Source organism: Botryllus schlosseri, chromosome 1 (genome assembly GCF_051294905.1).
Source record: "Botryllus schlosseri isolate E-star chromosome 1, Bs_hap1, whole genome shotgun sequence".
Lineage (NCBI taxonomy): Eukaryota > Metazoa > Chordata > Ascidiacea > Stolidobranchia > Styelidae > Botryllus > Botryllus schlosseri.
The window spans coordinates 12510537-12798894 of record NC_137236.1 but is presented as its reverse complement, the minus strand read 5'-3'; the positions used below and the strand labels follow the sequence as shown (position 1 = coordinate 12798894).

The following is a 288358-nucleotide window of genomic DNA, read 5'->3' as shown; positions in this document are numbered from 1 at the left end:
TCTACGCTGCGCGCGTGCACAATTGCGCATTGCTGATACTGTTTATGCCAACAAAAAATCTAAGCTGCGCACAAAAAAGCCGAAGTGATGACCTTGTTTTGTTTTTGTTTTGGGGTATTCATGGTGTTTGTCGACTACTATGGTCATTTACACCAGGCCGGTATTCTTCTTATTTTCCGTAACTGCCGACTTATAGCACGGCCCACCACTAGGCTTTTGTAAGACACCGCTGACGCGGATGAGGTGGCGAGGAGGAAAGTGATGACCTTCTTTTACTCGTTACGCACTGTTGTCCGGGGGACCGCGCAGTGAGTTCGTGAGTGCGCGCAGACTCGTGAAAAATAGGTAACAATTTCGTCTTCTTCAAATATACCCTGCATCCGATTTAACTTTGCATATCGAATTGTTACTAGGGCTGAGCACAATGATTCGAGTACTCGAATCTGAATCGAGTATTAATTTTAATGATTCGAGTCGAGTAGTAAAATACGATTTTTTCGAGTACTGAAATTAGACGCTTCTCTTAAATAAACGTTAACTTACTAACGAGAATTGTAGTATTGATACTATTTTCCACTGAGGAAGCCTCGAAACTTCGATTAGTCGTGTCGCAACATACGAGACAAAATGCAAAGTTCTGAACGTTAGTGGAAATAAAACATTTCCGAAGTCATATCATCCCACAATATTGTCAACAAGTGCGATGCAATCGGTACGGTCGAAAAAATGCCAAAGTATCTTTAATCTGACGGATAACAAGCAGTATGTTCTTATTGGTGGCATAAAAGGTACATATTTGAACTTTAACAGAGAACATTCTGCTGTTACGTCATAATGAGTGACACTGAATACTCGACCCGTTATTTATATGTGAAGCTGGACTCAATGATTTGACTACTCCAATTTGAATTCGGATACGAGGATTAATTTAACAGAGAACGTATGATAGCCCTACTGTTACAGCCCCGAAGCCTCGAAAAGTCGTATGTCATTATATGAAAACTGTACTACAATTCCAGGCGCGTAAGTAGAAATGACGTCACGTAAAGCCATATGATTCACCCATACATCACTGTCAGAAAGTGCAATGAAATAGGTATGTCGAAAAACTACCAAATTACCTTCAAAGTGATGAAGAGCCGCCGCCATCACACGTGGTTGCAAAATGGGGAAATATTTGAACTTTCATAAAGCACTCTGCTTACTGTTTTGACTACATAATCAATGATACTCGAACACCCGACTCAAAGTCTAATACTCGATTCAGTATCGATTCACTGTTTTTCCCTTCCTTCTTATATAGGATGAGATGAGATTATTCGACACATTGTGAAATGTTGATTCTGCTAATTTAGGAATACAAGTCCTAGTATTTGAATGCAGCGTTATATGAGTTTACGTAGAAACAGTATAGAGTTCATTACCATATTCGGACCGGAGACGACCTCAACTTGACCTTGGAAAATATCTTGTTGTTACTCAACATATAACCTCACATCGCTATAACTTAACACACATATTTTCCTGCGCAAGGGGAATGTAGGGAAAGCATCTGTATATCGAAGTTTAATAATATCTTCAAGTGACTATGAATGTGAATATATGTCGTGAAACCGTGGTGTCCGAAAGTGCCGTGTGTTCTGCATGATTGCTGAGCTGTCGCCTCACTTCCTTTTTATCTCTTTATGTGGCAGCACTTGTTAAGTATATATTCCCACAACGCAGGTGTATATAAAAGTTGGGAATCCTGCTGGAATCAAACAATATGTACCATATGGAATGGAATTCAGGTAAGGAAAGAGATTGCTTCGTAACTTAGATTGTTAAATGTGAAAAGATGCCTGATATTTGCTCTCTATATCATTACTAGAGCCATTTAAAGTCATTAAAGTCATATTTTTTCTATGCATCAGTAAGTCGTGAAACCAATTTTAACGCAAAAACCGCATCCATATGGGGTTAAGAAAGTTATAAAGTCATATTTTTCTGGTTACGTCATATTTGAGTTATAAAGTCATATTGTTGTATACTTTAAATAAAAAGTGCCAATTGAAACGATTACGCACTAAGAAAGTAAGGCAATTTCTGATTGAACGAAGGCAAACTGTAAGGTTAGCCTACATAACATTACAGTCGCAGACCTATGAGGTCACACATTGCATTATGAGGTCACACATTGCCTTGTGTTGCTACACAATCTGTTTTACTTCTGTGCACTGAAGTGGGACGTCATTTGAAGTTCAGACTTCCACAAGTGAAAGAAATAGTCAACGCATGGGACGCTGAAGGAGTTAATGTAAAGAGCGTCAAAGATTCAGTGAACGATCCAAAGTTGACGAGTCAGTTAACAGAAATATACCACCACTACAATAATATTTCAAACTTAGATACTGAAAATGGAAAGTTGTACGTACACTATCAAAGAGGCTCATGCTGATCTAAATGCCCGCGATTTCGGAAAAGATCCGCTTGAGCTCGAAAATTACTTTAAGAACCGATTGGACAAAAACGATGTGAAACAAATTATGGAGCTACAAAGACAAATCGTAACTTTAAAGACTCCAACACTCCACATACACGAAACTGTACTACAAAAGTGGTTTAAACTAAAAATGGATGTGTATTACTGTTATGTTGTTCATGGTTTACTCGTCAGTTCCACGAGTGACGTTGGTTACATGAAAAAATACACGATTTTCGCATAAAGTCATATAAAGTCATATTTTCCCGAAAATAAAGTCATATAATTGATTTTTTAAGGTCATATAAAAATGGTCCTGCTCATTACCTATATCTATAGGTATCATATTTTTCTTATCTGTGCCCAAGGTTGAAAACCATCAACACAAAGCGCCATTTGAACCTATTCCCGTTCACATAAAACCAATCATAAGACGCACGATCTGTTTCATTCCTAGATTAAAATCATACCACTGTTGTAATTTAGTCCTACCTAAGTAAACTACATATGTAATCTCAAAGTAAAACCTTGACAACTTCAGTAAAATGAGAAAACAACTTTAAAACTTACACGATCATAGCTTATAGACCGGTGGTTCCCAAACTTTTTCGGTGTGAGGGTCAAATTTATAATTTCAGAGCACGGTCGGGGCCGCACGAATACCAGGGCAATTAAACGGACCCAAAATGTCGTCATAATATGAAAATTGGCATTGTTCCGATCAATCACTTGACGCCATTGGCCATTGTATGGTCATTGTGTTGGTGCGCTCCCATTGTTTAGAACAGTCGACCTTTGGAGGCTACTTCGGAGTAGTTTTTTTGCCCTGGCGAGATTTCAATTTGCATTTTTCGAATCAGTGCGAAACTAGCTTCCGATAAAGACCGGACCTATCAAATTATGCGGACGCTTCGGTCGTGATCTATAGGACTACCAATTATACTGCTTTCGGGGCGAGTTAGCGAGTCAGGTTTTATCGCGTACACGCGCGAAGCGCGAAAATTTTCTGTAATTCACGATTGAATCGGTCAATATGATCGGGAATTGCATATGTATTGCCATCAATTTTTATCCTCTCTCTGCTAGAGCCGAGGGAAGTGTGTTTAATGGTAGGGTCCCTCAGTAATAATTAAATATCTTCGGGCGTATATAGGCCTACCCGTTGGCAGGAACGAAACAGCACTTCGTCAGGCTAACGCCGATATGCCCAATGCCCATTTCTGTAAATCTTGCGCATTTTTTCTTGGGGATGAGCACCCAAAAATCAAGATATTTGGCAGCATGAAATCACGCCCACAGCAACAAAAAATTGAAAAAGATGTAAAAATGTTCCAAAAAGTACTCTATAACTTATGCTAATTCACGAAATAATTTTGAGCCCCGTTCGAGCTCGCCCCCCCCCCCCCTTCATTGAGGGTTTGGCGTGCGGCAGTTACAGTCCTGTCTTTACCTATATCTCTAGCTACTGCTCCTTCAACTGGAAGTAACGATAGCAGTCTACTCACGACTTTCCTGCAATCTTAATTAAAAACTCCAGACTCCAAGCCATGCTAGTGTATTTTATAAATATCAATTTAATTTTTTGTCATAAACTCGATTTCTTAATATTTTTTGGGGCCGCAAGAAGGCTAGCTGGGGGCCGCATGCTGCCCGCGGGGCCGCGCTTGGGAATTAATGTTATAGACAATATATACATAAAATATGATTTCATAAAATTATCCATGAAATATACATTTTTTTTTGCTTTAAGCCTATGGAGTGCCGCAGCGGGTTCATGAAAGATTGCATACGGCTCGCTTGTCAAGAATTGCCCACCCCATAACTAGGCTCGTGTTTTGCGAATTCGTATCCATATATACATATTATATATGTATATATATTGACATATAGGGTCCGATCTCTCGGAATTAGGATATGGCTGGGCAAAATCGAGCAACTGAGTGATTCGATTCTGAATCACGCATTACGTTTCGAGTCGAGTCGAGTATTCGAGTATCACTCATTATGACGTCACAGCATAATGTACAATGTCAAAGTTCAAATATGTACCTTTTATGCCATCACAAAGAATATAATGCCTGTTATCCGTAACATCAAAGATACTTTTGGTATTTTTTCGACCATACCGACTTCATTTCACTTCTTGACAATTTTGTGGGATGATCATGACTTCGGACATGTGTTGTTTCCAGTAACGTGCGTAGCTTTGTAATATGTCTCGTATGCTGCGACATGGCCAATCAAGGTTTCGAGGCCTCCATGGTGGAAATTAGCATCAAAACTGATATTCTCGTTAGTAAATTAACTTTCAGTTGCGTATAGCGTATAATTTCAATACTCGAAAAATCGTATTTTACTACTCGACTCGAATCACTAAAATTGATACTCGATTCAGATTCGAGTACTCGAATCATTGTACCCAGCCCTAATTATGATGTGTTTAGGCGTTGAAGAGAATTCCCATCATTCGTCTTCATAATGGAAGTCGGGAAGATCAAAAAGTTGCATAATTTCCCACGATTGATTTGGAACTATGCGTTTGAAATTATTAATAAAGCTTATGAGAGCGAACTCCGTACATGCGGCGGATACTGGCCCAAGGTATCGTGATATCCAGACCATACGCTTCGACTTATAAGCAATGTTCCCTTTAAGCTGCGCGCGTGCGCGGCCGCGCACTGCTGACGAAGTCTCCGCGCACAGAAAAACGTATCCCGCGCACAAGAAAGCCGAAGTGATGACCTTTTTTTCTGTCGTTACGCACTGTTTTCCGAGGGACCGCGCCAGTGAGTTGTTGAGTGTGCGCAGACTCGTGAAAAATTAGAGGGGATATTGAGGGGCAGTATTTGATATTGAAAGCGTGTTGCCTTTGGGGATTATTTAACGCAATTTTTCAGGGAAATAGCCACAAAATGACGACTTTCCGGATTAAACGAACGTTTGCCTTGTCGGAGCACTACGATGCACATGGTAGTAGTGGATGGGAGATGATGAACTGATCTAAAGTCTTATTCACGTCTCCAAACCCAAGATACCCTATACCAGGCCTGAGCAAAGTGCGACCCGCGGGCCAAATTCGGCCAGCGGAGCTATTTTGTACGGCCCGCGAAAGGTTGCTTGAAATTGAAAATATAAAACCTACTTTTTAATGTTGCTGTGTATGGACTAAAACCATAGGATGTATAAATTGAAGCTGAAATTCGTTTACTATCAAGCCCATTCGTTAACATGCCGCGATTACGCAGCCTATACGTACCTCACATGCCTAATCCAGATTCGAAGTAAAGTCAAAGTAGCAAATTATACCGTTACAATTAAAGTCACAAGAAGTAACCAAACCTTCTTTCAGGGATATCTAGACTGAGCGGCCCGCGAGAGTCTGAAGAAACTTACTAAAATATTGATAAAATGTGTACTAAAAATCGAATTAATGCGGGGACTTGATTAAACTTATTCTTAGTAGGCTATATTTCACCATGATAATTCTAAGGCAGTGGGTCTCAACCTGGGGGACCCGTGCCCCTTGAGGTCATGAAAGCATCTGAAGGGGATCGCGACGCTGAGCTCAACTGAAAAATTTTCTCGCGCTCCGCGCGATTTACTTCCAATTCATAATTATAGCTCTGTATTTTAGTATGAATTTCATATTTAAAAATCTCTCATCAATAGTCGTAACCTCCCATGCCACCAAACTATCCGTTAGGTTGGCTATAGCATGCTGGTTGCGTTTTGTGATATGACGATAAGGGGGCGCGAAATCTACACATATATAGTAGAAGCGTGTTTAAAGCTAACATGGTTATGATCCCACCCCTAAAACCTCAGATAGTCGAGTTTCTAGGTCCAGAGGACTTCACCGTTACCAGGCAACAGCTTCAAAGTAAAAAATCTGATATGTGCGCTGATCATTGTATTTCATATTTAATTAAAAGATCTCAAGGTTTTTCAACTGAACAGTATCTAAATTATTTTGGTGATAAAAAATGTGAGAATGATAAAATTGTTCGTGTTTTTGTAAAGAGCTTGATTACAGGTGCCTCATAAACACATTAAATGTATACATCTGTGATTCGTGATATAGGCTACTTAACACAGTGAGTCAGATTTGCGCTGAGCGGTTGTATTTGGTTCGTATTGTGTACGCTCACGGACCACTTCTAGACCAACCTGTTCCACGGGAAACAATTCGCGATATAACCACTATAGTGATTCAGTGGACAGGATACCATAGTCATTTGTCCCCGCGGAATATGTAGGTCACTACACATTAAAAACACCTGTTTTCAAAACCGATCGTGGAAAATCAACAATATGCACGATATACAGTGTAATTAGTTCCACGAAATACACAATGCACGTCCATGAAGCACCACAATGGCGCTTTTCCGAAGCTCCATAGGCTGATTTTCGACTGCTAGCTAGCTCGAAATGCTGCGTTTCTGGCTTCGAAATGCAACATTCTTGACTTCCGGTATTTTACGCTTCACGAGCGAGCAATTATACTATTAACACATCTCACTCGATCAGCTTTACCTGCAAATGTGATTACGTGAGCAGAGACAGGATTAAAATTGATAGAAATATATGCATTTCTCGATGATATTGACCGATTTGATCATGAATTATAGAAAATTTTAGCGCTTCGCGCGTTTAGTTGGAACGCCCACCAAACGAATACCAGACACAGATGATTAGTAGCGGGGGAAAGCGTGCAGCCCGAGGGGGGTCTGGGGGGCGAAGCCCCCCAGAAGTTCGGTTTATCACCCTATGGGGGGCCTGGTTGCGCACTGTTGTCCAAGGGCCTGCGCAGTGAGTTGGCGTATTTGCGCAGACTCGTGAAAAATTAGAGGGAACATTGCTTATAAGTAGGGCTGGGCACAATGATTCGAGTACTCGAATCTGAATCGAGTATTAATTTTAATGATTCGAGTCGAGTAGTAAAAGTCGATTTTTTCGAGTACTGAAATTATACGTTTCTCGCCACTGAAAGTTAATTTATCAACGAGAATTATAGTTTCGATACTAATTTTCACTGTTGGAGCCTTGAAACATTGATTGCCCGTATGGTATCATACGTAACATGTAGTACAAAGCTACCAACGTTACTGGGAATAGCATGTTTCTGAAGTCATGATCATCCCACAACATTGTCACCAAGTGCAATGAAATCGGTATGGTTGAATAATACCAAAGTATCTTTAATGCGATGGATAACAGGCATTATATTCTTTGAGATCGCATAAAAGGTACATATTAGAGCTTTGACATATTACATTCGAATATGACGTCATAACGAGTGATACTCGATTACTCGACTCGACTCGAAGCATATTACGTGATTCAGAATCGAATCACTCAGGTACTCGATTTCGCCCAGCCCTACTTATAAGTCACTGTCAACGACTACGACCTATATCATTATGCATGATTAATCCGTACTGCCACGATTATTCTATGTACCGTTTATTTTTCAGAAGTGAAGATTTAGATGAAATTTCTTTCAGCGCTCTGACTACGCCATTCACCTTTCTTATGGCTATAAGAAACGACATAGGAAAATCAAAGATTCACGAGATCGCAGTTAGATCCTATTCGCGGACACTCTTTGTATCTTTAGAATTATTTGATGTTATTATAGGGGATGGGTACACGTTGTAAGCTGTTCAAAACGACTGGATTCCAGAACAATGTGACGAATGGAGACTTCATCATGCAGTATCATGCCATCCAGTTCACGCCATTGGGTACAACGCGAAAGTCCGAATGTCGTATTCACTTTTATATTTCAAACGACAAGGTATGCTCAGACTAATTGCAAATGCTGTTACAGTATAATCATAAGAATGTCAACGACATTTTAATATTTCTATATATATTCCCCAGGACTGGAGATCAATACCACCATCTCAGTTTATCAAATCCCAGGAGTCTGACTGCTACGCAAGCTATCGTATTCAGGGTCGGCAATCTCGGATTTTGTTTGGTTACACTTTGCTAACCAGGTAGGCGCAAGGTGTTTTTCCACTAACAGCATTAATGCATGGATCGATGAACATCTATACTAGATACCAAATGTAACTTCCATGGATGGACAAAAACGAACCATAACTGATTAGTTAAGAATAATAAAAATCTTGGTCGAATAGCGATTTCGAACAATGCACTGCGCTCTAAATATAATGCGGTCTCGAATTAAAGATAATATTTGGAAAATTATATTAATAGCAGTCATTTTTTCTAGAAAGCGACCGTATTTGAACTTCAGCTGAAAAAAATGCACTATAATAGACTATACGTTCTCTGTAGTGTCGAGGTTACTGTTAATTATCAGCGTTATCGACTTCCGGCACGTATTGTATCTCTGTTGCAGTATCTGGACGAGACCTCCTTCTTATAGTCCCCTTTTACTAGCTATAGGCTATGAGGCGTCACTCACTTATATTCCATGTATGATGCAAGAGCACGAACTCTCATTTCCTTGAAACATATAAATATATGTAATCACAATAGTGGTCTTCGGTTTACTCTTCACCGCTAAACTGGACAAATGCCTTTCGATCTCATGATACGATCAAAATTTCTCAAAGACATTTTCAAATTCACCATGAATATTAAAAAGAGGACCCTACAGCGAATCAACCGCAGAACGAAAATATTATCATATTTCTACATCAAGATTAATGAGGCACAACTGGCACCCCCTAAATACACCATGCCATTGTTTTGGGTTAGGCATTCGTCATATAAACATCTACATCAGATCAGAAAGCGTTGGCACAGTACCGGTCACACACAGCCTAGCTTCGCCCGGTACGAATAATGAATGATAATGCATGAATACATTCATGTTACAAGTTTCAATATGTTTCCACGCAACACCTGGCAGAATTGGACACGAAGATTGAGGTCGTTTGCAGAGGTGGTCAAAGTAGTCAGGAAAGCTACTCAAGTAGAAGTAGAAGTAGCGACGCAAAAATCTACTCGAGTACGAGTAGAAGTACTTCTTCCATAAGCCACCTTTACCTACTTGAAGTAGAAGTAGAATTTGCTGGCTTTAAATCTACTCAAGTAAGTAAGTAGTTTTGAAAACGGTCATTATACGTTCGCATAGACTTTCAAAAGCTGCAAATTGAGATATACAAAAGGTGCAGAGAGCTTATGCATCCCAGACAGTATAAATGTCCGACAGCATGAGCATTCGACCGAATCATGAGATGTAAATGATAGTTTTGCTATGGAAATGATATACAATGTTTTCTTTAATCGAACATCCCGTTTTAGAAAATGTCGGCATGTTTCCTCGCGCATATTATGGCCTTCAGTTTAGTCGAAGAACAATGCGGAGAAGTTGTATGGACACGATGTTAAGACTTTGCGCGATTCGTATGTGATGATAAAATAGGCTTACCATATTTTGGAAATCAAAAAAGAGGACACTTTTTCAGAAATTTGCAAGTCGCAGAACCGGAGTGAAATTCTCAAAATACGGTTAATTACTCCCCACTTTGTGATCGGTTGACTAAAAAAAAAAAAAAAAGAGGTCATCTTCTCCGCGCAGAACTCAAAATAACGTTTTTTACTCCACATCGCCAGTTGGAAGCCTAAAAAAAAAAAAAAAAAAAGGTCATCTTTTCGCTAAGAGCTAAAATCACCGTTTTTCAGCCGTCGGAGCTTCACGTCTGTGCTAATATGTGGCATATCCCTCGCAGTTTGCTCTAAATCTGCTCTAAATCCTAAAAAAGAGGACAAAATCTCAAAAAAGAGGACAAAAGGGCGTCCTCCGAGGACACTTTCAAAAAAGTCAAAAAAGAGGACGTATGGTAAGCCTAGATAAAAACAATATGGCGCAACGTAAAAATACCATATAGTGTAATTGTATTTTAGGAAAATAGACGGCGATGATACACTTGCTTTTAAACTAGAACATGTATGTTCTCCAGACGAAAGAACTCCGACTAATTAGAACTCTAAGTAGTGATACTGTGAATTGAACTAGAACTACATCAGAAAAGCGCAAAATCTATTTTATGTCTTTTGTCGAGACAGTTTTAACGGTGGGCTGCTAAAACAGATTCAACGCTCAACAAGTGAGAGCCCACTTTTCCAGAATAGCACACGCCATGATTGGCTGCTAGATTGCGATATGATGGGTAAAAGCTAGATTGCGAAACGATATTTTCAAAAGTTACGCAGGGCCATATTTATTGTGATCAAATATGTCATATGGGCGACAATGCGGTGCAATCCAACGTGCAACCTAACTAATATCCACTTTCGTGAAAACTTATTTGTAACTCTAAATCTACTAGATGTGAAGCGCGACGGAAATTCTGGGTCTGATCTAAATTTTCTTAAAATTGAAAGTTAGAGCTCCGTGAAAACAGCCCGACAATTCCCAAGTTTCTCTAGGATGGTTACACTACTTCTACTTGACAAACTGAAAATAGCGAAAAGTAAGTAACTGGATCACTAAATTTTACGAAGTAGAAGTAGAAGTAGCGGAGATTCTATCTACTTGAGTAAGTACCAGAAGTGGAGTAAAACTACTTGAGTACTTCGAAAAAGTAGAAGTACTTCGTTACTGACCACCTCTGTTTATAATTAATGACGCCGGATGACAAATAACCGCCATACCGCAGAAATCGCACGTGTGCTATGCTCACTTTCCCAATTTTATTTTCATTTTGAGACAACATCATACTTATAGTGCAGGGCCCCTTTCATATTTCTTGTTGGTTTGATCATGATGTTCCCACTAAATCGGTCATTTCAACCTGGTTGACTTTGTTTAACATGTTGTCCAATCTGCCGATTTTAGTTGCGGACAGTTTCGTTTCGTCCAAATGAAACACCGACTACGTGAACACTCAACCTCATTTTAATCATAATTAGAAGATGTCATAACAATCCGATATGCTAACTGTATAATATATCCTGGTGGATAATAATTCATGACCGTGACCCACAAATGAGTCTGTCGCTCAATAGTCTGAGAACTATTGATATATATGAAGATACGGAGTTTGAAGCTTGGATAATTTTGAGACAAGGTATACTTGAACCTTACATTATTCTTATTCTATTTTTATGCCACAAACTTCGTGACTGTTCGCAAAAGATATATACCATATTAAGCTTGAAACAAGGCCACTACATGGGAGGCCATTACAAGGCAATTACAGTTAAAGAAGTGTACCGATAAGTAACGAGAATGAAAATTCAACACCATTACATTATTAAACATCTTAGCGCGTAGAGCAGGGGTGTCAAACATACGGCCCGCGGGCTGCATCCGACCCGCCAGACGATTTCATCTGGCCCGCAAAACAATTCTGAGTAGATTAAAAATGCCTGTGATATCCAGCACATTACTGACAAATGTTGAAATCTTATTGTAAGTAATATTGCCCACAAGGGAGCAAATGTCAAGATCAGAGGCCCCATCATGATCATCCTACAGCGGTGTTATAGTTATATAGTCACGATCAGAAACAAATTAGTGACACTGACATCAACTTCCGCGACACAGAGTTCAGATTTTTATGGGAGAATGAACCCAAAAGTAGTTATTTGCAGAAGCGGAAAAGCCACAGCGAAACTGTTATATACAGGTCGCATGGATAATATAATAGTAACAAAAGAGTACAATTAAAGTACATTTCGTCGCACTACTGTATCACGTCTGACTTAAAAGGTTCAAGATAGACACAGAAACCCTAAACGCGTTTTAATAATGAAGGACCAATTTCTAATGTCCGCGTTTACAATTTAATCTGTTGTATTTCTCACAACGTATACACCCACAGTTAACGCCAGAGTACGACTAAAACAAAGGGAACATAGACATTTGCCAACTTATCCGTCGTTAGAGTCAGTGTTTTATAGGTTCGATTCAAACGACCAATCTTAGATTTTATTTTCGAAATTCCGTTGTTTGCGAATGAATGTGTAGCTGGAATATAACCCACCCTATGATCCGTAGGATACGATTGATAATAAAATATTCATGGAAAAAGCGAGGGTGTCGATTTTGCGGTAGCATATTGGGACCATTTGAATGGTCCGGCCCGCGAGCGATTTCAAGGTTTAAATCCGGCCCACGACGCCAGTCGAGTTTGACAGCCCTGCATAAAGTAAGGTATGCCCTCTAAATTTCTGTGTCTAAAGATGTTGACAATATTTAAACGCGACCAATAGATTCACCTAATTTTGGGTTGTTCGGGCAACAATGACATATTTTCTCATCTAAATAGAAATGGAGGACAGGCCTACAATCAATCGGAAATTGATGATATCACCGCACAGATGCTGCAACGAGTCACCGTTTTCCCGTATCTTATGGACGGTAAGACTCGGTCAAATGTTATATCAATGGGCAGTATGAAGTTCAATGAAAACTGAAAGCCGAATGGTAACGGCTGAGTGAAAGCAATATGAGCCTAATATGAAAGCATATGGTGTTATTTTAGTCTTAAACAGTTAAGCAGTCGATACCATCAGTGTAAACAGGTCATAGAGTTAAGGGTTGCAACCAAGACTCCGAGTCCCAAGTCAATCTCAATTTTATAGTTTAGACACGAGTCAAGTCGAGTCATTTTTAATTCGCCCCCGAGTCAAGTCCGAGTCCAAGTCAGTAAAGTGAGAGACGAGTTCGAGTCATGGTATTATGACTCGAGCCCGAGTCCAAGTCATTGTGTTGACTGCTAGTTAATCCCGCATTTTATAACTCTGTTTGGTGATATCGAATGGTTCACATTTAGAATATACTCATTTCCCCACCTTTAGCAGTTTCTGGTCGCATTTTCAAGTACCAGTACCAATAGACGGCATCCCAATAGTGTGGTTATTTTACTATTCTTTGAAATTACAATGAAATGTCGGTCGCAATGACTCGAGTCCAGGTCGAGAATCGATTCACAATCGAGTAGTAGAATTATTGTGCGCAGCATAGCAGGCGATTCGAATTTGAGTTGCGCCGCTAGGCCAGTGTGCATCAGGCATAAGTCAAATATTACCAATATACTAATGCAACCCATGCATCGAAAGTACGATGCACGCAAATATGTTATCGCTAAACTTGTTTTTAAGAATGGCACGACATGGCAACAGTTACCGTGCCAGTTACATTTGACAAAGGTTCAGAAGTAAATCTTCTAAATCGGATACCTTCCTACATGAACCGATTCATTGTTCCGGGAAATATGCAGTTTCGAGCCTACAACTACGGAGGATATCCAAACGCACTATGTCCAGGATTCAGGTACGTAGCAATACTTGCATAATGCTAATGCAGGACTGTGTCTTAATTAGGGTGAACGGGAATTGTCTTTATTGCCGGACATTTAGTTGATTCGAAATATCAAAGGGGTCAGTTACAGATTTTTCGAATAATTCAATTGGAAGAATTTGTACTTGATTTCAAAAAAATGAAATATTTTCAACTGTTTTTGTCAGCACTAATGATAACAGTATCGTATTTGTACCGTTGTTTCGTCGTCAATTCATATTGTCATAATTGTAACATTACTTCCACAAAATCGTTTCGAATTTCGATAAATGGCATAGTCGAGTGAAGTCTTCATAGTTTTTTTGTTATGTGCTATTCCCATCTGTCCTGTTCAACGAAGACAAAATTGCATTGGATTAGTAGGCTACTTGAAACCTAAAATAATTCCTATTCAGTCTTCTCACAACGGCGAGACCGGAAGACGTGTGCATTGGGGGAATATCAAATGATATTACGACTCGTGGAACATGCGGTGACTTTGCTGGTAAGCAGTCAATAGAATCCGACCTATGGATCATGGTATTTTAATTGCTGACCTGCATTTGGTATAACGAAAACCGGTAAGTAGCCTATTTGATTGTCGAAGACACACATCACCGTAATCTCCTACGCCAACTACGGCCTTTCTTCAAGACTCTTTTCATGGTCACATATTATTAACTATTATATAAATAATATTATTTGGTTCTTTAATAATGAATAGTTCGTGTGCGTCTCAAGTAGTAGTTAGGAATCATATATTTCTTTGTTATAACATGTTCATGCTACAACACAGAAGAAGTAATAAAGTTACTCTCGCAATGTTGTCACACGATTTAAACCGCCTTCAATTTAATATTATCTTTCGTAAATCAGGTTGGGATGAAGCATATGGAAACAGTTCGGTATCATCTGATATGTCGTCTACTATACTCATATTCTACCGTTGAGACCGGACTGAAAAAGACTATCAAATTCCTGCAAATGAAGATGAATATGCATTCAATATTGAGATATTTATACACCACATATTGTATGGCTGGATTGGCAACTGGCGTTAGCAGTATACTATCACTGTCAAACCAATGACAACGAATACCTTTCAATATTGATTTTTGTAGGTGGTGTTTACAAGGTCGTACGATTATTGACAATTTCATACAGGATTAAGTATATATACTCTTACACCATGCAGTGGTTCTCAACGCGATATAACTCCAATTCATGGTTAATGATCTGTGTATGGTCCGAATTTCATATTTGTGATCGAATTACCCGTTCGGATTGCTAGCATTCTGGTTGCATTTTGTGATATGACGATATGGGTACGGGGGTCGCGAAATTTTTCCATCGCCTTGGTCCTTGGCCGATATTTTCACTCGAAAGTAATAAATTGGAAATTTATTGGCTTCACTGAATACATTACATTACATGTCTGCGTGACAACTTCTCAAAATCCGTTCGCAGGGCCAGAAATGCCTACAAAGGCCTACATAATATTGTATGGTTTGGTATAGTCAGCAATGTTCCCTCTAATTTTTCACGAGTCTGCGCAAATACGCCAACTCACTGCGCAGGCCCTTGGACAACAGTGCGCAACCAGGCCCCCCATAGGGTGATAAACCGAACTTCATGCTTCATGGACGTGCATTGTGTATTTCGTGGAACTAATTACACTGTATATCGTGCATATTGTTGATTTTCCACGATCGGTTTTGAAAACAGGTGTTTTTAATGTGTAGTGACCTACATATTCCGCGGGGACAAATGACTATGGTATCCTGTCCACTGAATCACTATAGTGGTTATATCGCGAATTGTTTCCCGTGGAACAGGTTGGTCTAGAAGTGGTCCGTGAGCGTACACAATACGAACCAAATACAACCGCTCAGCGCAAATCTGACTCACTGTGTTAAGTAGCCTATATCACGAATCACAGATGTATACATTTAATGTGTTTATGAGGCACCTGTAATCAAGCTCTTTACAAAAACACGAACAATTTTATCATTCTCACATTTTTTATCACCAAAATAATTTAGATACTGTTCAGTTGAAAAACCTTGAGATCTTTTAATTAAATATGAAATACAATGATCAGCGCACATATCAGATTTTTTACTTTGAAGCTGTTGCCTGGTAACGGTGAAGTCCTCTGGACCTAGAAACTCGACTATCTGAGGTTTTAGGGGTGGGATCATAACCATGTTAGCTTTAAACACGCTTCTACTATATATGTGTAGATTTCGCGCCCCCTTATCGTCATATCACAAAACGCAACCAGCATGCTATAGCCAACCTAACGGATAGTTTGGTGGCATGGGAGGTTACGACTATTGATGAGAGATTTTTAAATATGAAATTCATACTAAAATACAGAGCTATAATTATGAATTGGAAGTAAATCGCGCGGAGCGCGAGAAAATTTTTCAGTTGAGCTCAGCGTCGCGATCCCCTTCAGATGCTTTCATGACCTCAAGGGGCACGGGTCCCCCAGGTTGAGACCCACTGCCTTAGAATTATCATGGTGAAATATAGCCTACTAAGAATAAGTTTAATCAAGTCCCCGCATTAATTCGATTTTTAGTACACATTTTATCAATATTTTAGTAAGTTTCTTCAGACTCTCGCGGGCCGCTCAGTCTAGATATCCCTGAAAGAAGGTTTGGTTACTTCTTGTGACTTTAATTGTAACGGTATAATTTGCTACTTTGACTTTACTTCGAATCTGGATTAGGCATGTGAGGTACGTATAGGCTGCGTAATCGCGGCATGTTAACGAATGGGCTTGATAGTAAACGAATTTCAGCTTCAATTTATACATCCTATGGTTTTAGTCCATACACAGCAACATTAAAAAGTAGGTTTTATATTTTCAATTTCAAGCAACCTTTCGCGGGCCGTACAAAATAGCTCCGCTGGCCGAATTTGGCCCGCGGGTCGCACTTTGCTCAGGCCTGGTATAGGGTATCTTGGGTTTGGAGACGTGAATAAGACTTTAGATCAGTTCATCATCTCCCATCCACTACTACCATGTGCATCGTAGTGCTCCGACAAGGCAAACGTTCGTTTAATCCGGAAAGTCGTCATTTTGTGGCTATTTCCCTGAAAAATTGCGTTAAATAATCCCCAAAGGCAACACGCTTTCAATATCAAATACTGCCCCTCAATATCCCCTCTAATTTTTCACGAGTCTGCGCACACTCAACAACTCACTGGCGCGGTCCCTCGGAAAACAGTGCGTAACGACAGAAAAAAAGGTCATCACTTCGGCTTTCTTGTGCGCGGGATACGTTTTTCTGTGCGCGGAGACTTCGTCAGCAGTGCGCGGCCGCGCACGCGCGCAGCTTAAAGGGAACATTGATAGTCAGTATAGAAAATGACCAAAACAGACGGAGAACACTACTGTCTGGATAGTTGAGAAAACTTGGGAGCTTCAACGAAAAAGTAACAACGACGAAAAACTGAAGATGAAGAGGAGCGCTTTCATTGAGTCTCGCGAAGGATGTTTTCCGTCATAACTTTGGTGAACGTACTTCCCTCGGCATGGTCAGCCATGGAGTACGTATCGTCTGCTGCGCACAGATGCACCTGATTTATGTTGTCATCAGCAAATCAGTACGTTCCGTTTTCCATGTTCATAGCTGTGTCATCTTTTGACATCGTGTATGTTGCATTCATTTCGAAAATTTCATTTCGCTTGTCTTCGGGGACAACATGCTGCTTGCTAAACTTTCTGAAGATATTAGTATTTGTTTATATGTGAGGTGGTCAGTAAATTATTACTCCTACTTTCTGGCAGTACTTGAATCGGTTTTCTAACTTCTACCACTTATTAGTCAAGCGGGATTTAAAAACTAGACGTCTCGCGGGCCTTATCCGACCCGTAGAGAGTTTCTACCGTGAAAGTGAAATTCTTATCTAAAAGTACAATTGAATTGTATGTTCATATTTTCAGCTGACACTCAGATTAAAGAGCTTCTTGGAGGTACAGAACTTCAATATGCAATTGAACAGTATATTCATATTGGAATATACCCGAATATTTTCGGGTGACACTCGTCAGTGGTAATTGTCAGCAACCAGTAGGTAATTGGAAAGAACATTATATATCAACAATCGCAGAAAACTTGCATCACGCTCGGTGAAAAGCTCGTCCATGACTCATCCGCTCAAGCTTGATGCTGAGCGATCAAAAGCCAGAAACTATGCCATTGTCAAACATTTGTTGGATAATCCCGCTTGTGCGAAAAATTATCGAGACGAAAGATTTTGCGTCATTGGAAGGAGCATTTCACGCTTTCATTTGTGTGCCTTCGAGTCGACCTTAATCCAAATACATCAGCCCAAGCTTTGTCTACAGAAGTTCGTGTAGCATCCTAAAATGGTACATTCAGCACTCTCTTAGTTGGGATTACATTCCATGCTGATGACGTCATATTTTGTGATACGATTGTTAATATACAATGTTCTTTCCAATTCTCTACTAGTTGCTGACGATTACCCCTGACGAGTGTCACCCGAAAATATTCGGGCACATTTCAATATGAATATACTATTTAATTGTATATTGAAGTTCTGTGCCTCCAAAAAGCTCTTTGATCTGAAACTATTGACAAATTTTATGCGTCACAGCATGATTTCAAATATGCCAACCTGGGAAAGATGGACCTGAAACTACTTGCTCTGTTCGGGTGTGCAAATATTTTCGACAATGGACATTAACGAGACAGGCCTACGTTCCAATATAACCTATGTTACCGTGCAGCCTGTACTAAGGGTTTCTACATACAACATGCAGCCAGTGGCTTGCAGTTCATTATTTTCAATGTTTAGCGGACCAGTGCGAAAATGATGTCGGGAACATATTTGGTTTCATTCATATATCACCGTAAATGTTCGTAATTCGTAATTTCCAATTTCAGTGATATGCTTATAAAAACGATTAGCGCATGTCTTAGGTATATTCGTTTTCTGTATGCGTAGAATTGAGGTATTCATATTTTATCTTCACATAGTAGAAGCGTGTTTGAAGATAACATGGTTATGATGCTCTCAGCATTGGATGTCCTGGAACTGAACCAAAAGTGTAATTAGTAAATCTATGAACAAATCGCTGCTCACAGATTTAAATTTCAATCCTGTTTTAAGAATCGGGGACAACCGATTTTCATCTCGAAAGTTTTGACAAATTGGTTATTGAGGTCGACCAACCTATGAAATCTCGCCACTATGTTTCTGACGCGTATACGATATCACCAAAAGCAATGTCTGGCACATATATTATCCTCTTGTCCTCACTATATAATCAAATACCAATATTGCGATTTGGTCTATAATCCAAATTTTATATAGTGCGGCCCGCGAATGGATTCAGGTGTTGAATGCGGCCCGCTAGCTCAAAAGTTTGCCCACCCCTATGCTAGACGCTAAGAAATCACGGATAGCATGGAGGAGAAAAACGGGGGCGCAGACTAGATGACCCCACGGCCGTATCGCAACTCCGTCGCCAAAGCACCTCGATGGTGCAGGTGAGAAAGAATATCATATGCTCGTATCATTTCGTATAACGAAAACAGGCCAGTATATATTTGCTGAGGACACGTAATGTATATAACTTCATCATCGCAATCTACGGCCTTTCTTCAAGACTGTTTTCATGGTCACACCTCAATAATTAATATAAGGATAATTAAATATGGTTCTTTATTAATAATTACACACGGCAAAGGCATGGTAATGCTGGGTCCGAAAATGGCATTACTTTTGCCGAATTGGCTCTAGTTATTTAAAGATATTGCCTCTTCCTACATATGCCAGGAAAAGTAGTATGCTTATGAGTAGGGCAATTTTTTTTGACATGTCAAAAAAGTCAAAATTACGTCAAAATTGTAGAGTTAGGTCAAAATTTGTCAAAATTGTTTACAAAATTTGTCCGAATTGTTTACAAAGTCAAACATTTTTTGACCTCTGCATTTCGTTTGTATCGTAGATTTTGCGCTGTCGGTGAACTTATCATTTGATATTTTACAGCTTGTAGCCTACTTTATAGGCCTACCGTTGTAAACGGACCATCGTCTGCTCATTGTGAATCATAAATGGTCAAATGAAACAAATAGTGACATGGTTTTATGGTCAACGTACCGCAATATCCTAGCTGAAGCAAGACTGCTTGGACATTGCATGGTTTTTATATCAAGAAGCGCAAGCTGAAAATTGTGATATAGACAACATTGTCAGAATGAAGCAACACGGTTTGTCACCAGCAGTGTGCAGACAACATGAGTGTTGTCAGCCAACAAATACTGCTGTTGAACGTTCTTTCTCCGTTCTTGGCAAGCTACGTAGTAAGGACAGACACTTTCTACCCGAGAATGTAGAAAAGGATCTTTCGTTGTACTACAACAAATTTTAATTATTTCCACCAGAATACGTAATGTAACTACTGGAATTCTTCATAGGGCCAGATTTTGTTAAAATACTAGTTTTTCATGTAAAAATCTGTCAGTTTTTGAGCCAAAAACGTTTTTTCAGGCCAATCTACTTTGTAATGACAGACAGTTCCAACAAGAAATGAAGATAAGTAGTACAATTTTAAACATTATATGCGAAAACACCTAATTTGCAAACGTGAGGTCAAAATTTGGTCAAATTTCAGTTTTTTTAGGTCAGAAAAGGTCAAAATTTAGATTTTTTAGGTCAAAATCTTCCGTTTTTTAGGTAAAAAAAATTGCTCTACTTATGAGTAATGTTGTCACGCTTGAGGAGGTGAATATGGGCTTGGATGAGTGTATATCAGCTTCCATGTAGTACTAACATGCGTGGTGTAGTGCACTGATGAAGCAATAGCTAGTTTTTATCCTAAAAATTATCATTGAGACACTATTTTTCCGACAGCTTACGTCCATTAACACCCTTCTCATTTAAGCTACAGAAAGAATCAAATGACAGTTATCTCATCACCGATGATTAGTGGGCTCAAATTTAACAAGCTTTCTGACGCTTTTTTAAACTGCCTTCTATTTAATATTATCATTCATAATTCAGGTTGGGATGAAACAACCATAACTGATGGAAACAGTGCGGTAACGTCTGATATATCGTCTACCATACTAATATTCTACCGATAAGAAGGTACTGAAAAGACTATCAAATACATGCAAATGGAGATAAAGATAGATTTAATATTGACATATTTTTACACGGCAGACTGTATGGCTGGACTCACAACTGGCGTTAGCAGTATACTATCACTGTCACGCCAGTGATAACGAATCAATTTCAATATTGATTTTTGTAGGTGGTGTTTGCAGGGTTGTACTATTATAAAAAAAAACTTAAAGGAAGGATCAAGTGTACCCTTACACAAGATGTTCTCATCGCGATTTAACTCCAATTCATGGTCATTGCTCTGTGTAGTGTATAATCCGAATTTTCATATTTGAGAATCGTCTCATCAGCAGTCATAACTTCCCATGCGATCAAAATACCCATTGGAATTGCAAGCATTCTGGTTGCATTTCGTGATATGACAATATCGGGGAGAGGCGATATTTTTCACTATCATAAACAGTGGTGGCTTTATGATTGGGGGGGCCCTAGGCGAAACCTCCGGGGGGGCCCCCATATCCAAGTAATTGTAGCTTCTGGGGGGCTGCGCCCCCCAGACCCCCCGCGATAAACGTCAGATTGCTAAGTATCCATTTCGCAGGGGGTTTGTGAGTGCCGAGCCAGATGCTGGATTAGGCCTATGATCTATTTATTATCTGGAAAGGAGATATTGTTGCATGAATTGGCGTAAAGAAGAAATGCGTGACAATGCGTCAAAACACCAGTAATACCAAGGGAACACATAACTACTGATAGCATCTTCAAAGACCTAGTTAGGGTTTGTTTCAACGTTTCACATGGACAAATGTCTTCAGGGGCGCTGATTGCATGATGTGCAAGAAGTTGACATATTGTGTTAAATTTGAAAAATAACACGAAGACTGATGTGTGCATCACAAATATGTACCAAACATGCCAAAGCATTACACATAACTCAAGTTGATAATTTCGTTAAATAACAATGAACATCCCCTTCAGAAAAATAAACTAAACACATTGGAATATTAATCTTAGGTGCACACGATTTTACGTAACTTTGCAAAGAGACTATCAAAGTATTCAATACCAATATAATCATGCAAAAAATGTGGTATAACAAGGCATAGAAATATAACCAGAAAAAGTGTGGTTACAAACAAGACGTTGAAACAGCAGTAATCTTCAAATGGTCCGATTTACCTTATTACTTTATTAAGAAACAGCATTTTCTAGCTTTTTGCTTCGCAAACTCGTCAATTAGTAAGTTGTGATCAAGGCCATAATTTATTTCACTTTCTATACACATCAGTGCCAATCCATTTAGACGCTCTTGGCTCATTCGAGATCGCAGAAAAGTCTTAATTAATTTCAATTTCGAGAATGAGCGTTCACCACTTGCCACAGACACTGGTATGGTCAGAACTATTCGCAGAGCTTCAGACAGATAATGGTAGTCAGAAAGCATCCCGCCTTTGGCTAGATACCGCAACGCATCTAGAGCTGTTACACCAGGACCTTTATTAGGAATACTAATAAAGGACTCGATTTCTCCCAACAAGACACCTGCATCAATGTCCTCACCAAGAAACTGCTCGATCTTATCACATGCCACAGCTAAAACTTCACGACTTATTTTATCAGGCTTGAGTGTCATGATATTTAGTAATGTACTGAAGTTTGAGTAAAATTTACCCAATTGACTGAATCTTTCTTCCATGGATAGAATGAAAGTGTCCACCATCACATTGAATACATCAACTTCATATTTCTTCTGAGCTGAGAGTATTTCCTCATTGTCAACGGCCTCATCAAAAAATCCAATTCGGCTTCTTTGCCTCGAGTGCTGAAATGAAGTTTGTATCTCCACTCCATCAACCACTATGCCTCTGACTAACTGATCTGCCTCATCCAGAGATTGCTGGAAGCCATCAAGACGAAAACGTCTGATCCAAGTAAGGAGACCAGAAATCATACTTTGCATGATGTCTACCTGGATGGACTGCTTTTGTAAATGCTGAGAGACAACATGAACTTGAAATAGCACCTTGTACCAGATAACAGAGCTAAGAATGAATTCATAAGAACAAACTTCTTTCAAAATCCCAGTTATATCAGCAGCACTTTTCCCATCACCTACAACCTGGGAACTCTGCAAAACCATTAGAAGTGACTTAATCACTCCATCCAAATGAAATCTCACCACTTCTACAGACCGAATTTTACTCTCCCAACGAGTGTCGCTGGGATACTTCACAACTTTACTGCAATTTTCTTGCAGAATGTTCCATCGTTTGGTAGAGGATGAAAATGCCGAATACAGTTTTTGGAGAAAACCGAAGTAAACATAGAATCTTGTACAACATTTTGCAGCATCACAGAGAACCAGATTCAAGGAATGAGATCCACAGGGCATGAAAAATGCATGTTCATTCAAATCCAAAATTTTCTTTTGTACACCAGCATTCCGGCCAGCCATGTTCGCACCATTATCATACCCCTGACCTCTACAATTCGCAATATCCAAACCAAGCTCTTCCAGTCGATCAAGCAAAGCCTTAGTGAGACCCAACGAGGTAGTTTCTTTAACATTAAGAAAGCCAGTGAAATGCTCTCTTACAGAAATATCCCCTTCAGTATCCACATATCGAACTACAAGCGTCATTTGTTCTTCATGGCTGCAATCAGGAGTACAATCAAGAATGACACTGAAGTATGTGCATCTACGAACATCAGAAGTTATTTGATCAAGAATATTTTTTCCCACCAAGGAAATCAACTCATTTTGAATATTTTTACCTAAATAATTATCGGGTAACTGTTGATTCTTTACTTTCTGAGTATGCTCTGCAAGAACTGGATCAAACTTGGCTAGAAGTTCAACAAGGCCGAGAAATTGACCTTGATGTGGATCCCCTAGCCGTTCATGTCCAGCAGTACCTCGTAACGCACAGTGATTTCTTGCTAAGTACTGGATGATTGCAAGCAAGCGTTTAAGAATAGACCTCCAGTATTCAACAAGTTCACTGTGCTTACTTTGGATATTCTTCTGTAAAACTGTTGGATTTTTGAGAGCTGCACTATTTTCCGAAAACAAGTGAAGTGCTTTGAAATGATCTCTAGAAACTTCATGTTCGCTCAATATTTTACCAAGATTTTTCCAGTCGCTGCAACCATCATGGACTAGGCTACTTTTACCACAGGAGAATAATTTACAGTGGAAGCAATACACTGAATCGGTCGACTTCGAGTATACTAACCAAGAACGCTTCTGTAGTTTCTGATTTTTCAGCTTCCTCTGAAAATGAGTCACAGAGAACTTTCTGTCTTTAGTGACAGGAAACACAACACAACTCAAATCATCTTGAACTGGCCCCCTCAAAACAACTTCATTCTTCTCTGATGTACTTAGTCTAGATGGCCATACTCCAATATCATCCAATTTTCCTACTACCTCTTTGGTAATGGTAATAGAATGAACAGCAGTAGAAGAGTGATCTGATACAGATTCAAATCTGGGCCGAGACTGAGTAGAACAGCAGCCTTGAGATTCCATCAGTACAGCACCTGGTTTGCCAGAAGAAGCATTTCTGACTGGTCCTTCAGCGGTACCTGTACTACTAAAGCTTGGCTGTTGTGAGATGTTTGCTGAATTAACTACAGTATTTTCAGTAATTTCACAGTTTTTGCTCACAATACCAACAGGCTGACCTCCCACGGAATCACTACACTTTGGCTGCGCTGTGGTAACTGATAATTCTCCGGTACAATGATCTCTTGAGCTCTCTCCTTCGACTACAACAGGGAGTTCCTCATCTGGCATTATCATTGATGAAAAAGCAGCACCATCCTCAATTTGTTCAGAACATTCCTGAGCTGACATAGATGGCTTGAAATATTTGTGTAGCAGTCCAAAATTTGCATCGTCACTTTCTTTCCGAATCTGAACCAACTTCCTTTTCTGAGATCCCGACTTACATTTAGCATGTACTCGCGGCATTGTAGCCGATAATTACGAGATATTGATGCTACCAATTACAACATGACATATAAATGAGTGATACAAAACTCTTCGTATCTAAATAAATGTACGGTTATCAACCTGCGAGTGCGCAGTACTAAATATGCTGTTTACCGAGTCATCTTTATATTCAACTGGTAGGCCCATTTCAAGAATGCAATGGTCAAAATTGTCTTATGCAACACATGATCAATCAATACTTTCCTCTGCCCTGCTGAAATTGATTCCTATTCTAAATTGCTAGGTCACAATTCAAAACATAGATTTTTGGGGTATAAAATATCAGGCATCAGGCCACTACAACCTTTCTTGTAAACAAGATCTATCTGGTATTTGTAGTACATCACCATTAAAAAACATGGAACTCTGTTTAAAAAATCACCTTCTGCCAACACTAGAAACATTTTCTGATTGACTGTACCGGGTGCACATTGGTCATGGTAAAGTTTGAAAATACGATCCCAATCCGTAGACAAGGAATGAATAAACTTACAATCCTGACAACCCTGAGAACGGATTCCCATTCAGAAAAGACCTGAAGGCACAAATCACCAGAGTGATGAGAATGGCTCATTAAACAACAACGGTATATATAGTAACCTACATGTTTTCTTTTGCTTTCAAAAGACTATTTCCTTTAATATTTTGGATATCCAGACTCAATGTGGACTTGCTGGGCGTGCTTCATATGTCCAAAAACTTTGCCAGAATTGTATATTCCTAGATTAGAATAACTTTATACTGCGCCTGTAAAAAAATTGAAATATTTTAAAATTATGGATCGACAGTTGTACCATATTGAGCAGATATTATCAATTATAGTTAGCTATTTGCAATACTATATAACCTGCCATATGGATATGATGTCAATGTCATGCACTATAGCAGTGCTTTTCAACCTTTTTGAGCTTCGTTCGCACTTTCTTTGGAAAATATATTTCATTCGCACAAGCCAACAGATAATTGCTATACAAAAAGAAGATGAACATACATAAGAACATTCTGTTCAGATGTGCGACAAATTGGCTACTTTAGTTTTAGGCCATGAAGTGTCTCATTAAAGGCAACTCTTTTCCCTCGTTTTGATTTCAACTATTTCAATAAAACGCTTCTCGGCCAAACAAGTTGTTGGATTTCGTACAATAACGAATACAATAGTGCTTGAATAATGATCTTAAGTACTGATCTGCACGCATATCCAAAATACAGCATATTTTCCGCGAGTGAAAAACGCTTTCTGGCAGAAATCGTTTTTGAGAGATGACACAAAGGTCCCGCAGGATCTAGTTTGTCGAAACGGTGAAAAATCCACATGCTTGTGTTGAAGATTGTGCCCGATGTCTTGGAAAATAAGGTCCAATATCATCAAGCAGAGTAGATACATTAGACCTCGCTACCCTATACGTTGCTCCAACCTTGAGTTCTGTTTAATTTTTCGATTTCCCACTTTCTGTCTCGCGAGTATATGAGAAGAGCAAATAAAGTCAAGATACTGTTTGTTCGTCACTTTAGCTCAATCTAACTTGAAAATTCATAACAGTTTAATAACCTCTAACCAGCATTTTAGACTACACCCAAAATCTTAATTTTTGTGGCATCTCGCGACGCGAGCCGCACCCACCGATTTTACGGACATGTATTACATACAGAACGCGCACAGTACAATTCTACCTAACACAGCTCTATAAAATATGTCTGACGCACGCGATTTCAAATTAGGGCGAAGTAAATTCCTCTGCGTGTCGCATTTGTACTCTGTCTACTCAGATTGCAAGAACGGGACTATTCCGTGCCAACAACGGAGCATTATCCATATAGAAAGGTTTGGCCATCCAGCGACGGTCATTTTCGCCGAAGGTTTTGTCACTGCTACTGTTTTTGGCACCGTATTTTATCAGCGGCACCGCATTTTATCAGCGGCACCGCATTTTATCAGCGGTATGTCAGCCAAAACTCAGAAGGGGTTGGCCTCGAAATGAACGAGTCTCATATAGGCCTGAACTCGCTCGTCGCAGCACACCCCTACACTAGTTCATCCTAACGGTCTTCGTCCATGTTTTACAGAAAAAAACATTCGGACAAATCAAAAAGCTGCAAAAAGTTGCTTGACAAAATGAAGCAAAGTTGAAATATAAGATTCCTCCAAACAGCTTAAAACACCATACTACATAACTTCCGAGTATTTAGGAAGCTGCAAGAAGCTGTAAAAAAAAGTTGCAAAAACTTGCCCTGTGATCATTTAATTCTTTCCTCTGCCCTGCTGAAATTGATTCCATTGCTAAATTGTTTGGTCACATTTTGGTCATTTTCTGTGACATCATATTAAATTATCAACCTCACAACAAATTGAATATATGTGGCCTTCCGTACACCTTTCTCAATGATAGCCATTCAAACCTTTCAAATATCGACATATATTTTTGAGGCATAAAATATCAGGCATTAGGCCGATAGAAACTTTCCTGCATGCAAGATCTATTGCATATCTATCTGTAGTACACCACCAATTAAAAGACATCCACCTGTGATAAAAAAAAACGCTTTGTGACAACACCATAAACAGTTTCTGACTGACTGTACCGGGTGCAAATATAGTGTGGTAAAGCTTTGAAAATACGCTGCTAATCCGCGGTCAAGAAATGAACAAATTTACCATCATGACAACCCTTGGAATGGATTTCCATACAGAAAAGGCCTAATTCACAACTAATATGTTGAGTCATGAGAATGGTTCAGTAAACAACAATATATAGGCTATAATAGCCTACATGCTTTCATTGGCTTTTCAAATGACTATTTCCTTTGATATTTTGGATATTCAGGCAATCAGGCTCAGTGTGGCCTCGCTTCATTAGAAATTAACATACCATATGAAAGCTGGCATCAAGAGCTAGCACTAGGAAGTATATATTCAATAATAATTCCTTGCATGTTATAATATGACCTCATTGACATAAAATAGAAGTAAGCTCTTTTAAAAAGCACAGAAATTCAATTATCGAACACCGTTTATAGTACCATATTCTACATCGGTAGACCTGCATGTATTTTCGCGGTTATTCGCAAAATGGGTACGAAAATTCGCATAAATGTGGGAGGGGGGGCCCTCATGAATTCAAAGTAAGCTCTTAGCGGGTGCAGAAATTTAATGATAGACTGTTTAGTGTTTACGGTACCATATTCGACATAGGTAAATATATTTTCACGGTTATTCGCAAAATGATAACATTCGCGTAAATGTAGGAGGGGGGCCCTTTAGGTACTGTCAAAATGGATAGCGATAATAAAATCAAAGTGAGCTCTTGCAACTAGTGCAGAAATTTAATGATCCACTACTGCTTACGGTACTATATTTTACATATGTAGGCAGTAGGCCTACATGTATTTTCACGGCTATTCGCAAAAGGATAACTAAAATTTGCATAAATGTAGGAGGCCCCCCCCCCCTATAAAATCAAAGTAAGCTCTTTTAGCGGGTTGACTACTGTTTACGGTATTATATTCTACATGGGTACATGTATTTTCGCAGTTATCTGCAAAATGATAACATTCGCGTAAATGTAGGAGGGGGGCCCTTTAACTAATGGCAAAATGGATAGAGATTATAAAATCGAAGTGACCTCTTGCACCAAGTGCAGGAATTTAATGATCGACAATTGCTTACGGTACCATATTCTACATTGGTGCATGGAATTTTGTGGTTATTCGTAAAATGTTAACTAAAAAATGTGAATTGATGTTTGACCCCTCTTTACGGTACAATACCAAGATTCTTTATGGATACAAGGATTCCGCGGTTATTCGGAAAATGGTAATACTTGAAAAAAGCGCGTAAACCGGAGAAATAGTTGAAAAAAGCGCGGAAACTAAGGAGGGGGGGCCCCTCGAAAGCGCGTAAATCAACCAGGGGGGGCCCTAGGCGATCGCCTACCTCGCCTACCCCAAAAGCCACCACTGATCATAAAGGGGCCTATCTATAAAGTTTGAGAAATACTGTCTTAATCGATACAGCGGCCGTCATTCACGGGTTAAGTATTAGGATTATCCGTTTCGACAACATACAAATACCCATACTTTTTTATTATAACAGCATGTAAAAATCCCGGGAATATTATGTTTTTGTCACCAAGCACGATTTACCAGAAGCCATGTTATGTGGATACATGTGCCAAATTCTTATTATTTGATAACGTTTTGGGAGCGAGGTAAACCATCGATATTTTGTGGGAAAGATATATGATTGTGAATGTGGCAAATGATTTTCTTGGTTGGGAATGTATAAACGAAGTCGGGGTAGGCCTAATAGGAATCGGTAGTTGGAAATAGAGTCTGCACATTTGACATGACACCGAAATATTGATATACGCGAAAGAAAATTACTCCAGTGCCCTGGTATTCGGCCGATATTTCCACTCGAAAGTATTAGATTGCAAATGCATTGGCTGCACTGATTACATAGTCATGAAATTGAATCTCTGCGTGACAACTTCCTAAAATATGCCTCCACACCAGAGAGTACACACATAGACATGGCAAACATCACTACTATACTAGAATGTTGGAAGTGCAATCGATATCGGCAACATTTGTAGCACAGTGAGCTGTATCATACCAATGGAAATCGCACCGTTTAGCTCCTATACCAGTAGGCTACACCAGTAATCGAATTTGTCATATTATCTGGTAGAGAAATATAACATTAGGACAGGCTATATATACTATAGAATAGAACTTTCAAACTTTAAATTGTATGGTGCAAAAACAATCCGCAGTTATACGCATCATTTCCAATTATACATACATACGTCATATTGCATAGTTTGGTATAAGTCAGTAGAAAGTGAACAAAACAGACGGAGAACACTGGTGTCTTGCTAGTTGAGACAACGTGCGGGACTTCGACGAAAAAAACCAATGACGAAAAGCTGAAGCTGAAGAGGAGCCGTTTCAGTGAGTCCCATAAAGAATGTTTTCCGTCATAACTTCGGTGGTAATACTTTCCTCGGCCTGTTCTGCCATGGAGTACGTACCGTCTGATGTGCACGGATCCACCAGATCTGTTTTAACGACGGCAAATGAGTACGTTCCGTTTTCCATGTTCATAGTTGTGTCATCTTTTGACACCGCATATGTTGCATCCATTTCGTAAATTGCATTTGTCTTGTCTTCGGGGATAACTTGTTGCTTGCCAAACTTTCTGAAGATATCAGTGATTGTTTGTGAAGTGATCAATAAAGAAATACAACAAACTTTTAGTCGTATACTTAATCAGGTTTGCATACTTCTACTACTTACTCGAGTGTGTATGTTTTAAGACGTTTTACGTTCAGGGATTGAAGAAAGTGGACAATAGTTTTGGGAAAAGGCATTGTATCACGACGGCTGAAAGTAATATATAATATTGTCTCATATTTTATATGCCATTAAATAGTATATTCATATTGAAATGAACCCGAATATTTTCGGCTGACACTCGTCAGGGGTAATCGTCAGCAACTAGTAGAGAATTGGAAAGAACATTGTATATCAACAATCGTATCACAAAATATGACGTCACCAGCATGAAAGAGAGAGCGTTCAATGTACTATTTTTAGGTGGTACACGAACTCCTTTTGTTGACAGAGTTTTGGTTGGTGTATTTTGATAAAAGTTGATTCCAAGGCACACAAATGGAATTGTGAGCGGCCTCGTCAATAGTACATTGAACGCTCTCTCTTTCATGCTGGTGACGTCATATTTTGTGATACGATTGTTGATATACAATGTTCTTTCCAATTCTCTACTAGTTGCTGACGATTACCCCTGACGAGTGTCAGCCGAAAATATTCGGGTTCATTTCAATATGAATATACTATTTAATTGTATATTGAAGTTCTGTACCTCCAAGAAGCTCTTCAAATTTTATATGCCGTATGTCAATTTTCGTAGGCCGCGAATATACATCTTGAAATTTTGAAAGTAACCGCCTGCGATTAACTGCAAGAACTATGCGATTCCATGACTAAATTAAATATTTGAAATTACCGACACGAGTGTTTACGGACGTCGGTATGCATCTACTTATAATCAGCCAGTCTATATTCATATTTCAATACTAGAATGTAGAGATAAGTATATACTATAGGTCACATGCAACAAATTCGATGGACATATTTCACTAAATCTCACTTACCTCTTATACAAAATGATGATGGACACCATCAACAGAATTAATAAAAATGCTATTGCAATGACGGCGACTATATGTTCGGATCGAAGCATTGGGACGGCATCTGGAATATTGGAAGGAATAGTCTATTTTAATTAGGGTCGCTATTATTCCCCTTTTAAGGGGATATATGCTCTTTTTTCAGTAAATTTAAAGTGTCCTCGGAGGACACCTAAATGTCCTCTTTTTGGGTATTTGTCCTCTTTTCTAGAAAAAGTAGTAAAATAGTAAAATAACGGGTAATTCGGGAGTTTAACTGAAGCGATGACCTTTATTTTAGTCAACACAGTACTATCGGTCGCAAAGTTTTCAAAATCACCAGTTTTCATTGCCGGTGGCGGAGCTTTCAGAATTTATGAAAAGTGTCCGATTTTGGGGTCTCAAAATATGGTAACTCTATAGTTTTATTGATCTCCGATATGATGGATAGCACAGTTATAATAAGATAGAAAAGATACAATGTATATATGTTGAATAAGAAAAAAGACTGATAAGGGGATAGAGCCTGATAGAAAAGTAACCTTTTCAGACGTTCTAATCTTGACAGAGGCCTGTGATGGTATTGGGATAAATATATCGCTAATTACAAAGTCGATTAATGACTTATCCTAGCTGGAAATTAAACAAGGTCATGGAAATAGCCTCCTTAAATCGACGGTGAGTAATTTGCAAATGAAATTATTTCCACAGTGAAATCAAGGACAATGGAGAAGAAATATTCTAGAGCAGTGGTTCTTAACCTTTTTTCCTCCAGCGCCCCCTTTCAAAAATTATCGTGCTCCAGCGCCCCCCAACCGCATATTGTAAGGAATGTAATAAAGACAATGAGTAAGAGGGAGGGCTGTAACAGCACTTCGTCATCCCCCCTAAAAATGATTGCCTTGCGCACCCATAGCGTGATAAACCAAACTTCCGAGGAGTTCGCCCCAAGAACACCGTAGCGTGATTTCGATGGTCAGCAAAGTTTGTGTGGCATGGTCGCCCTAGGTAACAAAATTTTCTATAATGCATGAATGAATAGGTGGTAATTACATATATAAGTCGCTATAAACTTTTTATCCTCTCAGCCCACGTAATCAGATTTACCAGTAGCGCTGATTGAGCTGTTGTATGGGAAGATGGAGGGCACGTAATTAATAATTAAACATATTCGGGCGTGCCCGTAGGTACAATTAATTCGTTACCAGGGCCGTAACAGCACTTCGTCAGCCCCCCCCCCAAAAAAACGTTGGTCTTAGCCCCCCCCCCCCATCGGGTGATAAACCAAACTTCCGGGAGGCTTCGCCCCCAGACCCCCTTTCGGCTATCCACTATTTGCTGATACTAGTCATCTACATTGGGTGTCCATTTACTGAGCCAGGTATTCCCGCCTAGACGCGCTAAGCGCGAAAAATTTCAATAATTAATGATTGAATTGGTAAATATGATCTGGAATTGCATGTATATTGATATCAAATTTTATCCTCTCTCTGCTCACGTAAACAAATTTACCGGTAGAGCTGAGTGATGTGTGATTGAAAAGGTAGGACTCCTCAATAATAATTATACATCTTCGGGCGTATACCCGTTGGCAGGTACGAAACGGCACTTCGTCAGGCCCCCCGAAAAAACTTGGGTCTTGGGCTCCCATAGGATGATAAACCGACCGCCCCCATCAAGTTGTTCGTTTTGCCACGAAATCAGCTGTACTGTTTAGCGAGCCAGTGCGAAGTGCGAAAACTTTCGATAATTCATGATAAAATCGGTCAATAAGATCGGGAATTGCATATATATTGCTATTAATTTCTTGTCCTCTCTGCTCACGTTACCAGATTTACCGGTAGAGCTGAGTGAGGTGCAATGTTCCGTCTAAGCTGCTCACGTGCGCAGTGCTGACATGGTATCTGTGCACAGAAAATCTACGTTGCGCACAACTAATCCGAAGTTTTGACCCTTTTTTAGTCGTTACGCACTGTTGTCCAAGGGTCTGCGCAGTGAGTTTATTGAGTGTGCGCAGACTCATCAAAATGTGGAACGAACAATGTGAGGTGTCTTGGAAACTGTAGGGCCCGTAACTAATAATTAAACATATTCGGGCGAGCGAACCCGTTGGTATGACTTCGTTGCATGATGTTATTTCGTGACCTCCTGTCAGCTATATCAAAAAATATAGAATCGCATAACAGGGATATCGCCCAACAAGAATATCTAGTTTTAGATATCCCTGTCGCCCAATCGTACTAAACTAAAAGACGAACACGATTTCAAATTGGTATTTCTTCACTGGCATATAATTTTTCCCTGCCGGATGGAATTCGTCTTCTGGGGTTCATATTGCCAACACAGGAATATTCGGTGCCAGTCATTTAGGCGCACATGGACAATTAAACCTGTATGTCTTTTGTAGGCTATATATAACGACGTTTTCGGTGTTCATTTTCTCTGAATACTCATTAAGGATATGTCCTACCACCACATCATCTACTGCGAAGCCATTTTTCTCCAGCGCCCCCCATACCGCCCCCCTGAGCCCAGCGCCCCCCATATCGCCCCCTGAGCGTTTCCGCCCCCTTTCAAAATCGCCAGCGCCCCCTGGGGGGCGCTGGTGGCAAGGTTAAGAACCACTGTTCTAGAGTAAGGATTTTTTTTCCTAAGTGATGGTCCATATATGGAACTATCTTTTGTCGCGTGAGCGAAGATTTCATGGAATTATAACGAAGCTTGAGACTATTTTCTTCGCAATGCACAAAAATGGCACTAAAATGAAAAATTCTATACCACAGATTATAAAAAATCGTGACGTGATAGGAAAAAAGCGACTTCATATTCGTAATCAGCGTACGAAAATTGACTTTCTAGTCATCGTTTTGGCCAAAAATAAAAAATCATGTCTACCAGTGTAATCAGCAGCAATTGTAATGCTCCCGATGTGGTATACATCGACTTTCCAACAGTGTTGGGATGACTCGAGTCATGACTTGACTCGAGTCAGACTCGAGTCACCTTTTTCGTATGACTTGACTTGACTCGAGTCACTTTGCAAAAATGACTTGACTTGACTTGACTCGACGCTTCAAAAATGCAGATTGACTCGTGACTCCAAGCAAAATTTACGAGTCAATTTCAAGTCATCAAGTAATCGATGTCGACCAAATCGCCGTATCTTGTATAAGTTCGTATTGTTAACCGATTACTCAATGATTGTGCGTTTTACTGAGCCTCCATTGTTACATCACTAATGAATTGATCGGACCTTATAGCTTACATTGTCGTAATCTTGCTCACCTCAACCAACCCTCTTGCATACTTTAAATCGAACTAATATTGTCCATACGTTTATAGTTGTATATCATGGATATATATGTGGGTAGGGTATTGCTCCATATCATTATATTGAACCTTCTGCTACTTCATACGCTATCCTATATTTTGGTTGAAAATTATAGATCAGGGGTGGGCAAAGCTACTTCACGCGCGAGCCGCATATCAAAAATCGTTGCCTTAAAAGAGTCGCAACACAAAAATTTATATATGGTACTATATTTCGTCACAAGGAAATGTATGGTATCGAATGAAGTTTATTATTGTGTGGTGTCAGACGATGCGTCTCCACCTAGGCTGCAAGGTGTTTGAAATCGGACTGATATGACGTCAAACAGTGCGGAGCTCGGTAATCATAATACTTCGTAAACATGTCTCTTTTGGATAACTCTTGGAAATTAAGGTTTTGGTGTTTGGTTTCGTAATGACTTTTCAAATCTAGCAGTGCGATTATTGAGCGAATCTTGACAAAAACGGCACAGTGGGTTACGTTCATTATCACCGAATGCACATTGCACACTGATTTAGAGTCGCAATCAAAGACTCAAAGAGCATGCAGCATGCGGCTCGAAAGTCGCAGTTTTCCCTCCCCTGTTATAGACTGAGGCTATACCGCTATACTTGTGTAGTTTGACCGTTCTACGTCTGCATGAGCGATAGGGCGCCTTCTTGCGTGTATAATCAACTCCTTATTCGTTTCTCGATTCAGAATAAATGGGGACTATCCGTTTTTAAAACAGTTAGCAAAATGCAATGACCTTGAATCATGTATCGTACTTTGAAAATTCAATTTGACTCGACTAGTGACTTGACTCGACTTGACTCGAGTCACATCCAAAAATCGGGTGACTTGACTTGACTCGAGTCACCTTTGAAAATCGAGTGACTTGACTTGACTCGAGTCAAAATCTGCAATGACTCGAGATGACTCGTGACTCGAAGGTAGTGACTTGATCCCAACACTGCTTTCCAATTAGTGAAAAGGTTGAATCAATTTAAAAATAATGTAATAATCACAGGTTGAAAATCATTGACGTAGACATGGACCTTGTGCACGAAGAATTACCATCGCTAGTCATCTTGAGTGTGACTTATTGCGAGTATCATCTGAACTAAATTCATCGATCGTATACGGAATCTATTATCATGATGCTAGAATTGAAAGGACGGGAGGAAATTGACCTACAGATATTGTATCCACAATGTATGGCAGTATTATAGAGCATGCTTACATTACCGAATATAAAAGATCTCTCAAAATTCGCAATTTACATACTTTCTATAGCCGCAGTGCCCGTTACGCCGTACTCATTGTCTGTTGTCGTCATCGTGAATTCGGGACTATTAGTGTCAATATCGACAGTGGTTGTATAATCCTTTCTATTGGAACGTCGTGTTGCTAAAATTCAAAATGCAAATAAAAATCACATGATTGAATGAATTCGAAGAGAACATATTTTCGTTTTCTCACACTAATGAAGTTGCTAAAACTTGAAGTAAATCTTCGCTAGGTAAAATTTATTTGTTACGAAAACTTTGACTTTGGCTAGCGGAAATCCAATGCTTGATTCAGCAATCACATAGTTCAATTCGTATTAGCACAGTCACTCTGCATCTATCAGGAAAATCATATTGTACGTAGTTTTACGAACAAGAGATACATAGTCATACAAAGTCATGCATGTGGAATGAGGTCCATATGAGCCGAACGAGGTTTGTGCGGGGACATTTTTAACAACCTAGTTCAATACACGTCTTCCGCCTAGCTTTAATCGAAAGTTCCCTGAAATCAAATATGGCATAATAGCTTCGTATAGATTTTATACTGTAATCAGATGCGTGATCAAGCTGTGTTCGTAATCGATTTAAATCGATATACATAGATTCATAACTACATTTCATATTCAATGTATATAATATAGGGGAGATGTGGTACCGATGGATCAAAAATTGCAAAATGATCTCTGAATGGGCCTCAACTCGTCAGCCGAGAGTAGCAGATCTTTTGCTGTCTCAATACTTCGATACAAGCTCTACCTATCGCGGGCATTTAAATGAACATCCGCCTTTTTAAAAAATATTTATAAACGGTAAAATATTTCTGCTCTAACGTATAATCGGTCCCCACCCAGTGGGTCCAAAAGCACACGACCACGGGACCTATGGGACATACGCTAAAATTTGTTAATTTGTTTTGTTGTGTACTATAATTTAAGCTACAGTAAGCCAATGAAGAATGTTTCGTCGCCTTCTTCAAGAAAAAATAGATTATATCAACTCAAATGTTGGCATAAAAAAACGTTTCGATTCACGCCCAAACTTACAAAATTAATGCCACCTACATATTACCCGCAAATCGACAAGATTCTGTCAGCATGTCATAGTAGACAAATTCTCGTACTGTAATCATGGGATTATCCCAGAGATTTTTTCAAGTATTTTCGATCCCAGTGTCTCATCGGTACCACATCTTCCCTATGGATTTTAGGTATACTTGGTGACTGAAGACCCTAGTAACAGAAATGAAGATGAGAATGCCATTATATATATGACGATGTCTGTACTATATTTATTGCAGTATAATTGAAGAATGTACTTTTAAAAGGATCAGATGTGTATTAATGGAACTGAGAGAACTGGGCAACAATGAATGTAGTCCTTAAGTCAACATTCAAGTTTAGTGCCACCAGGCTTGTATTGAAATATTTATATTTGAATTTGAAAAGAAACGATCATACCCAGTAAAACGGTTTTCTTATTCTTTACTATGATAGTCTGCTGATTGCAATCGACTCATACATGCCATTTTGGAATAAAAGATAGCATATATATATATATATATATATATCAGACAAAATAAGGGAAATTAATCGAAATCTCATTAAAGGTTGGAAGAAATTGATATTCTGCTACAAACTACCCCCTATACATCCACGAGACACAATTTGAACCTGCTCCAATTGTTGACGAGAAATATAAAGCCTATAAATCATCCGTTCAATCGTATCGTGCGTATCGCGAACAATCCGAATATCTACAAGATACAGGGCTTTAGTCGAGATTGATTACTTGGTGACTCGGAATTTACTTGTACATATTGCTCCTAGTCACGAGTCAATTCACATTTCTGAAGAGCCGATTGCAAGTATAATCAAATCAATTTTGCAAAGAGACTAGAGTCAAGTCAAGGAAAATGAAAGAGTTTGGCCAGGACTCGAGTCATCCCAACACTGGGTCATAATAGTAACACGATTTCAGCATGCAAGGATTTCTTAATCGCGGAAAACACGCTGCATCCGGGATAGGAGTTCTGTAAAGGTTTTATGAATACCCTGCTGTCAAAGCACCAGAAGTTCCTGCACAAAACCGCTCAATATATTTAAAAAGGCTTTAGCGTACTATACTTGACATCAAAAAGAGGCAAAGCATTATACATCTTGATGAGACACTTGAACGCCTAATTAGGGGATCTTTGGAGCGTAAAATTATGCCTAACCTAAATTGCCTGAAATGGTAGCCAGTAGTAGCCTACATAAAAACGTGGTCTCTTCATTTCTGTGCGATAATTTTCGGCGGGTTAGTGCCCATGAAATGCTTGAAAAGTCACACATCACGCATTGCATCTGTTCGTAACAGTGAAGTTTGTCAATGCGAATGCGCCAGTTATAAGGATGATAGCAAAGTAGCATCAAACGGCGTTACAGATGAGAAATGTGTCGAGAAGAACGAGCTCTGTTTGAAACCTGGCGAGATGATAGACAGGAACAAGTCTGTCCCACCCACATCCTTGACAATCAGAATTCTCGACCTTATTTACCGTCTCTGGTACGCTATTGGGTGACGTCGGGGTGTGGCGAGATAGCGTAGTGGTATAGCCTAATCCTCAGCTGTAACAGATATGGGTTGCGGGCTCGAGTCCGACCGAGGTCGACTCCAGAATTCCTAGTTAAGTGTTGGTGGTTAACTTAGGCTCCGCCTCGCCATCTCATCCGTGTACGCGTTGTGTTACAAAAGCCTAGACGTTGGTCGTTCTACAAGTCGGCAGCTACGGAATAAAAATAAAGAAAATTGGCTTGTTGTAAATGACCATAGTAGTCGACAAACACCACGAATACCACAAAAACAACAAGCAACAGGTGATCTGGTGTTGTCGAATCTTACAACCTACAGTTCGTGTCAGTGGGATGAAGGGAATCGAGACGAGCAGCATATTCAATATGATTAACTATTAACTTGTAGCTGCGAATGTAGACTGATTAAACCCTATTTTGCCTTCAAGGCCGAAATTCTATCAGCAATGATGAGTTTTGTCAAACTGATTCCAACCAGTGACGTAGCAGCCATTTGACGTGATGACCTTTTCGTTTTTGTCAACACAACAAGATTTCCAGTAAATATAATTGTAAAGACTGAAACTATTTCAAAATTTGGGCGGCATTATCAACGAAAGCCAAGGGCGGTAGCTTATAATCCTACCCACTGATTCCAATCAACCCTGGTATTGTAATTCGGGGCTCCGTGCTGAAAAGATTAGAAAATGAGATTGAATGAAGTTCGGGTAACAGTTTTTGAACGAAATTTGTCTCCGGGTGAAACGCGAGATCCAACTATTACGGCAATCGGCATCCAATAAGTAACGCTCGGCAATAAACTTCTCTTTCTTTTTCGAGTTTTGATTTTTACTCTAGATAGAATACTCCAAATGTCACTCGCACATTTCTTACTGCAGCATTGCGTCAACACACCACCAGGCATCATGATCCCGTTCTGAAAAAATATTAAAATCGATAAGAATCGATGGAAATTGATCCGTTGAATCCGGCGACGCGCTACGAATTATATTTCGCTGTGAAGCATATCAGTCGAATGAATATGAAACTCCGATGAAATGCATATTTCGCTTCATTTAGGGCAGACAATCACTTATCGCCAAAATATCACTCGACTGTCATAAATTCCGCATTATTCGAGCGTTACTTCTGCGTTGACTTGAGTAATAACGGCAACAACCTTACCACTTTTGCATTCGCATGTTTCCATGTACTAAGTACACCTCGCTTTGGATTGATTTCTGGAGTAGCATTGCTTATGAATAAATTTCGTCCACCGTTGGCACATTTAATCGCATTAGCCTATAGCACAAATGGTAATAATTACTCACTGGGGAGTAAAATTTCCAACTCGGTTCCGGCATCCTTTGCCATCACTTTCACTTTTTCCCAACCATTTTCTGCTATGATATCGTAATCAATGTTATCCTGATATACCAGCGTCAGTGTCTTGCAATTGATGACGAGAAGGATAATTTCATCGAGTGAAGCGCGATATCTTATCACGCATCTGATGCATCCTACCTGTAATTGGTAGATCTTGTTCAAAATATGTAAGAGATAGCCTACCGGAAATGACGATAATTACTTTCATTTGCTGACAATCTTTAATTATTCGCTGAATACCATCCTTTTCCGAAACTAGGAAACGCCAGTGGATTTTGACGCTATGGCCGCGACCAGTAATTTCATTCCCACTCATTAAAATATCGCCGTACTCTTTAGTCGAAATCCTCCCGTTCAGAGCAATCTCCAGCAATTCGACCTAGAATGAACATGAACACGAATTTCAGAATCGTCGCATCTGTTTCCTAAACTAGCTCGGTTTCTTTAATCAGGTTAACCGACTTTATCTACAGAGCGTTTGTGGCACACAAGACCTTAACAGCAGATAAGTGCCACTGAAAACTTTTGTCATTAATAATACTAATAATCTACAGAGCTCATATTCTATGACCATTTTTATGTGCAATGTATCCGCAGGTGCTGAGGATTCAATCGGCTACGTAATTGGCTTTCCCTGGGGTCAATTTATCCAGACGTTTAACTTAAAAAAGCTAGAGATTAGTGGTTCTCAAACGGTGTCACTCTCTGAGCTGCATTGGAGACTGTACGTTTGGTATGATAGCCTACTTATAAGACTCATAGCGAGATAGCGTATAGTGGCGCGTTCCGGAGTTTCAGCACCAATAGGTTGTGAGTTTCAGTCCGACCAAGGTCGACTCATGAATTCCCGTCAATGTGTTGGAGGTTTATCTCGGCTCCACCTGGCAATGTGATCGGCACAAACGGTGCCTTACGCAGGCCAATTGAACGAAAGTGGGCCGTGCTGCAAATCGACAGATCTAGAACCAGAATGAAGAATACCTGCCAGGTGTATATGACCAATGTAGTTGAAAAAGACCATGAATAAACGACAACCGGCCTGTTTTATTGATCATGGTATTCGAAATATCATGAATCTTACAATACCAATCTTATCAAACTTAGGCATATATGCAAACTTCCACTACTTGCTGGATGTGATATATTTTTAAACAGTTTTTATTTGTTGGCGAAACCTCATATTTCTTGCACGCGCTTTGCTTTTTAAAAAGTAAACGGTAAGTTTCGTTACGTGCATGTATCACTTTTATACAGAGGTGGTCAGTAACGAAGTATTTCTACTTTTTCGAAGTACTCAAGTAGTTTTGCTCTACTTGTACTACTTACTCAAGTAGTTCTGACTTTCTCTACTTCTACTTCTACTTCACAAAATGCAGTGACTTACTTACTTACTTTTCGCTTTCTACAGTTTGTCAAGTAGAAGTATTATGCTACGGTAAGGTCATTTTCGTTACGTCGAGGTCGTCCAGTCATCAAAAACATGACAGTGCACGCGCTGCGTAATATACATCAAACCTGACTGAGCATCCTGATATCGATTATGACGAAATAAAGACTCACGTGTCAAACCATCGCGACATTGAGGACATTCATCTTATCTCCACTCCACTGCTGCTGTGCTTCTCACATGTCGTTTTTTGGCGGGGTATTGGTCTTTCTCGGTGTGGTTTGGAAAACTTGCTGCTGACTTACAGTTAAGTGTGATAAGCATAGCTTCGCACGCAGTGGTTTAGGAGCATGGGTTCGCGGGCTGTCATGTTTAATGGGCACTCTAGTGTAGGGTTTCCCATCCCAGTTATTGCTCTTACACTGTATGCGATGGATAGAAGTAGCTGTTCGCTTTCACATTCATTGATCGTTCTAACCATATTTGTGAGAGTTGAGTAGAAATGTATTAAGTCTCAAAATGATAATCCAATGTATAGAGCTAAATTCTGTCTGGCCTGCTCAGCATGGTATGGTATTGTTTCAAATCACGCAAGGCAGTTGACTACCGGTATCCTGTGAAAAATATGCTATACTGCCTAATACATAACGTGGACGGACAGAACACTAACCGGATTAACAATGGTCCTAATTTTTGACGGATGTATACTAGATGCATTCCGTGGGTTTCTAGAGTGGTATGATGTCAATACTGAGAATAATACTGATATGAATTTTCAGATTGTGTTATGAAGTTGCTGCATACGTATGTACATGTACACGTGGTTTTTGCTATTAGTATAGCGATCGTTGAGGATTCTTCATGTGACATGGACGCCAATAATAATAATCCATGGCCCTATTTGGCGCCTTTGTTTGAGTTCAAAGCACGACAGGGAAACTCGCTGAAGTTTGCATGTATAAAATGCCAGCCGAAGAAAACGGAAATCTCTGCATACTGCAATTCCCCTTCCAATTTAGGGAAGCATATTATGGTAAGATATGATTTGTCTATTTCCAGTAATTTATTCGATTGTTGAAATGAGTTATTTCCAACACACATGGTTTATTACTTCTTATTTTGAGCAGATCAATTTATAAAATCCAGTAACTATACCGGTATTGCTGTATGTATTATTGACCGAATATCTGATTCACTTAGGCTACTAGTTGTGAAGCATCAACATATTGTGCTCCGAAATTATCTTTAAGCTAATAAGTAGATCGTTTTTTTACCTTAAAAGGAGAAGATTTTGACATTAGTTGACATTAAAAAAGTTAATTTTGACCTTGTGTATGTAGATATGGTGTTTTCCCACATAATGTTTGAATTGTACTACTTATGTTAATTTCTGGTTGGAACTGTCTGTCCATATATGTTTTTTTGACCTGAAAACTGACAAATGTTTACATGATAAAACTTCTATTTCAACAATCTGGACCTATGAAGAATTCCAGTAGTTACATCACGTATTGTGGTAGAGATAATTAAAATTTGTTGTAGTTGAGCGAAAGATACTCTCCTACATTCTCGGGTAGAAAGTGTATATCCTTATAATAAGTAGTTTGCAAAGAAGGGAGAAAGAACGTTCAATAGCAGCATGCAGTTGTTGACTGGTTGCTTACACTGCTGGTGACACACCGCGTTGCTTCATTCTGACAATGTTGTCTATACATCACAATTATTCATCATGCGCTTATTGATGATAGAAGCAGCGCCCACGCAGTCTTGCAGACTTGGACAACTAGAAAATTTTCAGCTTTTCTGAATTAGATTATAATTAGAATTTGAGCATGAAAACATTTCACAAATTTGATTAGAATTAGAGCATGGAAACATTTCACAAATTAGATTTGAATCAGATTACTGGCAATTCGCTCTGATTTAGTGAAATTAGACAACTAGAATTATCTAGTTGTCCAAGTCAGCAGTCTTGCTTCAGTTAGGATATTGCGGTACGTTGAGCATAACACCATGTCAGCCTTTATATTTAATATGACCGTTTATGATTCACGCTAAGTAGATAATGGGCCGCCTACAATGGTATGCCTATAAAGTAGGCTGTAAAATGTCAAATGATAAGTTCACTGAAAGTGAAAACATGATAATTTTTTTACCTAATGCCGCAATTTTGACATGTCAAAAAATGGCCCTACTTATAAGCAATTTGAGTGTCCCTTCTGGCTGGATGTTCAAGTTTCACCTGGCCCATGAAATTAACAGCATATGCCATATTACGAATATAAAATATCTGTTATTCCTGATATTTTCTGTAGTTTGTAATATTTTTGCACTGCAGTCGAATAGCAAGTGTATTTTTTACGTAATTTGTTACATAGGCTATGATCCACTTCATTATATCGGTCTGCCAACTACCCCTCCCGTAACTAATATTGAAATTGTTCTGTGCTTTGTCTCTGAGAAGTAGGTCAAATTTGTTTGATCATGTAAGTTCACATACATCTAAATTTTGCACGTATTTGAGGTTTTCCGGTAATAAGTTAGTATTTCCTTTTAGGCGAAGCATGGATCAAAGAACCATGAATATTATCAGGATCTGACAAGAAGAGCAAAGAAGAGAAAGATTGCTACTATCAGCACTGCCACCACCAGCAAACAGAGAAAGCTAACGGATGTGGAATTTAATAGGAAAGCTTCCCAGGACAAATTTGAAAAAAATCTAATGCGTCTGATTGAAGAAGGTGCCCTACCATTCAGTTTTGTGGAGTTACCCTCATTCAAGGACCTAATGGGTGATTTTGGTGCTCAAGTAATCAGTAGAGCAACTTTGAAGAGGAAGATGGACGAGACGGCAAAAACGGTGAAGGAAAATCTTATTACCGCAATGAGTAAGGTCGACTACATTGCAACAACGACGGATTGCTGGTCAGCAAGACGTCGAAGCTATATAGGAGTTACTGCTCACTGGATAGAAGATTCCAACCTAGAGAGACAGAGTGTCGCATTAGCGTGTCAGCGCTTGAAAGGCTCACACACCTATGATACGCTTGCAAGCGCCATTGACGATGTGCATTCTGCATATGGCATACGTGATAAAATTGTGAAAACAACAACTGACAATGACTCCAATTTTTTAAAGGCTTTTTCTGTGTTTGGAAATAATGATGATAACAACGACGGCGACAGTGAGGGCAGTGATGACGAGGAGGACTCAGTGGAGTTTGCCAATGCTACAGAATTACTTGATGAACAACCAAGTTTGGAGTACAAACTACCGCCACATCAACGTGGCGCTTGTCACATTCTACATTTGATTGCTAAAAAAGATGCACTGGATGCTGAAATGAAGGATGAAAAATTCAAAAAGCTCAATCGCTCTACTTTTGGAAAACTATCTGCGGTGTGGAATAAAGTGGGCCGTTCTACGTCGGCTGCCGAGATTGTGGATGCTGAATGTGGTATTCAATTCCTTCGGCCAATCTGTACAAGATGGAATTCGATGTATCTAGCCGTGGAAAGAATTGTAGTAATATTGACCAGAAACAGAGGGGAAGCAGCACTGAGGAAGGTTTTCAATTCCTTCGAAGTGCCAATGCTGACTGCCGTAGAGCAGGACTTTGTCAAAGATTACTGTGCTGTGATGAAACCGGTTGCCAAGGCAATTGATATACTACAGTCGGAGAAGAATGCTTATATGGGTTGGCTTCTTCCAACACTCCAGCAGTTGCTCTGTAAGCTTGAAAGAGCACAGGATTCATCTTCTCATTGTAAAACATTGGCAAATGCCATTATTACTGGCCTAAAACTCAGATTTGCTACAATGATCGAAGATGAACAGTTGATAAGCGCAGCTATTTTGCTGCCAAAATTCAAAACTAACTGGACGTTAGACGACACTAAAATCCAAAAAGGTCTCGTGTACTTGAAAAAAAAGCTTTTGCAAGAAGAGAGTAAGCCATCCGAGGCAACCTCCGAAGAGGATGAGGAGGAGGATTTTTTTTCTGCGATGGAGAAATCCAGCCGATCTGCTTTTAAGACACATACTGAATTGGAGACATACTTGTCCTCCAAATCTCGGGGTATTGATGTGTTGAAGACATTGCCTGCCCTGAAAAAGCTATTTCTAAGACTGAATACAGGTTTGCCGGCATCTGCTGCATGTGAGAGACTTTTTAGCTCGGCGGGACTTATTTTCACCCCGAAGCGAGCAAACATTGGTTCCAAAAATTTTGAGAACCAGCTACTCATCAAGTTGAATAAGAAGTACATTTGAATGGTATATACATATACATATACATATTGAAATGAATCCGAATATTTTCGGCTGACACTCCTCATGGGTAGTGGTCAGCAAATAGTAGAGCAGCGGCTCTCAACCAAACCAAATTTGCAAAATGATTGATAACCTTATTTTAAATTTTGTAATCAAAGGTAGAAATAAGGAGTTTCGCTTCTTAACTGCTAAAAACAACTTCAAGATGAGCAGCTAGATAGAAATGAGTAGGTTGGACGTTCATTGAAAAATCCGTTTCTCACTTTAGGTGAGTGAGTTGTCATGTAATATCATGAATGTTGTGATACCCAAAGGTGTCGTGGGAAGCGTTTCATGTTAATATTCGTCACCATCAATATTCGTTGAAATAGAATTTTGGCACACGGTAATATCGAATTGAACTCGTGGATTTTCCATACACGACCACCTATTTTAAGAAATGCAGCTGTGGAGTTCGATTTAAGATACTAAAGGGTCCATCCTATTTCTACATATTGTATGTTGTTAATTAGAAGAAAAGTCATTTACTGCTATTTATCACTAGCCTACAGTTAATTATGGCACAAGATAGATGACCGCTGCACAATAATTAAGCTAAATTTGAACTTAAATTTGAGGAGGTCCACAGGGATCCATGACGGTCCAGAAGTGGTCCGCAAAGACATATAGGTTGAGAACCACTGTAGTAGAAAATTCAAAAGAACATAGTTTATCAACAATCGTATCACAAAATATGACGTAACCAGCATGAAATTTCGAACATGAGAGCGTTAAATGCACTATTTTTTGATAGTACACGAACTCCTTTTGTTAACACAGCCTTGGCTGGTGTATTTAGATAAAAGTCGACTCCTAGGCACAATACTCGGGTTCATTGCAATATGAATATACTATTCAATTGTGTATTGAAGTTCTGTACCTCCAGGAAGTTGTTCAAATAAGTACATCTTCAAATCGAAACAAAGAAGTTGCATTCATTGAACATTGGTGTGGTTGTGTATCAATGATATGACACCTCATTTGAGTGACAGAATCGTCATCTTGAGAGTTAGTTTTATAGACAGTCAACAAGAGCGTATATTTGACTTTTTTGAAACTACTTACTTACTTGAGTAGATTTACAGTCAGTAAAAAGTACTTCTACTTCAAGTAGTTTTAGGTTGCTTACGGAAGAAGTACTTCTACTTGTACTTGAGTAGATTTTTTCTTCGCTACTTCTAGTTGAATAGCTTTCTTGACTACTTTGACCACCTCTGCTTTTATATGAGGGGAATCGTTATGAAAACTTCTGAAATAGCACCGGCATCTCGGTAACTAAATATCCTTTCGAAGATTTCACCTAATTTTGGTGTCTTGAGTCATTTGCGTCCGTAGTGAACACGCATCCTGCAATCTCGAAAGTCGCCACTCCCGATTAACAGCTCAAAGTGTACGACCCTCCACCAAATCAACATTTTGAAACTATTTACTTGAGTAGTTTTCAAACCTTTGAATTTCTACTTTCACTTGAAGTAGTTTCAAGTACATGTCTTGGAAATCGCTACGTCTACTTGGATTTGAATAGAAAGTTGCGGCGTTATAGCTACTTCTATTTGAGTAGAAATACCGACCAAATAATTTGAAGACTTAATAGCTGTGGCAGTCGAAGAACGGACACAACAAAAATAACAAGGGTCTATCCATCCACGTCCAAGCCACGAAGATTATGGCACTGATTCATAATTCACCGTTATCGCTCACTGAGAAGCACGCGCCGTTTTAGATTTTGGTAAACATGGCGTATGCCTATACTATTCAGCTGATGTACATTGTGTGCGTAAGTTAAGAGAATCCAACCAACGACTGTCACAAGTGTCATACCGATCAAGAATGTGAGCGGCATAATGAAAAACGTATAACAGGGTAACCGAGCTAAGTTTATCGGAGTATATTTAGTGATAGAGCTTGCGGTGCATTGGAGTTCGTTGGCTTTCCAAGTGTCCTTTTCATTTCATCGAATCGTGCACAATATTTGAGACAGTTTGAGACAGTTTTGAGGACACAAAACTATGCAATGCATGGATTCTTAAAAAAGTCTAGCTAAACATGTGCAGTGTACGAATGTATCTGACCTCATATTTTTTAACAAAATCTTCAATCAACCACCAATCGAGATGAACCGTTCTTGTTCCGCCCAACAACATGTTGCATATCTGAACGGAGTATTTGATTTGTGGAATATAATGACGTAGCAGACAAAGTGTGAGCTCCTTAAATGTTACGGATTGCAAAATCAAGCATTAACATACATTATTGCTACGATATCATATTATTATTAAACAAATATATTATTAGGTAAAATAGTGACCTAAGATGGATGTTCTCTTAGGCTTCTTGAAAAGTTATTTACAAAAAAAAACACTTCGTTCCAGCAACACCGAAGGGTTGCGATTTTGACTATTACGCTATGAGCCAGATCTATAATGGTCTTCAAGAATGTGCTAGAGGCTTACCTGGAAATAGAAGGAAGGGCACGAGCTTATTCTGGAACATTGCTGCTTACGGAACGCAGGTCAATAACACATATGATTCATCATCATCGGCAATAAATATGTTAATAAAATAATCACGATTGACTAAAAGTACCGAAATCAAACAGCAAACTTGCAGAGTCACACTGTCGGTGAAATAAGGCTGTAGCTAACCAATGAATAATTTTATGAATGTTGAAGCGTGATAATTATAGTCACAATGGTAGATAAACTGTTTAAGTCAACCTTACATGATCAATTGCTATTAACGTCAACGCTAATACAAACCAAATGCAATAAAAGCTTGAAACAGAACAACAAAACTGACCCTTCCAATTTTCATGCTTGACATGTTCTTGACATCACTCTCAAAGACATGGAGCTGTTGATCAGGTATTCTGATGAATTGTGGATCGAGAAGTATCGAATAGTATCTCACTGTCTGTAGATCCGGAACCGTTCGGAATTCGAGTATTGATTCCTATGAAATAATATATTAGTTGTTATCGGAGAATCAAATAGGCTACATTGATACCATGAAAAGCATTGACGTATTACAGTACAATAAAGACACATTGGGTGAGTTACAGCTCATTCTACATAGCCCCGATGCAAGGCTTGAAAATATGTGATAGTTAGTCGATGGAGGTATACTAAATATCTAAAATTGAATATCGCAGCTATGTTGATGGTGATGGTGGAATACGGTCATAGTGAGGTGGAGACTCTTATATCGCACGCGTGGTTACAAAGAAGCATGGCTTATATAGCCATGGTCAATCAACAAGAAAGTTTCCTAAAATCATTTCTCAGGCATTACTAAAAATTACATCAATCTCCAACCAATTCTATCGTTGCAAATCTGACTCATGTTTGTTGTAGGCTAAAATAGACAAAGACGAACGTACTTCCAGCTGCACGGGCTTTTTTTTAGAAAGGAAAGGCCGTAGTTTAGTTTTGTCCTCGATGTTTTTGCGGCATATACACCGACTCATGATATACATACACACGGTCTGTGCATATGCATACCATGAGTTCAGGATGTGCATATGCCGCTGGACAAGGAAGGTGCAGATATAGCCTTGTACGGCTTTCTATGTCTTGCACCACCCCTCCATGCTATCCCAGTAATGCATGAGCGCCAAGCAGGGAAGTCATGGATACCACTGTTACTAATCAGGTCATATTTTGTGATACGATTGTTGATATACAATGTTCTTTCCAATTCTCTACTAGTTGCTGACGATTACCCCTGACGAGTGTCAGCCGAAAATATTCGGGTTTATTTCAATATGAATATACTATTTAATTGTATATTGAAGTTCTGTACCTCCAAGAAGCTCTTCAATCAGATCTTTGGTCTCACCCGGTCGGGGATCAAGAAGCCGGACGCTTCACCATTACGTTATCAACTGATATCAGCTGTAACTAAACAGATGTTAACTATATCCTCTTCTGCTACAAAAGTAATCATTTTTATCAACGAACGGTCAAAAGTATTCAGAGCAACATTTATACTTACGACCAGAGTTGGATCAATTACAATATTTTAACTCAATTACAATTACAATTACAAGTACTTCCTTGCATGTTTCAATTACATTACAATTACAATTACTCAATGCTAAAAATATCAAATTACAATTACAATTACAATTACTGTCAAATATGTAATTGATTACAATTATAATTACAATTACTTTTAAACAGGTAATTGATTCAGTAAAGAGGTGTTCTTTGACAACCGTCGCGACGTAATTAGCAACAATCTCAAGCTATTCATGTTTCATTCCTGATATGTAGAATACCCTTTAATTAAAAAAACTCGAACGTCTTCGAGCTATTCCTAATCATGAGTACTGAAAACTACAAGCACAGAAAAATGTTTCAAGCGACTGTTAAGAACCAAAGGTTTGAGCGACTAACAGAGAATAGGCTACCCTACAGGACAGTCAATGAAATGCAATCAAACGATTTGGCTGCTCAGAGCTGAGTCAGGATCATGAAATGTAATTCGTAAGGCGTCAGCGATAAGGATGATACTGATAAGTTGCGTAAAATTAAAATAAATGCAAAAGGAGAGAACCTCTTGATAACTAATAATTACAATATTTTGGTTCGGATTTACATTTTCACTTGCTCGGAAACTGTTAGATTGCATTTGATGAACATTAGGGTGCGAAAAGTTTCTGGCCCCAGTAAATTTGGCCAAGATTGAGATAACATCTCTACAAATGAGTGATCAAGTTTGGTGGAGCCTTGGTTGGAAACTTGAATATTTTTTGCTATTGTTGCAACAAGCCTCGGTACTGGTCAGAGATTAAAAAAACTTGGACCGTGGTGTAGGAAATGGTTCAGCACAGGTTTCAGATGAGTTTAATTGCTGTTCATCCATTTTTGAAATATTAGGATTTAGTTTAACCCACTGGTTCTCTAACTTTTTTAAACACGCCCCCATTATGACAGTGAATATTTCGTGCCCCCTTATCGTCATAGCACACAATGAAATCAGAAAGTTAGCAATCCTTACTTATGGTTTGATGGTATGGAAGGTTATGACTGTTGATCACAGAATTCTCCAATACGAAATTCAGACTATACACCGAGCAATAACCATAAAACGGAAGTTAATCGGGCCAAGCGCGGAAAAGATTTCAGTTCACTGGAGCGTCGCGCCCCGTTCAGATGCTTTCACGACGCCCAAGGGGGCACGTCCCCAGTTTGAGAACCACTGGTTTAGCCTATATTGTAATTCAAAAAGTTTTCTGTTGCTACTGAAGTATGGAAAACAGTTTAGCGTGACTGAATTATCCAGTTACAACGCAGCACGTATAGAACACCGATGTTAATAGGCTAATTATTACACGTGGTGACTGTTTACTAAGCCCTTAAGGCCCCTCGTCGTCATCCTGGTTCGTATCGGATTTTCACTGGTGCGACGAATAAATGATTGATAAAATGATTATTTTATGTTGTGATTGTCAGGTTTCCATGAAAATGTAATTGAGATTGTAATTGAGCAAAATTTTGATCAAATTACAATTACAATTACAATTACACAAAATAGAAATGCTTCAATTACAATTACAATTACATGAAAAAATGTAATATATACATTCAGCTCAATTACAAATTACTATTGATCCAACTCTGCTTACGACATCACAAATAAAATGTAATTTAGCAGTACAATACAGCTGATAGGCATTGTACCATATTGTACATCCTGACAGCTTGTTCTTAAGCATAAGCTTGCATCGGGATGGTGATAACCAGGGCTGTGGAGTCGGTAAATTTTACCACCGACTCCGGCTCCGACTCCGACTCCACACATTTTCAATATACCGACTCCGACTCCGACTCCGACTCCTGAGTCTTTAAACGTACCGACTCCGACTCCGACTCCGACTCCGACTCCTGGGTCTTTAAACGTACCGACTCCGACTCCCGACTCCGACTCCGACTCCAGCATTACTACCAATTTACCTCGAAAATTATATGCCACATTGTCGGATGAATGACTATCATACAACCATTAAACATATGCAAACATATGACTAACTGTGGCATGCTGAATTGTTTCATTGTGGCACAGCTCGAATTATTCGCTATGCAATTAACATGAAATAAAGATTTGCTAAATATCCTTCCTTATTCAAGTTTTTACAACATGGACTCTCTAATATCCTGAAATGTATGAATCATTCAAATATGGCAGATATCCAATCCTGTATAATAAAAATGTAGATAAAAAATCCAAGTGTAGCTCTTGTGTATGACTCAGCAACTAATAAAGAAATTGAACTTACCAATTTTGTCACTACACACTATCCTGATTACAAGCACAATCACTCTTACTACTAGTAATAGACATTGGTCATAAATGGAATTTAGTTAAGTAGTCAAAGACCATAGCCTATGTCTAGTCTACATGTACTTAATCAAGTATTCAAGGATTGGGACTTGCAGTCTTTCTTAATCATTTGTTCGACCCAAACAGCTAAGCTACACTACAAATATTTTTAATTTTGTCAAATGGGAAGCATCGTTTGGTCATATTTACATATTTTTACAATTTTACAAAACCAGCCGATGCATTTTCTCTGTCACAGTATCACGGTATAATTCCAAAAATTTCATCAATTTTGACTGCATCGCGAAAACGCATCTTGCGATTTTCTTCCCCTCTGCAACTGAGTTGTAATTTGCAAGTAATGTCTTTTATCTATATCAGGATGTGGGCAACTTTTTCGGCGAAAGGGACACCTGAGATTTACGAACCATTGCGCGGGCTACGGGAATGTTGATAACCTCTTTTTAGTCGTCGATAGGAGCGAACCGAATTATGAAACATTGCAAACAAGACTTACATCACTACGCTCTAAAATTGATAACATTATGTCATCCAACTGTGCAGTGCGCAATCAGGCCCTGGTCGCGCGAAGCGCGAAATTTTTTTGCAAGATAACGACTGAATTAGGCTATAGCTATATCAATAAATATGTCGCTAAGATACATTGGGGGTCGCATCTGTATACCACTGGGCTCATTTGGCAAGGACAGGATTATTCGACGTTTAGACATAGCAAAATCGACGGTATCAGGGAACATGCCTCTATCATTTTGTGCAAATGTTTTGTCGACGATCTCGCTGCGAGTGCACAAGCGAAGCCGTATCTCCTAATTGCGAATATAGTTATATAGACTCAATTCTGTGAAGAATATGTATTTATAATTTTCAAAAGGGGGCTCAAATACTGAATGCAAGAAATCTAGTGACAATGAATCATGCGAAGTACCGAGAAAAATTTCAAGTCAAATAAATCTGCTATGAAATATTCTACTTCATGGTCATATACGAAGATCTGGGATAAATGTGGCTGACCCCTGGATACGTCAATGCCTCAGAACTGTTGTTTTAGTCATCATCAAATTTCTCGGTCATGCTAACCAAATTTTGTTTGGCCTTGCAATTGTACCTGATGTCATAAATAATTTCGAGAATTACCTCGCAGGCCGAACCTAACCTTCTCGTGTGCCAAATTTGGCCTGCGTGCCACGGGATGGCCGCAGCTGATCTGTATGGTTAATAATAACAGTGATTGGTGGTACATAAAAATTATATTGAAAATTCTTTGAAAGCAAATGTTTTCATGATAGAGAAGTTGGAGTCGGAGTCGGAGTCGAAATCATAGTCATTCTCACAAACTCCGACTCCGACTCCAGTCAGTATTTTCCCACCGACTCCGACTCCGACTCCGACTCCAGCTATTACAGTTTTCACGACTCCGACTCCGACTCCGACTCCATCAAGCGAAAACTACCCCGACTCCGACTCCGACTCCACCGACTCCGACTCCGACTCCACAGCCCTGGTGATAACTAAACAAAAGGTCAGCACTCAAGCAATTCGACCGCAATGTTGATATTTCGCCGAAAGTGCTAAATTTTTTCGAGTCACCTCTTTGCGAATCTGGGAATTAACAGTGAAATGACTGAGAAACCTATTTCATATTGCCTTTTAAATCATCACATTGATATCTATTGTACTCATGATACGCATATTTTTAGTGTTCATGGTATTCAACAACTGTGGCCATTTTGCACCAGTGCGATATTGCTTGTTATTTCTCCGGAGATAGCAACTTGTAGCACGGCGCACGATAATCTAAGACACCGCTTACGCCAATGTGAAGAGAAAAACCATATTTTGGAAATCTGTAATGAAAAGCTCAGCTCCAAGAATACAGTTTTTCTCTCAAATCGTCCGTTGGTTGACTAAAAAAATGTCAGCTTTCTCGCGCAGCTCTGATTCTATTTTGCCATATATTTAACCTAAATTCTCAAAAAATAGGAAAAAATCTAAAAAAGAGGACATTGTTGCGTCCTCCGAAGAGAGCACGTATGGTAACCCTAGCCATGGGTGATAAAACTGTAGTTTATGGAACTCTTAGCGGCCCGCGATCGAGTTTTAGGAGGTCCATGAACGGGCAACACTTCATCAAAAAATTACGAAAACAGATTATCAGTTGAGAATTACGTCATGAGTGGGACTGGAACTATCTTTTCTAGTCAACAGTTATCTTATTTTAGGCATGGGTTGACCTAAATAAAGTTGGAATTGATGTGATAACCGTCCAGTCAATGGCTTCTGAAATGTTGGGGTACGTGCTATCGTCTACAACACTTCGCGATCAAAAACATTTAAGAACCCTTGACTTACGTAGATCGGATAGCGGGGAGCAGCCTTTAATGACCTTGGTCGGACGCGAACCCGCAAGGCCGCAAGCAATCGGTATGGCAGCGGTACAACGTACGCCAGCGTTACCCTATAAGGTACTTGAATTGCTAGGGGGCTGCGAGCTATTTTTACCTTTGAGAGGACATCGTGAGGTCGAAAAGATTGAAAGCCACTGCATTATGGCGTCGATACACATGACTGAAGAACACTGGGTTAGAGGATATGCGTATTGAAGACGATACGGTGCTGAGGGTCCAACAATAATAAATAGCCAGAAGCTGCGGTTAACTATTGCTGTGACCAGGGCCGAAACAGCACTTCGTTAGGCTACCCAAAACGTCGGTCTTAGGACTCCCCGCAGGATGATAAATCGAACTTCTGTGGGGTTTTGTCTCTCATACCCCCATATGGATGTCCGCTTTCCATGCTACTTCTTGAGCGATATTATTTATACCTTTTAGTGAATTTATGTGGCCTTAACGCACGAAGCGAGGAAATTTTCTGTAAATTATGATTGAACCGATCAATAATATCGGTAATTGCATACAAATTACTTGAAATTATTCACCCTCTCTCTGCCCACGTAATTACATTTACCGCTAAAGCTCATTGAGGTGTTGTCTCGGAAAATGCAGGCCCGTAAATAATATTTATAAAAATATTCGGGTTGGCCCGTTGCTATAATGACATCGTAACATAATGTTAATTCTTGACCTCCTGTCTGCTGTGTCAAAAGATATTGGAATCGCTCAAACGAACTTAACTAAAAAGACGCACACGATTTTAAATTGGTAGTTCTTAAATAACAAATAATTTTTCACTGCGGTATGGCATTTGTCTTGTGGGGTTGAGATTGCTAGGACAAGAACATTCGGTGCCTGCTATTTCGGTACCTATGGACATTGGACAACTTTACATATATATGAATGTATATTGAAGCCTATATGTATCGAAGTTTTCCATCAGAATTAGTAAGGGCAGTCCTTTCCGGCCAAGGGTTTCTTGTTGACGTTTGCTCTGGCACAGTTCTCGGGAGTCGCATGTTACATAGCCTAAAACTTCATGTCTTGGTTCGTCGTGGCGCGACTATAGCCGCCGACTAAATGTCAATTTCTATGAATCATGGGTATATTTATTCTTTAGGGAAGAATACCTAGTATTGAAGATATTTGGCAATATGAATTCACGCATGGCGCGAATATTATTTGAATAAGGTTGCATCAATTAACTTTTTTTTAATAATTCATGTTCATTCGCGAAATAATTCTGGGCCACCTTCGAGCTTTTGGGGGTATTCGGTGAGGCAGTGACGGTACTGCCTGTACTTTATGTTACATTGGCGTTGTCTGATAATTTCCCTGTTCAGTTCCAATAGAAATGCACTTCATATTTCACCTTCATATTGAAAAGTCCTTTAAGACAAAGAAAATCATCACTTGACGAATAAACCTCGTCCGCAGTAATTTCGACGATGGATCCTTGTTTGTTCATATATTCGTAGCACTTCAGCTTGGCAACCTGAATATTACATACAAATATCATCACCGCCCGGCAAACAGTTATAATGTCGATCTTCTCTCACGTTCCAATCGAAGTTAGCAAATCTCGGGTCAGAACGAAAACCAAGAAATGAACCAATCGCTTCCGCTAAGAAGTCGCTCCGAGACAAACCCACTTCATTAATCTGGATCGAAGATAAGACATGGCTCTTGTCAATCATTGTGCCCTGTGAACAATAGACATGTTGTTTTTCTCATTTTCATTCCTAACAATCATACTATAACTGGATCTGCATGGGCAAAGTGGATTATGGGGTTATTTGATTCCGAGTCGAGTTCAAATACGCATCTCTCGCTCGCAATGAATACATCGCCATTTATATATCATCAAAAATTGTGTGTTCTTGTCCAGAACGCTTTGTGACCTTGCTGCAAGTCGATCGGGAGTTGCCATACTTATTCGTAGCCTTCTGCAACGTGTTTTACATGTGGAGTTGAGTTCGAGCGTATACAAGGCAGGAATAAACTACGTATCTTGATGGTCCAAATATTTATTGATATGAAGATGGTGTGTTTCGTCACTGGAAAAGAGCGACTTTTACTACTCAACTCGTATGATTGCAATTGTTATTCCACTCATGAAGTCGAATCGTTGTGTTTAGCCCCCGACCTACACGGATGTAGTCATTTCTTACCCGATATCGATCCTTTAGAGGCTTTGTAATAACCTTCAAAATTTCGTCGTTACCTCCGCAGAGGCTCAAATCAAGAATTTGAAGACCTCTGCTCATTGCAATCAGATGTCCAACGATGTGAGCTTGACCTGTCGTTAGCCTGATGCGAGATACATTGATCGTGGAAAGATTTTTCATGAGCTCGTTGTTGCCTGATTCGTAAATCATGCAATAAAAGTCTATGCGAACGAAAGTTTTGTAGTCGTCAATTTCAACCTCCTGGAGTTTGGAAACGATCCACCGAGTAATGATTTTTTGTTTAACCTTTTAAACCGGCACTGTGAGGGAAAGATAGAGTTCGTTTCCGTCTAGTGTCTTGAAAAATTAACTTTTCAACGTGAATTGGTGAATCAGGATGTGATTGCATACGATGCGGAACGATTTCTGTCCTAGAATTTTGGATCTCCGAAATCGGCGTCGGCGTTAAATATTTCCTACAGTCAGGGCATGGTGTAGTAAGTTATGGTATAGTATGGAATATGGAAATTTCCAAGTGTGGTATGGACGTTTCTTTTCATACTTCCATACTTCGGCAGTTTTGCCAGAAACAAGACAATGATTCAACTTTCGATTTGTCAAATCGATTGCATACCTCGGAAAATCGTTGACTGGCATGCCTACGTTCACTTACTAATACCATGCCCTGCCTACAATAGGTAAATGATAATGCCTGACCTTTGGGGATATCGTTACGCGACTCTGAAAAGACGATTCCCACAACGAATCTTCGAACCACAAACCACTGCTAGCGATGGAAATTTGTGGCAACGAAGCGAGAAAAAACGTGTGCATTCATTTCTGCTACAAAGCTCGCTGCGAGAAATTCTTGAATACTCTGGTGACAGAAGAAGAATTTGAAATCACCTTTCATCAGATGACGGCTGAGAAGATTGTTTCCAGGGATTTTTGACATTAGATCTCGAACTTCCTTTGTCGAAACTTGAAACTGCTTTAAGTCGACTTCTCTGAGTACCACTCTTTGCTCCACCATTCCGTGAAACGCCATTGCTTTCAATTTGTTGATTATTGCAAAAATTCGTTCTCGGTTACGAATGTTTTCTATGCTTTGAAGATTTGAAATGATTCGGTTGTACAATTCTGTGACAGTTGAGGGAGGAGGTCTTGTTGGGTCCCTCCCCATCACAATTGCCGTGAGAATCAAGAAAACCGGTACTGATACGAGTTGCAACAATTGTTTCGAAAAAGTTTCTATTTGCACCCAGAGCCCTTCCCCATTCTCTCTAAGTAGAGAAGTGAACAGAGTTTTCGCGTCTTCAGGAGTAAAGCCATACAAAGCGATGATGGCATCTGGCCGAGCCCTAATTGGTAACTCCGAGACCGTGAATTCTCGTGAAGTTACAATCACCCTAACGTGTGGAAGAATGTTGCGAGCTAATATGTTATACATGATGATTGACGTGCTTGCTCTGCTAAAATTATTGATTTTTGTGATATTATTGACATCAAAATCCCATCTTGCTTGATCAAGTCCGTCAAAAATTAAAACCGCCATTAGTTGATTTTTAATCAACCATTCGAATGTCTGGTCTTCCTCCGCCTCACAATTAAAAAGGCCACCGAATAGAAATTTGGATGGTTTGATAAATTTCCCCTCAGGGATGTCCTTCACTTCAATATAACGAATCATTTTTTGTTGACCATACTCTGCAACACTCGACGTATTGAGCGCTTTCCGCGCTATCCTTCGAGTGAGAGTTGATTTTCCAGAACCCGCAGATGCGACGATAGCGGTGAAACCAGTCCCATTATCCGGGCCTACTTCTATCCTTTTCCATATTGATGCCATGAGCTCGTCGATGGTGATCACTTCATCTGTAGCCAAGTATTGCTGATAAAGGCCGGATTCCCTGCTCAGCTGATTTCTAGAACGACCAAATTTTGAGACACCATCCGTATCATTCACGCCATACCGACCCTTATAGAAGCTAGTCACGTCAACTTTTCTCATCTGCAGGTAAACCATTAAATCTGGTTTTTGAAGTTCATCATGCTTGAAGTCACCAAGAACATGGTGTGAAGTCATGTTCCTGGTGTTGTCGTTAATGACCTTCAGCAGATTGTCGCAATTGGTGTCTGTGTCAAATAGATAGATACCGAATGCGATTAGTATGCTACGGCAGTACAGTCATATAACGTTTATTTACACGTCTCTCATCAAGAGCTCGCTGTGGGTTAATGGCAATAAAACGAAGTGAATGAAGCAACAAATTGAGAATTGAGAGAATTGGATTTATGAATTGCATCAATAGAATCCGAATCGTACCAACAATGCGATGTATAGCAACATGCAGCGTACAACAATAGTGCGAACGATAGCCTATACGGCAGTGGTCGGGAACCTATGGCTCGCGAGTCATATATGGCTCTTTGGGGTTTAAGATATGGCTCTTTGACATATTTTTAATTTTGTACCTAATTTTATCGATATTGCAGTAACTTGTTGGTAAATTTTCATAAGAACCAGGATAATTACTCTCGTGGCAGCATAGACATGTATTTGAGACCGCGGCTTATCCAGGGTTAAAGGACTCGGACCTCTTTACAAAATCCTCATTTTAAAGTTGCTGTAGCGCCATCGACCAACATCTCTCGCGAATTCGATATACCTGACGTTGTGCGGCGCGTATTCTGGGATTGCACCATACGTTGATTGATCGAAGAGAATAGCAGACATAGGGACGCCTATATGACAATCAAATTTTAAAACACACATTGTCTTCCTGATTTACGCTGAGAAATTAACTGCCTTGGAAGTGACATTCCAATTACAAATCCTAATTACAAACAACGCTTAGCTGTCGACGTTCTTGATTGGTAAGTAGCTTTCTAGAACGGTCGTTAAGATGTAGGGCGTAGGCGTGTAAGGGAACGTTATGTTACCGCCAAATACTTTGAGAATAGAGAAATCAATTAATATTTTGACTTTACGAATCAGTCCTATAGTTATATTAGATTAATATCAGTTATTATAAATTCTGAGCTATTTAGGATGAATTACGCTGTCACAGGATGATTAGTACCCTATACTAGTTTTTCAGAGAAAGTATGACGCCCATGAGCACGAGGAATCCCATGTAGTGAGTTTGAATTAGTACTGCCATCACGTCACGAATTTTCAATTGTGGCGTAACAATTCATTGACATGTATGGCTCTTTGGGAGGTAAAATGGAAAATATTGGCCCAACATGGTTCTACAGACGAAAAAGGTTCCCGACCACTGGCCTAGAGCCTAGCGAATGTAGTATGTAGAATGAAATCAAAGAAGATGGACCATCTAATAACAAGGAAAGACCACAACTTCACGAGATCTAGTGTGGAAACCTTTATACCACACAGCAATTCCTTCCGGCGACATAGGACGGAAAAGTTATAAGTTGAATTTTATTGCCACCCTCGTGGAAGGGGTCATAATGATTTCCCCACAATAAAATTGTCCGGCGAATCACAAAAGCTAAAACGCTAATGTGAAACCCTTATACAAAAATATAACACAAAATATGTGTGGTTGCACTTCTGATTCGGAAATTTCCCGGCCTGCAGAAAAATCCTAATAGCGATTTAATAATAATGAATCAAATTCCAATATCGGCGTTTACGGTTAGATCTGTTCTATGTCTCCCAACGCATACACAGGGCAAACGCTAGATGACGACGGGAACATAGCAAGCATATAAATATGTGACCCCCAGAACGTGATATATTATCAAGCCAATGTACATAACAGTATATCACATATAGCGGTTCAATTCCAGCCGCCCCTATATTCGCAAATAACGGAATTGGCAGGGTTACGATGTTTGGCAGCCTAAATACAGTCATAAATCTCCCAAACAGAGGCTCTGACGTCGATCTGAGTTGTGCCTATTTCTATGCTTTCTATGTTGTATTCGTCGTATAGCGGTATCCCTTCGTAAACGTTGTGAGTAATCAAAGTGATTTAACCGTTAACGCGGACATAGAAATTTGATTTGCTAGGTGAAAAACAATGGCATCCAATTTTATGCAACCTTTTGGAATTATTTGAGCAGTAGGGCCCGCGAGTGAGCTGAAGGTTTGAATCCGGCCCATGTTATGCTGTCCATGAACACTTCAGTGCACTCCGGATAAATCAACTTTTTCAAATGTTACATATATATATAATTAACTTTTTCATATCGGCTCACTATACGAACCGAAATCGCGAATGGTAATTTTATTAACAGTTACTGAGATTCGATGTGGTCGACCCAGCGGGGAATATGTTTGCAGATTCATAAACGAATTTCGTCAAGTAGTATCAAATATTACTCTGAGAATATATCCTTTCACAGCCTATGTGATCAAATCCACCGGTAGAGTTGATGGGAGGGACTGTTTTCCAAAATTTAGGGGAAGTTATAAATTATCGTGTATCTTCGGGTGTGCCTATTGTTTTAGTCACTTTGTTAGGCTATACTGTTAGTACATGACCTCCTGTCAGGATTGTCGATATTGGGGAAAGATTTTTGAATCGCTGAAAAGTACCAGAAACAAATTTACTTCTGCGGCAGCAGATTGACCACCCTGATCTAGGGTCATCTTGGGTCTCGTTATTCATGTTATAATCGCTGATTGAAGGTGGCGAGTAAAGTAGCATAGTACGCTCTGCAGCTGTAACACCAATGAATTGATCTCCAATTTAGCATTTCTATTACTATGGCAGATTAGTTATTATATTTATGTCGTTATTGTTTTGTTCCAGTATTCGAAGGTGAATCTAACTCTGATTTAATTTGACTTTGGCAATGACATGATCAATAGCCTACTTATCAGGAGAATGCCCGACAACCAGATTATGCCACACTGCACAAATGCTCTGATATCAGCTCATTCTTTGATAAATTCATAAATATACTAGCTATAATTACGGCACGTCAAATGTCCGCTAACTGCAAAATTATAACACGACAGCTTATATGATGTCACGATGCAATTGGCATATCGCATGGTGTCTATATCTCATTATGTTGACAAATTATGGCAACAATTTTATTCAAGTATTCAGAAATGTGATTTTTCGCGTCATGAATATACAATAGTAAATCAGATTTCCCGATGTATGTAGAATGCCAGTCGGCAAGTTCCCGTCAAATAAGACCTACTTGGAAATAAATGGAAGAAATACCAGTATCATTTCGTGTCCGGTCAATACCGAGAAAACCATTACCGAGAATGTCATTACTGAGAATGAACACCACCGAGAATGCCATTACCGAGAATAAACACCGCCGAGAATGCCATTACCGAGGATGGCCATTACCGAGAATGAACATTATCGAGAATGGACATTATCTATAATGTAATGTATGAGATGCAGGCATGAACAGGTCGTGTGTATGTGCATCAAGGCGTTGCCACATTCGGTGTCGTTTCTCAGGTATTAACTTCTCGACAACGTCCATCCCAGTAAGTTAGATTCTTTGCATTGACGATTCTCTGCATTGGCAATATCCATTTTCTGTAATGACCATTCTCGGTAATGTCTATTCTCGGTAAAGTCTATTCTCGGTAATGGTTTTCTTGGTATCGGTATGGAACCCTATTATTTGTGCTGCGGCCCGCGGCGTACTCAAAAACTAGTAAATTGGTCGCAACGAATTCGAGTTTGAGACCCCTGTGTTAAACCATGTGTACCGAAGAGTAGTAATGAGAGCAAGGTAGCACCAGGTAAGGTAGGGCTATAAGTCAAATCGCCTCTCGTAAAGTAACAACGATCAAATTTTGTTCATCTCATTACCAAAATCACTCATTTTTTTGCTCTGATTACTCACCCATTAATTTCCGGAATTTAGGTGGGACTTCATCATGACTGTCATCTGGTAAAAGAAAGTGTTTCGTACTAAGTAAGGTTGCAAACACTCAGTTTCATGAAATTCTGATTGCGTTGCATTTCAGCAGACCGGAGTATCTTTATTGTTGCCTACACATAATTTCGACTCACGTTTTTGTACGTGAAGTAGTCTAATCGTAACAAAACTTTAGAAATCCTAAAGGTTACGGATTTTTTGTATCGTCAATCAAGACAGCACAGTAAAAACCAAGGCAGCCTACCCTACTTAGTATTGTGTTTTTTAGTCTTTATGCGAAGTACATAAAATCATACTATTCCTTTACTCGATATCCAAAAAACAGGTTCATTGCAAGTACGTAAAGGAGAAACCTAGATTGGGCAGATGGACGATATGGTTTTAATTATTAGAGCCAAGCACGCAGATATCGAATCGGGTGGCGAAGTAGTTTACATACAAATTTCCTTATCAAATTATTTCTTGATACCGTAATTAAGAGAACTTGGTATAACGATGATATCTCTTCCCTCAAAGGTAAACTGGCAGTCCTTAAAATTTTGACGAACATGTCCTCCTGAAGTCAACGCGGTAGATCCTAAATTAAAGCGATGCAGATGGCGATTAACCGTGCGAAACGTAGCATGTCAATCCTTCTCTCATTTCATGTTGGTACTATAGTAATTTGGAACTATTGAAACATTAAATATAAATCTTCAAATTCAAGACAGTTATGATTATCGTTGACATAATTCTCACATAATCGATAGAAATAGGGGCCAATACACAAAGTACTGTAAATGGAACGTACGTGAAGCTCAATTCCCCGATGACTCAGGATTCATGTCGGCAAGACAAGATTGCAGTCCTTGTTGCACTCCAGCTATTACAATAAATCAGATAGATGAAATATCGTTTTAGTTGTAAATAGTTTTGCTGACAACACAGCATACATTTATATATTTCGTAGATATATACCTTGTACAACTGTGCATCGGTTCATTAAAAGGACATATATGGTAATAATCGATATTGCCGAACAGTGACTACCCACCACTTACTGTAGACTTGAAATTTGCAGTGGTAAGTATCGTAGTGACTGTTGATAATAACTTGTGACTATATAGTAATGTTGCAGGTTTCTACTCAATTCCAATAATTAGTGATTAGCAAGCTATTGTAAAGCTACTCCAAATGGATGTTGATCACAAGAGGTCAGGTAAAGGCTGCTGCACACTGGGTTTGCGACACGACTAAAACAGGTAATTCCCCGATCATGTCGCGCTCACGATCGCGGTAGTTGTGTTCTGCTGCTCACCGGGACACCGAGTCGTAACGTAGGCCTATCTGTTCTGTAACAACTTAAAGGTCAACTGCATCTTCATAGACAACTTTGCGGAATCATGTTCAGAATTATTTTTATACCGAAATTGCCGACTTTGCGTATTTCAAACTAATCGGAAATTGCCGTAATTTGGACTGAAAGTCTCAATATTGGGTTGTTTACAGAAAAAGCAGAATGTGCATTGTGACGTCAGGTACATGACATCTCTTCTCACCACAGCAGATGTTTGTGTACTACCGATCGCAGGGCGCTTATTTTAGTTTATGGCGGAGGTTTTGCTTGTAACGGATTCGTCAAGTGATATTGAAAATGAGTCTGAGTTCTCAGATGTCGAATGAAAGTATACCTTTTGCACTTACCTACGAAAATAATGTGGAAATGCAGACGCGTTTCTGGTGTTGATTCGCTCCATCCAACATCAGTGGAACCCCTGGCAGCTTCGTATAACGATAGGTCGTTTGTGTATGATTATACATTACTAACCAAAGGAGGTTAGTAATCAATAGTGTGATCAGCCTATAGCTTGTTCAATGTAAGCCGCTTGTCTACAGTGCTATTTGTGAGTTAGTGCATCACCTCTTAACAGTTAGGAATCTTGGAATCATCAATTACAGATGTCAGTATGGATGGACGTTGTCAGCTTGTGATAAATATTAGGGAGAGTTTATGCAGCAAGAAGGTCCCTCCGAGTAACTGACAGAAGAATGCATCACAGCATTTCAATAAGTGTGTCCTGATGTTGATGCATTGGACATGACTTACTGTAGATATCAACAGGAATATGGCCGCAGAATTATTATACCTCATTCGATGCATGAGTGAATGAGTCTAATTCAGATGAAACGTCGAGTGAGCTGCCAAATAATTTCCTAACACAACAATTACTTTTCAGGAACCTGCGAAACACTGCGTAGAGAAATTTTGTTCACTGGCCTTGTGGATCCCACGTAAAAACAACGAAACGAAGAATCCTTACTGCGCGCATTGTTACCGCCATCTGATCAAAATTCTCATCCACTACTTTCAAGAGATTTCAATTTTGCAATGTTTCCTTGTGAATGAATAGTTTTATTGAAAATAATAAATGCAACATAACTAATCCAACCGGACCACTACTGTGTCCGGGAGAGAAATATATCAGGTTTTATGTTTGGCAATAGCTTCGTCTCAGCTGATTTTGAAGATGTCAGTATTCAAATGCGGATGAACAATCTCAATAGAATTGGTCAAATCCGCCGTTCCTGGTCTTGTTGTGATGAGTGCTTCAATTTTTTCATTGAAGTAATCTAGAACAGGTAAGAGAATATTACAAAGTTTTGGTAACAGTCTGATATAAGGCAGTATACCAAATGTTGTCAGATTGAAGGCAGTGTACCAAATGTTGTATCTTAATGAAGGATTGCCAACTGCATCCTACAAAAATGCATATGAAATCTGATAAGGGTTGGTTTGAACAGTCATAAAATTAGACAGTACCTAACATTTAAACTGGTATGGTGATAGTGGTACCTTTTTATCTCTACTGAGATGTCAACATATTGAGAGGTATGCCTACAACTACACAGATTACAATACCTTAATGGATCATCGATATCATCCTCTTAGTTTTGCTGCCGACAAGACATGCAGGCTTTCTGGCTCAAACAGCTTCATCAGTGAATGATTTTAAGTTTGGAAACGTTTATCTCTTCTCTGCACTACCTTTTGTTCTTCCTTGAAAACTTGTTTTCGAAGATAAACTCTAAATCGATGTAGTGCTAGTAATGACTACAAGAGGTGTTCAGTCAGGGATATCTGACACTCCTCATTCAGTAAATAAATTGACTAATACGACTAAACCAATGATGAACATGAACAGAATTTCATTTTCAAAACCGAGAGTATACCTTTTCCATAAAAAGCTGGTTAGCCACGTAACCGTTCTGAAGTAGGCTGGTCAGTTGTCATAGACTCCATTTTCTGTAAGTAAAGCCCCTATACTTGTTCAATTAGTGAAGTGGATTTATTTCAGACTACTACACTTATACTTCATAACCTTTTGAAGGCATAATTGGTCCTACATGTACTCGAGTGCAAACAATATATGTACAAGAAGAAACGGTTAGTTACACTCTTACAATACTGCCAGACACAATACATTTCCACTTACCGATTCCAGACACTGAGTACAGCATTCCTCTTCTTTCCATAATTTTTTTGTTGCAGGAATATGAAGTGAGAACCGGCAGTACGTGTGAGAGTATCAACCATACGCTACATGACATCTACCTCGATACCTGATCTTCTTAACAGCTTTCATGACCACACTGAAATACCCAAATCTACAGCAAAAAGCGTAATCAATCCCAAAAACTGACCAAAAGATATAACTTTCTGTTTACCAGGACTTGTCGTGTCAGTTACATGACGTCATTTTATGGTTGAATGATTTCGTTTCCGTTTTATGGCTTTTCTATTTGTAAATTAAATTACAACCGATCTATTGAGTATTCGCAATTCTTATTATTTTATCCATGTTCCTAACCACATAATGTACGAAATAAGGGAAAGTCTTTTTGAAGATGCAGTTGACCTTTAATGATTTCGTAACAGTATAGGTTCTTGGTTATTAAAGAACACATCAAGATACTTCCTACACATATGTGTTTTCCAGGTGTACTGACAGCATTTTGCTGATGCTCCGAATTTTGATAAGGAATACACCATAATGCCACTAGGATATTCTCAAATTTGAAAACTCAGTTCATTATTTCAACTCAAGACGCAGATGCACAATATACAGTACCCGAGATACAAAGAATATAAACAAGAAGGTGTCTAATCGTTGAAATGCCCTGACATAGTCCATCAATCAGATATCTTTATAATATATTGGCCTACTCTTCTTGGCCTATCGGTACTTTCGTAATGTCAAGCATGTCAGTGGCATTGGCGGGCTAGCGGTCATGTTCTTTGTTATTCATCTTGTATTGTGTACATATCGTAATCAAATAATCAAATATATCTTCATTTCGTTCTTCCATCTTTAAGTTATCAACTTGAGGTTGAATCATTCTTTTTCTGGGCTTGTTGGATATCATACAGCGCACTGCGTCAATCCCGCACAGCCTTCGCCGTGTAACCCTCGATAAATTACGCATCTGGTACACGAGACTGTTAAATTAGGAAGTTGAACGATTAGAAAAGATCGCAACAGCACCGTTGAAATACGAGCGCGTGATTATTTTCTACTGCGCTGAGCCCGCAACTCGCGACAAAGTTGAAAATTTTCAACTTTGTCGGCGAGTTGCGCAGCCCACTCGCCGACGCATTGTTGCGAAGTCTGGCGACGCGGTGTGCGTGCATGGCTCTGTCACAGACAGGCGCGATTCTCTCGTTTTGTCGTGTCGCGAGAGCCAGTGTGCAGCAGCCTTAAGTATTCGAGTAAGTGGTTAGAAGAATTAAATTGCGATGAGATGTTACAGACGTGTTGCTGTAGATCGTCAGTGATAGTTCTTGAAATTGCAAGATGCGTCTTTATGACTAGCACATGTAGAACGACTAATGACGATGAACGTATAGGTCGAATATTAGAAAATATAAGTAAAAGTAGTCATAAAACTCTGTCATTTAGGCTACATAAGTACGGGATGTAACTGCAGTACATCGAAAATGTAGAAGTACGTGGTGACTGAGCAGCTCTGGAAATTCGTGATGTTACTATTAAAGCATTCATATGTCTGACAATTTTTATCAATTTCGTATCGTTCGCATCGTTGGTATCAGTTATATATCGAGAACAAGCAAATTGATGAAGGACGCACATTCAAATCTCATACTCTGTACTGTACCATATATGCCCATCGTCAATCCGCTACGACGAGATGTCTCACTTTCTATTGGTTACGTTCGTGCCTATGAATCATCATTACTGCGGCACCACGCCTCTTATGCCAAATTGTTCATAACTTTTATGATTTGCGCCGTAGGAATATATTGTAAATAGAGCGTGTAAACCAGGGCTCACCAACGTTTATGCAACCAAGAGCTACTTCTTGGATACTGATTGAAGCGACGGGCTGCCGTTTACTCCCGCCGTCTACCCGTACCAGACTGAATTTCCGCTTTGACATTCATAGCACTAGGCAGGAATCGCATTTCGGTAAGACTTCAAATAGAATCTTTTAAATCAAAACATGCCATTTCAACTAACGGTAGCTAGCCACTGAGATTTTTTAAGAAATTTTGAATTAATTCGCACCAAGTTCGTATAACTTATACAACAACATGCAACTCAAATTTTAGAATAAATCATGTCACACTTTAGACTGGACATCATGATAGCTGTTTCCATATCAAACAGTCAGTCGTGGGAAGCCTGACATTGCATGTTATCAACTAGTGAGCTGTACTGTGGTATGTAACTAGACACTGCAATCTTGAGTGAGTGTTCCAGATGTGCATTAGTGAGGCGTGTTCTGTGTTTGTTTTTGATGAAGTTCATGTCCGAAAAGACTGATTCACAACGATAAGTTGAACCATAGACGTTTCCAACCTTCACAGCTGCTGCGCATACACCACTGTACTTTCCGTGTCAACAAAGGCACCAAAAGTTCGCTGCAGCCTGGTGAGCTTGAGGGGGGGGGGGTCATTTGCAGTGTCACAATTTCAATCTCCCACTGCTCATCATCCAGACATGACAGATTTCATTATACCGGACAACAGCAACGATTACAGAAAGTTGGAAACATGGGACTAAATTGCGTTGAGTATAAGAGAAACAAGCTGTGTCAAAAGATGCAGTACATCGTAATGGGCATGGGCATACAGATATAGATATTGAAAATCTGCAAGTATTTCACGGCTATCTGCTACCGAATAGTAATGCTGTTTAGTACTTTGGCATTGTCCTGGACGTCGAGCTAGCATAACGGAACCCCCCGCCGTTTCAAGAAGACCGTGGATGGCATTTCGTAATGTCGCCTGCTGTATAGGCAGTGCGCCGTATCCTATCCGTATCTTGTGATTCGATCACATATTGGTATATTACTAATTGTAATTGAGGATATTTAGTATCATCGTTTTAAGTGTTTGTTTATATATATGTATTGTCATTTGTAAGTTACATGTTGGTGTGATTTAATCAAGAATAGCCAAATAAATAAATATTATATTTAAAATCTCACTGGCGTTAATCTGACGATTGGTAAATGCTGCTATTCGAGATATTTTTAGAACAGGCTGGCGGGCTACTCATCTGGTCCTCGTGGGCTACCTGGGGCACGCGGGCACTGCGTTGGTGACCCCTGGGGTAAACAATCATTTGATCTTTAAATGTAGCCGCCGCGCCCGTATTGGCTCTATACCATTATCAAGAAGAAGGAAGAGTCATATTCAGTCCCTAGACACTAAATTATCACCGAAGTGCGGCCTGTTCTAAAGCCTTAGGCCAGGGGTTCTCAACCTGGGGGGCGCGGGAAGCTCTCAGGGGGGGCGCGAGAAATTGACGAAGTCAATATAGGGGGGGGGCGCGAGAAATTGACAAAGTCAGTATAAATTGTACGTTTCTAAACATGTGTTTCACATCCATTATGAGAAGACGATTAATGAAGATGAAATTTATTCCATATTCAAAAAAGCTTGCAACTCTAGCAACCACGCTCAACGGAATATAGTCTGATTTCAACTTCGTTTGAGCAAATTTTTGAAATTCTTCGGAGATATAGAGAGCAATTCCCACGTGTAAGACATTCATAGCTTTGACAGTAGCCTAAAGCTTGTCGCGCTGGGCAGCTGTTGTTAGTAGCTTGTGAACTGCACTGCCTAAGACAGACTTAGATGCAACATAGGTTGTCCGGTTTCGGCCTCAATTAGGCTATAAATCAACACAATTTAATTAATTTCCAAAACTGATCAAATTTAGCCGGCAGGACAGAACGACGCCTTGCTCTCTGTACTCACTACCAGCATCAGGATTAGTCTCAGGGTGACCTACCTTGAAATTAATTATTTGGACGTCTTGTTCAATGTTTTTTTGTTATTTTCAAACAAGTTTGGAGAAATTTTTCAGCAATGTAAAAGACTCAACAACTGGAATGCAGATTCAAAATTGGCGTAAGATATACCTTATGTATACTATTAGATCAGGGGTGGGCAGCCTGCGGCCGTAGAAGGGAATTTGAGCGGCCGTCGACGCCTAATTCAATTAGTATGTGTTGGCGGCCATAGAGATGGAAATTGCAATTACGAATTCACTCCCGCATTTTCGAGAGATTTTAATTAATCTTGAAATTTTCTTCGCCCTCCGAGCAATTCAACAAGAATTCATTTTTCGATTTTAATGCAGTAGTGCCCTTCTTAATCTGAGCCGGGATGGGAATTGTCAAGAAATAACAATTCTTTCGCGGCCCCGAAAATTTTTCGCGCTGCGCGCGACAATACGCACATCCCGGCAACTATTCATAACATTGCCACTCGCTATTTCGGTGCGCGCAATAGGCCATTGTGAAAAATAGAATAGTCTGGAGTTCGCCGGGAATGGATATGGACAGTTTACCATAGGAATTTTGCGTCCATATCGTTCATTATACGGCTATGCCCTGGAATGCGGCCTTTCGCTATATAAGCAATCGAAATGCGGCCATGATTATCAAAAACGTTGCCCACCTCTGTATTAGATGATGTGCTCTTTTTGACACGACGATAAATGAAAGGTGGTTCAGGGGGGGCGCGAATTTTTTGACCATCTCCAAGGGGGGCGCGTGTCAAAAAAGGTTGAGAACCACTACCTTAGGCGCTTCATGCCAGCATGGGTTCTTCTGATACTCTTTAAATCCATCATCCAATCGAAGTTACATTGTGGCATCCTTTGTTGGGGGGCTGCCAGTAAAACTGCACTCAAGCCACTGTAAAAACTACAGCATAAAGTACTCCGAATCATAGCTAGGGCCCCAAAGGGGTCGGTTGCCCATCCAACAAGTTGCAGCAGAAGAGATTCGGCGTCCTAAATATAGAAGATATGCGGAAACTAGAAATCGCCAAGTTTATGTATCAGTTCCACTGCGGTCGTTGCCCCGAGTATTTCAATGACTTCTTTACCTCGGAATCAAAAGCGCACAAGTACAACACACGCGCGTCCACGTCGTCCAAATATCATATGATCGACCGAAAAGATCATCGCTCTATAAGATATGCCGGACCTGATGTGTGGAACAGTATACCACCGGCCATACCACAGTCAACGAGCATGTCCACATTCAAGTCGAAATACAAGCAATTACTATTAAATAAATACAGTCTATTCTCAAGATTTCCGGACCACGACGGACCTATCGATACCGCTTCCCATGACATGCCGCCCTATTCTTGTCGCATTCTTTTCTATACTGTCTTCTTTACTTTCATTCAGTCTGCATGCCTTCTTTTGCTGGCTCAGCACTTTGATACAAGCTCTACCTATCGCGCACATATACATGAATATCCGTCTTTTCAAAAAATATTTATGGACGTTCAAAATTTGTTGCTCGAACGTATCATCGGTCCCCACCCGGTGGGTCCAATGGCACACGACCCGGGGACCTGTGACACATATACTCTAAAAAAAACTCAGATGTGACAACTTTTCATGCTCAATATCATAATATAAGCTACAGCAAGCAAAAGAAGAATGTTTGGTCGCAACCGTCAAAAATTAGAATAAATATCAACTCAAATGTTGTCATAAAATCACGTTTCGATTTAGGCACGAACTTATAAATTTGATGGTACAAACATTTTGCCCGAAAATCGACAGTGTGAATTTCAAATACCTCGTTATAGCGATAAAACATCATATGCAGTTATTACACAAAGATTTTCTGTACGTAGGCATGTTTCATTTGTTTCATGATTAGTATTCTTGATTATTTTGCTTGATTTGGTTATTGTATCATCGGTCTCCACCCTAGGAATTTTACAGTGTTGGGATGACTCGAGTCATGACTTGACTTGAGTCAGACTCGAGTCACCTTTTTTCGTATGACTTGACTTGATCGAGTCACTTTGCTAAAATGACTTGACTTGACTTGACTCGGCGTATCAAAAATGTGGATTGACTCGTGACTCGGAGCAAAATTAACGAGTCAATTTCAAGTCATCGAGTAATCGGTGTCGATAAAAATCCCTGTATCTTGCATATGGTCGGACTGTTCGCTAAATTCTGGTGTAACCCGTGGGAGTGACCAATCTTTCAGTGACGGTGCGCTTTACCGAACCTCCATTGTTCTCTCACACATAAATTGACCGCAAACGACGTGATCGAAACTTACAGATTACGTTGTCGTAAACTAGTACACTAAAGTAATATATGTAATAGCAAAATGTCTCTTTCTGTTCTCTGTTCTTTCCTTCACCAAGCCTCTTGTTTTATTGAAATTGAATTCAAATATAGTTGATATAGTCCTCAACCATTAGCGTAGGCATGTATTGTATCATATCAATTTGTAAATGGATAATGTATTGCATCTTGTCAATTCGTTTCTCCATCTTCAATTTTGGCTAGTAACTATAAACTGAGGCTGTGCCATTACTTACGTAGTTTAGCAGTTCTACGTATATGCAGAGGTGGTCAAAGTAGCAAAGAAAACTACTCAAGTAGAAGTAGAAGTAGCGACGAAAAAATCTACTCAAGTACAAGTACAAGTACTTTTTCAACAAGCCACCTAAAACTACTTCAAGTAGAAGTAGAAATAACTGACTTTAAATCTACTCAAGTAAGTAAGTAGTTGTGAAAACGATCGTAATTCGTTCGCCTTGACTGTCAAAAGCTGCAACTGGAGCTATGCAGAAGGTGTAGAGAGCTAGATTCATATTGATGCATCCCAGGAGGTGTCAATTTTTGACAGAATAAGCAGTCGTCCATATCATGGGATTGATATGTAAATGCGATACTAATTCTTTGTTTACTCGAACACCCTGTTTTAGAGAATATCATGGCATGGCTCCCTCCTCTATATTATAAGGCCCCTAGTTCAGTCGAAGAGCAATACGGATACGTTGTGTCGGATACGGCTTTAACACTCTGCGCGATTAGTATACAATAATTGAAAATATGACAGATCGTAAAAATGCCATAGTGTATAGCTTAGTTTTCGAAAAATATAAGGCACTACCAAACTTGCTTTTATACTTAAACATGTATGTTCTCCAGACAAAAGAACTGAAACTATCATTAGAACTCAACATATAGTACTCGCAATTGAAAGAAACATAAAAATACTACTTCTAAAAAGCGGAAAATATATTTCATGTCTTTTGTCCAGTAAGTTTCAACGGTGGTCTTCCAAAACAGGTCTAACATTAAAAAAGTAGAAGTCCATTTTTCCAGATTAGGAAACGTCATGGGCTGCTAAGTATAATGGTAATGTATAATGGTAATTGATAGATTGCGAAACTGTAGTTTCAAACGTTATGAGGGACCATACTTACTGTGATGAGATATTTGATACAGGCTACAATGCGGTGTGAACGGAACCACGCAACCCGGTATATAAAATATATTCAGCGATACTTTCGTTGAAAAATATCCGTCACTCCAGACCTACTGTGCGCGAAGCGCAACGAAAATTCTGGGTATTACATGATTTTTATGAAAATTGAATGTTGGTACTACATGAAAACCGTTCCAAAATTCCTTAGGCTATCTTTCTTAAAGTGGATTAAACTACTTCTACTTGACAAACTGAAAATAGCGAAAAGTAAGTAAGTAGCTCACAAAATATTACGAAGTAGAAGTAGAAGTAGCGAAAAATAGATCTACTTGAGTAAGTACCAGAAGTAGAGGGAAATTACTTGAGTGCTTCGAAAAAGTAGAAGTACCTCGTTACTGACCACCTCTGCGTATATATGAGCGATACAGCACCTTATTGCATGTATGTTTAACTTATATTCGCTAATTGGTTCAGAATCAATGACCACTCATTCTGTATTTCAGACAGCTAGCAAAATGCAATGACGTAACCATGCCTCATACTTCAAAAAGGCAACTTGACTTGAATTGTGACTTGACTCGTGACTTGACTTGACTTGACTCGACTTGACTCGAGTCACCTCCAAAAATCGATTGACTTGACTTGACTCGAGTCAAAATGTGCAATGACTCGAGATGACTCGTGACTCGAAGGTAGTGACTTTATCCCAACAATGGAATTTTATACATGGATCGAAAAAAATTCCACTCAACGAAGGTACCGAAAATAGTAATAGGTGCCATTATATAGCCTCATACAAGCCCTGCACTTCACAATTCAAATGATTGCTGGTTTGTTCGTGTTGAAGGTTACAAAGAAAAATGTATATGTCGATCTAAATTTAGTTTACACCCCCCAAAACGAAAAACATCTGTCAGAGACCCCATAGCTCGCGCACGTCGAATTTTTTTGTATGTGAGGAAAGATTTTGCCAGCATGCAATTGTAGACAAGTCCACGGAGTGTAATCATGGATTTATCATAGAGAATTTTCAAAGTATTTTCGGTCCCAGTGATCCATCGGTACCACATCTCCCCAACCTTTTGGCTATTCGCTCGACAGTTTTCCTGCCTATCACTAGCGATACTTTTATAGAAATAGGAAAGTGCTATTGTTAATCAACGCTTAACGATTCTGCTATCTATAGCATATATTTAGCAATTAACTTCGTATTCGACAGAGGATTGTTGCGTCAAAGCTTAACTGGTGTATAAATGGACAAAGGAAACCAGTTGACAGGAAAATAACAAGAAAACTCTAGTTATTCATCTTACTCGGCTAAATTAGCGGGATTAGGCAGGGGTTCGCAACCTTTTGCGTACAAAAAGCTATTTAAATCCATTTCCCGTCACATAAAACCAACCGAGAGCAGCAAAATGACGATTACGCCACATTTTCATTTTGCTTCTGCCACAGCATATACGGAATCACAAACTAAATCAATGATTATTAAGTTCTCGTTGAATCCGACATCTCTTCTGGGAAAACTCTGTCAACTCTGTCGTAATGATAAAACTCGTTTGAAATCTCGGCAGTCACGGCTTACAGTTTTATCGAGGAAAACGCAATATTGATACGGTATCGTGAGTAAATAAAACCTCAAACAAATTTAACATGAGATTAACACGCCGTCGTTTTATTTTTGCGGTTCCCAGGGCGCGCTGATTAGATTCGTTTCCCGGTATTATCAAGAGTTATCCCACGCTGCGCGAAGAGAATTTACTGGTCCCTTATTTTTTAGATTGAGCAAGTCAACATAATTTATGACATCAGGTTAATGAGCTTGGTGAATAACAATACCTCCTAATACAGGCATACTGGTATAAAGTGAATGTTTGGCGGTGACAGTACTGGTTTTATGAGCTCATTGAACAAACCTCAAATTATTTTAGATTATGGAAGTCAACATAATTTGTGACATCTGGTAAATGGGTATTGGTGCATGGTAATAACTCCTATAATACAAGGACACTGGTTTATAGTGAATGTTTGGCGGTGACAGTACCGACGAAGGAAGTAGTAAAAATAATGTGTTGGTTCGATGGTGAAAAATCTCGTGTCATCCTTTTTTTCTCATTGCAACATATTATGTTAACAAATACAGCAATGCATCATGCACTCGAATCTTCATTCGGAAAGATAATACAACATATATGAGGGATGCAGTGATTTACTGCCCCCCCCCCCATTGCGACGCCAAGTTCTGAGTACCATTGGAGCATCACATCACAACCACAATTATGTCATTTATCATGACATTTGGCCTGTTGCTATTGGCAGATACCAGCTAGTCTGCCTCATATTTCCATTACTGCACGTCCCCTGACGCAATTACATTTGATCTGGCCCTCGTTTAACAGCGAAACTTTGCCTATGCGCGATACGATTACTTGGAATTGAACTAGGATAATGTTAGATGGACATATAATTTCAGTAACAGATTTTCGGCGTTATCGGGAACACTGCATTTGACCGCAAATGGCTCGCGGGCAGAACGCTCGAAAATCTGCTCATCTCGCATCACGTAACAGTCGATTTGAAAACGTAATGACGCGCAGCCACCTTCGAACATCATAAACGAAGACGTTTACGAGAAAAGAACGAAAATCATCGAAGACAAATATTCTCCGTTCAATATAGGCTAGCATTTAATTTGCTTCAAAGCTACGAAGAGCTGCAGGACATGCGTGAAACAGCCGCAAAGTGACTATTATATTAGAGCACTGCTTTTAAACCTATTTAGAGCACCGTCCACGCTTATTTGCGCAAAAATAATTTATACGCACAACGTACTGAAAACTTTTTACAAAAATAAATTGAAAATACGTAACAGTATTTTGCTCAGATGTGCAACAAGTAGGACGCTACCAGTTTTAGCTATCAATTTTATCCTTATAAAGACAATTATCCTCGTTTTGATTTCTACTATAGTGCACTAAAACTGTTTTCTGTCAATTACGTGTTAGATTTTGTTCATTTGCATGATCAAATCATATTTTCAGCGTGATCTCGCTTATTGGATACTGTACCCAAGACAGTGATCCTGGATAAGTGAAAAAATCACAGAAATTGCTTTGCGAGAAATTCGGCAAATATCGCATACATATTACCAGATCAACCCGTAATTGATTAATATACAGCTTCGGAAGATGTCAATTACGGCAGGCATCTCGACATCATGGCAGTAGCACTGGGTACTTCCAATGCACAACAAACCGAAAAAAATCACTGCTCCAGAGAACTCGCGTGATCACCATGAAGTAACATTTACATCTTGAAATAGATAATTGTGGCGGCAATATGACAAAAAGAACTTTCGCGGGCCTTTCGCAAGGAATTGTCAGCCCTTTTCCCCTCCATCCTATCCTGTGACGAGTTGCCGAGTTTCTACTGCGCTGCTGCAACAAGCTGAAGATGAGCACTGAGCATGGACTCGCAAACACAATGGTATCATTATGCGCATAGAATCCGTAGATTATTGCGATATGATTAAGAAACAGCTAGAACGCAGTGCAAGGGTTGTTTGATTTTAGATGAATAATCCAGTTCATCAGCGGAAATCCAACAGTCTTATAAGATGAATAATGCATCTACCACTTCGGGATGATTTCCGAAAAAAAGAACGACGGACAGACTGGAATAAGGTATAATATCGAAATATGTTGATACGGTATCATATGTAATAATTCCAAAAAATCCACGAAATAATTTGAATCGTGCTATATAAATCATTAGAGGAAACTTACGCGGGATCTCACCATGACCTTCATTACCCTTAGCCAACCGTTCTGTCAAGATTCAAGTATTTACACTTAAGCTAATGAAGCTCGAAAAACAAATATAACCATTCACCAAAATCGCTAGTTTTACACATTTATCTAATATAATTGTTATTTCTAGTGTGCACCAGTGTAATATAAGTCTATAATCGAACACGCCAGGTAGTCAACTATTATGTTCAGTTGACTTTCCACCGGTATTTGGTCGTTCACACACAAGCTTCCACAGTCCACACAATACTTTACCCGTAGCAACCACATCAGACGCGTAGGCCTATATTTACAGCTTCATCAAAGCGATCTTGTGATTAAAACGATTTAAGCCTGCAGTTTAATGACGAGCCTACTCTCCGCAACGGAATAACTAGTCGCAGACCGTTTGGAGTGACATTAATATAAAATAATTGGTTGGTTTGTGCTCGTCCGAACATGCCAATCACAAGAATTCACGAAATCGGTATTTGTCACGTTGTGTATTCTGAACATTATTTATATTCGGTTATTATAGGTAATAACCGATCGCTGGTACCATATTTACACTTTACAGCGCGAGGAAATCGGCTTGTCGAAGGCTCGTCGGCAGTAAAGGCATCTTTTCCGGTGTGGTACCGCATGTACATGTACTATAATATTGCGAACAATGACGAAAATAAAAATAAGTTTCAGGGAGATATGTTTAGTTTTGTTACAGTCACATCGCCGAACACGAAGGAGTTACCCTAATCGCGGTATATCAATCGTTGTAACACCTATCTCAGCGGGAAGTATCGAGCAGACACTTTACATTCGTTACCACTCGATACGAAGGTCCAGTCAATGTTGATTTGACGCAGTTTCTCTCAACTGAACGCAGCCAATTCGAGGAAAACCAGCAGGAATAGGGCGATACATTGTCTTGCCGCTTACTGATCGCAGATACGAATCAATTAGCCTACCTAATGTGAGAAGTGTGAGCCTAAAGCAAACTTGGGCCATGTTGCAAGTCAGCGGATCATAAATCATACAAAGAAATATATGCCTTGTCTATAAATGACCTTCGTAGTCGAAACACAATGAATACCAAAACAACAGCAACAACCTCAGGAGTCAGCCCTACCTCATGTCAGGGTTGTAACCAAGTAAGAAGGTTCTGAGTCACACGTCAATCTCACTTTTATAGTTTTGACTCGAGTAAAGATGAGTCCTTTTCAATTCACCATCGAGTCAAGACCGAGTCCAAGTCAGCTGGTAGAGGGTCGAGTCCGAGTCATAGTGTTTTGACTCAATTCCTATTCCAAGGCATTATTTTCACTGTTCAGTTTTTAGTTCAATCCGATCCAACATACTTTTTCAGCTCTGCAGCATTGATATAGAATGGCTGGAATTCATAATTTTGTAATATTCCTCAGTTTGAACCGTTTCTGGCCCTATTTTCAAAGTATCAGAGCTGATAGTTGAAATGCCAATAATGGGGTAACTTTACTATTCTTCGAAGTTACAATGAAATGACTGTCTTAGGCTTAGCCGTGCACAGTCTCGAGTCATATGACTTGGTTCGAGTAATGCACAATGACTCGAGTACAAGTCGAGTCGATACAAAAATTGACTCAAGTAGAGTCGAGTCATTTCACGTCTTTGAAATAATGAGTCAAGTCGAGTCACCTAAAAATCGCGACTCGAGTCGAGTCATGACTCGAGTCATTACAAATATGGATGGTGTGAACGTGACGTTCACGTTCTCTCTGTGAACCTCAGAAAATTAGAGGTTCACGTTCACAAACAAACAGGTTCTGCACTGTGAGCCTTTTTCATATATTACAATTTTCACGTCGTTATAGCATCTAACATCTATGTTGACACGCAACTAGGCCACTGAATCATTATGCGAGGTAATCGTAAATATAGCGTGGATCTTTTCTCGCTTATCCTAATTCTGGTTGATGCGTCCTGTGGTAGGCTATAGGTCTATACTGCTCACTGTTAAGGGACGCACAGACGATAACGTTACACAGATCGTTAAGTAATTGAAAACAGCGTGCGTAAAAAGTCTATTATGCAGATACACGAACATCCGATAGTACACAGTCAAGGCGTTTGGTCTTGAAGATCCCCACTTGTCTAACTTCAATATTATATCACCTCACAATTATGACGACAAAACATAGCATTTATTTGCGTTGACTCAAAAGGTTCTTCAACATACACGAATGTACCTCATACTGCACAACAGGCAATAGAAAGTCTCGCCGTCGTCGGTATAGTGCTGTGTGGGTGGGTAGCAGAATGTACAGTGCGCATCTTAATTTCGGCGATATAAATGACCACGGGAAGAAAATATACAATCAATGAGCAGAATCAATTCTGGTCATCTGTGTGAAATCCGCAGTCAGTTAAGAGTAAATATTGTCCAGAATCTTTTGAAGCAATATTGTTTCAGCTTGGATATCCCGAAGTATTTCCGCGCCATACTGTATTTGTTGGTGTGGAGACGGTTGGTCATTGACTCCGGGTGATGGTTGCAGTTCGATATTTTCAACTGAAAAACAGAGGAATTTAGAGTACTGAGCCTAAATGTTCAAGTTGAGATCTACATATATAGCTCGGAAAATGGGGCCTACTTGTTATCGCTAACCTAAACTAATTGCTTTGCATTCCAACACCAGATCTTTTGGGGAACATGTAAAGTTGAGAATAAATGGAAATAATATTTGGTTATTCGCAGCATTATGTATCATCCCGGCACAAGAGAAACAAAATATTATGGCGTTGACGAAGACATCCTTGTTATAACTGTGAACATACGTCGCTAAATAATACACTAACGATTTCAGTTCCGGTCATACCCATGACTTGTTGCCAGTCGCCAGAGTCACACGCTGCCAAGTAATATAAGGTTCGTTGGAACATAGTTGTAAATGTGTTACTACTATAATTCAGTATATGCAAGACTGGTAAAGCTTATGCTTTAGCGCTAGAAATATATACTTACCATTGTCGCATTTCCCCGGATAACTGAAAATATATGAGTACGTTATTCTTGTACTATCACACAATACTATACATCCATGGAAATTGAAAAACTGGATAATTGTCAGTGTCCATGCATTGTACGTTTTCAATGAATTGAGTGGATTGTGAACTGAGCTTTGTTTGCGGGGTAATGTAAAATTAATTTATGACTTTAAATATCACAGCTAATAATTTCGAGATTCGAATTGCAAGAGGTTCCTTCGTAAAGCTCAAAAACTATACAGTGTATCTTGAAGTAGGCTCCTACATATGCACAGTATATATGAACAGTAAACGCACGACTGGTATACACCTCTTCGACATGCTGAAATCTATGAGATTCCCAGCATACATAGTTATGGAAAACATGATCAGATGAAATCATGTAAAACCAAACAGAAGTATCACATTTATTGATTCGAATCATTTTTGCCATTGGATCTTGGAGCCGGTAGCATGAGCATTGAACTAGCGGAGTGCCTATACGTGGCCAGGTTAGGAACACTCAAAAATACATATATACCAATCATAACCATGTAAGTTAAACAATTACCAATTTTAACCTCCATGTTACTGTAAATCTCTCCACCGGTTGTAAATAATGTAAGTTTACTATACATTCTTACTTGCAGCCCGAACAACAGCCATTCTTAAACGTAAATCCGGCCAGAATACAAATCAGCAAGGTTATTCCAGAATAATTCATATCTGGTGTTAGTAATTCTGCGCGTTTGCTTATTTCTGAAGTTGAACACAATAGTATCAGCCCGTACCTGGATAGCACATTCATCAAATACTTACTTCTTGGAGCAGGTTAATTCGTTGTGTGATCTTTAATGGTGTGAGCAACCACATTTATATCTTGGTTTGAAGCGTCACGAAACCGCTTTGGTACGCGATGCACCGGGGAGTTCCAGAATGCGTACCGTTTTCACCAGGAAAGGAAAAGCGCTTCGAATACACGTTTCAGGTACTGCCAAAGGTGAACGGTACTGTAATCTGGAGCTACTGACATTGTTACAATCGTCCGACATGGCCACTTGTCACACAATCAGCGCAGGCAATGGGGCGAGGATGAAATACTCACAATTCTTTATAGGCAAATGTGACTGCATGCATGGTTGTCATAAGAGTCCTCTAGAGCAGTGTATTTCAACTATTGTGCATCGGCTTCATGCCGGGCTGTATTAGAATTAGGGGAATTAGAGAAATGCCACGCAGGGAAAATGCATGAAATCCTGAAATTGAATTGCATCATTCGACTGAGAGAAAACTGCTGATTTTTATCTACAAACTCACTACCAGAGATATAACTTGTGGAGTGCCACAGGGCTCAGTCCTTGGACCGACCTTTTTTCCTCATTTATATTAATGATATTGTTAATGAATCTTTATTCCGCACAACCCTATTTGCTGATGATACTCACCTCTTTATAACCTCCAGCTCTGTCGATGATTTGCATGCATCTGTAAATAGCGAACTCCCAAAAGTATCGAGATGGCTGCAAGCAAACAAACTAAGTTTGAATGCAGATAAAACCGAGATGCTCGTTTTAAGTTATGCCAATCATAATTTCACTGTGAACATGAACATCAATTATAAACATATCTCCATATGTGACTCAGCAAAATATATCGGCGTCACCATTGATTCCAAGTTGTCTTGGAAGCAGCATATTGAATGCACAATATCAAAACTAGCTCGGTGTGTGGGAATAATGACCCGTCTGCAATCTACTTCTCTCTTTTTCACTCTCATCTGAAATATGGAATCGCTGTATGGGGAAATGCATGCACAATATTTTTGTACAGAATTCGAACCCTGCAAAACCGTGCGATACGGCTGATCTCATCTGTACCTTTACGTACCAATTTATAGCCTTACTACCGTAAGCATCGGAATTTTCGAGTTGGTGACCTATATCGCTTCGAAGTATCAAAACTTGTTCACAAATATTTTCCAATAGTATGCCTCCTGTGTTTGATGACTTTTTCATACCTGCTAAAAATGTCCATTCCCATTACACGAGATCCTCGTCAAAGGGAAATATCTACTTACCCCCACCCAATAGCAACCTAACTAAGAGATCTATCGACTAGTCGGGACCTTTAATCTGGAATGCATTACCACCACATATCCGTGAATTGCCTTATAATAGATTGAAAAAAGACCTACTTGATCACCTTCTGTCGGTATACTACTAACACTGTTGCCCTACCTCGCTCAGACATTGCTTCATTGATCATTTGCTACCATCGTTTAATTTTTATTCTATTTTCCTTTTTTAACTAAACATTTCTTACAGCCAGACTGTTCAGAGTCAAGTGTACCTGTTTGATGCTGGTGTGATCAGACTAGATGACCTTCACGGTCTTATCGATCATTCCTATCTAATACTGAATACTGTGCATGCATATTTTCTGCACCACCATCACTGCCGTATGTTATGTATTTTGGTTGGATGAAAATAAAGACTCTCTCACAGTACCATTGTAAAGATAGCGAACTATACTTTCATTGAACTTGGACATGATATTAACTCTGTGATTTAAAACAATTTGTATTCAACTTCACTTGGGGAAACTTTGTGTGTGTTTAGCATCCTTCAACAAATACTACAGATCATAATACAATATATTCATCTATGCTATGGTGTCAACTGGAGACGAAGTACATGGTAGCTAGGTATGGTGTCAACCCCTGAAATGTTCAGGTTCGTGTGGACGCGAACCTTTTTGAAAGGTTTGGTGTGAACGGGAACGTGAACTTTATGACGTCACATGACATCATATTGCTAATTCCAAACTTACATCTCAGTCAAATGACATAGAAATTTACACGACACCTAGCGGCTACTCAGTTCACAATATGCCACAATGCTGAATTACATGCTGACTTCGCCAAATGTATCAACTGGAGCAAGAAAATGCTAGATTAATTCCATACAATCAACATCTTTCTACGCTTTGCCAACAATTGCGACGAAGACATGCAAGGGAATGAAAGCTTACGCTGTAACGGTATAGGCAGACCGGACAATATAATAGCCGTCTGACTATTGCTACATAGATATTGAGCGGACGGTTCACACAGAGAACGCGAACGTGAACCTCACGTTCACACCATCCCTAATGGTAGCGTCTGTGTCGAATAAAGACGATAATGCAAACCATGGCACCCTTATCCTCGCAATACGTCAGCCACTTTTTTACAATGAACTGTACGTGATGTGGATAAGTAATTAGGTATATGAGCCAGCAATATATAGACCTATTTTATACATAGGCCTATCAACACACACTATTACCCATACATTTCGTGCGCAATAATTAGAGTAATGACAGTGATACTGTCACAACAATCCATGGTATTATTCCCTTTAGAACAGTGTTGTCGGCGCAAAGTTCGTATAGTTCAAACTAGTTCAAACCACAAATACTCAGCTGTAATTAATATCTCTATTACGGCGTTTGTAAATGTCAGAAATATATATCATATCATAGCATAAAACCGACCTCACAGAGGTTGCGTTTATGCATGCCAATTTCCTGCGTTCAACGGTTGATCCAATTTCAATGAAGCGCTCTCACTTCCTTCAGAAGCGTCGTTCATGCTGCTAATCCGACATTAATTTCAAAACAGCGAGTAAAAAAAATGTTTATTACATACTAAATGGAATAGTAACGGAACGTATGGATCGTCAATGTTCAGTCGGTGTAGATCAATATTACAATTACTGCATGCCTCCTAGCTGTTTACAGTGATAAATACGATGATGAGTTCGTGCCTATCCACACACAACAATTTATAGATTTCGCAAAATCGTTATTTGTCATGTTATTTACCGACCATTGACATCAGTAACCTAATATTGTATTTTCACTCTCAAGTCAGCAGGAAGGATTTCTCCTGTATTGTGCTGCTTGAACTAATTCAGTTCAATAGATGTTAGATATAGGTTATAGTGTTGTGATCAATGGTGGGTATTTGTATTAGTATATTCATATATTCATTGCAGAATACGAGAGTGACAGCATGATCGCATCGTTGTAATCATTCATAGTACCCACCACAGCAGCCCGTTCCAGCAGTCCTGTCAACTTAAGTCAGTATATTCGACGATTATCAGTCTGGAATGTAGGCAAATTGTCTTGCCGTTTACTGGATCGAAGATACAAATCGATTAATTATTCTGCTCTGGGTAATTTCCGTCGATACCTCCCGAGGACCTCAACCATCACGAAAGATTGAATTCAAAATTTGAAGGGACATACGATTTGAATATTCTCGTGGAATAGGGGTTCCAAAACAAGAGTAAGAGACTGCTTAACTTGATCACATCACCTGACATACGTCCTGACCCGATAAAGCAGTCCTCGTTGAATGAGTGCAAATCTTTTACATAACTCACAAATTCTATGCTGCCAGTGAACGCCTTTGATTGATAGCAAAAGGCTACAACAGCACAAAAGCATCGATTTGATGAGATAGTGCTTTTCCTTAATCTACGAAAAGCAAATGCCATACATTCACATATCACGCAACCTACTGGAGCTCCGATCATTCTTTGCCTACCCTAATTCTGGAGGGTGCGTAATGCAGGAATGCGACTGACTGACGTTGTTGTTTGACAAGTCGTAAATCAATTGAAAAGGGCATTGCCCATAAACCCTATTGCAGCAGCAATAATATCCAGCAATGCTTATCAAATGGTTTATATCGCAGAAATCCTCATATATCTAACTTCAATCACTATATAATGAGAAAAGTCTTATTACATACGCATTCAGTATTTTAAAATCTCACATTCAGTGCGATAAAAGAGAACATTTATTGACATGGAATATGACTAGACTTCAATATAAACAATTTGTAGTCAGTACTGCAGAAAATCCCGAAAGTCTTGCCGTAGACGTAATCACGGTGTATCTGACAGAATGTACAGTACGCACTGCTTAACTTAATTGCATCGATACAAATGCCCGACATATGAAGAAAATATATAATTAAGCGGCACAATTAATCCCTATCATTTGTGAACAATTCTCATAATCATTTGTGAACAATTCACATCTGAGGAAACGTGTCAGCTAATGGTACATATCGTCCAGAATCTTTTGAAGTATTATCGTCTCAGCTTGAATATCTCGCAGTATTTTCGCGCCATTCTGTATCTGCCGGATTGCAGTCGGCTGTTCATTGAATTCGAGAGAGGGTTGCGATTCGATGTCTCCTAAATATTCAAAGTCCATAAGTTGAACGCAAGCTACGGAGCAATTTCGGCTCTCGGGTCTTAGCTGTCACGTCGAACTCTATAATATAAAGTTTGTGGCGTTTAAACTACTATAAGTGGTTGAAATACTCACGACCAATGAACTATGTGGCTATGTAATTTTGTGGAAAATAGTTATTGTGCGAAAATCGATAAATAGGATGCTCATGAACAATTGGTCATTGCTTCAATGTAAGTCTGTGTGCAGTTGAATCGTCGTGATAAAATACCAGGCATTGGTATCGGATTCTTTCCGACGATACGATTTTTGCAAAATGCCAATTTTGCCATTCCAAGCGAAATTCTGATGCCGGTAACACCATACTAAAACCGTAATTTTTCTAATCGAGTATACTATTTACGCGGAATATTAATTAGTTACTGACGATTTCGAATACATCCAGTAAAACAGAAATAAAATCTTAATTGGGATATCAATATTCTTGGTGTAAACCTGGACGTTGGTTTTTGCAGAGCCCCGATAGCGTAGTGCAGGGGTTCTCAACCCGCGGCCCGCAGACGTTTATTTTGCGGCCCGCGACATAAGCCTGTAAGCTCACTACAGCCATAAGCCTGTAAGCTCACTACAGCCATAACCCTGTAAGCTCATTACAGCCATAACCCTGTAAGCTCACTACAGCCATAACCCTGTAAGCTCACTACAACCATAAGCTTGTAACTCTCTCTCTTTCTCACCTATAATCTTGCACCTGATACTTGCAGTAGTCGACATTACAACTGACATGATGCACGGTGGTCATAATTGATCACAAATCAATAGAAAGAACGGGCATTTTTTATACAGCAAATGAATAGAAGCAGAAGCAACACATGCAGCAGGAACAGTATAGTAACACCAGCAGTCAGCACAGTATAATAACACAGTATGGAACAATAACAAAAGTGTCACGACTTGGCCATCAGAGACGTATGTTAATAAGATTGAAGAGGTCAAAGTAAAGGCAAGATCACATTATTCAGCATTGGAACTTGGGTAAAACCTAATGTCCTAATTTATTGCTCAGGGGCAGCAATTGCCACGTGCTGATACTTCTCGTAGTATAGTAAATGAATGGAAAGTACTCAAGTACTCTGAAACAGTTAATTTGGCAGATACAAACTTATTCCACTTCTATTTGTACTTTACAGAAGTAGCAGAGTAAAAATTAAGTTCAGAGCAGTTCAAAATGTGATTTAGCACTCCAAAAAAGGTAAATTTTCTTGAAAACTTGATAACCACTTTTACATCAATGTCCATTAGTGGTAAAATCAGTCGAATCACTTTCTATATCACATTTTATCACAGATTGAAGTGACTGCAGATGGTACACGCAGTCCCTTGATTTTGCCAATGCAGATGGATAAGAAATGCAAGGTGTTATTCACACTGCGCTCGAATTGGATATTAAATACCCAATGCAGGGATAGAATGATAGCCAAAGCATATGCAAAATCTACAATGTCATTAATCTTAAGCCCATCAAAGTGTACCGTCCATGTCTTTTTCCCAGTGTCCAAATGTATGATTGGGTTTGGTGATTCCGAATCATCCTGAAAAGAAAGGTACATCTGTATATTGAAAGGCAATGAGAGTAGTACCACTAAGAGAGTAATTTTTTGGCAAACTGGTGTAATTGGTCCAACAATGACTTTTTGGCAAACTGGTGTAATTGGTCCAACGATGACGAGTACAGCACTTACTAAAACACTGGTTCTCAACCGGTATGCCGCGACACACTAATGTGCCATTTATGTCTCGTAAGGGTGCTTCAAGAGATTTCTTCTACATTCAAAAATTATGCGCGAAGTACTTCCAGTCTTTATACAGCAAATGATCATTAATCTAAATCGGCTTCGATGTGACGTTAATAGACAAATCAAAATTGCTGTCGTGCCCAATGTTCTCTCTAAGCTGCGCACAACAAATTCGAAGTGATAACCTTTTTTTTTCGTGGTTACGTACTGTTGACCAAGTAACCGCACGGTGAGTGCGCGCTGACTCGTAAAAAATAGAGGGAACATTGGTCCCACCCGCAATCAATACCCCGCTCGAATTCGCTTTACTCGGCATATCCTCATCGTCTTCCTAATCACCAGCGAGAAATGAACCCACTTGGAAGTGCCGGTCCCGTTCAAAAATTTGACGAACATAGCCATCCACATTGCGATTGTTAGGTCGCGTATCAGTACTGCCGTTGAAATGTAGGCTCGAAGTGCAACGTAACGTTATGTTACAGGCAATGTTCCCTCTAAGCTGCGCACGTGCGCAAATGCGCAGTGCTCAAACGGTCTCTGCGCACAGAAAATCTACGTTGCGCGCAAAAAATCAGAAATGATGTTTTTTTATAGTTGTTGCGCACTGTTGTCCAATGGACCACGCAGGCGCGCAGATTCGTGAAAATTAAGATGGAACATTGCCAGGGCCAAATAGTGTTATCACTGAAGTCAGAAACCGAGGTACAAGTGCGCCCCGCTAAGGTAACTATTGCGCTCCGTGAGGAAGGGAGTTCACAATGACCTGCGCCTCACGGGAGATATTTTTTTAGTATGGCCTCGTACACGTGAGCGATACTGATATCATTTCAATAGCTCATTATTTTCTGGGAATGGCGAGATAACCTGGTTTAACAAAGTTATAAATAACAATGGGCTAGCACGAAGTTAAACTGCAAGAAACTAACGAATGATAGTCTTCTTCGCGTGGCATGGACATTGCGTAAGATTTACTCAGGACCGTAACTTTCGCACCCCAAACCCCCCAATTGGAGGGTCCGAGCTCGAAGGGGGTACAAAATTATTTCGAGAATTAACATAAATCATGGTGTATTTTTGAAATTTTCAGGAATTTTTTTTCGCGCTACGCGCGTTTTATTATTGTAAGATATCTGATTATTGGGTACCCTTTCCCAACAAAAATTAGGCATGATTTATAGAAATGGGCAGTTGGGCGTCGGCCATTACCGCACCATGACGCGCCAAGACATTTGAAGTTAAAGGCTTTGTAACATGCGAATCCAAGAAGTGCGCCAGAACGATCAGCAGCGAGAAAACCTTGGGCGAAAAAGACTGCCCCGGTGCTGACCGAAAACTTCGATATATACAAATATATGTGTAATTGTCCATGTCCATGGGCGCCTAAATGGCTGGCGCCGAATGTTCCTGTCCTGGCGATCCGAGTCCCACAACAAGACAAATGCCATATCGAGGGAACATTATTTTCCAGTTAAGAAATACCAATTTGAAATCGTGTGCGTCTTTTATGTAACGAAGTCATTATATCAACGGGTACGCCCGAAGATGTTTTATTATTATTTAGAGAGCCTATCTATTCCAACACACCTCACTGGACCAGCTCTACCGGTAAATATGATTATGTCAGCAGGGAGAGGATGAAAATTGATAGCAATATATATGCAATTCCCGATCATATTGGCCGATGCAATCATGAATTATAGAAAAATTTTCGCGCCTGGCGCGTTCTAGGGACGCTACTACTAAATGGGCACCCAAAGTACATGATAAGTACCGAAGAAGCCTAGAGCCCCAGTCCCTAGTTAGTTTTATCACCCTATTGGAGGATGGTTGCGCACTGCTGTCCGAGGGCCTGCGCACTGAGTTGGCGTGTTTGCGCAGACTCTTGAAAAATTAGAGGGAACATTGGTTACAGGTGCCGAATATGAGAATTGAGAAGTATAGTTGATCAAATTATATCAGCTAACAAATTTTCCCGTCGCTGAGGTTATTATCCCAGTTTGTTGGAACTAGAATTGAGCTGCAGGTGGCTGCCAATAGAACTACAGCAGTGGTTCTCAACCGGTGTGCCGTGAGAGATTTCTTCTAAATTTTGAAATTATGTGCAAAATAATTCTAGGATATAGGAAATGATCAGTACTACATCAGACTCGATTTGAAGTTTGTACATATGACAAAACGAAATTGCTGTCATGCCATCGCGTGCTTGAAAGGCTGAATTCAGCAGACATGGCGGCGCCTGTGTGACAATGCAGTATTCTGGCAGTTTACAGATCCGTCAAAAAATGTTGCGAACCACTGTGCTAGCGTGCCGCAAACTATTTTCAATTTTCAAAGGGTGCCGCGAGGTCAAAAAGGTTGCGAACCACTGTGCTAGTGTGCCGCAATCTATTTTCAATTTTCAAAGGGTGCCGCGAGGTCAAAAAGGTTGAGAACCACTGAACTACAATATTGAGGTATTGCTATCCTCTAATATATCGAACTCTTGGCTTATAATGATCGTAGCAAGGTTATCTTCATAGTAATGCAATGCCGGTATGTATATGGTACGAACCTGATCTATAACCAAAAATTTGTCGTATGACTCTTTGAACATTGCAGGTATACCGACCATCCAGTTCATTTTCACAGAATCTGAAAAAAATTATTATTTTGAGACATCCAATAATTTGTATTCTTGAAGCATCGTACCCATCACAGCTGTAATGCTGGTTGGCACGCGACTCCAGTTTATTTTTGTCGCGTGCTGAGAGAATATTGCTTTTTCTTGGATATTGTCCAGTATATTCAGACCATTGTTTATGATCTTCATCTCCTCCAATAGCTGAAACATCAACAATTACCAGTAAACAGAAATCGAACAAATGATATTTTTCTTACCCAATATGATTCTCTCAGAAGCGGATATTCCATAAGAATTTCAGCAGTTGGCATGCAGGCTTCTATGTCAGACCGGCGACTTTTGAAGGTGGCTTTCATGGATTTCAATAGCTCTCCCTTCGCTGGGTTTGACGAACTCGATTCAGACAATATGAATGCCTTGTGTTCAGCTGAACTTTTATCATTGGTCAAAGATTCAATTTCCTGAAATTTTTAATTGATATGAATCGGTGTTTCTCAACTTTGAGGTTCCATTGAAATAGCAGTTTCATACTTCGTCTGCAACATCAGAACTTCTGGGTTTCTTGCATCGTGGGCTTGCCGTCGGCGATTCTTCAGCAGGAAGCCGTCTCCGCGGGCCAGTCCGTCCGAACTTTTTTCTGTTTGCTAGGAGAACCGGATCGTCTGTGTCTTTCATTTTCCGATGCTCGTTATATATTTTGTCGTTGAGTCTCGTTATCCATGAGTGCTAAATTGTATCGAATTTGACAGAGTGTGATATTTCCACACTGCAAGCCTCAAAACTTACATATGGCGGAAGAAAATTATCTTCATCAGCCGTAACTAATTTCAGAATTGGATATTTCCGAATTAGAGCTGAACATGCCTCTTTTCTTGCATGCGTTGGCGGAGAAAGTCTGAACGAAACGTTCACGTATATAATCAACCCGATTGCACTAAAATTGGTACACAGTGAATTGGGCTGTGGAAGTAACAGAGCCGAACTGGAGTAAAACATGGCCATAGCATCTGAAGGGAGCACAAAGCCACAATCGACAGGAATTATTTTGCGCGATATATGGCGATAATGCAAGTCTTATCGCTTCGACGAGCTTACGCGTAAGCTCCACTATCGCACGCTGCGCATACACGTATATAATAACATACAGTCTTGGGGAATCTCGGCTGACTGGGGCCGCGGGCCACATTATCATGTTAGACGGAAAACAGTCCGCGGGCCGGACAAAATCCCTTCGCGGGCCGTATGTTGCCCGCCCCTGGCCAATACACACCCGTAATACTCCACGATATCCTTGAACAGATGATCCACAATAGCTGATCTCAAAGTTCGCCCCATGCCGCTTTTTGACTGCAACTTTTGCATTTTTTCCACTTGGTTATGCAAATACTGTGGTAGGCGCACCGTGTATTCAGAACCAGGCCACTTTTTTGCCTTATTGGTGCATTCTTCCGCATTCACGACTGGCGAAACATTATGGGGTCTTTCAGAATTTGCCAGATCACTGCCTATATCGCCTGTAATTGAAATACCACTTACTAAAACAAAATGCGACTGAATTCCAGAAAACAGCATTCTCAGCCATCATGAGGGTTTATTAGCCAAGCTCATGCATAGGTGACTTCTATTTCTACATGCGGTGGACAGATGAAAAGGGAGGGGTTTTAAATAGTTAGCATTAATTTATGACGGTTAATAATGTGCGTAACTCAGTAACTGCCCATAATACATGGATAGGACAAGCTTCATCGTGTTGACGCATTGACCCGTCTAAGTACGCGTAAGCTTGTCAGCGATATGATAAATTTTCAAAAACACTACTATACACCGGCAAATGTGACAAAATACTTACTACTCTCCTGCTCTTCGGTCAGTGATACATTCACGATACTGGTGCCACAATTTGAATTGCAAAGACCAGCACGAGGCGAATCTGCGGCTTTCAAAGAATCTGCAAGACACCAATACCAAGTAACCAAGCACCTATAGCTATGGGACTCGATTACCTGAACTTTTCTTCTTACTCAATTTTAACAGACCGCCATTGGAAATTTCGACGATATCACAATCAAGTTCAACCCAGCCAAAATCTTCATCGTAGTATTCAATGTTGGCATTGTCAGCGTCAACTTCCGGGAATTCGTGTAACACAGCCGTTTTAACGTCTGATTTACAGTACACTCTAAACATTCTTGAGCGGTCACCGTAGGTCACCTTCAACTTGTACTGTTCTTCAGAGTCAGCCATAGCAACCGAGACTATATAAATAACCTGAATTACATCAAACCACAAATGATTGCATTCCTCAGTTATACACACCACGACGTAATCTTATCAAGTTCCTGGTATTGATTACATACATATGCTGGGGCTCATGATATATCAAGTCTCTGGGACGAAAAACTCGATACCCAACTTCTTTCATGGAGTAGCTATGAAAGTGTTCAATAAACTGAATAGATTTTATCAATTTGGTACACAAGAAGCACTCAGCATTGACATACAATATATACTCAATTTTACAACATGTTAGTTCATCAGCAGTTTTTTCAACAACAAAAATATCTTGAACCTGATATTTGTGAGACATGTCATGAAACACTTTGACACTAGTCACCGTCTGGCTGTCGACCTCATAATGGGCTTCAATTCGTTCAACATACTCTTTTGGAATCGAATCCCAGTGTAACGACCGCGAGTCAACACTTGGCACATCGTCATGCAAAATATCAGGCGAACAAAATTCATAACATTTTCGATACTGTAGCCTACATGCGACTGACAAGGAAATGTTTTTAAAATTTGAATTTGCCCTGGCAATTTTCTTCAATCGTTGATGGTAACTCTCAAATCTCATGCACCAGACATTCCTGAGATTTCCATACCTTAAAATCATTATTCCGTAATGCAAGAGGAAGTGAAATTTAGGTTTTATAATCTCAGGTGCTGTCTCTTTTACAGTCTCGAAGAATTCAGTAACGAGATACACCAGTTCATGAGCATTTTCCCTCTTCGTAACTTCAGCAAATAAAATATCACAGATTTCTGATAGCAGCAAATACCAGGCCCAGATCATATTCCCTTCAGGGATGTCATGACCAACAAAAAACGGAAGATGGCGAAAAAAACACCAAGTTTGCGACGCACTCAGCCTGTTCATTTTTCCAGTAAAGTTAGGCTTGTTACGTATCTCATGCCTTCCATACGGAAATGACATTACACGTTCCACAAAGCGCTGCTTTGGGACGAATTTGTAGATCAAATTGGTTAGGATGTAGTCCAACGTGACAGAGAGGACCCCCTCGTACACGTCATGCATCATGTCTGGGGGCAAAGCATTTACAGTGTCAAATGAGAGCAAGCTTTCAAAAACACAATCTTTTTTCACTCCAAATACTTCTTCATTTGTTGCCAGTGCTGCTTCAACATGTGCTTTATGATTCGTTGATGTTCGCAGGGTAAACATACGATCATTAGATATTTCACGAAACTCAGAATAATGACATGTGCAAAACCGACATATGTAGCCAGAGCTGAAGCATTGGCGAAAGCCGCCTATCTCATGACTTGCGAGGTTGTCTGCACTTATCGTTGCCAAGCCACCAAGAAAATGTCTCTCGGAACCATTCCACAAAGTTACGTCGATACCAGAAGTTTCCAATATTTTCAAGTCGGAGAGTAATGGCTCCAACAGTGCATGGTAACCAATTTTTTTAACAACAGAAGACTTTACTATGAGCACAGGGTGAATGCTACGGATATTTGACAAAAACTTATTTTCAATATTTCCCAGTTGAAAATAGAAAACTGATAGCTTATGACTCCCACGAGCAGACCCCAAAGGATTACACAACTCCAGGTCGTCTAAATATAAATGAATCCTCAACAATTCCCTTTGGCCACGAAAAAATGCATTATTAAGAAAAATATTTCCATCAGTATAATCATACAAGAATTCATCAGGGCCCTTACGCATCAGCATTTTATCATCTATGCTTTGTATAACATCTCTGTGAGAAATGTACGATTGCAAGGTTTTCAGTATTGGAATATACTGACATTCACATTGATCCTCAAATTGGTGCGTGACGGGTCTGATCAAGCCGTATCGATCTAACACGTTGGAATAACGCCAGTCACTTTGGGTAATATTCATCATATTGACCAAGTCTGGCAAAACCAAACGAGAGCTACTACTTGCAGCAGTTGAGTTCATGCTGGATGCAGAAATTTGCGAAGATATTTCGATCCTATATTTATCTAGTATGTCCACAACATTCAGCATGATATCGCGAAACGTCGACTTTGGTAAAGTGAATTCTTCTCGGCATCGCAACGTAAATAAGAAGAAACTGTCTTCGAAATTTATATTTCTTTTTGCGACTTCCTGCAAAAATGTACCAGTACCGCTCTGACTTTCAATCATCAATTGTCCATCATCACTATCTGCTTTCTGAGCAATAGGCACTTGAAGTTGAATATCTGCCGTTTTTGTTGACTTCTCTATGACTTCTTTGTGCGTTCGATAAACATGTACAACGAAACTTCTACACGTACCAAACTCGCGGTCGCATCGGTCAATTTTGCACAAGAATGTGCTTTCCTCTCGGTGGAAACGATTCACATGAGATATTAAAGACTTTCTATTGGAAAACGGCGGTATAAACGCGCAACTTTCGGTAGGACACGGCCACAGATTCATCCCAAATTGCAATAAACAGTGAAACAGACGGACCTCCACCTGCACGAAAATGGGTGATTCGCCATTCGCGCCGTTCTGTGATATATTAAAATCCAAATTTTGTTCCAAATCCGGAATCCCAATCCAAGTCCAAGTCAGGAAAAGGCTGAAATTTATTCGAATCATCGCATCAACATCTAATGTTACAAAACGCTACATGTCCAAGTATAAATATATTCATCTTCAAATACATTTTAAATCAATATCTATTGTTTTTAAACCCGATTAGAATCATTGCTTCCGATTATTTCAAATCCAAATCCATATCCATACTCGTCTTGCTTTCGCGCTCTTTTCCTGAACCGTTCAACCAGAACGCATGTATTTATATTGTACAGTACATTGTACAAGCAGTATCCGTATCAGTGTCGGTTTATCAGGATGATTTAACAGACGATGTTGAAATATAATGAACATAAGAATGATAATTAAAAGTATTGATGATGAGGAAACCAATGAACGAACATTATAACGCTATGGAACATATTAATAATTCGCGGTTCTAATGTCTGGGGTGTGTTCGGAATGCGTTGACACTCGGACATGATGTCTGAGGCATGTATGGATTAGGTTCAGACTGCATTTCAACTCCGACATCGTGTCGGGTCATATCGAATGTGTGTTCGAACTGCGTTGTCACTCGAAAATCATGTCTGGGATATGTGTGGCGAGAGTGCTGCGGTCTTAGTTTGAGACACAAACATCATGTATGGCAAAGGTCTGGGGTGTGTTCGAACTGTGTTGACACATGACATCATGTTTAATAAATGTTTGGAGTATGTTCGGACAAGGTTGCAGATCGAACATCATGCAGGGTGAGTTTGGACTGCGTTTCAACTCAAACGTCATGTTTGGGGCATGTCTGGGGCATATCCGGGGGTGTTCGACCTGCGTTGTCAGTCTGACATCATGTATGAGTTATGTCTCAAGTATACGTTCAAACTGCGTTGACCATTATTGGACATCATTTCTGAAGCATGTTAATTTACAAGCACGACAGCTTGTTATGTGCCTGCCTTTGGCGTTTACAACCTCCACAAGCTTGCAGTCCGCCATTACAAGCTGGTTACAGGGTACTTTACAACAATAATTTTTACCGTGTAGCAGACATAGCGACGCCCATTTCAAAACGCAGTTTTCAAATACACATTGTCTTCCTGATCTACGGCACGATATGAACTGCTGTGGATGTGACATTCACAATTACAAACTCGAATAACAAACAACGCCATAGCTATCCACGTTCGTGATTGGTAAGTAATACTAAATTACAAAATTACTAGTATAGCTCTGTGCAGTAACGGCGATAAAATGTATGCTTGCATAATGTATATAGCGCAACGTTATGTTACCGCCGAATACTCTGAGAATTGAGAAGTCGACAAGTATTTAGATTTTCAGAATGAGTGCGACAGTTAATATCAGATATACTAAATTCTAATCTATACCTAGGATTATTGCGTTATCAATGATGAGGCCCGCCTGTGCCTTACCTCTCGCTTCGAGCTTTATTTTAGATCAATAAATACCAGTTTTAACAGAGAAAATATGGCGCGCACGAGGAATTCCATGTAGTGAGCTTGATTTAGTGCTACTATGACGTCATGAATTCTCAATTGTGACGTAACAGTTAATTGGCATTTATGGCTCTTTGAAAATTGAGATGGAAAAAATAGGGCTGATATGGCTCTTCGGACAAAAAAGGTTCCCGACCACTGACTTAGACAGACATTCAAAGCACTGGTGAAGGTTTCCACCTCGTACCAAGAACAAAAAACTCCCAATCACCGGGACCCATACACCAGCGTCTCCGGGTTCGGTTGCGTTTCCGCACTTCGCGCCAATTTACGCGTTGAGACTCGGGATTATTAACTAGATTCCCGTTAAGCATCCGCCTGGGCGAAGATAAAGGCGCGTTTGTATGTTCCTTAGGGTCGACTGAACCGACTGCTGCTCATATCAATCCCTTCTTTGTCGACTTTCAAATCTCTCATTTGAATATTTGCTACTGCGACCGCAGGCAACTCATTTGGTTCTCGCGGGCTACCGGTAGTACGCCACCACCGCGTTGGTGACCCCTAATTTATATTTTCTATGTTGCCAGAAAAACCTCTGATTAATAGTTAAGGCTAAGAAAGCACATCGTCTTGATGCAGCACTTTCTTCCTCGCGCTACAAATGGTCGATTCGAATATATGCAATATATTCACGAGTCACGCACCCCATAGTGTAGCGTCGTACTTTCCCTGCCTATCCTATTTCTGAAGGATGCGTAGGAAAGGAATGCGACTCACAGAAGTGGTTGTTTGACAGTCCTCAAGCAATTGGAAACGTCATTGCACATAAACCCTATTGCAATAATATCCAACAGAGCATAGCAAACTGTTTGTATCGTGTCTAACTTAGTGGTTCCCAATAGGGATGGTGTGAACGTGAGGTTCACGTTCGCGTTCTGTGTGTGAACCTCGGAATATTTGAGGTTCGCGTTCACAACAGAACCTTGGTAGGTTCTGCACTGTGAACCTTTTCATATATTGCAATTTTCACTTCATTATAACATCTTTGGTTCAAATTTATTGACTTTCAACTGCGGGCCACTCTATGCATGGAGCTGGCAGTATAAACATTCAACACTAAACGAGCATGCCCTTGACAATCTCAAAAAAATTACTTGTATTGTTACAAAAGTTTGCTCGAAATATCCAGCTTTCCGTTTGTGCATATTTAGTGTCTCTGTGCTGTGAGCTTGACCCGCAATCACATGACATCAAGACCGAAATACACTGTATTTTGTCAGCGAATGATCCTTATTCAACCAATCAATGAGATTGATATCGTCTTCTGATGTAAAAATCTAGCAGGCGTACGGGGTCAATCTTGACCACATATGTATACTGTATCATAAAAACCAAATCCGTGCGACTGGGGTGTTGGCTATACTGCTGTATAACTTGTTAATGGGGTAATATCGGTAGCAAGTATAGAAACCCATTTTACACTCTGCTCAATGTCCATGTGGCAATACTCAGACGCCGAATACATTGTCCGATCAGGTCGAAATTTATGGCAAAGCGACGCAAGATACTGATTTTATGGGATTATTTTATCATTTGATTGCCTCAGTTGATACATTTGGCGACGTTTAAAACGTCAATATGTACTTAAGTAGGCTACCGAGCTATTATGTGGCCCCGAGTCGTCGCTCGGTATCGTGTACAGCAGAGTAATATAGGCAATCACCTAATTAAAATATGGGGTTGAAATTAGCAATATGACGTCACGTGACGTCATGAGGTTCACGTTCGTGTTCACACAGAACCCTTCAAAAAGGTTCACGTTCACACGAACCTGAACCTTTCAGAGGTTCACACCATCCCTAGTTCCCAACCGGTAGGGAAATTCCCAGTTGCGGGGAATTCAGGGGTTTCGGTGGGTAACAGACGGACTTGCAAATATTTATCTACAGTATATACATGTATACCAAGGCAGAACACAACAATTACGGTAGTTTCCAGTTCACAGGTATGAACTGTAGGTGCCGCTAGCTTTAATGTGTGTTGTTCAAAAACACTGAATAACCACAGAGGTCAACTTCAGAATTCCTACTCAAGTGTTGGAGGTTTATCAAGGCTTCTCCTCGCCAACTCATCCGCGTAGGCGGTGTATTACAACAAGCCAATAAGTGGGCCGTCCTATTAGTTGACAGTTACGGAATAAAAATGAAGAATAGGGATCTGGTGTAAATGACCATGATAGTCGACAAACACCATAAATACCACAAAAGAAACAAACAAACTGGATAACCAACATTGGGGTCACAAACACATTTAGCAGGAGCAGTATGACGTGCAATAACGCTTTCGCAGAATTCTGCGGGACACCGGCACACATGAAGGTTGATATTGCAGTAAAAGGCGATTGCGTATGTGTACTGTCTGAAGTACCAGGGATATTGTTAAATTGTGGTATTCATGGTGTTTGTCGACTACTATGGTCATTTAAGACAGGCCAATTTTGTTCATTTTTATTCCGTAGCTGCCGATTTGTAACACGGCCCATTTCGAAGCTTTTTATAGGACACCGCTTGCACGGATGAGATGGCGAGGAGGAGCCTAGAGAAAGTTCCAACACTTAGGTAGAAATTCTGAAGTCGACCTTGGTCGGACTCGAACATGCCACCCATCGGTGTTGCAGCTGTTGATTTTACCACTACGGTATCTCTCCACCCTACCAGGGATATTGGATGTGTAAGCTACTCAAACAAGCAAATGACTTGTCCGAGACATCCGGCATATTACTCTGGTGAGCTTAAAGTTCAATAAAACGGAATGACGAGAGTTATAAGAAAATAGTACCGTAGTTAAATCGATATGGGAATCATGTTTGTTCTGAAAAAATAATGAGCAACTGCATAATCATTGCTTTCTTTATACACGGGCCGTCACCATCAGTTTTGACTCGTCTTAACTTGCATCAATAAAAATTCCTTACGAAACAAGTTATTACGAAATTTTATTGGAGTAAGGAATGAAAACCGGAAATATTCAGAAGTCAGGAATGAAGTAAAAATGGTTGGGTTGGGAATCACTGGTGTAACTGCAATGCTTACATAATAATAAAAGTCGCGTGAGATATGTACTAGAAATTTATAATAACCCACAATCATGACGTTAGACTGGCCTGGGCAACGTGCGGCCCGCGGAGCTATTCAGTGCGGCCCGCGAAACGTTGCTTGAAATTGAAAATATAAAACCTACTTTATAATGTTGCTGCAACTGACCGCAAATTCGTTTACTATCAAGCCTGTTCATTAACATGCTGCGATTACGCAGCCTATACGCATACCTATATTGCGTAATCCAGATTCAGACTAAAGCCAATGTAGCAAAATATGCCGTTACAATTAAAGTCAGCAAACAATATTTGTTGCCATTGTCACATTACGCATTTTATGGTCTGTGTTTCAAATTGTTACGTGATGCGTTTCCAACTCCCAAATTCGTAAAACAAGTCAATCAGTGCCAGTGATCTCTGAGTCATCATCACCCATAATGGATGTCAAAAAAAAAAGAATGCCGAAAGTTTAAATTCGAAGAAGGTTCGGAGGAATAAATATTTGTTTACCGGAGTCAGAGGTATGCCCGATTTCTTAGTAGTTAGTGCAGAGCGGGTCGCCATGTTTATTGAGTATAATTTAAGTCGGGTTTATGACAAAAACACCAAGACATACATAGTGGCGTAGCAGCATGGGCTACCGCCCATGGCTTTCCTTGAAAATGCCGCCCCCAATAAGTAGACCGCAGCAAATTTCGACATAGTTTCATATTCAAGCAATATATATTGCTTAAGTAAGAAGTCGCACCGTCTCAGCGTTTATAAGGCCAAAAATAATAAAGACAAGAAACGGTGAACGAATGTTTTAGGCAAAACTATTGAGCTTCTCGGCCTTTCGCCGAAGCGATATCAGCGACAATATCCTCAAAATTAAGTTTTTGAACGTAGTCTCTTTCTATAGAAAGAATGGATGGAGCTGATAGGCGATCACTATTCATGGTAGAATGTAAATAAGACTTTATCGGTTTGAGCTTTGAGAAGCTCCTCTCACAGCTCGCAATTGAAACACCAATGGTCAGACAAAGTTTCATACACAAGCCCAAATATATGGTGTCGAATCAAGTATAGGTGTGATCAGAGGTGGTCAGTAACGTTGTACTTTTACTTTTTCGAAGTACTCAACTAGTTTTCCTCTACTTCTGGTACTTACTCAAGTAGATCTGATTTTCGCTACTTCTACTTCGAAATATTTTGTGATATACTTTTTTTTTTTAGTTTGTCAAGTAGAAGTAGTTCAATGCTCCAATCAAGAAGATAGCCAGAGGAATTTCAGGGCTGTTTTCACGGAGTATCATCATTTAACTTCCATAATAGTTGAGTAAAGCCCAGAATTTTTGTCGTGCTTCGCGCGCAGTGGATCGCGAGTAACCATTATAATTTCACGATTGTATCGGTGAATATAATTTAGGTAGCGGGTTGGCGTGGTCCGTTCACACCACATTGTCGCTCTTCGCCCATATGAAATAGTTTATCACAGTATATATGGCTCACCATAACGTTTGAAACTGATGTTTCGCAATCTATCATTTACCCATCATATCGTAATCTAGCATGTCCATAGCGTGTCCTCATCTGGAAAAGTGGATTCTGAATTTTTTTTTCTTTTTAATGTGTTTTGGCAAACCACCTTTGAAACTTTATGGACTAAAGACATTAAATACATGTTCCACTTTTAGAAGTGGTATTTATATTTCACTTTCAATTTCCAGTATCATATACTTTGAGTTCTAATTAATATCAGTTCTTTTGTCTGGATAACATATACGTGTTGAAGAATAAATGCAAGTGTAGTAACGCCTTTAATTCCCGGAAATAAAGCTACACAATATGGCATTATCACGTTCCAACATATTTTTTATTAACGTGCACTAATCGCACAAAGTGTTTACACCGTATCCTATACAACTTCTCCGTATCGCTCTCCGACTAAACTACGGGCCTTATAATACGGGGGCGGGCGCCATATCATGATATTTTCTAAAACGTGCTGTTCGAGAAAACAGAATATTAATATCACATTTCCATACCAATACTATCCTTCATTCCATGATGCTGACGACTGCTTATGCTGTCGAAAATAGGATATCTCCTGGTATGCATCAATATTAATCAAGCTCAGCACCTTTCGCATAGCTCAATTTGCACCTTTTGACAATCCCTGTGAATGAATTACGCTCGTTTTCTCAACTACTTGCTTGCTTGAGTAGATTTAAAGTCAGTCAATTCTACTTCTACTTCAAGTTGTTTTAGGTTGCTTATAGAAAAAGTACTTCTTCTCGTACTTGAGTAGATTTTTTCGTCGCTACTTCTACTTCTACTTGAGTAGCTTTCTTGACTACTTTGACCACCTCTGGGTGTGATTTAACTATAACCACTGTAAAACACCAAACGCTGTTGCATTACGATTAAACGTGGTTTCACTGCACCGCACCAGCCTCTTATCAATATCATAATAAATATATAATGGTCAGATTATATTTTCATCTGAACAAGACACACACACAATGTACAATGCAATAAGACACAATGCGATGCGATGTAATATGAACAGATACGACAGGGATTTTTTGTCGCCGTAAGAATGGGGACGCGGGGACAGAGAAGCCCGGGATAACCTCCGATCCAGAATCGTCACCACTACGCAATCTCTCTCGCTAACTCCAGTTTAACAATACTGATCTAAATCGTTAGCTATTGTTGCCCTGATTCCGGAAATACAATTTAAAAGTTGGTCAGGGCAACGGAACCACCCCGAAATAGCCATCAAAATCGGAAAATCGGCATTGTTCCAAATAATCGCTCGATACAATTTCCATTACCATGGTCAACTGGTCATTGTATTGCGGCGCTCCGATTGTTCGGAACAATTGGTCTTGACGGATATTTCGGAGTGGTTCCATTGCCGTGCTCACATTTTAATGTGTGTGTTTCGGAATCAGTGCGACACTAGCTTTCGATTGAGACCAGTTTGATTAAATTAAGCTCTCTGGTAGCCAGCAGTACGACTACCAATTACGCTGCTTTTAGCCGGCTGTTTACACTGTGTACTGTGCAGACTCATTTTGCCGCCCCCTTTGAGCCTGCCGCAGAGCCATAACCGCCAAGTGGCTGCTACGCGACTGGACATACACTCGGTCAAGGGAAGGTGAATTTCGGAAGAAATGAAAGCTTGGCTCAACCAAAAGGTAATTTCGCCAAATTGCACAAGACAATAAGCCTATTATTAACCCCAGGACCGTCACTGCTGCACCGTAAACCACCGCCCAATGCACCATGTTTGACATTGTTCCAAAATCTAAGGCAAATGAATATTATTTTTATTTTTTGCTAATTAACCGTCACTTTCTCATTCCCCAATATCAGCACATTCACTGAGCACCATTTACTGTAATTCACTGCTTTCAATTTGGAAATAAAATCAGTACGCTGGAGAATACAGCTAAAATTTCTGACTCGGCCCGCCAACGTATTTTCTGCTTCTCATTAGGCCCGCAGAGAAAAATAATTGCCCACCCCTGCGTTAGAACATAGCATTGATTGCCATTGAATCGGAACAATTTTGAGTCAGTACTGCAACAAATTTCGGAGGTAAGACGAAATGCTGGTGTATCTGACAAAACTTACAGCGTACAACCTGATTTCATCACTGCAACACATATGAGGAACGTTTATTATCAAAGATCACAATTAGTTCCCATCATCCGTATACAATCCACATCTTAGGAAACGAGACACCTAATGGTAGATATCGTCTAGAATTTTTTGAAGTAATATTGTGTCAGCTTGGATATCCAGCAGTACTTTCGCGCCATTCTGTATTTGCCGGTATGCAGTCGGCATCTCATTGACTTCGAGGGATGGTTGCGATTCGATGCGACTCGCGTCGCTCTGTATCTTCTCTGTATCCTCTCTGTATGCAGTCGGCTTCGTAGTGACTTTTGGAGATGTTCTATGTTTTCCTAAATATTCAAAGTTCAACAGCTGAAAGCAGGACACAGAGCAATGTTGGCTCTCAAGTCCAATTGCTCACGTTCACCCCTACAGTACAAATACTTGTTGCGACGAACCTAAAAGTGCTTCTATAAATTCTCGCCACAAAAGATTTGTGTGGCAATGTAATTGTGAGGAAAGTACTCTGCAATTATGGTAATAATAGGCATGATGTTTTAGTAAAGTTGTGGAAAAGATTGATAAATAGGACGCTAATTATCGTCATAAATTAGGTAGGCTACTCGGCAACGGTATGATTTTTGTAGCATTGCCAATTTCCAACATGTTAGCGACATTGTGATGCCAGTAATTGTACTGAAGCAAAAAAAAAATTCCGATCAAGTGTTGTATTTAGGCGAATAATTATTTCGAGGCTGGCTGGCGACCGTGATTTCTAACAGGCCTAATCCCGTCAGAACGAACAAAGTCATTATATGGACAACAAAGACCTTTGGTCAACGTCGCTTGGTGTAAATACCCACTATCCATTCATACCCATTGTATGAAGTCATAGGCCTTGTTCCAAGTCGTTAATATCGCAAGCAGTCAACAAGAATGGGGTTTATTGGGACCTGGTTGTAGGTGTGGATCTTAATACGATAATTAGCATTGTACAACACAGAGAAGTATATACCGCCGACTCCGCCTAATCCGTACACTTTGGTTTAACTACCTTTCAGTAATCGGAAAACACGTTTCGTGGTCATGCGGAAAGACAGAACATGCAATAAAAATCCTGTACTATTGAATAATGAATGAATGCCAACTGCGCTACACTGCAATAATTGGCACAGGTCGTATGAAACGTACAGGTCAGATGCATTGTACCGTATTTCGAACCAAAAGATTCAGGGAATACTTTATACTCTACTGCTGTACAACACAAACATATCGGGTTGAAATTGTACAGTGTGAAAACAACTGAAACAGCCTTTTCTGTGCCATTCTGCTCTACAAGATGGTCGCAATCATACTCAAACTAAATTTATTTTGTATAGCTGGCACGGCTTTTATAAGTTCACCGTCGATTGTTGCTGCATGGATCATTGGTGTTTTACCACAATCACTCATCTTGTGTTAAAACGAAGGAGGGCCTGTTCAATTTTCATTTTATCATTGCCTATCGAAAGGAAATGCATGTCTGTATCCGAATTAAGCAGAGATTGTCGGGATTATTGGGAGCTTTTTACGTGCAATTTTTGCTTTTGTCTCGGTTTCGAGCATTTTCACCTAATAAAGGGGTTTACCGGGTCACTTGGTGTCTGAAATGAGTGGATTCGACTATACGTAGCATCGCAAACTATAGAGTTCGTACCTAAGTCTTTGAGGTTTATCTAGGCTCCTCCGCGCCAGCTCATCCCAGTAAGTGGTGTCCTATAAAAGCCTAAAAGTGGGCCGTGCTACAAGTCGGCAGCTACGGAATAAAAATGAAGAATATCGGACAGGATCAAATGACCATAGTAGTCGACAGACACCATGAATACAACAAACTAACTCAGCATCGCAACACTCCGGATTACTGAAAATAGACTGATGAGGCTTATGCTTTAGCCCAAGCAATATATACTTACTTTTGCCGCATGGTATAGGATCACTGAAAATATATAAATATGTTGTATTCGTGCACGACGACATAATTCTAAGTGTAATCACGGTATTAACATGCATGTATGTTTTAAAACTTGACTTTTATGTTACAAGTAACTTCCAAATGAATTGTCTCGCTAAGGGAATTGGCTTTGATTGCGGAGTAATATTGAATTACCTCGTGATGTAATACACCGTCTATAAAACCCACGATTGAAATTGCACGCACTTCATTATGGTGCCGTTCAGTTACTACAATAAATAAAGTATTCGACCAGGGCTCTTCAACCGGGTGCGTCATAGATAGGGTGTAACGTAGCATGTTTAAACGGTGTGCCACTAAGATGGGGTCTGCTAGGGTGTACCTATAACTGGCCTATTACTGACTATCACAATAAATAGGCATGTTCGTGCTTCAGAAAAAGTTGACCGGATGTGCAACATCGTGCAATGTTCATATCCACTGCACGCCGCTAATAAATTGCGTTTTCTTTCATGATATCATAAGCAAATTTTCTCATCGTTATTTACCCGCTATCAATGGACTTTTTGGTTCCTTCCGGAGTAGAACAGGGTGGATGTAACATGTGTTTAGCTTGCGATAACTGTATATAATGATTCTCGAGGAAACCGCCGCGACAATTCAGACATTTGGAATCGTTACTTCCTGCCAGATGGTTATAAATAGCGCAGCGTACATATTTGCAGAGGCGTAGCCAGGGGGTTTCGGGATCGGGTTTGAGAACCACTGTGTTAGATAGTGGTGCGCGAACCTCGAGCCCTTATTAGTATTTAACATATCCTATGCGTTGCAACCTTGTTCATTCTTATTTCGATTAGACCAGGGTTGGTCGTAGGTAAAACCGTAATTATAATTACATATATTTACACATATTTATATTAGCGTGTGTTGGTGGCCGTCGTTGTGCAATTTAAATTGGTTCCCAAAGATCTGAGATATTTTAATTTGACTTGAAGATTTACTACTTGCTTACTGCGAGTCAGGGTGGAGTGGAATATTAGTTTTTAATATAATATTGTGCTTGCAATCTGAGTCCCATCGTGCATATGCGAACCGCATAAGTGATGCGCTCTTCAAAGAATCGCGGAATCGTTGGAATCCAGCGCGTTTCACAAAAGATGGTTTTTATAATGAGCTTGAGCGATTGCAATATATTTCGGCTATACCGCCAATCCTGATGAGAGGTCCAGAAGTAATAACATGCAACAAAGTGATTAACAAGAGCGGAAGATGCGTCATTTCTAATTTTATTACCAAAATTTTCGAAGACATCCCCTCCATCCGCTCTACCGTTTAATCTGATGACGTGGACTGAGAACGGTTGCATATTTGACAGTAATATATGTGCAACTACCAATATTATCGACGAAATTCAATCAAGAGGTTGAATTTTTCGCGCCATATGCGACTATACAACGAATCTCAACAACTTTTCTTTAAAATAATACTCGGGATTTAGGTGCATATATAGTAAGCTTGTGTGGCGGTTCTGTTTCTACAATTAGAAACTTTTATACGCAAGGAATATCTCAAGAAAACAATGATGGCACAGACACATATTACTGTCAAATATTGATCCATTCTCAGTCCACGTGATGAGATTAAGTGGTAGAGCTGATCGACGGGGTTTCTTCAAAAATTTTGGGCGCAAAATTAAAGATTAATGATGATTCATCTTCCGGTTTTTATTATTCCCATTGTTGCATATGCAATCGGACTGTCGCTATAGTCGAAATATATCATACATCACTCAAACATCTAGTAAAACCTTCATTCGAGAGACGCACACGATTCCAACTTGGCATTTCCTCCTGACGGTGTACGATACCCGGTTAAAGATCGCTGAATTAGATCAAAATATATTATAGACAGTATCTGTATATAGTAAGTAACCGAGACCATGACAGCTCTATATGTCCCGCAGGCTGTAATTGGTGTGATTTCCTTCACATTTAAAGGTATTTATAAACATGTAATATCTATATGAACCGGTTACATGAGTGACGAGATCGCAGAGTGCGATTGCAGCCAGGATGGAAAGTCACAACTAAATGTACCGTACTTCTGACCATGTACGTTGAACCATTTTTTCCGAGCATAGGGCATTTCGAGACCAACGTAAGTCTATCAACTGGGTATATATACCGTCAATAGTCGTGCTTACCGGCAGGTACAACAGCCATTCTCGATTGCGATTCCCGCAAGCACACATAACAACATTGACATCCTTGAATAATTCATGTCGCTATGACAGTCTTTTTGCGCGCTTGGTTATCTCTGTGGACGAACACGAACAGTATCATATCGTTTATTGACAGCACATTAACTAAATACTCACGTCCACCAGCAGATGCTTTCGTGATATAGTTTTTAGCGGCGTCAGCAACCCAATTTATAGCGGCTATCCAACAATTACTCTACCGCGTTTGTTCGCCTTGCATCGGGAAGTCCGGGATTGGACACAGAGTTTACCAGGAAGCGGGAAAAGCGCTTAACATACTCAAGCTCAATCATCAATGAGCATTTTTTTAGCTCGATCACATCTGGTTTCAGAACCCAGCTAAAATCGAACGGTATCTCGATTGACAGGAGGGTCTGTATGGAAGGGGTACTTAGAGTAAACATATATGGGTCGCACCGGAGGTAATTTTGGGTCGTGACGGCACCAGAGCGATCGTTTAATACAGGGGTGGGCAAACTTTTGAGGTCGCGGGCCGCATTCAACATCTGAATCCATTCACGGGCCGCACCAAAACGCAATATTGGTATTTGATCACATAGCGAGGACATGGAGATAATATATAGGCTTATTTAAAAAACCAAACATTGCTTTGATCATATCGTACACGCGTCAGAACAGTGGCGAGATTTCATAGGCTAGTCGAACTCAATAACCAATGTGTCAAAACTGTAGAGATGAAAGTCGATTGTCCCTATTTTTAGAACAGGATTGAAATTTGAATCTGTGAGCAGCTAACTGCTCATAGATTTACTAATGCCACTTTGGTTTAGTGCCAGGACACACAATGTTGACAGCATCATAACCATGTTAGCATCAAACACGCTTCTACTATGTGTAGATAAAATATAAATACCCTAATTCTATGCATACAGAGAACGAACCGGATAGTTTGATGGCATGAAAGATGACGACTGTGGATGAGAGATTTAAAAATATGAACTTGATACTAAACGCAGAGCCATAACTGGGCACTGCATATAAATCGCGCGTAGCGCGAAAAATTTTTTCATTTGAGCTCAGCTTCGCGGCCCCTTTCAGATGCTTTCACGCCCCCAAGGGATCGAGCCCCTCAGTTTGAGAACCACTGCCTTAGAATTATCATGTTGCAATATACTAAGAAAAAGTTACATTAATTCGATTTTTAGTAAGCTATTTATCAATATTTTTAATAAGCTTCTTTAGACTCTCGCGGGCCGCACAGAACGGTGTTGCGGGCCGCATGCGGCCCGCGGGACGTAGTTTGCCCACCCCTGGTTTAATATGTATGTAATATTTGTTGAATTTCTTGAAACAAAAACAAAATTCTTCGCGTTTCGCGCGATTTCTAGTAGATTGTTTTTACATATGAGGTTACTGTGTTGGTTACACTATTACAGTGGTTCTCAACCTTTTTCGACTCATCCCCCCACTGTCATGCTCGACACGAATTTTTGCCAGCTGATACCGCCCACGTTAGGAACCACTGCTATAGCCAATAAGCGAGACATACAGTAAAGTCGTTACTACAACATGACTTGATCATAAAAATGTGCCGACCTCTATATTAGGCAAATTGGTATGAATTCATGATAAGATTTGTCCAACATTGTTTTATATCAGTGTTTCTAAACCTGGTCGCCAGCGCCCCCGAAAGGACGATTTGGATTTTGAAGGGTGCGGAAACGCTCAGGGTGCGATATGGGGGCCCTGAATAACAATGGCGTCGCACTAGAGCGTGCAGTAAGGACATGAGGGTTTATAGTAGAACAATAGTTTTATTTAAGCCTGAGTTCCCATCGAAAATAAACTTTCGACTAAATCTGTGAAAACTCGAAAATTTTCGTCACGCTGTGCGCGAATTATACGCCGACTATGCTTGCAGCATGTTTCCATGAATGGAGTGGTTTATTAGAAATAATGTAACATGAATTACGCGTAATTTTAGGTCGCCAATTCCACGTTAAAACACTTCCATCACGCCGACGGGGTTATTTTCCACAATATGCTTCGAGCTAGGTATTATATTCTGCAGCGCACAGTATGTCGATATCGAAGAAAACTTGACTGTACCACTTTTGACAGTGAGAGCCCTTTGTACATTAAAGATGCATTGAAGCTTTTTAGTGAAAATGATAAACTAAATATACTTGTATTTGAGAGCTACAAAATTAAATCTTGAGAATATATCTTCATAGTATCATAAAGAATGATACTGTTTAGTGTTGTCACGCGCAACTACGCATGAACGTCATATAATACGGGCTACTTTGCTTGGAATACATTCATGTTAAGGTTGATTACTTGGTGCAGTACTCTACCATCATTCCAGTTGATTTACTAGTCATCGCAAGTAATCAAACAAAATCCAATACAATTAACATCCCGGTATTGCACATCACGGAGGTGAATTCGGGAAGTGTGTACCGGGCTCGAACCATATGGTGTGAGTAGGGGCGATGTGGTACCGATGGATCACTGGGACCGAAAATACTTGAAGAATTCTCCATGATAATTCCATGATTCCACTCCGTGAATTTGTCTACAGTTAGATGCTGACAGAAACTTTCCTCACATGCAAAAAAATTCGACCTGCGGGAGTTATGGAGTCTGTGACGAATGATTTACGTTTTAGGGGGTGTAAAGTAAATTTGGATCGACATTTTCATTTTTCTATATCACCTTTCAGACTAACAAACCCGCCATCATTTTTGATGTGAAATATAGGGCTTGTATCAGGGTATATAATGGCACATATTTTTTTGAATCAATACCATCCTCGAGTGGACTATTTTTAAGTCAATTACAATATTTATGGGGTGGGGGACCTATGGTACCATAGCCAAATCAAGCAAAATAGATGGGCCAACTAATCACTTAACAAAAGAAACTCGCCTAAATATATATAGGCTGTATACCATAGGTACCTGTGGTGTTTTATCGCTATTACGAGTTATTTGAAAGTCAAAATGTCGATTTGCGGGTAATATGTATGCGGCATTAATTTTGTAAGTTTAGGCGTAAATCAAAACATGATTTTATGCCAACATATCAGTTGATATAATCTATTTTATTCTTGAAGGTCGCGACGAAACATTCTTCATTGGCTTGCTGTTGCTTAGCTTATAATACACAACAAAACAAGTTAACAAATTTGAGTTTATGAGCGTATGTCTCATAGGTCCCATGGTCGTGTGCCTTTGGACCCACCGGGTGGGGACCGATGACACGTTCGAGCAACAAATTTTAAACGTTTATAAATATATTTTGAAAAGGTGGATATTCATGTAAATGTCCGCGATAGGTAGAGCTTGTATCGAAGTGTTGAGACAGCAAAAGATCTGCTATTCTCGGCTGAAGATTTGAGGGCCAGAGATCATTTTGCAATTTTTGATCCATCGGTACCACATCTCCCCTACGTATCTGATGGTACTTATAACAACCTTGATGCCATTACATCCGCGTACGGGTGTGTCATACAAAAAGCTTGGAAGTTGGCCGTGTTACAAGTCGGCAGTTACGGAATAGGAAATAAAGAATATCGGCCTGGTGTAAATGACCATAGTAGTCGACAAACACCATGAATACCACAGACAAACAAGCAAACAAACCTTGATGTGACCCCCGAATATAAGCACACACAATTATTATAGCGTTAATTAGTCGAGTGGTCCTCAGGCGCGATTCAAGTTGGTTCCAATAGTGAAGTCCCAAGCCGAAAAGACCGACCGGACTTGGAACTTTTAACCCTTGTTTTTACTGCCGTCGTGTGCCGACATCTATGTTAAGAAAATTGGTAGGAATTTATGACAAGATTTGTTCAACACTGGAAAACAACGTCGGAGACTTGGGATGCCGGAATATGAGACAAAGGGTTTTTCGACAAGTTTTGGCCAACATACGGCTAGCAAACTACGATGCCAGAAGGATTAGTGCCGATAAAACCTTGGCCATCATTCACAGTGGCTGGTTGGCTAAAGCCTTCGATATTGGTATGTGTGGTCGTTGATTTGGTCGTTGCCGAATAGTCCTGTCTTTGCAATTTGAGTAGATAGTATTGCAAATGCGAGACACATCGGAAAATAATGCTATTTGATTCGCGTCCATCAGACATTTTCGTGCTGCAGCTGATAATTATTTGTCTGTGTGTTGTCCGAATTTCATATTTAAGAGCTCTCTCAACAGTCATAACTAGGGCGATTTTTTTTATTTTTACAAAAAGTCAAAATTTTGTCAAAATTGTAACGTTAGGTCGAAAAATGTCAAAATTGTTTACAAAGTCAAAATTAATTTGCAACGTGCATTTCGTATATATCATAGATTTTGCACTGTCGGTGAACTCATCTTATGAATTTGTACAGCTTGTAGCCTTCTTCATAGGCCTACCGTTGTAGACAGCTCAATATCTGCTCATTGTGGATCATAAACATCAAAATGAAACAAATAGGTTGAGATGGTGTTAAGCTCAACGAACCGCAATATCCTAACTGAGGCAAGATTGCGTGGGCATTTCTTGGTTCTTATATCAAGAAGAGCATAATGAAAATGTTGTGATGTATACACTGTTGTCAGAATAAAGCAATATAAGAACACCAATAGTATGTTCGAAACTCCTATCAATTTTCTCAATTGAGCTGAGAGCATTATTCGATGCATTGATATGGATTTCAGTAAACTGCATCGAACGAGTTGCTATCCTGAGTGACTAGTGCATTGCTCCATCTTGGTGAAAATAACTATATTACCAATCACATATTAGAACTGGCTCACCATCTCTAACATGAAAGCCATATACATATTTCTTTTATGTGGATTCCAGGACAGTGTGGTATAAAAGGGAATGTTGTCGCTGACCGACTTGTGAAATAGGCTGCGGCCCATGACTTCACTGGCCAAAGTGTAGATAATACATCTAGCAAGGCCAACTCATTGATTAAGTCACTGTAGGCAAGAGTGTAACCAACGTTTCATTGAAACCGCCGCTGAAGCACATTTCAAGCAGTTCTTCCCTGATATATACACGAAACTACAAACTATAGCTACGCCACGCTGTGCCGAAACCACCATTTTCAGATTGTGGACCGGACACTGTCGTCTCGACTCCCATCTTAGCAAAATTGGGTGTTCCGATCGATACCCCTGATTGTACCACATGCCATGTTGAAGAAACTGCAGAGCACGTTACTATCGAGTATGCGAAGCACGCCAACGAAAGATGCCAGTTTAGAGCTGCCGTACTGGACTTGAGAGTACCCTTCACCATGGAAAATATACTAACTGCCGGTTATATATTGCCTTTGCTGTAGAAATTCATAGCGAAGACAAAGAGACAGTACTAAATGTTTAGCTGACTGTATCTATTTATCGCAATATCTAATCGATTAGCAACTAATAAGTCGTAGAGGCAAAAGACCATAGTTGTTATATGCGTCAGTAAAATTGTTTTTAAATATAACTAGAAACTGAGATGTCAACACACTGGCTCGGACTCGGACTCGAGTCATAATGCCATGACTTGGACTTTCCTATCTGCTCGCTGACTTGGACTTGGAATTGACTCGATGGTCAATTGAAAATGATTCGACTTGACTCGATCAAAATTATAAATATAACATTGAATTGCGACCCGGAGCCGCGTCACTTGGTTACCCTGCAATATGTACCTCACAGATCGAATCCCGTCACACAGAAAGAATAATATGCCAGAAGAAATTTGCAGAAATACCAATTTGTAATCGTGTGCGGCTTTAATTTAGTGGGCTACGTTGGCGCGATGTCAATATCTATTCACTATATAACAAACTGTACGTCAAGAAATAATGACATGCAAAGAAGTAATTATTTCAACAGGCCCGAATATCCCTAATTATGTTTACGTGCCCTAAATTTTCGAAGATGACAACTCAATCAGCTCTATCGGAAAATCTGACAATAGATTTTCTAAGAGGGTAAAAAATTTGAAGCAATATATATATGCGATTACTAATATTATTGACCGATTCAGTCATGGATGATCGAAAATTTTATCTATTGGCACGATTAGGCTACATAAACTCTCTGCTTACACTGAGTAAAAAGATGGTTCTCACGAGTACTGGTAAAAACATCGATCCAACTGTGGGGTCCAGGGGACGCAGCCCCTTGGAAATTTGACTTATCGCCCTGTGGTGGCCTGAAACCAACGGTTTTGGTGGTGGGCTTACGAATTGCTTTTTTTGTCCGGATTTTGTTGATAGCCGGTATAGCTGTTGTCAGGTGTTTTCGTGCGGTGCATTGTATTCAGAGCATAGGCAGAGTACCCTAAGTAGAGGACAATGAGCAAGGTAGCATGACAAGGTACTTGGTTGGACTTCGAAATGCTTCTTCTCTCGATATTGTCATAAAGATAAATATTATTCGAGCTGGCATGGTCGGTTAAACCCATGGCTGTAAACGTCTCTCGGCGGTAGCACGTTCATCCGTACATGGCAATTTTACCTCGACTCAGCAGATTCACTACCGCAAAATCTCATGGATGCCATCATGGACATAATTATTTACGATCAAGGTCCTCTGAATATCACGCTCCAGCAGTCTAGCACCATATACTTGCAATAAACGGATGCATACATTAAATTTTGGATGGATTTCAATTTTTGAAAGGCAACCGCTCCGCCGAATATATTTTTGAAATTTTACCGGTCCGCCAGGTGAAATAGATTGAGAACCGCTGCTCTAGAGCATGGCACTTCAGGCATTCCAATGTATAATTCAAGATAGCAAAACCTAGGAAGTGCTTGTGCAATGGCGGCAGCTATTCAGGAATACGCAGAGCGATTCCACACATCCTGATGCCTCAACATATCCGCAACTCTGTGCGAAGTTTCGAAACATCCGCTATATGCGCGTCTCGTGTTCTCTAGTATACGCAGACGGAAATGTGACTGATCAGCATCGGAACGCATTGGGAACTGAAGAGGCGCAAACATCCGATATAGAACTGTATCCTTACAAATTGTGATAATATACATTACTCGAGCGCCGAGTAAAATTGATATTCCAATCATAACTACTTAATACCAGAGTAGGCCTATACGAACCATCATCAACTACCTCAATCCAATATTCGTGATGTAGAGTCTGTGCAAAGTAGGATAATGAGATGAAGTCCTAATGTTCCTTCTGTGGTTACAGTGGTCACTTGCTCAGTCATCCATATCATAGTTGGCACCAGCGTGACGCCGGAAGCCGCCTGTCGAAACCCCGCCTTTCAACTTGGCTGCGAACCGACACCAGTTTGGCTCACCGGTGACTGGCTCTGGAGATCCGATACTGAAATCTTATCAAAGACCAGCCGTGTAACCGTAGAAGCACAGCAAGACAATGATATCTGAAACTTTCCCGAATAACTACACCACGTTCACAGTCATGATAACGACCAGTAGGATAGCCTATAGTATTCCCCAACAACTTCTGTCGCTGTAATATATATTAGTGACTCTGCCATTTCAGTCATGAACGAGGAAAATATATCAGTGAGCCGTTTATTCGTAAATAGATCCAAGATGCAAGACGTCACATACACAGAACAATGATAAACAGTGAAACAGGGGAGTACTCAAAGACTGAAACCGTCGATATAAACGATTCCACTGGAGCACACATTTAGTTCATAGCTTTGTTTCAATTTGCAACGTAGACGAAATTTGCCACAAGACAGGTATTGCGGACCATCCGCATTGACTGCCGATTAGATTTACAGAAGGTAAGCTAAATGGTAAAATCATCAAAATGAGTACATGTGTTAAAGTTTCTAACGACTCCGTTGCATTTCAAACATAAAAGCTTAAACGTAATAGGAATAACGCACAGGAAGGCAGAGACGGCAAGCTTGATGGAGCTGTTTGTTGGTGCATGGGTCTGTCTCCGAAAACTGCAATTTGGATGGGAAGTGTCTAAACTACAGCGGAATCTCAAGCGAGTTTTTGCTACTAAGAAGCATTTTGGTGCTAAACCTCCCAACAACGCGGAAGTATCGCCTTACGGAACTGCAGCTTCCGAATAAATACGGACTACAACGCTTCCAAGGGAATCGTTTCAGTTCAACTGCATTCGGAACTATAAAAGAAGGCTGTACTAATCCTGTCTTTAACTCGTTGCGATCGCAGATTCGCCATAAAAATTCAAGTATTACATTTTCGTTTATAACTATGGCAAACAAGCTGTCCTGCGGAACGCAATAACAATGAACTAATATGTGTGATTAACTTTGCAGCGTGCTGTCCCGACCACGGTGACAGGTTTTGCTTAAAACCCCTGATACATATAAATATGAAACGCTAAGAAACTCTATTTAGGCTCACGGACAGACTTAGCTTGCTTTGATGAAGCACATGTCAACACTTGACATAATTATACAAAAATTAACAGGTTCCGCGCAACAGTGGGGGCATTGATTTGCAAGCTGCTTTTCTATTTTATCATTCAACACAGTAGGAATTGTAGCAAATTTAACAACGCTATCTTTCTCCACCTAAAGAAATACCCTGCTGTTCGCAATTTGCGGCACGCCACTCATTATCCTAATCTGATATACTTGTAATAATCGGAAAACTTGGTGAATGTTGTTGCTAGTAGAAACATCTTTGATGTTCTCAGCGGTAGCTGCGTAACTTCATATTCAGATTTAAGCGCTAATACAATTACAAGTGGTATGAAGACGCTTTCAGTGCTGTTGCTGTTCTTCATTGTCCGTTGACAAGCCACAAATATGGTGTACGGACCACCTTGCAAGTAAGTATAGGCCTACCATAGTTCTTCGTCTAGTTCCGTGGTTCTTAACCTCGCCTCCAGCGCCCCCCAACGGGCGATTTGGATTTTGAAGGGGCGAAAAGGCTCAGGGGGCGATATGGGGGGCGCTGGGCTCAGGGGTGGTATGGGGGGGGGTGGCGCTGAAGCAAGATGGCTTCGCAGTAGATGGTGTAGTAAAGTGAAACATATCATTAACGAGTTTTCAGAGCAAATTGACATTCGAAAAAACATGTCAAATCTCGAAATTTTTTGACAATGTTTGATATATATGTTTTATCAAAAATTACGCATTCATTATTGACAATTTCTACAGGTTTTTTACTTCTTTCCGCACTGTGCGCGAATTACCGTTGCCAAATGTTTGATTATTGGTTACCCTTCTCATACGAAAAAATACGCATTATTTATCGAAAATAGAAATAGGCATTTCGGCGTCGGTCATTGCCACGCCACGATGCACGAAGACATATGAAGTTTCGGCAAATATGGGCTCCGAGAAGTGTGCCTAAACATCGTCCTCGAAAAATCTTTGCTCAAAAGAATTGCTCAAATGTTGACTGTAAATTTCGATATGAATATGACTTATTGTCCATAGGTGCTTCAATGGTTCGTGCCGAATTACCATGTCGTGATAAATCTGAGCCCCACAGGACAAATAACATCCATCAAAGAAAAATTATTTGCCATTGAACAAATACTAATTTTGAATCGTGGGCTTATTTTAGTTTAATACGTTTATTCGATTTCAATATCTTTTAACTACATAGCCAACGGCTAGGAGGTCACAAAATAACAACATGCAACTAGGTAATTGTACCAACGGGCCCGCCCGAATATGTTTAATTATTAAATACGTGCTCTACATTTTCCAAGACAACAACTCATTCAACGCTACCGGTCAATCATATTACGTGGACTGAGAGGATAAAAAAATATAGCGATATATATATATGTATGCAATGACCAATATTCTGGACCAGTTCATTCATACATTATCAAAAACACTTTTGCGCCTAAAACTTTACTCAACATCGAATTGCCACGACGCGGGAATCTTGGGGGAAGTCCCACAGAGGTGCTGCTACGTCCCTGCTTCTTAAGCAATATTTTTGTTACAGCTAGTCCTTAAAATATGGGGTGGGGGCGCTAGCGCACGGAAACTTTTGAAAGGGGACGCTGGAGGAAAAAAATGTTAGGAACCACTGGTCTAGATGGTACACAATAATTGGGAATATTACCATGAGAGTTGTCAAGTTGCTCGAATGTAGATATTAAGTGAATTTAAAAGTTCACTCGTAGCTCCTAATACCTTATCCTATATTCATGAAATTTGTAATTTGCAGATGGCCTGGTTGATGCTCCAAAAATGTGAGTACTTTCAAAGTTCGTGTAATCGAGATGATGGATTGGTTGATCATTCGATTTTAAACTATGCAGATATAGTTCCATACAAATTATACAGATTACAATATATGGGATCAACAATCTCATTAATCACAAGTTCTACCATCAAACGTGTCACTACAAGACATCTGCATCCAGATTTCAAAGAAATAGAACGGAGTTTTCGTATATGAAAACATATAAAACGAGAGACAGCACGCTAATGTCAAAGCCAGGTGAAATCTGCGAATCAAAAGGCAACATCTAACTATATTCTACAGTGAACTCCCTAATATAATTATGTACGCCCAAGATGATTTATGGTACAGCGGAGCGGGTTCTGCAAATCTTGTTTGCAATTTAAATTTCATTCCTTCATAGCGCTCCGTTTATCAACGCCGGGCAGGCGGTTCAAATTTATGAAGTCTAATGGCTGCCGGGTAGGGTGGTTCAAAAATAACTTTTTTGGTCAAATCTTGCGGGCTACTCGATTAAATCGTCAGGTTGCCTGGAAAAACAATGTATACCAAATTTCAATCAATTCCAACCGGTAATCGCCGATTTCGTAGAGTTTTAAAAAAGTCAAAACTATACCTATGATACAGTGCAACTGAAATAGCAACGGTACCGACGGCAATCATGTATATGACGGTGCCAGCGAAGCCAATGAGGTAATTGAAATATTATTCATATAATGTAGCTTTCTATATCATATTTATGAGACATTCTTAGTCTTGACATGAGTAATAAAATATATATCACACCATTCTGAGTATCATACTGTGAAAACATGTCACATAACTCACTAAAACATGAGCGTGTCAATGTTGCCGCAACGGTGATAACTCGAGCCGTCGCCACTTCAGGAGTACTTTGGAGAAACCATAACAAATGACGCTTCAGGCGTGGCTGGTATACGCTGAATTCATTTAGTAGTGTAGGGAGTAGAAACCAGTACCTATTTCCTCTTGTTTTAGTTTTATTACAGAATTGAATTAGAAAGCCTGTGGAATATATGGAGCGTCGATCCAACGATGTTTACGTGCCTCTTATAGGGAAGGCAAGAAGTGAAACATTTTCTTCTGTGAGATTCCCTTCTACTCATGAAGTGATGCAAAGATATGTATTTCACTTGAAAGTACAGCGGCTGACTAAAAATCAGGTGGCAGTACGTATCTGGAAAGATCTGAAAGCTGTCTGGAGCAGTCTTCTTGAAACCACAACACCGGGATTACCATGTTGTATAAGTAGGAAGTCAGTAACATACAAAGTGAATCAGCTATGGAGAAGATATTGTAGAATTATGCGTAAAACCCGTCCCGGTGAACACGTATCCCTAAGGACGATTGATGAAGAGAAAGATTTTAAAAGTCTGAAGACCAATTTGTTTGACTTTTCGGCAGCAGGTGTAATGAAGCGATTAAATGAAGAGGATTGTATATTTTTGGAACGTCAGCGTCGACCACGTGAATACGCATTTGACGTTAAAGATCCTCCTGGTCTATGTAAGTGGCGAAGCTCTAAACATAAAACGAAGAAGGCTGGAGCAGAGCCGAGCTATGGGAAGAATCGCCTTCGACCTCGTCAAAACACATCTAACACTAGAAAACGACAAAGCCATAACCACGAGTCAGATGAAGCTGGATCGAAGCTCAGTAAAATATCCCGTGAAGAGACACAGATTGATTCTTCGTCGATAAGTTCACTCGAGGCTCTCTGAGACCGCATCATGGCAATGGATACTGAATAGGGTGATAAAATTTTATATAAATAGGCTGTAAAAACATTTGAGCAAATTCACTGAAATTGAAGGCAACAACCTACACCATCATACCAAAAGATAATTCCAGAATGTGTATGAAAGACAGAACAGTGAGATACATTTTGGAATTTGGCAAGCACTGCATTCATTTACCCTACATCGATATGATGAAAATCCAAAAGATGGCAAGATTTCATCATATGTTGAAAACATAATTACTAATCACAACCACCACCACCAATATTAACGAATGATTGCGAATAAATTGACATTCTAACATTTCCAACAACTACCCTTTGAGGAGAGTTTATTATGGGGGATTATCACCATATTCAGTATCCAATGCCATGATGCGGTCTCAGAGAGCCTCGAGTGAACTTATCGACGAAGAATCGATCTGTGTCTCTTCACGGGATATTTTACTGCGCTTCGATCCAGCTTCATCTGACTCGTGGTTATGGCTTTGTCGTTTTCTAGTGTTAGATGTGTTTTGACAAATTGGTCAACAGAATTTTAAAATCTTTCTCTTCATCAGTCGTCCTTTGGGATACGTGTTCACCGGGACGGGTTTTACGCATAATTCTACAATATCTTCTCCATAGCTGATTCACTTTGTATGTTACTGACTTCCTACTTCTACAACATGGTAATCCCGGTGTTGTGGTTTCAAGAAGACTGCTCCAGATAGCTGTCAGCTCTTTCCAGATACGTATTGCCACCTGATTTTTAGTCAGCCGCTGTGCTTTCAAGTGAAATACATATCTTTGCATCACTTCATGAGTAGAAGGGAGTCTCACAGAAGAAAATGTTTCACTTCTTACCTTCCCTATAAGAGGCACGTAAACATCGTTTGATCGACGCTCCATATATTCCACAGGCTTTCTAATTCAATTCTGTAATAAAACTAAAACAAGAGGAAATAGGCACTGGTTTCTACTCCCTACACTTCTAAATCAATTCAGCGTATACCAGCCACGCCTGAAGCGTCATTTGTTATGGCAGTGGTTCCCAACCGGGGAGGAATTCCCCCCTTGGGGGGAATTTTGCAATTTTTAGGGAGGAATTCCAGTTTAGAATTGTACGGATTTCCCAAAATGTTCATGTCCGAACTGTCATGTTGGCAACCAGTTATATCAGAGCGTATGCTCCTTATAGCTGTTTTTTTGCTGAAAGTATGTTCAAATGCTATTTGAAATCTCTTTCTCCCATACAAGTTCGCCCTTTTTTTAAACTAGTTCAGATGTGCTGCAGTTCGCAAGACAATTTTGTAGGCTAGCGACGGCCTCTCAATCAAATATATTCTAAGCGAGCAAATGTCGTGCCGAATCTATCACAACAAGGCCTCTAACGAAAGTATTTATCTTATATTTTCATGTCAACATTTTCATAAAGTGACAAAATATTCCAACGTCATCGATTCAACTCAAAGACATCGCTAGCCTTGCTTTATTTTTAGTGAACAGCTACTCGATCGAAAAAATGCATGTTAAACTTGGTGCAATGTTGCCGAAACCGAATGAGTGTCCTAAATTTCAATGAGCTCAAGCAGGAAATCTGATCACGTGTATGTTATATATCAGGGTATATATCAGGGCTGTAACCAAGTCACGAGGCTCCGAGTCACAAGTCAATTTCACTTTCATAGTTTTGACTCGAGTCAAGTCGAGTCGTTTTCAATTCAACATTGAGTCAAGTCTGACGGTCCAAGTCACCGAGCATAGGGTCGAGTCCGAGTTATGGTATTATGACTCGAGTCCGAGTCCAATTCCTTGTGTTGACTGCTCATTTTCCAGTTAAAGTCTTGTTAAACTCACTTTTTATAACTGTGTTTGGTGATATTGAATGATTTTGATTTATAATATACTAATTTTCCTCACTTTGAGCAGTTTATTGTCGCATTCTCAAGTACCAGGACCAATAAACGAAATTCCAATAGGAAGGCCACTTTACTGTTCTTCGAAATTACAATGAAATGTCGTTCTTGGCCGTCTTATAGTCACGAGTCATATGGCTTGGTTTGAGTCGTGCACAATGACTCCAAGTCGAGTCAATACACAGATTGTCTCTAGTCGAGTCGAGTCGTTTCCCTATTTTGAGAAAATGACTCGAGTCAAGTCGAGTCATCAGAAAATGCTGACTCGAGTCCGACTCGAGTCCGACTCGAGTGTGGTCAATCCTGCTATGTATGAATATACCAATATTATTGGACAAATGCATACGCACACTTGAGAAAAAAATCGCGAGACCAGCAAATTTATGCATACTGATTTTTCACAGCAGTTCTATTAGCGATTGGTGCATGATAAGCCGAAAACACAAATGGAAGTATGGGGGTCTGTTGAGTCAAGCCTTCCAGAATTTGCTTGATTGGGACCATTGTTTTTGGAGGTCTACAAAGTATTGTTACAGCCCTGCTAGAAACAGACACTCCGTACCTCCGGTCTTATTCTTCGGTCAACAGGTGATTACGCGGTAAAAAATGACCTTTTTTAATAATCGGGCAGATTTCTCCTAAGGGGGGAATTTTGGCTCAAATTTCGGCCAAGGGAGGCACGAGATGAAAAAGGTTGGGAACCACTGTGTTATGGTTTCTCCAAAGTACTCCTGAAGTGGCGACGGCTCGAGGTATCACCGTTGCGGCAACATTGACACGCTCATGTTTTAGTGAGTTATGTGACATGTTTTCACAGTATGATACTCAGAATGGTGTGATATATATTTTATTACTCATGTCAAGACTAAGAATGTCTCATAAATATGATATAGAAAGCTACATTATATGAATAATATTTCAGTTACCTCATTGGCTTCGCTGGCACCGTCATATACATGATTGCCGGCGGTACCGTTGCTATTTCAGTTGCACTGTATCATAGGGATAGTTTTGACTTTTTTAAAACTCTACGAAATCGGCGATTACCGGTTGGAATTGATTGAAATTTGGTATACATTGTTTTTTCAGGCAACCTGACGATTTAATCGAGTAGCCCGCAAGATTTGACCAAAAAAGTTATTTTTGAACCACCCTACTGCCGGGTCTCTAACTCAGGAGTCCAGGGCCCGTCGACATTGCACGCATGTGTTCCGCGGACTGAGCTACATATGCGGTAGCTCGACAGACTCGACAATCATAAAATGCAGAAATTGCAAGGTCCACACCTTCTAACGCCACCCTATTCTACTGCATAAAGAATTGTGGCATCACAAATATAATACAAGCTGTGTAGCTTGAGATAAATGGTTTACCACGTAATGTACCTACGGCCAATCTGTTCTGAATCAGAAGCCTACGTATTTGTTGTGATGGCTACTTATCGGGCCATATATGGTGCACATCACTGCACCCCACAACCGAATTTGGTGCTACCTGGAGTGCACGATACACATCAACATAGAAACCGCGCATCAACATAGAAACCGCGTGTAAACAGTGCCAATCATTGCTTTCTGTTTTGAAACGAAATTATTACGCCGCAGAATATAGTTTTAACTTTTAACTCAGCCCGACACAGTATTTTATTTACGCGGCTCCAGTAGGAAAAAATAATTACTACAGATTATAAAAAGTAGTCTCGAAGTCAGCATATACGTAACCTAATTAATAATTGACATATGATAACAGGATAGTTACAAACTGCAAATATGTGTGATTAATATAGAATGATAAATGGTGTCACCAATGGAATTCATTCCGCAACTACACATCGTAGGTGCAGTGGTTTTCTGCACTGCTACTAGGACTCGATGGCTGCATGATGGTTGCATGATATAGGCTATTTGTTTAGTGCTGTTAATATTAGGACGGCACTTAATCGAGTACTCCAGTGATTCCAGTTAACTGATAGGAATGTCACTTCCACTAACGCGCGTAACATTGGGTTATTGGCTACTTGTGTGAGTGGATGCTATGATAGGACCATTATAGTTAAAAATTACCGCGGACAGACAACATGACAAAGGGCATATAATTTCACTACTTGAATAAATCGTCTGTCACTTCTCGTATCGGATCATTGCAATAAATGCTCGATTTGGATTCGAGTTCGAGTACTGGAAGTGTTGTGCTCGGTCCTAATTGTAATTCCCTCATGATCTGGGAATGTGTCTACTTTCGCTGTTTACCATAAGAATTTGCATATGAGATTCAAGTCTATAATGATCACAATTTTATCATAGACGCCGCAAAACTAAAATCGGAGGAAAAAATCAAGTCGATCGGAAAAGCAATTAACTTGATACGGCCTATACAAAATACCTTGATTGAAGTGGAAAACTTTCTGAAGGGACCGCACTTCAAGACAGCTTTTGTGCCCAATTTTGTGATAAAAGATGGCATCGACGTTCTACATGTCACTGCAGCGAACAGCGCGACGTTGGTGGAAAGGTTTATTAAAATGCTGAGAAATGTTGATATAAATAAGTAATCACAGTGTCACGCGTCATGGTGCATACTCGAAAGTTGCAACATACGCTGTAAATAGATAAATTCCTAATATGTAAACGCTAGATGTGTTTACGGGGGACGTTTATGTGCCGTCGCAATACTTCGTTAACAAAATATTATATTTCATTATGTCTGATTCCATTGTAAATATATTCTCACTGATCCTATATTTTATGATTTCGCTTGTTGGAAAAGATTATACCTGTAGTATGTGCAACTTCATTTGGTGTATGCTTTTCCACATTATTGCTATTTTATGTATGTATCTTATATATGTTTCTGCAATACAATAAACAGTCGGCATGCGCCACTGCCTATCCGTTCTAGTTTTATTCTAAGGAACCAATTTTTAGCCTTGGAGATTGACGAGGAGTCTAGTTAAACTTCCGACACTTAGAGAGATATAGCGGATTCAGCCTTGGCCGGACTCCAACTTACAACCCGTAGGTGTTGCAACGGCCGATCGTAACACCACACTACTCATAATATAAGCATCGATGTTGGGGAGACCGTGGACAATTGTAACACTCAGTGGTGGCTTTTGGGGTGGGCGAGGTGGGCGGTCGCCCAGGGCCCCCTGGTTGATTTACGCGCTTTCTAGGCCCCCCCCCCTCCTCGGTTTACGCGCTTTTTTCCAACTATTTCTCTGGTTTACGCGCTTCTTTTTCACCTATTTCTCCGGTTTACACGCTTTTTTCCAACTATTACCATTTTCTGAATAACCGTGGAAATCCTTGTATCCATAAAGAATACCGTAAAAAGTGGTCAATCATAATTCTCATTTTTTTTAGTTATCATTTTTCGAATAACCGTGAAAATCCATGCACCCATGTAGAATATGGTACCGTAAACAGTTGTCGATCATCAAATTTCTGTGCGCGGTAAAAGGGCATACTTTGATTTCATGACGGGGGCTCCTACATTTAAGGGATTTTTGGTTATCATTTTGCAAATAACTGAAAATACATGCAGGCCTACTAATATAGAATATGGTACTGTAAACAGTTGTCGATCATTAAATTTCTGCACACGTTGTACGAGCTTACTTCGATTTATTAGGGGGGCCCTCCTACATTTACGCAATTTTTGGTTATCATTTTGCGAATAACCGTGAATGAATATATATGTACCCATGTAGAATATGGTACCGTAAACAGTTGTCGATCATTAAATCCTGCACGCGCCGTACGAGCTTACTTTGATTTATGAGGGGGGGCCTCCTGCATTTATGCAATTTTTGATTATCATTTTGCGAATAACCGTGAAAATATATGTACCCATGTAGAATATGGTCCCGTAAACAGTTGTCTATCATTAAATTCTGCACGCGTTGTATGAGCTTACCTCTATTTTATGACAGGGGCCCTCCTACATTTACGCAATTGATAGTTATCAATTTGCGAATAACCGTGAAAATATATATACCCATGTAGAATATGGTATCGTAAACTGTTGTCGATCATCAAATTTCTGTGCACGTTAGAAGAGCTTACTTCGATTTTATGAGGGGGGCCCCTCCTACATTTACACAATTTACAGTTATCATATTGCGAATAACCATGGATATCCATGCACCAATGTGGGATATGTTGTCGTTAAGAGGGGTCGATGATCAAATGTTTGCACCGATTAGAAGTGCATGCTTTGTTTTGAGTACCGTACTCTATTCATTTTGTAATTAGATGAAAATCTTCTAAATGCTCTTGAAGGCGACCCGGTTTATTAACATGCTTTGAGTCCGCCGCCCAGAATCCTTGCAGATTTTGGTATCGCACTATTCACTCACAAAGTATTCACATAATTTTGAAGACCCGGCTGCTACTCCTTTTCTTCTAATTTTTATTTAGGAGAGATTTGTGCGAGAGACTCGATCGCATCCGCTAACATGAAATTTTGTCATGAATGATTATCACTTTCGTGATATTTTCAAATAATAATACACCTTTTTCACAGTGCTGTAAAATTACAATAACATTAAAACTACTACAGTGTATACAGTAAGTATATATTTTCAGTGACTGGTACATCTCATTCATTTTCAGTAATAGGCTAACTCCATGTCAGTAGCCCTAAAACAGATTAATGGTTTATTTCAGTTTTTAGATTTGACAGAAATTTGGATCAAGTGATTTTGAAATATATCCGAGTAGCCTACATCACAATTTCAAGTTTTTAAATTCAATATCCAGCTTTTCAAGTTGGCGCATGATAAGAAACAAGATTTTCCGACTCATTCAATCGTAATATTGAAATAATTTTTGGTAGGTCTGTACATAGCTATCTTGTAGAAGTTGATCTAATATATAATTCAAGTTACAATTTAGCTTTTTTGTGTACGTGTACGGCACTCAAGTTTAAAGTCATTGCTAATGACAATTATATGAGTATCCCTTTTATTTCTGTCAAATTAAAAATTTTCATCTCTAGTCATGATATGGAAGCTATTATAACATAGAATGCTGAAAAATTAGTTTTTATTGAATATATAATTTTAAAGTCGTGACAGCAATGTAGCCTAAATTGTAGGCAGAAGTTGGATATTTGGATAATGTTTAGTTCCTCTTAAAACTGGCGTTCGCAATCTTTGTGTGGACAGTAGGGCGGTTCAAAAATAACATTTTTTCCCTAATCTTGCGGGCTACATGATTAAATCGTCAGGTTACCTTAAAAAACGACGCACACCAAATTTGAATTCATTCCAACCAATATTCGCGGTTTACGTAGAGTTTGAAAATTTTGAATTTGCCCAGAAACGCAAAAAAATTTTTTTTTCAAATTTTTCTGCTAACCCCATGAAATTGTTGGGCTGTCTTCAAAGACTATGCAAAACAAATTTTACTCAATTCCAAGCCGTAGAAGCGGAGTTATTCCAGTTTTTCGATGAAAATTCTTGGATTATCCACCAATCAAGGATAATCCCTAATTATCAAAGAAAAACTGATATAACTCCACTTCTACTGCTTAGAATTGAGTCAAATTTGTTTTGCATAGTCTTTGAAGACAGCCCAACAATTTCATGGGGTTAGCAGAAAAATTTGAAAAAAAATTTTTTTTGCGTTTCTGGGCAAATTCAAAATTTTCAAACTCTACGTAAACCGCGAATATTGGTTGGAATGAATTCAAATTTGGTGTGCGTCGTTTTTTAAGGTAACCTGACGATTTAATCATGTAGCCCGCAAGATTAAGGAAAAAATGTTATTTTTGAACCGCCCTAGTGGACAGTATTGCGCCAACAATATTTGAATTTGACGCTGTGTATGACTTGATTTTGAAAATTATTATGAGCCTGGTTCTGACCCCTCAGCTCATTTTATTGTCAGGTTCAAGAGCTTCTTCCATTCTATCTTTAGACATTTAGTCGAGGTGGTCTGGCTAAGCTGTTTTATGACCGGTACCATTGCAAGCATTCAATGTAAAATTTACCATAAACATGAAACTATGTCTTGGTTAGATCACTTCTGCAACAAATGGTGATTTGTAATATACCGGTATTTGTTCTTTTCTGTAGGTACTTTTGCTGTGTTAGCTGTTACGAATAAATAATTTTTCTTTCTGTGTAGAAATATAGTCCATGAGTTAATCCTTGTGATCCGGTAATAATTCTTCATGACCATAAACTCCTCTTGGTTGAGTCATCTTGTCAAAGAAGGGAAGTCATTGTTGTTTGTTGTTGTTTTGAGTATTCATGAATCATGATGTCTCGACTACTTTGGTAAGTTTACACCAGGCCAATATCATTTTGTACCCGTATGATAGTTTCCATTTAGTTGTTCTTTTTTTGCTTTTGGTGTCATATTTCCTATCATCATTTTGATTTCTACTTTTTTTGAAGTACTAAACGCATCAATTCAATTGTCCGGTCATAGTAGTTTCTTCATTCATTGGAAGTTTCAATTCTATGTACGTGTTCTATCAAATTCATTGTTTGATCACTTTAGTGATCGATTAGCTCCGCTGGGTCTTATTCAGGATTGTAATTGAGTCAAATGTCAATCCTATTTTTATATTTTGATCTGAGCCAAGTTGAGTCACCAAATTATCACTGCTCGAGTCATTGCAATCCTGTGATCGTTTCCTTGAAACAGTTACATACAGCATAAACATTCCATAATTTTAGACGGAGTTAACAGACATGCAATATATGTAATAGTTGTATTGAGAGGGGTGGGGGGTCTGGGGGGCGGAGCCCCCCAGAAGATGCGTTCATAGATATATGGGGGCCTCCCTGGAAGTTTCGCCCAGGGCCCCCCCAATCCTAGGGCCACCACTGGTAACACTTTTGTAGTTTCTAACATTACGTGTTTTGAGTTCCTTGACTTACTTCTCAGTAAGCACTAGTCGGCTGTATTCCCCCTCTGCCATTGCATCAAGGCATCCGCTGTGTACTTTGTTGTTGTTTTGAATTTTCATTTTGTTTATGTGCAAACCACCATAACTAGTAAGCGTGAGTGTATGTATCTATATATCCTTATACTTGATTCTAATCTCCAAGGTTCCGGCATGACGTGAAGATCGTAAGGATCATATCGCCGGCAACCGTCTATACCGTTATGGATCCAGTTACACGCTATTATTATTGTGTATGTGTTTTTTGTTTTGAGTATTATTTTTTTTTGCATAGTCATTCTGTTTATTCCGGTTGACGAAGAAATAAATCTATCTCATGGAAATTTCATTTCCTAAGTCTTATATTAAGAAGCCAACAACTCGATAGTTGATACCAAAACAAAAATGGAACTCAATCAACAATCAATCATGGAATTTTCGGGTGGTACAAATCGCCGCTCAAATGTTACAATCGCCCCGTATATCCAGGGGCAATTGTACGGCCCATTCGGTGCAATTATAACAGTGTTTTTAAATAACTAAAAGTCAGGGAATGAGGATTCAGTCATGGGCAAGTTCTTAAGTGACCATTGAAGGTCAACACGTTACAAGTAGATCAACATGAGAAAGAGTGGTAGAATCACGGAAACAACCGAACCCCAAGATTCACATCTCCACTTCTGTATGGCCGTTCCGACAGATCATCATGTTAGAATTGGTATGGAAAGGTAGTATCTGTTTTGGTATTGAACTTCTGACTGTTGCAAGATTAATCTGCAGTAGATAAATGGTTATACCAACATATGAACCAAGAAATTCAGCATGCAAAGATATTCTATCGAGAAAAAAGTAACAGATTGTTACAATTGCCACTGACACGCTCGACCATGATTAGTGTCTCAGTATGGTACCTTCCCGGCGATGCAAGCCTTAGTTTTGCTATGATTACGGTAGACTCTAGTAGCATTGTTCCAGCGACATATATTACGTTGTGACCACTTGAGGTCTTCTGAACAAAGTATTCAAGACCAGAAAATAAATGCTCAAGTGTCATTTTTTTCAAATTATTTCGGCGTTTCGCATCGTAGCTCAACGTAACTTCAGGTATTTTAGGAGCCATAACCAGCGCATGCACACTAAAAATATCAATGCGATTTCTTCACCCTACTAGCGGTGAGCTCGACTGTTACATTTGCCACTAGTTACATTTTCCCCGTTCTCCCCTGCACTTTATGTTTGAACTCTAAAGCATAGAGACCAAAACAGTATTCAGTTAAAGGCGGCACGTTAACATCAGTTAAATGGAACGGTGCTCCGTCCTGTTAAGGATCATGGTCGAAAATTTGATCCACGTTTAAATATAAAACTAATCAGCCCAAATTTCACTTTCAATTTTTGACCTTTTTTACGGCTTGAGATAAGGTATCAGTCTGATACAAAAATGGAAAGGCCTTTTGTGACGTAACATAACATGCTTGTCAAGTGACTAAGCCCGAAAACAAAGAGCTTAAGAGTAACATGCAGTCCATAATTTGACTTAGTTTGCATGTAGGGTGGGATGGTGGCGGGCAGTGGAACTGGGCCACATTATCATGTGAGACCGGAATCGGTCTGCGGCAGTGATTGGATGATTCGAGTCAACTTTTTAGTATGACTTGACTTGACTTGACTCGAGTCAACTTTTTCGTATGACTTGACTTGACTCGAGTCACTTTAAAAAAATGACTTAACTTGACTCGAGTCACTTTAAAAAATGACTTAACTTGACTTGACTCGGAATTTTAAAAATTTGCATTGACTCGGAGTAAAATTAACGACCACCAAAATACGCCCGTGATAACGTAAGGCCAAATAATTGAGCACCCTTGGTATCCGGGATCTGCAGTGGTCATCGTTTGGTTCTACAATACAAAGCAGTGTTGGGATGACTCGAGTCATGACTTGACTCGAGTCAGAGTCGAGTCAACTTTTTCGTATGACTTGACTTGACTAGAGTCATTTTGGAAAAAATGACTAGACTTGACTTGAATTGGAGCATCAAAATTGTGCATTGACTCGTGACTCGGAGCAAAATTTACGAGTCAATTTCAAGTCATCAAGTAAACGGCGTCGAAAAAATCACTGTATCTTGTGTATGCTCGGTTTGTTCGAGATGCGCCGGTGGTACTTGTGAGAGCAACCAGTTAGTCACTGATTGTACGTTACACTGATCCCCTTCGTTAGGTCACAAATATATTGACCGCAAACTAAACGATTACAGCTTACATTGTCGAAGTAGTTTGTTTGATTCGGGGTATTCATGGTGTTTGTCGACTACTATGGTCATTTACACCATAGGCCGATATTGTTCACTATTTTTCGTAACGGCCGACTTATAGCACGGCCTCTAGGCTTTTTATAAGACACTGCTTACGCGGTTGAGGTTGAGAAGAGAAGCGAATTATACCACTGCGCTATCGCGCCACTTGTCCAAGTAGTAGTAGAAGATTAATGTAAATAGCAAGGTGTCTCTGTTTCTTTTACGGCTCAATGCTCACGTTGCGCATTGCTCACATTTACTACCATCTTGTGTGATTTAAATCGAACAAATATAGTTTGGGCGTTTATATTATCACGGGTGTGTATATGGGTAGTGTAGGCTATTGTACCATATCAATTTGTTACAACTTCTCGAAGCTTCGCATTAGGTCCAATATTTTGGCTGATAATAACGAACTGTATCATGTAGCTGCACAGTTACTCAGGTATTTTATTAGCAGTTCTACGTGTGTGTGAGGGATACAACGTCTTTTTACATGCATATTTAACTAGATATTCGTTATTTGATCCAAGATAGATGATCTATTAATCTGTCTTTCACACAGATAGCAAAATGTAATGACTTTGAATCATCATTCATGCTTTAAAAATTCAATTTGACTTGAATTCTGACTTGACTCGACTTGATCGAGTCACCTTTAAAAAACGAGTAACTTGACTTGACTCAAGTCACGTTTGAAAATCGATTGACGTGATTTTACTTGCGTCAAAATCTGCAATGACTCGAGATGACTCGTGACTCGAAGGTATTGACTTGATCCAAACACTGCTCTGCGGCCGCTCATAATCACATCGCAGGCCGGGCGGTTTCCTGGCTCAGTGAAATTGATCTACGTAACACACTTTCCATTTGCCTAAAGGCAATTTGACAGTAATTTTTGACCGGCTTGCCAAGCGCGAAATGTGAAAAACGGGTATAAATGGAAAGCTTCCGCGGTACTGATTGCGAAAATATAAATTATATTCTGCCCGTGGTCCTGGAAACCCCCGAAATCAGCCTCAAATGCTGCATTGTAACGGAGTTTGGTATTGCGACGCAACCACGCCGTCTGAGTGGCTCAGCAGCAAGTGCTCACAAGAGTGAGAATGTGAATGCTTAATTCGTTGCGCAACAATGGCCAATACGCTTGCGTTTTGCGTTGCCTCTCACCCGTTCGCAGACGGCTACAACTACAACAGCTACAAGCATGATGCATTGTGGGTTCGAGTCCGACCGAGGTCGACTCCAGAACTCCTGCCTAAGTGTTCGAGGTTTATCTAGGCTCCTCCTCGTCATCTCATCCGCGTAAGCGATGTCTTACAAAAGCCTATAGAAGTGGGCCGTGCTACAAGTCGGAATAAAAAAAAATATGGAATATCGCCTGGTGTAAATGACCATAGTAGTCGACAAACACCATGAATATCACAAATAACAAAATAAACAATACCAAATTCTGTTATAATGCAACATTCGAGATTGATTTTTGGGGGTTCCAAGACCATGAGCAAAAATAGAATATATATTTTTACACTCAGTACCGCGGTAGCTTTCGATTGATACGCGTTTTATAAAATTTCGCGGTTGGCAAGCCGGTCAAAAATGAACGTCAAATTGCCTTTAGCCAAATATAAAGTGTGACGTAGAACAATTTCAATAAGCCGTGAGATTTGCTTGTGTCTACACCATGCAGTGGTTTTCAACCGGGGGTCCGCGAAACCTCTAAATTTCTAAAGTGATTGATAACTTAATTTTCATTTTTTTATTCAAGAAAAAAGCATAAGACAGTATCCCTTCATAATTCTTAATATAGTCGTCTGAGATGAAGTTTCCGACTGTGCAAAACTCATTTCAATTATCAAGTTAGCAATAGCCTGCCGATGCATATTGCTGTTTAGGATATTTTATTGCCGTTTGTGGACAAATGAAATGATGGAGATAGCATTTTGGATTTTGAGTTGTCAGTCACGGCAAATTAGTAAACAGTCGTTTGAAATATATATTCCTGAACGGTTTTCCTAATCTTTCCCAATGAAGGAATTGAAACCTCTCCACCAAATTCATTTTCTCATGTGATATAAGCACTATAAACCAGTGCTCTTCAACCGGGGTTGTCGTACACCCTAGGGTGTACCAGAATTTGCAAAAGGGTGTACCACTCGGATGGGGTGTACAGGGGTGTACAGGGGTGTACCAGATCCGAATTACAATGAGCCGATGGCTAGCTATCACAAAGGCAGGTTTATGGGCCAGAACAGGTTGACGCACAGGTTAATGAGCAGTATGGTACGATGTTATCTCATGTGTAATACTGTACATCGTTTGATTGTGATGTCATAAGCAAATATTTCTCCTATTAATTTAGCCGTCGGCAATAGACCAATGGTTCCGTTTGGTGTTGGAAAGTATGCAGTTAACAATCACAGCTAGTCATTTGTCTTTTAGTGATTTTTGAGGTTACCGCCGCGATAGCTCAGACTTCTTGAATCGGTACTTCCTACCCGACGTTAATAAATACCGCAATGCACATAAATGAAGTGAGGGTCGAGTCATCAGCTTCCATGTTGAAATCGAAACCCTTTTGTTTTAAAATGCCGATTTTATGTCCAATATTTCGCCATACATTTGCAATTTAGTATTTTGTTATTAGTGATGCAAATTAGCGACAATATACTGTGTATAGCGGCATACGATCTGACGTTACTGACATCTCTTGCAGCCCAAGTGCTACTATCGACTGTGTGTGGTGTGGGGCAGGCCTGATACGCAGTAGACTGGTGCGCCTGCTATCATCGCTGATCTGAATTACCGCTTCTGCAGTAGTAACTTTACATACTCTCCCCCCAATACTGTTACATTTAGGTTGATTATCGTTCGTAATGTCATGCTGTTTTTGGGCTGACACGAAACAAATTCCAATTTGCGTTGCGGGCTCTGTGACCAAATACTATTTTATTCAAATCCAATTTTTTGACGGCAATAACTCCGCTTCTACTGGTTGGAATTGAATCAAATTCGAAGAACATCGTTTTTATAGACAACCTAATACTTTCATGAGTGAACAGAAAAATTTCAAATTTTTCGTTATTTATTTTATATAATAAATAGAAACTTTCTTCTCCCGTAGCAATGCGGCCACTGGTTTGAATTGAACCAAATTTGGTGTGCAGGCTTAAGTTAGGTAACCTAACAATTTTATCAAGTAGCCAGTACCATTTGAGAAAAAAAGTCATTTTGAAGACCCCTAATGAACAGGGATGTACGAGTTTTGAGCAAACGTTAAAAGGGTGTACCACGTCGAAAAAGGTTGAAGTGCACTGCTATAAACAACTTCAAAATGAGATGCTAGATAAAAATGACTAGGCTGGACGTGATTTGTTCATTAAAAACACAAACCAAACGCTGTCGTCGGAAGTGTTACGCTAAAATATTAAATCAGCCACCAATATATCTTTGTGGAAACGGATTTCCGGTACTCGTTCATATCCAAACGAAGACGTGCATTTTCAAGAATATTAATAATACAGATGCAAAATTCGTTTCGAAATAATAAAATTCTGCCAAATTCTACGCGTAGTGTGATGTTATTTCCTATAAAAGTCATTTTTGGCTGTTTATTGCTAGTCTACAATCCATGATTGCACGAGGCAGCGATGATTGTACGAGACAGATGACGGTTGCACGATAATTGAGCTAATTTTGTACGTTAACTTTAGGAGGCCCCCGGCGTTCCGCGGCTGTTCAAAAGAGGTCCGCGAAGATAAAAAGGTTGAGAACACTGCCATATAGGACACTATATGGTCTAACTCAGTGGTTCCCAAACGATGTGGAATTCAACACTTCTGAAGTAAACTATATTCTAGTTTTTAAAACTTTACGCTAGTACAACGCCGTTCTGACTAACATGGACAATGGTCATGGTTACCACAAAAGAAGTAATATTTTTCCAAAGTAGTACAATTACAACCAACTAGATAATTCTGGTTGTCTAATTTCACTAAATTAGAGCGAAATGCCGGTAATCAAATTCTAATCGAATTTGTGAAGTGTTTTCATGCTCTAATTCTAATTCTAATCTAATTTCTGAAATGTCCCTATGCTCTAATTTTAGTTCTAATCGAATTTATTGTTTTCCTGAAAATGCCTCTTTGTCCGAGGCATTTTGCAGCGAGTAAACAGAAATAAACCTCTCGCGAAGGGAAATCGAGTGCCAAGCCCCCATCGCCTTACTCACGCCGTGCAGTCACAGTAGCCAATGTGACTGTTCGCATAGCAGCGTGTAGTCTGCTAACAATATTCTGTTTGTTTTTTTAACTTTACCCTAGTACAACGCCGTTCTGACTAACATGGGTGACGCTTATGGTTACCATAAAAGAAGTAAGATTTTATTAAAGCAGTACAATTACAACAAGAAATATCATGATCATAAACGTCATTTTATTTTGAATCATTTTCATGGTTATGGGAATGCAATTTGATTCAATTTTAAAGTTTTTGCGAATTCAATAAATCTAATTCTAACCTATTTTTTTGATGTGTAGCTCTAATTCTAAGTCTAATATATTTTAGAAAGGCTGAAACTTTTCTAGTTGTTCAAGTCTGGTTACTCGTCCACGGGTCTGAGCTGTGGGCGCCGCTAATGTTATTGTGTGTTGTTCCCAAAAAGGGGATAACCAACATTGTGGTCACATCACGTTGAGGAGGAGCAGTATGGCAGGCAATAAAGCTTGCGCAGAATTTTGCGGGATAACAAAAAGTTTTATATGTTTCAGAAAAAAGCGATTGCGTACATCTACTGTGTAACGTCCAAGGGATATTCTACGTGTAGTCAAAAAAGCATATGGCAGGCCCGTGACATCCGTAATATCTCTTTGGTGCGCCTAAAGATCGATAAAACGTAATGACTAAAACTTTGTTGCGCCTATAGCTGACGATATATATAAACGTAAGACCTTGGTAGCTTGCACGCCCTATTTAACGTCCACTTGAAATAAATTCACGGGGCGTAGAAGCTACCAAGGGCTTAGGTTTAAATTTAAAACAAAATACAACCATATAGAAAACTCGATCGACTCGAATCGAAATATGACTATTACAAGTAACTGTTTTCTTTACACTGGCTGCCACTATTAGTTCTGGCTGGTCATTAGCCTACTTGCACCAATAGAAAGTTCTTACGAAACAAGGAATTACCAAATTTTACCGGAGGAAGCATTTTAACGGTTATATTGGGTATTTCAGGTAGTGGGGAATAAAGACCCGAAAAAAATCATAACTTGGGAATGATGCAAAAAAGGTTGGGAACCACTGGTCTAACTTAGGCTTACCATATTTTGGAAATCAAAAAAGAGGACACTTTTTCAGAAATTTGCAACATGCAAAACCGGAGTGAAATTCTCAAAAACGGTTAATTTTTCCCACTTTGTGATCGGTTGACTAAAAAAAAAAAAAAAAAAAGGTCTTCACTTCTGCTCAGAGCTCAAAAACACGTTTTTAACTCCACATTGCTAGGTGGATGACTAAAAAAAAAAGGTCTTCATTTCGCTCAGAGCTGAAATCACCGCTTTTTCCTCCGAAATACCCGCCGGAGCTTCACTTCTGCGCTAATTTGCGGCATATCACTCGCAATTTCCTCTATATCTGACCTAAATTTTCAAAAAAGAGGACAAAATCTCAAAAAAGAGGACAAATCCTCTTAAAAGAGGACGTATGGTAAGCCTACTCTAACTGCAATCACTATATAATATTAAAAGTCGCATGACATACGCAATAAATATTTGTAATACCTCACTATGAAGACCATAAAACAGAACATTTATTGCCATTGATTGGGAACAATTTTGCGTCAGTACTGCAGAAAATCTCTGGAGTAGGCGTAATGGCGGTCTATACCTGGCACAATGTACAACTTGCAATTTGTCCATTAAAAGGCCTCACGTATACGGAAAATATATTCATCAACGAGCACAATTAATTCCCATCGTTTTCAATCCATTGACGCATCATTGCCTCATATTGCTCGTGCATCATTGCCTTATATTGCTCGTGCTTCAGTCTTTTCGCGGCATTCAGTATCCCCCAGTATGGAGCCGGCCGACCATTGATTTTGAGAGACGGTTGGGATTCGATGCGAATCCTGCCTTTCTGAATTTTCTGGTATGTACTCGGTTTCTCAGTGACTTTTGGCGGTATTCTGATATTTCCTAAATATTCAAAGCTCACTTTAAAGTTTAAAGCAGGATACTGATTTATGTTGGCTCTCAAGTCCAATTGCTCACGTTCACCCCTATATAGTACAGATACTTGTTGCGGCGAACCTAAAATAACAGTCCTAAATTCCCGCCATCAAAGATTTGTGTGAAAATGTAATTATAAGGAAAGTATACAGTACAAATATGTCAATAATTGGTAATATATTAGGCCAAGTTGTGCAAAGATTGATAACAGGACGCTAATCAAGAATTGTTCACTGCCTAAATGTAAGTATAGATAACTAACATACGGAGATTAGTTATCTATAATGTATGTCAAGGTGTAGTCGGATTGTCGTCATAAATTAAGCACTCGGTATCGAGATAGACGTTTCGATCCTGTAGCATTGCATATCTTCAGCTTGCAATTGAACAGTGTATTCATATTGAAATGCACCCGAATATTTTCGGATGACACCCGTCAGGGGTAATCGTCAAAAACTAGTTGGAAAGAATGGCAAAATAATGCATTGAGCTTAAAGCGCTCATTTCGCCCTGATTATTCGAAATTTCATTCCGGTGACGTCATATAATTTGTGATACGATTTTTGTTATACTATGTTCTTTTCAATTCTCTACTAGATGCTGCTATACTAGATTACTGCTGCTGCGTGTTAGCCGAAATTATTCGGGATCATTCCAATAATAATATAGGGCTACTATTACATTGTATACTGATGATCTGTACCTCCAAGAAGCTCTTCAAGTATTTTCAACTTGTTCGCGAGATTGTGATGCAAGTAACAGTGTATTAAAATAAGTTGTTGAGCCGATAGCATACGGTATATATAAACGTAAGACCTTGCTAGCTTCCACACCCTGTTTAACGTCTACTGGTATGAATATAACTTTATTATAGTTACACACGGGTTAGTTGCATTGTACACCATTTCGAACCAAAGGATTCAGGAAATACTGTTTACTCTATTGCTGTGCAACACACACATATCGGGTTAAAATTTTACAGCGCGTCAATGGCTGAAACAGCATTTTCTGGGTAATTCTGCTATACAAGATGGGCGTAATTATACCGAAATAAAATTGACTTTCTAGCTGACACGATCTTTTTGTGCTTCACCACCTATTGTTACTGTATGGAACATCATTGTTTTGCCATAATAACTCGCATCGTGATAACACGAAGAAAGATCTGTTTATTTTGTCATAAGCTATCGAATTGAAATGCGAGTCTGTGTCCGAATTAAGCAGAGAATTGTCCTAATTATTGAGAATTATTTACGCGCTTTTGTTTCGTTCTCGGTCATTTTCACCTAATAAAGGGGCTGTCCGGGTAATCCAGTGTCTGTATTACACGGATTCGACTATACTTAACATTGCAATTATCCGGATGACTGGAATAAGACTGGTGAGGCATACGTTTTAGCAATAACACAGTATACTTACCATAGCCGCATTTTCTTGGATCACTAAAATATATATGGATAGGTTATATTCTTGAACTATCAAATGTTTTCATATGAAAATGCATACAACTATATGTAATACTGCGCCAAAACGAAGGTAAGATATCTGAACATATATTTGAATACGTTTAAACGAAGAATAACACTTTTCGAATTACCCACGGAGTTCACATGCATGTATGTTTTATTACTAAAATTTTTTGTTGTAAGTAACTTCCCAATGAATTCTTCCGCCAACAGAAAGGGCTTTGATTGCGGAGAAATATTGAATTATTTCACGATTTAAAACACCATCTTTTATCCCTAGACCAGGGCTTTTCCACAGGGTATGTCCTGTACCATAATGTTTAAAAGGTGAATCACTCGGATGGGGTGTCCAGGGTTGGACCTATAACTGACCTATAACTGATTGTCACAATAAAAAGGTAAGTTTATGCTTCAGAAGAATTTATCCGGATGTGCAATCTCGAACAATATTCATATCAACTGTACGCAGCTAATGAATGACATTCCTTTTGATACGTCACCAGCAAATGTTTCTCAGCATTTAACCGTTGGTAATGGAATTATTGATTCATTTTGGGCAGAACAGAATGGATTTAACATGTGTTAAGCTTGCAATAGCTTTCCATAATGATTATCGTGTAAAACCGCCGCGACATTTTGAATTGGTACTTCCTTTCAGATGATTATAAATAGCCCAGTATACATGATTGCAGAGGTGTAGTCAGGGGGTCTCGGGAGTGTCTGTTGAATGTTGGTCGGGGAACCTCGAGCGCTGATTAGCATTTAGAATTTCCTTTATGTTGCAATCTTGCTCATTCCTATTTCGATTAGGCCTAGCAGGGGTGGACAACCCGCGGACGCACGGCTGCATGCAGCCGCAAAACCGTAGATATGATTATACGGCCGTCTATACATATTTATATTAGAATGTGTAGGCGACCGTCAATATGTAATTTGCATTGGTTGAGTTTTTCGTTCCTAAAATATAATTGTGTCCGAGCAATCTAAGCCCCACCGTGCAAATGCGAACCAGGTGAATGATGCGCTCTGCAAAGAAATACCAAGTTGGAATCATGTGCGTTTCAAGTATGACGGTGTTTATGGTGCGTTTGAAGGATTCCAATATCTTTTGGCTATACCGTCGATCCTGATGAGAGGTCAAAAAATAACAACATGCAACAAAGTGATTAACAAAAGCGGAAGATGCATTATCCCTAATTTTGTGACCAAAATTTTCCAAGACATCCCCTCCATCGGCTCTATCGGTTACTTTGGTCACGTGGACTGAGGATGGGTGAATAATTGGCAGTAAGATATGTGAAACTACCAATATTAACGACGAAATTCATTAAGCGGTTGCAAAAATTTTCGCGCTCTGCGCGACTATGTAATGATTCCAGCTAACTTTTCAATACAATAATACTCGCGATTCTAGTGCATATATCGTAAAGTGCGGGGCATGGACCGGTGCCGGATTGGATATCCGGCCGGATCAGTACTTTTTCTGATACGGCCGAAGCCGGATCGGAGCCGGATCAGTACTTTTTTGAAAAGGCCAGAATATTTATGGATAAGCATGACGTTTGTAACTCAATAACTACCAACCTACCAAACGCAACGTACCGTGTTGGGTCGGATTTCTGGCAGGAATTTTACATATTCGGCCAGAGCCGGATCAGTACATTTTCCTGATACGGCCGGAGCCGGACCAGAGAATTGGCAAACCGGATCGTAGTCAGACCAGACAATTTGTCGACCTGCTCTGCACTAATATATGGTAAGCCTTAGTGGCTGTTCTGTCTTATACGCATGTTATATCTCAAGAAAACAATGATGACACAGAACACCACAAGGTCTCTCCGAAGTGCGCAGTATCCAGTACCTAATTTTACATAAGTATTTGCGTCCAGATGTGCCATGACGACTCTACGCTGGAATACAGCCGTATGCGATATATGCTATCGTAATGCAGCTGTGAATAGCGAAAAGGACGAACACCGGCGGATAAGGCTTACTACGGAATAGTGTATTATGTGTTCAGGGGTGTACGAGTTTTGAGTAACCGCTAAAAGGGTGTAGGACGATTAAAAAGATTGAAGAGGCCGGCATTAGACCACAATATATAGAATAGACAGTACCTGTATATGGTAAGGGGGGATGTAATGACTCGAGTCGTGATATTTTCGTGACTCGACTTGACTCTAGTCATATTTTTCAAAATGAAAAGTAATTCGACTTGACTGGAGTCATTGCGCATGACTCGGACCAAGTCATATAAGTCAAGACTGGGTCTACCCAGAGAGGCATTCCAATGTAATTTCGAAGAATAATAGTAAAGTTATTATACCATTATTCCTTCGTCTTTCACTACGGGTACTTGAAAATGCTGCCGGAAACTGTTAAGAATGAGGAAATCAGTATTTTATGAATACGAAGCTATCGATATCACCGAGCAGAGCTGTAAAAAGTGGATTTCACATGACATTACCTCGGAACTATATAGTCAAAAGGATAACTTGGGCTCGGACTCGAATCAAAACACTATGACTCGGACTTGATACTCTACTCCGTGACTTGGACTCGGACTTGACTGGGTTGTGAATTGCAAATGACTAGACTTTACTCGAGTCAGAACTATAAAAGTGAGATTGACTTGTAACTTGGAGCCTTGTGACTTGGTGACAACCCTGATGGTAAGTTTCCGAGATCACAACAGCTCTACAAAATCGATATGCTGCAATTGGCGTGATTTTATTCATATTATACAAGTATTCAAAATATGCGGTATATATGAGCTGGTTATATGAGCAACGACCACACAGACTGCGACCGCAGCCAGTATGATAAGGCACAGCAAAATAGATCCTTTTTCTGATCATGTAAGCAGAACCATTTTCCCCGAGCATAAGACATTTCGAGACCTATGTAAGTGTAATAATTAGTTTAATATCCTGGCAATAATCGTACTTACATGCAGTTACAGTAGCCATCCTCGATTGCTAGTCCTGCAAGCACACATAACAACATGGACATCCTCGAATAATTCATGTCGCTATTACAGTCTTTTTGCGCGTTTGCTTATCGCTGTGGACGAAAACGATAGTATTATATCGTTTATTGACAGCACATTACCAAAAATACTCACGTCCACCAGTAGATGCTTTCGTGATATAGTTTTTAGCGGCGTCAGCAACCCAATTTATAGTGGCTATCCAACCATTACTCAACCTCGTTTGTACGCCTTGCATCGGAAAGTCCGGGTATAAACACAAATCATACGAGGAAGGGTAACGCCTAACATACTCCAGTTCGAAGATCAATACGCATTTTTCGTTGCTGGATCATGTCTGGTTTCAGGTCCCAGCTAACATTGAACGGTGTCTCGATCTAGAGCAGGGTTAATGGAGAGTGTTCTTCAGGTAGGGGTCGCGAAGGGTGTAATTTTTGGTCGCGATGGCACCAGAGCGATCTTTTATGTGTATGTAATATTTGTTGAGTTTAATTCAACAGAAAAATTATCCGCGTTTCGGGCAATTTCCTGTGGATAGTATGCATCCGAGATCATCGTGTTGGTTACTATACCCAATAAACGACACATACGGAAATGTGCCGACCTTTGTAATACCAAATTGTGTTGAATTCATGACAAGATACTTCAAAGTTTTCACCAACATACGGCTGGCTAAACCGTGGTAAGCAAATAGGCGCCGATGAAACCCTGGCTATAAATGTACGACGCTGGTTAACTTAAACCTTCGACGTCGAAATGTGTGGTCGCCGATTTTGTCGTCACAAAGCAGTCGCCATCCTTGCAATCTGAGTAGATAGTAGTACAAATGTGAGGCACAGAAGAAAATAATGAAATTTGAAATCACGTCCATCAGACAGGTAAAGTAGAGCTGCGTTGTGTACAATTGTTGTCTACGTGCTCCCTAGGTCATACCTGTCCCTAATATCGTATAACATACTACTTTTAAAAATGCATTTATTTTTTAATGTGTGAGGTTTTGGTCGCGAGATGCCACTAAAACTACGATTTGGGTCACAGTCTAAAAGGTTTTAGTAACACTCGAGCACTGGTCTATAGGTTCGTTCTTCGGGGTCAATGGAATCCAACGAATCTCGACTCCATCCTGCATAGTGTATACCTCATCGTTGAATATTGTAGTCGCGTTCTGTAATTGCAACTATGAACCGATAATATTAGGGTTACCATAAGTCCTCTTAGGAATTGTCCTCTTTTTTTGACCTTTTTCAAAGTGTCCTCGGAAACGCCTAATTGTCCATTTTTTGAGATTTTTTCCTTTCTAAAAAAATTTGGGTAAATGTACTTGGTGATTGGACTGAGATACAGGAAATCAGCCCTCAAGTAACAGTCCGGCAGGTTTTTCGGGACTTGAGCCTGAAAGATGACCTTTTTCATAGTCAACCAACGGATAATTTGATAAATGGCGGTATTCCGGAAGCTTTTTTCACGTCAAACAACCACAAACTCGGGAAAAATTCACGGATTTAACTCCAGTATTGCATGTCTGAAAGTTTCGAAAAAGTGTCCTCTTTTCAGATTCTCAAAAATGGTAACCCAATATAATATGAGAATTGTACGCCTAGATTGCGACCGCAGTCAGGATAGAAAGTGACAATAAACTAGTAACTAACTTCGACGATGTTAGTAGGACAATTCCCATCGAGCATACAACATTTTCAAACTAATGTAAGTCCATCCATTGGTTATTTACTCTTCCAATAGCTATCCTTACCGGCAGTTACAAAAGACATTCTTGAATTAAAGCTCCTTAAGCACACATAACAACAATGACGTCCCCGAATAAGTAATTCCGTTATTTCAATCCTTTTGCGCTATTAATTATTTGGGTAGGTAAAATTGTGTGGTTGTGTAGTGGACAGGAAATTTAAAAAATACTAAAATTAGGCACGTTCGTAGTATCATATAAAGAATTATCAGTAAAACGATTTATAACGGCTCTTCAAGTGTCACTCGACCGCTTCGGAACGCAATATCTCGGGAAATCCGAGAATGGATGCAGCTTTCATCCGGAAACGGCAAGTGCTTAGCATGCTTCAGTTCGTTCATTACTGATAAATGTTGGTAGCTCGATCACATCACATTTCCGGTTCAGGCTCGAATGGAACGTTTTTGTCAATCTAGTGCTGGGAGATACAGAGTTTATTGACTGGGGCTTCGTGAAATACAACAGTATGCTTGTTTTGTGTAATTTTAATCGCTCATTACTGACCATAAGGGACAGATCTTCACAGCATCAACGATATACCAGATGGCAATATCTGGCCGGGCGGCGTTGTTGACATTTCTTCAGTCATATAGTTATAAGCCACCAAAGTTTAGGGATCCGGCCGCTCTTAATTTTTGATCCATGTCGGTCAAATGGTTATGCACTGAATGGTGCCATATACATTCTCCAATCTGGATTTCTGTGCACATCCGGTAGTTGGAGAGGCTTCAGAATCCACCAGACCGGACATTTTCACTTGTGTACCAAATGGTCCCACGCATGACATGCAAGCCATCGCTCCATCATGTAGACACCAATCCATGGCACATAGGATCTAGTGTAAGCAAGAGTTCAGGCTGTCAATTTTAACATCAATTTTACATCACCTCGTAGCAGTGTTGGGATGACTCGAGTCATGACTTGACTCGAGTCAGACTCGAGTCACCTTTTTCGAATGACTTGACTTGACTCGAGTCATTTTGCTAAAATGACTTGACTCGGCGTATCAGAAATGTGGATTGACTCGTGACTCGGAGCAAAATTCACAAGTCAATTTCAAGTCATTAAGTAATCGGTGTCGATAAAAATCATTGTATATTGCATATGTTCGGATTGTTCACGAAACGCTGGTGTAATCCGTGAGAGCGACCAATCATTCAATGATCGTGCGTTTTATTGAGCCTCCATTGCTCGCTCACAAATAAATTGACCACAAACGAAATGATCGGAGCTTACAGCTCACGTTGTCGTAAACTAGTATACAGTAAAGCAATTTGATAGCAAAATGTCTATTTCTGTTCTCTGTTCTTACCTTAACCAAACCTCTTGTTTTATTGAAATTGAATTCGAATATAGTATATAATAGGCCTCAACCACTGGCGCAGGCTCGAATTGTATCATATCAATTTGTAAATGGGTAATGTATTGCCTCTTATCGATTCGTTTCTCTATTGTCTATTTTGGCTGGTAACTAAACTGATGCTGTGCAATGACTTGCGTATAGTGCAATAGTTCTACGTATATGTGAGCGATACAATGCCTTCAACTCTATATTCGTCTATCGGTTCAAAATCAATGACCGCTCAATCTGTATTTCAGACAGCTAGCAAAATGCAATGACGTAATCATGCCTCATACTTCGAAAAGACAACTTGACTTGAATTGGGACTTGACTCGTGACTTGACTTGACTTGACTCGACTTGACTTGAGTCACCTCCAAAAATCGAGCGACTTGACTTGACTCGAGTCACCTTTGAAAATCGATTGACTTGACTTGACTCGAGTCAAAATGCGCAATGACTCGAAATGACTCGTGACTCAAAGGTAGTGACTTGATCCCAACACTGCCTCGTAGTCCCAATTAGTTGTTTTAGTTTTTGTAATAGACACTTTTGATATTTTCGACGCGCACGTGACATTTATTTATTATATCTCTAGATTTATTATTATATTATTTATTCACAGTAAAACTGGTAGATACACACATAATCCGGGGAGCAACCTGCCCCCAAAGGAAAATGGCGAGATTGGAGTAAATTTTTAAAATTTCAGTAATATATGCAAATTGGTATTCGTATACAATACGCGGTGAAGTCAGATTACAGAATTGCAGCAGATGAAGAATTGGCAAGGGTTACAGAGCAAAAGGTAGAGATGATTGAAGATGATGAATCGAAATTACAGAAATTATGTTGTGATTCACAAGTGTAATTTTAGTCCAGTGGTGCATTCAAGGCCTTCCGAAGAATGTGCGCAGTGCCCAATAATGTGATCTTTTGGATCATGTCGAATCGGACATTACCCGGAATTTGTCGGATATGTCTCATGAGTTTTTTGCTCACGACCCGTGTAGCGCCAATGACTATCGGTACAATGTTTATTTTGCATCGCCACATTTTCTCACATTCCATTTTGAGTTCTGCGTATTTGGAGTGTTTTTCTGATTCTTTGTGCAGCAGGTTGTAATCAGCTGGGACAGCCAGTTCAATGAATAAGCATTCTCTTTTTCTTTTTTAGTTTGACGATTATATCCGGGCGGTTGCTTCTGATTTCGCGGTCAGTTATAACTGGTACATCCACAGAATTTTTACTTCGTCGTTTTCTGTCACTGGTGCTGGGCTGTAATCGTACCAATTTTTTGTCGAAGTGGTGATGTTAAAATGTTTGCATAATTCAAGATGAATGTAGTGACCAATCCTATTGTGTCTCCATGTGTATTCGGTAGCTGCAAGTGCACCACAGCCGGCCATGAGATGTGCTACAGTTTCATTTTGGTTGTGGCACATTCTGCATTTGCCGTCCGTGTTTTGCTTCAGAATTCTTTTGCGATAGTATTTTATAGGAAGCGATTGGTCTTGTGCTGCGAAAATGAACCCTTCGCTTGCCGGAGAGCTCCGTGAAAGCTCTTCTACATGGGGCTGTGAAGTTAACTTCTTCTGCTGTCCATGAAGATTGAAGAGGCATCGACTCCCATATCGTTTCTCTCATTTTGAGCGTTGCATTTTTGTATTGGACTCGTGCTGCTTTTGCTATTGTTGTGGGTTTAGCAACAGTGTTTTCTGCAGTGTACAGGTTAGCTGTTTCCATGTTGACTTCTCTGACGTACTTGTCGTGACGATAGCTCAGAGATTTTGTTTTGCGCTGTTTGTCTTCCTGTGCAATGAGTTTGCAGTAACTGTTATCGCTGTTGTTGATGTACTGTGACAAGCCGATGATTTCTGTTTTGAAAGTTTGTTCAATTTCTTGTAGTTCTCGACCACCTTTTTTTCTGGGGATGTACAGTCTTTGTGTATCAGATTTTGGGTGATGCATGTGGTGCATTGTCATCAGTTTTCTCGTCTTTGTGTCCAATTTTTTAATTTCATCTTTGCGCCATTTCTCCACACCAAAGCTATATCTCAAGACAGGCACTGCAATACTGTTTATGGCATTGATTTTGTTTTTGGAATTGAGTTCAGTTTTGAGAATTGACTTGAGCCTGCTGATGTATTCTTTTTTAGACTTGATTTCATTGCAGCATGTTTAATGTTGTCGTTTTCACAGATCCCTAGATATTTATAGTGATCTTCGACATTCAGTTCTGTTACGGTTTCATCCATTTTGAAGTTCATGTCGCCAGTGCTGGTAGCTCTTCCACGTCGTATGGTACACTCTAAATTCGAATGCGTGCAGAGGAACGCAAAATTACATGCCAAATCCGTTTTTTTTAACTACCACACAACGTGCTGGAGCCGATGTGTGCATGGCTATCCTGTGTTTAGTGGTGGTGTGTTCATGCTGACTTGCACAGAGCTCGAAATTAATACCAGCCATCCATGAATTTTTACTCAGCTTAGGCTCAAAAAAGATTTTATTGCAACGAAAGATGAATACAGAACATTCATTTGCAGACGAAAATGTGTGAATTTCTAGCTTGCACAATTGAAAAATTTAAGCTTTTCCAAATAGAAATAAGAACTACAGCTACAAAGTTGTCATAAATTAGATTCTAATTAGAGCAAAGAAACGTTGCACTAATTGGTGTAGCATTAGAATTATAGCAACACAGTTGTTTTCGCAAATTAGATTCTAATTAGAGAAAAGAAGCATTTCACAAATTGGTGTAGCAATAGAATTATAGCGACACAGTTGCAACCACAAATCACATTTGAATCAGAGCAAAGAAACAATTACAATCCTAGCGACACGGTTGTTTACACAAATTAGTTTCTAATTAGAGCAAAGAAACATTTCACAAATTGGTATGGAATTAGAATCATAGCGACACAGTTGCAACCACAAATTACATTTGAATCAAAGCAAAGAAACATTTCACAAATTGGGATAGAATTAGAATCATAGCGACATAGTTGTCATCACAAATTAGATTCTAATTGGAGCAAAAAACATTTCAAAAATTGGAGTAGAATTACAATCATAGCAACACAGTTGTTTTCACAAATTAGATTCTAATTAGTGCAAAAAACATTTCCCAAATTGGAGTATAATTAAAGTCATAGTGACACAGTTGTTATCACAAATTAGATTCTAATTAGTGCAAAAAACATTTCATAAATTGGAGGAGAGTTAGAATCATAGCGACACAACTGTTATCACAAATTAGATTCTAATTAGAGCAAAAAACATTTCAAAAATAGGAGTAGAATTACAATCATAGCAACACAGTTGTTTTCACAAATTAGACTCTAATTAACGCAAAAATATTTCTCAAATTGGAGTAGAATTAGAATCATAGCGACACAGTTGTTATCACAAATTAGATTCTAATTAGATCAAAAAAACATTTCCCAAATTGGAGTAGAATTATAATTACGGTATAGCGACACAGTTGTTATCACAAATTAGATTCGAATCAGAGCAAAGTAATATTTGAAAAATTTAAGTAGAATCAGAATAATTACTGCAGTATATTTTCTGAATTAGACTAGAATCCAATTAGAGGTAGTTTTTATTTCAAATTAGAGTAGAATTAGAAATATAGCTATACGGTAGTTGTTTTCTAAATTAGATTCGATTGAGAGCAAAGAAACATTTCACAAATTAGCGTAGCATCAGAATTTATAGCTACACAACTTTTTCCAAATTAGAGTAGAAATAGATTTGTAGCTTTTTTTTTCGAAATTAGAGTGGGATCAGAATTATAGTAACAGTTTTTTTCAAATTATAGAGTAGAATTAGAACTATAGCTACACTGTTTTTTCCAAATAAGAGTAGGCTACAATTAGAATTATAGGTTCAGTTGTTTTCACAAATTAGATTCGAATGAGAGAGACGAAGCACTTCACGAATTAAAGTAGAATTATAATTATAGCTAGTTTTTTTTCAAAATTAGAGCATCATCAGAACTTTAGCTACACATTTTTTTCACTCTAATTAGACAACTAGACTAGTACTAGAATTGTATAGTTGTCCAAGTCAGCAAACGAAATCAAAATAATTACTGGGATTTCTGAAATCTGCTCATAAAACAGAGAAGCTTGTTTGATTGAAACCCAAATTTTTGTCTTCAATCAGGACATACTGTAAAATTGAGAGTATCTGGAAAACTTTTGGATATGTGGGGTCACAAACATAATAGAGAAGATCCAGCACCATCTCAAATGGTGTCGCTTTATTGTGAGACGATCCCTTTATGCGGAAGCCATTCGCCACGATCCATGACTGCAGGTCACCATTTTCATGGTGCGCTAGTACGAGATGTCGAGGACTCAGCTTTGTGGCCGTTAATTCGACTGAATGGGCCTGGAATTGAAAGAAACATGTTAAGTAAAATTATATTGCCAATAATCCATGTGTGAATTGAAAGCACAAGATTTAGATTATGTAGAAATGCCTTTATGGGACTTTTGCATAATGAATATTGAATAAAAATAGAGCTGAATAGGTCAATATAGGTTTTTGTCAATATGGTTTAACAAGCTTAACTCATGGAAACAAGTCATAGCAAATTCTGTCGTCACGATATGCTGTCTAGTCGTTGACATGTATGGGTTTTTTTCCACATAATCATAAGTTTACTAACCTTTAATGATCCATTCAGATTTGATCAGTATACCATCACACAGGTTCCTTTTGGAACGGCACAAGTATTATGTTCACATTCACTGATTCTATGCACTATATCCATGGTAGCCATCCTCATGGTCTCGAAGTCATGAAAACCAAAAATTACATTAGCAGCAGAAATGATTTTCCATGGTTTGGGACAAAAACGAATTTGCACCAGCTCTTTCTAACTTAGATTTAGCCTTATCAAAAAGAATGATGTAATTGAAAAGCATTTAATAAACATTTATTTTTGGAGACCTTTTTCAGTTCGAGTGTTTATTGCACCGTCATAACGTAAACAGCGTCAATCAAAACATAGGCCTACTATATTTTCAGCACCCAAAAACAATTGTGCCACATTTTGGCGGCACACATCTGAGCTCAACAGACCCTGAATTAGAACACATGTTTGTGGCGCAACTTGGAAATTAACAGACCCCCGAATTAGAACCAACTCAACATGCGCGCATGTTAAGCCATAAACTTTTCAAACTAGCTGTACTTTTGTGACGGTCTGTTAAGTTCGAACTTGTGCCAGATAGTGGCATGCAAAACGTCCAAGGTGTTACGGAAGACGCCGAACAATGTTTGCCGAAAAATCAGGACAAGAGTCGAAATCAGTACAAATCTGACAAATCAGGACGTTATGGTACTTCTATGTTCATTGTTCACACAGTACCAGGTTAAGCAAGCAGCAAATCCTACAACTCACCTGATAAAGCGTTATCGCCCTCAAATCCTGTTGTGATTCTCTTTTCAGTTACTGCATTTCGTAACTCCATCAGGAGTACAACCGCAGCGGGTTCTTTTCCCTACAAATAAATATAATAATAAATATAAATAATGTAGAAGATTTGGTTGAAGGACATTCCACTTATTGCATTCCGGTTGATATGAAGGCAAGAGTTCTGACACAACAATATTTAATATATAAAATTGCAACAAAAATAAACAGGATTATCCCAATTAATAAATTCATTCTAGAATAGTTAAATAATACTAACCTCTTCATCTGTCTCTAGCTCTACTCCAAATATTTCGTCATGAGTAGTAAGTATTTCGCTTCGACACTCCTCGGAACGAAGATTTGAAACCCCGCTCTGATCTATTACAAAGGCAAAGTGTTACTATAAAAGCAGCTATGTAGTGAGCTAAGCATGCACATTGCACACACACTTCTATGTGTTATATAGAGGGAACTTGATATGAATATAATAAGATTTATTTCACTGGATAATATTAACAATAATTATTATAATAGGTTCATGAATGAAATGTCATGTTTTCAACCAATGAAAATGTCATGTAATTGGAAAAACAAGTGAGTCAACTGCAAAGTGGTCAAGAATTCTAGTTGTAAACCCATATTGCATCAAGTTAGAGGATTAACTGACATTCTGAAACTCAGTTTCGATGCTACTGCAAGTTGATCTAAAAGGCAATCTACCAATATTTCTCACACTGCTGTTTGCTGTAAGAACCCTCTTGACAACATACCGGTAATCATAACATATCGCATGTTGATATTCTTGAACGAATTACCTTCAATTATTAAAGCAATGTGTTCTCTCGTAATGCCGTACGCAATCAACATCTTCTTTATTCCTTCCGCTATGATGAGATTAGCGGCACGTTCATCCACGTCCACAAAGTCACTGTACTGCGACCTGTCGCTCCATTTAAATTTGACCCTTTGACCGTGACTGACTTCCCGCCGTTACCGAGAGATGTGAAGCGTGAATGAGAGAGAGAGAGAGAGAGAGGGATAGCAATAGAGAAATATAGAGATGTTTATTCAGTCATCAGTCAAAAGCAGAATGCACTGATAATAGCTAGGTAACACTAACGGTTACTAAACAACGTACTTCAAAATTACATGGTGATGACAATGATTGATTGATTGATTGATTTCTTCATTGCTATACTGCTGATATATCAATCATCATTAATGGGGAAACGCAATTAAATGGAAGTCATAGTCAAGTCAGACAATCATGTGGTTGTAACAATGATATATATAATTGGGTTGAAATGATCAATTTCTTCTGCCAGTTTGGTAGGTAAATAAAATGAGAAAAGAAACGTTCACAAAACCTAGTAAATGCAAGAAAGCGACACACTAAAATAATGGAGCGACATTGATGAAACAGCAGTCCACTTCATGGCTCCTGAGCAATGTGCCCTTTTAGGTACGCATGTGTGCGATTGATTTGAGCTGACACGGTCTCTGCTCACATAAATTATAAGTTGCGCACAAAAAATCCGAAGAGATAACCTTTTTTTAGTGGTTACGCATTGTTGTCCAAGGGACCGCGCAGTGAATAGGTGAGCGCTTGCTGCAGACTCGTCAAAATTAGAGGTAACATTGCTTCTGAGCTATATGTAAACGGGGCTAAAAGCACGCATTACTTACACGAGAATCGTTATTACCGTTCAACATCTATTATAGAAATGCTGCATCATTTGAGAATCTATATCTTGCAGCTTAATTCCTCCCCTGCAAATAACCCAGCAAACGGAGCCCAGGGTCATTGGGTTTACCGATGACGTCATGATCGGCACACGAGTGTACCGCACCTTACCCTGGATGATCTGGTCATTTACCAGTGAAATTACGATTACATTTCAGCAGCGTTTCCAGCGTCGACCTCACAATCCCTCTCAATCTTACTGATCTCACAACTCGTGCGGCGACTTACCGGACTATTAAAATGTATACGTAAACTCTTTCATAGTGATCAAAGCCGGCGACAGATGATAAGATGAGAGCAGAAGCACATATTTCGTAACTTTATCTGATGAAGTGTGGACTTGCACATATTATGACACCACTTCGGCGAAAGATTTGGGTCAACTTTATGTGTTTGTCCCATATTGCATCTTTGAATGCACAATTTTGTGTCTAAATCAATGCTTTCGATTTAGAGTGTAAGTTTTGAGCATTTATCCAAGCCAAATTTCATTTTTATATCTTCCGAAAACTCATGAACAATTTTCATTTGGTTATTCAGTTCCGTATCGGATTTCGCATACAGTTTCAGATCATCCATGAACAAAAGGTGATGAATCTTTTGATCTTCAGAATTTGCTGCTTTTTTCATCAAGGTATCCTGTTTAATTTTTTCTCAGCAACTCACTGAGTGGAGCTAAGCTGAGGCAGAATAGAAGTGGTGAGAATGAGTCGCCTTGCAAGATACCATTGCATATCTGAATTGTACAGGTTTCTGTTTCACCTTGGTCATGTTTGATCAACAGTTTTGTATGCCAATTTTTCATTGAATTTTCAATAAATCTGATGATGATCGGATTCATTTTGTACATACGCATTGTTCTCAGCATCCACGTGTGGGGGTCTGAATCGAAACCTTTTTTGTAATCTATCCATGCCATGCTGAGGTTAGTGTGTCTCCTCTTGCAGTTTTCAAGAATGGTTTTGTCAAGGAGCAGGTGGTCCTTACAGCCAAGGGCGCCTTCCTTGCATCCTTTCTGCTCAGGAGGTAGAAGATTTTCTAGGTGTTTGTAGCTTCGTTTTGCCAGGATTTTGGTCAGTGTTTTGTACATGGTTGTCAGGCACGTTATTGGCCTGTAGTTCTTGGGGTCCCGGGTGTTTTCATTTTTTGGAATAAGATAGGTGGTCCCTTGTGTGAACCAGGCTGGGATCTCGTGCGAGCTGGTTGAGGATAAAAGCTCATTGTAGGTCACCCCTAGGTAATTATGTGTTGCAGTTAGTTTTTTTCGCCAAAAGTTTTTGATCTGGTCAGGACCAGCTGCTTTCCAGTTCAGTGAACTTTTTAAGGCCTCCTTGATTTCTTGTTTTGTGATTTCTGACCATTGTTGTTCTGTGCTTGAAGATGGTCAGTGTGGAGGTCTTGTATCCAATTTGCATTTGAGTTGTGCAATCTTTTGGTTTCCCATATTTTCTTCCAAAATGATTCCACATCTGCAGTGGCTGGTATTTTGCTGCTGGGAATCTTTTGATTTGACTTTTGTTCCATCATTCGAAAAAATTGTCCAGGTTTGCGAGCAAATAACAAATTTTGGGGATATTGTGTTTCTCGTTTTTTATATCGTTTCAATCGTTGTGCTTTGGCGCATATTCTCATTCTTAATTCTTCTTGCAACATTGTCACTTTTTCTGTTGACTGCAGTTTGGTTTGGTGCTCCAGTTCTATTCTTTTTACTTAATTTTTTACTTTGCGGGAAACATTTCCTTTTTTAGTTCTGAGAGTTGCAACGTCACACCTTAGTTTTGCGATTTTGTTTTCAATTCTGCGTTGCCAAGCTGGCGTATGCCTTCCCCTTTTTTTGTTGACAGTTCTTGGTATTTTGCAGTGCCTTTCTGAGATAACTGCCGCAGTGCTGTAAATGAGGTTGTTCATTGTTGTCAAGGGACATTGTGGTCTTTCTCCTTGTTTGTCATTTAGATTTGCAGGTAGTATGGTTTCTGTCAAAATTTTGTTCGCTACTGCAATGTCAGTTTTCAGTTTCTTTGTAATTTGTAAGTCAGGTAACTGCACTCTGTCATTTACATTCAATGTGGATTTCATTCGGTCGATGATTTGATTTTTGATCTCCAATTCTAATTCCGTGTCTATGTCGCCATCGTTAGGTGTTGTTGATTCATTCGGGTGCCCGGTGGTATTTTGTAATTCTACTTCTGCGATGTTCGGGTCATCAAGTGATTGTCGTGGGTTCATGTCATCTTGGCCGAATTGCAGTTCCATTGCCTCAGAGTTTTCTATGTTTTTGTTACACATTTCTCCCTCGATTTCTGCGAGTTCTTGTTCAGATAATTTTTTATTTTTTATTACACAACGTCTCATTGTTGCCAAGGTATTGGCAGTGATGGTTGGAGAGTTGTTCGTTCTCTCTTTCCATTTTTGAAAAGTTCCTTCGGTTACTCCTGCCGAGTTTTCAAATTTGGCTAAGAAGTCACATCTCATTATTTCTTTATACTCTTCTTTGCTTCATCTGTGTCTCTTCTTTTTTCTTTTGCAGCAGAGAGAGCTGTTTTGTGAGCCACAGTTCGGTGTTGCACAGGCGCCATGTTGAGAAATATCTTCTCTTTGGTGTTCCTGTGTGGTCGGAGTTGACGAGTCCTCTAGGGTCATCCGCTTGGTCCCACGGCGGGTTCGTCAAGGTGCGATATATCCAGATCGTTTCGCAGGCATCCACAGCAGTGATGCGTCAGTTCAAAAGTTGGGTTAATTTAAAGTAATTAATGAATTAATAATTAATTTCCTAATATGGTTAATATGGGTAAAAGTTGTAGTGGCGCTTATCTCCCTTAAGGTTCTGGTGCACCACGGTCTGAAATTACCTCCTGGTATAAGTACCCTTGCAATGTTATTCAACCTCGTCTATATACGAATCAAATCTTAAAGGATTCTACGACATGATGGCACGGATTCAGCCACAGGGGTTAATAGCTCGGGCTGGACCAAGAGGTTATACGTCGTGAATGGGATGTCATGATTACGGCAGGACTCAATGAGAAAGGACCGTTGAAAATCATATCTTGCACAATTCAGTAGAAAATGGTCGACGGTTTCGGCGATATTACAATGGAGACATAGCGGAGTATCTGATCATCCTATTTTGAACGAATGGGCGTTAAGCCTAAAATGGCCGGAGCGCAGACGGAACATGATGACCTCGAATTGCCAACATGCATGCATTGACGGGAATTGGGTTGAAATGCAACTGTGGAAACGCTTATAATGCATCCCTTTATCTTCACATGCGTACAGTTCCTGCCAGAGAGTTCGCGAATATTGTCGGACAAGTGACTTAGCTTCTCCGATGGTCACCTCGGGGACCTGTCGATTGGGGCCAGACAAAGCCGCGGATGTTGCTTCGCGGTCGGCGATCTCGTTGCCATGGACACCTTTGTGGCTGGGAATCCATCCAAATTCTACCTGTATACCTCTTCCAGTAACCCGCTCAAGCAAGGGGAAAAACTTGTTAAAGGTATCTGTCGGCGCAGGCAGAGGGTTGGATATCGTGTTCAACACACTAAGCGAATCTGAGAGAATCACATATTTGTCTTCTTTGCATCCATTATCGGAAACCCAGGACAATGCATGAAGGATCGCTAAAAGTTCAACATGAAACACGGAATGATAAACATGACAAGTTTTACTAACCGATATCGAGCGAGAGGGGATATAGAAAGCGTAAGCGGTTGCTAGTGAAGTCTTGGACCCATCTGTATATAACTCGATAGCTCCATCGTGGCATTCAAACATACAGTCGTGGAAACATGCTTTTATGACATCTTGACTAACATTCTTTGGGTGTGAACGTAGCAGTTGCGTATTGACGATTGGTGGGCGAGCCAGCCACGGAGCTTGATAGTGGAAGAGGGTTTTCTCCACTGAAATTTTCCGAAACAACGGGACGTTGGAGTAAATGTTATACGTGACAAAGTTAGGTCTAATTAGCCCGTATATCTCGTGCCGTGAATCTTGCAATAACCCAAGCGCGGAATGTTGATCTGCATTTTGTTTGAGTAGGTAACAGCGATAATTCATACACAGATATTTGTGTCTAACGTGAAGAGGCAGCTTGTAACGCACAAACCTGGATATCTCTAGAATAGGGGTTATCAAACTGGGTGCGGGGGGGGGGGGTGGGGCGCTCCCGTGGCTGGCGTGAAAGCATCTGAATAGAAGGGCGAAGTAGCCTGAGAAAGCTAAAGTTTATGAACTCGTAATGAGTTTTATTGCACTGAAAGATAAAATTTTCCATAACGGCAACAATCCTAATTATATTGCCATTTTAAATGTCATAGTAATGTCATACTATCCATAAACCGATGCTAGATTGTGACCGTAACCGGACTTGTGACCGATCAGAAGATATATCTGTATTCGGATTAGCTGGTTAATGCGTGTAGTAGGTATTAGTTGATGCTTTTATGGTCTGTCTGTCAACATCTGTGCAGATGGCGTGAAAAGACTCAAAGTTATGGAAATTAATATTTTGCTTATAAGGTGATGTCATGACATATGTTATGAATACCTTTTGAATCTAAAAAACAGAGGTTGAAATCGGATGGCTTATAACGTCGAAGCAGCCCCTACGAGTCTACTAAATCGGGACTTGTTTGGTAGTATGTCATTTTATGGCATCCCAAAATTTATGAATTAAAGGATTCTCTTGTCAAACACCTGCTACTCGAAAAGAAAGATTGTTTGTTCAGTTAAAAAGTGCCAAGTTTTGATGGCGCGTGGCGTGCGCGATTGCCTACATTTGAACACAACACGAGTCAAGGAATAGAAGAGATTAGACACACAAATCGCTAAAATATTCATATGGTTACGTGCTACCATTGCACATGATTATTCGTGACGAAATACTCGAGTAAAACTTTTTTCGCGCCCTGCGCGATACATTTTCATATCATAATTGTTGCTCAACAGTGGTAACCTCTCATGCCTTGAAACTATGCGATAGTATTGCAAACACCCTCGTTTCTCTTTGAAATACTTAATGAAGTCACGATAAGGGGTGTGTGTCTAAAATAGTTTGAGAACCCCTGATCTGGAGCATGGTATTTCTATGTGTAATTCACGTTAGTGAAACCTAGGAAGTGCTTGTGCAATGGCAATATGTTCAGTAAGACGCAGAGCCATTTCACAGATCTTGAGGCCTCCAGATATCCGCGTCTCTGGGTAGAGTTTCCACGCATCAGCCATATCCGCGTTTCTGGGTAGAGTTTCCAAACATCAGCTATATCTGCGTCTCGTTATCTCCAGTACGCCGACGGAAATGTCACTGATATGCAACGGAAGACATTAGGAACTAAAGAAGCGAAAACTTCCGATATAGAACTGTCTCCTTACAAATTCTGATAATTACAATACTCGAGCGCACTGTAAAATATGAATATTCCAATCGATAACTATTTAATACTAGAATAGACGAACCAATGTCAACTATCTTAAACTAACATTATTGATTTAGAGTCTGTGCACAGTAGGATGATGAGAGAAAGTTCATATGTTCCTCCTGTGTTTGAGCTTACCAAAGCCGATCAATGCTCACTTGCTAACTCATCCACATCATCAGTTGGCATGAGCTTGATGCCGGATGACGTCCGTCCCGAGCCCGCCTTTAACCTCGGCTTTTAACCGACACCAGTTTCGCTCGCCCGTGGCTGGCTCTGAAAACCAGATGCTAGAACATCAATATCATTCGCACTGAGACAAAAAACACTTTACAATACTTCTCTTTTCCAATGGGACGATTAAAATGGCGGAAACTAGAAATGATCCTTCCAGACTGATATTAACTTGAACAAGCGGGTTCAAGAAGGCAGTCTAATAGCCATCAATCCTAGTAAATAAACAGATGGTTGCACAGATACATTGCTACAATGTAGGCTGCTCGCGTGAATGTAGTCTCTGGGAGTTGTCATGCTCGTGCGTGACAATCCGGATTTGATATTTTATTAGGTAACATGCGTAATCTGCTTTTATTTCGTCTTAATAAACATACCCCAAAGCGCTGTGACTTCTCCCAAAAGCGTCGTTCAAGTTACTTACATATTAATTTGGAAAGAATCGGCAACAAAAATGTCTATTGCTTAGTAGACAGAATAATAACGGCACGTATGTATTGTCAATCTTTAGCCGTTGTATGCCGAAAACATTGCTGGCATAGTATGCATCTTCGCTATTTACCAGTGTTGGGATGACTCGAGTCACCTTTTTCGCACGACTTGACTTGACTCGAGTCACTTTGCTAAAATGACTTGACTTGACTTGACTCGGCGTATCAGAAATGTGGATTGACTCGTGACTCGGAGCAAAATTCATGAGACAATTTCAAGTCATCAAGTAATTGTTGTCGATAAAAACCACTGTATCTTACATATGTTCAGATTGTTCACGAAACGCTTGCGTAACCCGTGAGAGCGACCAATCATTTAATGACCGTGCGTTTCATTGAGCCTCGACTGTTTTCTCACAAATAAATTGACCGCACACGAAGCTTACAGCTTACGTTGTCGTAACTCTAGAAGTATAGTAATAGAACAGCAAAATGTATATTTCTGTTCTCTGTTCTTACCTTTACCAAACCTCTTGTTTTATTGAAATTGAAGTAAAATATAGTTTATATAGTCCTCAATCATTGGCGCAGGCTCGAATGGTATCATATCTATTTGGAAATGGGTAATGTATTGTATCTTATCAATTCGTTTCTATATTTTGGCTGGTAACTATAAACTGAGGTTGAGGCTATGCAATTACGTAGTTTAACAGTTCTGCGTATATGTGAGCGATACAGCGCCTTCTTGCGTGTATATTTAGCTCTATTTTCGTTCATCGTTTCGGAATCAATGACCACTTAAACTGTATTTCGGACAGGTAGCAAATTGCAATGACGTAATCATGCATCATACATACTTCGAAAGGGCAAATTGACTTGAAATGTGACTTGACTCGTGACTTAACTTGACTTGACTCGACTTGACTCGAGTCACCTCCAAAAATCGAGTGACTTGACTTGACTCGAGTCACCTTTAAAAATTGATTGACTTGAGTTGACTCGAGTCAAAATGTGCAATGACTCGAAATGACTCGTGACTCGAAGGTAGTGACTTGATCCCAACACTGCTATTTACACTGATTATATGTGACGACGAAACAGTGCCTATCCACACACAACAATTTGGAGATTTCTCAGCATCTGTCATGCTTGTGTATTGTCATCTGTAACTTATCGCTAATATTGTATTTAAAATTGTAAGTCGGCAGGAAGCCTGTTTTCCTGTACAGTGGCGCTTGAACTATAGTACAGTTCAGTATAATATTTAGCCTTACCTATCCACACACAACAATTAGGATATTTCGCACTATCTGTCATGTTGTGTATATCCATCTGTAGCCTATCGCTAATATAGTATTTACACTTTTAAGTCGACAGGAAGATACTTTTCCTGAACGAGTACAGTTCAGTATAATATTACATAAGTTACTGTGATCAATGATGGAAATTGGTATTAGTATCCGGGATATTTCAGTATTTATCATATATTCACGCAGCAGAATACGCTAGTGACACAGATCGCATCATTGTAATCATTATAGCACCTACCACCGCAGTCCAGTGACTGCTGATTTGCAGCAGCATACAAAAATGTAACACGAAGCATTAGTGGAAATGACACATTTGTGAAGTAGTGATCAATCCACAACATTGCTACAAACTGCTAAGAAATAGATATGACCGAGAAAATACCAAATAATCTTCATTGATATGTAGAACCGAAGTTCTATGTTTGTGGTCGCGTTTGTTCATACTAGAATACTCCACTAAACTCGATACCTTATTCTCTAATCAGATGCGAATCATTCAGGCATTTATTTCGCCCGCATCTCAGGCATACTGAAGGCAGGTCTAATAGGGCAGTCGTCCGTGGATGAGAACAATTTTGTACAATACTTCATATCTGGGTCACCAACGGCTTTGAAACCAGACTTGGACAACTAGATAATCTAGTTGTCTAATTTCACTAAATTAGATCGAAATGCCAGTAATCTAATTCTAATCTGATTCGGAAGAGCTTAAAATTATCTAGTTGTCCAAGTCTGTGAAACCAAAAGCTTCTTCGTGGGCAGTGATTAATGCCACGGGCTACCAGTCACTCCCGACATTCATCCGCGCCCAGTCAAATTTCTTCACTTAAACCAGTGGTCGGGAACCTATGGCTCGCGAGCCATATATGGCTCTTTTGGGCATAAGATATGGCTCTATGTCAAATATTTATTATTGTACTGAATTGATCAATATTGCAGAGACTTGTTGGTAAATTTTCATCACTGCCAGAATAATCATTCTTGTGGCAGTATAAACATGTCGTTGACAGGTAAAGACAATGCCGTCTTCAGATTTAGGGGCTCGGACCCCCTCTTTTCAAAATCCTCACATTTAAGTCACTGTCAGTGTCATGCCGGTGGCCAATATCACTCGCGAATTATATGTACCCGAATCGAAATCTTGAATTGCGCGATACGCTGAGTAATCAAAGAGCATAGCAGACATAGCGACTCCCATTTCAAAACGCAGTTTTCAAATACACATTGTGTTCCTGATCTACGGCACGAAATGAATTGTTGTGGATGTGACATTCACAATTACAAACTCGAATAACAAACAACGCCATAGCTATCCACGTTCGTGATTGGTAAGTAATACTAAATTACTAAATTACTAGTATAGCTCTGTGTAGTAACGGCGATAAAATGTATGCTTGCATAATGTATATAGCGCAACGTTATGTTACCGCCGAATACTCTGAGAATTGAGAAGTCGACAAGTATTTAGATTTTCGGAATGAGTGCGACAGTTGATATCAGATATGCTAAATTCTAATCTACCTAGGATTATTGCGTTATCAATGAAGAGGCCCGTCTGTGCCTTACCTCTCGCTTCGAGCTTTATTTTAGAACAATAAATATCAGTTTTTACAGAGAAAATATGGCGCGCACGAGGAATTCCATGTAGTGAGTTTGATTTAGTGCTACTATGACGTCACCAATTCTCAATTGTGACGTAACAGTTAATTGGCATTTATGGCTCTTTGAAAGTTGAGATGGAAAAATAGGGCCAATATGGCTCTTCGGACAAAAACGGTTCCCGACCACTGACTTAGACAGACATTCAAAGCACTGATGAAGGTTTCCACCTCGTACCAAGAACAGAAAACTCCCAATCACCGGGACGCATACACCAGCGTCTCCGGGCTCGGTTGCGTTTCCGCACTTCGCGCCAATTTACGCGTTGAGACTCGGGATTATTAACTAGATTCCCATTAAGCATCCGCCTGGGCGAAGATAAAAGCGCGTTTGTATGTTCCTTGAAGTCGACTGAACCGACTGCTGCTCATGTCGATCCCTTCTTTGCTTCGACTTTCAAATCTCTCATTTGAATATTTGCTACCGCGACCGCAGGCAACTCATTTGGTTCTCGCGGGCTACCGCTAGTACGCCACCACCGCGTTGGTGACCATTAATTTATATTTTCTATGTTACCAGGAAACACCTCTGATTAATAGTTAAGGCTACGAAAGCACATCGCCTTGATGCAGCACTTTTTTTCCTCGCGCTACAAATGGTCGATTGGAATATATGCAATGTATTCACGTGTCAGGCACCCTATAGTGTAGCGTCGTGCTTTCCCTGCCTATCCTATTTCTGAAGGATGCGTAGGAAAGGAATGCGACTCACAGAAGTGGTTGTTTGACAAGTCCTCAAGCAATTGGAAACGTCATTGCACATAAACCCTATTGCAATAATATCCAACAGAGCATAGCAAACTGTTTGTGTCGTGTCTAACTTAGTGGTTCCCAACCGGTAGGGAAATTCCCAGTTGCGGGGAATTCAGGGGTTTCGGTGGGTAACAGACGGACTTGCAAATATTTATCTACAGTATATACATATATACCAAGGCAGAACACCACAATTACGGTAGTTTCCAGTTCACAGGTCTGAACTGTAGGTGCCGCTAGCTTTAATGTGTGTTGTTCACAAACACTGAATAACCACAGAGGTCAACTTCAGAATTCCTACTCAAGTGTTGGAGGTTTATTTAGGCTCCTCCTCGCCAACTCATCCGCGTAAGCGATGTATTACAAAAAGCTTAGAAGTAGGCCGTTCTATAAGTTGGCAGTTACGGAACAAAAATGAAGAATAGCGACCTGGTGTAAATGACCATAGTAGTCGACAAATACCATAAATACCACAAAAGAACCAAACAAACTGGATAACCAACATTGGGGTCACAAACACATTTAGCAGGTGCAGTATGACGTGCAATACCGCTTTCGCAGAATTTTGCGGGACACCGGCACACAAGAAGGTTGATATTGCAGTAAAAGGCGATTGCGTATGCGTACTGTCTGAAGTACCAGGGATATTGTTCGCTTGTCGTATTCATGGTGTTTGTCGACTATTATGGTCATTTACGACAGGCAAATTTTGTTGATTTCTATTCCGTAGCTGCCGATTTGTAGCACGGCCCATTTCGAAGCTTTTTATAGGACACCGCTTGGGGAAGCGAGTGGCGCACTTGGTTGAGCGCCAGCGCCACGACACCAATGGTAGTGGTTCGAATCCCGGTTCGGACTAATTACTATGTGCCGGAGGTTATATCGACTCCTCATCATGCAGTGACTTGAAAAAGCCCAGAAACGACAGTGGGTCGAGCTATAAGTCGACGACAAAAGAACCGATGAAATTCTTCAAGATGCAGAGATTGCTGATGGAGTGCAAAAAGCGGTTGATCATGAAGAAATGCATTGAACTGTGTGATAAATGTGATGCCGTGGAGCACAAAGCCTCAATCCGGCTATAAGCACCACTGTTGTGTGTTCAAATATTTATAATAATAATAATAATAATACTAATAATAATAGGACACCGCTTGCACGGATGAGAAGCGAAGAGAAGCCTGGAGAAAGTTCCAACACTTAGGTAGAAATTCTGATGTCGACCTTGGTCGGACTCGAACATGCCACCCATTGGTGTTGCAGCTGTTGATTTTACCACTACGGTATCTCTCCACCCTACCAGGGATATTGGATGTGTAAGCTACTCAAACAAGCAAATGACTTGTCCGAGACATCCGGCATATTACTCTGGTGAGCCTAAAGTTCGATAAAACGGAATGACGAGAGTTATAACAAAATAGTACCGTAGTTAACTCAATATGGGAATCATGTTTGTTCTGAAAAAATAATGAGCAACTGCATAATCATTGCTTTCTTTATACACGGGCCGTCACCATCAGTTTTGACTCGTCTTAACTTGCACCAATAAAAATTCCTTACGAAACAAATTATTACGACATTTTATTGGAGTGAGCCGTTTAAGGGTTTTATAGTAGGATTTTAGGTTGTGAGGAATGAAAACCGGAAATAATCAGAAGTTAGGAATGAAGTAAAATGGTTGGGTTGGGAACCACTGGTGTAACTGCAATACTTACATAATAATAAAAGTCGCGTGACGTATGTATTCGAAATTTATAATAACCCACAATCATGACGTTAGACAGGCCTGGGCAAAGTGCGGCCCGCGGAGTTATTTAGTGCGGCCCGCGAAACGTTGCTTGAAATTGAAAATACAAAACCTACTTTATAATGTTGCTGCAACTGACCGCAAATTCGTTTACTATCAAGCCTGTTCATTAACATGCTGCGAGTACGCAGCCTATACGCATACCTATCTTGCGTAATCCAGATTCAGACTAAAGCCAATGTAGCAAAATATGCCGTTACAATTAAAGTCAGCAAACAATATTTGTTGCCATTGTCACATTACTCATTTTATGGTCTGTGTTTCAAATTGTTACGTGATGCGTTTCCAACTCCCAAATTCGTAAAACAAGTCAATCAGTGCCAGTGATCTCTGAGTCATCATCACCCATAATGGATGTCAAAAAAAAAATAATGCCGAAAGTTTAAATTCGAAGACGGTTCGGAGGAATAAATATTTGTTTACTGGAGTCAGAGGTATACCCGATTTCTTAGTAGTTAGTGCAGAGCGGGTCGCCATGTTTATTGAATATACTTTAAGTCAGGTTTATGACAAAAACACCAAGACATACATAGTGGCGTAGCAGCATGGGCTACCGCCCATGACTTTCGTCGAAAATGCCGCCCCCAATAAGTAGACCGCAGCAAATTTCGACATAGTTTCATATTCAAGCAATATATATTGCTTAAGTAAGAAGTCGCACCGTCTCAGCGTTTATAAGGCCAAAAATAATAAAGACAAGAAACGGTGAACGAATGTTTTAGGCAAAACTATTGAGCTTCTCGGCCTTTCGCCGAAGCGATATCAGCGACAATGTCTTAAAAATTTAGTTTTTGAACGTAGTCTCTTTCTATAGAAAGAATGGATGGAGCTGATAGGCGATCACTATTCATGGTAGAATGTAAATAAGACTTTATCGGTTTGAGCTTTGAGAAGCTCCTCTCACAGCTCGCAATTGAAACACCAATGGTCAGACAAAGTTTCATACACAAGCCCAAATATATGGTGTCGAATCAAGTATAGGTGTGATCAGAGGTGGTCAGTAACGTTGTACTTTTACTTTTTCGAAGTACTCAACTAGTTTTCCTCTACTTCTGGTACTTACTCAAGTAGATCTGATTTTCGCTCCTTCTACTTCTACTTCGAAATATTTTGTGATATACTTACTTACTTTTTGTTTTGTTTTTCAGTTTGTCAAGTATAAGTAGTTCAATCCTCCAATCAAGAAGATAGCCAGAGGAATTTCAGGGCTGTTTTCACGGAGTATCAACATTTAACTTCCATAATAGTTGAGTAAAGCCCAAAATTTTTGTCGTGCTTCGTGCGCAGTGGATCCCGAGTAACCATTATAATTTCACAATTGTATCGGTGAATATAACTTAGGTAGCGGGTTGGCGTGGTCCGTTCACACCACATTGTCGCTCTTCGCCCATATGAAATAGTTCATCACAGTATATATGGCTCACCATAACGTTTGAAACTGATGTTTCGCAATCTATCATTTACTAATCATATCGTAATCTAGCATGTCCATAGCGTGTCCTCATCTGGAAAAGTGGATTCTGAATTTTTTTTTGTTTTAAATGTGTTTTGGCATACCACCTTTGAAACTTTACGGACTAAAGACATTAAATACATGTTCCACTTTTAGAAGTGGTATTTATACTTCACTTTCAATTTCCAGTAACATATACTTTGAGTTCTAATTAATATCAGTTCTTTTGTCTGGATAACATACACGTGTTGAAGAATAAATGCAAGTGTAGTAACGCCTTTAATTCCCGGAAATAAAGCTACACAATATGGCATTATCACGTTCCAACATATTTTTTATTAACGTGCACTAATCGCACAAAGTGTTTACACCGTATCCTATACAACTTCTCCGTATCGCTCTCCGACTAAACTACGGGCCTTATAATACGGGGGCGGGCGCCATACCATGATATTTTCTAAAACGTGCTGTTCGAGAAAACAGAATATTAATATCACATTTCCATACCAATACTATCATTCATTCCATGATGCTGACGAATGCTTATGCTGTCGAAAATAGGATATCTCCTCGTATGCATCAATATTAATCAAGCTCAGCACCTTTTGCATAGCTCAATTTGCACCTTTTGACAATCCCTGTGAATGAATTACGATCGTTTTCTCAACTACTTGCTTGCTTGAGTAGATTTAAAGTCAGTCAATTTCTTCTACTCTCTTCTTAATTTCTTCAACTTCTACTTCAAGTAGTTTTAGGTTGCTTATAGAAAAAGTACTTCTTCTCGTACCTGAGTAGATTTTTTCGTCGCTACTTCTACTTCTACTTGAGTAGCTTTCTTGACTACTTTGACCACCTCTGGGTGTGATTTAACTATAACCACTGTAAAACATCAAACGCTGTTGCATTACGATTAAACGTGGTTTCACTGCACCGCACCAGCCTCTTATCAATATCATAATAAATATATAATGGTCAGATTATATTTTCATCTGAACAAGACCCACACACAATGTACAATGCAATAAGACACAATGCGATGCGATGTAATATGAACAGATACGACAGGGATTTTTTCTCGCCGTAAGAATGGGGACGCGGGGGCAGAGAAACCCGGGATAACCTCCGATCCAGAATCGTCACTACTACGCAATCTCTCTCGATAACTCCAGTTTAACGATACTGATCTAAATCGATAGCTATTGTTGCCGTGATTCCGGAAATACAATTTAAAAGTTGGTCAGGGCAACGGAACCACCCCGAAATAGCCATCAAAACCTGAAAATCGGCATTGTTCCAAATAATCGCTCGATACAATTTCCATTACCATGGTCAACTGGTCATTGTATTGCGGCGCTCCGATTGTTCGGAACAATTGGTCTTGACGGATATTTCGGAGTGGTTCCATTGCCGTGCTCACATTTTAATGTGTGTGTTTCGGAATCAGTGCGACACTCGCTTTTGATTGAGACCAGTTTGATTAAATTATAGCTCTCTGGTCGCCAGCTGTAGGACTACCAATTACGCTGCTTTTAGCCGGCTTTGTACACTGTGCACTGTGCAGACTCATTTTGCCGCCCCCTTTGAGCCTGCCACCCCTGGCGCAGAGCCATAACCGCCAAGTGGCTGCTACACGACTGCATATACACTCGGTCAAGGGAAGGTGAATTTCGGAAGAAATGCAAGCTTGGCTCAACCGCAAGGTAATTTCACCAAATTGCACAAGACAATAAGCTTAATATTATCCCCAGGACCGTCACTGCTGCACCGTAAACCACCCCCCAATGCATCATGTTTAACATTGTTCCAAAATATAAGGCAAATGAATATTTTTTTTTGCTAATCAAGTGTCACTTTCTCATTCCCCAATATCAGCACATCCACTGAGCACCATTTACTGTAATTCACTGCTTTCAATTTGGAAATAAAATCAGTACGCTGGAGAATAATCGGCCTCGACTCGGCCCGCCAACGTATTTTCTGCTTTTCATTAGGCCCGCAGAGAAAAATAATTGCCCACTCTTGCGTTAGAACATAGCATTGATTGCCATTGAATCGGAACAATTTTGAGTCAGTACTGCAGGAAATCTCGGAGGTAGACGAAATGCTGGTGTATCTGACAAAACTTACAGCGTACAACCGGATTTCATCACTGCAACACACATGAGGAACGTATATTATCAAAGATCACAACTAGTTCCCATCATCCGTATACAATCCACATCTTAGGAAACGAGACAGCTAATGGTAGATATCGTCTAGAATTTTTTGAAGTAATATTGTGTCAGCTTGGATATCCAGCAGTACTTTCGCGCCATTCTGTATTTGCCGGTATGCAGTCGGCATCTCATTGACTTCGAGGGATGGTTGCGATTCGATGCGACTCGCGTCGCTCTGTATCTTCTCTGTATCCTCTCTGTATGCAGTCGGCTTCGTAGTGACTTTTGGAGATGTTCTATGTTTTCCTAAATATTCAAAGCTCAACAGCTGAAAGCAGGACACAGAGCAATGTTGGCTCTCAAGTCCAAATGCTCACGTTCACCCCTACAGTACAAATATACTTGTTGCGACGAACCTAAAAGTGGTTCTATAAATTCCCGCCACCAAAGATTTGTGTGGTAATGTAATTGTGAGGAAAGTACTCTGCAAATATGGTAATAATTGGCTTGATGTTTTAGTAAAGTTGCGGAAAATATTGATAAATAGGACGCTAATTATCGTCATAAAATAGGTAGGCTACTCGGCAACGGTATGATTTTTGTAGCATTGCCAATTTTCAACTTGTTAGCGACATTGTGATGCCCGTAATTGTACTAAAGCAATATTTTTTTTTAATCAAGTGTTATATTTACGCAAATAATTATTTAGAGATTGGCTGGCGACCGTGATTTCTAATAGGTCTAATCACGTCAGAACGAAAAGTCATTATATTGACAACAAAGACCTTAGGTAAACGACGCTTGGTGTAAATACCCACCATCCATTCAGTCGCAGACATACCCATTGTATGAAGCCATAGGTCTTGTTCCAAGGCGTTAACATCGCAAGCAGTCAACAAGAACGGGGATTATCGGGACATGGTTGTAGGTGTGGATCTCAATACGATAATTAGCATTGCACAACACAGAGAAGTATATACAGCCGACTTCACCTAATCCGTACACTTAGGTTTGACTACCTTTCAGTAATCGGAAAATACGTTTCGTGGTCATGCGCAAAGACAGACGACGCAATAAAAATACGGTACTTTTGAGTAATGAATGAATGCCAACTGCGCTACACTGCAATAATTGGCACAGGTCGTATAAAACGTACAGGTCAGTTGCATTGTACAGTATTTCGAACTAAAAGATTCTTGGAATACTAAATACTCTACTGCTGTGCAACACACACATATCGGAATGAAATTGTACAGTGCGACAACGACTGAAACAGCCTTTTCTGTGCCATTCTGCTCTACAAGATGGCCGCAATTATACCACAACTAAATTTACTTTGTATAGCTGGCACGATCTTATATAAGTTCATCGTCGATTGTTGCTGCATGGATCATTGTTGTTTTGCCATAATCACTCATCTTGTGTTGAAACGTAGTAAGGCCTGTTCATTTTATCATTGCCTATCGAAAGGAAATGCGAGTCCGTGTCCGAATTAAGTAGAGAATTTGCGGAATTATTGGAAGTTTTTTGCGTGCAATTTTTGCTTTTTTCTCGGTCTCGATCATTTTCACCTAATAAAGGGGTTGAACTGGTCACTTGGTGTCTGAAATGAGCGGATTCGACCATACGTAGCATCGCAAACTACAGAATTCCTACCTAAGTGTTTAAAAGCCTAGAAGTGGGCCGTGCTACAAGTCGGCAGCTACGGAATAAAAATGAAGAATATCGGACAGGTTCAAATGACCATAGTAGTCGACAGACACCATGAATACAACAAACTAACTCAGCATCGCAACACTCCGGATTACTAAAAATAGACTGATGTTGCTTATGCTTTCGCCCAAGCAATATATACTTACTTTTGCCGCATGGTATAGGATCACTGAAAATATATAAATATGTTGTATTCGTGCACGATGATATAATTCTATGTGTAATCACGGTATTAACATGCATGTATGTTTTAAAACTGGACTTTTATGTTACAAGTAACTTCCAAATGAATTGTCTCGCTAATGGAATTGGTTTTGATTGCGGAGTAATATTGAATTAACTCATGATGTAATACATCGTCTATTAAACCCACGATTGAAATTGCACGCACTTCATTATGGTGCCGTTCAGTTACTACAATAAATAAAGTATTCGACCAGGGCTCTTCAACCGGGTGTGTCATAGATAGGGTGTAACGTAGCATATTTAAACGGTGTGCCACTAAGATGGGGTCTGCTGGGGTATACCTATAACCGGCCTATGTTCGTGCTTCAGAAAAAGTTGACCGGATGTGCAACATCGCGCAATGTTTATATCCACTGCACGCCGCTAATAAATTACGTTTTCTTTCATGATATCATAAGCAAATTTTCTCATCGTTATTTACCCGCTAGCAATGGACTTTTTGGTTCCTTCCGGAGTAGAACAGAGTGGATGTAACATGTGTTCAGCTTGCGATAACTGTATATAATGATTCTCGAGGAAACCGCCGCGACAATTCAGACATTTGGAATCGTTACTTCCTGCCAGATGGTTATAAATAGCGCAGCGTACATATTTGCAGAGGCGTAGCCAGGGGGTTTCGGGATCGGGTTTGAGAACCACTGTGTTAGACAGTGGCGCGCGAACCGTGAGTCCTTATTAGTATTTAGCATATCCTATGCGTCGCAACCTTGTTCATTCTTATTTCGATTAGGCCAGGGTTGGCCGTAGGTAAAACCGTAATTATAATTACATATATTTACACATATTTATATTAGCGTGTGTTGGTGGCCGTCGTTATGCAATTTAAATTGGTTCCCAAAGATCTGAGATATTTTAATTTGACTTGAAGATTTACTACTTGCTTGCTGCGATTTAGGGTGAAGTGGAATATTAGTTTTTAATATAATAGTGTGCTTGCAATCAGAGCGCCATCGTGCATATGCGAACCGCATAAATAATGCGCTCTTCAAAGAATCGCGGAATCGTTGGAATCGTTGGAATCCTGCGCGTTTCACAAAAGATGGTTTTTATAATGAGCTTGAGCGATTGCAACATATTTCGGCTATACCGCCAATCCCGATGAGAGGTCCAGAAGTAATAACATGCAACAAAGTGATTAACAAAAGCGGAAGATACATTATCTCTAATTTTATTACCAAAATTTTCGAAGACATCCCTCCATCCGCTCTACCAGTTAATCTGATCACGTGGACTGAGAACGGTTACATATTTGACAGTAATATATGTGAACTACCAATATTATCGACGAAATTCAATCACGAGGTTGAATTTTTCGCGCCATATGCGACTATACAACGAATCTCAATAACTTGTCTTTAAAATAATACTCGGGATTTAGGTGCATATATAGTAAGCTCGTGTGGCGGTTCTGTTTCTGCAATTAGAAACTTTAATACGCAAGGTATATCTCAAGAAAACAATGATAGCACAGACACATAATACTGTAAAACATTGATCCATTCTCAGTCCACGTGATGAGATTAATTGGTAGAGCTGATCGACGGGGTTTCTGCAAAAATTTTGGGCACAAAATTAAAGATTTCTGATGATTCATCTTCCGGTTTTTATTATTCCCATTGTTGCATATGCATTCGGACTGTCGCTATGGTCACAATATATCATAGATCACTCTAACATACTAGTAAAACCATCATTCGAGAGACGCACACGATTCCAACTTGGTATTTCCTCCAATCGCGCATCATTTTCCTCTTCCGTTCACATCTGTACAGTGGGCCTCAGGTTGGAAGGATTACTCTATCATATTATAAACGAAAATCCAAGTCACGAAGAATCGCGGCAAGTGAGAAGAACATTTTTAAGTTGAATTAAAATCTCTCAAATATTTGGGTACCAATTCCTTGATTCGAATTGCATATAGACGACCGCCAACACAGGATAATTTAATCATGTGTAGACGGCAGCATAATTAATGTTTTACGGCTGCATGTGGTCGTACATCCGCAGGTTAGCCACCACTGGCCAAATCGGAGTAAGGGTGAGCAAGGCTACAGTGCATACGAAATTCTAAATACTAATCAGCATTCGATGTTATCGGATTACGATCTAACACAAGGGTTCTCAAATTCAACTCCCGAGACCACCTGGCTACGCCGCCGAAGTTATGTACACTGCGCTATTTATGAGCATCTCGCAGGAAGTAATAATTCAAAATAAATGTATAACATATCGCGATGGTTTCATCGAGAATCGTTGTAGACCAGTGGCTCTCAAACGGTTGGGGAATTCTCCACTGGTCGGGAATTCAAGTCTACATATTCACGAAGACGCATGCGCAATTACCGTTACCAGTTAACTGCTCTGGAATGTATGTATCGAAAATTATAGTGCGTGTTGTTCACAAAACTTCATTTTTAACTCTGGATGACAAATGATGGCGTCACAAACGCATCCAGCACGACTAGTTTGACGTGAAATAACGCTTTCGCGAAATTTTAGCGCTACTGGTATCGGTCCACAATACGTTTTATGTTGCAGTTATAGACGATTGTCTTTCGTACTGGTGTGGTTGTGTGTCTTGTCTTGTGTAGTCAAACCAGCAAATAGCTGCTCTGTGATGACAAAAGTGCTGGGCAGTGGGGAACAGAACCGTACGTGCCGCACCCCAAACCCCCAATATTGGGGGGGGGGTCGAGCCCGAAAGCGCCTAAAATTTTTTTGTGAATCAACATAAATTAACGGATTTTTTCTGTTAAATTTATGCCATATTTAAAAAAAAAATCGCGCTGGGTACGCGATTTAATATTGCCGAATATCGGAATATTGGCTATACCCTTGCCCCAGGAAAATACGAAGAATTTATAGAAATGGAGACTTCGGTGTCGGCCATTACTGCGCCATGTAGCATGCAATCCCAAGAAGTGTGCCAGAACGATTAGCAGCGAGAAGACCTGCCGAGAAGGTGTGCCCTTTTGGTGACCCAAAACTTCGATAATACAATATACATATATGTTTAATTCGATAAATGGCTGGCCCTGAATTTTCCCGTCCTGGCGATCCGAACCCCACAGGACAAGTGCCATCCCAAAGGGATAAATTATTTACCAGTAAAGCAATAACAATCGTGTGTGCCTTTTAGTTTTAGCGATTTCCATATATTTAGACATAGCAGATATAGGAGGTCACGAAATAGCATTATGTAAAGAAGTCAATATACCAACGGGTCAGCTCGAAGATGTTCAATTCTTATTTAGCGGGTCCTAGGTTTTCCAGCACACCTCACTCAGCTCTACCGGTACGTGATTACGATTACGATGTTTACGTGAGCAGAGAGGAGATCAAAAAAATTGATAGCAGAATATATGCAATTCCCGATTATATTGGCCGATTCAAACACGAAATATATGAATTTTTTGCGTTTCTCGCGTTTAGTCGAAATAAGGCGACGCACTAAACAGTAGACCCAATATAGCTGATAAGTTGTAGCGAAAAGCGTACAGTCTCAACGGGGATGAGGGAGTTCTGGGGGCACAAGACCAACGTTTTTGGCGGGGCTGACAAAGTGCTGTTACGGTCCTGGCGGGGAATGAAGGCTCGGAATAAATCTGAAGTGGGGAATGAAGACGAAAAGGTTGGGAACCACTGTTGTAGACATATATCGCAAGCTGAGCACATGTTATCTCTACCCTGTTCTGCTACGAAGAACCAATAATTCCATAACCAGCGGTTAACAGGTTTTGCGGTGAGGAGACACATTTGCTTATGACATCATAAAATGATTGTGATTCACAAGCTATGTAGGCCTAAAGTTGAAATGGAGATTGTATGCTATTGCATATCCGCCCAACCTTTTTTACAGCATAAACGTGCGTATTTATTGTGATGGCTATAGCTGTAGCCATCTAATGTGGACCTGGTACACCCCAGTACACCCTATCCGAGTGGTGAACCGTTTAAAAATCATAGTACCACACTAAGGTGTACGATACCCGGTTAAGGACTCCTGAATTACACCTCAACATATTATTGACAGTAACTGTATATGAGAAGTAGCCGAGACCATGACAGCTCTATAACTCCAACAGGCTGTAATTGGTTTAATTTCCTTCACATTTAAAAGCATTTTAAAACATGTAATATCTATATGAACCAGCGAGATCGCAGAGTGCGACTGCAGCCAGGATGGAAAGACACAACTAAATATACCGTACTTCTGACCGACCATTCTCACCGAGCATAGGACATTTCGAGACCAATGTAAGTCTATCAATTGGGTATATATACCGTCAATAGTCATGCTTACCGGCAGCAGCAGCCATTCTCGATTGCTAGTCCCGCTACCACACATAACAGAATCGACATCCTCGAATAATTCATATCGCTATTACAGTCTTTCAGCGCGTTTGCTTGTCTCTGTGATCGAAAACGATAGTATCACTTCGTTTATTGACTGCACATTAACAAAATACTTACGTCTACGAGCAGATGCTTTCGTGATATAGTCTATAGCGGCGTCTGAAAGCAAATTTATATCGGCTATTCCAGCATTACTAAACCGCTTTTGTATGCCATGCATCGGGAAGTCCGGGAATGGACACAGAGTTTACCAGGAAGGGAAAAGCATTACCATACTCCAGTTCAATCATCAATGGGCATTTTTCTTAGCTCGATCACACCTGGTTTCGGATCCCAGCGAAAATCGAACGGTCTCGATTTAGAGCAGGTTCTATGGAAGGGGTTCTTAAAGTATGGTCGCGACCGAAACATGGGTCGCGCCGGAGGTACTTTTGGGTCGCGATGGCACCAGAGCGATCGTTTAATATGTATGTAATATTTTGCAACCAAAAAAATTATTCGCGTTTTGCGCGATTTCTAGTAGATACTCTTTACATATCCGAGGTCACTGTGTTGGTTACAATACCCCAGTGCTTCCCGACCTTTTTCGACTCATTCCCCACTATCAAGGTCGATACGAATTTTGGCCCGCTCATACCGCCAACGTTAGGAACCACTTTTATAGCTAATAAACGAGACATACAGTAAAGTCGTTACTACAACATGACTTGATCATGAAAATGTGCCGACCTCTATATTAGGCAAATTCATATGAATTCATGATAAGATTCGTCCAACATCGGTTTATATCAGGGTTTCTAAACCTGGTCGCCAGCGCCCCCGAAGGGACGAATTCGATTTTGAAGGGAGCAGAAACACTCAGGGTGCGATATGTGCGTTATTTTCCTTAATATGCTTAGAACCAGGTCAGCGGTCGGGAACCCATGGCTCGCGAGCCATATATGGCTCTTTTGGGTATAAGATATAGCTCTTTTCCAAATTTTAATTTTTTAACTGAATTCATCAATATTGTAGCAACTTGTTTGTGAATTTAAGTCACGACCAGAATAGTTATTCTCGTCACCGTATAAACATGTCTTTGAGAGGTAAAGACAATGCCGTCTTCGGGGTAAGAGAGTCGGACCCCCTTTTCAGAATTCCCAGATTTAAGTTGGTGTCGCGCCTGCGACCAATATCACTCGCGAATTTGATGTACCCGACTCGAGATCTTGGATTGCACGATACATTGATTGATCGAAGAAAATAGCAGACATGGTGATCCCCTTATGACAAAACAGTTGTCAAATATACGCACTGTCTGCCTGAGCTACGGCGCGAAATGATCTGCCGTGTAAGTGACATTCACAACTACAAACTCTAATTACAAACAACTCCATAGTTATCCACGTTTTTGATCAGTAAGTCGCTTTGTAGTATCAGCGATAAAACGTAGGCGTGTAGCGCAACGTTAGATGTTCCCGCCGAATACTTTGAGAATTAAGAAGTCAGTCAGTATTTAGATTCTCGAAATCAGTGCGACAGTTACATTCAATTAATATGAGTTGTTATAAATTCCAAGTTATTTACAATGAACTGCGATATCTCGTTTACTTACCCTGGCGACAGGTGACGAACTGCCCCCTTGCCTCCCCTGACCCCGCGTCACTGATGTATCACACCTTACATTAGGCATATACTGCTGTAGTGACCATGTTTGGCTCCACTTACGCATGTGATCATGGTTTCTCACATTTAAATAGAGCATCACGACGAAGCTACTTTCCTGTAACTCAAGGTTGACATGCTCGAATAAAGTTGCCAGCATGATTAGTACGAGTTTTGACGGTGAAAATGAAGCGCACTTGACGAATCCCATGTAGTGAGATTGTATAAGTGCCAGAGATGGGCGGATTTGAAATTTCTATGTCCTAATCCAATCCGAATCCGAACCTTCAAATCCAAATCCAAATCCTAATCCATAACATTTTCATATTCAAGTCCATGTCCAATCCTAATCGGATTCCAACTGGAAATTCAGAAAAAATACTAATTTATTTATGCAATGGAGGGATTCGAAAATTTTCTTTCACAACCAACGATTCACTTGATTCAAGATAACTTAGTAACCATAAGTACATTAATAACTGATCTGAATAAAGTTTGTCGCCATTCGCCACACGACATTTCAATCTCCCAGAAAATAGGTAAATCCAATGCTAATCCGTTCTGAAAAAAATGTCTAATCCAAATCCAATCCAAATCCGACAAAATTTCACAAATCCTGTTTTTTCAAAACCTAATCCTAATCCATGCTCATCTCTGATAAGTGCTAACCCAACATCACGAATTTACAATTGTGACGTAACAGTTGATGGAGATGTATGGCTCTTTGAGAGTTAAAATGGAAAAATATCAGCCAATGTGGCTCTTCGGACGAAAAAGGTTCCCGACCGCTGAACTAGGTGTTGTATTCTGCAGCGCACAGCATGACGAAATCGAAGAAAGCAGGACTGTACCACTTTTGAGAGTGAGAGCCATTTGTACAATGAAGATGCATTGAAACTTTTTGGCGAAAATGATTAACTAAATCTGATGGTAGTTATAACAACCTTGATGCCATTACATCCGCGTACGGGTGTGTCTTACAAAAAGCTTGAAAGTTGGCCGTGTTACAAGTAGGCAGTTACGGAATAGGAAATGAATATTATCATCCTGGTGTAAATGACCATATAGTAGTCGACTAACACCATGAATACCACAGCCAAACAAACACACAAACCTTGATGTGACCCCCGAAAATAAGCACATACTATTAATATAGCGTTGATTAGTCGAGTTGTGCTCAGGCGCGATTCAATTTAGTTCCAATAGTAAAGTCTCAAGCCGAAAAGACCGACGGGACTTTGAACTTTTACTCCTTGTTTTTACTACCGTCATGCGCCGATCTCCATGTCAAGCAAATTGGTATGAATTCATGATAAGATTTTTCCAACACTGAAAAACAACGTCGGAGATCTGGGATGCTGGAATAAGAGACAGATGTGTTTCGAGGCCAACCCCTTCCATGCCGGGACACACGAAGACAAGAAGTTTTGACCAACATACTGCTGGTGAACTGCGATGTCAAAAGGATTGGTGCCGATAAAACCTTGGCCATAATTCACTGTCGCTGGTTGGCTAAAGCCTTCGATATTGGTATGTGTGGTCGTTTATTTGGTCGTCGCCGAATAGTCCCGTCCTTACAATTTGAACAGATAGTATTGCAAATGCGAGACACATCGGAAAATGATGCTATTTGAATTCGCGTCCATCAGACATTTTCGTGCACCAGCTGATAATTCTTTGTCTGTGTGTTGTCCGAATTTCATATTTAAGAGCTCTCTCAACAGTCATAACTAGGGCGATTTTTTTACGTAAAAAAAAGTCAAAGTTTTGTCAAAATTGTAACGCTAGGACGAAAAATGTCAGAATTGTTTACAAGTCAAAATTATTTTGCAACGTGCCTTCCGTTTGTATCATAGATTTTGCGCTGTCGGTGAACTTATCATTTGACATTTTACAGCTTGTAGGCTTCCTCATAGGCCTACTGTTTTAGACGGCCCACTGTCTGCTCATTGTGAATCATAAACATTCAAATGAAACAAGTAGGTTGACATGGTGGTATGCTCAACGTACCGCAATATCCCAACTGAAGCAAGACTGCGTGGGCATAGCATGGTTATTATATCAAGAAGCGCATAATAAATAAATTGTGATGTAGACACCGATGTCAGAATGAAGCAATATAAGAACATCAAAAATATGTTCGAAACTCCTGTCAATTTTCTCAATTGACCTGGGAGCATTATTCGATGCATTGATATGGACTTCAGAAAACTGCATCGAACGAGCTGCTATCGTGAGTGACTCTTTAAGTGCATTCTACCGTCTTGGTGAAAATAACTGTATTACCAATGCAATATTAGAACTGACTCACCATCTCTTACATGAAAGCCATTGAGGTATTTCTTTTATATGGATTCCAGGACACTAGGTATGAAAGGGAATGGAGTCGCTGACCGACTTGCGAAAGAGGCAGCGGCCCATGACTGCGGCACATTTCAAGCAGTTCTGCCACGACATATACACTAGGCTTACCATATTTTGGAAATCTCAAAAGAGGACACTTTTTCAGAAATTTGAGACTTGCAAAACCGGAGTAGAATTCACAAAAACCGGTGAATTTTTCCCACTTTGTGACCGGTTTACTAAAAAAAAAGGTCATCTTTCCGCTCGGAGCTCAAAATAGCGTTTTTCGCTCCGAAATACCCTACGGAGCGTCACTACTGTACTAATTTACTCGCAATTTGCTCTAAATCCGACCTGAATTTTCAAAAAAGAGGACAAAATCTCAAAGAAGAGGACAAAAGACCGTCCTCGGAGGACACTTTCAAAAAAATCAAAAAAGAGGACAAATCCTCTTAAAAGAGGACGTATGGTAAGCCTAATATACACGAAACCACCAACTATAACTACACCACGCTGTGCCGAAACCACCATTTTCAGATTGCGGGCCGGACGCTGTCGTCCTAACTCACATCTTAGCAAAATTCGGTGTTCCTATCGATACCTCTGATTGTACCACATGCCATGTTGAAGAAACTGCAGAGCACGTTATTATCGAGTGTGCGAAGTACGCCAACGAAAGATGCCAGTTTAGAGCTGCCGTACTGGTCTTGAGAGTACCCTTCACCGTGGAAAATATACTAACTGCCGATTATATATTACCTTTGCTGTGGAAATCATAGCAAAGACAAAGAGAAAGTACTAAATGTTAGCTGACTGTATTTAATCATCGCAATATCTATTTGATTAGCAACTAATAAGTCGTGACGCAAAAGACCATAGTTGTTATATGCGTCACTAAAATTGTTTTTAAATATAAATGGAAACTGAGCTGTCAACACAATAGCTCGGACTCGGACTCGAGTCATAATGCCATGACTTTGACTTGCCCCTCTGCTCGCTGAATTGGACTCGGACTTGACTCGATGGTTAATTGAAAATGATTCGACTTGACTCGATCAAGATTAAAAATAAGATTAATTTGCGACTCGGAACCGTGCGACTTGGTTACCCTGCAATCTGTACCCCACAGGACTAATCCCGTCACACAGAAAGAATTGTTTGCCAGAAGAAATTTGCAGAAATACCAATTTGTAATCGTGTGCGGCTTTAATTTAGTAGGCTACGTTTGCGCGATGTTAATATCTATTCACTGTATAACAAACTGTACGTCACGAAATAATGACATGCAACGAAGTAACTATTTCAACAGGCCCGAATATCCCTAATTATTTTTACGTGCTCTAAATTTTCGAAGATGACAATTCAGTCAGCTCTCTCGGATAATCTGACAATTCTAAGAGGATAAAAATTTGAAGCAATATATATGCGATTACCAATATTATTGACCGATTCCGTCACGGGTGATCGAAAATTTTATCTATTGGCACGATTATACGCTACATAAAATCTCTGTGCAAACGATGGTGCTCACAAGTACTGGTAAAAACATCCATCCAACTGTCGGGTCCGGGGGCTTAGCCCCTCGGAAGTTTGGCTTATCGCCCTGTGGTGGTCCGAAACCAACGGTTTTGGAGGTGGGCTTACGAATTGCTTTTTCGCCCGGGTTTTGTTGATGGCCGGTATAGCTGTTGACAGGTGTTTTCGTGCGGTGCATTGTATTCAGAGTAGGCAGAGTACCCTACGTAGAGGACAATGAGCAAGGCAGCATGACAAGGTACTTGGTTCAACTTCGAAACGCTCCTTCTCTCGATATTGTCATGAAGAAGAATATTATTCGAGCTGGCATGTCGGTTAAACCCATGGCTGTAAACGTCTCTCGACGGTAGCACGTTCATCCGTACAAGGCAATTTTACCTCGACTCAGCAGACTCACTACCGCAAAATCTCATGGATGCCATCATGAACATAATTATTTACGATCAAAATCCTCTGCATATCACGCTCCAGCAGTCTAGCCCCATATACTTGCAATAAACGGATGCATACATTAAATTTTGGATGGATTTCAATTTTTGAAAGTCCAGCGGTCCGCCGAATATGTTTTTGAAATTTTACATGTCCGCCAGGTGAAATAGGTTGAGGACCGCTGCTCTAGAGCATGGCACTTCAAGCATTCCAATGTATAATTCAAGATAGCAAAACCTAGGAAGTGCTTGTGCAATTGCGGCAGCTACTCAGGAATACACAGAGCGATTTCACACATCCTGATGCCTCAACATATCCGCAACTCTGTGTGAAGTTTCGAAACATCCGCTATATCCGCGTCTCGTTTTCTCTAGTATACGCAGACGGAAATGTGACTGATCAGCATCGGAACGCATTGGGAACTGAATAGACGCAAACATCCGATGTAGAACTGTATCCTTACAAATTGTGATAATATATATTACTCGATCGCCGGGAAAAAATAAGAATATTTCAACCAATAACTACTTCATACCAGTGTAGGCATATACGAACCATCATCAACTACCTTAAACCAATATTCGTGATGTAGAGTCTGTGCAAAGTAGGATAATGAAATGAAGTCCTCATGTTCCTTCTGTGGTTAGGTTTACCACAGCCGATCAGTGGTCACTTGCTCAGTCATCCATATCATAGTTGGCACCAGCGTGACGCCGGATGCCGCCTGTCGAAACCCCGCCTTTCAATTTGGCTGCGAACCGACACCAGTCTGGCTCACCGGTGACTGGCTCCGGAGATCCGACACTGAAATCTTATCAAAGACCAGCCGTGTAACTGTAGAAGGACAACAAGACAATTATATCTGAAACTTTCCCGAATAACTACACCACGTTCACAGTCATGATAACGACCAGTAGGATAGCCTATACTATTCACCAACAACTTCTGTAGCTGTAATATATATTAGTGACACTGCCATTTCAGTCATGAACGAGGAAAATATATCAATCAGCCGTTTATGCGTAAATAGATCCAAGATGCAAGACGTCACATACACATAACAATGATAAACAGTGTAACAGGGTAGTACTCAAAGACTGAAACTGTCGAAATGGAAGATTCCACTGGAGCACACATTTGCTTCCTAGCTTTGTTTCCATTTGCAACGTAGACGAAATTTGCCACAAGACAGGTACTGTGGACGATCCGCATTGGCTGCCGATTAGATATACAGAAGGTAAGCTAAATAGTAAAATTATCACAATAAGTACATGTGTTAAAGTTTCTAATGACTCCGTTGCATTTCAAACATGAAAGCTTAAACGTAATGGGAATAACGCACAGGAAGGCAGAGACGGAAAGCTTGGTGGAGCTGTATGTTGGTGCATTTGTTTGTCTGCGAAAACTGCAATTTGGGTTGGAAGTGTCTAAACTACAGCGGAATCGCAAGCGCGTTTTTGCTACTAAGAAGCATTTGTGGTTCTTACCCTCCCGTCAACGCGGAAGTATCGTCTTACGAAACTTCAGCTTCTGAATAAATACGGACGCTTCCAAAAACTAGTGAGAGAATCGTTTCAGTTTAAGTGCATTTGGGACTATGAAGGATGGCTCTGCTAATCCTGTCTTTAAGTCGTTGTGATCGCAGAATCGCCATGTTAATTCAAGAATAACAAATTCGTTTATCACTATGGCAAACAAACTGTCCCGCAGAACGCAATAATGATATATTAATCTGTGTGATTAACTTTGCAGCGTAATGGCCCGGTCATGGTGACAGGTTTTGCTGAATACCACTGATATATATACATATGAAACGCCAAGAAAATCCATTTAGGCTCACGGACAGACTTCACTTGATTTGATGAAGCACATTACAACTCTTGATATGACTATACAGAAATTAACAGGTTTCGCTCAAAAGTAGAGGTATTGATTTGCAATCTGCGTTTCTTTCTATTTTATCATGCAACACAGTAGGAGTCGTAGCAAATTTAAAAACGCTATATCTCACTTCACCCAAAGAAAAACCCTGTTGCGGTTCGCAATTTGCGGCACGCCACTTATATCCTAAGCGGATATAATTGTAATAATCGGAAAAGTTGGCGAATGCTGTTGCTAGTAGAAACATTTTTGATCTTCTTAGCGGTAGTGCGTAACTTCATATTTAGATTTAAGCGCCAATACAATTACCCGTGGTATGAAGTCGCTTTCAGTCCTGTTGCTGTTCTTCATTGTCAGTTGTCATGCCACAAATATGGTGTACGGACCTCCTTGCAAGTAAGTATAGGCCTAACATATAGTTCTTCGTCCAGTTGGTACTCAATAATTGGGAATATTACCATGACAGTTGTCAAATTGTTCGATTGTAGACTTTAAGTGGGTGTAAAAGTTCACTCGTAGCTCCTGACACCTAATCCTATATTCATGAAATTTGTCATTTGCAGATGGCCTGGTGGATGTACCAAAAAATGTGAGTACTTTAAAAATTCGTGTAATCGTGATGATGGATATAAGTTGATCATTCGATTTTAAACTTTGCATATATAGTTCCATATAAATTATGTATATATATACATCAAGAGCTTCTTGGAGGTACAGAACTTTAATATACAGTTGAGTAGTATATTCATATTGAAATGAACCCGAATATTTTCGGCTGACACTCGTCAGGGGTAATCGTCAGCAACTAGTAGAGAATTGGAAAGCACATTGTACATCAACAATCGTATCACAAAATACAATATTCTTTCCCATTCTCTACTAGATGCTGACGAATACCCCTGACGAGTGTCAGCCGAAAATATTTGGGTTCATTTCAATATGAATTTACTATTCAATTATATATAGTAATCTGTATAGTTTGTATGGAACCAAAAATCTCAATAATCACAAGATCTACCATCAAACGAGTCACTGCAGGACATCTGCATCCAGATTTTAAAGAACTAGAACGGAGTGTGCGTATATGAAAACATATAAAACGAGTGACAGTACGCTAATGCCAACGCCGGGTGTAACCTGCGTATTAAAAGACAACATCTTACTATATTCTATACAGTGAACTCCCTATAATTATGTATGCCCAAGATCATTTATGTTACAGCAGAACGGGTTCTGCAAATCTTGCTTGCAATTTAAATTCAATTCCTTTATAGTGCACTGTTTATCAACGCTGGCCAGGAGGTTCAAATTTATGAAGTCTAATGACTGCCGGGTCTCTAAGTCAGGAGTCCAGGGCCCGTCGACATCGCAAGCATGTGCTCCGCAGACTGCGCTACATATACAGTAGCTCGCCAATCATAAAATGCAGAATTGCAAGGTCTATACCTTCCAACTCCACCATATTCTACCGCAAAAGAACGGTGGTATCACAAATATAATGCAAGCTGTTCAACGCAGTAAGGTTTGTGGTGCACATCATAGCACCCCACAATCGAAATTTGGTGCTCCCTGGAGTGCGCGATACACATCAACTTAGAAACCGCGTGTAAACAGCGCCATTCATTGCTTTCAGTTTTGAAATTAAATTATTACGCCGCAGAATATAGTTCAAACTTTTGACTCAGCCCGACACAGTATTTTATACCTCTCGCGTGGCTTCATTAGGAAAAATAATTAGCCTACTACAGATTATAAAGTAGTCTCGAAGTCAGCATATACGCAACCTAATTAATTATTGACATATCAGAACAGGATATTTACAAACTGCAAATATGTGTGATCAATATAGAATGGTAAATGGTGTCGCCAATGGAATTCATTCCGGAATCACACATTGTAGGTGCAGTGGTTTTCTGCACTGCTACTAGGACGCGACAGCTGCATGATGGCTGCATGATACAGGCTATTTGTTTAGTGCTGTTAATATTTGGACTGCACTAAATCGAGTACTCCAGTGATTCCAGGTAACTGATAGGAATGTCATTTCCACTAACGCACGTAACTTTGGGTTATTGGCTACTTGTATGAGTGGATGCTATGATAGGATCATTCGAGTAAAAAATTACCGTTGACATACAACATATCTATTAATGACAAAGGGCATATCATTTCACTACTCGAATAAATTGTCTGACACTGCTCGACTCGGATCATTGCAATTAATGTTCGATTTGGATTCGAGTTCGAGTACTGGAAGCGTTGTGCTCGGCCCTATAGTAGTAATTCCCGTGTGATATGGGAATGTGTCTACTTTCGCTGTTTAACATTAGAATTTGCATATGAGATTCAACTCTATATTTATCACAATTTTATCATAGACGCCGTGAAACTAAAATCGGAGGAAAAAATCAAGTTGATCGGAGAAGCAATTAACTTGATACGGCCTATACAAGATATCTTGATTGAAGTGGAAAACTTTATGAAGGGGCTGCACTTGCAGACAGCTTTTGTGCCGAAAGCCATGATAGAAGATGGCATCGTCGCTGTACATCATTCTGAAGCGAGCAGCGCGACGTTGTTGGAAAAATTGATTGCAATGCTGAAGAAGGTTGATATAAATAAGTAATCACATTGTCACGCGTCATGGTGCATACTCGAAATATGCAACAAACGCTGTAAATATATAAAATGCTAGTATCTAAACGCTAGATGTGTTTACGGGGGACGTTTATGTTCGGTCGCAATACTTCGTTAACGAAATATTATATTTCATTGTGTCTGATTCCATCACTGATCCTATATATATGATTTCGATTGTTGGAAAAGAATATACATGTAGTATGAGCATTGTGCAGTTTCATTTGGTGTATGGTTCTCCACATTATGGCTAATTTATGTGTATATCTTATATATGATTTTGCAATACAATGAACTGTCCACATGCACCACTGCCTAATTTCGTTCTAGTTTTATTGTAAGGAACTAATTTGTAGCCTTGGAGGACGCCGAGGAGTCTAGTTAAACCTCCGACACTTCGGGGGATATAGTGGAGTCAGCCTTGGCCGGACTCCAACTTACAACCGTAGGTGTTGCAACGGCCGAATATAACACCACACTGCTCATATTATAAGCATCGATACAATAATCACGTATTTATACATCTATACAAGGAAGAAATCGTATTTAATGTTGCGGAGACCGTGGACAATTGTAACACTTTTTGTAGTTTCTAACATTACGTGTTTGGAGTTCCTTGACTTACTTCTCAATAAGTACTAGTCGGATGTATTCCCACTCTGCTATTACAGCAAGGCATCCACTGTGTTCTTCGTTGTTGTTTTCAATTTTCTTTTTTTTTACAAACCACCATACCTAGTAAGCGTGAGTGTATGTCTCTATATATTTGTTTCTAATCTCCAAGGTTCCGGCTTGACGTGAAGATCGTAAGGATCATATCGCCGGCACCCGTCTATACAGTTATAGATCCAGTTACACGCTATTATTATTGAGTATTTTTGTTGCATAGTCGTTCTGTATATTATGGTTGACGAAGAAATAAATCTCTCTCTCTCTCTCTCATGGAAATTTAATTTCCCAAGTTCTATATTAGGAAGCCAACAACACGATAGTTGATACCAAAACAAAAATGGAACTCAATCAACAATCAATAATGGAAATTTCGGGTGTCAAAAATCGCCACTCAAACGTTACAATCGCCCCGTAGATCCACGGGGCAATTATAATAGTGTTAGTAATAACTTAAAAAAAAACCGAAATGAACAGCGAAATCGGGTGCAAAAATTGTATTATTTCAATAAACAAAAGAAAGAAAAGTTTTAATGCTTCCAGGCTACGCCCTCTCGCATCTCAATACAGTATTACCCTTCGTGCCTTCTTCATGAGCTCAAAGGGCACAATAAACACATTCATTCCATCATCTCGCTACACATTTTCTGCCGCTTCTACCAAGGTGATGTTGTTCAGCGTGCGCAATGTGTTGGACAATCGGTCACATGCGAAGTCGCGACACCGACCTGACTAAAATATCTTGGTTAAATGGGCCGATGATAGTGTAGCGAAACGAAGACCTAACATTGTGTGGCGTCAAAGCTAATGTCATTCTTCTATTCTGTACAAAATTGAAATAAATTGTTCACAACAAATGGCAAAATGTAAGTGGATCATGCTCAAAGTCAGGAGATGAGGATTCAGTCATGGGCAAGTTTTTTTAGTGACCATTGAAGGGCGACACGCCAAAAGTCGATCAACATGAGAAAGGGTTGTAGAATCACGGAAATAACCGAACTCTAAGATTCATATCACCACTTCTGTATGGCCGTACCTACAGATGATCATGTTAGAATTGGTATAGAAAGGTAGTATCTGTTCTGGTATTGAACTTCTGACTGTTGCAAGATTAATTTGCAGTATATAAATGGTCATACCAACATATGAACCAAGATATTCAGTGTTGCAAAGATATGGTGACGGGACAAAAGTAACAGGGTGTTACAATTGCCACTGACACGCTTGACCATGATTGGTGTCTCAGTATGGTACCTTCCCGGCGTTGCAAGCCATAGTTTTGCCATCATCACGGTAGACGAGAGGTCTCAAACTCAAATGTGCTCGCGGGCCAATTTCCTAGTTTTGATGACGGCGCGGGTCGCAGCATCAACAATAGGGAAATTCAATGTATAATTTGCAAACAGCCCTTATTTGACGGGATTTGGCAAACATCGTGGAAATGCAATTTACCATTGTCTTATTCACGGTTGACACGGAAAAATCGCATTGTCAAATATTTGGATAAAATTGTTCCTGTGTCGGGATATACATATAATATTGCAGCTAGTGGACCTTTGACGCGCCACAATTTTATGTAGCATATTTTAAAATCTACTGAAGATTGATCTGATATCAGAGCATTTGAGCGGTGTAGCCTAATCCTGGTTTTGATATAGTCGTGATAAGTATATAAGCTATTGTTACTGTCATTGTCAAAGTCAAATAAAATCAGCGCTAGATTTTGCCTTCGATTATTATTGGAACTTATCAATACCAACCTAAATATATTCATCATTGAGCCATAGTAATAGCATTGCTTTTCAACCTTTTTAGCGATCGTACCCCTTGTGCTTCCATTGAGATTTCTCGTAGCCCCTGTCCATTTTCAACACAATTTCTGATGGTACCTACCAGTGTTGGGATGACTCGAGTCATGACTTGACTCGAGTCAGACTCGAGTCAACTTTTTCTTATGACTTGACTTGACTCGAGTCACTTTGCAAAAATGACTTGACTTGACTTGACTTGGCGCCTCAAAAATGTGGTTTGACTCGTGACTCGGAGCAAAATTTACGAGTCAATTTCAAGTCATTAAGTAAACGATGTCGATTAAATCAACCTATCTTGTGTACGTTTGGTTTGTTCGCGATACGCCGGTGTCACTTGTGAGAGCAACCAGTAATTCACTGCTTGTACGTTTCACTGATACTCCATTGTGACATCACAAACAAATTGACCGCAAACGCAACGATCACAGTTTACGTTGTCGTAGTAGCAGTAGAAATCTAATAGCAACGTATCTTTGTTTCTTATACAGCTCAGTTCTTACATTGCGTAGTGCTTACCTTTACCAACACTCGTGTATGATTTAAATCAGACGAATATAGTTTATGCCAGGGGTTCTCAACTTTCCTTGCGTAACGGGCCGCATTTTAACAGCAAAAAGCGCTGCGGGCCGCAGAACATTACTACCGTATATTCGTGGACTATACTATTATATTTAGGCTAATATAGCCTATTTACCAGTCGTGTAAGGGCATTTAGTTTGTATGCATTCTACAGCATAATGGACAGCGTTCGTAAGCTTTTAGTTGCTGTTTCTAGTGAAATTGTGTCATCTTCCGAAGGAACAATAAATCCCTTCATGAAGCGCGCATTGCATTCGTTCCCAAGTCGGTATGTGCACCTTCAAACCCTTGCACCAGAGAACTGAACTCTCTGTTTCAATGCGTGAGCTAGCAAGTATAAAACTACGGTAACTTTTTCTTTACAGAGACCATTGTCACTTTGGACTCTCAGTGATATGAGAAGAAGTCTCATGTCCGGGGTAATTTCTGAGCAAACCAATCAACCATTCTCCTTTCCTTCCATGGCTGATGCCCTGCACCAATAGTTACAGAAGTCAGCTTTGTAATTAAGTTGATGTTGTTTGCTAGTCCCCTCTCCCCACGTTTGCCCATCCAGCATTACGTCTACAAATATATCCACTCTGATAGAATACCTCAATACAATTAGCGTTGCAATGTCCGTAGATTTGTCCAATGCTAGGTTAAAGTAGTCTACGGGGCAACGCGTTTCAAAACATGCGACGAAAGATTAACTGACATTGCTGTTACACTTCTTGTCACGGTTGAATCAGACAACGGCAGCTTCGAAATTCGAAATGAAGTTGTCCTTGCTGCTAAATTCCGGAAACAGCGGAGATTCGCACATTATAGTAACGTTTTGTTGGAGAAACACCTTCTCTAACAGATTTCGTGGGTTTAGCGATACACCAAGCAATTTTGAACCATGCATTTTTAACGTCGTCGGCAATCTCAACAATGCCTCAAAATATGGATTGCTTAGCCTGAGACCTAGCTAGCAACGCTTTTTTCTAAGATCGGGTGATATGTGTTACTCGAAATGGAACTGTCCGAAGACCTATTCAGAACAATGAGAATCTAAACTGGACCATATATCAAGAAACCAGAAAACATTGAAGAATGAGAATAAATCAAACGAAACAGAGACGGGGCGATAAGAGAGCTTTAGTAGCTAAATTGATACAGTATACAACATAACTGTGCCGGTAATAATTGCGATCATATTGAAAGATCTCGCGGGCCACAGAAAAAGCGTCTGCGGGGCGCATGCGGCCCGCGGGTTGAGAACCCCTGGTTTATGCGTTTATATTCTCATGAATGTTTTGGTGGGATGGTAGTGTATTGTACCACATAAATTTGTTCATCTTCTGGAGGCTTCGTATTCGATCCTCTAAATTGGCTGATCCTCATAATAGCAGATTGTAGCATGAAGCTATACAGTCACTCACGTATTTTATTAGCAGTTCAATACCTTTTTGCATGTATATTTAACTTTATATTCGTTATTTGATTCAAGATAAAGGCCACTTCGTCTGTCCTTCACCTACTCAGCAAAATGTAATGACTTTGCATCATCCCTCTTACTTCGAAAATTCGATTTGACTTGAATCGTGACTTGACTCGTGACTTGACTTGACTTGACTCGACTTGACTCGAGTCACCTCCAAAAAACGAGTGACTTGACTCGACTCGAGTCACCTTTGAAAATCGATTGACTTGACTTGACTCGAGTCAAAATGTGCAATGACTCGAGATGACTCGTGACTCGAAGGTAGTGACTTGATCCCAACACTGGTACCTATATTAAAATCAGAAAGCCTTTTCACATAAAATCGCGCGTAGCGAGAAGGCTATTTTCTAGTTAAATAAATTGGCCAAGAAAATATTCCCCAGCATAGAAGCCTAATTCCACAATGCATCTCGTACACCCTGATGTGGTGCTTCATACTCCGATGGGGCCTACTGACCCTGGTTAAGAATCCTTGAAAGAGAAATGTCCAATCGGCGAAGAATTTATTGGTTTTAGAGCTGTAGAGCGCTCGTACCTTACTCGCCACCGATAATAACATGGATAATGACAACAAACAATACCCAGCCAGTAAGCAACTATACGTCACGGGGGTCACAGTATGCCAATGGTGGTCATACTGACCTGATTAGATAGCTATCGCAAGCTATACGACCTTTTGATATGGTACTATTCCCCATGACCGTTTCATAGATTGTTGCGTCCGTAGGATTACCAAGTCACCATTCCGAGTCGTCGCAAGTCTTTATCTGATTTTAACGTCTGAACCGATTCAACTCGAGTAATTTTTATTAAATCGTCCAGTCATTCCGAAATCGAGTAATTTTACGAGAGGGTCGCACCAAACCAAATCACAATTTTTAGTCATGAATCATCAACGGGTCATGTTTTATCATAACGAACTAGAAATGTGACGTAATAGCTGACCTTCTACCGCATGGTAGCTTTTAAAAGTGATGTGAAGTTTGTTGAGATTTCAGTGATAGTTTTTGGGTGAACTTTATCTTCTTATATCAAAAAAAGATATGTGGCACTTGAATATATTGTAGGATACTTGAAATTCCAAAATGCCGTCGCGGACCGCACAAAATGCTCTGGCGGGCCGCATGTTTGAGACCTCTTAAGTAGACTATGGTAACATTGTTGCAGCGAAATATATTACGTTGTGACCACTTGAGGTCTTCTGAACAAATTAGTCAAGACCAGAAAATATTTACTCAAGTGTAAAGCTTAAAAAAAAACATTATTTCATAGTTTCGCATCGAAGCTCAACGTAACTTCAGGTGTTTTAGAAGCAATAGCCAGCGCATGCGCACTCAAAATATCAGTGCGATTTCTTCACCCTACTAGCGTTGAGCTCGATTGTTACATTTGCCACTAGTTACATTTTCCCCAGTCTCCTCTACACTTTACGTTTGAACTCTAAAGCATAGAGACCAAAACGGTATTCAGTGAATTTATTAATGTATAGTAGGCCTATTTCATTAGCCGCTGAAGGTAATGAGACATCTGTGGTCGATCAAAGTTGTCAACAAGCTCTTTGAGCTATGCATGTCGGGCGTAGATACTCTCAGTAAAGACGGCACGTTAACATCAGTTAAACTTGAACGCCGCTCCGTCTTGTTAAGGATCATGGTCGAAAATTTGATCCACGTTTAAATATAAAACTAATCAGCCCAAATTTCACTTTCAATTTTTGACCTTTTTTACGGCTTGAGGCAAGGTATCAGTCTGATACAAAAATGGAAAGGCCTTTTGTGGCGTAACATAACATGCTTGTCACGTGACTAAACCCGAAAATAAAGAGCTTGAGAGTAACCTGCAGTCACTATAATTTGACTTAGTTCGCATATGGTGTGGGATTATAGCGGACAGTGGCACTGGGCCACATTATCGTATAAGACCGGAATCTGTCTGCGGAAGTGTTGGGTTGACTCGAGTCAACTTCTTCGTATGACTTGACTTGACTCGGGTCACTTTGGAAAAATGACTCAACTTGACTTGACTCGGAGCTTCAAAAATGTGCATTGACTCGTGACTGGGAGTGAAATTTACGAGTCAATTTCAAGTCATCAAGTATACGGTGTCGAATAAATCACTGTATCTTGTGTATGTTCGGATTGCTGGAGATACGACGGTGTCACTTGTACGAGCAACCAGTCAGTCACTGATTGTACGTTACACTGATCCTCCATTGCTAGGTCACAAATATATTGACCGCGAACTAAACGATCACAGCTTACGTTGTCGAAGTAGTAGTAGTAGATTAATCTAAATAGCAAATGTGTCTGTTTCTTAGACGGCTCAATGCTTACGTTGCGCGGTGCTCACATTTACCAACCCTCTTGTATGATTTAAATCGAACAAATATAGTTTGGGCATTTATATTCTCAAGGATGTGTAGATGGGTAGTATATGGGCTATTGTACCATATTAATTTGTTTCAACTTCTCAAAGCTTCGCATTAGGTCGTATATTTTGGCTGATAATAACGACCTTTAGCATGTAGCTGTACAGTTACTCACGTATTTGATTACCAACGTTTTTTTGCATGTGTATTCAACTAGATATTCGTTATTTGATCCAAGATCAATAATCAATTAATCTGTCTTTCACACAGCTAGCAAAATGTAATGACTTTGAATCATCATTCATGCTTTAAAAATTCAATTTGACTTGAATTGTGACCTGACTCGTGACTTGACTCGACTTGACTCGACTTGACTCGACTTGACTCGACTTGACTCGACTTGACTCGACTTGACTCGACTTGACTCGAGTCACCTTTAAAAAACAATAGTGACTTGACTTGACTCGAGTCACGTTGGAAAATCGATAGACTTGATTTGACTCGAATGTAAATCTGCAATGACTCGATATGACTCGTGACTCGAAGGTAGTGACTTGATCCCAACACTGGTCTGCGGGCCGCTCAAAATCCCATCGCAGGCCGGGCGGTTTTCCGGTCAGTAAAATTTGTCTACGTAACACTTTCCATTTGGCTAAAGGCAATTTGACGGTAATTTATGACCGGCTTGCCAAGCGCGAAATGTGAAAAACGGGTAATAATCGTAAGCTACCGCGGTATTGATTGCGAAAATATAAATTATATTCTGCCCCTGGTCCTGGAAACCCCCGAAATCAGCCTCAAATGCTGCATTGTAACGGAGTTTGGTATTGCGACGCAACCATGCCGTCTGAGTAGCATAGGAGCAAGTGCGCACGACAGTGAGAATGTGAATGCCTAATTGGTTGCGTAACAACGGCCAATACACTTACGGTTTGCGCTGCCTCTCACCTGCTCCCAGGCGGCTACAACTGCTACAACACCGATGCATTGTGGGATCGAGTCCGACAGAGGTTTATCTAGGCTCCTCCTCGCCATCTCATACGCGTAAGCGGTGTCTAACAAAAAGTCTAGAAGTGGGCCGTGCTACAAGTCGGCAGATACGGAATCAAAAAAATAAGGAATATAGCCTGGTGCAAATGACCATAGTTGTCGACAAACACCATGAATATAGCAAATAGCAGAAACAACAAACACAATACCAAACTCTGTTACAATGCAACATTCGAGATTGATTTTAGGGGGTTCCAGAACCACGAGCAGAATAAAATATATATTTTCACATTCGGTACCGCGGTAACTTTCGATTGATACCCGTTTTGTCAAATTTCGCGCTTTACAATAGCCAGTCAAAAATTACCGTCAAATTGCCTTTAGCAAAATGGAAAGTCTGACGTAGACCAATTTCACTGAGCCGTGAGATTTGCTTGCGTGCTCACCATATAGGACACTATGGTCCAACTCAGTGGTTACCAAACGATGGGGAATTCCACACTTCTAAATATTGCATGGGTTTCTTTTGGAGAACTCACGCACTTGCTAAATAAATGCATACAGTATATACGGAGGTGTAACACCACGATTACGGTTACCAGCAGACTTGGAAATATCATGATCTTAAACGTCATTTTATTTTGAACTATATCTTGTAGGGACGTCTTACGCCGTTTTCTAAGCGTGTCTGTCTGGGCCATTGCACGCCAAGTCAATATGCTTATTGATATCAGCTGACTCTCCGTCGATGGAATGCTGTTACCATCGAAACCGTTTCATCTAGTGTAGAATAGTGTCGTTGGGCACAGGCGAATAGCTTATTTTGAAACAATAGCGATAATTTGAAACAGAAATCAGTTTTAGCATTTCAAAATGCTTTATTTCGTGGATTTCTTAAACCTCAAATCAAATAACCGGCTGCGATTGCGGTGACCCCTGGTATAGTAAAAATTGAGCCAGACCGACAGACACGGACAGACGTTAACCAGTTTCATGGTTATGGGAATGCAATTTAAATCAATTTCCAAATTGTAGCGAGTTCAGTAAATCTAATTTTAATCTAATTTTTTTTAAACATGTGTAGCTCTAATTCTAATCTAATTTGGAAAAAGCTGTGTAGCTCTAATTCTAATTCTAATCTAATTTGGAAAAGTGTGTAGCTCTAATTCTAATTTTAATCTAATTTGGAAAAAGCTGTGTAGCTCTAATTCTAATTCTAATCTAATTTGGAAAAGTGTGTAGCTCTAATTCTAATTTTAATCTAATTTGGAAAAAGCTGTGTAGCTCTAATTCTAATTCTAATCTAATTTGGAAAAGTGTGTAGCTCTAATTCGAATTTTAATCTAATTTGGAAAGGCTGAAACTTCACTAGTTGGTGGTTACTAGTCCACGGGTCTGAGCTGTGGGCGCCGCTAATTTTATTGTGTGTTGTTCACAAAAAGTGGATAACCAATATTGTGGTCACAAACACGTTGAAGACGAGCAGTATGACGGGAAATAAAGCTTGCGCAGAATTTTGCGGGTCCACAAAAAGTTTCAGATAGTTCAGAAAAAGCGATTGCGTTAAGTCTGCTGTCTAACGTCCCAGGGATATTCGAGGTGTACTCAAATATTCAAATGGCTTGCCCGTGACATCCGTAATATCTCTTTGGTGAGCCTAAAGTTCGATAAAACGTAGTGATTAAAGTTAAAAGCGTTGTTGCGCCGATAGCAGACGATATTTATAAACGTAAGACCTTGGTAGCTTCCACGCCCTATTTAACGTCCACTTGGATAAATTCACAAGTGGACGTTTAATAGGGCGTAGAAGATACCAAGGGCTTAGGTTTAAATTTAAAACAAACTACAACCATATAGAAAAATCGATCGACTCGACTCGAATTATGACTAATACGAGTAACTGTTTTCTTTACACTGGCGGCCACTATTAGTTCTGGCTGGTCATTACTTGCACCAATACGAAGTTCTTACGAAACAAAGTATTACCAAATTTTATAGGAGGAAGCATTTTACCGGTTATATTGCGGGATTTCAGGTAGTGGGGAATGAAGACCCGAAAAAAAAAATCATAAGTTGGGAATGATGCAAAAAAGATTGGGAACCACTGGTCTAACTGAAATCACTTTATAATAGGGATGGTGTGAACCTCTGAAAGGTTCAGGTTCGTGTGAACGCGAAACTTTTTAAAAGGTTCTGTGTGAACGCGAACGTGAACCTCATGACGTCACGTGACGTCATATTGCTAATTCCAACCATATCTTTCAATGAAGTTATAGCCTATATCAGTGGTTTCAAACCTTTTTCGACCCATCGCCCCCTTTTCAAGGTCAACCCCGATCATCTCCCCCCAAATTTTGTGAACCGAAAATTGGGCATACAAACTGTAATCACCGGCGGGTTGACTAAAAAAAAAAGGTCAAATTTTCAGCTCGATGTCTAATTTGACACACTTTTGAACTAAATTTCTGTGGGTTGACAGAAAAAAAAGGTCAGCCGTTTTGACGCGTCATCGCCCCCCTATCGCCCCCTTCGCTATTTTCGCCCCCCCCCCGTCGCCCCCTTTGTCTATTTTCGCCCCCTTCGTCATTTTCGCCCCCCCCCCCTAGACCACCAAATCGTCCCCTGGTGGGCGATATCGCCCACGTTGGGAACCACTGGCCTATATTAATGTACGCGATACCTAGCGACGACTCGGGCCACATAATGCCACAATGCTGAAGTACATATTGGCGTTTTAAACGTCGCGAAATGTATCAACTGAGGCAATCAAAGGATATAATACTCCCATACAATCAACATCTTCCGTCGCTTTGCCAACAATTTCGACGAAGGCTTACCAGGGAATATAAGCTTACGCCTTAACGGTCTAGGCCAGACCGGCGTCTGAGTATTGCTACATTGATATTGAGCAGAGTGTAAAACGGGTTCCTATACCTGCTACCGATATTACCCCATTAACAAGTTAGCCAACACCTCAGTAGCCAGTAGCCAACACCTCAATCGCACGGATTTGGTATTGATGATGCAGTAAAGATATGAAGTCAAGAATAAGCATCATTTGCTGACTACGTATTTCGCTCGTGATATTGTGTGATTGCGGGTCAAGCTCACAGCAGAGAGTCACTAAATATTCACAAACGGAAAGCTGGATATTTCGTGCAAACTTTTGTAACAAAGCAAGTAAAGCTTTTGAGATTGTCAAGGTGCATGCTCGTTTAGTGTTGATTTTTATTGCTGCCAGCGCCATGCGTAGAGTGTCCCGCAGTTGAAATGCAATAATTTGAACCAAAGATGTTATAATGAAGTGAAAATTGTAATATATGAAAAAGGTTCACAGTGCAGAACCTACCAAGGTTCTGTTGTGAACGCGAACCTCTAAATTTCCGAGGTTCACACACAGAACGCGAACGTGAACCTCACGTTCACACCATCCCTACTATATAATATTAAAAGTCAAATGACATACGTAATAAATATTTGTAATAGCTCACTAGAAAGACCATAAAACAGAATATTTATTGCCATTGATTCGGAACAATTTTGCGTCAGTACTGCAGAAAATCTAAGAAGTAGTCGTAACTGCGGTCTATACCTGGCATAATGTACAACGTGCTATTTGTCCTAAAAAGGCCTCACATATGCGGAAAATATATTCATCAAAGAGCACAATGAAATCCCATCATCCGTATACAGTCCACATTTATGGAGACGAATCAGCTAATAGTAAATATCGTCTCGAATCTTTTGACGTAGTCTATCCAGAGCTTGCCTGTACTTCAGTGATTTCGCCGCATTGTGTATCTGCGAGTGTGCAGCCGGCCTACTATTGACTTCGAGAGACGGTTGCGATTCGATGCGAATCGCGCCTTTCTGTATTTCCTGGTATGTAGTCGGTTGCTCAATGACTTCTGAACGTGTTCTGATGTTTCCTAGATATTCAAAGTTCAACAGTTGAAAGCCGGATGCTGAGCGACGTTGGATCTCAAGTCCAATTGCTCACGTTCACCTCTGCTACAAATTCTCATATTTCTACATATATCATACTTCGAGATACGATTGTTGATATACAATGTTCTTTCTAATTCTCTACGAGTTGCTGACGATTACCCCTGCCGAGTGTCAACCTAAAATATTTGTGTTCGTTTCACTATGAACATACTATTCAATTATACAGTATTGCGAACCAAATGATGCAGGAAATACTGTTAGCTCTATTGCTGTGCACACTGCACACACATATCGGGTTTAAGTTGTACAGTGCGACAAGGGCTGAAACAGCATTTTCTGGGCCATTCTTCTATACAAGAAGGACGCAATTATATCGAAATAAAATCGACTTTGTAGCTGGCACGATCTTACGTCAGTTCATCGTCGATTGTTATTGCATGGACCATCATTGTTTTATCATAATGACTCGTATCGAGATAACACGAAGGAAGAGCTGTTTATTTTGTTATAAACTATCGAATTGAAATGCGAGTCCGTGTCCGAATTAAGCAGAGAATTGTTATTATTGAGAATTATTTACGTGCTTTTGTTTCTTTCTCGATCATTTTTACCTAATAAACGGGCTGTCCGGGTTATTCGGTGTCTGCATTACACGGATTCGACTATACTTAGCATTGCAATTATCCGGATGACTGAAAATAGACTGGTGAGGCATATTCTTCAGCAATAACACCGTATACTTACCCTAGCCGCATTTTGTTGGATGACTGAAAATATATGAATAGGTTATATTCGTGCACTATCAAATGTTTTTACATGAAAATGCATACAATTATATGTATTACTGCGCCAAAACGAAGGTAAGATATCTGAACATATATTTGAATACGTTTGAACGAAGAATAACAGTTTTCGAATTATCCACGGTATTCCCATTCACATGCATGTATGTTTTAACACTAGAATTTCTTTTATAAGTAACTTTCCACTGAATCCATCCGCCAATAGAAAGGGCTTTGATTGCGGAGAAATATTGAATTATTTCAGGATTTTGAAAGCCGTCTTTTTAACCCAAGACCAGGTCTTTTCCACAGGGTATATGCCTTGTACCACAATGTTTAAAAGGTGTGTCACTCGGATGGGGTGTACTGGGATGGACCTATAACTGACCTATAACTGACTGTCACAATAAATAGGCAAGTATATCCTTCAGAAGAAGTTGACCAGATGTTGAATATCGAACAATGTTCATATCAACAGTATACGTAGCTTATAAATGACATTCCTTTTGCGACGTCATCAGCAAACGTTTTTTCAATTTTTAACCATTGGTAATGGACTTATTGATTCAATTTGGAGTAGAAAAGAGTGGATTCAACTTGTGTTAATCTTGCGATAGCTTTCTATAATGATTCTCATGGAAACCGCTGCGACATTTTTAATGGGTACTTCCAGGCAGTGTTGGGATCAAGTCACTACCTTCGAGTCACAAGTCATTTCAAGTCATTGCACATTTTGACTCGAGTCAAGTCAAGTCAATCGGTTTTCGAAGATGACTCGAGTCAAGTCAAGTCAATCGATTTTTGGAGGTGACTCGAGTTAAGTCGAGTCAAGTCAAGTCAAGTCACGAGTCAAGTCAAAATTCAAGTCAAGTTGCCTTTTCGTAGTATGAGGCATGATTACGTCATTACATGTTGCTAGCTTTATGAAATACAGATTGAGTGATCATTGATGAATATACACTAGGGTTGTCCATAATTTGGAAAATCTCAAAATTTATGCGTATCCATGTCTAATTTTATAGATTATAGATTAAAAAAAACGTCAATGAACCTGCAATAAGCTCACAGGAAATTCGTTAACATTTGTCTAAATGCGTTTGAAAGTAGCTGCCGTAGAGTGGGCGTGTCAGCGACCATAGAACGGCAAGCAGTCTAGTAATCACGAAATCACGGCGCTTGATTGGCTAATCTGCTATGCTTCAATGATCACGACGGTGGCGGCTTGCTAATCAGCTGGTCAAGGAGTCGGCTAACAGCGGTGATTCTGTAAGCGCATTGTAGGTTGGTCCGCAGATAATGATTTAAGATTAATTCAGAACATGTTGAGTGACGAAATACATGATGAACAAAGAACAGCTGCTTCACAAAAACTATAAATACATGTCTTGATGGCTTATTGTGAAGGCAACCGTTGTAGCCTGTATGCCTTGTTTTCATCGAGGGAAGCACAAAAACACGAGAATAAATATTGCAATGGCGCTTATGCAATTGGCGAACGAACTTCTAGTTTCAGAGGGGATGTTCCATGATTTAATACAATATAAAACTTGACATTGACACTACTGTGTCTGATCTTATCTTGTCTTAGTAGCCTATATAGTTGAAGTCCTAAAAGCTGTACGAGCTGTATGAATCAGCAATTTATGCTTGGCACTTGTCAAATTCTTGCAGCATAATGAATCATACCCGCGAGTGCTGTCTAAGTCCTCAATGATGGCCCGGAAGAAGATCTAAAGGCAAGCATAGACAATGCAAGTAGGACCAGCAAAAAGACTGTTCTTCCGCATTGTTTATCATGTCCATAATGAATCTTTGATCATTACCGGCTGCATCACGACTAATGCTTGAATCAAACCAGACATGGACGTAATAAAGAATGTATTGAAGCGGTGCGGTAGTTACATTTTTTTAGAGTCCCAATGTAAGCTACCTGGTCGGCCCATATATCTTCTGAGTATACGGGATTGTGTCCAGAATCCATCTCACTGCACCCAGAAAAGCAGGACCACTTGGCGTAATCTCAATCATATCAGATAGGTATTTCTTGGATCTATAAGTTCACAAGCATTCGCTGTTTCACCTCTGTCATTCCTGATGGAGGGTATTGTTGTTCTGAACCTATCGTTATCTAGTTTTAACACTAAACATTCAACGACCGAGTGTCTCATTTTAGTATTTAATCACCAACGAACAATGCGCTTACAGAATCACCATTGCCGTCAGCGTACTTCTTGAACTAGTAGAAGCACATAATCAGCAAACCGCCGTGGTCGTGATCATTGAAGCATAGCTGATTACCCAATCAAGAGACGTGATTTCGTGATTACTAGTCTTCTCGCCGTTCTATGGCAGCTACTTTCAAACGTATTTAGACAAATGTTAACGACTTTCCTGTAAGCTTATTTCCAGTTCATTGACGTTTTTTATCAATAATGTACAGAATGAGACATGGATACGCATCTTTTTGGAGATTTTCCAAATTTTGGACTACCCTTATATACACCCAAGAAGGCGCTGTATCGCTCACATTTACGTAGCCTCAGTTTATAGTTACCAACCAAAATGGGGAATAGAGAAACGATTTGATAAGATGCAATACATTACCCTTTACCCATTTATACATATTGATATGATACGAGCCTGCGCCAATGGTTGAGGTGTATATAAACCAGGGATATCTAGAAGTTTCTAGATATCCCTGATATAAACTATATTCGGATTCATAATCAATAAAACAAGAGTTTTGGTTAAGGTAGATAATTTTCTATTATATTACTTTACTACTAGTTTACGACAACGTAAGCTGTAAGCTTCGATCACTTCGTTTGTGGTCAATCTATTTGTGAGAGAACAATGGAGGTTCAGTAAAACGCACGATCATTGAATGATTGGTCGCTATCACGGGTTACACCAGCGTTTCGCGAACAATCCGAACATATGCAAGATACAGTGATTTTTATCGACATCGATTAATTTATGACTTGAAATTGACTCGTGAATTTTGCTCCGAGTCACGAGTCAATCCACATTTTTTATACGCCGAGTCAAGTCAAGTCAAGTCATTTTAGCAAAGTGACTCGAGTCAAGTCAAGTCATGCGAAAAAGGTGACTCGAGTCTGACTCGAGTCAAGTCATGACTCGAGTCATCCCAACACTGCTTCCAGGCAGATGGTTATAAATAACGCAGCGTAGATAATTACAGAGACGTAGCCAGCGGATCTCGAGGGTCTCTGTTCCATTGTGGTCCGGTAACATCGAGCCCTGATTTGTATTAAGCATTTCCTATACGTTGAAACCTTGCTCATTTTTATTTCGATCAGGCCAGGGGTGGCCAACCCCTGCGGGACGTGCGGCTGCATGCAGACGCAAAACCACAAATATAATTATACGGCCTTCTACACATATCTATATTAGCGTGTGTGGGTGGCCGTCAATAGGCAATTTGAATTGGTTTTATTTTTCGTTTTCAATATAATCGTGTCCTTGTAATCTGAGAACCACCATGCAAATGCGAACCGCAAAAGTGAGTTATGCGCTTCATGACGAAATATCAAGTTGGAATCGTGTGCTTTTCACGAATGACGGTTTTTATAGTGCGTTTGAACGATTCCAATATCTTATGTCTATACCCGCAATCCTGATGAAAGGTCAATAAAAACCAACATGCAACAAAGTGATCAACAAAAGCGGAAGATGAATCATCCCTAATTTTCTGACCGAAATTTTCGAAGACATCCCCTCCATCGGCTCTACCGGCTACCTAACTCTGGTCACGTGGACTGAGATGGGTGAATAATTGACAGTAAGATGTGTGAAACTACCAATATTATCGACGATATTCATTATGCGGTTGAAAAATTTGCGCGCTCTGCGCGACTATACAAGGAATCCAGCCAACTTTTCAATAAAATAATACTCGCGATTTTGGTGCATATATAGTAAGCAATAGAGCAGGGGCGGGCAACTTCTCCAGTTGGCGGGCAGGATATCGGAAAATTAAGTACTTGGCGGGCCGGATTGCTGAATTGATACATTATTCGCCAATGTATCCACATATACAAGGAATAAATCGTATTTAATGAATGTATTTTAACAACAGCAATGTCACTACAAAGCTATTTCTCGCCGATAATGACGAAAACAATGTGGATTTGAGAACAGCATTGTCATGCAGGCGCCGCCATGTCTGCTCCTCTCTGATCAATTAACAAACGGTGCAATCCTTAATTATCATTTCAAGGCGTTCGGTAAGCCCGATACCTCTAATTTATCAAGGTATCAATTCATTAGGGTTGGGTATATCGTAAATGCCGATAATGCAAGTCTTCTCGCTTCGACGAACTTACGCGTAAGCCCACTCTCGCACGCTGCGCACGCTGCGCACACACCTATATATAATAACATACAGTCACTAAAATTTGCCGTGCTAAGCAAGCAGTGGGGAATCTCGGCAGACTTGGGTCACGGGCCACAAATCATGTAAGACGGGAAACTGTCCGCGGGCCGTAATGTAATCGAAATGCAGCCGCGAATAGCAAACGGACGAACGCCGGCGGATAAGGCTTACTACGGAATAGTGTATTATGTGGTCAGGGGTCTACGAGTTTTGAGTAAACGTTAAAAGGGTGTAGCACGATGAAAAAGATTGAAGAGCCCGGCATTTGACCACAACATATAGAATAGACCAGAGGTCTCAAACACGCGGCCCGCGAGATTGTTTTGTGCGGCGCATCGTCGTCATTTTGGATTTTAAAGTATTCGACAATATTTAACTGCCACATAGATATTTTTGTAGCTGCGAAAACTTCAAATTCGCTTTAAAACTACTCCAAAACGCTGAAACTACTCATCAAATTCCACTATCACATCACTTTCAAAAGTTACCATGCTGGGGAAGATCAGCTTTCACGTCATATTATCTGTTCATTATGGTAAAACATGACCCACTGATGATTCGTGAGTGAAAATTGTAATTTGAACTTGGGCGCGAAGTTTTGTAGAATTACTCGAACTCGGAGTGAATGGGCGATAAAATAAAAATTACTCGACTTTAATCGGGTCAAACTTTACAATCAGAGAATGAATTGTGACTCGAAGCTCCGTGACTTGGTACGACCACGACCGCTACAAACTATCAGACGGTTATGGGGAATAATAATATATCAAAAGGTCGTCGCTGGTATTGCGTAGCGTAGCGTGTTTAGCTATTTAAGCAGGTCGAAATGACAATGACAATCGTTGGCAATCTGTTGCCCCCGTGATATATAGTTAGTTACATCCTGCGCCATCTTGGTCTGTTTATACATGTTATTATCGCCAATTAAAGGTGGCGAGTGAGGTAGTGGTACGCTTCACCTCTGTAACAATAATGAATTCATCGACGATTAGGCTGTTTTATTACTATGGCACATTATTCAATATAGCCAAGTTGTTATTGATCAGTTCCTATATTCGAAAGTAAATCTAACTCCGATGCATGCACGTCATGATGCATTTGTGCACTATAGCAAGATGTCTACAACTAATTAAAACTACTATGCCAAGTACTACAGAAAAGGTATTCAAATACTTAAAAACGTGATTTTCTTTCATGCCAGGCGTGAATTCACAATAGTAAATCAGATTTCCACAATATTTGTTGAATTCCAGTCAGCACGGTCCCGTCCAATAAGGCCTACTTGGAAATACACGCCAATATTGGTGCTGCGGCCCGCTAGGCCATCAAAAACCAGGAAATAGGCCCGCGAGCATATTTGAGTCTGAAACCTCTGGAATGGACAATATCCCTTTTTATGGTAAGGAGGGTTGTAATGACTCGAGTCGCGATATTTTGGTGACTCGACTTGACTCGAGTCATATTCTTCAAAATGAAAAGTAATTCGACTTGACTCGAGTCAATTTGCTTATTCACTCGACTGGTACTCGAGTCATTGCGCATAACTGGGACCAAGTCATATGACTCAAGACGAGGTCTAACAAGACAGGCATTTCATTGTAATTTCGAAGAATACTAGTAAAGTTATTGTAATATTATTATTTCGTCTTTCACTACGGGTACTTGAAAATGCTGCCGGAAACTGGTAAAAGTGAGGAAAATCAGTATATTATGAATGCAAAGCTATCGATATCACCATGCAGAGTTGTAAAAAGTGGGTTTCACATGATATTACCTTGGAACTGAACAGTCAACACGGTGACATGGGCTCGAACTGGAATCAAAACACTATGACTCGGACTTGACACTGTACTCCGTGACTTGGACTCGGACTTGACTTGGTTGCGAATTGAAAATGACTCGACTTGACTCGAGTCAGAACTATAAAAGTGAGATTGACTTGTGACTTGGAACCTTGTGACTTGGTGACAACCCGGATGGTAAGTAGCCGAGATCACAACAGCTCTACAAGTTCGATATGCTGCAATTGGCGTGATTGTATTCATCTATACAAGTATTTCAAAACATGCTGTATCTATGAACTGGTTATATGAGCAACGACCACACAGACTGCAACCGCAGCCAGTATGATAAGGCACAGTAAAATAGATCATTTTTCTGAGCATGTAAGCAGCACCATTTTCCCCGAGCATAAGACATTTCGAGACCAATGTAAGTGTAATAATTGGTTATATATACTGACAATAATCGTACTTACTTGCAGGTACAGTAGCCATTCTCGATTGCTAGTCCTGCAAGCACACATAACAACATGGACATCCTGGAATAATTCATGTCGCTGTTACAGTCTTTTTGCGCGTTTGGTTATCGCTGTTGACGAACACGATAGTATCATTTCGTTTATTGACAGCACATTAACAAAATACTCACGTCCACCAGCAGATGCTTTCGTGATACAGTTTTTAGCGGCGTCAGCAACCCAATTTATAGCGGCTATCCAACCATTACTCGACCGCGTTTGTACGACTTGCATCGGAAAGTCCGGGTATAAACACAGATCATACTAAGAAGGGTAACGCTTAACATAATCCATTTCAATCATCAATAAGCATTTTTTCGTAGCTGCGTCACATCTGGTTTCAGGTCCCACCTAAAATTGAACGGGATCTCGATCTAGAGCAGGGTCAGTAGAGAGGGTTCTTCAGGTATGGGTCGCGAAGGGTGTATATTTTGGTCGCGATTGCACCAGAGCGATCTTTATGTGTATGTAATATTTGTTGAGTTTAATTCAATAGAAAATTATACGAGTTTCGGGCGATTTCCTGTGGATAATGCATCCGAGATCATCGTAATGGTTACTTTACCCAATAAACGAGACATACAGAAATGTACCGACCTCTGTATTAACCAAATTGGTTTGAATTCATGACAGGATTTGGGATGCTTTAGAGTCGGGGTCTATGGAACCTGTGGTTTCCGAAATATGAGGCACAGGTATTTTGAAGCCAACCCATTCCACGCCGGGACACATAGGACACATAGGACACATAGGGTGTGAACCAAGCGGCGACTCGAGCCACATAATGCCACAATGCTGAAGTATATATTGACTTAAAAGTCGTCAAATGTATCAACTGGTTCAATCAAATGATACAATATTCCTGTAAAATCAATATCTTCCGTCGCATTGCCAACCCATTGGACGAGGACTTGCAAGGGAATATAAGCTTGCGTCTTAACGGTCTATTCCAGACCGGACAATGTATTTGGCGTCTGAGTGTTCCTACGGATATATTGAGCAGAGTACAAAACGGGTTTTACCCGATTAACAAGTTATACAGCAGTAGCCAACACCCCAATCTCACGGATTTGGTTTTTATGATACAATGAACATATGAAGTCAAGAATGACGCCGTACGCTTGCTATTTTTTTTACATCAGACAACGATATCAATTTCATTTGATTGGTTGAATAAATGCATCATTCGTGGACTACCTACAGCGTATTTCGCTCTTGATATCGTGTGATTGTGGTTGTGGGTCAAGCTCTCAGCAGAGAGTCTCTAAATATTCACAAACAGAAAGCTGGATATTTCGAGAAAACTTTTGGAACAAAGCAGGTAAAATTTGTGAGATTGTCCAGGTGCATGCTCGCTTAGTGTTGATTTTCTATGCTTCCAGTGCCATCCATATGGTGACTCGCAGTTGAAATGCAATACATTTCAACCAAAAATGTTTAACGACGTGAAAATTGTAATATACGAAAAAGGTTCTCAGTGCAGAACCTGCCAAGGTTCATTTTCGAACGCGAACCTCTAAATTTCTGAAGTTCACACACAGATCGCTAACGTGAACCTCACGTTCACACCATTCCTAACACATGAAGGCATGAAGTTTTCACCAACATACGGCTGGCAGAGTGGCGTGCTAAAAAATAGGCGCCGACAAAACCTTGGCCAGAATTTAGCGTCGCTGGTTGACTTAAACCTTTGACGTCGATATGTGTGGTCATCGATTTTGTCGTCACCGAATAGTCCCCATCCTTGCAATTTGAGTAGATAGTAGTACAAATGCGAGGCACCGATGAAAATAATGAAATTTGAAATCGCGTCCATCAGACATGTAAAGTAGAGCTGCGTTATATAATACTGTTGTCTACGCACTCTTTATGACATACATGTCCCTAATATAGTAGCATACTAACGTTAAAAAGCCATTTATTTTTGGGTGTGTGAGGTTTTGGTCGCGAGGTGCCACTAAAACTCCGATCAGTCTTAAAAGTTTTAGTACCACTCGACCACTGGCCTATGGGTTCGTTTAACGGGGTCAATGAAATCCAATGAATCACGACTTTATCCTGCATAGTGTATACTTCAAAGTTGAATATCGTAATTGCGTTCTGTCATTGCAACTATGAACCGATAATATTAGGGTTACAATACGTCCTCTTACGATTTGTCCTCTTTTTTGACCTTTTTGAAAGTATTCGGAGGACGCCTAATTGTACTCTTTTTTGAGAATTTTTCCTTTTTTAAAATAATTTATGTATAGGCCTAGTCATTTCAAGAGTTGAAATTTGCTTCATCAACTCAAGTAAGGTCTGTCTGCGAACCTAAATGGATGTTCCAAGCGTTTCATATTTATATGGACACATAATAATTCATCATTATGGCGTTCCGCAGGACAGTGTGTTTGCCATTTTGATAAACCAGTGATATGGAAAAATGAAGTACGTGGAGAAGTCGATAGATTATTCGCGTATTTTTCCACTCATACAATGAATATGTCGTATTTATTGCATACTTTAAGTTTAAAGCAATAGAGACCAACAACAGTATTTAGTGAATTTGTTAACCTAATGTACTTCAAAAGCCGTCGATGTGAATCAGGCATCAGTGGTCGATCAACGTTGTCAACAAATTATTTGAACTCTGACTGCATGTCAGGTGTAGAAACCCATACACACTAAGATCTGATTTCCAGTTATACATATATATATATATATATATCTGAACGCAGCCTTGTCTTGTTAATGTTTATGGTCGAAAAAATTTAATCACAAATGAATGTAGGATAGACCCGAGAATAATAAGTAAAGTTTCAAGACCGTCTCACTCATGTTGGTCAACTTGATTGATTCTGTGACGCCTTACATTTGTCAATACTTTCAGATTGCAAATTAACTTTCTGGGCAGAAGCTTTATATGGGCCGGATCCGGCCGTCGGGCCGTATGTTGCCCGTCGCTGTGATGCACGAATCTAACATAATTGAATTAACATGACTATTCTGCGATCGCAACGACTTAATGACAGGGTCAATAGAGCCACCCTTCATATTCACGAATGCCGTCAAACTGAAACTGGAAGCGTTGCAGTCCGTATTTATTCGGAAGCTGGAGTTTCGTAACGTGATACTTTCGCTTTGTTGGGAGCTTAAGCACCACAAATGCTGCGTAATAGCAAACACGCGCCGACGATTCCGCTGCAGTTTAGATACTTCCGATCCAAAGTGCAGTTTTCGCAGACAGACCCAGGCATCAACAAACATTTCCGTCAACTTGATATCTCTGCCTTCATGTGCGTTAATCTTTTCACGGCAAGGCTTTAATGTTTGAAATGCAACGGAGTCGATAGAAACTTTAACACATGTACTTATTTTTATAATTTTACTATTTAGATTACCTTCTTTACTGTGTATCTAGTCGGCAGTCAATGCGGATCGTCATCAGTACCTGTCATGATGCAACTTTCGTCTACCTTGCAAATTGAAACAAAGCTAGAAAGTAAATGTGATTTTCACTGGAATCGTTCATTTCGACAGTTTCATTTTTAGTACTCCCATGTTACACTGTTGATCGCTCTTCTATGTATGTGATATCTTGCATCTAGGATATATATACGGATCAGTGGCTCATTGAAAAATCTTTCCTTCTTCATGACTGAATTAGCTGCAGAGGTTGTTGGGGGATAGTATAGGCCAGTGCTTTTTAATCTGTGTGGCGATTCGCCCTTCTGCGAAAGAAAAACATTGTAGTGCGAATGACGAAGGTGGTGCGAATAAAAATTGGGAATAATTGTTAATTTTATTTTTCTGACGTAAATAATTAAAATAAACCTAATAGCAAATTTAAGGTCACTGTAACTTTTGAAGTTGCGACGCAATTGTAAAAACTTTTTTAGCGTATGACGTACAATCGTAGCTCTCAGAAGCCGTAGTGAATTAATATTTCCGCACTATAATTATTAAATAACCAAAAGCCTGGTTTGGAAGCTGGTGTATTGGCAGAAATACAGTATGTCAGCCCGTCTGAGCCGGCGACCAGCTAGAGAAACGACTTCGAATATCTTCGATTAGAGCGAGTCACGAGGATAGTAGTAAACACCATCATTACAGACTCACATTTGCAAGTTTTTAAAGTATGGACAGCAAAGTGTTTAATTTTGGGTCCACACGGTATCAGAGCTATATGTTAATATGTAGGTAATATTCGTTAAATTTATTGCAGAAAATCCTGCGATAGTTTTTACGTATCCAAGGTCACTGTGTTGGGTACTGTATCCAATAAGCGAGACACGTAGAAAATATGACTTTATCAGAAGAATTCAAGATGAGATTTGTCCGAATGGTTTTCTATAAAACGTGGTCGAAGACCGTTTGGATGAACTAGTGTAGGGGTGTGCAACGAGCGAATTGAGGTTTATGAGACTCATTCATTTCGAGGCAAACTCCTTTTCCGTCGGGGCACACGAAGACGTAAAGTTTTGTCCAACAAACCGCTGATAAAATGCGGTGCCAAAAACATAAGCGGCGGCAAAACCTTGGTCTAAAAATTACCGATGAAGGATGGCCAAACCTTTCGATGTGTTGTCGGCACAGAATAGTCCCGGTCTTGCAATCTGAGTAAACCTGGGGTTCTCAGCGGTTTTCAGGGGGTCCGCGAAGACCCTCAGTTTACAAAATAGTTGATACCCCAAATTTGTATTTTTTCAACGAGGAAAATCGCGATGCCCTTTCGCTTCATTACTAGTAAATCTCCAGAACTCACTTCAATAGACCGGCCGTCTGAGTTGAAATATCCTACTGTTGAGACTCATTTCAATTGCTAAATTACCAATAGTCTACTGATACGTAAATTTTGCTATTTCGCGATATTTTGCTGGGGATTGTGGGAAAAATAAGAAGTTGGATTAGTGAGGTCAATCACGATGACTTTGAAATGTGTACAAAAATCCATTTTCTCCTGTGATATACATTACCATTTTCCATGATAACTTCTGTCAGTATCAGTTTATTAATATTTTCATCATTTCAAACACCACAGAACTGCGATACAATGAAAAAATAGGAAGGTGTCGAAACGAATTTGAGTAGTTTTTGAAATCAGACACCGAAGATGAGCTGCTTGATAAAAATGACCAGGCTTGACATTAAATGTTAATTGAAAAAATTATTTATCATTTTTCTCCGATCATACACAAATGTGTCGTCGGAAGCGTTACGCGTTTTTATTACATTCACCACCACCTATCTTTGTGGAAATGGATTTTCGGCACTCGTTCATGTCAAATCGACGTCGCGGGTTTTCGAGACACGACGACGAATTTCAAGAAATGCAAATGCAACATTAACTTCGAATAACAAAAGTCGATCCAATTTCTACATAAATAGTATGTTAATTTTAAGAAAAGTCATCTTGTTGCTGGTTTTCACTATAGCCTATACGGATATCATTTGCACAAAAGAGATCACGATTGCACGATAATTGAGCTAAATTTGAGCTAAAACTTTTGGCGGTCCGCGGGGTCCGTGACGGTCCAAAAGGGCTCCGCGAAGACAAAAAGGTTGAGAACCGCTGCAGTAGGCAGTAGTACAACTTCGACGCGCAGAAGAATTTAATTTAATTTAATCTAATTTGAAATCGCTTGCGTCAGAAATGTTTTGTAGAGCTGTTGTGGGTGGAATTGTGGTGTCGGCGTTCTGTATGCCATACATGTCCCTAAAATCGTAGCATACAGCTGTGATAATAAAAATGAATCCCTTTTCATGGGTGGGACTCGGGTTGCGAGATGCCACAAAAACTCAGATTTTGGTGGTCTCCGGGACCTTTGTGTTAGCTCTCAAAAACGAATTCTGCCAGCAAGCATTGTTTACTTGCGAAAAATACGCGGTATCTTGGATAAGAGTACAGAACAGAATTTAAGACCCGGCCACCCAAGCACTAGTAGAAGCTCTTGTACAAAACCTAAAAACTTGTTTGGCGGAGAAGGGCTTTAGTGAAATAGTTGAAATCAAAACGAGCGAAAAAAGTTGCCTTTTTAACGAGACACTTGATAGCTTGAGCTACATAGTATTATGGCTAGGCACAATGATCCGAGTACTCGAATCTGAATCGAGTAATAATTTTAATGATTCGAGTCTAGTAGTAAAGGACGGTTTTTCGAGTACTGAAATTCTATGATCCTAGTACCTGAAAGTTGATCCATCAACGAGAATTATAGTCTCGATAGTATTTTCCTCTGTAGAAGCCTTGAAACCTGGATTACTCGTGTCTCATCATGCGAAACATATAGTACAAAGTAACGAACGTTGCTGGAAATAACACATTTCCAAAGTACTGGTCATCCCAAAACATTGTCACAAAGATCAATGAAATCGGTATGGTCGATAAATTGCTAAAGTAACTTTAAAGTGATGGATAACAGACATTATATTCTTGTGGTGGCATAAAATGTACATATTTGAACTTTGACGTATTTCATTTTGTTATGACGTCATAATGGTGGATACTCGACTCGAAGCAAAATACGTGATTCAGAATCGGATCACTCGGGGACTGATTTTGCCCAGCCCTACATAGTTGCCAGTTGGTAGCACATCTGGACAAAATGTTGCTAAGCATCTTCATCTTCTTTTTGTATAAAAATTTTCGAATAGTTTGTGTGAATGAAATTTCTTTCACAAAAAAGTGCGAATGGGGCTCATAATGGTTGAAAATCGCTTATACACTGTAAAAAATAAACTTGTTGGGTAACATGTTTCATCCTGGTACCTCTTAATACATGACCGTCATGTAAAACCAGATGACAGGTTCAGCTCTACTTGTTGCCTAACATGTTTCTTCCTGACATGTAATCTCGTAAACACGTCCGACCAAAGATTCCAATTGACCTTTAACCTTGACTGATTGGCACAGGATCAGTAGCCAGGATATGAATTGAAACAAGCAATTCAGTGTTGGATCAAATGATGTATATTGAGAACAAATGCATCAGAACAAGAAAAATTCTTGAAATGGCGGAAGTTTCGGATAATACGTAATGAAATAAGAATTACTATAACGGCTAAAAATATTGACATGTCATGAAGCAATTAATTTACTACTAACAGCCACAGTGTAAGCCGAAGAGTACCGAACGTTAAGAAGTTTTGGAACTTATGCAATGAAAGAAGAATTTTTACAACAATGGCTAAAAAGATTGGCCCGTCATCAATGAATTAGTTTACTACAAAAAGCAACAGTGTAAGTCGCAGATTGCCTAACGTTAAGAAGTTTTGCAACTTATGCAATGAATGAAGAATTATTACAACAACGGCTAAAAATATTGGCCCGTCATCAATGAATTAATTTACTACAAAAAGCCACAGTGTAAGTCGCAGAGTACCTAACGTTAAGAAGTTTTGGAAATTATGCAATGAAAGAAAAATTCTTACAACAACGGCTAAAAATATTGGCCCCTCATAAATTATTTAATTCACCACAAAAAGCCACAGTGTAAGCCGCCTAGTATCTAATGTTTCGAAGTTTTGTACATATGTAATGAAACCAGAATTATAATAACGGCTAAAACTATTGACCCGTCCTCAATAAATTAATGAAAATAATTCACAATGAACAGCCACAGTCAGCCACACCTAACGTTAGAAAGTTTCGAAACGTATGTAATGAAACAAGAATTAATATACCGGCTTTATACATTGACCGGTCCGCGATTAATTAAGTGATTACAAATTGTCACAGTGAAAGGCAGCAAGTACCTAATGTAATGAAACAAGAATTATAACGGCTAAAAATATTGACCTGTTACACCTAACGTTACAAAGTTTCGAGACGTATGTACAGAAACAATAATTGATTTGCTACGAACAGCCGCAGTGTACTTAACGTTCGGAGAGTTCGTGACGACGGACCATGAATTAGAGGCTCATGGAGCGAACTTGATGTTGAACAGCCAGTATATTGCCAGTATTGTGGCCATAGCATGATGGAAGCTTCTGACCCCTTTGATAACTTTGCCATAGAAGAGAACTTTCCATTCATTCAGGATCGTATTGTACTTGATCGTCGCGTATAATTCTTTGGCTCCTGATAAATGAAAATGATATTAGCTTAGTACTATCGATGTGGTCTGAGCTTAAGAATTGATTAAGTATTAGGCCTAATAATAGGGTTACCATACGTCCTCTTTGAATGGGATTTGTACTCTTTTTTGACTTTTTTAAAAGTGTTATCGGAGGACGCCCTTTTGTCCTCTTTTTTGAGATTTTGTCCCCTTTTTTGAAAATTTATGTGAGTGATATGCCGTAAATAAACACAGAAGTGACGCTGCGGCTGGTATTTCGGAGTGAAAAACGGTGATTGGATCTCTGAGCGAAAAGTTGACCTTTTTTATTTTTTTAGTAAACCTGTCACAAAGTGGGAAAAGTCATCGATTTTTGAGAATCCTTCTCTGGTTTCGCAAGTCTCAAATTTCTGAAAAAGTGTCCTCTTTTTAGATTTCCAAAATATGGTAAGCCTACCTAACAAGTCATTACCGCGCGAGTCGGGGTCATGCAAAGAGCTAAGAAAACGATCATACGTGATGGTGCTTTCAAGGATATCGGGCGACCATAATGGTACCTAGAGTGGAATGATTTCAGCATCAGTCGTAACACTGCAACTTTCTAAGTGAAATAGGAGGGGCCAATATTGGATTCACATCATCTTTTTTGATTGGACACCATATACTAGTGACAATTTCACCATAGTGTCCTACAGTAGCATGGACACGGGAAAATCTCGTTACTCACTGATATTGGATTACATCATTCTTTCGATTTACAGTGACCTGTCGAAATGCCAATTTTTATCAAATACAGTGTTAATACAGCAATACAGAGTTAATAGTGCCATAAATTGCCTTTTTTGTATGATGTGAATGATGTAGCCCGATGGCAGTGAGCCATGCGATTTGCTTGTGTCCACAACACAGTAGGACATAATGCTTTCACATATACCAAACAACTCACTTTGTCAACAAACAGGAAGCTGCCATAGTTGTCATTGAAGATCGTTGCGATCCCAACCATCCACCCCAGTTTTTGTTGACCTGAACGAGAAGTGCCAGAAATCAACTCAATGTATGTTTTGACGCGACTGCGACGTCGTAAAGTAAATCAGCGACTTTGAAACCTTTCGCGGGCCCCTCTAATGTTGATAAAGATTTTCAGTCATCTGACAGGAGGGAACAGGGTTGGGCAAGGGTGAAAACATGACATATATTACTACGCAGCAAATTCGATGACAATTATGTTATTATGACAAGCAAGTGTGCAGTGATATCCTGCAAGGATTTGCAGGTCGCCTTTGTATACCGCTGAACTCATTTGACAAGGAATATTCCAAGCTTGGACATATGAATATCAAGGTTGCGGCGAGGCTGCGCATATCGCGTTGTGCAAAGGTTTCACCGCTGACGATATTTCTGCGAGTACTAATAAATATTATAATCAATTTCTAGAATCGCCTTGCAGCCCGAGAGTTGGTCGCCCTTATATCTAAGGAAGAAATGTCTATGTCTGGAAGTATGTGCGATTAAAAAATTCAAGAAAACTAAAATCTGCCCAAAAATAACAATGTATGTTAATTTAAAAAGTACCTTTAGGTCACCTACGAGTTTTGTACATTTTGAAAACTGACTTCACTTTTTGCTAACCCATGGTTATAACTAGGGCTATTCAAAGTCATATTTTGTTCTATGCATCAGCAAGTCGTGAAATCACTTTCAACACAAAACCGTATCCCTTTGAGGTATATTAAAGCTATGAAGTCACATTTTCCTGGTTAGGTCATCAAGCTCAAAATTTACATTAAGAAGCGATTGGACAAAAATGAGGTTTAACAAATAATGGAGCTGCAAATACAAGACATTTCACCAGCGCTTTATGCACACCTGCAGAAGTGGCAACCCACATCAGCGTCTGTGGAGCTCTCACTTTCCTCACCAAAGTCATTTTACGTCCGAATCGTAACTTCAAAGACTTTAACATTTCACACTACCACTGTACTACAACAGTGATTTAGAATAAAAATGGATGTGTATAACTGTTGTTGCATAGGCTTTATTTACTCTTTTAGTTCCGTCAGTGCCGATGTTTGCATGTCAAAATACACCATTTTCACATAAATTCCTATTTTTCAAAAAATGAAGTCATATTATTGATTTTATAAGGTCATACAAAGAAGGCCCTAGTTATAATATATATATCATTTTTTGCGTCATGAAAAATGATTGCGCATGCCACAAATGCCGAGGGTTTGTGCCGTCAGTGACGTGATCATAACACTGCTTTATACCTACGGTTCTCTCCACTTGCCTCTTATTGCGTTTTAATGTATCTCGATGCTGCACTCGTCGTCTGTGGAGAGTATACACGTTGACTCTGTAGGACAAAATAGATCCTAATTAAAACATGACCGGTTATCGGTGCAAGGTGCTACTTCTCGCCAATGTTCCTTCTAAGCTGCTCGCATGCGCACAGACTCCAGAAAAATTAGACGCAACATTGTCTGTTGGTGTTACTAGTATCATATCAAAATATTCATATTGAGGATATCTAGATCAGGGCCGGCCAACCCGTGGCCTGCGGGCCACATGTGGCCCGCGAGATGGTTTTGAGTGGCCCGCGAGATAATTTCCGAAATTTCTAATATCATCAAACATGGATCGCAGAGATTGTGAACTTGAGATGTGATGCATAAAATATCAGTTTCGACTCATTGACAGATCAGATCCATCAACCATTCACATATTGGTAGCCTATATCTTCGTACACTACAATACAGCAGAATAATTTGCGATAGATTTATCAAAGGTAATAAATTTCTACAAGTATAGCGCAATATGTTGTCACTCGATTTCTTGTTTTTAAAATTGTTGCCCTTTTGTGAAAATTGAAGAACACCCAATGTATCAGATTGAGTCTAACTATCTTAGCGATTACGAGACAAAGTGTCGTTCAACATATGCGACCTTGCATTTGCGCTCGCAGTAAGACCGTCGACTATGAAACCTAGTCACGAAATGATTAACGCATGTTGATCTCAGCTTTCGATATCGATATGTCCATGCGCCGAATAGCCCAGCCCTCGCAAACTTATCCCAACGATATACAGCAGGCCCGCAACATAGTCAAGTGACAATATTATTGACCTATGAACTTTAAAAAATTTTCGCGCTTTGCGCGGATGGTGGCCCGCGCAAAAGTTCGTCAATCGAATGTGGCCCTTTGGCTGAAAAGGTTGGCCAGCCCTGATCTAGATGAAGAAAGCAAGATACTAAAATGCTCACATTGCATGTTGAGACTCGAGAATTCTTGCAGCGTTGACTAGATTTTTCCACAAGCTGCTGAGATTTCCATTTGCCGCAGCGTCCATGCTTCTGCTATTTCAAGTTCAAGACGAGAAATTCTTTTTCATGGTGTCTTCGCCATTCCCTCAACTTGTTGCAGAGCTTGTCTTTCCATGATCCCTGCAATGTGGCATAGTTGAAGAAAGGTTTGGATTAAGTTTGGACAAACTTCTGACATGTCTGTCACCAACATTGAAAAATTGGAATGTAATGCCGCCTCTGCTGTATGATATTACACATTGATATTAATCGTCAATAATTGGTGCGTGCATACGTCGTAGGACTAGCCTATTGCATGAACGTGGTAGGGGGATTGTCATTATCAGTGACTTGATCCCAACAATGCTTTATACCTACCCAATGCGCATCGATCAACATCGGCTAAATCTCGAATAGACTTTGTGTTGATATCCCATTCAAAATGGCCTCATGACACGATTCGAATGTTTTTTTCATCCTAACCTGAATCTTTTCTTGTCACGTAGTCTTTTTACCCACTCGACACTTATTGCTTTTTGCTGTACCTCGATGCCGCGCTCGTCTCCTGGAGAATATACCGATGCAGGTTGACTCTGTAATAAATATCTTCATCAAAGCCCAGCGAATTATCACCTTGCAGGTAATATTGAGTCAGTTTATTGCAGAAATAGCAAAAGTTTTTTCAGGCCTAACTATTTCGTAAGAACATACAGTTCCGACCAGAAATGAAGAGAAGCAGTAGCCTAAAATTTTAAGGTAATGGGGAGGGAACAGGCAATTTACATCTACGAGATCACAATTTCATCAAAATTAAGATTTTCAGGGTGAAAAATGTCAAAATTGTCAGAATGTCAGATTTTATCGGTCAAAATCTTCGGTTTTTAGATAAAAATAAAATCACCCTAGGAAAACATCACGTATTCGTTGAAGAAGTTCATATCAGCATATTCTAACATATTTAATTCGGGAAACAAAAAAGTACTAACCTATGGTGGATTAGTAGCCTAATCTATATAGACCAGGAATGGCCAACCTTTTCGGCTAAAGGGCCGCATGCAATTGACGAACGAGTGCGCGGTCCACTAGCCACACCAAGCGGGTAAAATTTTCGAAGTTTATAAATAAACAAGGTCAATAATATTATTACTGGAGTATTGCGGGTCTATTGTATACCACCCACTAGGCTCCGTTTGCAAGGACACGACTATTCGGCGTCTGGCCACATCGATAACGAAGATCTCCGATAATATGCGACAATCATTTTGTGCCTACATTTCACCATTGACGATCTTTATGCGAGCGCAAACGCGAAAAGACTTTCTCCCGTAATTGCGAATACAGTTAGACTCAATCGGATAAATTAGGTGTTTTTTTTTCGTTTTCAGTAGCGGGTAGGCTACCAAGCAAGAAATCGTGCGACAATTAAACACGCAAAGCGTGAAGAAAAATTTCGCTGCTATTCTTGTTTATTGTAATATACGACGATTTACTGAAAATGTGACTGGACCCTGCCAATGGATCTGCCAATGCGTCGGAACTGATATTTTAGTCATTAACATCCCAAGCGTCGCAGTCGGAATTGTAATTTTTTGTTGGCAATGCAAGTTCGCAATCTGAGCAATTGATTTTCAATAATATAATAGGAAATTAGCTAATGGGTCACGCAAAACCCGCTCGCTGGTCACCCCTGATATAGACAGGCCAATGCGATAATTTCGGAGCCGGAGCCGCAGCTGGAGCGGGAGCAGTTTAAATTTGCGGCTGCTCTAAAGCCCTGCATAACACGGTGTGATTTTGGCTGAAAATCTATATTCGTTTCTATTACAGATATCGAACAAGACAAGATAATTTTAGTACAGTATGATTACCATGATCATCGCTTTACGACGATAATTCTGTTGTCATGCATAGAATATCATTACTGACTTACATCTTCAAAATCAGTCATATTGTCCCATATCTTTGGCAGACAATTCATAAAAATCGCCGTTCAATTCAAGCGACTTGTCGTAATATTCCGTAGTGAATTTTCTGTCCTAGATGGTACTACGAACTACACATCTCACAACATCATAAAACTCAGGTAGGTGAACAACTGTGATCACCTTTCTAATATTACCATGGATGATCAGCATTTTCATATTTAATAGCACTAGAGTAATAAATCGCTAACCAATCTGATGAATCTGAAAAATAGAACGTCGTGTTCAAAGTTACGCAATTTTATTTACCGGTACTTTTCTCTATCGGCACATAGTTCACTAATAAACTTTGAAACATATTCTATGATGCAGTCTAATGTAGCCATCTCACCATCAATGTTCCCTCTAAGCTGCGCACGTGCGCAAATGCGCAGTGCTAACACGGTCTCTGCGCACAGAAAATGTAAGTTGTGCACAAAAAATCCAATATAATGACCTTTTATTCGTCTTTACGCACTGTTGTCCAAGGGTCTGCGCAGTGTGTTTGTGAGTGTGCTGCTTTGCGAAGACTCGTAAAAAATTAGAGGGAACATTGCTCACCATATTGTAATTTACCGATACAGTATACCGGTAAATTATGGAGTCTCTGGTATAATATTTCACCAGGTTGTAAAACACAAAGGAAACCGGTTTCTGTCAGCCTCACAGGAATAACAGAGTAAATATCGCCCAAAGCCTGACTTGAGGATACCACAAATGTGACAGTGCCCGTCAAAATCTTCATAGAAAAATATTGGATCATCTTGATCCTGATTGACAACATGGATTCTCTTTTGCAGTATTTGTCACATAATTTTACAGAGCAAACTTGTCCTTCAATATCTTGCATTCGACAATAATGCAACATATTGGCTTGGTATAAACATCTTCCTAATATGTTAACTGGCTCAACTTTCTTGGGTTCATCATTTACATAGATAAGCGAAGACATTCCCAAACATGATATACTGTAATCGACTGGTTACCGTATGCACTCTGAAGCTATATGGTAAGTGCTAAACCAGGGGTCACCAAGCCGGTGCCCGCGGGCACCAGGTAGCCCGCGCGGACTAGATGAGTAGCCCGCGAGCCCATTCTAAAAATAGTTGGAATAGCAGCATTTACCAATATTCGTTAGATTATTACCAGTGAGCTTTTAAATATATAGATTGATTGATTCAGCTATTCTTGTTTAAAACACACTAACATGTAACTTGCATATATAACACTTAAAAATATCTTCAATTACAATTAGTAACATATAGATGTATGTAATAGAATCACCAGAAATTCAAGATACGGCGCATTGCCTATACAGGTGACATGACGAAATGCCGTCCACGGTCTTCTTGAAATGGTGGGGGGATTCCGTTACGATAGCTCGACGACCAGGACAATGCCAAAGTAGAAAACAATATTACTATACCGACTCAGATAGCCGTGAAGTACTAGCAGATTTTCAGTATCTGTATACCCATTACGTATTGCATCTTTTGGCACAGCTTGTTTCTGTTACACTCAACGCAGTTTAATATACCATGTTTCTAACTTTTTGTACTCGTTGCTGCTGTCCGGTATAATGAAATCTGGTCATTTCTGGATGCTGAACAGTAGGAGATTGAAATTGTAACACTGCAAAATGACCCCCACCTCACTGTGCAGCAAATGTTTGGTGCATTGTTGATACGGAAAAGTAAAGTGGTGTATGCGGAGCAACTCTGAAGGTTGCAAGCGTCTGTGGTTCAACTTATCGTTGTGAATCAGCCTTTTCGGAGATGAACTTCATCAGAAACAATCACAAACCACGCTTAATTATTGCACATCTGGAACACTCACTCAGAATTGCAATGTCAAGTTAAATACCAGAGTAATAATAATAATAATATAATAATTTATAGAGCGCCGAATATAACAATATGTCATCACTACACTAGGGCGCTGTACATAAAAGGCAATAAAATATAAAAGTAAACGATATGTATAAAAGACGAAGTGCATAGTTGTAGGGCGGAAGGAACACTACTCTAGTTCAAACGCTCGCGTGAATAAAACGGTCTTGATTTTGCGTTTGAAAACATATAGCGAGTCACATAGTCTGATAGAAATTTGAAGATTGTTCCACAGAATGGCGGCCGAGGAAGAAAAGGTTCTCACGCCGTAGGTCGATGTTCTAACTCTTGGAACTGACAAGAGCATTTGGGACTGAGAACGTAGCGCTCTTCCGGGATTATACATTGTCACTAGCTCACGAAGATACGTTGGTGCACTTCCCTCCATGCATTTGAAGACGTACAGAAGAAGCTTGTATTCAGACCTAAATTTCACGGGTAACCAATGAAGGGATCTAAGAATCGGCGTTACGTGATCACGCTTCCTTGACCGAGTTACCAAACGAGCAGCGATGTTTTGGATCTTTTGTAGCTTGTCGATGCAATTTTGGTTTACCCCGTAAAGCAGAGCATTTCCATAGTCAAGCCGTGATATCACCAGCGACAGTATTATGGCTTTGCATGCATCCTCAGATAGGTAGTTCCTGATTCGACTGATCTTGTGGATATACATGAAACAGATCTTTGATGTATAGTCGATATGTTTTTCCATTGAGAGCATGCCGTCAAAGTGAATACCTAGGTTACGTACACAGGTCTTGGCTTGGATGGTGTCTGGTCCGAATCTGATGGTGAATTGATTGTGGTCGATGGGGCGTCTGGTTGGCGTAAAAATTATGAGTTCAGTTTTCTCTTTGTTCAACTTGAGACGATTTTGTGTCATCCAGACCTCAATATCGATAAGACATCGCTGTAACTTGGATGACACGCTCTCCCAGTCATTGCTATTTCTCATAAGACCGTAAACCTGTGTATCATCCGCGTAGCAATGGTGGAAGAAACCATGGCGGCGGCAAATATCTCCGACTGGCTTCGTGTACATGAGGTAGAGCAATGGGCCGAGAAGAGAACCCTGTGGTACTCCTGATTCGATTTGAATCTCTGACGAACGGACACCATCCACAGATACGCACTGCATTCTATCTTTCAGATAAGATTTTACCCATTCTAATGCCACGCCGGAGATTCCGAATACATGATGGAGCCGTTCCACCAATAGAACGTGGTCGATTACATCGAAGGCAGCGGAGAGATCCAGCAAGATTAGAGCGACCATGTTTCCGTTGTCGAGGGCAGAAGCAATGTCATTGTGGACACGTAACGTTGCTGTTTCAGTCGAGTGTCCGGCACGATATGCCGACTGATTCATATCGTGAAGATCGTACTCGGTCACATGGTCCACAATGCGTTTGGCGACAACCTTTTCCAGAAGTTTTGAGAGATGCGGAAGCTGCGATATCGGTCGATAGTTTTGCATCAGATCGGGGTCAAGAGTGTTCTTCTTCAGGAGTGGGGTCACCACAGCTCGCTTAAAGCATTGCAGTACCACGCCGTCTAACAGCGACCGATTTATGATTTCGACGACCAGAATCGCCAAGTCCGAGAAACATTCCATCAGAATCCAAGTTGGTATAGGATCAAGATCGCATGTCTTTGGACGCGTACCAGATATGAGCTCTTTAATCTCATCAACATTAGTAGGCGATAGATTATCCAGAGCGGCACCGTTGAAATTTTCCTTGTTTGTTTGTCCTTCTGATCGGTGTCGGTTGCCTTGCTGAGCAAGCAAAAATTGTCTGATAGAGCCGACCTTGTCACGGAAAAACGTGTTAAATGAATTTGCCAGACTTAGTGACGATGGATGATTCGATGGTAGTTTGACCGAGCTCGATTCTGCGATGAGGTTTTTCGTTACGCACTAGTTGATATCATACAATGCCAGGCTTCCCACTGACTGCTATAGAAACAGATAACATGATATCCAGTCCTGCCCAGTGCTATGAATATCAAAGCGAAAATTCAGTGTGGTACGGGTAAACGACGGGAGTAAATAGTAGCCCGCTGCTTCAATCATTACGCAAAAGTAGCCCTCGGTTGCAAAAAGGTTGGTGACCCGTGTGCTAAACGATACTGGTGGATTGCTGCTTCCACACGGTACCATACTGCAGTTAAATGCAGCACACCAACTATGCACACCCCGTAGCTGGCGCGTATATGAATCGGAAACACTTTTCCCGATGAAAACTGATGTTAAATGTATCCTGTACTAACTGGACAAATCCGATCAATAACCGTCAGCCGGTAATAAACTCTACACTCAGTTTCGCCAACTTCGCTCGCCGCGTAGTGATCGCCGAGGGAAGTGACTTCCCGGCACTGAAAATTTTTTAAACCAATCTTATCGCATACGGCAATCACGTGAGCAGTGAAGTAGAACTTCCGTTTTTTTAACCAATCACGTCGGATCGTGAAATAGTGTGAGTCGTGACAGGGATATCTAAAACTCCCTGAGTCGTGAACTGAAATTTTACCGTCGTTCTGCAACCAATCACGACGGATACGGAAATCGACTACCGTGAACTAAAATTTCCTGTTTTCCAACAACGGATTCGGAAATCGTGTGAGCCGTGAACTGACATAATTATACCTCCGTTTTCAACCAATCACGACCAATACTCAAATGTCATTCTTTTTTATAGATAACTAACCTACGCATAGATTCGCACCACCCATTATCACCCTTGCTCGCCGTGAGGAAATGACTACTGAAGTGTTCAGCAATCTGAACGCAGCATGATCGCTTATCCAATAGCTGAAGCCCGAACGCTCAAATTAAATAAAGTTGATCGTATTTGAAAGCTACCGTCGCGCTGATTCTGAAAATATACATTAAAATTTCATTAGGACAATGGAACTAACCCGAAATAGCCTTCAAAATCTGAAGATCGGCATCGTGCAGCGATGCAGCACAATCTCCATAGCAACGACCTTTGCGTTGTTGCGATTGTTCAGAACAATACCGATTTGCAGACTTTTGGGGTGCATTTCGAGGGGGTTCCTTTGCCCCGATAAGATTTTAATGTATATTTTCGGAATCAATGCGACAGTACCTTATAAATTAGCCCAACTTTATTTAATTTGAGTGCTCGGATCGTCAGCGATTGGATTAGCAATTATGTTGCGTCCCGATTGGTGCAATAAAATCCGAATCTGATCCAACTGTATCAACATTGCGCAGAATCCGCGTCCCTGACACTATTTCCGTGTCCATCTGGTCCTCATCATAGTTATCTTTGGTTTTATATCCAACCAATATATTTGGAGGTTGCATGGTCTTAACATAGAATGTAAAAACATGTTGCCTTTCAGTTTTGAACTTGATTAATTGGAAAACACGTCGCGTTTTCTGTTTTAAACTTGATTATTTCCAAAACACGTCGGCGTTTCCGTTATTAAACGTGTTATTGGAAAAAACGTGCAAAAAACACGTTAAATACACGGTTTATTTTTACAGTGTATACGCTATCTGACTTGTCTCCATCATGAGTGTGAAGGTGTTGTAATTATTCGGGGAAGTTCCAGATGTCATTGTCCTGATATGCAGCAACAGTTGCACGGTTGGTCTTTGGAAGATTTTCGTCTCGGGTTTCCAGAGCCGGCCACGGGTGAGCCAAACTGGTGTCGGTTAAAAGTCGAGGTAAAAGGCGGGCTTGAGATGAACATCATCCGGCATCAAGCTCTTGCCAACTGATGATGTGGATGAGTAAGCAAGTGAGCAATGAGCATTCATCGGCTATGGTAAGCTCAAACACAGGAGGAACAGGTGAACTTTCTCTCATTATCCTACTCTGCACAGACTCTAAATCAAGAATGTTCGTTTAAGGTAGTTGATAATAGTCCCTCTATTAAATAATTATCGATTGGAATATTCATATTTTACAGTGCGCCCGAGTATTGTTTAATATGAGAATTTGTAAGGATACAGTTCTATATCGGAAGTTTGCGCTTCTTTAGTTACTAATGTGTTCCATTGCGGATCAGTGACATTTACGTCCGCGTACTGGAGATAACGAGACGCGGATATATGGCTGATGTTTGGAAACTCTACCCGTGGAGACGCGGATATCATGAAGCTTTAAGATCTGTGAAATGGCTCTGCGTCTTACTGAGTATCTTCCACCATTGCACAATGCACAAGCACTTCCTAGGTTTCACTAATGTGAATTACGCACAAAAAGGACATGCTCCAGATCAGGGGCTCTCAAACTTTTTTAGACACGCCCCCCCCCCTTATCGTGAGATCATAAAATATTTAAAAGAGAAACCAGGGTGTTTGCAATTCCAACGCATAGTTTGATGGCATGGCAGGTTATCACTGTTGAGAGACCTCACGAATATAAAATCTTGACTATACACAGAGCAACAATTGAGATGGAAACATATCGCGCCGGATGCGAAAAAAAAGTTGTAGTTGAGTATTTCGTCACGAATAATCATGTGCAATGTTAGCACGTATCATATGAATATTTTAGCGATTTTGGTGTCTAGTCCCTTCGATTTCTTGACTGGCGTTTGGTTCAAATGTAGGAAATCGCGCACACCACGCGCCATCAAAACTTGACACTTATTAACACGACAAAAAATCTTTCTCTCCGAGTAGCAGGCGTTTGACAAGAGAATCCTTCGATTGATAACTTTTGGGATGCAATTAAATGACATTCTACAAAACAAGTCCTGATTTAGTATACTCGTAGGCGCTACTTCGACGTTAAAAGCTGCTTTGATTTAAACCCTTTTTCTTAAATACAAAAGGCATTCATAACATATGACATCACCTTATGGGCAAAATATTATTTTCCATAACTTTGAGTCTTTCTACGCCATCTGCACAGATGATTGACAGACAGACCATGAAAGCATCAGCTAACACCTACGCTACTACACGCATTCACCAGCTAATCCGTATTCAGAGATATCTTCTGATTTGCTCAAGGTCCGGTTACAGCAGTGGTTCTTAACCTTTTTTCCTCCAGCGCCCCCTTTCAAAAATTATCGTGCTCCAGCGCCCCCCAACTTCATATTGTAAACAATGAAATGAAGACAATGAGTAAGAGGGAGGGCCGTAACACCACTTCTGAGGGCTTCGCCCCCCGCGAACCCCATAGCGTGATTTCGATGGTCAGCAAAGTTTGTGTGGCCTGGTCGCCCTAGGTACCAAAATTTTCTATAATGCATGAATGAATAGATGGTAATTACATATATAAGTCGCTATAAACTTTTTATACTCTCAGCCCACGTAATCAGATTTACCAGTAGCGCTGAGTGAGCTGTTGTATAAGAAAATATAGGGCACGTAATTAATAATAAAACATATTCGGGCGTGCCCGTAGGTACAATTATTCGTTATCAGGGCCGTAACAACACTTCGTCAGCCCCCCTCCCAAACAAAAAACGTTGGTCCTGGGCCCCCATCTGGTGATAAACCAAACTTCCGGGGGACTTCACCCCCAGACCCCCATTTGGCTGTCCGCTATTTGCTGATACTAGGTATCTGCATTGGGTGTCCATTTACTGAGGCAGCTATTCTCGACTTGACGCGCGAAGCGCGAAAAATTTCACTAATTAATGATTGAATTGGTCAATATGGTCGGGAATTGCATGTAAATTGAGATCAATTTTTATCCTCTCTCTGCTCACGTAAACAGATTCACCGGTAAAGCTGAGTAATGTGTAATTGAAAAGGTAGGGCCCCTCAATAATAATTATACATCTTCGGGCGCATACCCGTTGGCAGGAACGAAACGTCACTTCGTCAGGCCCCCGAAAAAACTTGGGTCTTGGGTTCCCATAGGGTGATAAACCGACCGCCCCCCATCACGTCGTTCGCTTTTGCCACGGAATCAGCTGTACTGTTTAGCGATCCAGTGCGAAGCGCGAAAACTTTCGATAATTCATGCTAAAATCGGCCAGTAAGATCGGGGATTGCATACATATTGCTATCAATTTCTTGTCCTCTCTGCTCACGTTACCAGATTTACCGGTATAGCTGAGTGAGGTGCAATGTTCCCTCTAAGCTGCGAACGTGCGCAGTGCTGACACGGTCTCTGCGCACAGAAAATCTACGTTGCGCAAAACAAATCTGAAGTTAGGACCTTTTTTAGTCGTTAGGCACTGTTTTCCAAGGGTCAGCGCAGTGAGTTGTTGAGTGTGCGCAGACTCATCAAAACTTAAAGCGAACATTGTGAGGTGTCTTGGAAACTGTAAGGCCCGTAACTAGTAATTAAACATATTCGGGCGGGAGAACCCGTTGGTATGACTTCGTTGCATGATGTTATTTCGTGACCTCCAGGCTGCAATATCAAAAATTATAGAATCGCCCAACAGGGATATCGCCCAACAGGAATATCCCTGTCGCCCAATCGTACTAAACTAAAAGACGCACACGATTTCAAATTGTTATTTCTTCACTGGCATATAATTTTTCCCTGTCAGATGGAATTCGTCTTCTGGGGTTCAGATTGCCAAGACAGGAACATTCGGTGCCAGTCATTTTGGCGCCCATGGACAATTATACCTATATGTATTTTGAAGAATATATATAACGAAGTTTTCGGTATTAATTTGCTCTGAATACTCATTAAGGATATGTCCTATCACCACATCATCTACTGCGAAGCCATTTTTCTCCAGCGCCCCCCATACCGCCCCCTGAGCCCAGCGCCCCCCATATCGCCCCCTGAGCGATTCTGCCCCCTTCAAAATTGCCAGCGCTCCTTCGGGGGCGCTCCTTCGGGGGCGCTGGGGGCAAGGTTAAGAACCACTGTACTAAACTAAAAGACGCACACGATTTCAAATTGTTATTTCTTCACTGGCATATAATTTTTCCCTGCCAGATGGAATTCGTCTTCTGGGGTTCAGATTGCCAAGACAGGAACATTCGGTGTCAGTCATTTAGGCGCCCATGGACAATTAAACCTATATGTATTTTGAAGGCTATATGTAACGAAGTTTTCGGTGTTAATTTGCTCTGAATACTCATTAAGGATATGTCCTATCACCACATCATCTACTGCGAAGCCATTTTTCTCCAGCGCCCCCCATACCGCCCCCCTGAGCCCAGCGCCCCCCATATCGCCCCCTGAGCGTTTCCGCCCCCTTCAAAATCGCCAGCGCCCCCTGGGGGGCGCTGGGGGCAAGGTTAAGAACCACTGGGTTACAGTCACAATCTAGCATCGGTTTATGGATAGTATCACATTACTATGACATTTAAAATGGCAATATAATTAGGGGTATTGCCGTTATTGAAAATTGTATCCTTCAGTGCCATAAAACTCACTACGAGTTCATAAACTGTAGTTTTCTCAGGCTACTTCGCCCTTCCCTTCAAATGCTTTCACGCCAGCCAAGGGGCGCGCCCAACAGTCTGATAATCACTATTCCAGAGATAATATAAATAAATGTCACGTGCGCGACAAAATTATCAAAAGTGTCTATTACGAAAACTAAAACACGTACTCGAGACTACGAGCTGATATAAAATTGATGTTCAAACTGACAGCCTCATGTATTGCTTACACTAGATCTGTTGTGTCAGGGATTGGTGTCTATATAATGGAGCGAAACCTTGCATGTTGTGCGTGGGACCATTTAGTGCACAAATAAGAATGTCCGGTCTGCTTAGAGGTGGATTCCGAAGCATCTCCAATTACCGAAAGTGCACATAAATCCGGATTGGAGAATGTATATAGCACCATTCAGTGCATACCCAGTTGACCGACATGGATCAAAAATTAAGAGCGGCCAGATCCCTCAGTTTTGGTGGCTTATGACTATATGACTAGAGTAATGTCAACAATGCTGACCGGCCAGATCTTGCCATTTGGTATATCTTTGATGCTGTGAAGATCTGTCCCTTGTGGTCAGTGGTGAGCGATTAAAATTATACGAAACAAGTATAGTGTTGTGCTTCACGAATCCCTAGTCAAAGAACCTTTGTGTCCCTTAGCACGAGATTGACAAAAACGTTCCATTCGAGCCTGAACCTGAAATGTGATGTGATCGAGCTACCAACATTTATCAGTAATGGACGAACTGGAGCATGCTATGGACTTGTCGTTTCCTGATGAAAGCTGCATCCATTCCCGGATTTCCCGAGATATTGCGTTCCGAAGCGGTTGAGTGACACTTGAAGAGCCGTTATTAATCGGTTTACTAACAATTCTTTAAATCATACCACGAAAGTGTCTGCTTTTGGTATTTTTTAAATTTCCTGTCCACTACACAACCACAAAAATTTACCTACTCAAATAATTAATAGCGCAAAAGGATTGAAACAACGGAATTATTTTATTCGGGGACGTCATTGTTGTTATGGGTGCTTGAGGGAATATGATTCGAGAATGACTTTTGTAACTGCCGGTAAGTATAGTCATTGGAAGTACATACAACCAACCAATAGATAGACTTACATTGGTTTGCAAATGTTTCTGCTCTGTGTAAATTGTCCTACTTACGTGGTCAAAATTAGTTACTATTTTGTCGTCAATTTGTATCCTGACTGCGGTCCCAATCTACACGTACAATGCTCATATTATCTAGGTGTACCATTTTTGAGAATCTGAAGAGAACACTGTTTCAAAATTTTCAGACATCCAATACTGGAGGTAAATCCAAAAAATTTTCCCGACTTTGTGGTTGTTTGACTAAAAAAGGCTTCCGAAACATGGCCATTTTTCACATTATTCGTTGGTTGAGTATTAAAAAGGTCATTTTTCAGGCTCAAGTCCCAAATAACCCGCCGGACCGTTACTTGAGCGCTGATTTCCTATATATTAGTCCAATTTCCAAGTACATTTACCCAAATTTTAACATTTTCACGCAAAAGTAGAGGTGCGGATTTGCAGCTTATGTTTCTATTTTATCATTCAACACAGTAGGAATTGTGAGAAATTTATCAAGACTATCTCACAGCACCTAAAAGAAAACCCTTTTGCGGTTCGCGATTTGTTTCACGTCATTTATATCCTGAGCAGATACAATTGTAGTAATCGGAAAAGTTGGCGAAAATTGTTGGTAGTAGAATCATCTGTGATGTTCTTGGAGGTAGTTGCGTAACTTCATAGTTAGATTTGGGTGCTATAATTATTAATGGTATGAAGTCGCTTTCAGTGCTGTTGCTGTTCTTCATTGTCTCATTGCCAGATTTGCAACATTGAATTAAATCAAAAATTTGTTAGAGGTTGCACAACATATCGAGAATATACAGCGACACTGTCAAATTTCCATCGCAGGTGGTCTGAGTGAAAATATATTACACCCATACCCCCCCCCCAGACCTTTCAAGCATACAATTTCAGCATCAATTTCAGGATGGTACTCCGATACGAATATCAATTGCAAAACCCGTTTGCCGCAGCCTGTCTCCAGTTTTGATATCCATTGCCAGTTGAGCCACAGTCGGGAATTCTAGGTTTTTGGAATGGGTGCATCAAAAAATGCAGAACTCAAGAAGAAAAACGTCTCCGCCGAATCCGAGTCACCACTATTAGATGCTGAAGGCGGTGAAATCTCGAATCTTTTCTCAAAAGATTTATTTGATTCTTCAAGAACCACTGGTACCTATCTACCATGGTATTACCTTTTCCTATTGCCAAATGACTTCTTACTGTACATTTCTGTCCTTATGGTCAATTAAACGATTAGCTATCAATATCAATGCAATCTATGAAAATATACAATTTGATAAACCACATTTTACAAAGGAACAGCATTAATTTCTTCCCTAGTGGACGAATGGCTGCTGGCCTGCTCAGAGAATGTACAATAGGGCTGTTCAAAAATAACTTTTTTTCTTCCGGATTCCAGCCATTCAGGGGTTAAATTGTCAGGTTACCCTAAAAAACGCTGCACACCAAATTTGGTTAGATTCTAACAAGTATAAGGCTCCACAGATCCAATTAAAAAAAATTATTTATTAGGGAAAATTAAAAGAAAAAATTCCAATTTTTCTATCAACCCCATGGAATTGTTGAGCTGTCTCCAAAGACGATGCAAAACAAATTTGAGTCGATTCCAACTAGTAGAAGCGGAGTTATTTGAGTTTTTCGTTTATAATTATCGGTCAAGGTCAATTATTAGATTTACGTTGACTACCTGTTTCTTTTATTTTAGATTAACCTGGCTACGATACAGCAAATAGTTTTCAGTGCTGAATCAAATTGTGTCTCTCTCAATGCTGTATCACGATTTCCAGCGGACAAAGAGACGATAGCGTAGTTTGCCGAGATAGAAAATAAATCGCCTACGAGATAGATGTACGACAACGAAGGCTATTCGACTCTGCAAATTTTATAACCATTGAAATTTTAATTCAATATTGATCAACGCATTTGAACTCTAGATGCTGGGAGCATTTCGGAGTCAATCAATTTGCAAGAAAGCGCTTTACAGCATCGTGGAACAGAGGACGAACGCAATCCTACATTATTTGAAGAACCAAACAGGGTTGTAATCAAGTCACAAGGCTCCGAGTCACAAGCAAATTCCATAGATGAATTTGTTGCTGAACATTGAAATACACTAGAAGCATGGTAGATATCCAAATGTTGGGATTATGTGCGAATGCATACAATTTATGATCGTTTTAACCCTGTAGTTCAAAGTAAACTACGATACAACCAAACGAATGGAAAAGGTGATAAGAAGTTTTTTTTAACGACATGATCAGATCTAGCCGACGCGTTGAAAGTAGAACTATAGGCCTAGAGATACAACGGGAGGGGCTAGCGACACAATCATGTCATCAATGAAAATGAACACTTTATAGATTTCGCAAAATCTGTATCCGTCATGTTGTGCATCGACATCTGTAACATAATATTGTGTTCACACTTTCAAGTCGGTAGGAAGCCTTTTTTCCTGTGTTGTGCCGTTTGAACCAATTCAGTGCAATTCAATATTAGATAGAGGTTATTATTGTGAGCAATAGTGGAAATTTGTATTAGTATCAGGAAGATTTCAGTATTTGTCATGTATTGTAACCATTATAGCACCAAACACAGCAGCCCAGCCGAGTCCAGTCAAATTAAATCAATATATTGGGGTTTTGTCATCTGGGAATGTAGGCAAATTGACTTTCCGTATACTGGATTGAAGATACAAATCAAAGGGTTATTCTGCAATGGATAATTTCCGACGATACTTTCTGACAGCCTCAGCCAGTGCAGAATTGGGTTCAAAATTTGGATGCATACAATTTGAATTATCTTATTGAATTGGTCTTCCAAAACAAGAGTAGAACATGGCTAAACTTCGTCATATTCCTGATATACTTCCAGGTCTGACGGAGCAGTCGTCTGTGGATGAGTGCAACTTCGTACATTACTTTACATATTCCATACTATCAGAAAACACTTTTGAATAATAGCAAAAGGCTGAAACAGCACAAAAGCCTCGTTTTGATGCGGTAGTGAATTTTCCTCGCGCTTCAAAAAGACCGATGTTCATATATGGTATACATTCACATACCATGCACCCTACTGCAGCTTTGATCTGTACATGCGTAATACAGGAATGCTACTTACGAACGTTGTTGTTTGACAAGTCGTGAAACATTGGAAACGGCATTACACATAAACCCTATTGCAGCAGCAACAATATTCAACGGTGCATAGTAGACGATTTCTATTGTGGAAATTTGCATATGTATTACGGCAATCATTGTTCAATAATAAAAGTCGCATCACACGCGTATTGAATATTCTTACTACATCACATTCTGGACGACAAAACAGATCATTTATGGGCAGGGCATTGAATCTGAATGGTTTTATACTTGAACAATTTTTAGTGGGTACTGCAGAAAATCTCGAAGTCTCGTCGCAGACATAATGGTGGTGTATCTGACAGAATGTACAGTGCGCACTGCGTAACTTAATTTCATCGATATAAATGCCTCACATATCGCGTAAATATATAATCAACGATCACAATTAATTTCTGTCTTCTGTATACAATCCACGTGTACGAAAACGTGTAGAACTATTGGTTAATATCGTCCAGAATCTTTTGGAGGATTATCGTCTCAGCTTGTATATCCCGCAGTATTTTCGCGCCATTCTGCATCAACCGGTTTGCAGTCGGCTGATCATTGACTTCGAGAGATAGTTGGGATTCGATGTCCTCTAAATATTTAAAGTGCATATTGTGAACGCTAGCTACAGAACAATGTCTGATCAGAGTCTAAGTTCGCACGTCGTCCTCTATAATACAAATATTTGTTGGGTTTACCTTGAAGTAATTGCTTTAAATCCTCGCGACCAATGAACTATGTGGTCCTGTAATTTTGTGGAAAAGGCTCAAGTAATTGGTTTTATCTCTGGCAATATTACGAATTTGTAATGTGGACCAAATACATTCCCCCGTTGTTGTAGCTGTTATGTATTTTGCAACCACACCTTACTTAAGTTGTGGTATGTAACAGCTACTTATAAAGCCTACGTTGCTGTTGTTGTTCGTGGCATTTAAGATGCTTTTCGACTACAATATTAATTTACAACAGGCTGATATCAAAGTATGAGCCGCGAAGAGTATAAATTTTGGTAACTACCACACTCAAGCGATCTTTTGATATCAATTTATTATTTGTTGAATTTCGAATAATAAATTTTCCTCGCTCCTCGCACGATGTCATGGTGACAGTCTGTTCATGCCCAAAGTAACTGTGTTTGGCACTATATCCAATGAGCGATACGCGAAAAAAGCGTGCCTCACCAGCCATGAAATACACCGCTCCTCACTGCGGTAATTGCAACATTGTCAATTTTCAACTTTCATAGCGAAACTGTGATGCCTGTAGAAGCATACCAAAACTGTTTTTTAAAATTAGTGTTGTATTTACGCGAATTATTATTTAGTTTCTGGCGATTGCGAATATATCCACCAAAAAAGAAATAAAATCATTACTTGAATAACAGTAATCGTGGAGTAAACGTGGATTTAGCTCGTCGCAAGTTACTCCGCTATCCTTTAGGTTGCAGACATAGGCCTAGGCCTACTCATTTGAACAACGTAATAGGGCTTGCTTCAAATCGTTAATATCATAGCCTGACAGCAAGTGCTAGCTTCATCGGCAAATGGTGTTACTGTGACAACTATGTCTGCCCAGGGACGCACGCTTTACCCCTAGAAATATAAAGGCCTATACTTACCATCGCATCTTCCTGGATAACTGAAAAAATATATGAAGATGTTATATTCTTTCACTACCACACAATGTTATTTGTAAAATGTATGTGTAAAATTCGTTGGTATGATATCCGGACATAGATATTTATGTAGCTTTACCAAGGTTAAATGCTTTTCAAATTATAAACGGCGTCCACGTGTACGTATTTTGGGAAATTGAATTGCGATGAACCAACAAACTTTTTAAACAATTCCGTCACTTATGGAAAGGTTGACTTTGATTTCAGAGGGATATTCAATTATTTCATGATTTAACCCACCGCAATTTCATCTCAATATTGAAATTGGAAGCGGTTCATTTATGCGGTTCAGGTACTACAATAAATAATGCGATAGACCACAACATATCGACAGTATCTGTCTACGGTAGCTAGACGAGACCACGGCAGCTATATAGGTAGACTACTACATGCTGCATAATTGATTTGATCTCTTTCATATCCATAAGTATGTTAAAACGTGCGGTATCCATGAACCGATAGTATGACCAACGAGCTCGCAGATAGCGACCACAACCAGGATGGAAACACGCAACAAAATAGATCATACTTCTGACCACGTAAGGAGAACCATTCTCACCGAGGATGAGATATTATAAGACCAATGTAAGTCTATAAATTTGGTGATATACACCGTCAATAGTCCAGCTTACTTGCATCTACATAATCCACTGTCGATCGCTAGTCCCGCAATCACACATAACAGCATCGACATCCCCGAAAAATTCATATCGCTATTACAGTCTTTCAGGGCGTTTGCTTCTCTCTGTGGTCGAATATAGTATATGTTCGTTTATTGAGCGAGCAGATATAGTTTGGCGTGATATAGTTTTAGCAATGTCAGTAACCTAATTTATATCGGCTATTCAACCATTACTCAACCACGTTTGCACGCCATGCACCGGGAAGTCCGGGAATAAACACACAGCTTTTACCAGGAAGGAAAAGCGCAAAACATACTCCAGTTCAATCAAAATAGGCATTTTTGGTATCTCGATCTCGTTGCAGGTCCCGGCTGGAATTAAACCGTATCCCTATCTAGAACAGGGTGTATGCCAGGGGTGGGCAACCTTCGGCACACAGGCTAAATCCGGTCCGCGACGGTATTTTGAGCGGCTCTCAGAAATTTTCCGGTCTTACGTGATAATGTTGCACGCGGAAACAGTCTGCCACGATCCCTCACTACTCGCCTGCTTACTACCTTAAATTATAGTGATTTTACGTTATCATTTCACTTTTTTAGCTTTTTTGTGTTGTGCGCAGAGGTGGTCAAAGTAGCCAAGAAAGCTACTCAAGTAGAAGTAGAATTTGCGACAAAAATCGACTCAAGTACGAGTATAAGTACTTTTTCCACAAGCAACCTGAAACTATTTGAAGTAGAAGTAGAATTTGCTGACTTTAAATCTACTCAAGTAAGTAAGTAGTTTTAAAAACAGTCTTAATTCGTTCGCATGGGCTGTCAAAAGCTGCAAATTTAGCTATGCGAATAGTACGGAGAGCTTGATTCGGCATATGAGGATGTATCGATGTCCGACAAAATTAGCATTCTTTCGCATCATGGGATACAAATTATAGTATTGATATGAAAATGCGATACTAACCCTTTGTTTACTAGAAGTCCCCGATTTAGAGAATATCAGGGCATGGCGCCCTAACCCATATTATAAGGTCCCAAGTTTACGCGAAGAGCAATACGGAGAAGTTTTATCGGATGCGGTTTCAACACTTTGCGCGATTAGTATACGTTAATAACAAATATAGTGGATCGTAAAATTCATATTTGATGTAGCTTTCTTTTCGGAAAGTAGAGGCATTACCACACTTTCTTTTCTGCTTCAACATGTTTATTCTGCAGACAAAAGAACATATAGTAATTAGAACTCAAAGTGTGATGTGATGAAATATTTAATATGGGCGACAATACAGCGTGAGCGGAACCAAGCAATCTTGCACCTAAATTTCAATCACTGATACTTTCGTGAAACCATATTTGCCATTCCATAACCACTGTGCGCAAAGCGAAACAAAATTTCGGGGCTTTACTTGACTTTAATGAATATTAAATGTTGGAACTCCGTGAAAACAGTCCCGAAATTCGTCAGAATATCTTTCGTATTAGGGGACTAATCTACTTATACTTGACAAACTGAAAATAGCGAGTAGTAAGTAAGTAGATCACGAAATATTATGAAGTAGAAGTAGAAGTATGGAAAATCAGATTGAATTGAGTAAGTACCAGAAGTAGAGGAAAACTACTTGAGTACTTCCAGAAAGTAGAAGTACTTCGTTACTGACCACCTCTGGTTGTGCGTTCATGCGTCACTGCGTGTTTTCAAGTTTGTCAACCTGAGAACGATGACCACGAAACTGCTTGTTCTGTTCCGGTCGACATACATTTACGAGCAATCATTTTTGACCATGAACAATGACAAGAAAAAGCTGCGTGCCAGTCCAACTGATGTTCACGTGCAGTCGTTAGCAAGTGTTTCTACGACCGATGTACAGCCAGAGTTCAAGCAGCTTGTTGACAATTGTGATTGGCCACAGATATCAAATTGACTTCAACAGCTATATTGAGTACACTTTCGTTATTGAATTCACTGTATACCATTTTGGTCTCTATGCTTAAAACTCAAAGTTTACATCAAATACGATATATTTAGGTTGCATTTAAAAGAATGGTTTCCAAAAATGTGTATTCTTCAAGTTGTATAATTATGCCATAATCGTGTCAATAATTTTGAGAAAACATGTGGTATGAGCCTACGGAAGATTTACACCCGATAACACCCGACGTATACGATATGGAATGGTCGGTATCCTCGAAATAGTCAGCCCAACAGCTATATAGTACGTAGATATAGATCATTGGTACGGAATGAATGTTCTGATGATGATGACCGCCCACCGTAAAAATGCTGCATGACGATGTATTTTTCATCCGCATATGACAGGGGTTGGAAACATATTTCGTCAAAGAGTTATATCAAACCTATATGTTAGCGCGTACGCACGCGCTAACATACACCCCCCTTTGACTGGTCACAGTCAACCGAATAGTCTCTCTCCAGTAAGTGGAGTTTTTGAATGGGTCTCGTAAGAAATCCGCGGGCCGTTTTCAATTTGAACGTCCTCACGAGGCCATCTTTGCTTTTAAATGCCGTCACGATTCTGCCGACCTTCCAATTCGAGCGCGCGTATCCGTCGTCCGCAATTAAACAAACGTCTCCGACGTTTGGAACAGAATTTTCGAAAACCCACTTCTTTCTTCTGATCATCGTCGGGAGATATTCCTTCGACCATCTCGACCAGAAATGACGCAACAGCGTTTGCAGATAGCGAAATCGATTCGAGACGTTGACACGGGATTTGGCCGGGAAATTAGGTAGATGCCGCAGTGGTCGACCAATTGCTAAATGAGCCGAGTGATTGCTTGCGGATTCCCCGGATCGGAACCGAGATACGTCAACGGCCGCTAGTTCATCGCACACTCGATATCTGTCAAAATGGTGTAGAGTTCAGTGAAGTTCAATTTTGCCTTACCCAGAATCTTTCCGAGAGGTTCTTTAATGGATCTGTTCATCTTCTCGTAGAAGGCACCACGGTGTGGAGCGCGTTCGGTAATGTATTTCCACGTTATCCCGTTGTCGGTAAGGAATTTTTGCCGAGCTTCATTTTCTGACCGCTTTTTGAAGGACGCGCGTGTCGAAATCTGAATTAAACGTTAAGCCTTTTTGAAAGTGAGTTGGTTGTCGCATATAATTTCTCGACACCAGCCACGCCTGTTTATCATTCGTTGCAGAGCACCGATGAATTCCTCCGTGGACATATCGTTGGTCAATTCCAAATGAATCATTCTACTGTGGGGGCAAGTGAACAAACAAATATACGGTTTTTGCATTGCGTCGTCACCTACTTTAATATAAATTGGCCCCGTGAAATCCAACCCGACCTCAGAAAATGCCGGAGAAACGCAAATGCGTTCCTTTGGAAGAATGCCCATTTTCTGTTGGAGTGGTTTCGTGTTCCAATGTCGACAGACGATACAATTTCGCAATACCCTTCTGCAGAACATACATGTTGAAGCATAAAAGCAAGCGTACAGTAATGCCTCTATTTTCCAAAAATAAAGCTACATTAAATATAAATTTTACGATCCACAATATTTGTTATTAACGTAAACTAATCGCGCAAAGTGTTGAAACCGTATCCGATAAAACTTCTCCGTATTGTCTTCGCCTACTTGGGACCTTATAATATGGGGTAGGGCGCAATGTCATGATAATCTCTAAAACAGGGTTTTCTAGTAAACAACAGTTTAGTATCGCATTTTCATATCAATACTATAATTTGCATCCCATGATGCGAAAGAATGCACATTCTGTCGAAAATTATTACCTCCTGGGATGTATCAATACGAATCAAGCTCCCTGCACCTACCGCATAGCTCAATTTGCAGCTTTTGACAGTCCATGCGAACGAATTAAGACTGTTTATAAAACTACTTACTTACTTGAGTAGATTTAAAGTCAGTCAATTCTACTTCTACTTCAAGTAGTGTTAGGTTGCTTACGGAAGAAGTACTTCTACTCGTACTTGAGCAGATTTTTTTCGCCGCTACTTCTACTTCTACTTGAGTAGTTTTCATGACTACTTTGATCACCTCTGTTTAACACGTCCAATAAAATGGACGGAAAGACGACTTTTTCTGCATTTGACGCGAAAGTATACTAAAAAGGTCAACCCAACGGGAAATAGTCGCGAAAACCGGTTTTTCGAGCACCGACTCGGAAAAATGACCTTATGTCTGATGAAATCACCAGCAATAAGAGTAAATTTATTAAATGTCCCGTTAAAACGTCCTCATTTTCTGCCCCGTAAATATGGGGGGATGTGTGTCGAGCTTTATACGAGAGCGATGAGTCGGAAAAATTTGGGAACCACTGCACTACATGAAGGACGTAGCTAGTCAACGAACTGCGTGGAAATAAACGAGCAATTGATTATTCAGCGAAATTGAAAAGCAGAATGCATATTTTGTCTAAGTAAAAAGAAGTGTACTGTGTACACATGCCGTTATGCCACTACTTCAATATCATTCGGACTGAGACAAAAGGCGCTTTACAAGATTGCTCCTTTTAAAAGGGACGACTAGGGGAATTAGAAATGGCCATCCCGGACTGATGCTAACTTCAACAAGTGGGTACAAGACGTCATTGGCTAATATCCATCAATACTAATAATTATACATGTAGTCGTATACATACATTACTGCAATGTACAATGTACCTGCGTGAATGTAGTCACGGGGAGTTGTCGAACCCATTCGTGGCAATCCAGATTTGATATTTTCTACCGTCAATGGGTATTCTTCTTTTATTGCGTTATAAAAAAACTAGCCCCGAAGTCCTCTCAATTCTCACAAACGCGTCTTTCAAGTTACTATCCCTACATTCATTTCGAAACAATCGGAAACAAACATGTTTATTACATAGCAGATAGAATAAAAACGTAACGTTTGGATTGCCTATCATCAGCCGGTGCTTGTCAAAAAAACATTGATGGCATAGCATGCCACTTTGCTGCTTACATTGATTTATATAATACAACGGAGATTTTGCAGTTTATCTGTCATGCGTGTGAATTGTCACGTGTAACCTATCTCTGTTATTGTATGGACAATTGTAAGTCGACAGGAAGCTGCGTTTCCTGTATGAACTGCTAAAATTCAGTATAATGTTACATATCCGTAACTATACACACACAACAATTCGGAGATTTTGCAGCAGCTGTCATGTTGTGTATAGTCATCTGTGACCTATCGCGAAAATTGTATTTACACTTTTAAGTCGGCGGGAAGCCCCTTTTCCGCAACTAGCACCGTTCAGTATAATATTACAATAGGTCGTTCTAACTAATTGCAGAAATGCGTATTAATATCCGGGAGATTTCAGTATTTTTCATATATTCACATATATAGAAGAATACGAGGGCGACAACAGGGCATGGTATGGTGTGGAATGGAGCAGAATTTCGGTATGGAAAATGGAAAAGTGCATTTATGCTGGCATGGATATAACTTTCCATACATTCCATACTTTATCAATTCTGCCAGAACCATGACAATGATCCATCTTTCTATTCGTCAAATCGATTGCATACCTAAGAAAATCGTTCACTGACAAGTCCATGCTCACATATCAAAGTGCGACTCAGACTCGCCCAACCCCATCGACATTTATAAAGGATAAAAAAAAGTTGTGCAACTCTGATATGAGCAAAATAATATTACCGATAAATATTAATATTATTTTGGTGAACTTAGAAGTAAGTAATTTTCTGCGCTTTGCTCGGATGATCATCACACATCTATTTGACATTGCCTAGGCACCATTGTAATTCAAAATATGTAGCTTTGTCACGCAGCAGTATCTCGCTATGCCGGCCTCCAATAAGAATTGCAACTTGTAACGTTCCGTCTTCGATGATTAGCCAATCCACATCGTTCACATATGACACAAAGAAATCAAGGATAGAATTGGTGCATCAGGGTTGTTTAAATGGAAATGATTTCATCCAAAATAATCGTAATATAATTGTCGGAAATTCCCACTCATGAAAAATAGAATGTTATCTACAAGGTTGGGCAACTGGGAAAGTATGGAAAACGTATCAAATATGCTATGGAAGATTGTTGCTATGCCCTGGAAGATTGTAAGTATGGTATGAAAAAGATTGAGTCCGGTATAGAGTATCGAAATTTCTCATTCCATTCTATACCATACCATGCACTGAGCGACAACAGTATCGCATCGTTGTAATCATATACCATCATCTGCAAAGCAGTCCATTCACTGCTGATATGAAGCAGCCGTTTTAAATAAAATCAGTATATTCCCGAATAATCAGCAGGCATTGTAGTAGGGATGGTGTGAACGTGAGGTTCACGTTTGCGCTCTGTGTGTGAGCCTCTATAATTTGACGATTTGCGTTCACAACCGAACCTTGGTCGGTTCTGCACGGTGACCCAGTAATTTTGCGTAATACAATTTTTCATGTCATTATAACATCTCCGGTTGAAATAGTTTGCATTTCAACATCGGAATACTCTCCGCATGACGCTGACAGCACGAAAAGAAATTCCGGCACTAAACGAGCAGGCACTTGCCAATTTGCCAATTTCACAAATTATTTATTCGAAAGTTTGCTCGGAATATTCAGCTTTCCGTTTTCGAAGATTTAGCGACTTTGCCCAAAATCACACAATAGCTAGATAGAAACACAATACATGCAGGAAGTCAGTGATTGTGCTTAGTCAACCAATCAGATATTCACATCAACGAAATCGATACAAAGAATACATCGATGTGTTATGTAAAAAAATCAATCAAACAACCCTAAGCATATGCTTATTTTTCAACGGCCGAATGTCGTTTTTCGCCTAGCGATAGGGTGCGCAAGTGGAATGAAACGGGTCGCCCTTCCTGATTCAAGGTTGTAGCGATCGCAAATATGAAGCGTCAGTCTCTATGCCAGTGATTCCCAACCGCGACCCCAGCTAGCCTTCTTGCGGCCCCCCAGAAATATTAAGAAATCGAGGTATGAATTTTTTTTATAAAATGCACTTGCTTGGCTTGGAGTCTGGAGTTTTTAATTAGGATTTGGGATTGCAGGACAGTCGTGAGTAGACTGCTAACGTTACTTCATTGCTGTTTCAATGCAATGGGCCCAAACTTTGCAGTTGAACAAGCAGTAGCTATAGATATCGGTCGAGACAGGACCATAACTGCGGCACGCCAAACCCCCCAATGGTGGGGGGCGAGCTCAAAGGGGGCCCAAGATTACTTCGTGAAGTAGCATAAATTATATAGTATTTTTTGAAAATTCATCCATCATTTTCAAAATTTTTTCGCTTTAGGCGTGATTTCATGCTGCCAAATATCTTGATTTTTGGGTACTCATCATCCATCAAGAAAAAATAGATTTATCGAAATGGGCATATCGGCGTTGGCTATTACCGCGCCCCGACGCACCAAGACATAGCAAATTTCAGGCCATGTAATATGCGACTCCAAGAAGTGTGTCAGAACGATCGGCAGCGAGAAAACCGTGGCCGAACAGAACTGCCCTTATGATGACCGAAACTTCGTTATACATACAAAATACCGACTTGGCAATCTGAACCTCACAAGAAAAATATCATCCCGCAGGGAAAATTATATTCCAGTGCAGAAATACCAATTTGAAATCGTGTGCGTATTCTAATTTGGTAGCCTACGTTTAGGCGATTCTATATTTTTTATATAGCCGACAGGAGGTCACGAAATAATATCATGTTACGGAGCCATACCAATACAGAGCCCAACAGTTTCCAAGAAACCTCATTCAGCTCTACCGGTAAATATGATTACGTGAGCAGCGAGGACTAGAAATTGATGACAATATATTTGCAATTCCCGATCATATTGACAGATTTGATCATGAATATTCAAAAATTTTCGCGCTTCGCACTGCCTCACTTAACAATACAACTCATTTCGTGGCAAAAGCGAACAAGGTGATAGGGGTAGGTTTATCACCCTATGAGAGCCCGAAACTCAAGTTTTTTTTGTGGGGAGCTGGGGCCGACAAAGTGCTGTTTCGTTCTTGCCAATGGGTATACGCCCGAATATGTTTAATTATTATTGAGGGTCCTACCTTTTCAAACACACCTCCCTCGGTTCTACCTGTAAAACTGATTACGTGAGCAGAGAGAGGATACAAATTGATAGCAATATATACGCAATTCCCGATCATATTGACCGATTCAATCAAGAACTACAGAAATTTTTCACGCTTCGCGCGTTTAGGCTATAAAGGCTGACTCCCTAAACTTCCTTGAAAGCAGCATATTTGATAGTTCTATACCTCAGGATCGAAGCGTCCGAATAATTTGATAGGTCCGGTCTTTATCGAAAGCTATTGTCGCATTGATTCGAAAAATACGAGTTGAAATCTCGCCAGGGCAATAAAACTACTATGGAAAAGCCACCAAAGGTCGATTGTCTGAACAATGGGAGCGCAGCGACACATTGACCATAACAATGGCCAATGTTGTCGAGCGATGGATCGGAACAATGCCAATTTTCATATTTTGATGACTATTTTGGGTCTGTTTCATTGCCCTGATATTCGTGCGGCCCCGACCGTACTCGGAAATTCTAAATTTGGCCTCGACACCGAAAAAGGTTGGGAACCACTGCTCTATACTGTCAAGGGCATAGATTTGTTGATGTGTCGTAATGCGCCGTTGGCCAGGTTTTGTATAATGAGATCAATTGCTTTACGGGAATCGTTGTCTAAAGCAGTGCTTCTCAACCTTCTTCACCTCGCGGACCGGTAAAATTTCAAAAAATATTTGGCGGACTGGTGGACCTTCAAAAATTGAAATAAACCCAAAATTTTAAATAAACCCTAAATTGGAAGTATACAATCATTTATTTGCAAGTATGATCCTGGAGAAACCCTGAACAGAGTGCGGCCCGCGGAACTATTCTGAGCGACCCTCGAAAAGTTGCTTGGAATTCAAAACATAAAACCTACTTAAAACCGCAGGCTATATACACTGAACCGACATTTCGTGTACTCTCAAACCTATTCATTAACATGCCTCGATTACGCAGCCTACGCACATGGTTCTCAACCTTTTTCACCTCGCGGACCGGTAAAATTTCAAAAAATGTCTTGGCGGGCCGGTGAAATTTCAAAATTGAAATGAAGCCAAAATGCAAAGTATGCAACTGTTTTTGACAATGATATGGTGCTGAGAGAGTGATATTTAAAGGGTTTTGATCGTAATTAATTATCTTAATGGTGGCATCCATGTGATTTCATGGCAGTCAGTCTGCTGAGTCGAGGAAAAATTACCTTGTTCAGATGAACGTGCTACCGCTGAGAGTAGTTTACAGTCTTTCGCGCCAAAGACCGTGGGTTTAACCGATCACGCCAACTCTAATAATATTCTTCTCTTTGACAATATCAAGAGAAGAAGCGTTTCGGAGTCTAACCAAGCATCTTGCCTTGCTACCTTGTTTATTGCCCACTGCCACCCGACGCATAGACTACTCTGGCAACTACGAATACAATGCGTATCGCAAGAAAACACCTTATAGCAACCATACCGGCCATTCGCCAATCCGTGCCGAAGAAGCACTTCGTCAGCCCTCCTCCAAAACGTTGGTGTTGAGCCCTCACAGAGCGATAAGCCAAACATCCGGGGCTTCGCACCCAAACCCTACAGTTTGGCGGATGTTTTTACCTGTACTTGTGAGCACACTCATTCTACTCAGTGAAAGCAGAGAGTTTATGTAGCTCGCACCAATAGCGAAAATTCTCCATCATTCATAACTGAATCGGTTTTCTCGCTGCCGAATTTTTGGCACATCTTTAGGAGTCCCATGTTAGCCTGAACTTCATTATGTGTTGGTAAGTGGTGGCGTGGTAACGGCTGACGCCGATATGCCTATTTTTATAAATCAAGTGTATTTCGCGAGGAAGGGCACCTAATAAGCAAGACAATTAGTGACACTAAATCGCGCAAAGCGCGAAAAGAAATTGATGAATGTTGGGAAAAGTTTCAATTAAATACGGTATGATTTATGTTCATTTGCATTATAATTTTGGGCTCCTTTCAAGCTCGGCCCCTCTCAAATTGGGCGGTTTGGGGTGCCCCGGTTACGGTACTGCACAAAAGGAATGAATTGAAAACGAATGATCGCGCAAACTGCGCTGTTTAGCGATGAGTCAGCTCATACCTGCACTGTACTTGTCGCTCGCATGTTGTCAAATGACACGTCTTGAACTTTAAGTCAAATCGAACATGTGTCCAGCCCTAATGTTACCTCACGAAGTTTTGAATCAGTTTACAATTTGATGGTTTATTTATTTTATCAACGGACAACTCTTCAACATTGCATCTTGAATTTAAGGTATAGCATTGCAATATACCTGACGGACCGGCAGGAAAGTCGTCGCGGACCGGCGGTTGCGAACCACTATTACAATTTTTCATCAAGCGCTTCTTGATATGAGAATCATGCTATGCCCAAGCAGTTGTGATTCAGTTAGGATATCGCGGTACGTGTACCATTACACTATGTCAACCTATTTGCTTCATTTGACCGTTTATGATTCACAATGAGCAGACAATGAACCAGCTACAACGGTAGGCCTATCCTATAAAGTAGGCTACAAGCTGTAAAATATCAAATTACAAGTACACCGACAAACCGACAGTGCAAAATCTATGATACTAACTAAATGCAGAGGTCAAAAAAAGTTTGACTTTGTAAACAATTTTGATAAATTCTGACTAAACGCTACCATTTTGACGAAATTTTGACTTATATTGACATGTCAAAAAATCGCCCTAATCATTACACAATAATAAAAGTCGCATGGCATACGTAAGAAATATTTGTAATAAGTCACAATCGTGATAAAACAGAACATTTATTGCCATTGAATCGGAACAGTTTTGAGTCGGTTATGCAGAAAAGTCGACGAAATGGTGGTCTATCCAGCATAATGTACAATGTGCAATCTAATATCCTCGATTTAAATGCCTAACAGATGAGAAATATGTATATATTATTTATGAGCACAATTATTTCCCATCATCCGTATACAAACCACATTTCAGGAAACGAGTCAGCTAACGGTAAATATCGTCTAGAATCTTTTGAAGTAATATTGTGTCAGCTTGGATATTCTGCAGCATTTTCGCGCCATTCTGTATCTGCCAGTACGCAGTCGGCCTATCATTGACTTCGAGAGAGGGTTGCGATTTGATGCTATTCGCGCCGTTCTCTTTTTCCTGGTATGCAGTCGACTGCTTAGTCACTTTTTTAGCTTTGTAGTTTCCTGAATTGTAAATATTCAATGTTAACAGTTGTAGGCAGAATACAGAGCGATGTTGGCTATTGGGTGCAATTGCTCACGTTCACCTCTATAGTACAATTACTTCTTGCTGCGAACCTAAAATGGCTTATCTAAATTCTCGCCAGAAAAAATTCGCGTGGTAACGTAATTTCAGGAAAGTACTCTTCAATTATGTCAATAATTGGTATCATCTTAGGCCAAGTTGTGGAAAATTATGATAATCAGACGTTATTCCTCTTCATAAATTTGGTAGTCGGCATCGGTATCGGATTCTTTCCAATGTAACGACTTCTTTAGCATTACCACTTTACCAATTGTTAGCGAAATCGTGATGTGCTGCTCGCAACAGTGTACTAAAACAATATTTTTCCTAATCAAGTGTTATATTCACGCGAAATATTATTCAGTTATACTAGCAATTGTGATTACAAATACTTCTGTCAAAACGGAAACAATTCAATATACTGTTGACAAAGAACTTGGTGTAAATTAAGATCTTATGTTGTCGCTATTTACCCCGTCATCATTTCAGCTGCAGACCTACCCATTGTATGAAATGATAGGTCGTTCCAAGTCGGTAACATCACAAACAGTCAACAATTGCGAGGTTTATCGGGACATGGTAGTGCGCGTGAGTCTTATTGCGATCATTAATTAGCATTGTATAAGACGAGTAAAGGTAAGATATATATTCAGTCGACTAGGGTTAATATGGATGCTTTGGTTCTGGTCAATTTTGGCGAAGCTAAAGGGCTTTGTTCGAATTGAGCGGAAAACTCGTTCCGTGGTCATGCGACAAGACGGACAACGCATTAAAAATAATGGGACTATTGCGGGATAAATGAATTGCATTTGCGCTACACAGCAGTAGCCTAATTGACATTGATTACATAAAACGTACAGGTAAAATTGCATTGTACAATATTTCAATTGCAACACACACACAAAGGTTTAGTACCGTACAGTGCGGCACGGGCTGAAACAGCATTTTTGTGCCATTCTGCACTGCAAGATGGCCATAATTAAAGCGACTATGAAGCTGGCACGACCTTATATATTAGCTCATCATAGATTGTAACTGCATGGATCGTCATTGTTTTACAATCATCACTCATCTTGTGTTAAAACAAAGGAAGACCTTTTCGTGTTGCACTATATACGTCTTAAGGCCCCATTGTATATGCGCATGGGATCAACTATACCAAACCATTGATACCATCTGAGCATGTAAGAATTTACTACCATCAATTACCGACGATGTAGCTACAATTGGGACACGGCGAAAAGACGTGATCCTATTAAGAAGCAGTCGTTGCAGATTGAACCAACACTTGCACGGGATTGGTTGTTCTGACACTCCGCTATATCAGGACTGTAATGCAGATGAGTCTGCAGAACACTTTCTGCTACATTCTGGGAACCATCAACATCAAAGAAGACAGCTACATCATGCTACATCAGTGAACCGCATAAATTTGTTGGAATTAAAAGGCATTCCAACAGATCCAAAGATATTCGATAATATTGCAGAGTTCGTAATATCTTCATGACGATTTATATAGTATAAGAAATACATGCATATTCATTATTTGTATCACTAAAAGCGTACGCTTGTGTTAATCTCGTGTTGCATATGACATATTGTCGGCTAGTTTCCTTATATAGAATGTGACATGTTGATGTTGGTATGCCGCTATGACTGAGTGATATTGTAGACATTTGTGTGATGCAATTCCTTGTATGTACTATTATGGAAATGGCGCACAAAACCTGTGCTGTAATACGCGCCACTATCACGATTTTACTACTAGTAATATTAATAAAAGAAGGACGAGCTGTTTCTTTTTTTCATAATTAAACGGAAGGAAATTGTCCGAATTAAGAGTGTTATTTTACGTGCATGCATTTCTTGCTTTTCTTCCGTTCATGAGCATTTTGACCCAATAAAGGTTTGTTTCGGGTTATCCAATGGTTGTAATGATTCGGATCCGACTCGAGTCAAAACTACAAAGTTGACATTGACTTGTGAATCGGAACCTTGTGACTCGGACCCTGGGTTATTCTGTGTATGGATTAAGCGGATTCCACTATACTTAGCATTGCAATAATCTGGATGACTGAAAATGGACTGGTAAGCCTTATGCTTTAGCCATAATAATATATACTTACCATTGCCGCATTTTATCGGATGACTGAAAATATATGAATATGTTATATTCTTGAACTAACACATAATCAAATATGTAAAATGTATCTAAGTCTATGTACCACGGCGTCCAAAACGAATGGAAGACGTCTGTGCATATAATTCAATATCAATATGTTTAAGCCAAGAATAACAGTTTTCAAATTATTCAGGGGATTTAGTACAATATGCAACCGCATAATGCAGTAGAGCGGGACATATTGACAGTATCTATATGTGGGAACTGATCGAGATCATGGTAGCTATGCCTCTCCCACATGCCGGAATTGGTGCGATTTCTCTCGTTTCATAACATGCGGAGTGGAAATCTGGTAAATCCAATCACGACTGTATCCGGTATAGTGCTCAAACACAATCGTTGAATATTGTAATCACGTTCTATCTTTCTAACTACGAACCGATTACATGTGCATTGAACTCGCATATTGCGACAGTAAAAGGGATAGGAAGCGACAACAAAATAGACACCAATTCTGACCACCAAGTAGAACATTTCCGCCGAGAAGAGAACAGTTCCAGACCAATGTAAGTCCATCCCCTGGTTCTATATAGGCTACATGCTCTCAATATAAGCGTGCTTACCGGCAGTCACAAAATCCGTTCTCGAAAGACAGTCCCGCAAGCACACAGAACAACAGTGACGTCCCCAAATAACTCATTTCCATATTACAGTTCTTCTGTGCTATTGCTTATTTCTGTAGCTGCACACGACAGTGTCAGCTCTTTTATGGACTGAACTTCTGAGAGTATAACCAATAAGCAGTCTTGGAATCATGTAAAGAGATGTCAGTAACCCGATTTATATCGTCTTTTCAGTCGTTCCTAAACCGCTTCGGTACGCGATGTCTCGGGAAATCCGAGAACGAATGCAGCTTCCGCGTTTCAAAAGGAGAGGATAAGGTCTTAGCATACTACAGTTCTATCATTACTGATAAACTGTGGTAGCTCGATCACATCAAATTTCAGGATCGGGCTAAAATGGTCATTTTTTCAATTTGGAGCCGGGGGTTGCGGAGTTTATTTACCGGGGGACCATGAAACACAATGTGAAACTATACACCTATACGCAACTAGATCTCTCTTTATAGAATCTAAGATGAATCTGTACTTATTTTGCATAGTTTTATTCGCTCGTCTCCGACCACAAGCGGCGGATTTGCTTCAGCATGAAAGATATAGGCCTACCAGATGGCAATATCTGGGCGGAGTTGTTGACTTTTTTTCAATAATAAAACCATAAGCTTCAAAAATTTCAGGATTTCGCAATTTACAATTTTTGATCCATGTCGGGCCACTGGTTGTGCACTTAATAGTGCCATATACATTCTCCGGTCCGGGTTTCTGTTGACTTTCGGTAGTCCCCACCAAGAAAGGCATGACATTTTCATTTGTCCCTCAAATGGTCCCTAACACGACCAGCAAATCTTCGCTCTAATCCGTGGTATAACGGGTCAAGGGTAATAATATCTGAGGCTGTCGATTGGAACACGAATTTAACATTGGATTATATTAGGGTTATTTTGATATTTTGTCCTCTTATTTTGAGAATTTTGGTTAAATATAGGGCAAATCTCGACTGAGATACATCGAATCAGCACTGAAGTAACGCTCCGTCGGTTATCTCTGGAGCTGAGCCGGTAAGTTGACCTTTTATGTTAGTCAAACGACCACGAAGTGGGACGAATTTACCATTTTGCAGGATTTTCCTCCGGTATTGCAAGTCCAAAAATTTGGAAAAAGTGTCCTCTTTTCATATCTCCAAAATATGATAACCCTGGTTTATAGTTCCTGAATCTGTGAATTCATTTTGGCAATAGACACTTTTGGTCATTTTGTCGCGCTGGTGACATTTAGTATTATTATCTTTAGAGCATGTGTTACTTCCAGGACTTTTGCATATAATTCACGTCAGTAAAACCTAGGAAGTGCTTGTGCAGTGGTGGCAACTACTTAGGAAGACGCAGAGCGATTTCAGTAATCTTAATGCCTCAAGATATCCGCGACTCTGAGTAGAGTTTCGAAACATCCGTTATAGCCGCGTCTCGCTGTCTCTAGTATACGGACGCAGATGTGACTGATCTAAGTCGAAACAAATTTGGAATTAAAGAGGCGCAAGCATCCGGCATAGATCTACATCGATACAAATTGTGATAATATACAGTACTTGAGCGCACTGTTAAATATGAATATTCCAATCAATAACCATTTACCACTGGAGTATACCAACCATTATCAGCTACCTTAAACTAATATTCGCGATGTCTAGTCCGTCCGTGCAAGGTAGGATAATGATAGAAAGACCTCCTGTTCCTCTTGCGTTTTGACTTACCACAGCAGATCTGTGCTCACTCATGCACATCATAGTTGGCAAGAGCTTGACGCCGGAAGATGCCGCCTGTCGCAATCCCGCCTTTTTACCTCGGTTTTGACCGACACATGTTTGGCTCAGTCGTAGCTGGCTCTCGAGACCGGAGACCAAAATCTTACCAAAGGCCAGTCCTGTAATCGTAGCTGCATATCAGGACAATGATATCTGGAAATTCCCCGAATAATTACAACCCCCACACGGACATGATCACGACCAGTAAGGTACTATTAGCCAACAACTTCTGTTGCTGTCATATATTAGTACAACAAATTCAGTCATTAACAAGGGAAATTTTATTAATGAGCTGATGCTGCTGCTGCTGCTGTTGCGTGAGGATATCCAAGATGCAAGATGTCACATACACAGAATAATGATCAACAGTGTAACCTGGGAGCATCCAAATAATGATACCGCAAGGAACGATTGCAGTGGAGCACCCATTTACTCCCTATCTTTGTTTCAATTTGCGAGGAAATCGAAATCACCAGACATAACAGGGACTGCGCACTATCTGCATTTACTGCCGATTAGTTAGGTTAACTAGATAATAGAAGTATCAAAATAAGTTAATGTGTCAAAGTTCCCAACGCCTTCGTTGCATTTCAGACATAAAAGCTTTTGCGCGAAAGGAATCACGCACAGGAAGGTAGAGGCAGAAAGCTTGGCGGTAATATTTGTCGGTGGGTCGGTCTGTCTTCAAAAACTGCGATTTGGATAGGACGTATCTAAATTACACTGGAATCTCCGGCGCGTCTTTGCTACTAAGAAGCATTTGTTGAACTTAACTTCCCAACAACGCGGAAGTATCTTCTTATGAAACTTCAGCTTCCGAATAAATATGGACTGCAACGCTTCCAAATAGTAGTGATGGAATCGTTTCAGTTTGACTGCCTTCGGGACTATGAAGGATGATTTTTATGATGCTATCAATAAGTCGTTGCGATCGCAGAATATCCATGTTTCTTCATGTAGCCTACAACAGATTCGTTTATCACTATGGCAAACAAACTGTCCTCGGAACGCAATAACGATGACTTAATATGTGTGATTAACTTTGCAGCGTAATGTCCCGATTACGGAGACACGCTTTGCGTAAAGCCACTGATTCATACGGATATCAAACGGAACATAGGAAATACTTCTAGGTTCACGGACAGACTTTACTTGGTTTGGTGAAGCACATTTCTAGTGACATGACTATACAAACATTAACTAGAGTTAGTGTTCGGCAAGCTAACTTTTTAGTTTCTCATTTAACACAGTAGGAATTGGAGCAAATTCACCAAAGCTATCTTACAGCGCCAAAAGGAAACCCTTCTGCGCGTCGCGGTTTGCGGCACGCCTTCTATATCCTGAGCGGATATAATTGTAATTGTAATCTGAAAAGTTGGCGAAGATTGTTGCAAGTAGAATCATTTGTTATTTTCTTAGTGATAATTGCGTGACTTCACATTTAGATTCGAAAGCTTCAATTGCCATTAGTATGAAGTCGCTTTCAGTGCTGTTGCTGTTCTTCACTGTCAGTGGTAATGCCACAAATATGGTGTACGGACCACCTTGCAAGTAAGTATGCCTACGATAGCCCTGAGACTATTAGGTACTCAATATTACGGCAATATGACCATGACAGTTGTTAAGTTGTTCTATTGTGCGCTTTGAGTGGGTATTATAGTCCACTCGTAGCTTCTCATACATAATCCTATATTCATGAAATTTTTCATTTGCAGTTGGCCTGGTGGATGTACCAAAAATGTGAGTACTTTCAAAATTCGTATAATCATGATGGCAGATTGATTATTCATTTCAATTCAAAGTTTGGAAGTTATATATATGTTTAATAGGCTAATCCGTAGATGCAAAAATGTCATTAACCTATTGTTCCTATTATTCATGGTATTGATACCATCAAACGTGTCACTATACCACAATACTGTATCCAGATTCTACAGACATAGAAAGAAGTGTGCGTATATCAGAAATAGTGTATGAAACGGGAGACAGAACGATATTGCAGAAACGTGGTGTAATATGCGAATCACAAGGCTTTATTCAACTTTATTGAATACTGGACCTCCTGATATAATGACTAGGGCTATTTTTTGAAATGTCCAAATTTGTATACGTTAGGTGAAAGTTTGGTCAAAATTTAGTTTTTTTTAGGTAAAACAAAGTCAAAATTTAGATTCATTGGGTCAGACTCTTCCGTTTTAAGGTAAAAAAATCGCCCTAATCGCCCACAATAATTTATGTAATGGCAGAGCGGATATATCTTGCAGGTATAAAGATAGGTATCTCGTACTATCCGCCACAAGTATGCGACCCCTCGACCAAGGCTTATTTTAAAAAGTACTTACTCGATTAGTTTTCAAATTTCTTATCCATTACTTTCACTTGTTATTTGAACTTGTAATTGAGCAGAAATTCGTACCGATACGTCACGTTCTACTTGAGTAACGCCGCTGACTACTTTGACCATGATATTGACATGTACTGCCAATACTGGTTTTGCGATATCACTGGTAACATTGATGCAAATCCTATCGACATAAGTTGAAACTTGAAGACGTCAAAACTTTAAAACCCTCTTTCAGTAAACTTCCTGAATTACAGCTTTACTTCACCTTGTACATTGCGGTTAAAAGACTTTTACGATTTATTTCGAAGTGAGGACTAGATAGAAGGACTTTCTCACTTGTGATGGCTGCATGATAGTTAGCTGTTTATTGTTTGTAATATCAGGACGTTACTAAATCGAAAACCCGAGTGATTCCCGTTTTTGTCATTTTCACTAACGCACGTAACTTTGGATTATAGGCTACTTGTATGACTGGGATGCTATGATAGGACCATTCGACATTAACAATTACCATTGACAGACAATATAACTAATGGGAAAAAGCACGTATCATTTCACTACTCGAAGCGTTGAGCTGGGCCCTAGTTGTAATTTCTGTGTGATATGGAAATGTGTCTACTTTTACTGTTCAACATTAGAATTTGCAGATGAGATGCAACTTTATAACTTTCACTATTTCATCATAGACGCTTTGAAACTAAAATCAGAGGAAAATGACCTAGACATCAAGTCGATCGGCAATGCAATCAACTCGATGCGGCGTGTACAAGAAACCGTGGCTGAAGTGGAAAATTTATGACTGGACTGCACTTGGACAGCTGTTGTGCCGAATTCTCTGATAAAAGCTGGCATCGACGCTGTACAAGCCACTGAAGTGAAAAGCGCAAAATTAGTGAAAAGATTTGATCGAATGCTGAAGAAGGCTGATATAAAGTAGCAATCAAAATGTCACGCATCATGCCGTAGCCGTATACCTCAAAATTACAACATACGCTGTAAATATATAAAATGCCAATATGGTGGATGTGTTTATGCGGGACGTTTATGCGCCGTCGCAATACTGCGAATCACGAAATAGTATATTTCATTCTGTCTGATTTCGTTGTAAATCTAAAGTCACTGATCCTGTATTTTTGATTTCTGTTGTTGGAAAACCCCAACCACCCGGTATTGTCACGAGCCGCCACTGTGTAATATATATGTTGATGGTTTCGGCAAACATGCGGATGTCATTTTCAGCGTTGTTTGGTTCACACTGAAGGAAATAGCATGTTGACCGAAAATTAAAATGTATTGGCAAGTGTATCGTGGAGAAATGATAACAGGTCCCAAATGTATTTTTTTTATTTTTATAAATGATGCCTATTTTTGTCGGGTAGGTATGGGTATACCCACATTAAAAAGTAAAAATTGTATTATATTAAATCGCAGTATTTTATATTTATTTTCGAAATAATTTCATGCCCATTCGTGCTCATCATCAACATATATATTACACAGTGGCGGCTCGTGACAATACCGGGTGGTTGGGCATGGGCTGCAGGAGACTTTTTCTGAACATGACGTTACATTGGCGCTTTCCTACGAAAAAAGTAAATTTGTGGTAGTCACATGAATTGACCGACAAGATAGCGAAATGGTTAAGCGTCCGGCTTCTTGATCGGTAGGTCGTGGGTTCGATTTCCGGCCGGGTCAGACCAAAGACCTGATTAGTAACACTGGTATCCATGGCTTCCCTGCTTGGCGCTCATGCATTACTGGGATAGCATGGAGGGGTGGTGCATGACTTAGAAAGCTGTAAAGTCTATATCTGCACTTCCTTGTCCAGCGGCATATGCACATCATGCTCTCATGGTATGCATATGCACAGACTGTGTGTATGTGTATCATGAGTTGGTGTGTATGCCGCAAAACCATCAAGGACAAAAATAAACTACGTCCTTCCTTCCCTCCTTCCTTCAGAACTCACAGGGGTTTGCCGTGCGACAGTTGCGGTCCTGAGTGAGTTCAAATTAGTGCTACCAAGACGTCATGAATTTTTAATTGTGACTTGTAATTTGACTGGTATTGCTCTTTGAAAGTTAAAATGGGTTTAATAGGGTCAATATGGCTCTTCAGGCGTAAAAAGTCAGCGACCCCTGCGATCAGGGCTGTCGAGTCGGTAAATTTTACCACCGACTCCGGCTCCGACTCGATTCCAAACATTTTCAACATACCGACTCCGCCTCCTGAGTCTTCAAATGTACCGACTTCGACTCCGACTCCAACAGTATTACCAGTTTACTTTGAAAATTATATGCCACACTGTTGGTGGAATGACTATCATACGACCATTAAACATATGCAAGCATATGATTAACGTGGGCATGCAAAATTGTTTCATTGTGGCACGGCTTGAATTATCTGCTATGCAATTAATATGAAGGAATAATTTGATAAATATCATTCCTTTTTTCATGTTTTATAAGTTTTTATAACATGGACTCTTTAATATCCTATTAGGTGTTGATCATTCAAATGTGACATGTATCCAATCCTGTATAAATAAAATGTAGATACAAAATACAAGTGTAGCTCTTGCGCATGTGTATGAGTCAGCAACTGTTACAGAGATTGAACTTACTAATTTTCTCATTACATACTATACTGATTACAAGCACACACACTCTTGCTACTAATTGACATTGCTCATAAATGAAATCTAGCAAGTAGTTTAGTCAAATATCATAGCCTTGTCAAATAGCATATGTCTTGTCCACATGCACTTAGTCAAGTATTAAAGGACCAGGACTTGCAGTCTTTCTTGATCATTTTATCGACACAAACATCTAAGCTACACTACAAATATTTCTAATTTTTTCAAGTGGGAAAAATTGTTTGGTTATATTTACATCAATTTTACATAACGAGCCGATGCATTTGCTCTGTCACAGTATCATGGTATAATTCCAAAAAATGCATAATTTTGACTGCATCGCGAAAATACATATTGCGATTTTCTTCCTCTATGCCACTTAATTGTAATTTGCAAGTAATGTCTAATTTTATTGATATCAGAGTTGGCCAACTTGTTCGGCCAAAGGGACACATGAGATTCAAGATCCATGGCGCGGGCAACTGGAATGTTGATAACCTTTTTTAGTCGTCCGTTAGGAGCGAGCCGAATTAGGTAACATTGCAAACAATACATATATTACAACGCTCTAACATTGATAACAATTATGTCATGCAACTGTGCAGTGTGCAGTAGGGCTGTTCAAAAATAACTTTTTCCCTCGATTACAGCCATTCACTTATTAAATTGTCAGGTTACCCTAAAAAACGCTACACACCAAATTTGGTTCAATTCAAACAAGTATAGGACTCCGCAGATCCAATTAAAATTTTTAATTTATTGGGGAAAATTTTTTTTTTTTAATTCAAAAATTTTTTGCCAATCACATTAAAATGTTGAGCTGTCTTCAAAGACCATGCAAAACAAATTTGACTTAATTCCGACCAGTAGAAGCGGAGTTATGTGAGTTTTTCCTTGATAATTCTGGGATTATCTAACGATCAAGGATAATCCGAGGATTATCATCGATAAACTCACATAACTCCACTTCTACTAGTCGAAATTGAGTCAAATTTGTTTTGCATCGGCTTCGAAGACAGCTCAACAATTTGATGCGGTTTGCAAAAAAAAATTAAATTTTTTCTTTCAATTTTCCCCTAATAAATCAAAATTTTTAATTGGATCTGCGGAGTCCTATATTGTTAGAATTGAGAGAAATTTGGTGTGCAGCATTTTTTAAGGTAACCTGACAATTTAAGCAGTGAATGACTGGAATCCGGCAAAAAAGTTATTTTTGAACTGCCATAGTGTGCAGCCATGCCCTGGTCGCGCCAAGCGCGAAATTTTTTCAAAGGTAATGACTGAATTCTATCAATAAATATGTTACCATATATTTGAGTCACATCTGTTCTGTATACCAGTGGGCTTGTTTGGCAAGTATAGGATTATTCGACGTTTAGACAGGGCAATATATCTACGGTTTCGGTGAACATGCCTCACCATTTTCTACAAATGCTTCGTCGTCGACGATCTCGCTGCGAGTGCACAAGCGAAGCCGCATGTTGGACGACACGTTATCTTCTAATTGAGAATATAGTTAGACTCAATTCTGTGAATAACATGTATCTATAATTTTCAGAGGGGGCTCCAATACTGAATGCAAGCAATCTAGTGACAATAAATCACGCAAAGTGCCGTGAAAAATTTTAATTCAAATAAATCTGATGCGGAATAGTCTACATTATGGCCATATACGAAGATCTGCGATAAATGTGGCTGGCCTCTGGATACGTCAATGCGTCGGAACTGATGTTTTAGTCATCATCAAATTTCGCGGTCAGGCTAATCAAATTTTGGCTGGCCTTGTCATTTTACCAGATGTTTTAGATAATTTCGGGAATTATCTTGCAGAGGTCATACAGAACCTTCTCGCGGTCTAGAATCTGGCCTGCGTACCACGGGTCGGCCGCACTTGATCTGCATGGTAATTAAAAACCGTGATTGGTGGTTCATAAAAATTCTATTGAAAATCCTTTGAAAGCAATTGTTTTCATGATAGAGAAGTTGGAATCGGGAGTCAGAGTCGACGTCAGGGTCATGTTCATAAACTCCGACTCCGACTCCAGTCAGTATTTCCCCACGACTCCGACTCCGACACCAGCCATTAAAGTTTTCACGACTCCGACTCACTCAATCAAGCGAAAATGAGCCAAACTCCGACTCCACCGACTTTGACCACGACTCCACAGCCCTACCTGCGATATACGGTATACGCACAGTCCGATATGTTAGACTCCAGTGAAGGGACCCTGGGTATAAGCCAGGAGTTCTGAAAATAATGGTCGCGTGGAGTATAAATTTGCTTTCTACCAAACTAATTTATTCGCGCTTTGCAGGATCTCCTACGGATGATTTGTTAGAAGTGACAGAGACCTGGATCCGCCTGTGGTAGGGTCGCGTTACCTATATATGACACTTGAAGAGTATCGATGGATACTGCTTGCCTGCTACTACTTGCTATATCTTGCCATATCTTTAGATAATTTACGTGCAATGGCATATATGGCTAATCACGTGTAAGCACGAGGAGTGAGCACTCTACACAAAAATGAGAATATAAGAGGGTTTTGTGTTCTGTGTAAAACGAATTCTATTACAGTATCAAATAGACCTATTTAAAATACACTGTTTATCTTTGGCTACCATATCGCGTTGTCACATTACGTTGCTTGCCGAAAATTTTACATAACACAAATTAGGAATTGTAACTGACGCACATGTAAATTACTTATTTGGATGCTGAATAACTTTCATCTTCATTGACTTACGTAAAACTGTACGAGGCATATTCTAATTGAAATCGCTAAAAGATATAAGGTATACCACTAATGCCCAAATCCCTACTCATAGACGCGCACACTATATGGCTGGTAGTGATGGTGTGAACCACCGAAAGGTTCAGGTTCGTGTGAACGCGAATCTTTGTGAAAGGTTCTGTGTCAACGCGAACATGAACCTCGTGACGTCACGTGACGTGATATTGCTAATTCCAACCCTACACTTCAGTGAAGTGATAGCCTCTATATTAATGAACACAATATCTAGCGACGACTCGGGTCACATAATGCCATAATGCTGAAGTACATATTGACGTTTTAAACGTCGCCAAATGTATCATCGGGGACAATCAAATGATATAACGCTTCCATAAAATCAATACCTTCCGTCGCTTATCTAACAATTTCGACGAGGACTTGCAAGGGAATATAAGATTGTGCCTTAACCAGACAATGTAGTCGTCGTCTGATTATTGCTACGTTTATGTGTAGCAGAGTGTAAAACGGTTGTCTGTGCTTTCTACCTATATGATTAACCCTTAACACGTTATGCAGCAGTAGCCAACACTCCAATCGCACGGATTTGGATTTTATGATACAATAAACATATGAAATCAAGATTTTTTACATCCGACAACGACATCAACTTCATTGATTAGTTCAATAAGTATCATTCGCTGGCTACCTACATATAGTGTGTTTCGCCCATGCTGTTGTGTGATTTCAGGTCAAGGCCACAGCAGAGAGTCATTAAAGATTCACAAACAGAAATCTAGATATTTCGAGCTAACTTTAGTAACAAAACAAGTATAATGTTTGAGCTTCTCAAGGTGCCTGCCTGTTTAGTGTGGATTTTTAAGAGCTTCTTCGAGGTACAGAACTTCAATATACAATTAAATAGCATATTCATATTGAAATGAACCCGAATATTTTCGGATGATACTCGTCAGGGGTAATGTGGATTTTTATGCTGCTAACGCCATGCATAGAGTGCGGCCTGCAATTGAAATGCAATAAATTTCAACCAAAGATGTTATAATGAAGTGAAACTTGTAAGATACGAAAAAGGTTCACAGTGCAGAACCTACCAAGGTTCGTTTGTGAACGTGAACCTCTAAATTTCCGAGGTTCACACACAGAACGCGAACGTGAACCTCACGTTCACACCATCCCTAATGGCTGGTCATCAAATCACGATATTAGGTATTAGGGCGATAAGGATACGGAAAATCACTGAAATACATGGAATTCTATCGTCAGTTACTATCATCCGGCAAAAAAGTCATAATAGCTAATCGCACTCAACTACCGGGTATCGTATAATCGCTTCATATATTACACATTTTGTGAGTTGTACAATGAAATCCTATTTTTGAGTTCCTTCCCAAAGCACCGACAATGTTTGACATACAAAGTATTGGTACATCTACATATGTAATCATAATCATTTTCACATTTTGATGTCGTACGGATGTAATGGAAAATACAGCTATGGTAATAGGAACATCATATACATATATCAATACATACATTCCGATTAGTTAGATTACTTAAGCAATATTAAAGTTCTGCAATTTTATTGACATTACCAGTAGCATTTGATCGTTGAGTTGAATCAAAGTCTGTTATTGCAAGGAGTGTAAACACGTATACCACCGTTATATAGGCCTAGAAACATGTTAGTCCAGTGGTTCCCAACCGGAGAGGAATTCCCCCCTTAGGGGGAATTTTGCGATTTTTTAGGAGGAATTCCATTTCGGAATTGTAACGGATTTCCCAAATTGCTCATATTCGAACTATCATGTAGTCAACCAGTTATATTCGAACGTATATGCTCCTTATGGCTGTTGTTTGCTGAACGTATGTACAAATGCTACTTGAAATCTCTTTTTCACATACAAACTCCTCCCTTTAAAAAAATGAGACTAGTTCAGATGTGCTGCAGTTCGCAAGACAATTTTGTAGACCAGCGACGGCTTCTCAATCAAATATAACCTAAGCTAGCAAATGCCATGCCGAATCTATTACAACAAGGCCTCTAATGAAAGTATTTATCTTATATTTTCAAGTCAACATATTCCAACGTCATCGATTCCAGTTAAAGAGATAGCTAGCCTTGCTTTATTTTTAGTGAACAGCTGTCAGATCGATAAAAGACATGTCAAACTTGGCGCGATGGTGCCGAGACGTAATGGATGTCCTGAATTTTAATGAGCTCCGACAGGAATACTGATCACGTCTATGTTATATCTCAGAGCTGTAACCAAGTCACGAGGATCCGAGTCACAAGTCAATCTCACCTTTATAGTTTTTACTCGAGTCAAGTCGAGTCATTTTCAATTCACCATTGAGTCAAGTCCGACTCCAAGTCACCGAGCAGAGGGTCGAGTCCGAGTCATGGTATTATGACTCGAGTGCGATTCCAAGCCATTGTGTTGATTGTTCCGTTTAGTGATATTGAATGATTTGGATTTATAATATACTAATTTTCCTCACTTGAGCAGTTTCATGTCGCATTTTCAAGTACTGGGACCTATAGAAGAAATTCCAATAGGGTGGTCACTTTACTGTTCTTCGAAATTACAATGAAATGTCGGACTTGCTGTCTTATAGTCTCGATTCCTATGGCTTTGTTCAAGTTATGCACAATGACTTGAATCCAACTTGAGTCAATACTCAAATTGTCTCGAGTCGAGTCGTTTCCGTGTTTTGAGAAAATGACTCGAGTCAAGTCGAGTCATCAGAAAATGGTGACTCGAGTCTGGTCAACCTTGCTATATATGAAAATACCAATATTATTGGCCAAATGCATACGCAAACTTTAGAAAGAAAAAAATCGCTAGACCAGTAAATTTCTGCATAAAGATTTTTCACAGCAGTTATATTAGCGATTGGTGCATGGTAAGACGAAAACACAAGTCCAAGTGTGGGATCTGTTGAGTTAAGGCATCCAGAATTTGTTTGATTGGGACCAAGACCGTTGATTTTGGAGGTCTACAAAGTGTTGTTACAGCCTGCGAGAAAAACAACCACTCGGTGCCACCCGTCTTATTCTCTCGTTCAAGAGTTGTTTGCATGGTAAAAATGACCTTTTTTACTCCTCGGGCAGGTTTCTTATAAGGGGAGAATTTTGGCTTAAATTTAGGCCAAATTTAGGCACGAGATGACAAAGGTTGGGAACCACTGCGTTAGTCTATCAGGAAAAGTGATACAGAATATCTGCACATGCACATCCACTTGGATTTCGGAATTGATAAGAGGTTAATACCTTGGATCATGTACGTACGTTCGGTGAAGTCAATATAAATCGTTCGGAATTCGATTGGATTCAAGGAATAGTGAATCTCCTGTGCCAGTTCTCTTTAGACAAGACTTTTATTTGTCGAGCCACACAAAATCTTATCACAAAAGGAATACCACCCCATTCTTGCACGTAGATATTCTCCGCATGGATAGTTGAAACTAAATCCAATAACACCTGGATGGAAGTGGTAGCAACAGCCAATCGTTTGATCTGAATCAACAGAACGAACCAGTTAGTACACGAAACGGTGACAGTGATAGACCGCTCACTATCAAAACATAAACAGCCCATTCCGTTGAGTTTTTGTAGTTTCATAACGAAAAAGGCATTCTCACTTGTATTAATGTGTCGTTTTATATGCTTTCATCTGTTATGCCGGTGTTCTGTTTGAGATACCAAACTGCATCATAGACGAGACCGGAATTCATTTCTAGTCAGAAGCGCTCAATTTATATATATAGCAGTGTGACAGTCTGTGAATTAAATTGATTTGGTGTTTTGTAATCGAAATCTGATAGGCAACAGTCACAAAACTGTTTTTCGAGGCATTTGTCATTTACTGTGCATGGACATAGTTGTCGCATCCAAAGAATGATTTCTTATTGTAACTTGGTAGAAATTAACGGCGAGTGACACAGTTTGTTAAATACTGCAGTCAGGACACCAATGGTTACTGGTTCGAGTCTCAACTCTGTGAGGTTGTTATGTGATGGAGATTTATCTGATTTCTCATCGCCGATCCCGCTGTGAATACAGCGACTTGATAAGCCGAGCGGAAAAGATAGCCGAACTCCTCTTGGAAGATGGCAGCAAAAGGACCAGAAAAAAGGACGCCAGGCAAGCGTATGGCCCGAGTTGTTAAAGGCGCCAATTGTATGCCAATAAAACAAAACAAAAAACTGCTTGTATTCACTCGTTATGACATGACCCAAATTGTAACTTGCAGTCGAGCACACTCAATTAGGACACCGGATAACCCGGACATTTTCTGCATTCGGCCCAAGTGTCAGAGATGAGAACGGAGAAAAGTCAAAATTGCACGTTAATAATTACCATTTATTTGAACAATTTCTCGCCTAATTCGCACACAGCGTCGCCATTCATATCGTTAGGATATAGCACGAGAACAGTACTTCGTTTGTTTGAAAACAAAATCAGTGATTATTATTGGAACAATGACGATCCACGAAGTAACAATCTACAACGAGCTCATGTGAGACCGTGCTAACTCTCTATAGTCTATATAGTGTCTTCTACTTTGGTAGAATTACGACCTGCTTGTAGAAAAGAATGGGGAGGGAAATATCGCTTCAGCCCTAGCAACAATACTTGACAATGTATTTCAAGAATTACTGAAATACTTGATAATGTATTCCGAAAATTCCTCTTGTCTGTTTTACGCCATCGCTGCCAATTGCTGCAGTATTTCGACGCTGCAATTTATATATTACGCATCAATACGGTAATATTCTTCCATTGTTTGCCTACTTTATGCATGATCATGATCATAAATCAAATTTTCTGTCTCATTTGAACAAAACTGGGTTGATGAAAAATGTAAGTTGAACCAAAGTGTTCGAATTAAACGTAGTCGACTGTCCAGCAACTTATGAAACACCATAGCGAATCTCGATTGATCATGGTAATCATCTTTTTCTTCAATATTTCACTAATCCCATGACAGTAGTCTTTGCGAAACGTGTAGCGTTCTAGCAACCAAAACAAATTACTGACGTTTTCTTGATACCATCACCAGAGATAATTATCTCAATTATGAATAGCATTGTCGAACGAAGCGGTGTCCGGTCAATACCGAGAATCGACATTACCGAGAATGTAATATATGTAATGCAGGCAAGTTATGCATGTGGACAGGTCGTGTGTGTGCATCACGGCGTTGCCACATTCGGTATCGGATCTCAGGTGTAAATATATCGACATCGTCTGTTACATTAAGCTACATTCTTGGCAATGGCCATTCTCGGTAATAGCATTCTCGGTATTGTCCATTCTCGGTAATGTCCGTTCTCGGTAATATCCATTATCGGTAATGTCCGTTCTCTCGGTAATAGTATGGAACCGAACGAAGCAGAGTCGCATTCAATATGACGTGTATGTAAACGGATCCTCAAATGGTTGTTCCAGTCATCGGATTTGCCTAACTGATTGTATTATAGCTCACCCGGTCATGGTGAACAAGACCTTAGTAAAGAGTCAAGCACATTCAAACCCTTCATACACACTTACGTGGGATGACAATTTTAAATGCAATTTTATTGGCTAGAAATGTATGAACCGTGTCGGTCAAACTGCATTTGCACAGAAGGATACAAATTAAATTTGGCTAAATTGAGCAGCAGACATCACATAACTCTACTATTTAGTCTCCAAACATGGACATTTTTGGGCCAGGGCATGTTTCTTTTAGCATTGAGAATGAACGAATAACGAGCAGTATATGCGATGTCAAATTATTACAATTTGTCTACTACAACTTCCAAGAAACACTACACTTGAAAAGTTAAATCGGATAGCCGAGATATCTATAAATTACCTGGTATTGATTGAGCCCCTTCCCGAGCGATGTTATAGTACCGTCACTTGGTGAATTATGATTTCTAAAAACCAATTCTTCGAAACCGGATGTAGCAATGATGCCTCCAAGAGACTCCGCTAATTTACCTCTTTTCAAGCTGTCAACCTCCACATCCAAAGACTTTTTCTGAAAATCGATTACTGATACTAACAAAACAATTCACACTGTGATATGCATCTGTATATTTAGAAAAGAATAATAGAAATGGTCAAATTAAACAACAATCATAACTTTTTAGAAATATATGCTTCATTTCAATCAGAAAAGTCGCTTGTAGACTAGAAGATTTTCTGTGTGATTTCGAATAAAATATGTCTTCCATCTAGAGTCGTGGTTCCCAACCTTTCTCGACTCATCGCCCTCATTTGAAGCTCAACGCCGATCATTGCCCCTCAAATATTGGGAACCGAAAAATGGGCATACAAACTGGGACCACCGGCGAGTTGACTAATAAAAAAGGTCAACTTTTCGGCTTGACTTCGAAATTACACTTTTACCGCCTAATTTACGTGAGTTGACTAAAAAAAAGTAATTTCTTCAACGTGACTCCAATCAGGACCGTAACAGCTCTTCCTCGGCCCCAAAACGATGGTCTTTGGCCCATATAGGGTGATAACCCAAATCCCAGACACCCCCTCAGCCAGTGGGCTTTTTGTCGCTTTATATTAGCTATACCTTATTTCATGTACTGTTTGGTTAGTCACCGTATTTCGCCTAAACGCGCTATCAATACATTATCCTTTCTCCGCTCACGTCTTCAGATTTACCGGTAGAGCTGAGTGTGGTGTGTTGAAAAAGGTAGGACCCCTAAATAATAATTAAACATCTTCGGGCGGAACTGTTGTTATGTTGACTTCGTTGCATGATGCTTTTTCGTGGCCTCCTATATCTGCTATGTCAAAATATAGGGAAATCGCCAGAACGTACCAAACTAAAACACGTACATGATTAGAAATTGGTATTTCTTAACTGGCAAATAATTTTTCTCTGGTGGATGATATTTGTCCCGTAAGATTCAGATCGCCAGGACAGGAACGTTCGACGCCAGAACAATTAAACATACATGTATATCGAAGTTTTCGGTCAGCACAAGGGCATTCCTTTTCGGCCAAGGTCTTCTGGCTGCTGATCGTTCTGGCATACTTCTCGGAGTCGTATGTTGCATGGCCTAGCTTCATATGTATTGGTGTGGCGTGACGCAGTAATGGCCGACGCCGGAGTCTTCATTTCCATAAATCATGCGTATTTATGTTGGGAGACGGGGACTCATAAAATCAAGATATGTGACAATACGAAATCGCGCACAGCCCCCCAAAAAATTCAAAAAGTTGTATGAATTTCTAAAAAATTACTCTATAATTTATGGTAATTCACGAAATAATTTTGAACCCCTTCGAGTTCCCCCCCCCCCAATTGGTTGGTTTGGGGTGCGGCAGTTATGGTCCTGACTCCATATAGCCGTTTTACCGCGGCATCCCCTCTATCGCCCCTTCGTCCGTTTTCGCCCCCTATCGCCCCTTCGTTATTTTCGCCCCCCCTAGACCACCAAATCGCCCCTTGGGGGGGGGGGCGATTTCGCCGACTTTGGGAACCACTGATCTAGACTTCCGCAAATAATGGAAAAAAAGTGATCCTATCTAAAACACACCAATATACGACACCGTATAACCAATACAGAGTCGATTGCCGATACATCAAGTTACGGAATTGGATGGGTACTATGAATGCTTGTGCATTATTTACAATTATTTATAAAACTTGAACGAGTATCAAAAAAAAAGTCATCACATTTTTCAAACTTCCGAATTACACATTTTTTACGATACTTCTGTGGTGTTGACTAAAAAGGGTCATCTTTCTGAATAAACTCCCGATATATTCAGAACCGTTGATTTAAAAAAGTCATCTTTCCCATCTCTGCTCCCAAACTACTCGTCGAGCATTATATTTCGTTTATTGTCTTGCCAACTCTGGAGTTCGCAACATCGGAGTTCAGTTTTGTACGCACTTGAACACTTTTTCGGGAAAAAGGGGGCAAATTCTCTAAAAAGGACATCTAAGCGACTTTCGATGACACTTACAATTTTGAAAAAAAGAGGACAATTCCTTTTAAAAGAGGACCATATGGTAACACCAAAGTAAATCACGGTTACATACGATTCGGAACGACACCTTTCAAGCTCGAACGATTTGATATCTCAGTCGCCATGTTTTATTGGAGTGGTGTATTATTTTCAATTATGTAATCGGGGCAGAGGGGTCATTTCTTACATTTGCATGCTATTGAACTAGCGACAATGTTCCAATCAAGCCTCATAAATAAACAAATGCAATACGTGTAAGTGTATGTCGTCTATAGATAGTAATATATGTCCTTTCCGTCTACGAGCTAGTGGTATTTGTTGTTAAATCGAAACATGGCATAGGCCTATACTTGTGCTTTTCTCTGTAATACTGGCCCATCAAATACCTACCGCGCCGACCATATAAAAGAGGTGTCACTGAAGTATATTGCGAATATATGTACTACTTACTCAACTAGTGATGATTTTCGATTACTCTACTTGCGAGTTTCCGTTTTTTTATTTAGGCTGTATAATCCTTGAACAATATCTTTTCTACTCATTCAGAAATCTAAACAAAACCTATGCGCGAGTATAAATTTATGCAGTTGTTCCTACGTTAGTAACAACGATGACTGTAGTGACCTACTCTACTTTACATACTATGCTGTAGGTGGAAACTGTGAATAACCAGTTTAATGTTTCTGATGTGGTAATGAGCAGCGCGGATCATATATGTGATTTACCTCATGTCGTGTTCTGCTATAAAAACGAAAAAGAGTGTGTAATCATCATTTTCACCATTTCCGCTGATACGGAACTCCATTCCAACCCGTATTAGAAGCAATTCTTTTTAGGTATCTATCTTTTTTAATCATATAAAATCTAACACTGTTATCAATGTCAACAAGTGCCAGCCATTATTCTTTGTTCATGTGACATTAATATATTTCTTATTTCTTCTTCTGCATTTGTCCGGTAATGTAGGCCTATATACTCTACCATCTACACCAGGGGTTTCAAACTCAACAATCATCGCTGGCCGATTTCAATCCTTCAGGTCGCTCACGGTCGCATCAGTCATGTGATTCCATACTGTGACCTCAAAATCCATGGCATTGATTTTGACTTGAAAACTTTATTATAAAACACTTTATTCGATGATGAACCACACCAATTCTATTCATAACAACAGCGTTATTCGGGAAAGAGAGTGGTGTAGTTGGTTACGCACTGAGTCACGACACCAATGGAAATGGGTTCGAATCCCGGTTCTGACAACCTTTTACGTGAGGGAGGTTTCGCTTGGCTCCTCATCGTTGACCTCACTACTAAGGCAGTACATCAAAAAGCCCAGACTGAAATTGGGCCGCGCTACTAGTCGGCAACAAGGACCACGACATGGACGCACGGGAGCGAGAGTGCGTGGCGATGGACTGAGTATGACTGAGCATGAAATTCGTCCGTAATATTTCCCAAATAAAGAACCAATGCTCTTAAAAAATTCGTGTCATGGCGCATATAGCTTGAAAAAGGCGATTGGCGCCACTGTATTGTGCAAATATTATTAACAATATTTATTCGCAAACAACGGAATTGAAAAAATATGATGATTGACCGGTGCAATACAGTAACAAACTACTAAAACAGTGAATGTAACGGCGAAGTTACCATATTTCAATGCGTATGCGTTGTTGGGAATACAAGAATATCTTTAAACGTGGAGGTTGGAATTTGGTTCATATAGCTATCGTGAAATCGCGATACAGGTTTCTCTGGAAGCCGGCAACTTTTGAGTCACAAGTAATACAGCACTGCAATCAGGGATATTTGATATATAATATTCTTCATTTCACCTGTATACAACGGTTTTGCACTGGCGTTTTGTTGCTATAGAAAACTACTTTTCGGTATTTTTTCCATAAAACTAGAAATTGAGTGTGCAATTTTTGCGTTCTCGGAATTGGGTGTCAATGTCGCCGACTTTTTCCTGATAGTGAGTAGAGCGAGACTACAATACCAATCTCGGAAGGCTATATGTTGGATATGAATACGCTCGACATTTTATGTCTTGCGGAATTGTTTGATAGAAGTATTTCCTACTAAAAAAATCAACATTTGCTACAAATGTGCTTGATAATACAAACATTTACCAATCTACTCACAATTGCTTCGTGGACCGGATGAAAGTTGGAAGAAAGTGGCACTAAGTGTTAGAAATTTCCAATTGAGCTCTCGAATCGAGCCTGGCCATCAATCAATGGCAAATCATTGTGTTCAACCATTAACCTGATAATTAAATACGCCAGTGCAGGTCACAATCATTTTCGCGCCAGCAATGGTGAATACGTCGATCGGGAACCTATGGCTTGCGAGCCATATATGGCTCTTTTGGGTATAAGATATGGCTCTTCGCCAAATGTTTGTTTTTGTAATGATTTGATCGATATTGCAACGACTATTTAGTAAATTTTCATCACGACCAAAATAATTATTGGCGTGGCAGTATCAACATGTCTTTGAGAGGTATAGGCAATGCCGTCTTCAGGTGTAGGGTCTCGAACTCTTCAAAATCCTCAAATTTCAGTTTCTGTCGCTCCGGCGACCAAGATCACTCTAAAATCGATGTAGCCTATCCTGCTACCCGAATGGAAATCTTGGGTGGCGCGATACGACCCATGATATGAGACCCATCAATTTTGCCAATCCATCCATCCACCTAAATACCATATAGGTACCACGTGGTTGTGTACCTGGGCGCAGGGTAGTAATTTCGTTGACAACGTCGAGTATCTATAAATTTGATATGCCATCTAACTTACGGCAAATTGATCATATTGTTGCGCTGCGATTAACCAAACAGATAGATTCAGTCGAGTGTGACCTAACATTGGGAAAACGGGAGCTACCCGACTGGAAATCTTGGATTGCGCGATACGTTGATTGATCAAAGAGAATAGCAGACATGGCGACAACAATATGGCAACGAGTTTTTTTAAAATACACATTGTCTTCCTCCTTCCTTTCTTCCTACTGCACGAAATGAACTGCCGTTACAAACGTTACAAACTGGAATTACAAACAACGCCATGGCTATCCACGTTCTTGATTGGCAAGTATAGCTCTACCGGCGATAAAATAGGCGTGCATGTGGCGCAACGTTGTATGTTGCTGCCGAATACTTAGTCAATTGAGAAGTAGAGAAGCAGTATTTAGATTTTTGGAATCAGTGCGACAGTTACATTGGATTAATATCAGTTATAATAAATTCTAAACTATTTGCGATGAACTGCGTTGTCAATTGTGAGGTCTGGCCCGTCTGTCCCTCCCCTCTCGTTTCGTGATTTAGTTTCGAACAATAAAATGCAAATTTTGTGAATTCGGGAGAAGCATGTTCAAAATATAGTCATTCATGAACATCAATAGAAAATACCAATAATAACTGAAGGCTTCAAAATTTTCGCTAACAGCTTAGCGTGGGTAGGCCTATATAAATTGCTGCAATGACTATGTTTGGCTTCACCTAAGCAAGTGATCATGGGTTCTCGCATTTAAAAGGAACATCACGACAAACCTACGTTCTCGTAACTCAAGTTTCGCATGCTCAAGTAAGGCAACCAGCATGATTAGTACCCAGTACGAGTTTTTACAGAGAAAATGTGGCGCACACGACGAATCCCGTGTAAAGTGAGTTCAAATTAGTGCTACCATGACGTAATGAATTTTCAAGTGTGACGTAACAGCTGATTGACATCTATGGCTATTTGGGAGTTAAAGTGGAAAAAATAGGGCCAATATGGCTCTTCCGACAAAAAAGGTTTCCGACCACTGGTGAAGAGGCTAGCAATAACTGCATGATTTGGCCAATCAAATGTCGTTGAGATTACAGTGCCTAAATTCTCATCAGCACTTGAACGAGCTGCTCCGCACTGCTTAGGCACCATACCAGCCTGATTTCAAAGACCTTGCAGCCCCGTGGAGGCGTATCGTTTCAACCCACAATAATAAACTTCATTCTATCCCTACATTTCATTGTGACGTCATAAATTCCTACGGAATGAATTTTTGTGTTATGGCTCTTTCTAAGCTAAGATTTTTAATATGGGGCTCGTGCATGAAGCATGTCTGCCCACCCCTGTTATATAGCCGACAATCTACATCAAATGACACCAACTTCAAACGGATCACGGGCCGCTTTTCAAATTTCGTAAAGGCTGCGGCCGCAAAAATGCATTGTCGAGACAAAATCTGCCCACAGTAGACCATACACCTAATAGATATTTACGTTGGTAAAACGCTGTGCTCTCAAACATGGGTGATGGGCATATAGTTAGCACAAAAGAAGTGACATTTTAATAAATAAGTACAAATAAAATAACAAAAATCATGATCATGAAATTTAATATATTTCGGACTCTGAGCTGAGCATGATACCCGACATCGCATTTCAGCGACCATGCAAGCGATATCGGGAGTAACGAGAGACCTTACTAGCTGCAAGACTATTTCTTTCTAATGCTTGGCATACCGGGGACGCCCTAAGCCCCATTCTCTGAGCGTCTCGATCTTGGCAGTGTCTGGACCACTGCACGTCAAGGTAATATGCCCATTCACCTATTCATATCAGCTGATTTCCTTCGCTGGTGAGGAATAGTGATGTTGAGCACAGGCAAATAGCTTATTTTCGCTCTCTCTCTCTCACACACACCCACACCCACACACACACACACACACACTAAGCAATCGATTATGATCATGCATGCCAAATAACCGATTATGATTACCCGATTTCCGCTCACAGCGTCCGGCATACTCGTTTCATTTGTTGAATCGTGTATCGAGAGTTCAATTTGATACGACGGTCTCGGTAAATTGGATGCGACCGTGAATCTTCTTGCCTAAGTACCACAAAATGTATAATATTTCAAAATATATATTCCGCACGCAAGAAATTTTACACACCGCTAAGGCGCCATGGCCATTTTGCAGGGCTTCCAAATTAGGTACAGTCTCGAAATGGCTCATAAAATAGATGGTAGAGACATTACAATTTCTTATGCTTGTCCCTAAATCTCTCCAAATTTTCGATGTAAAAAGTGCATACCCGTGAAAAAGCAACCCTTTTACCTGGAAATCAGAATAAATGTGTCAATAATTATAAGTGAATGTCTGATCACTTATTACATTCTATAATATAATGTAACTAATAAAAGCAATAATGAAATGAATTTATTACATCGATGCAGAAGTTGAGTCAAGCTTTTCTCTTTTAGCTTTTCCGATTGTGCTGAAGTTGTTTGCGGTATTCATGGTTCTCAACTTCCCAGCATGTATAACAACCCTCATTTTAGCATCAAAAAGTGTTGCCGGCCGTATAATATTATTTCAGTGTAATCGTAGGCTACTATTAAATTCACTGTATTTACCAGTCGTATACGGACGATTAATACATGCTTATGCATTCTGAAGCATCAATGCACGGTGTTCGCAAGTTTGCAGGTGTTTCAATTTGTGTGAATATGTTATCTTCCAGTGGCGTAAGGAAATCACGCCGATTTTTACTTTTAAAAATATGCTTGCTATTGGAGGTAACTTCATGAAGCGTGCGTTGCATGCATTGCCAAGTAGCCTACGTATATGCACCAGGGTTGTAATGACTCGAGTCATTGCTAGATTCGAGACCGACTGGAGTCACGATTTCGTGATGACTCGACTCGACTCGAGTCAATCTGTGTGTTGACTCGACTTGGTCTCGAGTCGTTGCGCATGACTCGAACGAAGTCATATTATTTGAGACTCAGACGCCCAAGACCAGCATTTCATTGTAATTTCGAAGAATAGTGAAATAACCTCACCATTGGTATTTCATCTATTGCAGAGGTCTCAAACTCATACGTGCTCGCGGGCCAATTTCCCTAATCTTGAAGACGCCGCATCAAATAAAATAGCGGTATTCAGTCTTTTTTCCAAGTAGGCCTTATTTGACGGGATGGAATTGACCGACGGAAAGTGATCCCACCCGGCAGGCTGACATTCCACGCGCATCGCGAAAATTTGATTTAACATTATAACATTTTACACCTGGCACGAAAAATATCACATTTTTGAGTATTTGAAAAAATTGGTGTATACTTGGTAGAGAATGAGTATACTTTGTAAAAAATATGAGCTATAGAAACCATGCTAGAGGACTAAAGCATCTTGTCATCATAAAAAAATGTCGCGCTATGATTATGCAGCTAGCGGACAATTGGCGTGCCGCAACTATAGCTAGTATATCTTAGAATTAACAATGATTTATCTATATCACAGCATTTGAGCAGTATAGTCCCATAAAGGTTTTTAAGTATATACTCCTGATAAATAGGCTACTGATCATGCCGTTGCCTTATTCACATTGATGCAAGATTTTCCTTCGAATGTTGGAACAGAGCAATAATCACATAAATATAATAATCAACGTGTCATTGTAACACAAATGTCCAATCGTCGAACAATCCATTGGTGATACAGCGGTGGAGCGTGCCAGTACGTTACTCGTCACTATTAAGTGGCGCTAATAACATGGATAAAGAGGTCCAAACTATTTTCTGAATTATTACTATATTCCCATGACGCGCAATTAGTTTGTTCCGTCCATTGTTTGTAACCAAATAATTCTTTATCAAGTCGAATCATTTCATTTTGTTACCAAGTCAGTCCGAGTTCGAGTAATACTATACGAAAGGTAGAGTCCAAGTCTCGATATTCCGTCACGAATCACCAGCTGTAGTCGTCCGACCAATGTCGACTTCCGAATTCCGATACTTAAGTGTTGGATGTTTACCTAGGCTCCTCCTCGCCACCTCATCCGCGTCAGCGGTGTCTTGCAAAAGCCTAGAGGTGGACCGTGCTATAAATCGGCAGTTACGGAAAATAAGAAGAATATCGGCCTGGTGTAAATGACCACAGTAGTCGACAAACACCATGAATACCCCAAAACAAACAAACAAAACCTGCTGTAGTCATGGTAATGTTTTATCATCACAAATAGCCAATGCGACGTATATGATCTTCAACCGCATGGTTGCTTTCAAAACGGATGTGTTGGTGAAGTTGAATGTGTAGTCTTTCCGGTTTTGAACAACTTTTCAAATCAGAAAAAAAAGATGGGTGGCACTTAAATAATGCTACGTTATTCAAAGTCAAAAATGCTGGCGCGGTCCAAACAAAATGGTCTGACGGGCCGCGTGTTTGAGACCTTCCGTCTATTGATAATTGTCAATGTTACCCCTTAGATGCGCATGTGCGCAAATGCGCAGTGCTAAAACAGTCTCTGCGCTCAGAAAATCGGCAGTAATGACCTTTTTCAGTCGTTACGTACTGTTGTCAAAGGGTCTGCGCAGTGAGTTGGTGAGTGTGCGCAGACTCTTCAAAATGAACACGGAACATTGGTCCTGTTTCTTCAAAATGCGACCAAAAACTGCTTAAAGTGAAAAAATAGTATTTTATAAATGCGAACCATTCCATATCAACAATCAGAGTTATAAGGGGTGGGTTAAACAATACTTTACCTGGAAACTGAGCATTCAACGTAATGACGTGAACTCGGACTCTAGTGATAACACCATGACTTGGACTCGACCCTCCTCTTCCCGATGACTTAGACTCGTACTTGACTCGGTGGTGAATTGAAAACAACTCGACTTTACTCGAGTCAACACTATTCAAGTGAGATTGACTTGTGACTCGTAGCCTGGTGACTTGGTTACAGCCAGTCAGGTGTACGTACGTAGCCGACTCCATAAGCCTGCGTTTAACAAAGCATAACCAAACATCAATACACAAGTTACTATTTTAAACTAAGCAGAGTGGTGACTGGTGATCAGGGTTGTAACCAAGTCACAAGGCTCCGAGTCACAAGTCAATCTCACTTTTTTAGTTTTGACTCGAGTCAAGTCGAGTCATTTTCACTTCGCCACCGAATCAAGTCCGAGTCCAAGTCATCGAGCAGAGGTTCGAGTCCGAGTCATGGTATTATGACTCGAGTCGAGTCCAAGTCGTTGTGTTGACTGCTCAGTTTCCAGATAAAGTCTAGTAAAACCAACTGTTGTAACTCCGTTTGGTGATATCGAATGGTTCGCATTTATAATATACTAATTTTCCTCACTTTTAATAGTTTCTGGTCGCATTTTTAAGTACCAGTACCATCAGACGAACTCCTAAAAGGGTGGTTATACTTTACTACTCTTCGAAATTACAATGAAACGTCGCTCTTGGCCGTCTGAGTCTCGAGTCATATGACTTGGTTCGAGTCATGCGAAATGACTCGAGTCCAAGTCGAGCCAATACACAGATTAACTCGAGTCGAGTCGAGTCATTTCCGTATTTTGAGAAAATGACTCGAGTCAAGTCGAGTCATCAGAAAATCGCGACTCGAGTCGAGTCATGACTCGAGTCATTACAACCCTGCTGGTGTTTAATTATCCTGATGCGAGGTACTGGCGTGTGGAACGTGTCGATAACCTGATATACAGCACAGCGGGGGTTCTTACAAGCAATGTTCCCTCTAATTTTTCACGAGTCTGCGCAAACACGCAAACTCACTGCGCAGGCCCTTGGACAACAGTGCGTAACCCCCCCCCCCTCATAGGACGACGACCCCCCAACGACCCCCCGACGGCTATACGCTTTTTTTCCGGTACTTATCATCTACATTAGATGCCCCCTGTCTAGTAGTGGTGTCGCCTAAACGCGCGAAGTGCGACAAATTTATATATTTCATGATTGAATCGCTGAATATTATCGGGAATTGCATATATATTGCCATCAGTTTTTATCCTCTCTCTGCTTACATAATCAGATTTACCGGTAGATCTGATCGAGGGAGGTGTGTTGGAATAAATAAATAATAATAAAAGATCTTCGGGCGTACCTGCTGGTATGATGACTTCGTTACATGATCCTATTTCGTGACCTTCTATCTGCTATATGTCGAAAGATATTGAAATTGCCCGAACGTACTAAACTGAAAGACGCACACGATTTCAAATTAGTATTTATTTACTGGCAAATAATGTTCCCTCGATATGGCATTTGTCTTTTTGTGGGACTCGGATCACCAGGACAGGAGCATTCGGCGCCAGCCATTTAGGCGCCTATGGACAATTAAACATATTTGTATCTATATATCGAAGTTTTCGGTCAGCACGAGGGCATTCCTTTTCGGCCAAGGTAGTCTCGCTGCTGATGGTTCTGGCGCACTTCACCGGGTCGCATGTTACATGGCCTATAACTTCATGTCTTTGCGCGTCGTGGTGCGGCAATGGCCGACGCCCAAGTGCCCATTTCTGTAAATCATGCGTATTTTTTGTTGGGAAAGGATAGGCCTACCCAATCTTCTAGACATCCCGCGAAATTCAATCACGCGTAGCGCGAATTTTCTTTTAAAAGCCAAAAAAAAAAAGACACCATGATGTATGTTAATTCACGAATTAATTTTGGGCCTCCTTCGATCTCGGCCCCTCCAATTGGGGCTATGAGTGCGGCCGTTATGGTCCTGAGTAAATCTTACGCAATGTTCATGCCACGCGGAGAAGACTATTCGTTAGTTTCTCGCAAATTAACTTCGAGCAAGCCCACTGTTATTTATAACGTTGTTAAACAATGTTATTTAACCATTCCATGACAATAATACGCTATTGAAATATCAGTATCGCTCACGCGTACGAGACCATACTAAAAAAATCTCCTTCGTGAGGAGCACGTGATTGCAAATTCTCATTTCTTCTCGGAGCGAAATATTTACCTTTGCGGGCCACACTTGCACCTCGATTTCAGACTTCAGTCATAACACTATTTGCCCCAAACAATGTTCGCTCTAATTTTTCACGAGTCTGCGCGCCTGCGTGGTCCGTTGAATAACAGTGCGCAACGGCTAAAATAACATCACTTCGGATTTTTTTTTGTGCGCACATTGGATTTTCTGTGCGCAGAGACTGTTTCAGCACTGCGCATATGCGCACGTGCGCAGCTTAGAGGGAACATTGATTACAAGCACACCAATGTACATACGGCGAATGTCTATTTACTGCGTATACTTCTTACGCAATTACTAGCTCAGGTAATAGGCTGCTTCTTACATAATAATGAGAAATGGCATTTGAAAATCAGACGTTTGTGCTATCACGAACCTGGTATAATATATCTTCCTTGTTCACGAATGTTCACTTTATGTCATAGTCCTTGTACAAATAGAAAGTAATCGTTCTTTCACAAAGAAATCGATTATATATGGGAAGTAGTCGATTAAGATTACAATTACTTCGGAGTTTTTTCGAATGTAATCGATTGCGATTACGATTACTTGAAAATGCTCCAATCGTCGTAATCGATCACGATTACTAATCGCGATTACCCCATGTCTGGTTGTCATGAGCCCCACAAAGCGTCGGTCTTGGGCCCCCATAGGGTGATAAACCGTACTTCTGGGGGTCTTCGCATCCCAGACCTCTCATCGGGCTATCCGTTTTCCCACTAAGCTACTTATCACAGAGATCTGCAAGAATGTTTACAGAGAGACAGAGTATCAGTCAGAGTCATTATGATGTCTGGTTGCATTGGGCGCAAATAATTTTAAAAATTCGTGATTGAATTCAGTCAATATTAACTTGAAATTTTTAACCTTTCTCAGGTCACGTGATTATATTTAACAATACAACTGAGGGAAGTAATGTCTTTGAAAATTTGGGTTACGCAATTAGTAATTACACTAGCCCGCAAAAACAACTTTTTTGAGTGCCAAAGATATTTTAAAGGTTACTAGTTGTGTTTGGACTGCTGAGTCCGAAAATGACGTCCCTTTCTTTGAATTAGCTATAGTTTTTTAGATATCGCTAGTTTTGACTTATTTGTTTTCTTGTTGTAGTATATAAAGTGAAATTTACATATGCCAAGATTCGCGTATTTTGAGCACTTTTTTAAAACAAAAATGCGGAGTATGTCAAAGAATAGGGTATATTAGAAATGAAAACGAATGTCATTTTCGGATTCAGCGACATAAGAATGCCCTAAAACCGTAGTTTACAAAGATCCTTACTATACAAATAACATTTTATCTATGATACAAGTTGCGACTTTTTAGCATTTTTCCAACCAAAAATATGGAATATTTACAAAAATCGAGCCAATTCAGAAAAACTAATGTCATTCTTGGATTCATCGTTCTGAAAATTCCGTAATACCGTTTAAACCTTCTCGACCCCAAAATGTGTGATTACCAGATTAATTAATTGATTTTTTTTTCATGTTGTTATGCCGTTACCTCCCCTGTTCTATGAAAGCAAAATATTTTGAAATTGACCAATCGTAACAGACTAAACTAAAAGGAAAGCTTTTGTGCGACGCACACAATGTCACATTGACATTACTTCACGAAGCGCATTGTATATCTTTGTGGGTAGCATTTCTCCGTGCTGGGGCACAGGCGGATATGAATAGTGGAAGATTAGAAAAGTGTCTGCTAAGATTTTTGTTCCACTGATATTTTTCAGCACAATTCCAGAGTCCCATGTCAGCAGAAACTTAATTTATTTGTTGTGACACACTAATATCCGACATGAAATCCCTATTTCTATAACTTGTGAGTATTTTTGTCTTGTGCGGGAGGGTACTCATATTATACTACCTGCTATATCAGCGACGCAAGGCGGGAACTTAATTTGAAAAATATTACAGAAAAAAACATATATATATAATATATGTGTGATCCAGAGTTGGATCAATTCCATTATTTCAGTTCAATTACAATTACAATTACAATTACTTTCATGAATGTGTCAATTACATTACAATTACAATTACTCCAGGCTAAAAATATCAAATTACAATTACAATTACAATTACTCCTTGCATGCTTCAATTACATTACAATTACAATTACAATTGCTGCTGTTGAACATGTAATTGAGTAATCATAAATTCAACCGTGCTCCTTGACAACCGTAGCGTCGTATTTAACAACAATTCAAGTCTAGTTCAGATTGTGTAGTAATAAATGCGTTTATATGCGTACATAGTATGCTATGTGAGATGTCATTGTGACGTAATATAAGCGTGTTTTGTATGCTCGGTAATTATGGCTCACGTAATTGGAAATGTAAAATGTTATTTACCTAATTTCCTATGGGTTAGGATTAAGGATAGGGTGCAGTATGTCGTTGAAAAAGTATTATAATATATGCACGTGTTGGATTTGCGCATATAGTATATAATTAAAGAAATATTATTATTTTTATCGAGGGACGTAGGAATTAGGATGAGGAGTAAAAACAAAATGGTGCTTTGTCAGATAAGACGTTATATAATATCCAGTGGTCTGGTTAGTTAGCCAGACGAAGTAACGATGCAGCATCGTGATCTGAAATCGTATTGTAGATTGCCAACCCACGGATAGATGCGCAAGATGTGAGTCACGGATGAATGCACCGACAAACGTACCGCAGATCCGGCTAAAAGCAGCAAACTTTGTAGTCCTAGAGCTGGCGATCCATGCGTCCAAATTTGATGCATCTGGTCTTTATCGTAAGCTATTGATGTACTAATTCCAAAAATACAAAATAAAATCTCGTCAGGACAATGTAACTGCTCCAAAATAGCCGTTTAAGGCCAACTGTTCTGAAAAGTGAGAGCGCTGCCGCAGCATGACCACAACAATTACCAATTACGCCCAGCGATTGTTCAGAACAATGCCGATTCCCAGACTTTCACGACTATTTTGGGATGGTACCATTGCCTGGAAATATACTTTTATTGCGGAATCAGTGCGACACTAGCTTTCGATTAGGACCATACATATCAAATTTCGACGCTTGGATCGCCAGCTATGGGACTATCAATTCTGTTGCTTTTAGCCGGCTCGGCAGTTCGCTTCTCGGCGTATTCAATCGTGAGTCACGTGTTGCGAATCCGTCCGTTGGTTAGTAATCAAAAATTGTATACAATGGCAGCCGAGGCCAGCATAGCGGTAAAAATAAAAAAAACTTCGCCCGCAAGGGCGCAGTCAAGGGCTTCCGCGAATGGATCCACCAAATTCCTTGTCGACATTTAAAGAGAATGCATTATAAGTCAATTATTTTATGTTGTGCTTGTCAGGTCTCAATAGCAATTTAATGTAATAAAATTGTAATTGAGCAAAATTTTTGTCAAATTACAATTACAATTACAATTACACAAAATAAAAATGCTTAAATTACAATTACATTACAATTACATTGAAAAATGTAATTAATTACATTCAATTACAATTACAAATTACAATTGATCCAACTCTGGTGTGATCACACAATAATTTTGGCCCGAACCCTAATTAGGTATCGGCAGTTACGGCCCTGGCCAGAGCGATGGCATTATTGCCAGTATAAAATATCAATCACAAACCTGCAATTTTTACTGTTCAAATATTTCATTCTATTCACCTTCTCGCGATATTGCATTGCATACATAAATCGAATGTCAGCAATTCCGAATGCAATACGATTAACCGAAGACAAGATGACTTCGTCAATTGGCCCCACTTCTGCGATTTTAGCAGCTTCTATCCATTTTTTCACATCTATTTCTCCACACTATAAATGCGCACCAGTGGATTTATTCGTGTCTTTTTCGTTCGATATTTATTCAACATACCTCTGATATTTCAAGAGCAACAATGCAACGGGAGACGGTGCATTTCATGTCTTGAAAGGTTTTTTGCCATTCATCGGGATCAAATGAATCGAACTGAACCTTCACCCATAAGTTTGATATCTGAAAATGATAGATCGCATTGATATTTGCAATTCATATACTAAATGCCCAATAAAATGCGCCGATAAAGTTCTACATCTATTAAGGACGGCGCAATCGTAGGTTTAGGGTCTGGTTAACCTCGATATGCGTTAATATAGGAGCCCTATACATGAGAACTTTTTAGCGGAACGAAATACAGTTACACTAACCTTAACATGATGGTCGAGATACCGTTAATTTCAAATTATTATCACTCGCAATATCACAATGACAGCTAAAAAAGAAATTTCAATTCAAAATGATAAAGGGCCTACAGAACTTGGAACATTAAAAAGTTTTCGGTCAGCATGGGGTGTTACTCTCGACCAACATTTCTCCCCGACGATATTTTTCAGATAAATCCCCAGAGTCCCATGTTAGCGAGAACTTTATGGGCCTTGATTTGTCGTGACACGGTAATGTCCAACGCGAAATGCCTGTTTCTTGTAAGTTTTTTTTCTTGTATGGAAGGGTAATCCAATCATATTATATCAGACGCTAGTTAGCGGCATTAAATTTCAAGCGGCGCGAGGATAATTTGGAAATGCTGCTAAAATCTCCAAATAAACACGATATAATCTCTATCAAATCACATATTAATTTTGGCCCCCTTCGAGCTCGCCCCATCCCCAATTAGGGGGCGTGGGATCCGGCAGTCACAGCCATGGCGAGAGAGCTGACATGATTGTCATTACCAAATCCCGAATCAAAAATTCATATTTTTTTACTTTTGAAATGCTTCATTCTATTCACCTCTTGGCGATATTGTATTGCATTCAGTAATTGGATGTCTCCGATTCGGAGTGCAATATTATCAACCGAAGACAATACGACTTCCTCAATTGGCCCCATTTCAGCAATTTTGGCAGCTTCGATCCATTTTTTCACGTCTATTTCCCCACACTGTAAATGCGGGCTGTCGGATTTAGTCGCGTCGGGTTAGTTCAATATTTCTTCAACATCACCTCTGGTATTTCCGGAGCAACAGTGCAACAGGAGACGGCGCATTTCATGTTTTGAAAGGTTTCTCGCCATGCATCGATATCGAATGAATCGAACGGAACCAGCACCCATATTTTTAAGATCTGAAAACGACACAACGCGTCGATATTTGCAATTCATATACTAACTTCCCAATAAAATGCGTTGATAAAGTTATCCATTAATTAAGTATAGAGCGAGCGTAGGTTAAGGATCCGGTAAACTGGATAAACGAGATGTATATGCGGTAATATAGTAGCCTGATTGCTGTGAACTGTTTAGCGAAATGGAATAAAGTTACATTACCCTTAACCTGATGGTCAAAATAATGTGAATTTTAATTTACTGTCACTCGTAATATCACAATGACAGCGAGAAATAATATTTTAATAAAAATTGGACGAATCCAGCGTTGTCAAATATCCACTTCTCTCCGAAACTTGTGATTCATAATTTACTCGCCGAATCTCTCTTTTGGCATATTAACAGAAAATGTATCCCTCAGCATTACATGGTTATCACACTGGGGGTCATGAAAGCATCTGAAGAAGGCGCGAATTCGCAATCAAGTTTCTTCAACTCTGAATGAGTTAAATTTTTGCTGAAGCTTCTCGAATTTCACCAAATGCAACAATTCTAATTATATGACGGTTTCAACAGTCATAGTTACTTCTTACCATCCTTTCACCGATGCTAGATTGTGACTGTTATCGGACGTTACCCGATCGGTAGATAACTCTGGATTACAAGTAACTACCAGAGATGAGCATGGATTAGGATTAGGTTTTGAAAAAGCAGGATTTGGGAAATATTGTCGGATTTGGATTGGATTTGGATTAGACATTTTTTTCAGAACGGATTAGGATTTGGATTGGATTTACCTATTTTCTGGGAGATTGAAATGTCGTGTGGCGAATGGCGACAAACTTTATTCAGATCAGTTATTAATGTACTTATGGTTACTAAGTTATCTTGAATCAAGTGAGTCGTTGGTTGTGAAAGAAAATTTTCGAATCCTTCCGTTGTATAAATTAGCATTTTTTCTGAATTTCCAGTTGGAATCGGATTAGGATTGGACATGGACTTGAATATGAAAAAGTTATGGATTAGGATTTAGATTTGGATTTGAAGGTTCGGATTTGGATTGCATTAGGACATAGAAATTTCAAATCCGCTTATCTCTGGTAACTATACGGTAGATTCGCGCGAGGGAGCACATAAAGTTATGGAGAAATAACAAATTTCCCCATAAAATCAAATGTCATATGCGATGTATAAATGCTCTTTGCATCTACCAAACAAGGATTTAAATCAAAGCAGCCACTCAGAGTATACTCAATTAGTACAGATTTTGTAGAATACCTCACTTAAGTATCGCATTTTATGGCAACACAGAATTAATCAAATGAATTTGTAAACGACGGCCTAGACCAGGGGCAGGCAACATGCGGCCCGCAGGCCGGATCCGACCTGCCGAGTGTTTTACTCTGAAAGTGAAATTATATTCTGAAAGTATTGACAAATTTTATGCGTCACAGAATGAACCAAAGTTTGCCAATCTGAGAAAGATGTACATTAAACCAGTGCTCTTCAACCGGGGTTTTCATACACCCTAGGGTGTACCAGAATTTTCAAAGGGTGTACCACTCGGGTGGGGTGACCAGATCCGAATTACAATGAGCCGATGGCTAGCTATCTCAAAGGTAGGTTTATGCGTCAGTACAGGTTGACGCACAGGTTAAGGAGCAATGTGGCAGTGCTCTTCAATCGGGTGTTTCGTACACCCCAGGGCGTACCATAATATTTGAAGGGTGTACCACTCGGATTGGGTGTACACTGTACAGTGTACACTGTACATGGGTGTACCAGATCCACATTATGATGAACCGATGATACAGTGACTGTAGATATCACAATAGATAGCCTAAGCCAGTGGTTCCCAAAGTGGGCGCCAGCGCCCCCCTGGGGGCGTTCGCGAGCGTGAAGGGGGCGCTGGCCACGAAATGGGCGATTGGGGGGCGCTGGCTCGAAAAGTGGGGCGGTAGGGGGGCGCTGAGAGAAAATGGGGCGGTGTAGGTTTAGAAGACAACTGCTGCGTTGTGTCGAAACTATTGATAAATATAGCAGCTAAATTCACAGTAAAAATGCGGAATCGATTCAGCCAAGGCGATTTAGGGTCGTCCGTCTATCTATTCAGCTGTACCGGAAAAGTCCATTGTTACTTCACAATGTTGAACCTGCCCATCAATGGACTAATTTAGCAGAAGGCAGTATCCCTGAAAAGCGTGGTTCACTGTGTGTTGTGAGAATTTGAGCAGGTATTGCTCACTGCAAGGTGTGATGGCATTACAGAACTGCCGTGCGTGATTTTACTTTGTCTCAAACGATCGTGGATTTACCACAGTGCCGCGACCGCGGCCTTCGACACAACGTTTCTGGTTGCGAGAAACGATAACGCTTCGATTTGACGGGCATATTTTCCAAAATTTATGAGTAGAATATATCAGTTCTTAGTAATGCGATGAACCTGATAAAGGTTAAAATGGCACCGTACAGATTCAATGATAAGCCCGTGATATTTCACCGTAATTTGATGGAGAAACATAAGGCAATCAACTCAGAAAATTGCACGAGGAGATGATGATTTGATTCCAGGATATATTCCAATAAGAAATTCCTCTCCGGATATTCAATCCATTCTGTGAAGTTTACGAGCATGAAATGATTGGCGAGATGATTACATTGCAGTGTAGAACAAGTTTGAGTTCAACCCAAAGTTCAGTATCTACAATCAATCGTTCTGGATACACAGTCGAATCAAATAGCAATACACTCACTGGAGTCGGTTAGAATTTTTCGTCATTGCCGTTCCCCGCTCATATTTGATACAACGTGTTTTAAGTGCCGTGCTATAAGTCGGCAGTTACGGAAAAATAAAAAAGAATATCGGCCTGGTGTGAATGACCATAGTATTCGACAAACACCATGAATACCCAAAAACAAACAAACAAAGTGCCGCGATAAGGTGATAAAGGCTCACAGCAGAAATCGACTTGACAGTAGGGCCTACGGGACGTGAACCCTGGATATTTTAGAATAAGAATGTTCTTATCACGACTCAAACCCAATATGTCGAGGATGATGATAATATTTCAACAGCTTCATCCGTCTCATTATAAGCTGTAATAAATGCAGAACAACTTTCGTTTTTATCATTTAGGCGTGGTGTGAGGGGGGTGTCAGGGGGCGCTGGCACTTTATTCGTTTTCCAGTGGGGCGGTAGCTGAAAAAAGTTTGGGAGACACTGGCCTAAGCCAGTTTACGCTTCAAAACAGATTGACTGGATGTGTAATATCGTACAATGTGATGTCATAACCAAATGTTTCTCATCAGTTAACCTGTGGTAATGGACACATTACTTCCATTTCGAGGGTTCCATTATATTACCGGGAATGCTATTACCGAGAATGGACATTACCTAAAATGGCCAATGCCAAGAATCTAGCTCAGGGGTTTTCAACCCGCGGCCCGCAGACGTCTATTTTGCGGCCCGCGACATCTTTCATTATAAACGCAATTGCTACTGACACGATGTTACATATTAATTTAGCTACTTAGTTCTCTTATCGCACCGTCTATGTCTCGTTTAATTACTCATTCTTTAATATATTCTGGTTTCTTGATATATGCTCCAGTGTAGATTGTTATTGTTTTGAATCGGTATTCGGCTGGACTCTAGTTTCAGAGAATTCCTTTGTGTAGTACACTCTTAAAGGGTGTTTAACTCAACAAGAACAAGGAAAGGGAAATTAAACGGCGGGAACTGGGTTTGTAACTCCGTTTGGAACAATCAATTTGCTTTCTCAGATATAAATGGAAAACCGATGCTACATATTTGTCGAATAACAGTTTTCGTAACGAAGGGTAGAAGCTTAAAATTATACCACGGCACTCTCTTCTGAAGTTATACGTATTGCCTGATGTTAGAAAAAACATTGCTAGCTGGGTGTCAAGCCCACCAATCTATATTTCGAGGCATTGTTAAAATTGTCGACTATATTACAGACGCATGGTTTAAAATTGCTTGGAATATCGTTAAACCCGTGAAATTGGCCAAAGAATGTGCGATGTCAATAAAACGAATATTCGCTGCTTCCGATACTTAACAACAAGGACAACATCACCTGACAAATTTTGAAGTTACAGTTGTCTGTTTCAACCGTGACCAGAAGAGTAACAGCAATTTCAGTCGATCTTTCATCGCATGTTCTGAAATACGTTGACGCGTATTTTTTTAGCCTAGCATCGGACGAATCCACTGACTCGACGGACATTACAGAGCGAATTCATTATCTGAGGGCTTTCTATTAGACTGGGAATGCTGGCAGGGCAAACGCGAGTAGGGACCCGCTAAAAACATCAACTTTAAAACGCTGAATTCTGTCTGTATTCGTGCAGGGCTCCACCCATTGAAGGAAAGGAGTAGGGTTGATTAGTTTGTTCAAAAATGACCCAAACGCCAGACTTCTTCTCATATCACTGAGAGCTCAAAGTGATAATGGCCTCTGTAGCGAAAAAGTTATCGGAATTTTATACTTGCTCGCTCACGCATTGAAACAGAGACTTCTCTGGTGGAAGGGTTTGACGGTGCATATACTGACTTGACAATTAATGCAATGCACGCTCAATGACGGGATATGCTTGCGCCGCTGGAAGATAATATTCGCAAAAAAAAACGCAATCTTGCGAACTCTGTCCGTTAATGCTTTAGAATGCATAAAAATGTACTAAACGCACGAATGCGACTGGTAAATAGGCTATAGTAGCCTAAATTTAATAATATCCCACTATATACATGGAAATGATGATCTGCGGCCCGCAGCGTCTTTCGCTGTTAAAATGCGGCCCGTTATACGAGGGAAGTTGAGAACCCCTGATCTAGCTTAATGTAACGAACGTTGTGCAGAAATTTATACTTGAGAATCGATACCGAATTTGGCAACGCCGTTATGCACACACTCGACCTGTTCATATGCATAACATGCCTGTACTGCATGTATTGCATTCTCGGTATTGACCGGCCACCCTTTTCGCATAGAGTAGGGTGGAGTTAGCATGTGTTCAGCTTGCGATATCTGTCTGACGATTCTCGAGGAAAACACCGCTACAGCTCAGACATTTTGAATTGGTGCTTCCGGCGGCAAGCTTATGAATAGCGCAGAATACATGATTGCGCAGCTAGGGGGTCGAGTTTGCGAATCACTGCGTTAGATGGTGGTCGAGTAACCTCGAGCCCTTATTCGTATTTAGCATTTACTGTACGTTGCAGCCTTCATCCCTATTTCGGCTAGGCCAGGGGTGCTCAACCTGCAGATGTGCGGCCTCATTCAGCCGCAAACCCATAATTTTGCGACCTTCTACACATATTTAAATTAGCATGTGTTGACGGCCGTCATTATGCAACCAATTGATGCTGGTTCAAGTCTAGGCTTAGCCATGTTTATATGTGTCGGAGGTTTATCTGGGCTCCTCGTCGCCGTCGTAGCGTCTTGAAAGTCTAGCTAGAAAAAGATTGAGCCGAGCTCCAAAGTCAGCAGCAGAGTCCTGAAAGTGGACGCACGTTAGCGAGAGAGAATGAAGAATGGGAGTGCGCGTGCAAGCGAAAGTCGTCCTCATTACCCAATGCAAAGACACTAAACTTTAAGAAATGCACTGTAGAGGCGCACAAATTCTAAACATGCGATTATCGCCACTATCATTGATGTGTAATAGAAATACTAATAATAACAATAGGCTATAAACAATCCTGGTGGGAGGCCAAGAAATAACAACATGCAACTAAGTGATTAATAAAAACCGGAAGATACATCATTATTATTGTGCCCAATATTTTTGAAGATACCCTCCATCAGCTCTACGGGTTAATCTGATCACGTGAGCTAAGAATGAATGAACTTTTGACTATAATATGTGAAACTACCCACATTTTCGATTAAATCCATTCAAGGGGCAAAATTTTCGCGCTCCGCGCGACTGCACCCATAATTCTAGTATATTTTTTTGACATTGATACTCGCGATTTAGGTACATAAATTATATATTGTAAGCCTGCTGGGATGTTTTGCTTCTACAATAAGGAAATTTACGCAAGGCATATCTCAAGAAATAAGTGAAGGCACAGAACACCACAAGGGCTCTCCGCGGTGTTAAGTTCCCAATATCAAATTTCATACGAATGTTTGTCGTCCATGGGCCATGGCGACTCCCCGCTGGAATCTGGACGTATTGTATATGTAATCAAAATGCGGCTTTCTGCGTTATCGGTGTATTATATGGTCAGGGGTGTACGAGTTTTGAGAAAATGTTAAAAGGGTGTACAACGATGAAAAAGGTTGAAGAGCACTGGCTTACAATACCCATCTACGCATCCGTAAGAATATAAACGCACATACTATATTTGTTCGAATTAAATCATACAAGAGGTTTGGCAAAACTGAGCAAGTGAGCAATGCGCAGCGTAAGCATTGAGCCGTCTCAGAAACTGAGACACATTGCTATTAGATTAATCTGCTACTGGTACGACAACGTAAACTGTGATCGTTTCATTTGCGGTCAAATTATTTGTGATGTAACGTATCAGTGTAACGGATCAGTGTAACGTACAATCAGTGAATGAATAATTGCTCTCACAAGTGACACCGGCGTATCTTGAACAATCCGAACATGCACAAGATACATTGATTAAATCGACACTGTTTACTTAATGACTTGAAATTGACTCGTAAATTTTGCTCCCAGTCACGAGTCAATGCAGATTTCTGAAGCTCCGAGTCAAGTCAAGTCAAGTCATTTTGCAAAGTGACTCGAGTGGGGTTAAGGGGCCTAGATAACTGGAACCACTGGTAAGGTTTCGGTCAACATGGTGCGTTAGTTTCAAAAAACATTTTATTCTCTCCCATATTTTTCAGCACGAATCTTGGAGTCCCATGTTAGCGGGAACTTCATAGGCCTTGATTTGTCGCGAAAGGCCTATTTCTTTAACTTGAAAGTATTGTTTTCTTTTAGGCAAGGACAAAATCATATTATATCTGATGCTAGTAAGCGACAATAAATTTTGCAATGCGCGAAGGTAATATGGCAAATAATAAAAACCTCTCAGTATAAATAATATATAATTTTGTTGAATCTCATGATAATTTTTGCCCCCTTCGAGCCCGCCTCATCCCCAATTAGGGGCGTGAGGTGCCGACGCTACGGCCCTGGCCCTGGGTTGTAATGACTCGAGTCTGGAAATGGGAAAATGACTCGACTCGACTCGAGTCAATATTTGGATTGACTCGACTTGTACTCGAGTCATTACGCATGACTCGACCCAAGTCAATGAATCGGCTGATTTTATATGACTTGAAGATGAATAAATTTTCGAATCGTAATGCCTAGTTCAACAAATCTGACGAATTCTGCCGACATCGCTATTTGTCACCACTGCTTTCGTTGCACTCGTCTGATATCAGATATGCCGTCGCAAAAACAACAGACGATAGTACATAGTCGCAACGCATTGTTACGAAACATGAGTACCGTATGTCGTTTCTTCGGCTGGACGCATGACAGAGAGCACAGTTCGCGAGGAGAGGAGATGTTGTTATGAATGGCATCGAGCGTGTGTTAGATGTTTAGCGGTTGTGGAAAATGGATTTTTGCATTGTTTCTGAGGCAATCGCTAATATGCTGAGACGGTTTCGCAGGTTACTTTAGATTTTAGTTACTTCGCTATGTCCAGACCACCTACTGTCATCCAGTTTGCATACAGCGGCTATGAAGTCAGAGAAGGTAGCAAACAGATTGCAAAATGTAAATTGTGCGTGAAGCAGAATATTTTATGCGAGAAAGTTGGCACTACGTCCAACTTCACGAGACACCTCAAGCAAAGTCATCCAGACCAGTATGTATGATTACTCCAGTACTAGTACAGATGTTTTTCTTACTGGTATAGTACTGTGTTATATATATTGAGGATCTCTGTTTAAGCACTGATCGCTACATATGTTTCAATGTAAAGTTGTTCTTGATTGCAATGACATATTATTAAATGCGTGATATTTTAAGAAATCAGATATTGAACAGGCTAAATCCAAATAATGCCCCTATAACCTTTGCGACAAATGTGTCTTAAACTCATTTAGAGTATTGAGTGATGGCTACTATATTCAGTCTATTTGTGGAACCTAAAGAATTGTTAATATGTGTGTGAATTGAAATTGACCATATATTGATATTCCATATGAGGGTTTGGCATACTAAAATCAAGTGTAACGAAAATATTCCATTGCGGTCTGCTAACCAAATGTTGAGATAGGAATTTGGGTATCAGTGGACAAAGTCCCGTCTAAATCATTAAAATCGTTTTTTCTTCTCCATTCATACAGATATCAGTTAAAGATTCAAAAAACATGACCATTGACGAATCGCAGCCAACTATAACCGAATATATTTCTGGGAGTCGAACCAACGCAAGACAAGTTGTTCCAGGCAGCAGATTAGCAACCCAAATAAATCAAAGCATTGTGTATGATCTTATCGTTTGCGAAAGCCTGCCTATCAGAATTGTCGAAACACCCGGATTCGAGAAATTTCTACAAATTTTAGCCCCTGGACATAAGCCATTGTGTCGAGGGTCGGTCAAAAAACAATTACACGTCAAAGCCCAGGAAGTCAAGAGCAGCATTACGAAGAAATTGGAATGCTCCAGATCTGTAAGTGCTACCGTTGACATCTGGTCAGATAGAAAAATGATGTCCTTCCTAGGAGTAACGGCGTACGTTTTGAACCCAAATAAAATGAGTATCGACTCCTATACGTTGGCCTGTAATCGATTTCGCGGGAGGCATACTGGGGAAAATATTGCAGCAGCCTTTGAGAAGACATTGGTCGAATTCCGCATAAAAGACAAATTAGATTATGTCATTACTGACAATGCTGCCAATATGAAGAAGGCTTTTTCAGTTCATTTTGATTTGCCCAGGGTGGCAATGATTGCGGTTCGGAGGATTCTCTTGAGAATGCAACTATGTGGAAGACTCCGGAAGGTCATGAGCAAATTCTTGGTGAAATATCTGAAACGGTAACGCAGGGCCGCCTTGCTTGTTTCGCGCACACCCGTCAACTATGTATAAAAGATGGGTTGGAGCGTGGAACTCCAATGCGACCGGCGTTATCAAAGCTGTCAGCTTTATCTGATTTGCTCCATTCAAGCACAATATTCAAAGATACTTTCGAATCGAAATTTGGAGAAAGGAAGTCCATCGCTACATCAAACAAAACTAGATGGACTCCATGCTGTTTGAAGTACAAAGTAGGCCCTATTTGTGCCCTGGATCATACACAGCTGAGTGAACTATGTGAAAGTGTGGGTCACCCTGAAATGATATTCTCGGCACGTGAGTGGTCACAATGGGGCATTTCCACTTCATTTTGAACACTAGGGGCGATAAAGATAACTCGACCCAAAACTGTTTTGTTGCTATATGCTTTACTATGGGACTGGACTAAACATGGACCTAGTTTCGTCTCTTGAAGTACAATAAGGATGGTGAAAGTATCCACATCAATATAAATCATCCATATAGATATCAAATAGCTGTTAGCGATGATAAAGATGCTATTTCTTGGCGTCTTGTCCTGTCTTGGAAGTGCTGAAATTATGATTCTATCCTTATCACCAACTGTATTGGTTTATATTCCCCATTTATCACTCATAACTTCACCAGATGGACTGGATTCCACACAAACCCTTTCTAGATGTATTATAACCTTGGCCAAATAGCTGTCTGATTGAAACACTTCATGTATTTCAATACCCTCTTATCCTTTAATCTCATCACTATCTGTTGGTGTTTTTAAATGATAAAATACTATAACAATACCAACTAAATTTCATCCTCTCTAATGATTGACAATTGAAGGATGAACCATGTACCAGTTGTATTGTTGCAGTTATAATACTAATTAATACCAACTAGATCTCATCCTCTCTGATGATTGACAATTATATGATGTACCAGCTGTATTGTTGCAGTTATCTTGAACAAGCAGAGTATCTCGAATATTTTTTTGCCCGACACAGGATATAAATTGTATAGTAAGCACATAAACTTTCGAAGTAACGTATTATTCATGGTCATATTATTACTCGGTTACATAATAATTATTAACTTGGTTGAAGGAATGTCAACCCGCTATTTGAGAAACCCATGTATGGGACTGCTCTAAGACACAAAGCAAAATACTACGGTGGAAACCCAATTGATACAAATAGTATCACCATATCCAAGAATAATCAACGAGAATGATAATGAGGAACTTGCAGATTGTAACACAAAAATGAGCTCACAAGCATTGGTCATTCTTGATCATCTAGATCAGCGGTTCTCAACCGGGGGTCCGCGGACCCCTAGGGGTCCGTGAAGCAATTTCAGGGGGTCCGCGAGACCTCTAAATTTTTAAAATGGTTGATAACCTAATTTTTATTTTATTTTTTAATTTGAGAAAGCATGAGGCAGTTTCGCACCACAACTGCTAAAACCTCATGACTCATATCATCATAATAATCGTCCGACATGGACTATCGTAGTGTGAAAACTCATTTTCATTGCAAATATTCCAATAACCTGCTGATACAAACATATTGCTGTTTAGAGACGTTTTGTTGGGGTCTGTGAAAAAAATAAAAATATGGAGATAGTAACGTCAATCAGGGTAACTTCGTAATGTCTGCGAAACCTTCTCGATTTGAAGTTGTCGTAGTCTCATCAAATTAGTGAACAGTCGTTTGAAATAAAAATTTCCGAAGTATTTCCATAATTTGTCCCAATGCAGGGAACAGCTTCTTGGAGGTACAGAACTTTAATATACAATTGAATAGTATATTCATGTTGAAATGAATCCGAATATTTTCGGCTGACACTCGTCATAAATCGGACAATAATATACCTGGTCTTAAAGCTCGGCTATCAGATTTTGCGCATTCTTATTGCGGATGCCCTATCGACAAGGCTGATTTTTTGATGAACAACGAGTGTTTCGTTGCTATCAAAGCATTACGCTCGAACCCTGAAATTCATATCACCAGTTATATTGGTATGCAGCCTTGTCTTGTTAATGTCGAATTGTTCATGGTCGAAAATGTTTACTCGTAAATGTATATGTAA

The 288358-nt window shown here is 39.9% G+C and overlaps 14 protein-coding genes and 3 long non-coding RNA genes across 24 annotated transcripts; 4 read left to right on the top strand and 13 right to left on the bottom strand.

The window, feature by feature from the left end:
- The first annotated feature begins 7730 nt into the window (after positions 1-7730).
- LOC145437673 (uncharacterized) lies at positions 7731-22827 on the top strand. Its single transcript, XM_080314957.1, has 7 exons — positions 7731-8041; positions 8100-8258; positions 8345-8463; positions 12715-12806; positions 13550-13721; positions 14144-14267; positions 22729-22827. The coding sequence occupies exons 1-7, from the start codon at positions 7886-7888 to the stop codon at positions 22825-22827; spliced, it is 921 nt and encodes a 306-aa protein (XP_080171083.1). The 5' UTR covers positions 7731-7885.
- A 6030-nt stretch (positions 22828-28857) lies between these two features.
- LOC145437299 (uncharacterized) lies at positions 28858-35909 on the bottom strand. Its single transcript, XM_080314498.1, has 3 exons — positions 35620-35909; positions 31008-31107; positions 28858-30031 (listed from the first exon to the last, which is right to left on the bottom strand). The coding sequence occupies exons 1-3, from the start codon at positions 35669-35671 to the stop codon at positions 29782-29784; spliced, it is 402 nt and encodes a 133-aa protein (XP_080170624.1). The 5' UTR covers positions 35672-35909; the 3' UTR covers positions 28858-29781.
- A 1787-nt stretch (positions 35910-37696) lies between these two features.
- Positions 37697-56950, bottom strand: LOC145441902 (uncharacterized). Its single transcript, XM_080319855.1, has 8 exons — positions 56879-56950; positions 56165-56481; positions 55553-55696; positions 55366-55488; positions 48058-48210; positions 39762-39938; positions 39505-39697; positions 37697-39110 (listed from the first exon to the last, which is right to left on the bottom strand). The coding sequence occupies exons 2-8, from the start codon at positions 56369-56371 to the stop codon at positions 39064-39066; spliced, it is 1044 nt and encodes a 347-aa protein (XP_080175981.1). The 5' UTR covers positions 56372-56481; positions 56879-56950; the 3' UTR covers positions 37697-39063.
- Positions 41065-45219, top strand: LOC145437666 (uncharacterized). The gene is made up of 2 exons (XM_080314951.1): positions 41065-41979; positions 43504-45219. The coding sequence occupies exons 1-2, from the start codon at positions 41734-41736 to the stop codon at positions 45217-45219; spliced, it is 1962 nt and encodes a 653-aa protein (XP_080171077.1). The 5' UTR covers positions 41065-41733.
- A 21813-nt stretch (positions 56951-78763) lies between the features above and the next one.
- Positions 78764-80463, bottom strand: LOC145441893 (uncharacterized). Its single transcript, XR_013915906.1, has 4 exons — positions 80428-80463; positions 80253-80367; positions 79607-79629; positions 78764-79153 (listed from the first exon to the last, which is right to left on the bottom strand). It is a non-coding gene; the product is annotated as an uncharacterized LOC145441893 (long non-coding RNA).
- A 5180-nt stretch (positions 80464-85643) lies between these two features.
- Positions 85644-92159, bottom strand: LOC145441875 (uncharacterized). 2 transcript variants are annotated; one of them, XM_080319826.1, is made up of 9 exons: positions 91278-92141; positions 91124-91222; positions 90545-90788; positions 90061-90169; positions 89806-90000; positions 89532-89735; positions 89343-89475; positions 89206-89285; positions 85644-86450 (listed from the first exon to the last, which is right to left on the bottom strand). In XM_080319826.1, exons 1-9 carry the CDS (start codon positions 91516-91518, stop codon positions 86190-86192), a joined length of 1566 nt encoding a protein of 521 aa, XP_080175952.1. In that variant the 5' UTR covers positions 91519-92141; the 3' UTR covers positions 85644-86189. The 2 variants fall into 2 exon arrangements, with proteins under 2 accessions (XP_080175952.1, XP_080175959.1); XM_080319833.1 differs by lacking the exons at positions 89206-89285; positions 89343-89475 and having other exon boundaries at positions 91278-92159.
- A 10121-nt stretch (positions 92160-102280) lies between these two features.
- Positions 102281-106603, bottom strand: LOC145442204 (uncharacterized). The gene is made up of 4 exons (XM_080320108.1): positions 106564-106603; positions 106390-106502; positions 104188-104210; positions 102281-102585 (listed from the first exon to the last, which is right to left on the bottom strand). The coding sequence occupies exons 2-4, from the start codon at positions 106464-106466 to the stop codon at positions 102362-102364; spliced, it is 324 nt and encodes a 107-aa protein (XP_080176234.1). The 5' UTR covers positions 106467-106502; positions 106564-106603; the 3' UTR covers positions 102281-102361.
- Positions 106604-114846: 8243 nt separating this feature from the next.
- On the top strand, positions 114847-250155 carry LOC145442164 (uncharacterized). 4 transcript variants are annotated; one of them, XR_013915968.1, is made up of 3 exons: positions 114847-115215; positions 180333-180358; positions 249694-250155. XR_013915968.1 is itself a non-coding variant. In XM_080320086.1 (3 exons), the coding sequence occupies exons 1-3, from the start codon at positions 115193-115195 to the stop codon at positions 182393-182395; spliced, it is 297 nt and encodes a 98-aa protein (XP_080176212.1). In that variant the 5' UTR covers positions 115063-115192; the 3' UTR covers positions 182396-183237. The 4 variants fall into 4 exon arrangements, 2 of the variants coding, with proteins under 2 accessions (XP_080176212.1, XP_080176210.1); XM_080320086.1 differs by lacking the exon at positions 249694-250155 and adding an exon at positions 182148-183237 and having other exon boundaries at positions 115063-115215; XR_013915966.1 differs by lacking the exon at positions 114847-115215 and adding an exon at positions 180000-180165.
- On the bottom strand, positions 135242-140367 carry LOC145441857 (uncharacterized). 2 transcript variants are annotated; one of them, XM_080319815.1, is made up of 4 exons: positions 140271-140367; positions 140097-140209; positions 137100-137122; positions 135242-135647 (listed from the first exon to the last, which is right to left on the bottom strand). In XM_080319815.1, the coding sequence occupies exons 2-4, from the start codon at positions 140171-140173 to the stop codon at positions 135415-135417; spliced, it is 333 nt and encodes a 110-aa protein (XP_080175941.1). In that variant the 5' UTR covers positions 140174-140209; positions 140271-140367; the 3' UTR covers positions 135242-135414. The 2 variants fall into 2 exon arrangements, with proteins under 2 accessions (XP_080175941.1, XP_080175935.1); XM_080319809.1 differs by lacking the exon at positions 140271-140367 and having other exon boundaries at positions 140097-140263.
- LOC145441840 (uncharacterized) lies at positions 145713-150861 on the bottom strand. The gene is made up of 4 exons (XM_080319794.1): positions 149471-150861; positions 148933-149033; positions 148641-148740; positions 145713-147622 (listed from the first exon to the last, which is right to left on the bottom strand). The coding sequence occupies exons 1-4, from the start codon at positions 149520-149522 to the stop codon at positions 147558-147560; spliced, it is 318 nt and encodes a 105-aa protein (XP_080175920.1). The 5' UTR covers positions 149523-150861; the 3' UTR covers positions 145713-147557.
- LOC145441850 (uncharacterized) lies at positions 150862-151246 on the top strand. Its single transcript, XR_013915901.1, has 2 exons — positions 150862-150987; positions 151058-151246. It is a non-coding gene; the product is annotated as an uncharacterized LOC145441850 (long non-coding RNA).
- On the bottom strand, positions 165607-201912 carry LOC145442212 (uncharacterized). 2 transcript variants are annotated; one of them, XM_080320119.1, is made up of 4 exons: positions 201848-201912; positions 201675-201787; positions 167481-167503; positions 165607-165927 (listed from the first exon to the last, which is right to left on the bottom strand). In XM_080320119.1, exons 2-4 carry the CDS (start codon positions 201749-201751, stop codon positions 165704-165706), a joined length of 324 nt encoding a protein of 107 aa, XP_080176245.1. In that variant the 5' UTR covers positions 201752-201787; positions 201848-201912; the 3' UTR covers positions 165607-165703. The 2 variants fall into 2 exon arrangements, with proteins under 2 accessions (XP_080176245.1, XP_080176253.1); XM_080320127.1 differs by lacking the exons at positions 201675-201787; positions 201848-201912 and adding exons at positions 171884-171993; positions 172054-172150.
- On the bottom strand, positions 210543-213380 carry LOC145441828 (uncharacterized). Of its 2 annotated transcripts, none has more exons than XM_080319772.1 (3): positions 213026-213380; positions 212032-212117; positions 210543-210784 (listed from the first exon to the last, which is right to left on the bottom strand). In XM_080319772.1, the coding sequence occupies exons 1-3, from the start codon at positions 213109-213111 to the stop codon at positions 210576-210578; spliced, it is 381 nt and encodes a 126-aa protein (XP_080175898.1). In that variant the 5' UTR covers positions 213112-213380; the 3' UTR covers positions 210543-210575. The 2 variants fall into 2 exon arrangements, with proteins under 2 accessions (XP_080175898.1, XP_080175907.1); XM_080319781.1 differs by having other exon boundaries at positions 212036-212117.
- Positions 228572-230992, bottom strand: LOC145441821 (uncharacterized). Its single transcript, XR_013915900.1, has 3 exons — positions 230812-230992; positions 230123-230142; positions 228572-229096 (listed from the first exon to the last, which is right to left on the bottom strand). It is a non-coding gene; the product is annotated as an uncharacterized LOC145441821 (long non-coding RNA).
- LOC145441809 (uncharacterized) lies at positions 241522-245015 on the bottom strand. Its single transcript, XM_080319750.1, has 3 exons — positions 244866-245015; positions 244247-244269; positions 241522-242059 (listed from the first exon to the last, which is right to left on the bottom strand). The coding sequence occupies exons 1-3, from the start codon at positions 244946-244948 to the stop codon at positions 241851-241853; spliced, it is 315 nt and encodes a 104-aa protein (XP_080175876.1). The 5' UTR covers positions 244949-245015; the 3' UTR covers positions 241522-241850.
- A 5607-nt stretch (positions 250156-255762) lies between the features above and the next one.
- On the bottom strand, positions 255763-267882 carry LOC145442148 (uncharacterized). The gene is made up of 4 exons (XM_080320083.1): positions 267324-267882; positions 267146-267259; positions 260257-260424; positions 255763-257912 (listed from the first exon to the last, which is right to left on the bottom strand). Exons 1-4 carry the CDS (start codon positions 267384-267386, stop codon positions 257727-257729), a joined length of 531 nt encoding a protein of 176 aa, XP_080176209.1. The 5' UTR covers positions 267387-267882; the 3' UTR covers positions 255763-257726.
- A 7838-nt stretch (positions 267883-275720) lies between these two features.
- Positions 275721-277248, bottom strand: LOC145442195 (uncharacterized). Its single transcript, XM_080320096.1, has 3 exons — positions 277133-277248; positions 276921-277070; positions 275721-276146 (listed from the first exon to the last, which is right to left on the bottom strand). The coding sequence occupies exons 1-3, from the start codon at positions 277178-277180 to the stop codon at positions 276018-276020; spliced, it is 327 nt and encodes a 108-aa protein (XP_080176222.1). The 5' UTR covers positions 277181-277248; the 3' UTR covers positions 275721-276017.
- Between the last annotated feature and the right edge of the window lie 11110 nt (positions 277249-288358).

What these genes read in the sequence shown, in the direction of transcription:
- LOC145437673 (XM_080314957.1), top strand. Translation starts at nt 7,886, where the DNA reads ATGATTAATCCGTACTGCCACGATTATTCTATGTACCGTTTATTTTTC. An exon ending in GCACTATGTCCAGGATTCAG is followed by an intron (nt 13,722 to 14,143) that starts GTACGTAGCAAT and finishes ATTCCTATTCAG; the next exon opens with TCTTCTCACAACGGCGAGAC. An exon ending in AATCCGACCTATGGATCATG is followed by an intron (nt 14,268 to 22,728) that starts GTATTTTAATTG and finishes TGCCTCATCCAG; the next exon opens with AGATTGCTGGAAGCCATCAA.
- LOC145437299 (XM_080314498.1), bottom strand. Translation starts at nt 35,671, where the DNA reads ATGACGACAACAGACAATGAGTACGGCGTAACGGGCACTGCGGCTATA. An exon ending in GGGCACTGCGGCTATAGAAA is followed by an intron (nt 31,108 to 35,619) that starts GTATGTAAATTG and finishes CCAATATTCCAG; the next exon opens with ATGCCGTCCCAATGCTTCGA. An exon ending in ATCATCATTTTGTATAAGAG is followed by an intron (nt 30,032 to 31,007) that starts GTAAGTGAGATT and finishes TGATATCTTCAG; the next exon opens with AAAGTTTGGCAAGCAACAAG.
- LOC145437666 (XM_080314951.1), top strand. Translation starts at nt 41,734, where the DNA reads ATGAAGTTGCTGCATACGTATGTACATGTACACGTGGTTTTTGCTATT. An exon ending in ATTTAGGGAAGCATATTATG is followed by an intron (nt 41,980 to 43,503) that starts GTAAGATATGAT and finishes ATTTCCTTTTAG; the next exon opens with GCGAAGCATGGATCAAAGAA.
- LOC145441902 (XM_080319855.1), bottom strand. Translation starts at nt 56,371, where the DNA reads ATGATTTACGAATCAGGCAACAACGAGCTCATGAAAAATCTTTCCACG. An exon ending in AAGGACTTTTCAATATGAAG is followed by an intron (nt 48,211 to 55,365) that starts GTGAAATATGAA and finishes ATTATTTCATAG; the next exon opens with GAATCAATACTCGAATTCCG. An exon ending in CAAGCATGAAAATTGGAAGG is followed by an intron (nt 39,939 to 48,057) that starts GTCAGTTTTGTT and finishes TGTTCATTCTAG; the next exon opens with GTCGAATTGCTGGAGATTGC.
- LOC145441875 (XM_080319826.1), bottom strand. Translation starts at nt 91,518, where the DNA reads ATGGCTGACTCTGAAGAACAGTACAAGTTGAAGGTGACCTACGGTGAC. An exon ending in GAGTAAGAAGAAAAGTTCAG is followed by an intron (nt 91,223 to 91,277) that starts GTAATCGAGTCC and finishes GGTGTCTTGCAG; the next exon opens with ATTCTTTGAAAGCCGCAGAT. An exon ending in GACCGAAGAGCAGGAGAGTA is followed by an intron (nt 90,789 to 91,123) that starts GTAAGTATTTTG and finishes TTTCAATTACAG; the next exon opens with GCGATATAGGCAGTGATCTG.
- LOC145442204 (XM_080320108.1), bottom strand. Translation starts at nt 106,466, where the DNA reads ATGAATTATTCAAGGATGTCAATGTTGTTATGTGTGCTTGCGGGAATC. An exon ending in AATGGCTGTTGTACCTGCCG is followed by an intron (nt 104,211 to 106,389) that starts GTAAGCACGACT and finishes ATATATTTTCAG; the next exon opens with TGATCCTATACCATGCGGCA. An exon ending in TCCTATACCATGCGGCAAAA is followed by an intron (nt 102,586 to 104,187) that starts GTAAGTATATAT and finishes TTGAATATTTAG; the next exon opens with GAAAACATAGAACATCTCCA.
- LOC145441857 (XM_080319815.1), bottom strand. Translation starts at nt 140,173, where the DNA reads ATGAATTATTCGAGGATGTCCATGTTGTTATGTGTGCTTGCAGGACTA. An exon ending in GATGGCTACTGTAACTGCAT is followed by an intron (nt 137,123 to 140,096) that starts GTAAGTACGATT and finishes TATATATTTTAG; the next exon opens with TGATCCAAGAAAATGCGGCT. An exon ending in TCCAAGAAAATGCGGCTATG is followed by an intron (nt 135,648 to 137,099) that starts GTAAGTATACTG and finishes TTGAATATTTAG; the next exon opens with GAAATATCAGAATACCGCCA.
- LOC145441840 (XM_080319794.1), bottom strand. Translation starts at nt 149,522, where the DNA reads ATGTTGATTGCGTACGGCATTACGAGAGAACACATTGCTTTAATAATT. An exon ending in CATTGCTTTAATAATTGAAG is followed by an intron (nt 149,034 to 149,470) that starts GTAATTCGTTCA and finishes CCTTTGTAATAG; the next exon opens with ATCAGAGCGGGGTTTCAAAT. An exon ending in GGGCGATAACGCTTTATCAG is followed by an intron (nt 147,623 to 148,640) that starts GTGAGTTGTAGG and finishes TTTCAATTCCAG; the next exon opens with GCCCATTCAGTCGAATTAAC.
- LOC145442164 (XM_080320084.1), top strand. Translation starts at nt 180,086, where the DNA reads ATGAAGTCGCTTTCAGTCCTGTTGCTGTTCTTCATTGTCAGTTGTCAT. An exon ending in GTGTACGGACCTCCTTGCAA is followed by an intron (nt 180,166 to 180,332) that starts GTAAGTATAGGC and finishes TGTCATTTGCAG; the next exon opens with ATGGCCTGGTGGATGTACCA. An exon ending in TGGTGGATGTACCAAAAAAT is followed by an intron (nt 180,359 to 182,147) that starts GTGAGTACTTTA and finishes ATTTTATCATAG; the next exon opens with ACGCCGTGAAACTAAAATCG.
- LOC145442212 (XM_080320119.1), bottom strand. Translation starts at nt 201,751, where the DNA reads ATGAATTATTCCAGGATGTCCATGTTGTTATGTGTGCTTGCAGGACTA. An exon ending in AATGGCTACTGTACCTGCAA is followed by an intron (nt 167,504 to 201,674) that starts GTAAGTACGATT and finishes ATATATTTTCAG; the next exon opens with TGATCCTATACCATGCGGCA. An exon ending in TCCTATACCATGCGGCAAAA is followed by an intron (nt 165,928 to 167,480) that starts GTAAGTATATAT and finishes TTGAATATTTAG; the next exon opens with GAAAACATAGAACATCTCCA.
- LOC145441828 (XM_080319772.1), bottom strand. Translation starts at nt 213,111, where the DNA reads ATGGACGCTGCGGCAAATGGAAATCTCAGCAGCTTGTGGAAAAATCTA. An exon ending in CTCGAGTCTCAACATGCAAT is followed by an intron (nt 212,118 to 213,025) that starts GTGAGCATTTTA and finishes TTTGTCCTACAG; the next exon opens with AGTCAACGTGTATACTCTCC. An exon ending in GCAAGTGGAGAGAACCGTAG is followed by an intron (nt 210,785 to 212,031) that starts GTATAAAGCAGT and finishes CTTCTCGTTCAG; the next exon opens with GTCAACAAAAACTGGGGTGG.
- LOC145441809 (XM_080319750.1), bottom strand. Translation starts at nt 244,948, where the DNA reads ATGGAAATGAGTTATTTGGGGACGTCACTGTTGTTCTGTGTGCTTGCG. An exon ending in AACGGATTTTGTGACTGCCG is followed by an intron (nt 244,270 to 244,865) that starts GTAAGCACGCTT and finishes ATATATTTTCAG; the next exon opens with TCATCCGATAAAATGCGGCA. An exon ending in TCCGATAAAATGCGGCAATG is followed by an intron (nt 242,060 to 244,246) that starts GTAAGTATATAT and finishes TTTACAATTCAG; the next exon opens with GAAACTACAAAGCTAAAAAA.
- LOC145442148 (XM_080320083.1), bottom strand. Translation starts at nt 267,386, where the DNA reads ATGAGCCATTTCGAGACTGTACCTAATTTGGAAGCCCTGCAAAATGGC. An exon ending in ATGGCCATGGCGCCTTAGCG is followed by an intron (nt 267,260 to 267,323) that starts GTGTGTAAAATT and finishes TGTGGTACTTAG; the next exon opens with GCAAGAAGATTCACGGTCGC. An exon ending in AGGGGCTCAATCAATACCAG is followed by an intron (nt 257,913 to 260,256) that starts GTAATTTATAGA and finishes CTGTTGATTCAG; the next exon opens with ATCAAACGATTGGCTGTTGC.
- LOC145442195 (XM_080320096.1), bottom strand. Translation starts at nt 277,180, where the DNA reads ATGAAATGCGCCGTCTCCTGTTGCACTGTTGCTCCGGAAATACCAGAG. An exon ending in TTGCTCCGGAAATACCAGAG is followed by an intron (nt 277,071 to 277,132) that starts GTGATGTTGAAG and finishes CCGCATTTACAG; the next exon opens with TGTGGGGAAATAGACGTGAA. An exon ending in CAATACAATATCGCCAAGAG is followed by an intron (nt 276,147 to 276,920) that starts GTGAATAGAATG and finishes TATCATTTTCAG; the next exon opens with ATATCAAACTTATGGGTGAA.